We start from the raw sequence: 288358 nt of genomic DNA, 5'->3' as shown, positions 1-288358 counted from the left end.
AGATATATGGACGCGGGTTATGTCCTTATCAAAGGAAAACGAGGTATGGCCTTAGCGGGTTCGCTTCCTAACAGAGGCACGAACAGCTGCAAAGTATTTTCAGAAATAAGAGGCTCATCATTTCAACACTGCAGAAAGTTTGGATAATCTCTTAAAATTTAGGGACAAAGTTATAGGAAAGATAATCCATGCAATGGATATGAGACACTTTGAAGAAGTTAGAAGGATGGATGGTTATTCCATAGAATAATGTGTCATGGAATTTAAATGGTTATTTACAATATTGCAGAAATTCTATTTCGGATAATTAATTCAGTGTTGTCTTCAGATTGTTTGATGTGTTAATGTATGGAACATGGAAAGGCTCCATTGCAAAGGCTGGAGTTAGATTCTCAGTGAGAGACACTTTGGAATAAACGTCCTGTAGCATAAAGGTGTGTAGGTAAATATAAAGATATAATAGGATAATGTACATTCAACAAAGAGCGTTACTGCAAAAAGGTTAAGGACTGACCTAATAAATAAAATGAATGTTAGCGAGAAAAGCAATCGCAAAGCTAAAATGGTCAATGCAAGTCACTATGAGACTCTTCTACAAACATAAATGCTTGCTTGAAGTAGTTGTTGAAAATCCTCAAAGGGAAACATTTTATATTATGATGGGTTACAAAATGTGGCTTTTCTTTTTATGTCTGGAAAATTTCTGTGTTGTTATAACGTCATTGTTTAAAGAAAGACAAGGAAATCTGTAAACAGTGGCCTGAACTCTGCCACTTTGCCCGCTACGCAATCGTTAGCCCTGGTACTGACTTTTTGGTTTAGTTAATTAAGTTTCCCTTTGACATTTGGTTTTAGTTACAGTGCCCCGCCAGGGGATTCATTTGATTTTTTAATTTTTGTTTTCTCAAAAGAGACTATAAATGGGGAAAAGCTGGGATACTGAGTGTGTGTGAGGAGTGTCGAGACCGAACACAGTTAATAAACTCTCTCTGTATGGAAAAGTAATTTTTTGATTTTGACTTCATTAGCCAGCTTAGATTCAGTTAAGTGGTGAGCCGTCTTTTTGATTCACTGCAGTCACTTTGGCAAAGCTACAGCGGCAGTACTGTTGGAAAGGGAGCTCCAGGATTTTGACCCAGTGATAGCGAATAAACGGTGAAACTATTCCAAATCAAGATGCTGTGTGTCTCAGAGAAGAGAGTTGGCGATAACATTAAGTTTAAAGTTAGTGAAATTAAGCATAGACAGGGTGGATAGTCAGTGGCTTTTTCCTAGGGAGCAAGTGTCAATTACAAAGGAGCACAGGTTCAAGGTGAGAGGGAGAAAGTTCAAGGGAGAATTTTCACACAGAGAGTGGTGGGTGCCTGAAACATGGTGCCAGAGGAGGTTGTGGAAGCAGGCACATTCAAGAGGCGTAGAATCATAGAACCCTACAGTGCAGAAAGAGGCCCTTTGGCCCATCGAGTCTGCACCGAACACAATCCCACCTAGGCCCTACCCCCATATCCCTATATATTATACCCACTAATCCCTCTAACCTACGCATCCCTGGACGCTAAGGGGCAATTTCTTAGCACGGCCAATCAACCTAACCCACACATCTTTGGACTGTGGGAAGAAACTGGAGCACCCGGAGGAAACCCACACAGACATGAGGAGAATGTGCAAACTCCACACAGTCAGTGACCCGAGCCAGGAATTGAACCCAGGACCCTGGAGCTGTGAAGCAGCAGTGCTAACCACTGTGCTACCGTGTCACCCAGGATGGGTACATGAATAGGGAGGGAATCAAATGATATGGACCGAGTAAGGGCACATTTATTTTTAACTTAATTAGGGCATCGTGATTGACATGGGCTGAAGGGACAAAGGCCTGTTCCTGTGCTGTACTTTTCATAGAACCCTGCAGTGCAGAAAGAGGCCCTTCGGCCCATCGAGTCTGCACCAAACACAATCCCACCCAGGCCCTACCCCCATGACCCTACATATTATACCCACTAATCCCTCTAACCTACGCATCCCTGGACACGAAGGGGCAATTTCTTAACACGGCCAATCAACCTAACCCGCACATCTTTGGACAGTGGGAGGAAACCGGAGAACCTGGAGGAAACCTGGGTTTGTTCTTTGCTCTCTAAAGCCGTCCAATGGATGACAGACACGAAGGAGGTGAAAATTTGCAGGATGTGATCCTGGCCGTTAACACCAGCATTGTCCTCACCCAAGCCCACTAGCAACAACTCTGTGCAATCAGTGGAAGGGGGAGTGAACGCCATTGCGGGTATATACCCACATGCACCCATGAAGTCATAAACTCATTCACTCATCATTTCTTCTGGGGAGGGGTAGATTTCCTCTGTTACTTCTTGACCCTGTCCACGTTCTCTGTGGCCTTCTAAGTAAGGGGCAGGTTGGTGTGTGAGGACGGGGGTGGGTGTGTGGGGGGTAGGCGTGGGTGTGTGAGAGTGGGGTTGGGTGTGTGGGGATGGGGGGGGTGAGTGTGTGGGGGCAGGAGGTGAATGTGTGAGAGTAGGGGTGTGTGTGGAGGGGTGGGGTGGGTGTGTGGGGATGGGGGTTGAGTGTGTGGGGGTGGGGGGTGAATGTGTGAGGGTGGGGGGATGTGTGTCGGGGATGGGGGTGTGTGTGGGGTGGGGGGATGAGTGTGTGGAGGTGGGTGTGTAGGGGTGGGATGCTGGGTGTGAGGGGTTGGGGGTGTGTGGGGTAGTGAGGGTGGGGGTGTGTGTAGTAGTGGGGGTGGAGGTGTGTGGGGTAGTGGGAGTGAGGAGATGGGCTAATCAGTTGAAACGTTCCCATAAATCTTTGCTGGGCAAATACTTCACCGGTTCATTATCAACAAAAGCAGAAAAAGTTGGAAAATCTCAGCAGGCCTGATAGCATCTGTGGAGAGAGAATAGAGCCAATGTTTTGAGTCTGAATAACCACTTGAAACATTGGCTATATTCTCTCTCCACAGATGCTGTCAGACTTGCTGAGATTTTCCAGCATTTTCTGTTTTTGTTTCAGATTCCAGTATCCGCAGTATTTTGCCTTTATCCCTGTTCATTGGCCCACTTATGAGACTCATATTCAATCTTCTGGAAGTTGCAATGTTTGCAATAACTTCGTTACCTATTTCGATAGATATGTTGGATCCTGACAAGGCCAGTGGAAGAGGTTCTCCGACCAAGGCAATCTGTCTGCGCCCCTCCCTGTCTCAGCATTTCCCCTGTTAGAAGTGGATGGAAGCTCTCTGCCTTATAAGGCAGGTTATTAATTCGCTGAAAAAGCAGGCGGCCTCGCAAAACCAGTTCTGCAATGTCAGAAGATGTCGTCTTTCAAGTTTGCTGATGACACCACCATGGTGGGTCAGATCTCTGACAATGACAAGATAGAGTACTGAAAAGAGTTAAAGAATCAAGTGAACTGGTGCGATGACAATAATCTCTCCGTCAAGGTCAAAAAATAAAGAAGATAGTCATCAACTTCAGGAAGTGTAGTGGAAGATATGCCCCCGTCTACATCAAGGAGGACGGAGTAGAAATGGTTGAGAGATTCAACTTCTAAGGTGCCCAGATCACCAACAACCTGTTCTGGTCCCCCCATGCTAACACTACAGTTACGAAAGCCCACCTCTGCTTTCTCAGAAGCCTAAGGAAATTCGGTATGTGGCCTTTCACCAACCTTTTCAGATGCACCATAGAAAGCATTCTTTCTGGTTATATCACAGCTTGGTATGGATCCTGCTCTGCCCAAGACTGCAAGAAATTACAAAGGGTCATGAACAAAGCTCAGTTTATCACTCAAGCCAGGCTTCCATCCATTGACTCTGTCTACACTTCCCATTGCCTCGGAAAAGCAGCCAGCATAATTAAGGATCCCATGCAGCCCGGACATTCTCTCTCCCACCTTCTTCTATTGGGAAAAGGATACAGAAGTCTAAGGACACGTACCAACTGACTCAAGAACTGTTCCTTCCCTGCTGCCATCAGACTTTTGAATGGACCTACCTCGCACTAAGTTGATCTTTCTCTAACCCTAGCTATGACTGTAACACTACATTCTGCACTCTCTCCTTTCCTTCTCTATGAACGGTATGCTTTGTCTGTATAGCTTGCGAGAAACAATACTTTTCATGTATGCTAATACATGTGACAATAACAAGACAAATCAAATCAGATCTTTCAGATGAGGTATAAAGCCAAGATTCCTGTTGTTCTCTCAGCTGCTTGTGAAAGATTGCAAGGTATTATTTTGCGGAGGAGCACTGGCATTGTCCTGGCCAGCCACTAAATTCAAACTACTAGATTACAGTCTATTTACTATTTTTTGGTACTTTCTGCCTCATTTCCTACTTTATAACAGGTGAACAGCCTCCAGAAATGTATTTAATTTGCTATGTGGTGGGGGGTGGGCCTTCCTCTTGAACTTCTGCTGTCCAAGAGGTGAAGATACTGTCACAATGTTCTTAGGAAGTTCTAGCACTTTGACAATGAAAGGACTTCAGTATATCTTTATGTTGGGAGGGTGTGTGAATTGGGGGGTTACGTTTGCGATGACGATAGTCCCATGCACTTGCTATCCTGGGCTGGAATCTTCCGCCATGCCCACCTAGGGAATCGTAGCGGGCGGGACAGAAAGTTCAGCGGACCATTTAGAAGTCCGTTGAGCTTGGGCAGGAATTCCGGAGTGCGTGGCGGGAAAACCCTGCCCCGTGTTCCTAAAAGTGATGGAATTTGCAGGATTCAGAATTGCTGCCAAATTGGTACAGCGTATCATGTACGCACTGCAGCCATTGTTCAGTGATGATAATCAGGCAAGATTGGAGTTACCTTGGGGTACTCATTCAGGGAGCAGTCATGCCTCTCGGATCTGAAGAAGGTGCAAGCACGGGGCTCACCCCAGTACACGGGTGGCCCCATTAATGTCATTTCAGAAAATGAGGACAAGAGGGTTAGGAGTCCCTGGTCCTGTCCCATTATCCTCGCAACACTGTCCCTGGTCTCATCTCCTGGGCCATAGCAGTGTGGGACAAGCTCCACCCATTCAAGAATATTAGCTTTTAGACTTACATCAAACTTATTTACATCAGTGTAGGAAACAGAAATAAAACAGGAGGTACTGGGAAAAAAATGAGTTTAAGATTCAGAAAGGCAGTTTGATAGATTTATTTGTTTTTCAGAATTTGTCTGCATCAGATTGGATTCTTCACAGTGGAGATAAGGTAGATGAAAACCCATGTGTCAGCAGAAGCTTGCTGTGAATGCAAATTGCTTTGCTGCTGGCTTTACTATTTTATCAATCTATTGTATACCAATGATCAAACCTATTCATGAATACAAGGGAAAGGTAATGTTACAGACAACAGAACACCTTGAGAGACCCTGCAAGGTCAGCTTGCTATCTTGGGTCTGACAAAAGGGAGAGCTACCATGCAAAGTGCAGCCAGTGGGTAATGCCAACCTCAACAGCACCTTCTGGCAGCTATGAGAGGTACACACCTACCAGCAGATGACCCAGCAGAGGCTCTGAGCAGGAACAATGCAAACTACAGGGAGATCGGAAAGAGAAAGGACAATAAAGTGACAGATGGGGAGGAGGAGTAAAGGCAGATCTCCAAAGTAACACAATTAATAGCTTGTATTTCACTCCACTGCGGCACTGACTGTGGCACTATAGAAGGTGTCGTTTCTCTTTTCAGCTGAGGCGTTAAACCCAAATTCTGGCTTGGATTTTCCCTGAGTTGGAATGACTCAAGAGTCCTTTGAAAATGGCAGGTTGTTCCAGATTCCAAGATTCCCAACCCCATTCCCGGGTTGTCTGATTTTTGGTGGTGTTGTTGAGGGATATGGGTAGATTCCTGTATAAAGTCCGCACCAGGTAAAAACCAGAACTGGGTCTTTGGACTGTTCGTCCAATGACTAGTATTTTCATCTGCCTCATCTCCACTGCAAAGAATCCAATTTGATGCAGACAAATTCTGATAAATAAATTTATCGAACTGTCTTTCTGAAGCTTAAACTTATTTTCCCAGTACATCCTGTTTTTGTTTCTGCTTCCTACACCGACTTTTGGACTACTAGTCCAGTGGCGAGCATTTTCCAGCATTTTTCTATTTTTATTTAAAAAACCAGACCCGGCCAGCTCCCATGAGTACATGGGATTTAATGGGATTGAGGGTTATAGATAGGCCTGGTAGGTAGGGATATGATTGACGCAACTTGTGGGCTGTTTGTGCTGTAGTGTTCTATGTTCTATGTTCAATTGCAGAGATAGGCAAAAGACCACAAGATATAGGAACAGAATTAGACCACTTGACCCAACGAATCTGCTCTGCCATTCGATCATGGTTGATAAGTCTTTTAACCCCATTCTCCCGCCTTTTTCCCCTTTTGATCCTCTTACCAATCAATAATCTCTGTCTTAGTCAGGTACACGTCCAAATCCTATTCAATTTCCCTGGAGTTGGGCCATGTTTTTCAAGAGTCTTAGTTCAGGGCTCCTCAGAACAGACATGAACCCTTCATGGGAGCATGAGGAGACCGCTTATAAGGTAAGTTCAAAAGGTATTCTTCATGCCCCAATGTTAAGCAATGACATCCCATATACTCTCAATGGCTCCTCATGCCCCCAATGCCAAGCAATGGTATTTCTATGCCCATTGACCCACCATGCACTGTAAAATAATGTAATTCATTCAAGACTTTTTTTCACAGAGCAGAATATTATTTCAATAAAACACCATAATTGTATCAATAACAAAAACCACAAACTCTTGAAACTCTTGAAACAACGTAATGGGGATTGAATAGAAAAGTAGGGAGGTCTTGCTGCAACTGTACAGGACACTGGTGAGGCCGCAGCTAGAGTACTGTGTGTAGTTTTGGTTGCCTCACTTGCGCAAGGATATTTTGGCCTTGGAAGGAGTGCAGAGGAGGTTTACTAGGCTGATACCGGAGTTGAGGGGGTTGAACTATGAGGAGAGTCTGAATAGACTGGGTTTGCACTTGTTGGAGTTTAGAAGGATGAGGGGGGATCTTATTGAGACGTATAAGATGATGAAGGGGATGGATAGGGTAGAGGTGGAGAGGTTCTTCCTGCTCAGAAAGGACAGTAGGACTAGAGGGCACAGCCTCAAGATAAGGGGGGGGGGGCAGTTTAGAACGGAGTTGAGGAGGAACTTCTTCACTCAAAGGGTGGTTAATCTCTGGAATTCTCTGCCCATTGAAGTGGTGGAGGCTGCCTCGCTAAATATATTTAAGATGCGGGTAGGTAGGTTTTTGGTAGGCAAGGGAATTAAGGGTTATGGGGAGAAAGTGGGAAAGTGGAACTGAGCCACTTCAGATCAGCCATGATCTTATTGAATGGCGGGGCAGGCTCAAGGGGCTAGATGGCCTACTCCTGCTCCTATTTCTTATGTTCTTATGTAATCTTTTGTAAATGAACATTGTGAATTTGACAGTTGAGGTCAGTAAGCCTGAGTTGTCTGTCAAGAAATATTTTCATATTGGGGCAGCTCCCCCACACCTTCGTCCCTCCAGGTGATCCTGGCAGAAGCAGGTTGGCACCAGTTACCCAGCCGATAGCAGCAGTTAGCAATAATTAACTAAACGCTCACTTCAGGGAAGGCTGGTGTCACTGCTGCTTCTTTGTGGTAACAAACAGACCCACCTACTAAAGCTGGAGCCCAGAAGGTGCCTGGCAGAAGCCTCCTGGCAACAGGACATGGGGAAGATGGATGGTCAATGATGCCTCTTTCAAAGTCCAACCCCCTACAACTCCTCCTAACCAATGACCTTTGCCCCTCCCCCTGCCCACAAGTTTAAAGTTGATTTATTACATTAACACTGCAGTGAAGTTACTATGAAAATCCCCTAGTCGCCACACTCCGGTGCCTGTTCGGGTACACTGAGGGAGAATTTAGCACGGCCAATGCACCTAACCTGCACGTCATTTGGACTGTGGGAGGAAACCGGAGCACCCGGAGGAAACCCACACAGGGCAACCCCAGAGCTGCAAGTATCAGAGGGGCCACAGAGTTTCCTTCACCATGATTAATATGCACTTATGGGATGTGGGTGTCACTGGTTGGCCAGCATTTATTGTCCCTCCATCACTACCCTTGAGAAGGTGCTGGTGAGCTGCTTTCTTGAAAGCTGCAGTCTGCACAATGTAGGTACTTCCACAGTGCTGTTAGGGAGGGGGGTTCAGGATTTTAACCCAGTGACAATGAAGGAACAATGATATATTTCCAAGTCAGGATGGGGAGTGACTTGGAGAAGAACCTCCTGGTGGTGGAGTTCCCATGCATTAGCTGCCCTTATCCTTCTAGATGGTGGTGATTGTGGTTTTAGAAGGTGCTGCCTAAGAGGTCTTGGTGAGTTCCTGCAGTGAACACTGCTGTCACTGTTCATTTGTGGTGGCCATTGTCAAATATTGCCTTGATGTCAAGATGGTCTGGCAGCTATAGCCACAGTCACTTAAAAAGGTGAAAAAAGTCTTCAGAAAGCACCCCTATCTTGAGGAGCCCTTGTGTCATCCCACCTACAGCAGCAGCACCCACCTTTCCTGGTGATGCTGCCAACCACCCACAGGCCACATGAAGACGGGATTCCCAGAGGCAGACTGCTAATTGGCCGCTTCAGGAGGATCACACAGGCAGACACTGTCAGGGTCAGGGCTGCATATGGTTCTGACACCCAAGTATCAGCAGCACGATGGCACAGTGGTTAGTGCTGCTGCTTCACAGCTCTATTGACCCAGGTTCCATTCTGGTTTTGGGTCGCTGTGTGTGTGGAGTTTGCATGTTCTCCCCATGCCTGCACGTGTTTCCTCCGGGTACTCTGGTTTCCTCCCACAGTCCAAAGATGTGCAGGATAAGTGGATTGGCCATGCTTAATTGCCCCTTAGTGTCCGAAGATTGGTAGGTTAGTGGGATAGATATGTGGAATTACCAAATAAGCCTGGGTAAGAGTTGGTGCTGACATGATGGGCCGAATAGCCTCCTTCTGCACTGTAGGGATTGTACAATTCTATGAATCTTCTAAGAGGAATAGGTTCCGCCCATTGGATACACAAGTCAGGAAGGTATGCTGAACCTGAATAAAGATTGTTTGGGTATTGTGTCCAATTCTGGGCATCGCTCTTCAGAAAGGACGTGAAGCTTTTAGAAAGGTACAGAAGAAATGCAATAGAATGGGAGATGGGATTGACATTGAATAGATGGAGTGGAGAAGTTGAGGTTGTTAACCTTTGAGCAAAGAAAGATTAAGAGGAGAGTAGATAGAGATGGTTTAAAGTCATGAAGAGTTTAAGCAGTCAAACTGAGAGCAATTGTTTCTGAAGAGTGAAGTGTCGACAAGCAAATAATTTAGATTAATGATGACTGGCAGAGGAACAGGACACAACATGAAGAAAAACATTTTTATGTAACTTATGGCTAGGATCCGGGCTGCATTGCTGATAGATGGGAGGGGAAAACAGATTTTAATAGTTGCCTTTCAAAGGGAATTGGATAAATTCATGAAAAAGACATAATCACAGGATGTGGGGAAAGAGGAGGAGGGTAAGACAAGAGGCTTGCTGCATTCGAATAACCACTTGGGTTCAATTCCAGCCTCGGGTCATTGTCTGTGTGGAGTTTGTACATTCTCCCCGTGTCTGCGTGGGTTTCCTCCGGCTGCTCTGGTTTCCTCCCACAGTCCAGAGATGCACGGGTTAGGTGGATTGGCCACGGTAAATTGTCCCTTCATGTTGGGGGGGGCTAGCAGAGCAAATGCATGGGATTACGTGGATCAGGTCTGTGTGGGGTTGTTGTCAGTGTAGCCTCAATGGGCCAAATGGCCTCCTTCTTAAGGACAGCACTGTGGTTAGCGCTGCTGCCTCACAGCACAAGGGACCTGGGTTCAATTCTGGCCTCGGGTCACTGTCTGTGCGGAGTTTGCACATTCATCCCATGTCTGCGTGGGTTTCCTCCGGACGCTCCGGTTTCCTCCCACGGTCCAAAGATGTGCAGGCTAGGTGGATTGGCCATGCTAAATTGCCTTTTAGTATCGGGGGATTAGGAGGGTAATTATGTGGGGTTATGGGGATAAGGCCTGGCTGGGATTGTTGTCAGTGCAGGCTCAATGGGCTGAATGGCCTCCTTCTGCAATGTAGGTATTATACGATTCCAAAATGCAGTGCCCTACCTATTCAAAGATGCTGAAAGTGGTCAGTAAAATATCCGGGAAGGAAACGTTTATGATTTTAAAATTCTCTTCAAAAAATACTTCTGCAAATATTGACTGGAAGTGAAAGGAATCCCACTAGAGCTACTTGTTAACCTTACTGGGGAGAATATCCATGCTACTGGAGTGAACAATCAGTATGCTGAGTCTGTGTGACTGCAGCACATTTGAACGTCTGCAGCTCCTGAAACAAATTGCTCCCAGCGCAATGCTGTCCGTTCCTGTTAGCCCTTTACGGAGACGAAGCAGCCCCACTGCTGAAACCGAGAGGAGCTTCAGAAGGTCAGTGAAGGTTAAAATAAGCCAAGACACACGCACATAAATTTTCCCCAAGTGCCACTGTCAAAATGATTTTGATGCAGAGTTAAAAAGTGTGGAATCTTTCACAAAGCACTTTTCCTGACATTTTTATTCCTTTGCATTTTTATTCGCCAGCAAGGACTCTCCATAAGACACGCTCTTTCATTGAGTCTCTCTCTCTTTCATTGTGTCAAATAACTGGGTTTGAGGTATTGAATAGAGCAGGGCAATTATATTTTCTTTACTTAAAAAGGTTTTTTTTTTCACTTTTACAAATCTAGTCACGCCTCTGAGGCTTGAGATCCAGAACACAGACTCTGGAACGTGGCAAGACAAGGTCAACATTCAGTCCAAAAGTCAATTCAGGATCTTCTTGATCTGTAAGATTAAGCACCATCTTCCATGATAAACTGAGTGGATTAGCCGGGGGGGGGGGGGGGGGGGGGGGGCATGGGGTGCTAAATTGCCTGTGCTGAATTACTCCAGTCCAAGATTGTGCGGGTTAGGTTGATTGGCCATGATAAATTGCCCCTTAACGTCAGGGGGAATTGGGAGGGTAAATATATGAGGTTACAGGGATCGTCATGATGTGGAGATACCAGCATTGGACTGGGGTGAAAACAGAAATAAGTCTCACCAGCTTAAAATCCAATGGGTTTATTTGTAGCAAACAAAGACACAAACTCAATTTACATGCATACATCTTTATGCCCTGTTTGTGATCAGAACTCCCACCCACCTGACGGAGGAACAGCGTGTTCTGAAAGCTTGTGGCATTTGGTACAAATAAAACTGTTGGACTTTAAGCTGGTGTTGTGAGACTTCTTTCTGTTGTTATGGAGATAGGACAGGACCTGGGTGGGATTGTTGTCTGTGTAAGCCTCCTTCTGCACTGTAGATTCATTGGAGCCAATATGGGATTAAGTTTCATCCTGGAGTTGGTTTCAAAGTAACACAATTGAAAGAATAGCAAATTATTAACCATCAATTAAGCCCTGCAGTATCTTCCTGAATCTTTCAGATGGAGGGGGTCTCACTTCTCGCTATTGAAGAGTGAATGGGGGGACACATCCCCAGTGACTCCTATTGACCATTAATTATTTCACACTCGACTGAACATCAAGTGGCTCCAGGCAGGACTTCCATCCCTCACTGGGGAGGACATCCCACTTTACAGAGCTTCTGGTCAATCAGATTAGCTGGCAGCGCTGCAGTGGACAGATGCAAGAGGACCCCTGAGACAAAGTCCGAGCACCAGAGACCCAGATAAGCTCAAGGGTTTCCGGGCTGGAAGGATAAGGAAAGCCCTGGGTATTTACCAAGCAGTAATAATACTCCAGTAGCAAGCAATAAAAGAACTAACTTCACAAAATGAATCAAAATAAAGGTTTAATAAAGAAACTTAATTGAACTACCACACCCTGAGCCACCAATGCTTCCCACAATCCCCATCTGTTGACCAAGTCAATTGACCACCATATCATTTTGCCATTGGTTACCTTGTCCACCGGGTCAGCTGACCCTCACTACATGTTATCATTGGTTACATTATAACACAGGAGGGGGCACAAAGAGGGTGACCAGGGTCCCGGATGAGAAGTCAAGTAGAAGGAGGGGTCCAGAGGTCACTTCAGAAGGGGGCTTCTGATTGAGGTATTTCCCTCCCCAGCTACCTGCCCAAGATGTCACTCTCGTTTTTGGGCCTCCCCCACAGAAGTTCAATGCTTCCGACAGCCTAAAACTTGAGGTAGGGCAGAAAATAGTTCTTAAGTGGCCAAGTAAAAGGGTTTCAACTGGAGAAAGAGCAGGCTACCATTTGAGGCCTTGCCCACCCCAGCATAAAGTCGCTGTATGATTGGGACGGGCAGAAACCCAGAGGGAATCACATCCCTTCAATATCACCCTTCCTCCCTCACCTAAAAATGCCACCAATGGGGGAGCATAAAACCCTGGACCTGCAGTGTTACCAGTTGTACTTGTTAAAAACTCCATCAATGCAAATAACCCAGTGCACCTCAATTAATTCTCAGTCTAAACAAGACATAACTTAATCCAATAGATTACTCAAATAACTATTCTGTCCACACTGATATTAAAACAATGATAGGCATAAAGGCAGATTACTGCAGACACTGGAATCTGAAACAAAAATAGAAAATGCTGGAAAATCCCAACAGGTCTGAAAGCATCTGTGGAGAGAGAATAGAGCGAGTGTTTCGAGTCTGGATGACCCTTCGTCATAGTAAATCCCAGCATTGCGATAGTGGTTGCTGCAGACTTGTTTTAATCAGACCTTATGCAGTAATTGTCCATGTGATTTATCTTACAGGGGGTGTTAGTGTTAGTGGACTATTTGTCTCTGGCAGGCTTCACTGAGGGCTGATTTCTGAGGGCCAATCCCACTTGATGGTGCAAAAACCTTAGAAATCAGCGTTAAATGTTTATGTTTGCCATGGGGAAGAGTTCTCCCAACAGGCCCGTAGCGGGGAGTTTAGTGGCGGGTGGGAGCGGAGGATGTAGCGAGAGCCAAAAACAAATCTGAAACTCACCGACGTAAAATTGCAATTCTCCCAATGGCGGGTTAGTGACAGGTCGGTCTTCCCACTGGTAAATGGCGTGAACACCATTTACATTTGTGTGCATTGTATGAATGTTCATTACAACGGTTGCCCACCCTTGTCCCATCAGGCCTCCTAATAGTGCACCACACCAGCCAAAAATCACATCCATGTCAAACACGATTGCTAAAGAGAGGCATGTGTAAGGTGGCCCTCAGTTCATCAGAGACTTTGAGATGTGTGTAGCAATGCTTTCTGCCATAGAGCTACGCTGCTCCTGGTGTGCTCGCCAGCACCCTGCCAGGCTAAGCTGGTCCTGCCTTCACCTTCATGCCAAGCTGGTCTTCAAAGACAGCACTGCACTGCTGAACTCACGGACCCTCCTGTGTCACCATCCCAGATCAGTGCTGTGCCTGGGGCTGGGGAATACAGGGGTCTCCTTGTTTCCACCCCCCCACCCCCATTGGTGGCGTTTTTAGGTGAGGGAGGAAGGGTGAAGTTGAAGGAATGTGACTCCCTCTGGGTTTCTGCCTACCCCAATCATACATCAGCTTTATGCTTGGGGGGGCAAGGCCTGGAATGGTAGCCCACTCTTTCCCCAGTTGAGACCCCTCCCCCCCCAGTGTCCCACAGCAATGTTTATCTAGACAACACTGTGCTGCGGGACTCCAGCAGCCACCACAGCAAAGGTCCAAAGTTCGACCAGGGGTGGAGTGTGGCTGAGGGTGGGGATGGTGGCCTGACGAAAGCAAGGGGGTGCACAATGTGGCAGGAGGGCTGTGGCAAGGCAAGGGGTAGGCTGAGGGCTCATGATGGCACACAGAGGGGCAAAGAGGCAGGTGAAGAAGGTGAACAATGGAGGACAGGCCCAGTCAATGCTGCATGTAATGCAGATAAACCAGGGGGCCTAAAGGGACAACATATTGTTCACTGGAAGGGGATGGATGAGGACTCCACAGGCAGTGAGTGGAGGTCCAAGTGCGGCATGGGCACCTCGCAGGTGATGGCCTCGGGGAAGAGGGTGATTGAATTGAGGATCAGGCTTCCTCTTGAGACTGCTGGCCTTTTCCCTCTGAGTTGCTGACATCCTGCGCTGTCCGGTAAAGACAGCCTGGCTGCAGAGAGTGAGATGTGTGTGCTGGACTGGTGTTTGAATAAGGCATCGGGACTTTCAAACACATCAGCTGTGGGCCTGCCCGGAGGGGAATTCTCCTCTGCACAGTTCATGAGCTACAAAGGGCAGAATCTGGTGCGGGATCCCGCTATTCTGGTCTGCGGGGCCGGCAGTTCCGGAGCTGCCCACCACTGTACCCAAAATGGGAGAATTCTGTCTATAGTTTCCACAGCTCTTCTGCTGAAGTTACGATGGAAATTCACCATCTTCATTTACAAAGCCTATCTTGAAATCCCTGCTGTGCAAGCACTGGTTTATTGATGACAGATAATTTGTAAATGGAAGGGAGGGATTTGGGGGGGGGAAGGTAGGGAGGGATGGGGTGAGTGAAATGGACACAATTCACCCCAGGTTCCCACCCACCCTGAATGTGGTTGCAATTTTATAGCGGGAGGGAGGGTGTGGGGGGTTGGGGGGGCAGGGGGAGAGCCCACTGTGGGGACTGTCCCTTTGAAGATCAGTCTGCAGAGTAAGGGTCACATGACCCAGGGAACCAGTTAGGGGAGCAGGGTGGGGGATTACCCATGCAAGAATGGGCTTTCTACTCAAGAATCACCTCAGAAACTGATTACAGCCATGAGGCTGCGAGGCTCAATTTCTCGACTGGGAGGTGGATGCCTTCAGGGGGAAGGCCAGATAAAAAAACAAAGCTCGATCTTGGGTAGGAAGGGTGGGTGCCTCCATCAGAAGGCCAATTCTGACTGGAGGTGCCCTCCCCTTTAGGCCCTGTGACCTTCCGAGCATATCCCCCGAGACTCCGAACGCCTCCCCCTGGTGCTGCCCCAGCCATTCACTATCCTGGGAACCCCCCCACCCAGTTACTTGTTCTCAGGATCCTGGGACTTTGTCCCAGGCCGCTCCCTGTAATGCCTCCTCCAGCCACTGTAGCGCTGTGCCTGGAGGTGCTGGCTGATAGCTCTCCATTCTGAACATTCAGGCCAATCAGTATTAGACTTTTTTAAATCAGTGGGTGGGTGTCACCAGTATTAATTGTCCAATTCTAATTGCCCTCTGTATGAGTTGCTTAGCTATTTTAGGCTATTCAACAGTCAATTACAATGCTATGGGTTTAGAGTCACATGTTGGCCAGTAAGGATGGTAGATTCTGTGCCCATCAGGCACTGCAGGGACTGAGGTGCACTATTGACCCCTTTAATCACATTATGGTTTGGTGTTTTAAGTTTCCCTTCCACTTTGTCTTTTGTTTTGGGTAGTTCCCCTCCATTTGCCCATTTTAATTTGCTCCCTTGTTAATTTGATTTAGTTTACTTGGTTGGCCTAAAAGATTGGAAATGATGGCAGAATAAGTGAACCAGATGGGTTTTTTATGATAATTGCTTCATTAGACTTTTAATTCCAGATTTTTATGGAATTCAAATTTCACCATCCGCAGTGGTGGGATTTGAACCCGGGTCCCCAGGCCATAACGGTGGGTCTCTGCATTACTCATCCAGTGACAGTAATAATCTCCTAATGACAGGACGTGAAGGAACAGAGTTTAAAGAGGAGCATACACAATGTGCTGTGACGCATGGGGGATATTTAAGTAATTGCTTGTAATCCAGATTATTGTACAAATGGTTGGGAGCAGCAGGTATTGGAGGTGAGAACTGAGGCAATCCTGAAGTGAATGTAGAGTTGTCTCTTTGGACTCTTTTCTGAGTATGTGCACAGAGTTGTTGACAAAGATGTCAGTGGATATGGGGCAACATCTTGCAATCCTAACCTCCAATGCCTTGGCACTAAGGCAGGGCATTGAGCAAGCAAATGTTGCCCACGGCAGGGTTCCCACAGAAACAACAGTGTTTATAGAAGCGAGTGCCGCTGCCTGCCAGGTTTATTTCTAGAGCTGGAATCTATTCCTGTCTGACGATGCTTCCGGTCTGCTCTTAAACTGAAAGAAGGGTCAGATTCCTTCAGGAGTATTTATTTACTGGAAAATGCAAACCCTGCTACCCAAGTGGGAAATGGAAATTTTAACAAAATAGCTGTGGCACATTGTCGCAAGCATAGGCTAAGTGCCACAGTTCGAGCCTCTGATGCAACCAGCTCATATTGGAGAATCAGTTAGTGAAGTTTTTCCCAACTGCACAATCATTACACTTATGTGACATTCTACTCTCCTACCTGAAGCACTGAAGATTGTTTTAACCCACATCATCATGTGTAAACTCTTAAGGATCAGATAGTGGATTTATGGCCAGCATGGTGGCACAGTGGTTAGCACTGCTGCCTCACAGCGCCAGGGACCTGGGTTCAATTCCCAGCTTGGGTTACTGTGCGGAGTCTGCACGTTCTCCCCGTGTTTTTGTGAGTTTCCTCCCACGGTCTGAAAGATGTGCTGGTTAGGTGCATTGGCCGTGTTAAATTCCCCCTCGGTGTACCCGAACAGGAGTCAGAGTATGGAGTTTCACAGTAACCTCACTGCGGTGTTAATGTAAGCCTACTTGTGACACTAATAAATAAACTTAAAACCAGTATCCTAGTTATCCACACTGCTCAATGTTACTCTTTACTGATTTCATGAGCGGGTAAAATCAGGCAGGATATCCAATCGGTATTGCAACTGACCCCATCAGTTTCTCAGTGGGAACGTTAGGTTAAAATTAGCCTCATTAATGTATTTATGTTGAAGGTGCCAGTTACAGAGAGGACAGATGGGTTTCATATGAATACTTTAACTGTTTTTGCTCTGTAACTATGAATCATTGTTGGATCATCTGGATGAAGAACTCAAGGGTGTCGAGGTTATGACAAGGTGCTAAATGTTAGCAAGGGTGTCTGCTCACATGGAGAGTGAAGAGTAATCTGAACCAGTTGAGTAAAGAATCTGTGATTAGGCAATAGTGTCTTTGAAAATATGGCCCTGATATTAACAGTAGCAACTTTCCAAGCATGGGATATGGAACTTCAGTCAGAAACCTGGATCTTGGCTGTTGGACAGGCCAGAGTAGCAGGTGAGTGTCCTACTGTGTCTTTAGTGAGAGCTCGGGCATGGTTCAACCCCCAAGGAAGATCAAACCCCTTACCCTGATGGGAGCAGTCTTTGGATTGAGTGGGGGGGTGTCTGGTACCCGGGCAGGAGATGGCAATGATGGCATTAGGGGAGGCAAAGAACTTGGGTCCAATGATGGCCAGAGGAGGGCGGTGCACACTGATGTCAGTGAATTAAATCTCTTGGGGGGACTGGGAGGAAGTTCTCTTGGGCCTCAAGGCATGACATAAAAGCATTTAATTTTCTGTGAAGCCATCCTTGTTTCCATTGAGCTGCTGCGTTTCCCACGGCCTAAGAAATCTGACCATCCAGGACTAAATCTATAAAACAATTTACGTGTGAAGTTCCCTTCCTTATTACAAAATTTAAATAGCCAAAAAGCCTCCTGGGAATAGGGTGCTTGTCTACTTCCTCTATTAACCCTGAAGTGGATGGGGTGGAGTGAGGTTCAAGATTTTCTTTATGTTTTTCCTTTCCACTCGATCCCAATCCACATCATGGGATTTCCTCCCTATGTGTTTAGCATTTTATCCAAACTTAGTAAGAAAGGAGGGAGTAATTGCTGCTCTACAGAGTGTCTGGTTCCAAAATATTTGAATTGCTTTACCTGAGGGATTGTGTTCACGTGTGCCAGGTTCTATTCCTCCTGGAAAATAGACCTCTCCATTTGCAGCATTGGGTGGGGACTGGGGAGGGTAGACAGTCCTGTGGTGTTGCTGGATTTGTGAAATATCTTGTTGCGAAGTGTTACAGAGCACCCATTATCTGATAGTGTGCAAAGCGAGATCCAAGATAGAAGCTGTTTCTGATGGTCTGTCATCTCAGTGGCAACTTATTCTCCAAATGGTACATCACTGGGCAAAGAATGGAGTTGTCAGTAAGTTAGTGTGAAACCAATCATTCTACATACACATTTCAAGTGACAGATCCAGCCGTCAGCTTTCTATGATGCAAAGTAGGCAGATCTTCCTTCACACGGTTTGTTTCTTGTTTGTTAAGATATGTTCCCTGTGAATTTCAGACAAATGATTGTGATGATAGCACAAAAGCACAGAAGACGTCCTGCCTACAATATTTTGTGGGTGCCCTGTGGATGCCCCTTACTATCTTAAAGAATGACCAGAATTCCAGTAACTGGTGCTGACTGCAGCCCTCAGATGGAGATGGGATCTTGTTGTCAGTGGGGATTCCTGTTGAACCCTCGCTGCTGGAAACTCGCAGAGGGGGGTCCGTTGTTGGTGAGATCAGGGCGGCACGGTAGCACAGTGGTTAGCACTGCTGCTTCACAGCTCCAGGATCCTGGGTTCAATTCTCGGCTCGGGTCACTGTCTGTGTGGAGTTTGCACATTCTCCTTGTGTCTGCGTGGGTTTTCTCCGGTTGCTCCAGTTTCCTCCCACAGTCCAAAGATGTGTGGGTTAAGTTGATTGGCCATGCTAAGAAATTGCCCCTTAGTGTCCAGGGATGCGTAGGTTAGAGGGATTAGTGGGTATAATATGTAGGGATATGGGGGTAGGGCCTGGGTGGGATTCTGTTCAGTGCAGACTCGATGGGCCGAAGGGCCTCTTTCTGCATTGTAGGGTTCTATGATTCTATGATAAGAATTTGCCAGCATAAATGGCAGCAAGCTTTTGGTGCTTGCTTTTTGGGAGAGAGAGTTCTAGAACTGTATGCCCCTTAGTGTTTAAAAGTGTTCCATACTTTGTATTTTCGAGCATTTCCCTCGAATTTAACCTCTGGACTCCCCAGATGGAGAAATAGTTTCTCCCTACATTGCCGATTGAATCCTCTGATCATTGTAAAGGTTTTGGTTTTGTAATTAGATGCTTTAGAATTAACCCTACCTCAACCTTCTAGACCCAAGGGAGTACCAGCCAGCTATGTGCAACACAATTTATCATTTAAGCTCTTATAACATTCTGGTGAATCTGAGCTGGAACCTGACCCTCCAAAGGCAAGGTATTCTTCCTGGGGTTTGGTGCCTGACACGTTAGAACGCAATCTCCAGGCGGGGCCTGACAAACTGAAGCTTTTGTGTTCCGATCCCCTTGAGAAAATTCCATTGTTTATTTTGATGACTCTTGTGTACATGTACGACCTTTCGATTATTTTGTACACAGGCACCTAGGGCGGGCTTTTCCAGCAACGCTCTCTCCTAGACTGGAAAATCCCAGACCTTTACATGGTCATCTCCCACCCTGGTTATTTTTAAAGTGGTAAAAAATTGCAGCATGCTGCTGTGCAGAGGGACCTGGGTGTCTTAGCGCATGAATCACAAAAGGTTAGTTTGCACATACAGCAGGTAATTAAGAAGGCAAATGGAATTTTGTATTTCATTGCAAGAGGAATGGCATTTACAAACAGGGAGGTTATGTTGCAGCTGTATAAAGTGATGATAAGGCCACCTTGTACTGCATACAGTTTTGGTCTCCTTACCCAAGAAAGGATATACTGGCGCTGAAGGGGGTGCAGAGGAGATTCACTAGGTTGATTATGGAGTTGACAGGGTTGGCTTATGAGGAAAGACTGAATAGACTGGAGCCATACTCATTGGAATTCAGAAGAATGAGGGGAGATCTTGGAGAAACATATAAGATTATGAAGGGAATAGATAAGATAGAAGCAAGGAAGCTGTTTCTACTGGCGGATGAAACTAGAACTAAGAGGGCATGGCCTCAAAATAAGAGGAAGCAATTTTAGTACTGAGTTGAGGAGGAACTTATTCACCCAAAGAGTTGTGAATCTGTGGAATTCCCTGGCCAGTGGAGCAGCTGAGGCTACATCATTGACTGTTTTTAAGGCAAGGATGCGCATTCTACCAATCTGACTATCACAGGTCTAGATAACACCATCTGTTCTCCCGGATGAGTGAAGGGTGCGTACTTGTCTACTTATCCGTTATCTATACACTTAGAGGAAGTGTTGATGTCTTTCTGGATTGTGGAGGGAGTGCTGCTGCGTTATACTAGGGAGGAGGTCAGAGAGGTTTTCAGGTCTGTACAGAAAGCCTGCTCAAGTTACTGGGAGCATTGCTGCATCGTTCCTGTGGCTGCAACATGACATGGCCTTGGAGAACAGGCTTCAGGGAGGGCAAGTTGGGCACAGAGGGAAGAGGCTCACAACAGAATGGCTGCCAAGGGCTAAGGCTATTGCCATTTGACAAGGAGTTGGTCACAGAACAGTAATAGTGACATGAAAACAGTGCTGCCAGTGGCCAGCAAGCTCACAATTGCCCTCAGCTTCTATGCAATCAGCTCTTTCCAGACCGGAGAAGGTGACATAGCCACCATTTCCTCATCCACCATCCCTTGAGGCCTCAGGTGATAGGAATCTCTATGCCTAAATGGATTTTGTCCCAAATCCCAACCATTGTCTCTGCTGAGGATTGAATTAGGATTCCTTGGCTGGTTACCATTGAGTTATTAGTTGGACATCTTCTTTCCGTCACCCCTTAATAGCAGTTGGATTTTTACCTCATTTTGCTCAATAATTCTCATTCCTCAGTTCCTTCATCTTTTGAAAAAGCAGACTGCTTTTCAATGGATTAATGGATTATAATCCCCATGGACCTACCGCAATCCCACCCAGGCCCTATCCCCATAACCCCATGCATTTACCCTAGTTAATCCCCCTGACACTAAGGGGCAATTTAGCACATCTTTGGAGTGTGGGAGAAAACTGGAGCACCCGGAGGAAACCCACACAGACACGGGGAGAACGTGCAAACTCCACACAGCGACCCAAGCAAGAATCGAACCTGAGCCCCTAGCACTTGAAACAACAGTGCTAACAACTGTGCCACCATTCCACCCCTGGTTTGCTTAGATGGCTAGCTACAGTGACAGAATAACTCCCACAGCATGGATTCGATTCCCATTCTGACTGATGTAGAATTGGGATCTGCCTCTTTGTTCTGCCTCTGAGAGTCAAGGATAAAGCAACCTAGCACTGACAAAACCATGAAGCATCAATAGTTTGTGAGCCAAGGACCTGTCTTCAGGCAGGGCACACAAACCACACAAATAATATGTATATGCTACATGAAAAAAGGCTCCTTGATTTCACACCTAAATAACCAAACTCTAATTTCAAAAGTATATTGATTTCCCTACTACAAGAAATAGTTTTTAACCTCCGAATCAAATTAGTTTAATGTTTTAAATTCAGATTTCCAACATCCACAATGTTGCTTTTAGAATCATAGAATCCAACAGTGCAGAAGGAGGCCATTTGGCCCATTGAGTCTGCATCTACTCAACCCAGGCCCTATCCCCATAGCTCCATGTGTTTACCCTAGCTAGTCCCCCTGACATTAAGGGGCAATTTAGCATGGAGCTACCACATGGACCTATTCCCGTGGACCTACCACAATCCCACCCAGGCCCTATCCCCATAACCCCATGCATTTACCCTAGTTAGCCCCCCTGACACTAAGGGGCAATCCACCTAGCCCAGTGTGGGAGGAAACCAGAGCACCCGGAGGAAACCCACACACACACTGGGAGAATGTGCAAACTCCACACACTGACCCAAGCCAGGAACAGAACCTGGGTCCCTGGTGCTGTGAGGCAGTAGTATTAACCACTGTGCTGTCTTGCCACCGCTCAACCATTTTACGGAACTTTATTTTTGGATTTCTGTTGCTGTGGACAAGTATTCAATAGTGAGCTCATGGCAAGCGACACAATTTAATGAAAGGAGTTCTCTGTTTCTTGCTCAAAAAAAACTGGAAATGCTTCATTAGGTGGAGAAAACAAGGAACGAAAAACCTACACTGATACCAAATTCAGGATGTAAAATCTCACCCATCCGCTTGTCTGAGGAACAAATTCTAATTGAACCCCAACCTGACTGAAATGGGAGATCCGGCCCTACTATCCTTCCTCTTGAGAAAAGGTCATTAGGGATCATGATTCCAGGTCAGGCAATACCAGGGCTACATTTTCAAATGTGTTAACTCCCATCAAAAAGTAAATATATAAGCAGCCTTTCCCATAGAAAGAGCAGTGTAACATTTAATACCAAGGGGGTTATCTTACTAGTTCACCACACCAGTCAGTTGGTGTGATGAGCTGGTAAGATCATGCAAGAGGTGAAAATGTTCATGATATTACCAGCTTTGTTCTGCTGGCCATGGGAAAGGCATGACGCTGATTTAAATATTCATGAGGTTGTTTAAATGCTATTTGTGAGCCCCCGGGATGCAATCATCCAGACTCACTTGCCTTAATTGCCTCACAGGTAGAGGTCCCCGCTGGTGAGGATCACAGATGGTCCCCCACCAGCAGGGACCAGATGTGAAGGCCTCGCTGGTGGGACTGGAGGCCATTGGGGACAGGGCTGGCACCCTGGCAATGCTCACAGGACAGTCTGCGTGTGTGTGCATGCGTGCGTGTGTGTGTGTGTGTAAGAGAGAGTCTATGGGCAGCGGAATTTTCCCATCCCGCCTGCCACATTGTGTGTGTGTGCACGCACAAATATTTGTGGTTTAAACTCTTCAACACAATAAGAATGTTTCTCAGGGATGCTATCAGTCCATTTGGGTGACTAAAAGTGGCTGGAAAAGTTTGTGAAATGCTGGTGAAGACTAAAACTGATTAGAAGTATAGCCTGAGTTTTGTAAAAGCACGGCACTGTTTCATGTGGTTATGTATATTTCTGAAAGGAAATGGTAACTGATTAAGCTACAAACATGTTCATTTTGGCTCTGGATTAAAGTCAACATAAAAGGGTATCTTTTGATTAGTACGCTATCAAATAAGGACTTACACTGAATGTAAATTTGTTTATATGTGTGAGTAATATTGGAATGTCCTTAACTCAGACAAGATGGAGCCAAAGGATGTTAGTTTAGGATATTTTGAGACCAGTTTAAAGAAGTTTGCGAAGCCATTTATGAATTGTAATTTGTATCAGAAGTTGCAGGTCAGAGCTAAAGTTTTGGTGGAATCATAACCTGTTACGAATTTGAGTTTGTCAATAGATTATTAGGTTCAGTGGCACCAGCTTTGTAAGTGATTAAATGCCGTATTCCCTTGGAGTTGACATTGTCCTTGTATGACAGTAGGATCGAAAGTTGGGGGTGATAGGAATGGAACAGTAGTGTGGGGAGGCATTGTTGGGTGAAGTGTAACAATGGAATTTGCATGTGATCTGATTTAGATAACTTCTTGATTTCAATAATTTATTAGTGTTACAAATAGGCTTACATTATTAACAGTGCAATGAAGTTACTGTGAAAATCCCCTGGTCGCCACACTCCAGCGCCTGTCCGGGTACACTGAGGGAGAATTTAGCATGGCCAATACACCTAACCAGCAAGTCTTTCAGCAATGGGAGGATCACCCAAAGGAAACCCATGCAGACACGGAGAGAATGTGCAGACTCCGCACAGACAGTGACCCAAGCCGGGAATCGAACCCAGGTCCCTGGCGCTGTGAGGCAGCAGTGCCAACCACTGTGCCACTACGCCACCCATCTGCGTGCATTTCTTTAATCTCTCTGAAGACAAACTGAGCTAACAAAAAAGATGAAGTTTGATCTGAATCAATGAATTGTTTATTCCACAAAAGGGAGTGGAGCAAAAGCAATAATTAATATTGCTTAGTTTAACTGATGCAATTTATTTCTGTGTAAGAAGATGACGTAATGAACATATACTATCGTACATCCACAGATCATCTTGCCTATTCTAAACGAATGAATGAATCTGCACTTGGACACTTTCAGCTGTCCATTCTGTTTTAAAGTTTGTTTATTAGCATCACAAGTAGGTTTACAATAACACTGCAATGAAGTAATTATGAAAATCCCCTAGTCGCCACACTCTGGCGCTGCCTGTTTGGATATACTGAAGGAGAAGTTAGCGTGGCCAATGCACCTAAGCAGAATATCTTTCAGACGTGGGAGGAAACTGGAGCACCAGAAGGAATCCCACCCAAACACGGGGAGAACATGCAGACACCATACAGACAGTGACTCAAGCCAAGAATCGAACCCTGGTCCCTGGTATTGTGAGGCAGCAGTGCTGACCATTTGCCACTGCGCTGCGGGGCCTTTCTACCTTTAGCTAGGCAGTTTTGGTGTTTGAGAGTCTGCTTTATTTCCTGAGTGCCTGAAAGAGATCCAAACCCTCCCAACATAAATGGTCATGAAGTGTTTATCTCTCATGAGGAGAAGCCATCGAATCGCTTATTATTTGCAGGCTATGACGCAACATCAAGACTTACTCATTCGTGCCTTAATTATATACTGTCGAGCGCACCCCTTTTTAAACTTGCAATCTTTTAAAATGCAACTTTTCAGATTAGCTCTATGGAAGGATGGTAAAAATATCCTGCAGCGTCACAATAGCACAAAATGGGTACAGAAACAATGACAGTACACAGAGTGACACAAGTCACGATGTCCAATCTATCAACAACAGTCTTAATTGTATGTTTGCCACGGTATATTTTTGTCCTCTGGTACTTAGGCAACACTTGACCTTCTATTTAAAATTACCACTCTTCCCAAGTTGTTCCAATGCTTAATGACGTGCCTCAGCCTCGCTGAAACCATTTTGTAATTGTGGCAATTTTAAGGCAATCCAACTGGCTGATCAGGGTAAAAAAATCCACATCCCGTGATGGAAAAATCCAGCAGGTCTGGTGCTGCGCAGAGAGTGTGCCACTAGGTTCGAAATATTGGGTGGAATTTTCTGAAAAATAAGCAGAGTGACACAGCGGGCGGGAAAATCGGCATGGAAACTGCCACCCCCCCCCCCTTGGTGACTTCCCCTGCCGTATTGCTCAGCACTTAGCTGAAAGTACAACCTGAAATACACAGTTAAAAGTAGGAACTTCTACCCGCACATGCCCTCCCCCATAGAAACACCCCTACAGAACACTGCCCATCGATCGGCCCACATCCACCCCTCCCATAGAAATCCCCCCACCGTGTGCAACACCCATCCCCCCAAGGAACACCCACCTGGGACAGCCTAATGGCAATGCCCACTGGTTTGGGGCAGTGGCGGGGCAGTGCCAGGGAATGGTCCTCTTCCTCCCCTCCCCCTAAGCCAAGGGTCCACGTGAACCCCTCCAGCATGTTCTGCTCACCAGGTGCGTGCTGTGGGAGGCCTGTTGTAAGTCACGTCAGCATGAGGGCATGCCGACGAATGGACAGTCTAACAGCGAGCAGAGTGGCAGACTATTAAGCCTAAAGGCCTGACATTTATATTTAAATATATTCAAATGGAGATACTGGCATTCAACATTGTGATTCCGGTTATGTCGTTGGCAGAGAGGCGGGATAATCGGAATGGGAACTCCAATTGGTGTAAATGGCGGTTTGGGATTCCTGTGTGGGATTTCCTGCTCCCACTGCCAATCCTGCCCTCCAAAAACAGGATCGCACAGTCCCCCCCCATTTCACCCTCCACAGATGCTGCCACGTCTGCTGAGTTTTGCCGGCAGTTTCTGTTTCTATTTCCTATCTCCTGCATCTGTGGTATTTTGCTTTTATTTCAGTCTCTAATTTGTGAACGTGTTGAGAACATCTATCATGCACTTTGCAGCCTGCTGACATTCACCTTTAACATTCACACATAGATAACAGACATTTGGACAAGCGATATTCCATGGGAATTAGAATCCATTAAGCAGTCTGCCTTTACAGAAGATGAGGGAACTGAGGAATGAGAATTATTGAGCAAAATGAGGTAAAAATCCAACTGCCATTAAGGGGTGATGGAAAGAAGATGTCCAACTAAGGCATAGAGATTCCTATCGCCTGAGGCCTCAAGGGATGGTGGATGAGGAAATGGTGGCTATGTCACCTTCTCCAGTCTGGAAAGAGCTGATTGCATAGAAGCTGAGGGCAATTGTGAGCTTGATGGCCACTGGCAGCACTGTTTTCATGTCGCTATTACTGTTCTGTGACCAACTCCTTGTCAAATGGCAATAGCCTTAGCCCTTGGCAGCCATTCTGTTGTGAGCCTCTTCCCTCTGTGCCCAACTTGCCCTCCCTGAAGCCTGTTCTCCAAGGCCATGTCATGTTGCAGCCACAGGAACGATGCAGCAATGCTCCCAGTAACTTGAGCAGGCTTTCTGTACAGATTTGAAAACCTCTCTGACCTCCTCCCTAGTATAATGCAGCAGCACTCCCTCCACAATCCAGAAAGACATCAACACTTCCTCTAAGTGTATAGATAACGGATAAGTAGACAAGTACGCACCCTTCACTCATCCTGGAGAACAGATGGTGTTATCTAGACCTGTGATAACTAAATTGGTAGAATGTGCATCAGATGAGCATTGGAGGCCATTTGACATCATTGTTTCCCCAATATGCATGCCTCTGGTGCATGCAAAGCATGCCTGCACTAAGTTTAGTTTATTTATTAGTGTCACAAGTAGGCTTACATTAACACTGCAACAAAGTTACTGTGAAAATCTCCTAGTCGCCACACTCCAGCACCTGTTCGGGTACACTGAGGGAGAATTTAGCACAGCCAATGCACATAACCAGCACATCTTTCAGACTCTGGGAGATAACCAGAGCACCCAGAGGAATCCCACGCACACAAAAGGAGAATATGCAGACTCTGCATAGATAGTGAGCCATGTCAGGAGTCGAACCTGGGTCCCTGGCACTGTGAGGCAGTAGTGCTAACCACTGCGCCACCCACAAATGGCCTCACAAGCTGTGTGGATAGTGACAGAAGTGGACAGAAGTAGTACGCCCTAGTCTTTGAGAGGATCCAATCAGGGAGTGAAGGGCAGCAGGATGATAGATGGAAAATTTAATTTAAATGCGTTAATTAAAAAATTAACTCATGGGAAGCCATGACAAGTGCTCACCTGAATTTTTGATGAGCTCTTGGAAAATGGGATACCCCGCAATTTGTTGTCCTGTGTTAAAATTGCTCCTAGATGGCTAAGCTCATTTTTTTTTCCTGTTTAAACGAACATTTATTGACATATTTGTCCATTGAAATATTTACTTTGTGTTGAACATACTGACTGTGTGTCATTTCCTGCCTCCAGTCTTTGTGTGCTGGTCACAGTGACCCCAGAAATGTCACGGACCCCTGTGTGCGTGGGTCTTCATTAGTCGCTCCAGATCCTCACGCAGTTTGTTGTCCAGTTTATTAGTGAAGACCTGGCTGTATTTTTTATCTTTAACATCCTTCTGCCGTTTCGGGAATCTTGTACTAATGTGGGTTCTGTATGATTGTTACAATGCCCTCGTCCTCATCCTTTGAGAGCTCCCCGACTCTCTCTTGATCAGGTCCATATCAGCTTCCCTCAGCACCAAGTGAGGACAGCGCCTCCCTTGTTGATGGAGGTGATAGCAAGAAAGCTACCTTCCTTCACTCATCACTGTTTAGCATCTAATCTTAATATGCCATCGTGCAATTAATTTAATTTAAATTAAACAATATTCTAACCTCACTTCTAAGATTACAGGCAGTGGCGTAGCTAGAGGGGGAGCACGGGGGAGCGACCACTCCCCCTGAACACATTCTTCAAAAGTGGCGCCTTTTCAACAGGGTGTTCCTCATGGGTCCCTCAGATCTCTTCCCGAGATCTGAAGTCCTCGATCCGTGTACTGCAATCACGGGACGCGATACGGATGTGGGGAATTCATTGAGAGACAGTTGGCTACTGAGGTAGGTTATAATAAAGCAACAGATAACTTTGCTAGAATGAAGCCTAGATGAAACAGGCTGTTTGTAATTGCTTCATACCTTTTTCATATTGCTTCGTTTTGTTTTCATTTTACGTTTAAAATGTAAAATAATTAAATAAGACACGTGTTTTTATTATGTTTTGATTTTAAATACAAAATAAAAATACGTAATGAATTTGGTATGTGTCGTGGCACCTCTTCTACGTGCTTGCTCTCCCTAACTCTAGAACCTGGCTAAGCCCTTGGTTACAATTGGACTGATCTCAGCATCACTCACACTAAATCATTCAATAATTAGCCATTTCAAAATCACAAACTGGGCTCAGCAATCAGTTTGCAAGGTTGTTTCGCCAAGAGTTGCAATTTTATCATTACTGCCACAGTTTGTTGCCTAATAGGCCACAGACAGGCGGAAGTGTCAGCTTCAGTATTCCCCTGTTGCGATGGTGCGAGACTGAACAGGGTGAGGGGACAATTTGTTCTTTGTCTTAACAAAATCGGGAACTCTGGACTGAATGGACTGTGAACCACATCGCAAAATTCCTTTGCCTTCCCAGACCTAGACTTTCGTGTAGTTTTTTCAAGGCCTTGTGTGAAATAACACACACCCACTTCTTCCGAGGTCAGAGTCCCCATTGTGAGTACAGGAAAATTACATTTCCTTGCACATATAACTGTCCTATGCTGCTGTAGGCTTTGGAAACTCTTAAAAAATGCACTTCCTCACCACAGGGGATGCCTGTGAGGAGGGAGTCACGACCATTTTGAAAGGCAAGTGTTAAACATATTGATACCAGAGGATGCCACCATTATATATTGTAATGAGGGCATGGAGTGGCATGGATAACCTTTAGGGACATGGGGTGGCATAGGAACAAACATATGAATTAGGAGTAGTGACTTTAACCTTCTCTGCCATTCAGTAAGATCATGGCAGATCTGATTGTAACCTCCTGCCTACCCCCACCCCACAATAACCTTTCACCACCCCCCCCCCGCCTCCCACTTATCCAGCAGCTATCTATTACTGTCTTTGATTCCATGACCTTTGAAGAAGACTCACCACCCTCTGAGAGTAAAACTTTTTCTTCTCCGTTTTCAATGGGCAACACTATTTAGAAACAGTGGCCTTTAGTTCTCAAATCTCCCACAATCCATTCTGTCCAGACCCATCACTCTTTCAAGGGTTTCAATCAAAGCATGGGGGGAGGCTGGGGTTTGGGAACGGGACAGGACGGGGGTGGGTGGGGGGGGCAGCGGTGGGGGTGAGCGCTGAGGTTTAAGGGGCATGGAAGTGATGTTGCAAGCTGGGTTGCTGTATTGTGGGACCGAGGCAGCCTTTTAACCGGCTTGCCTCAGCATTTACGCTCTTTGTGAGCTCCGATGTGGCAAAATGCAGTGTGAAATCCCCACCCCTGTGTAAACAAACAAGAAACCCAAAGTCACACACGAGTTAGGGCAGCACAGTGACACAATGGTTAGCACTGCTGACTCATAGCTCCAGGGCTGTGGGTTCGATTCCTGGCTTGGGTCACTGTCTGTCTGAAGTTTGCTCATTCTCTCTGTGTCTGTGTGGGTTTCTCACGGATGCTCCGGTTTCCTCCCACAGTCCAAAGACGTGCGGGTTAGTTGGATTGGCCATGCTAGATTACCCCTTAATGTCAGGGGAGCCAGCTAGGGTGAATGCATGGGGTTATAGGGATAGGGACTGGGTGGGATTGTGGTCGATGTAGACTCGGTGGGCCGAATGGCCTACTGCTGTACTGTAGGATTCTATGATTCTGTGAATTCCCATGGTTGGTTAGTTGAGTGCATTACGGAAGGTTTTCCCCAGCCCACAGGAAAATCCAGCCCGCATTTTCCAAGATCAGAAAATCTTACCCACGTGGCTCAAGTACATAACTCTCTCATTTGTAAATCTTCCTTCTTGGTTAGCCTGTCTATTTAAAAAACAATCCTTCCTCTCATGAGTTTTCTGCAATTGTATCAAATAGCATATAACAGTCTTCTAAAACCCTGTATTAAAACTCACTGTCATTGGATGGGATGATCCATTGATGTTAAATGGATAACCTTTGCTTCACAAAGCCAAAGCCAGTTGCACCTTGAATACATTTCTGTGTAGTACGCTGTATCAGCTTTCCTTGGCATCTCTTCTCGGCAAAAGACTACTCTGAGAAAGCTATTTGTACCTGGATGAGTGCCTCAATAGTGAAAATTAAAATCCCATTATATTAGAGGAGAAAACAGATAACCTGTTTCTGATTGAGGTCAAGGTTATTGAGTTTGAAATATTTTGACTTACTACATTTGGAGTAGTTAACCTGGACTAATTTGCCTGCGAATGAGTTTGCTTTATTTTCTTCTTCTCCTTTCCAATATATTGCCATTTTTATTCCCTTTGAGGAAGGGCTTTGCTCACCCAAAGTGCCAATTTATAGCAGGCAGGGAGAGACTGCTATCACAGCACAATGGCGGATGAGACAATGCCTTCCCTTTGGGCTTGTTCTTTCCTTTGAGGACTGGAGGCTGACCGGGTTTTAGCAGTGTCTTCTGTCTTCATTCCTCTAGGTTTGCCAGGTTTCCATTGTCTCACCTTTTCTTTAGGCCTCCCACTTCTGAAGATGTTCACACATTATTTTGTGTCTACAATTTCTTTAACGCTCCTGTCCATTACTTGATGGAGAAGAGCTGTTACAATGCACAGCAGACATTCCCTGGCACAGCTCCTTCATGCTTTCTCTCCCTCTCCTGCCTCTTATTCTGTTTCTATTCACCTGCCCTGACAAAGGGTGAAAAGCAGATATGTGGACTGTCAGTTCTCTCCATAATTACTGATTAACAATTGTGTCTTTCCAGTCCTCTCAGTAAACACTGACTGTTTAAAAGTGAATCATGCACAGAACAGGTGCTATCACACCACTGAATCTCATTTTCCTGGCTATATTGCTATGTCCAGTCAATCTGAAGGTCAAGAACAAAGAATGGAGGGGTCCAAATGCAAGAGTATCTGACATCCTTTTTAAGTTGGCTGAGTATAAGACAATAGATGCCTTGGCTTTTCATTTATACAGAGAACATAAACTACGTACAAGACTTGACTTATTGTAGCCTAAATTTATACTGTCAATGTCATAGCAAAATTATCTCTGCTATTTTAAATAGGTCAATGGTGCTGTTAAAATAGCAGAATGTCACATGAACACATTATATTTCATCCACAATCATCACAGTAACTTCCAGTTGTTTACTATGAACTTCTTTTCAGTGTTGGAATCATGTGGAACTACATGGCAAAGTACTGTTGGGTAGAGAGAAAGATAGGCATGTATGGATATTAGAATAAAGACCCAGCTCCAGGATATCACTGCAGGAGTTTCTCAGGGTCGTGTCCTAGGCCTAACCATCTTCAACTGCTTCATCAATGGCCCTCCTTCCATCATAAGGTCAGAAGGGAGGATGGCTGCTAATGACTACACAATATTCAGCTGCATTCGCAACTCCTCAGATTCTCCATATCCAAACGCAGAAAGACCCGGACAATACCCAGGCTTGGGCAGACATGTGGCAAGTAATATATAAGTCAGACACTGACCATCTCCAACAAGAGAGAATCTAACCATTGCCCCTGAATCCCCCACTATTAACATCCTGAGGGTACAATTGATCAAAAACTGAACTGGACTAGCCATATAAATACTGTTGGCTGTGAATGCAGGTCAGAGGCTTGGAATCTGTCGCAAATAACTCACCTCCCGACTCCCCAAAGCCTGTCCACCATCTATAAGGCACAAGTCAGGAGTATGATGGAACATTCTCCACTGGACGGGTGCAGCTCCAACAATACTCATAAAGGTTGACGCCATCCAGGACAATGCAGCTTGATTGGCACTCTGTCCTCAGAAGTTCACTCCTTCCATCACCAACACGCAGTGACAGCGGTGATTACCATCTGCAAGATGCAATGCAGGAACTCTGCTTAGGAAGCTTTTTCCAAACCCATGACCGCTACTATCTAGAAGGACAAAGGCAGCAAGTACATGGGAACACTGCCACCAAGTTCCAATTCAAGCCACTTACTATTGTGACTTGGAAATACATTGCTGTTCCTTCACTGTCACTGGGTCAAAATCCTGGAACTCCTTCCCAAACAGCACTGTGGGAGTACCTACAAAACATGGATTGTGGCAAATCAAAAAGGCAGTTCACCACCACTTTCTTCAGGACAATTAGTGATGGGCAATAAATGCTGGCCTAACCAGCGACACTCACATCCTTTAAATGAATATTCTTCTGAAAAGTTCAGCAAGTAACCTGTGAAAAGTGCAACAACATAGGGTATTACAGGTATACTCTGAATCTCATGCAATAGCTTTGGAAAACTCTTTTGGAAAGAAAAAATTGATTTGTAAAGCATAATGCAGCAAGTACTAAAATACTCATTTTAGTCAATAACATTTTTTTGATTGTAAATATACAATGAAAGACAACAGGAATGTTATGGTCTAACATCTCAAATCACTAAGGCCCTCAGTCCTGCAGTGGTTTGAGTTTCCAATCCTGGCAGGAACACATGGGGAGGTAGCTGGCAGAAGCCTTGGCCTCAGCCATGGATTGGCAGCTCAGGACTGTGAACAGAAGGGAAAGGGAAAGCGTTAATCAAATAAACCAAAAGATGATATCTTGCTGTTGTGTTTTTCTTTTAAATGCTCACAAATTGAAGTGGATTGGATTATTACATTAAAACCAACTATTCACTAGATAAAAAGAGCGATTATATAGAATGGGCAGCACGATGGCACAGTGGTTAACTCTGCTGCCTCACAGCATCAGGGACTCGGGTTCAGTTCCAGCCTCCGGTGACTGTCTATGTGGAGTCTGCATGTTCTCCCCATGTCTGCGTGGGTTTCCTCTGGGTGCACCTGTTTCCTCCCACACTCCAAAGAGGTGCGGGATAGGTGGATTGGCCATGCTAAATTGCTGCTTATTTAGGGGGATTAGTATGGTAAATATGTGGGGTTACAGGGATAGAGCTTAGGTGGGATTAGAGTCATAGAGGTTTAGAGCATGGAAACAGGCCTTTTGGCTCAGCTTATCCAGGCTACCCAGTTTTAAAAAGCTAGTCCAAATTGCCTGCATTTGGCCCAAAATCCCTCTATACCCATTTTATACATGTAACTGTCTAAATGTTTTTGAAAAGACAAAATGGTACTCGCCTCTACTACTGCCTCTAGCAGCTTGTTCCAGGCACTCACCACCCTCTGTGTGAAAACATTTCTCCTCTGGATCCTTTCGTATTGATCCCTTCTCACCTTAAACCCATGCCTTCTAGTTTTAGACTGCCCTACCTTTGGGAAAAGGTGTCCATATTTATTTATTACCCATTACTAATTGCCCTTGAGGAGGGCTGTCTGCCTTATCTATGCCCCTCATTACTTTATAAACCTCTGTATGATCAGCCCTAAGCCTCCTATGCTCCAGCCTCTCCTTATAACTCAAACCATCAAGTCCCAGTAGCATTCTAGTAATCTTTTTCTGTACTCTTTCTAGTTTAATAATATGCTTTCTATCGTACACAGTATTCCACGTGTGGCCTTACCAATGTCTTGTACAACTTCAACAAGACGCCCCAACTCCTGTAATCAATGTTCTGACCAATGAAACCAAGCATGCTGAATGCTTTCTTCACCACTCTGTCCACCTGTGACTCCACTTTCAAGGAGCTATGAACCTGCAGCTCTAGATTTCTTTGTTCTATAACTCTCCCCAGCACCCTACCATTAACTGAGTAAGTTCTGCCCTGGTTCAATCTACCAAAATGCATCACCTCACATTCATCTAAATTAAATTCCAGCTACTATTCATCAGCCCACTGGCCTAATTGATCAAGATCCCATTGCAATCCTAGATAATCTTCTTCACTTTTCACTATGCCACCAATCTTGGTGTCATCTGCAAAATTACTATCATGCCTCCTAAATTCTCATCCAAATCATCAGTGTAAATAACAAATAACAGTAGACCCAGCACTGACCCTTGAGGCACACTTCATTTTGAAAAACAACGCTCTACAAGCACCCTCTGTCATCTATCACCAAACTAATTTTGTATCCAATTGGCTACCTCACCCTGAATCCCCTGAGATTTAACCTTATGCAACCAACCTACCATGCATTACCTTGTCAAAGGCCTTACTAAAGTCCATGTCAACAACATCAACCGCACTGCCTTATCTACCTTCTTGGTTACCCCTTGAAAAAACTCAACCAAATTCATGAGACATGATTTTTCACTCACAAAGCCATGCTGACTTCCTAATCAGTCTTTGCTTCTCTAAATACCTATAGATCCTGCCTCTCAGAATACCCTCTGACAACTTATGCCACTACAGACATTAGGCACATTGGCCTTTAGTTCCCAGGCTTTTCCCTTCTTAAAAAAAAGGATTGTTGTTGGCGCAGTCTTAATGGCGTCCTTCTGAACTGTCTGGATTCTAGGATACTGAATTAAACTGCTGTTATGAATAATAGAATCATAGAAACCCTACATGCAGAAGGAGGACATTCGGCCCATCAACAGTCTTACTCAGGCCATACCTCCGAAACCCCACATATTTGCCCTGCTAATCTCTCTAATATGCACATTCTGATACATTAAGGAGCAATTTAGCATGGCCAATCAACCTAACCTGCACATCTTTGGACTGTGGGGGGAAGCTGGAGTACCCAGAAACATCTGATATGTCAATAGAAATAGTGTACAAAACACAGCTGGAAATCTAAAGTTAGCCTGTGAGCTATGCCTGGCTGTGTATGGACTCAGACTGTAAGGAGTTGTTCGCTTCCATAAGACTCTGCACTAAATTTGTAAATTAGCCAGAAGGTGCAACTCCCGACTCTCCAGGCACAAATCTTTAATATTTCATGAGTTGTTGGGTTTTAGCGCAGTGAGAGTCAGGCTGTTAATACCACTTAGCCTCTAATGCATTCTGGAGTCACATTAGGACCAGAGTGTGTTTGCCCTGCTGCTTTTTGATGCAAAACCACAATGCTTCCAGTAAACATAAAATGGTACAATGTAATTGCAGCGTTTATATAATGAGTCAGTTTTCCTTGAATAAACTGACAAATTAAAGACAAGCAAGTCCTCAAGCTTCTTGTGGATATATTCTGAAGGTGGCTCTTTTGATTTCGTGATTTCAAATTATTCTTTTTTTTTCTGTAAGCTTTCGACTTCATTATAAATTTTTGTACAGTCGTAATCATTCTCGTGAGGGAATTTTTATACTGCGGTGGCCAGGACCAATTACTCTGCACAAAATAATTGCCCAAATTCAATTTGACCGTCACAAGTGTCCTTTCTTCTATCAAAGTTCACGATATGGAAATCCTATTAATGGGAGGGAACGGACTGAAATAAGATGCTTAAAGCTCAGACTTACTGTACAGTGTACGATAGCAGAGGAGCAGTAATGAGGAGTAGGTTTTTATCTGACTGAGTGAAGATAGGAATATATACAGTGGAGTGTTTGTTACACGTGCTTAGGACATTGGTCTTCTTTGAAAAGGTGAACTTTAAAATTACTGCCGCAGTTGTCATTGACTGCTGAAAAAAGAAACTAGCTTTTTTTGTCTTGCATTCATCAGGTTAGCTTTCAAGAAATACCAACTGAACAACAATTTATATTGCATGAAAAGAGAATCAGCTTGGTTAGCAATTGGACTCTGAATGAAAGAGACACTGCCATGGAGAATACAGCTAGGAAAGTTACTGCCAAACTATCATTCAAACACAAACCAGGCCTGTCAATTCTGATTTTTTTTATTTTATTCATTCATGGCCATCATTGACTGGCCAGCATTTTTGTCCATCCCTAGTTACTCTTGTTCAGAGGTAGTTGAGAGTCAGCCACATTACTGTATTTCTGGGATCACATGTAGGCCAGACCAGGTAAGGACAGTAGATTTCCTTCCCTAAAGGACATTGGTGAATCAGATGAGTTTTTCCAACAGTCGACAATGGTTTTGTTAGTAAATCATTAGTAAATTTTTAATTCCAGATTTTTGTTACTGAATTAAAATTCCACCATCTGTGGGATTTGAACCCGGATCCCCGGGACATTAAGTGAGTTTTTGGATTAATAGTCTAGCGATAAATCCACTAGGCTATCGCGTCCCCAATTGGGTAAAGCATCACTATGGGGAATATCTGACACACAGGCTTTAGATTAGTTGAAAAGAGCACAAGGGCATGGGCATATTTCTTCAGTTCGCAAAGGACAGTGAGAAGATATATGTTGCTTCTCGTACTCGCAAGTGATCCACTCTGTGGCCCGAGTGGCAATCTTAAATGGGTTTTCTGTGTAATTGTTAGCACAATCAGGATTGTTTAGCAAGTGCTGGAAAATCTCAGGAGATCTGACAGCATCTGTGGAGACAGAATAGAGCCAACCTTTTCGATGCTAGGTGATCCTTCATCAAAATTCTCTTCTCTCTCCAAGGGTGTTGTCAGACCTGCTGAGCTTTTCCAGCATCTTCTGTTTTCATTTCAGAGTCCAGCATCTGCAGTATTTTGCCTTAGTATTATTATTTAGCAAGGAATTCATGGAATTACGTCTCACGTTGAACACAGTTTTGAGTTTAGCAAGCGTGGGCTGGTTGAGTACAGTCAGTACTTCATCTCTTGTGTACAGCCAATGGGATGTGCAATATTACTGTACATCAGCCAGCTTCAAACTTGTTGCTCAAATCTTTGAGACAGCTCACCCTTCATGGTAATCTGAGGTCAGCTGGGCACTTTTCAGGGCCACTTAAGTTCTGTACTACCAAACAAGCAGAAATGTTTTAGTTAACTTACATTATAAGCTTTCAAAGAATCTCACGTACTGACAATTAAGGTTAAATCAATACTTCAAAACTTACGTGTTGATATCCTAACAACTAAATTAAGGACTTACAATCATTGAATCCCTACAGTGCAGAAGGGGGCCATTTGGCCCATTGAGTCTACACTGACCACAACCCCTCCCAAGCCCTATCCCTGTAACACCACATTTACCCTGTTAACCCTCTGAACTAAGGGGCAATTTAGCAAGGTCAATCAATCTAAACCACACATCCTTGGAGTGTGGGAGGAAACCAGAGCACTTTAAGGAAACCCACGCAGATATGGGGAGAAGATGCAAACTTCACACAGACAGTGACCCAAGGCCAGAATTGAACCTGGGTCCCCGGCGCTGTGAGGCAGCACTGCTACTACTGTGCCACCACTTTGATATACTAACAACTAAATTAAAGATTTCTCGAGCTTTTTACCACACTTAATTACTGACCTGACAAATTTGTTTTTTTCTTTTCTGAAATACACATTTAAACATCAACAATAATGACAACAGTTTAATTTGCATTGTACGGTGGGGAGAGAAGTAGAAAGGTTTAGGGGGAGAATTCAGAGTTTAGGGCCTAGGCAGCTTAGAGCCAGTGGTGGAGCAATTTAAAATAGAAACCAGAATTGGGGAAGGCTAAAACGTTTGTAAGGGTGGAAGAGGTTAGAGATACAGAGCTCAGGGAGGGATTTGAAACAAGGATGAGACTTTAAAATCTGAGACTGAGAAGCAGAACAATGAGCACTGGGGTGGTGGATGAACAGGACCTGATGTGAGTTAGGACACAGGCAGCAGATTTAGAATGAGCTCAAATTTATGGAGAAGATGAGAGACTGGCTAGCAATGTATTAGACTAGTCAAATTCACTAATAGAATGTGAATAAAAAGCATGTTACTTTCTGGGTGATTGGAAATGGATACTCTCCCATTGCTTACTGGCTGTCCATTCATAATCTATTCCTTCAGCAACGATGGTTAGTCTTAACAGGAAACTGATGTTAGGTTTGAGGTTGAGCTTGGGGTTAGTACACTTTAAATTTTATTTATTATTGTTACAAATAGGCTTACATTAACACAGCAATAAAGTTACTGTGAAAATCTCCTATTTGCCACACTCTGGCGCCTGTTCAGGAACACTAGGGGAGAACTTAGCATGGCCATTGCACGTTTTTTGGATTGTGGGAGAAAACTAGAGCACACAAAGGAAGCCTACACAGACATGGGAGAACGTGTAGACTCCACACAGACAATGTCTGAAACCACACATCGAACACAGGTGCCTGGTGCTGTGAGGCAGCAGTGCTAACCACTGTGTCACTGTGCCACCCTTTGGTTTGTGTTCTCAAATGCCACATCTATCAGATAGCCTTTAGACGCTGGGGTCTATGAGGTTCCTCAGTTCTTGAAGTGTCTTTTCCCTGTAAACAATTTATAAATACGTGTAGATCTTTTGTTGGGTTGGTGCAGCTCTTGTTCACAACTGGAACATAATTCACCTGTTATTACTCACTGGATGCACTTTTTGGTTTGGATATTCTTTGGAGGACATTTTTTCTCCATAGGTTAAAAACTTTCCTGTTAATATAAGATGGCATTAATTGGAACGCAAGCAAAACAAAACTATGTTAAAGGACATAGGGATACAGGTTCATAGCTCCTTGAAAATGGAGTCACAGGTGGACAGGATGGTGAAGTAGGCATTCGGCACACTTAGTTTCATTGCTCAGACTATTAAGTACAGGTGTTGGGATGTCTTGTTGAAGTTGTACAAAACATTGGTAAGGCCACACTTGGAATATTGTGTACAGTTCTGGTCACCCTGTTATAGAAAGGATATTATTAAACTAGAAAGAGTGCAGAAAAGATTTACGAGGATGCTACTGGGATTTGATCATTTGAGTTATAAGGAGAGGCTGGATAGACTGGGATTCTTTTCCCTGGAGTGTAGGAGACTTAGGGATGATCTTATGGAGGTCTACAAAATAATGAGAGGCATAGATCAACTAGTTAGTCAACATCTTTTCCCAAAAGTAGAGAGATCTGAAACTAGAGAGCATAGGTTTAAGGTGAGAGGGGAGAGAAACAAAAGTGTCCATAGGGGCACTTTTTTCACACAGACGGTGGTGAGTGGGACAAAACTGCCAGAGGCAGTAGTAGAGGCAGGTACAATTTTATCTCTTAAAAAGCATTTAGAGCAGTTACATGGGTAAGATGGGTATAGAGGGATATGGGCCAAACGCGGGTAATTGGGACTACTTCAGTAGTTTCAAAAAAAAGGCGACATGGACAAGTTGGGACAAAGGGTCTGTTTCCATGCTGTAAACCTCTATGACTCTATGACCAATTAAGCATGATGGCTTTGATAGGGTGGCACAGTACACGTTAGTTAGCACAGCTGCCTCACAGTGCCAGAGACCCGGGTTCGATTCCCGACTTAGTCATTGTCTGTGTGGATTTTGCATGTTCTCCCCGTATCTGCGTGGGTTTCCTCCAGGTGCACCTGTTTCCTTCCACAGTCTAAAAGACGTGCTGGTTAGCTGCATTAATCCAAACAAGCACTGGAGTATGGCAACTGGGGAAATTTCACAATAACTTAATTGTAATGTTAATTTTTTAGTCACAGGCCTTACTTGTGACTCATAAATAAACTTTACTTTTACTTTTATACATTAAGTCAAATAGAGTTAAGCAGTCGTCTCTTGTGTGTTTACTTTCTGTATCTCTGATGAAGAGGTTTCTACCTCTTTTGATTTTTCAGTAGACAGGATTTTCATAGAATCCTTAAAGTGCAGAAGGAGGCCATTCGGCCCTTTTGAGTCTGCACTGACCACAATCCAACCAGGCCCTATTCCGATCACACCTCATATTTACCCTGCCAATCCCCTTGATACTATAGTTAATTTATCACATATCTTTGGACTGTGGAAGGAAACTGGAGCATCCCGGAGAAAACCTGCGCAGACAGAGGGAGAACATGCAGACTCCACACAGACAGTGACCCGAAGCTGGTATTGAACCCGGGTCCCTGGCGCTGTGAGGCAGCAAGGCTAACCCAATGTGCCACTCTGCCACAAAAATGTTAAAGCAAATTGCATATTGTCTATGGACTTTGTAGATCTCTGCAGAGCAATTTATTTTAAAAAAGAATAAATGTTTTCTCTTATCCACTCCCCTCATTCAAAATCATTAATTTCACCAGTCAAATTTCGATATCTGAACAAATTATGCTACCACCAAACCTCTGTCTTTCAACAAGCACTTTAAGCAGTAGCACCACAACAACTTGCATTGTGAAGGAATCCATGCAAAGAAATCCAGCCATAATTTGGAGTTATAAGATTGAACAAGTTGTGAAAATTTTTTAAACAAAAATTTTAAAAGGGTTCTTTTTTTTAAAAGAAGGTAAAATACAGTTCGCACTCCATAACTATGGGCCTCTGCATAAAGGAACGTGTCTGTTCTCACCGCAGTTAGCAAACACTTGATAAGAGAGGTTCACACCCAAAGTCATAGAATTATACATTTTCAGTTTTGCAAGCTCACCACAGTGTGATGCTGATAGCCCCAAACCACAATCAACTGAATTTTTTTATAACAAAGCTAACCCAACCCAAAAACTGTATTATTGTCTTAAAACACAGCAAAACCAATAAGAAGTGACCATTATGAGCCCTCACAACTTGGCTTCCATAGAATCGATGAAGGACTGGAAATTAAATAGTTATATCTTAGAAATCAAAGGGGGCCAGACTACTTAGAAATTAACAGTGAGACAAATCTCATTGGGACACAAGGAGGCCATACTTAATTACAATTAAGATACTACGTCCTTAGAGAAGAAATTAGTTATGCAGCCTGAAAAAGCACTATAAACGTTGTGAGCACACATTGCAATTTTAGATTTGCTGAACTTGGTCTCAGTTCTCTCATCGTGAAGGTATTGGAGCTCCGTGATGATAATTCTTTCTCTAAGTCATAAGACATAGCTATCTTGCTTACTCTACAATCTTCAGTCTTCTGATCTGTCTGCAGAAGAGGTTTACCAGGACGCTGCCTGGTTTGGAGGGCAGCTCTTATGAGGAAAGGTTGAAGGAACTGGGGCTTTTCTCTTTGGAGAGGAGGAGGATGAGAGGTGACTTAATAGAGGTTTATTAGATGATAAGGGGGATAGATAGAGTGGACGTGCAAGACTATTTCCTGGGTGGATGTAGCTGTTACTAGGGGGCATAACTATAAGGTTCATGGTAGGAGATATAGGAGAGATGTCCAAGGTAGATTCTTCACTCAGAGAGTGGTTGGGGTGTGGAATAGACTGCCTGCTGTGATAGTGGAGCCGGATACTTTAGGAACTTTCAAGCGGTCATTGGATAGGCACATGGAGCACTCCAGAATGATAGGGAGGGGATAGCTTGATCTTGGGATTGGACATAGCTCAGCACAACATTGAGGGCCGAAGGGCCTGTACTGTGCTGTAATGTTCTATGTTCTATTTTCTATGTTCTGTAATGTAAATGCGAGTTTAATAATTGACAGATATACTACTTAAAATATTTTATTGTAACAATAATTGAATTTAAGACTTGGATTTTCTGTTTGAAATAAGAACATATTTTCTATCTTTCCTTGAAGTTCTAATTGTTATGATTGATTCTGTTCACTTCACTGTGAATTGCATGGCCTACATTTACAGAATGGTGGGGACTCACCTCCTGTCATCCAGAGTGAACGGGAACACATCCCGCTCACCCTGACTGCCCTGCTGCCAATTTACACTCTACTGAGCATTGATTGGTATTAAGTGGGACTTCCACCCCTTACACAGGAGGAAGCCCCACCATAGAGAGTTTTCGGAGGCTGCACTGAAGATGCTTCTCTTGTAACAGAGATCAGTAAGAGGGTCATCGGCTGTCATACTACATTAAGCATCACACCATACAGTGAAGCCTTATAAACCTTCTGTAGTTAAATATTTTTCTGTCGTTAAACATTGTTCAGATTTTCATCTCATTTAATCCTTTCACTGGACACAGTTACTAATATGGCTACTATTCCCCTCCATAACTGTTGATATGGGTATTACTCCCCCTCAACACTAAAGTTTATCTACTTTAAACAAAACATTATTAATCCTTAATTGGATCTCCACTATGGTGACACAGTGGTTAGCAGTGCTGCCTCACAGCTCCAGGGACCCAGGTTCAATTCCCGCCTTGACTCACTGTCTGTGCGAAGTTTGCACATTCTCCCCATGACTTCCTGGGTTTCTTCCAGGTGCTGCAGTTTCCTCCTACAGTCCGCAAGACCTGCTGGTTAGGTGCATTAGCCATGCTAAATTCTCCCTCAGTGTATCCATCCAGGCGCCAGAGTGTGGCGACTAGGGGATTTTCACAGTAACTTCATTGCAATGTAAATGTAAGCTTATTTGTGACACTAATAAATAAAACTTTTTTAAACTTTGTTAAGGTTTCAAACTGTGAAATCCCATTATAATACGTGAATTTTTTCCAAGGCTCCTTTAAACCTCACTATCTCCTCTTATTACCCAATTTTATACTTTTGCTATCTCACCAGAACCAGGCCTCCCTCCAATCTCACCACTGCCAATTCTCCTGGTCATCTCAGCCTCCCGAAGAGGCAGCACTTGCTCTTCACAGGATTTGGGTGTATGCTATTGCACTGCTTGTGCGGCCACACTCACTGGCATTGTGGGCGTGTTTCTCCAGGAAAGCTCTGACACAGAGTTGGCATCAGCAATCTCAAACGGTTAAGTGTTGTCCCAGATCAGTGCCTGACTGAAGCCTGTGCTCAGGTTTCGGAAGGTCATCCTGCCAACTACCAGCTGTTTGAATCGATAACTTCTGGGAATGAACAATGACATGGTTTAGGATCTTGTAGAAACATGCAACTTTAAATGAGTAGATAATCTTGAGTACATGCTCCAATCACTTGCTAGATCTGTGTCACACTGGATCAAGATTGCTTCTACTCATGCCGTGCTCACCATTGCCGACCTCATGAGGTCATTGAACTCTTTGCGGCAATGGTACCAATTCCTCCTCACTATGTCTACACTGCACATTTCCTTGGCTCCTATTCCCATGTAATACAAATCTGCTTGGGATTCCTCCGCTTCCCAATGTTCGGAATCAACTACTCATGGCTCCCTTCAACTGCATTGAGGAGGGCACCAAGGGCAGACTCGCTGAAATTGGGGGCAGCTGTGTCCCTTTTGGAACATCTACCTTCCCCCCCTCCCCCCATTCTGATGGTGCATGGAAATCTACCATCATAAAGCTGGTAGACCTGCTGATTCATTAAAACCTGGGTAACAGTGAAGCTTTGGATGGCTGACAGACATCAATACTCATTGACTTACCTGGATAGATTACAAAAGACAAAATTGTGGAGAGATCCAGATCCCAGGTGCTAAGACTCAGTCGAGAAGGGGAGGGCAAGTTTCTGAATCCAATCATGGTCAGAGGTGGAATATGATAGTTTGGGGGTCAGATAGTGATCAGGAGGGGGGCTGGTGAGGTGGACAGATCATGGTTGAGCTGGCAGATGGTCATCAGGAGGGCAAGATCGTGATTGGGGGCAAATAATATTCAGTGATGATTGGGATAAGGGCAGATGCAATTGGGGATGGGGCAAATGGGGGCCAGGGTGGGGCAGATGGTTAGCACTGCTGCCCCACAGCACCAGGAACACAGGTTCAATTCCTGGCTTGGATCACTGTCTGTGTGGAGTTTGCACATTCTCCCCGTGTCTGCGTGGGTTTCCTCCGGGTGCTCTGGTTTCCTCTCGTAGTCTGAAAGACATGCTGGTTAGATGCATTGGCCATGCTAAATTCTCCCTCAGTGTACCCAAACAGGCACCTGAGTGTGGCAAATAGGGGATTTCCACAGTCTGCATTGCAGCATTGATGTCAGCCTACTTATGACACTAATAATAAAAAAAGCAAATCAGTAAGACATTTGGAGGGGCCTGAGGGAGTCCTCACTCATTCTGCAGGCTGGTTTGGTCCTTTTCCCCTGTCTCTCCCTTTGCTCCAATGATTCACACATCTCTAGAAGGAAATATGCAAAAACTAACCTCTATGCAAATAAGTGCTTAGCTTGTTCAGGTTAAAAAAGTATGCCATTTTTGATCAATGCCAAGGTTTGGAGACAGTCCAATGCAAAATAAAATGCACTCGCCTTAAACTGCTCAATGACAAATTATCCTGAGGAGTTTGAAACGATAATGTATTTTGCTGGGTCCCCAGACACTGTCCCTTTAAACTATTGGCCATGACCTCATTCTGGGGCATCACCAATGACCCTGGAGGCTGGACATGCCATCCTCCAATATGGTGTGGAGTGATGGCCTCAAAGCTGCCCTAAATCCCAATGGCTGTTTTATCAGGAATGTTCTGTGATTGATACTGATTGGGAGTGGGGAAGAAAGCAGTCAGGGACGGGGAAAGTGTTGTTCAGGAAGGGGCAGGCAGGTCACGGAAGAGTTCACTGAGCCATTGTTAGTTCTGGAGGAAGCTGCTCCTCCTGGTATATAAACAGAGCTGTGAAGATGGCCTAATGGTATTATTGCTGGACTATTAATCCAGAAACCCAGCTAATGTTCCGGGGACTTGGGTTCGAATCCTATCTTGGCAGCTGGTGGAATTTGAATTTGATTTAAAAAAAAATCTAGAATCTACTGCTGACCATGAAACCATTGTTGGAAAAAAATCATCTGGTTCACTAATATCCTTTAGAGAAGGAAATCTGCTAATCTTACCTGGTCTGGCCTGCATGTGACTCCCCAGAGCCATAGTAATGTAGTTGACCCTGAACTGCCCTTGGGCAACTTGGAATAAGCAATAAATACTGGCCAGCCAGCGACACCCATGAACAAATTTTTAAAACACTGACCTCATAGAATCAACCCACCTTTTAATTTCTTTTAACTGGCAGGTTTTCCAAGGCCTTGGAAACCCACCAAAATGAGTTAAAAATAGACTGAGTGTTAAAATGAAAATAAGCAGCCTCATTATAATATGTAACTGAAGCTGCAGGAATATCAATACTTGTCCCAGTGAGAATGGTGTGTCTTGGAGAGAACCTGGAGGTGTTGATGTTCCCATGACATTGCTGGTTTTTATGTAAATACAACACACTAAAAATAGCACACAGTGCACCTATAGGTTTATTCATGCAGTTGCTTTTAACATAAACTTTCTGAGGACTGGAAAGTTATTTGGAGTGGTGCCTGGTTTCTATAGTTGCAGATTTAAAAAATTATTCACCTATTCTTGTCACTGGGTAAAATAAATTATTAAAGAGTGGAATTCACCTTTCCCTCAGGTGTGCCTGTGGGAAATGGTGCGCAGAAAGAAGTCTCACAACACCAGGTTAAATTCCAACAGGTTTATTGGGTAGCACAAGCTTTTGGAGAGCTGTTCCTTCATCAGGTGAGTGGGGGTTCTGATCACAAACAGGACATATAAAAACATACGTTCAGTTTATAAAACAATGGCTGGAATGTGAGTTTTTACAGGTAATCAAGTCTTAAAGGTACAGACAATGTGAGTGCAGAGAGGGTTAAGCACAGATTAAAGAGATGTGTATTGTCTCCAGCCAGGACAGTTTTGTAAGTCCAGGCAAGTCATGGGGGTTACAGATAGTGCGACATGAAGCCAAGATCCCGGTTGAGGCCGTCCTCATGTGTGCGGAACTTGGCTATCAGTCTCTGCTCAGCGACTCTGCGCTGTCATGTGTCGTGTAGGCTGCCTTGGAGAACGTTCACCCAAAGATCAGAATGCCTGTGACCGCTGAAGTGTTCCCCAACAGGAAGAGAACACTCCTGCCCAGTGATTGTTGAGTGGTGTTCATTCATCCATTGTCGTAGTGTCTGCATGATTTCCCCAACATACCATGCCTCGGGCCATCCTTTCCTGCACCATATCAGGTCAACAATGTTGACGGAGTTGCAAGAGTTTATACTATGTACCTGATGGATGGTGTTCTCACGTGAGAGGATGGCATCCGTGTCAATGACCTGGCACATCTTGCAAAGGTTGCTGTGGCAGGGCTGTGTGGTATCGTGGTCACTGTTCTCCTGAAGGCTGGGTAGTTTGCTGCGGTCAATTGTCTGCTTGAGGGTGTGTGGTTGTTTGAAGGCAAGAAGTGGGGGTGTGGGGATGGCCTTGGCAAGATGTCCGTCTTCATCAATGACACGTTGAAGGCTCCAGAAAAGATGTTGTTGTTTCTCCACTCCAGGGAAGTACTGGACGGCGAAGGTTATTCTGTCTGTTGAGTCCCATATTTGTCTTCTAAGGAGGGCTTGTCTGTAGGGGATGGCTTCTTTGATGGCATCCATCAAGAACGGTCACCTCAGCCCTTCACTGTACGCAAGCCAATGGATAACCTCACGATGCTCCACTTCTCCAGCTTCCACCCCAAACACGTTAAAGAAGCCATCCCCTCTGGACAAGCCCTCCGTATACACAGGATCTGCTCAGATGAGGAGGATCACAACAGACACCTCCAGATGCTGAAAGATGCCCTGATAAGAACAGAACATGGCACTCAACTCATTGATTGACAGTTCTGGCGCCCCACAGTAAAAAACCGCACCAATCTCCTCAGAAGACACGGGAGACAGCGGACAGAGTACCCTTTGTTGTCCAGTACTTCCCCAGAGCGGAGAAGCTATGACATCTCCTCTAGAGCCTTCAACATGTCATTGATGAAGACGAACATCTCGCCAAGGCCATCCCCTTATTCCCACATCTTGCCTTCAAACAATTGCACAACCTCAAACAGACCATTGTCCACAGCAAACTACCCAGCCTTCAGGAGAATAGTGACCACGATATCACACAACCCTGCCACAGCAAACTCTGTAAGATGTGCCGGATCATCGACATGGATGCCATCATCACACGTGAGAACACCATCCACCAGGTACACGGTACATACTCCTGCAACTCAGCCAATGTTGTCTACCTGATTCATGCAGGAAAGGATGTCCCAAGGCATGGTACATTGGGGATACCATGCAGATGCTACGACAACGGATGAATGAACACCACTCGACAATCACGCTTCAGTGGTGATGAGCATTCAGCCTCTGATCTTCAGGTAAGCATTCACAACACATGACAGCGTAGCGGTGTCTGTTGTGATCCTCCTCATCCGAGCAGATCCTTGTATACGGAGGGCTTGTCCAGAGGGGATGGATTCTTTAACGTGTTTGGGGTGGAAGCTGGAGAAGTGGAGCATCATGAGGTTATTCGTTGGCTTGCGTACAGTGAAGTGCTGAGGTGACCGTCCTTGATGGACACCATCAAAGAAGCCATCTCCTACAGAGTTGCTGAGCAGAGACTGATAGCCAAGTTCTGCACACATGAGGACGGCCTCAACTTGGATCTTGGGTTCATGTCACACTAGCTGTAACCCCCACGACTTGCCTGGGCTTGCAAAATCTCACTTACTGTTCCGTGTGGAGACAATACACATCTCTTTAACCTGCGCTTAACGCTCTCTCCACTCACATTGTCAGTACCTTTGAGACTTGATTGCCTGTAAAGACTCGCATTCCAACCATTATTTTGTAAATTGAGTTTGTGTCTTTATATGCCCTGTTTGCGAACAGAACTCCCACTCACCTGATGAAGGAGCAGCGCTCCGAAAGCTAGTGGCTTGTGCTACCAAATAAACCTGTTGGACTTTAACCTGGTGTTGTGAGACTTCTTACCCCAGACCAATGTTGGCATCGCCACATCATGGAACCAATGTAGACAAGGGGTTAGAAATTCAACTCTGCAGTCCTTGCAATTGGAACCCTATGGCCAGAATCTTCCCAAAAGTGCACAGTGTTGGCTCAGATGAGAAAACCAGTGTGAAGCTCGCAAGCTGCGCAATCAGCTTTTCTCGCCCCGAAAGCTCGTGGGCATTCACTCAATGAAGGAGCAGTGCTCCGAAAGCTCCTGCTACCAAATAAACCTGTTGAACTTTAACCTGGTGTTGTGAGACTTCTTACTCGTTACATTGAATGACATTGTGCATTTTCAAAGGGGAAATGAGATTCTCACAGTCAGCTAGAGATGAGGGGTCTAAGAAAGTTGGGAATTCCGAAATCTAAAGGACACCCTGAACCCCGGTCACTGATTTAAATAAAGGCACCCCACCTCCCTGTCCCCACGGACATTGAAACCCGCCAAGGGCACAGCGAAAACCTTCCCCAATGGTCATCGAGACCCCCATGGACATGAGAAGTCTTTTCCCGTAGACATTGAGATCCCCACATAGAAGAATAACACCCCATCTTCCACAGATAAAGGGAAGCCCCCCCACCAATGCAGAAAGGTAACCACACTGCATGGTCAAGGGGAACCCCCGCACTGGAACTTCCCAGATGGCCCTTTGGCAGAACCTGGCAATGAGTTCTCAGAATGAGATCTCACCAGCGCTAATCCTACTTTTTTGTGAGATTTAGCAGCCATTACGGGATTTGAACCCACAATCAACACGGCCATTTGATTGTGGCCTATAGGAACAATTTGGTTTTCAAGATGGATGCCAACGATGCAAATATGTGTGCAATTCTGGAGTGGGCCTCACAGGATGCCATTTTGGTTAGACTAAATCAAAAGAAGTCCTTTTCCCCACTGTCCCAAGCAGCATTAGGCTTTTTACATGTGTAAATAAGGGATCTAATGCTTGTTCCTGCTCCCTCTTGCAATTCCAACTTGTGCCCTGAGGCCACCAGGTGTAGTGCTGATTGCCTCCAGAAAAAATAACTCTTGTGAAACCAGTCTCTCTATCAAAAACTGTTTTTGGAATTTACAGGTTGGAAATTCCTAATTAATTTTAAATAAAAGACTAAAATTTCATTCCAGTGATTTGGAATTATAGTCAAAGATGGCTGCACATTTGTATCACTGTACCTTTCATACTCCAAAAACCATTGAAATGGAGGCAACTTGTCCGAAAAGACACATTGGAAACAAAGGCCTTGAAAGAGGATGATGGGGGCCATCTCTTTTCCTATTAACAAAGCATCCAGCTAATCACCCGTGTGCTCAACTGGTTGGAGATAAAGCTTTAGACATAACTGAACATTGGAATCTTGGCTGAATGAGGAATTTCCAACCATGATATCAAGTTATAAGTAAAATACAGTAGCAATGGCCTAAGCCATTCCTTTGTATGTTTTAAATACCTAGTTACTCAGCAGAACTAGATAAGCAACTGAGATTTTGAAGGACCTTGAGTGGGTCCTTTTCTTTCTCTCTCTCTCTCTCTCTCTCCATCAAGCTTGCAAGCTTTTGAGCCTTATCTGTTAACATTGACTATCCAGAAGCTGCAGACAGAGATTTTAATCTGGATCTGGATGTATCAGGCTCAATTTCCTCCTCTTGCTGGGACTAAGAATCAGCTGCTCACATCGAATGGAGACAGCAGATAAAAGGGATCTGAGGGAGTCCTCACTCACTCTGCAGGCTGGTTTGGCCCTTTTCTCTTGTTTTTCCCTTTGGTTCAATGACTCAGACATCTCTGGAGGGAAACATGCAACAACTAATCTCTATGTAAATGCGTGGTTAACTTGTCCAGGTTTTAAAAAGTGCCATTTCTGATCAACACCAAGGTTTGGAGACTGCAGAACTTAAAATAAAATGCACTCGCCTTAAACAGCTCAATGACAAATTACCCTGTGGAGTTGGAAACGATAGTGTACTTTGCTGGGTCCCCTCACACTGTCCCATGCCAGAGGGCCCTTTAAACTATTGGCCATGACATCATTCCAGGGCACGACCAATGACCTCGGAGGCCGGACATCACGTCCTCCAACACTGATTGTGAGGAATGATGGCCTCAAAGCTGCCCTAAATCCCGATTGACATTTTAGAACATAGAACATAGAACATTACAGCGCAGTACAGGCCCTTTGGCCCTCGATGTTGCGCCGACCAGCGGAACCAATCTAATAACCCTCTAACCTAAACTATTCCAATGTTATCCATATGCCTATCCACTGACTATTTGAACGCCCTTAAAGTTGGTGAGTCCCCAACTGCTGCAGGCAGGGCATTCTACGCCCTCACTACCCTCTGAGTAAAGAACTTTATGAGTAAGAACTTTACTCTGAGTAAAGAATTTTATCAGGCGTGTCCCGAAGATGGGCCCAGGAGGTGAAAAATGTTGACTTCACGGTGTGGAACCCACCAATGGCAGCCCAGCATATTAATGGGGCCAATCAGAGGGCAAACATTTAAAGTTTATTTATTAGTGTCACAAGTAAGCTTACAGTAACACTGCAATGAGGTTATTGTGAAAATCCCCTAGTTGCCACACTCTGGTGTCTGTTCAGGTACACTGAGGGAGAATTTAGCATGGCCAGTGCACCTAACCAGCACGTCTTTCAAACTGTAGGACTTTCGGACTGTGGGAGGAAACTGGAGCACCCGGAACAAACCATACTGACACAGGCAGGATGTACAGATTCCGCACAGACAGTGACTCAAGCCAGGAATTGAACCCGCATCCCTGATGCTGTGAGGCAGCAGTACTAACCGTTTTGCCACTAACACCCCTCTTCACCTGATTGTAATACAATACCAAGCAAAGCAAAATGAGAGAAAGGTTAGTACTCATTTTAATCATCACCAATTCCTACTTCACTCCCTACACTGACTCTAGACCCCCGTCCCCGCCCCCCAGTCTCCCCCACCCTTTTCAGCCTCAAATCAAACCCCAGTCAAGCTCAGAAGCCCAGCCCCCAATCCTGTAGATTCCTGTGATGTTCTTTCCCAAGTTCCTAGATCATTCTCCCAATACTGGTCCCACTACAAGATTTCTCCTCCAGACTGCCATGATCATATCCAATCACTCACCTGAGCGCTGGCACGCGGACCGATCCTGGCTCCTGCTGCTGTATCATCTACACTACAATGAGGTCTGGCGCCCAAATCCTCTCCACTTGAGTACTGACTGTTCACACCTTGCGGGTGAGTTGTCCAAAAATGGATAAGATCAGACGAGATGATATTTCCTTTCCCGTTAGAATGCAAACAGAGGTTTTCCAGGTCAGATTGGTAAGTCAGAAAATAATGCAAGAAATCTGCTGAACAAACTGAATATCCACATTCTCATTATAAATAGCTGCGGGCCATTGCAGAGAGTAAGAGAAAGCAGCAATGCCTAGCAATGTTTCTGCATTGCTTTGTATCACACAAACTCCTGATTTTAAATCATTCCAGATCTATGTCGGTAACCATTTAATAGCCGAGGAAATATTTGAGCTTGTTTACCGTTTGCTGAAGAAATTGCCATCCTCCATGACCTCAGAAACCCTCAGGCCAGAGCCACACAAGACCATAAGATAGAGGACTAGGCCATTCGCTTCATCAAATCTGCTCCACCATTCAATTTTGGCTAATAAGATTCTCGACCCTATTCTCCCACTTTTTCCCTAAATCCTTTGATCCCCTCACCAATCAAGAACCTATCTATCTCTGTCTTAAATACACTCAATGACCTGGCCTCCACAGCCTTCCGTGGCAATGAATTTCACAGTTTCACCACCCTTTGGCTGAAGAAATTCCTCCGCATCATCCCTTTACTTTGCAGCTGCACCCTCTCCTTCTAATGGAAACATCTTCCCCTTGTCCACTCTATCCAGGCCCTTCAATATTCTGTAAGTTTCAATGAGATCCCCCATCATCCTTCTGAACTCCACTGAGTACAGACCCAGAGCCCTCTGATGCTCCTCATACACCAAGTTTTTCATTCCTGTCGTGAACCTCCTCTGAACCCTCTCCAAGGCCAGCATTCAACGATAAGCTTCAACAATATGATGAGGGCAGGCAAGGTAACAGACTCGCCAATCTCTTTAGTCTTTCTCAGGCACAGCAAACATCAACACACTGTTCATTCTTTAAAATTAACAGCAAAGCAAGCAATCCTACATCATGTACTTTAATCAAGAGGATACAACAGCATGAGGTCACACAGTAAATATTAGCATCTCCCCAATAATAGTTTCTCTTCTTCTTAAATATGGAATCCCTTTCTCTCCTCTCATATCATGATACCAGCAGATCCCCTAGTGCCATGTTACCTGAGAGACAGTTTCACAACCATTAACCTGACTCACTCAATCTTGTTACAGGAGAAAAAGATACAATTCCTGTGAGAGCCAACTGCTACCAGCAGATCCTTGACTTCCGGAATCTCGCCCCCTGGACCAAGCCATGGAGTTCCTGGGAATTGCTGTAGCCAGATTAGATGCTGGGATAGTCACTGGCATCAGGTGATTCACTAAGCACAGAAGGGCGGTGAAGGAGTGAGGAAATGGCACCATCACAGAATAGACTCAAGAGAAGGTGGTCCATGGCTTAGAGTTGTGGAATCTCATTGGCACTTACTTGAAAAGAAGGATATACAAAAAACACCCCCAGTGGGGGTTAACAGGTCAATCTGTGAGAATGTGCAGCATTCAGCACGTGTTTCTTTTATTAGAAAGGAACTAGTGTAACATAAAGGTAGTTGTCAAGAAAGAATTACAGAATTAGAACACTGCTTCCTGCTTGCTGGTTAATCTTCTGCTAACCTCTTGCTATCTTCTTTCTTTCTCATGGGTTATGACATGTAGTTGTTCACTTTTCCACAAAGACGTCTTTGACAATTATGCTAGGAACCAAGTAGCACACAGTCACTATTCTGCCAGCTCTGTCTGGGTGGAAAGCTAGGCAACCCAGTGTTGTCCCAACATTGGAACCATTGACTGACTATGTCAAACATTTGCTCTTGTCTCTTGTGTTATTGTGTACTCTTCTGGCAATACAGCAAACGGAGGACAAAACAAGTATTTTTTAAGTGTTCTCATGAGCTCTGCTTCCACCTAAGGGAGTTACTTGCAGTTGTAAAGTTAATGAGTAGCATAAGAGGCTAGATTTGAATATGTTTTCCTCTGCTTTGCATATAATCAATGGAATATTTGAGCCATCTGCATCTTCAGCTGAACCATTTCTGTTTGCATCACCCTTTACCCAATAAACAAATGAGACATTGAAATCCTTGAAGTGTTGAACATTTGAAACCTCAATTGCAGATGTAACACTATGAACATTTGTTAAATGCACGTAAAAAAATGAATTGGGCCAATTTTGATGGATAAATGCGACTTTGTTATGTTTTTGTTTTATTGTTCTTTTAGCTGTCTTGTAATTCAAGGCTTTTGGTTTAGATAGGATGGTAAAGTTGAATTGGCTTTGGTCAATTTCCTGGCTTAGTCATTGACTGGACAAACACGAACAGAGACAGGGAATGGCAGAATTGGGTTATATACTCTTCTTCTCCAGTGAGAAGAACTCTGATGATCTAAACTGCCTTACTTTCAGATAAGAACCAAGAATGCCAAAACATTCAAATCATTATTCAACCTGGCTTTACAATCTGCATCCTCCTAGTTGGGAACCTAATGCTGTTGCATTGCAACTGCACATTATTCAATAATTACAAATGATTATAGTATGAAAAATCATTCCAGCAAGATGCAATCCTAGCATTCTGTATCGCAGCATGTTATACCAATTCCACAAAGCATTCTTCTATAGTTACATCTATCCTTTCATCTTTTCCTAATCCATGGGTCTTTCTCTGTGGTAATTGACATTCGTCTTTGTGGGGCATGTGGAAGATGTAAGAGTTTATGAATGAATGGCTCAGTAGTTAGCGCTGCTGCCTCACAGCATCAGAGATCCGGGTTCGATTCCCGGCTTGGGTCATTGCCTATGCAGAACCTACACATTCTCCCCATGCCTGCGTGGGTTTCCTCTTGGGTGCTTTGGTTTCCTCTCACAGTGTGAACGGTGTGCTGGTTAGGTGCATTGGCTGTGCTAAATTCTCCCTCAGTGTACCGGGACAGGCGCTGGAATGTGGCGACCAGGGTCGCCACAGTATTTCACAGTAACTTTAATGCTGTGTTAATGTAAGCCCACTTGTGACACTATTATAAATAAACTTTAACAGAGGTCTTCATTGTTTTTAAGCTAAGTATTTAAAGGTAGAGTTTTGTTGTAAGCTCATGCTGCACAACTCATCTTTGAGTCGTTTTCTATCCTCTGCCACTCATTTTCATATCAGTCCAAAAACTGTGTTTTTCCCAGGCAATATCGATGCCACTTTCACCCACACACATCTAAGATTTCCAATCAGTGAAAAATTGTCTAAGATCCGAATATTTTTTTAAATTCCGAATTCTATAATTGCCTATTGTCTCTGCTGTGTTTACCATTTTGAACATTGTCATTTCAAAGCTGTGTTTCATTCCCATCAGGCTTGTATAATTGTACAGTGCAGAAAGAGGCCATCGAGTCTGCACCAACTCTCTGACAGAGTATCTTACCCAGGCCCTCTCCCCCACCATACCCCCATAACTCCATACATTTACCACGGCTAATCCATCTACCCTACACATCTTGGGACACTAGGGGATAAATTTTTCCAGCCCAAGCATGAATGTCGTGCAAGTCTTTACATGATTGGGTGTGGGCATAGGTCCCACAACTAATGCCATGTAATTCTATGCTTACTGGACATGATGCAGTATTTTATTTTCCCTGAACATCACAATCTTGCATAAAGAAATGCAAGTGACAGCAAACGTGTTGATTTCTGAATAGATCTCAGCTGTCAATTGCCGTAGCTATAAGGTAGAGACTTATTGCAGGAAGCCTGTGCTAACAGATTGGCAAGTTGTTGAACTACTTATATTGAATATACAGTTGGATTGTGAATTTGGGAATCATTATTTTTACTTTTAGCTTACCGGCTCACTTCTCTCCCACCCTCTATGACTGCCTCTATGTTTTAAAGAATACCAGTTTCTATACATTCATACGTTCTGCCTATTTGTAGCTTTGGAATATACTGTACATGAAAGAAACATGCTTCTTTGATTTAATTTGTCTTGTGCAACTGCAGGCAGCGTGAAGCCTGTCAAAACAGGCCTAATTTTATTTGCTGCTGACTTTTTTTCTGGCATGGGTGATAGCATAGTCAGCAATTTAAAATTATAGGTGTGACAGCCTCAGTTATTATCTGGGTATGCCCCAAAACACATTTCTATGACCACAATCAATGGGGTTTGTGTTTTCTTCATAGAGAGCCTAAAGAATCTTTCTGAATATAATTAAATGTTTTAACAACACACAATTATGATTAAAACAAAAAAAAATTGCATTTATATAGTGCCTTTTACATTCTCTGGATGAGGCAAAGTGTTTCACAGCCAATTGAAGTGAATGTTTTGAAAACTTGGCATACAAGTTATGCACAGCACAATCAGTTCTGACGACGCTGGCCAAGGAATGAACGTTGGCCATCACGCTAAGAGAACATCCCTGATCTTCTTCCAAAAGTTACTATGGGGTGTTTTAGATCCACCTGTAAGTCAGGTCTCAGCTTAACATCTTATTCAAAAGGTGACATCTCAGACACGCAGCTCTCCCCAGTGTTATACTGAATAGTTAAAAGCAAAGTACTGCGGATGTTGGAACCTGCAACAAAAACAGAAAAATGCTGGAAAATCTCAGCAGGTCTGAAAGCACCTGTGGAGAGAGAATAGAGCCAATGCTTCAAGCCTAGATGACACTCTGATGAACGGTCATCCAGACTTGAAACATTGAATCTATTCTCTCTCCAGAGATGCTGCCAGACCTGCTGAAATTTTCCAGAATTTTTCTGTTTTTGTTTTAGATAGTGTTGGGTAAAGTGCTGAAGTCCGATTGAGGCGTGAATCCACAGATTTCTGACTCAGAAATGAGAGTACAGCCATGGAACGAAGCTGAAGATGTTGGTCTGTATTTTCAACCTTAAAATGGGTAGGAGGGAGTTGGGAAAATTCCCAGCTTGGTCCACTCCCCTCGGGAGAAGGGAGCAAATATGGGAGGTTTGTTGGTGAGAATGGGTGGTGAGTTGGATGGTGGTGGGTGAGGACTAGAGTCTGGCAGATGTTTGGAAGTACTCAAAGAGACTGTCGGGTGTAGGGATAGGCTGTTTAAAAGGCCAGCCTTGGCAATGTAGGACTTAGTCCCAATTTAGTTAACAACACAAGGCCCTACTGCACTCACCCCTCACTCCCCCCACCCTCAAAGCACTCCCCATGCGCTATCTATGTTACTACATGCCTCCAACTCACCCCGCATTCTCCTAATGCCTTTCCACACACCCCTAGGCCTCTCATGCCAAGCTATGGCATCTCCAAGCTCACTGACCTATCACACACACTGTCTCAAACTAATGAGCCCTATGTTGACAGTATGATGTATTGAAAAAAAGCTTTTGAAAAAAAGCCAACAATTCAGAAGTTTCTCCTATGTTGAAGAAAAGTAATTTTGCTGCAAATTATTAAAAGTGTCAATCATCCAGACTCTTTAAAGTATCAGTAACAAAACCCACAAACCTTGAAATCATGAAAAGTTGTGCAATCTTTGTGAAATTGGCAGCCGAGGGCCTGAGCTGTCAAACAAACGATGTTTTCTCTGGGGAGCACTGCTTCAACAAGATTAATGGATGTTTGGGCTCTCAGCCAAGCCTCATTATGTATGCTTGGCTGAGAGCCCAGACAACCATTATAGTAAAAATCTGCACCTGAGATGCCATGGGGTGGGGGTTGAAGAACAGGGATTAGCATAGAGGATACAATTGGCCTTAGGGGTTGTTGGAAGGGCAAAGCAAGGCATATGGAGCATGAGGAGAACAATTTGAGCCTACATTTTAAAAGGTCCCATCATGCAGACGAGCATTCACAACTTCTCTGAGGGGCCATGCACAATGACTCATTTAAAAAACTGACCCCACTTCATGAAAATTGTGGAGAAGTAGGAGATACCCACCTCCACCAGTGAGCTAGCCAGGTCAGGTGTACCAGACATGCGTTATGGACAGGGACCAGACCACACTCTTTATAGACACTCCAGAAAATCAGATAGCCAGGGAATCATAGAATCCCTACAGTGCAGAAGGAGTCCATTCAGCCCATTAAGTTTGCACTGACACTTTAACAGAGTGTCTTACCCAGGTCCACCACCCTGCCCTATCCCATGGCTAATCCATCTAATCTATAAATCTTAAGAAACTAAGGGTCAATTTACCATGGTCAATCGACCTAACCTGTACATCTTTGGACTTGGGAGGAAAGCAGGGCACCCCAAGGAAACCCACGCAAACGAGGGGAGAATGTGCAAACTCCATGCAGACTGTGAGGTAGCTGTGCTAATCATTGTGCCACCTTGCTGCCCATAGTGGGGTCACGAACCCCAGAATCAGGATCTGCCTGCCATTTTTCTTTACTGGATAAAAATCCAGGCCATTGTTTCCAAAAGCAAATCAGGACATTTGAATTTTGACCCTCGTTCTATTTGAACCATCCTACTTACGCCAAATTTTTTTTCCAAAAATATACTTTATTCATAAAAATCTCAAATAAACTATTGCAAATCTGCATGGCTTTGAATTGCAAACAATGCCGAATCAAAACATTTTTACAGTTTTATACAAAGTACAGTCATTACATTTCAATACTTAAAGTTATACACATGCCTCAATAAATTACTGTGTGCCGTTATTGCCCAGATTGGCACACAGTTTCGCAGGTCGAGGGTATTCTGCAGTTCCTGGGCCCTCGGTCTGCCTCCGTTAAAAGGCCTTATAGTGTGGTCTTTCCCCATTGTGTCTTTGCGGCGGCTGCCCCAAGTTTCAGCGCGCCCCTCAGCACATAGTTCTGGACCTTGGAATGTGCCAGTCTGCAACACTCGGTCGAGGACAGTTCTTTCAGCTGGAAGATCAGCAAGTTTCGGGCGGACCAAAGTATGTCCTTCACCGAGTTGATGACTTCCAGGAGCAGTTGACATTTCTCTCGGTGTGCGTCCCCGGAAACAGCCCGTAGAGTACAGAGTCCTGGGTCACCGAGCTGCTCGGGACGAACCTCGACAAATACCACTGCATCTCACTCCAGACCTTCTTTGCAAAGGCACATTCCACAAGGAGGTGTGTGACCATCTCGTCAACCCCGCAGCCACTTCGAGGGCAGCGTGTGGTGCTGTTGAGACTTCGAGCGTGCATGAAGGATCTGACGGGGAGTGTCCTTCTCACCACCAGCCAAGCCAGATCTAGGTGTCAGTTCTGGTGATGAGGCGTTCTGCCAGATGACAACACCAAATATAGTTTTAATGTAAGTAATGAGAGCTATTGGAAAATGATATGGACACTGCAAGCATGACTTACTGAAGGCCTCCTACATCCTCCTTACAGACATTTTACTTTAACATCACTCTCCCACACAGAATGGCCCAACACGACGGCAGATATTGTTGGAGCAACATTTTAGAGAAAAATAGAAATGCAGTTTTATTGGAGTGGAGCAAGGCAACTGTTATTATCTTAAAGCCAGATGATAGAATGTGTTTGTTAAGTGGAGATTTTTGTGAGGTTCGCTCGGGAAGCAAATGTTGTGGGCGACACAGTGGCACAGTGGTTAACACTGTCTCACAATGCTTGGGTTCAATTCTAACCTTGGGTGATTGTGTGGAGTTTACACCTTCTCCCCATGTCTGCGTGGCTTTCCTCTGGGTGCTCTGGTTTCCTTCCACGGCCCAAAGATGTGTAGGTTAGGTGGATTGGCCATGATAAATGCATGGGGTTATGTGGATAGTGCGGGGTTGGAGGAGAGGGCCTGGGAAAGATGCTCTTTCAGATGGTCGATGCTGACTCTATGCAATGAACGGGTTCCTTCTGTACCGTTGGGATTCTGTGTTAAATAAATAGACTTGGTGCTGGAGAGAGAATGGCATTTTTATTTCAGGTTCAAACAGGGCAGCATGGTGGCACATCATTAGAAGTGTAGCCAAGAATGGGGAGTTTTTAGTGGGTGTTAAATAAGATGGTTTTATTCTCAGCAATGTTAAGCTGGAGGAAGTTCTGGATAATCCCCAATGTCAGACAAACTGTTCCATTGCTCCATGGTAATCCACCAGTAAAGGATGGTAACAAAAATGGTATTGTCAATATATACTTGGGTGCAAGTTGACAGATGATGTGACCATGGCAGAGCATGTGATCAAGGGGTAGGAAGATGACAACGGTGGAACTCTGTCAGACAACAACAACTTGTATTTATAGAGCTCCTTTAGCATAATAAATCATCACACGGGGTTTCCCCGGGGGTATTATGAAACAAAACGTGACAGCAAGCCACTTCAGACGATTGAAAGCTTGGTAAAAGAGATAGATTTTTGGGTGTGTCTTAAAGGACAAAAGTGAGATAAAGAGATGAAGATGTTTAGAGAGGTAATTCTAAATCTTGGGGGCTAGAGAGGTGGAAACGTGACTGCCAATGGTGGGGTGATTAAAAGCAGGGATGTACAAGATGTTTGAGTTTGAGGAGCTCAGCTATGTCAGAGGGTTTTAGGAGACTACAGAGACGGGAAAGGGTTAGGATCTGGAGAGATCTGAAAGCAAGGATAAGAATTCTAAAATCGAAGCATTGCTTAACAGTTTTGTGATCATTGTAGAGACTGATAACTTTTAAAAAGATGTATTAATGCTAATAATGGATGTAAAGGAATTAAACAACAAGATTTTAAGTTAAGACTTAAGTAAGTAGCACTCTGAACTACAGGAAAGATATCCTGCCCTTTAACATTTTAAGACAACCATAAACTCCACCCCACAGTTCTTCTTCACTACTTGCTCTCATCAGAGTTGTAGTTTTCACAGGAATCAATCCAATTTTACTCTCTGCTTTCAACGGGTTTCATTCCTCCCATTTCACTATGTCATAACATTCAGTGACCATCAAAGGGTGCTTCTCCCAGTTTGTGGAGAAGTCCCAAACTAACTACAAGCAATTAGGCCCACTCTTGGCAATTTTTACTCCTCCCCTCATTCCCCTGAGGCCATACCAGAATGAATCTTCCTGATGTCCTTTGTTGCCATAGGATGCATCTCTTTAACAAGAGAATGTCTTTCCTCCCACATTCTGTCTGGTAGTCCACAGAAAGTCAGCACACACCTCTGGACTGACCACCGTCGCTGTTTTCTTTTTCTCTCTGAGGCATATCTCTGTTTCTGTCTGCAATCTTGGAGTCAGGAAGTCTGTCCACAGTCGGCCCCACCTGCTCTTACCTTTGGTTTCAGGTGCGAGAATTTTGCATTTCACTTGACAAGTCTCAGCCTGGTTTCCCCAGTCCCTATGGTAACCACGTCACACAGATTTGTCATTGGGAAGATTGTATGATGCTCTTTACACTTCCATTTTACCTTGAGTTAAAGAGACAGTACCAAAGCTAAATCATCTTATTAAAAAATTGCATTCACTACACCAGGGATCCAGTTAAATTAAGGCAAAATACTGTGGATGCTGGAATCTGAATCAAAGACAGAAAATTCTGGAAAATCTCAGCAGGAGAGACAGCACCTGTGGAGGGAGAATAGAACCAACGTTTCAAGTCTTGAAATGTTGGTTCCATTTTCTCTCCACAGATGCTATCAGACCAGGGATCCAGCGTAGGTCAGTGAGAACAGGGGTGATAGGTGTGTGGCATTTGGTGCAATTTTGGAAACAGGCAGTAGAGTTTTGGGTGATACCAAGTTTATGGAGGATGAATATGGAAGACTGGACAGAAATGTGTTAGAATAGTCACATCTAGAGTTAACAAAGGCATGGCTAAGGGTTTCAGCAGCAGAAGAGCTGATGAGCAGCAAGTTAAACTATGTTACAGAACTAGGCAGTTGTAGTAATGGCTGGATATTTGGTTGAAAGTTCATCTTGGCATCAAATATAAAAAAGTTTCAAACAATTTGCTTCAGCCTCTGACAGTTGCCAGGCAGACTGATGGGGTCAGAGCCTAGGGAACGGCATTTGTGGTGGGACCAAAGAGAAAAGCTTCAGCCTTACCAATATTTAATTGGAGGAGACTTCTTCTTGTCTAATATTGGATGTCAGATAAACAGCCTTACAATTTAGCGACAGTGGAAGAGTCCAAAGAGGTGGTAGTGAGGTAAAGCTGAATTTAGTCAACGTAATTGACATGATGCCTCTTGGTGACATCATCTAAAAGCATAATGTAGATGACAAACAGAATGGCACCAAAAACAGATCCTTGGGGGACTCATGAGATAATGGTACATGATTAGGAGGACAAGCCATTGATGGCAGTTCTTAGCTAGATAGGAATGAAGCCATGTGATTGCAGTTCCACCCAGCTGGCCCATGATGGAGAGGCAAGGAGGGTGCTATGAACAACTGTGTTCAAGGCTGCAGACAAGTTGAGCAAATTGGACAGGATTGTTTGCTATTGTCATAGTCATAGCGAAAAATTTGTGAGTTGAGTCCTTTCAGTACTAGGTTCGGATCAACAACTGATTGAAGGAATTCAAACATGAGAGGCAACACACTCAAATACTTCAGTGAGGGAAGGGAGATCGGATGCAGGGTGGTAGTTTGCAGGCATAAAGGGCTCAAGAGTTGATATTTTGGGAAGGATGATGAAGATGGTCTACTTGAACGAAAGGGGTTCAGAACCCAAAGTGAGAGAACCGTTAATAGTATCAGCTAACAAGGGAGACAGGAAGAGGAGTTAGATTAGTGAATAGTTTAGTGGATGAGTTAGTAGGCCTGGAATCTGATGGATCAGATCAGCTTGGAGAAGTCATGGAGGGAGGTAGGAGAGGTGAATTCAGGGCTGGGTGGGGAATTTGATATGGGACAATGGGGGAACCCAGTGAGCTTGAGGAAGAGAGGGATATGGCAGAGACAACTGTTTGGATGGTCTCAATCTTTGTGCCAAAAAATCCATGACTGTCTAGGCTGTGCAAACGATGGGAGAGTGATAGATGAGCCCCAGCAGTGTTCCTTTTGGCTGGGCTTGGCCTGATTTCAATGGGTCCGAGGGCAATGCCAAACACGTGATGGTGGGATATGTGGTTGGAGGTTATATGGGTTCAAATGAAATGGTCAACCTTTGAACCCTGTGGGAATGAGAGGAAGTATTATGATCAAAAAGATTATCGTAAAGGCTTTGGAAAGTCAGACAATGAGGATTCAAACAGGAAGTGAGGACAGAGGCAAGTGTGGAGCTGGGAGCTGGCACTGCATTGAAAACCTCAGAAGAATGAAATGTAACAAAAAAGGTACAAGATCTATATTCAAAGACAACAACAGAGGAAAAATCAGTGGGTCTGCCAGCATCTATTAGGAGAGAAACAGAGTTAATGTTTCGAGTCTTTAAACTGTTTGTCAGAACTGAAGGGAGGAAGCATGTGTTGGAGCTGTGAGAGATTGCAGCAAAAAGTAGTAACTTTAAAGAACAACAGATCTGGTTTTGGCAGGGATTGACGGGGAGTAGTGCTGCAATGAGGCAGTACATGCATGGGATATTAAAAGGTTGGGGGGGAGAGAGTTAAGATGGAGAAGAAAGGTCAAAATCTAAAGTTGTCCTAATGATATTCAGAGAGGTTTGTAAAGGACCCAATTACATAAGAGGCATATTTATTTCACTTTGAAACCACCAAGCAATTCCCCTGTTACTTCCTCTTCTGAAACACGTGATAATGTTGTCCTGCTTCTTCATTTCCCCTGCAGTCAAACACAAAGCGTTGGCAGTGGGTCACTTCCTATTGAGCTTATTCCCAAAACAGCACAATTTTTAAACAATTGACATTCTTGCACCTGCTGTACTACCCAGATTTGAGCATTGCTGAAAATCAGATATTGCAGTCTGAGTCCATTCTATTCCCTGAACCTTGTCAATGCCAAAAGCAAGATAAAGAATCAAATCGCAAAATTCTGCAAATGCACACTGTAGTAGCAACACGAGAGACCCTTGGTCAGGGGGAGGCAGTGGCCTAGTGGTATTATTGCTAGCCTATTAATCCAGCTTCACATCCCGTTGTAGCAGATAGTCGAATTTTAATTCAATAACATATATCTCGAATTAAGAATCTACTGATGATCAAGAAACCATTGTTGATTGTCAGAAAAACCCATCTGATTCACCAATGTCCCTCAGGGAAGGAAATCTGACGTCCTTACCTGGTCTGACTTGCATGTAACTCCAGCACCACAGCAATGTGGTTGACGCTCAACTGGCCCCCTTGAAATGGCCAGGCACGCCACTTACTTGAAGGGGGCAATTAGGGATGGGCAGTGGTGAAACCACGATCAAGCAGGGGATGAGGCTAGCTCATTGCACTGGTGGTGTGCTGACATTTGCAATTGTGGTTTGCCCAGGCAGAGAGTAAGAGGGTATCAAGGTATCCAATGAGGTAAAACTGAGGCTTTACCTGATGCAATTTTTCAAAGCCTTCCTGGCCTTTTGGTTAAGATGAAGCAATAGATCAAACCTGGGACAGGGTGTAATGCCTCATTGTGTCAGCTTGAATCTTGTGTAATCGAGCCTAAGATGGAATGCAAAGTCTTATCAGCTTGGATCTTGTTTGTCCCTCATGTGGGGACCATGATTGGACTTAATTTGAATTGGCTTTTTTGATTAGAAATTAAAGTACCAAAAGGTACCCAAAAAAGGGCACTTAGAGATGGGCAATAAATGCTGGCCAGGCAGTCCCGTAATGAATAAAAGAAAGAATCAACGCCAGCATCCTCAGTATGCAAAGATGCTCAACATGAAGCTGAGGAATCATAGAATCCCTACAGTGCAGAAGGAGGCCATTTGACCCATTGAGCCTACACCAACAGGGCCTATCCCCTTAACCCTACATATTTACATTGCTAGCCCCACTGACACTAAAGTTTAATCAACTGAACTGATACATCTTTGGACTGTGGGAGGGAACAGAAGCACCCGGAGGAAACCTGCACAGACACAGGGAGAACGTGCAAACTCCACACAGACAAGTGACCCAAAGCCAGAATTGAACCTGAGTCCCTGGTGCTGTGAAACAGCAGTGCTAACCGCTGTGCCACTGTGCCATCCACAAAATGGTTGTAGTGCAGTTCTGGGTTCTCTTGAACTGTACAACCCAGTAGCAGTGAGAACCGGTGACTGTGTGCAGTTTGCACATTCTCACCATGCCTGTGTGGGTTACCTTCAGATGCTCCAGTTTCCTCCCAGAGTTCAAAGGTGTGCGAGTTAAATTGATTGGCCATGCTAAATTGCCCTTTAGTGCCAGAGGGTTTTGTGGGGTAAATATGTGAGGTTACAGGAATGGAAGGCCTAGTCGCAGAAGGTTATAGATAACTTACAGTGGACTCCATTCTTATTGGAAGTAAGTTGTTTGCTGTTGTATTAAGAAAAGCATATTTCTATTGATACTGTGTTTATCTTAGTTTGTGGTTTTATAATTTATCATTAAGAAATTATAATTTGGATTGTGATGTATTTTGTTGAATCGTTTGATAGGAACAGGGTCAGAATGTTGTTGGTGCAGGCTTGACGGGCTGAGTGGCCTCTTTCTGCACTGTACTCTATGATAAAAGCTCAGCTCTGACTAAGGGTCATCCAGACTCGAAACCATAGATGCTGTCAGATGCGCCAGCGTTTTCTGTTTTTGTTCTGTGATTGTACAACCGTGCAAATGAGTGGACTACAGCTCCCAGCAGGACCTCGGGGGAGCTGTCAATCAGGCGGGTCACGTGCCCGGTGCCGCCGGCCCGGGGTTACCCCGGGTGACGGCGCTGGGACGTCAATCAGGCGCCGGCGCCGCCGCCGCAGCAGCACGGGTCACGCGGACGGAGGAGGAGGCGGACGCGGGAGGGAGGAGCAGGAGGAGAGCGAGCGAGAGGCAGGAGGCTGGGCGAGGGAGAGGAAAACAAGCGTCGGCAAAATGGCTGACAAATTTGCTCGCTTCAATGAAGATCGGGATTTCCAGGTAAAAGAGAAAGAGGAGGGAGTTGGGGGTGGGGAGGACATGGAGGCGATGAGGGTTGGCTCTCTTTTCCCCGGTGGGGGGGCGGCGGGGGAAGGAGGCCCGCTTTCTGGGCCGGGAGGCGAGAAGAGAGCCAGGGCCCCTTGTCATTGACGGCTCCGGGCCGTCCTGTCCTGCTTTCCTGCAGCTGCCGTCGCCTCCCCGCCACCACCGACTGTGTCTCTCTGCAGTGCAGAGGCCTGCAGTCAGCCCAGGAGGGAGGGGGAACGACAACCTACTCACTCACTCACCCCCTACCCCCCCCCCTCACCCCCCCACCTCGGGCTCTTAACCCTCACACTGCCTTCAGTCACATTGTCAACTCCAAGGAAAGGGGGGCTGGCGGGGGGGGGGGGGGGGTAGGATTTCATTCGAAAAGCCGGGGGTTTGTTCTGCTCACCGCCGTCATTGTGCAATATTCAGCAGGGATGGGCCAACCTGCACCCACCCCAGGAGACTTTCCTCCTTAGCTTATCTCAGCGTTGACTGCCAGTCATCTCTGATCGAACATCGTTTTATTAATGGGTGATAACAGCCGGTTGGAATTTCGAGCTAAGATCCATTGCTGTTACATTAAGTATTCCTGAGAGCAGAGTGGATTTTACTCGGTCGCATAACATGCCACTAAAAATAGTTTCTTTTCGTTCTAACGATTTCTTATATATTCTGTAATGCAGTGTTACTCCCTATTGATTTCCTTGATATGAATGTGTTGCTGAAGTCAACTTTCTCTTACATTTAGGGGTGCGGTGGAAGGCTAGAATAGTAGAGTGCAATTCATTCATTGTGGTTCAATGTAAAGATGCATTTTATTTTCAGTTATAGAAGAAGAATTGTAATTTTTTCCCCCCTGAGCTTGCTTACTATAAGGTTTTCCAACTCAGTGGGCAAGGAAGCAGCAAGCTGTTGGAGCCCTGGGCATTTCCTTAAGTGCCCTCTGCTGATCAGTGATTAGATGTTGCAGGATTTGATGGGGGAGGGGAGAGAAACATGAAATAATATGAATTGCATGTTATCATTTTTCTTACAGTAGACTAGTAGTGCCTAGCTACCATTTGTTATTCTAGGTAAAATTTCAATTTGGGACGTAATCCATGGGAGGCAACTGTCAGATTAATTGTAGAGTAATTCTAAATAAAAATAGATCCATGTGTCTCAGAATACTGTATTAATATGGGACCTCTTTCCATTTAAGTGCCTCTGAATTGTGCCTTGGAATAAGTTTTAAACATTTTGAGCTGCGATGCACAAACAAATATATTTTTGGAAATTGAATTGGCTGTACATTGCAATTGTCACTATTAATAAGCATGAGGAATATGAGTTTAATAAAATGACGTACACTGTGCAGGATGACATTGGCTTATTTGTTTCTACACTTATCCTCAACAGACCTTTGTAGATGGTACAAAAAAACTCAGTGTGATGAGACAAATCAATTCATTCCTGACCCAAGGTACTGTCAGCCCTAATTCACAGTACCGTTGGAGCTTCATTTTGCCACTGGTTCTAACAGCCAAAATAGGGCATTTTCTATACAAAGAACATGCTCACTTCTTTTGAAAAAATTTTTGTTACTGGAATAAAATGGGAAATTTTTTAAGAACATGCTCTCGAGTGTATGGTGCAATTGTCCCTGAACACTGCTGTATAGTGATGTATTTGTCTTCAGTTTTATGGTTCAAAGTCACTCTCAGAGATGGTCTTTGCATTTGATTTTTTTTATTTTCTTCCTTGCTTTTGGATTTTTAAAAGCACTTTTAAGATCCCTTTGGGACCAGGGGAGGGATGAAAATTGATTTTAGCTGCTACAAATCCAGTAGTTTTATAGTGTTAGTTTGGACTCAAATGCACACTTGATATTTGTTTCTTTTTCTCTTGGAGGGTTGCATTGTATCAGAATACTCTGTCAAGTGGGTAACGAAAAACAGTAGATTTTCTTTGACCTTTACATGTTTTCTTCATTTTCCAGATGAGTGGGATTGCTTCTGCTTTTACCTTTGAATATTAGCCAGAAGCCCTGCAGTGGCTTCTGTCCACTCCCACTCGTCGCCTAAGGAGTCTCACAAGGATCTATCTTTGGCTTGTTCCTATTTCCCATTTTGTCCAATGCAACAGTGGCTGCACTTCAAAAATATTCCACTGATTATAAATAGCTTTGGGACATCATTTGATGTAATGAAAGGCATTATATAGGTGCAAGTCTTTCTTTCTATGGTGGCAGTGTATGGAGTAGGCCATTTAGGGCTGAGATAAGGAGAAATTTCTTCACTCAGAGGATGGTGAACCTATGGAACTGTGTACCACAGAAGCTGCAGCCAGATTACTGAATATTTTTAAGGAGGAAATAGATTTCTAGACTGTAAGAGCGTCAAGGGGCATGGAGAGAGTGCCAGAGTATGGAATTGAGATTGAGGATCAGCCATGATCCTGTTGAATAGCTGAGCAGGGTCGAAGGGTTCAATGGCCTACTCCTGCTCCTGTTTTTTATGTTTCTTTGACTCGATTGTTCCAGTGTTGTAATGCACTACTATATAAACTTACGTTGCCCATACCTTGCACCAAGTTCCACTAACCCAACAGCTTTGTGCTGTTTGATTTAAATTGATTCCCAGTGTGTAATAATAGCTCTCTTCCTTCTGTTCCAATTCCTTCGTGGCTTTCCTCTCCCTACCTCTATAACCTCTAGTCATTTGAGACTGTTGCATTCTCCATCCCTGGCTGCATATGCTTCTCTCATTTTCTTCTATTGGTGGTTTGCTTTTAGTCATCAGGGCCACTAGCTTTGAAATTCCCTACCTGTAACACTCCATACTTCTGTCTCCTTTAATGCATCTTTTTTTAAATAATTTCTTCTCTGGCTCAGTGGAAACTTTTGTGTGGGTATGCACTTTGGAGGTGTCTTGGAACACTTTACTACATTGTTGAACTATTAAGAGTTTTATATAGCTTTTTATTATTATTCATTGTCATTGTGCTTTGTTCACAAAAGTCAGTTCATCCAAAACCACGTAGTACCATAATTCCGATACCACACAAAGTCCCCCTCTCCCATCATACTTGTCCTTCTGAACTATGTTGCTCCCAGTGCCTCAAATTTAAAAATCTTATCCTTGTGTTTAATTGGCATCATGGTTTTGTCCCTCCATATCTCTAAATTTAACCCTGGCGCTGCCCCCCCCTTTCACCTAGCTTTAAGCAGTCATATCTTCAGTTGTCTAGACCCATAATTTAGAATTTCCTGCCTGAACTCCTTCTTACTGTCTTTAAAACTCATAATTCTGATCAACCTGCAACTCTTTTTGTATCTCTTAATTAGCCTTAACTGTTCAATTTTGGTTATGCTTTTGCTAAATGCCTTGGAATTTTTTAGGTTAAAAATACTTCTAAATGCAAGTTGTATGAATTGTTTATTTTACAAAACACATTTCATTAAACATTTCAGGAATGAAAGTGGAAATTTGTCAGATTTTACCCAATGCTGTTATGACTTAGTGGTGTTTTATAGTTTTGAAGACTCTATCATTCTGTGCAACCACTATTACACCACCGCTGCCTCCGCCCCCAAGCCAACCCCCAACTCCAATCCGCTGACCCCTCAATGTTATTGACAAAATAGATCTGTAGTGTGAAAGTTGTGTTCAGTGCTCAGGCAGCCAAACTGTACTTTGGATTCTCTCTGCTTTGCACAGTGGATAACCAATGGCTTCCAGTTGTTGGTTTGCCAGGCTTTTACTCAGTAGGCAGGAATCAAATTTTTATTTTCATACGAGACCACAAGTTAGGTCATTGGTTTGAAACAGCAACTTTGTTTCTTTCTCCAGGGATGCTACCTGACATACAGAGTTTTTATTTCTGGTTTTTAGCCTCTGCAGTATTTTGCTTGTGCACAATTTAGGCTTAGGTGACAGTCCTTTTGTCTGAGTCAATCTCTTTTAATTCCCCATAATACCAACCCAGCTGCCTTTTTGTTAACAGGTTTTTAACGTCCACATTGAACAAACAGGTAGCTTAGTGTCTTTTCTGAAGAATGCTATCTCTATTAAAACAACATTCCTTTAACTGTTGTATTCATTGTCTTGGTATTGTGCATGAAGAGTTAAGATGATAGTGAGGGGAGGAGCGGGAGGTACAGTGCAAAGGTCGCAGTACTTACAACAATTAGAGGGTGGGGTTTATCAGGGAAAATGAATTTTGTTAATCACACATTGAGTAACATTATCTTCATTGTTCTGAATGTTGAGGTCAAAATATGATTTTTTTAGAAAAGTAATTTTGCATTAACTTTTAGCCAGGATTGTTCTTGACAGAACCTAAGCATACTGGAAACCCCCTTTATAAGTTTACATCACCCCTTAATCTAGTTCCTGAACTTGCAATATATGTAGAAGTTCTACTTGAAGAAAACAATGCTATTTTAAAGAATTTTGGTTGTGTTGTATTACAATTCTCTGAGCGGAAGTACAGACTCTATCTTCTGACGTTATGTATTTTCACAGTTCACTAGCACTGGCAAAAGTCACAGTTCATTACCATTTTCATATGAATGCATTTTAGAAGCCAGTGCTTAAATGGGGACTCTTGACCTTTATGTACAGCTCTCCTTATTTGCATGAGATCTTTTCATTTTAGTTGTAGGTCTGTTGGACTTTGGTGTGTACAATAGAATACACTGTTTCGTCATGTCTGTAAATTTTGGTACTGCTCAGGTGGGAACGGAGGACCAAAAACTGTATGCGTTGAGGTGTATGGTTGTGGAACACAATACAGGAAGTGGAGCCAATTCCTTGAATCCGTATGATAGGAGGGACAGAATTTGATGACAGGCCATGCAAAAATGTGGGTCTTTGCCTTGGTAGGAGCACTTTTTCATTCTCGTCATAGAAATACAATCCAGCATCTACAGTATGCAGTGAAGTTAATATGCCTTCTAATTCCCTGAATAAAGATTCATTTGATGAGTAACAGGGCATATTGTGTACACTGCATAAATACCAAATGATAGGGTTCAATTCGGTCTTCAGTGCATGTTCAGGAACCAGACCTCACTGTTCACAACATCATTTGAGCTCCTTGATTGAAATTCTGTCTAGTAAATCGTTTCCAAGTATCAGTTGTCCTCCTTCATTATTGTATAGCCACCTATGTGCAGTGAGTATCTGATGTACTTGATGGATTGTGTTCTATAATCAGCCTGACATAGCAAGTGTATCGCATATCCCTTTGGATTCTATCATTAAACAAACCAGTGATGTGTCTCTTGTCTTGGAACTTGGAATTATTGCAACTAGGTTTTATAGAGCCTGACTGGGACTCCAATTCTCACTGGAGTTTTCTTGTATTAATTAGAATTGATCTTCACTCTCTAAACATCTGATTGAAATCCTACTGTGTTTTTGGTACCTGGGATATGCAAAATCATTTTTCTGAGTCAATTTGTCACCATATTGGAATTGTATCATGGTAATGTGAAATTACCCAGTCTAGGGGGACTTGTATTGCTTTTCTCCGGACTCAGTTAAATTCTGGATTTCCAGTGTCACTTTTAGTCAGTGGTAGCATTCTTGGCTCTGATTCAGGTTAGGTGCAAGCTCACTCCAGGATTTCAGCACTTAATCTAGGCTGATATTTCATTGCCTGAGTGCTGCATTGTCACCTTCCAGATGAGATTTTAAGCAAGAACAAAATCTCCCTATTTACAGCTGGATGACTTTCTGTTGAAGAGCACTTGGTTGTCCTGATATTTAAGCCAACATTGCTCTCCCTGGGAGGTTGGGAAATTTACTGCTGTGGTTACACTTTCTTAAAAAGGCAATTCATTGATTGAGAGGTGCTTTGGAATCTCCTTTGGATATGGAAGGTGCAAAAAATAATACATTCCCCCCACCCCCTTTCACATTGTAATCTTGTCATCAAATCTCCTTGGCAAGTGACTCCAGATTTACAGTGGCCTCTGAATTTGCTATGGTTTGCAGCATAATGGTAAATGAAATGGAAGACCTTGGAGTGGTGTCATAGTATTTATGTTGGATCTGCTTATGTCTGCACTGAATTAATACTTCAAATTTGCGTGACCAGATCAACATGTGTAACCATAATGTTTTGGAATGGTTAAACAAACTAAATCACAGACTGCACAAAAAAACTTCCTAGTTTTCCTCCATCTTTAAATATGGAATTTTAATTCTGCAAGCATTGGCAGCTTTCCTGTGCCTCACCAAGTGAGTCTTCGCAGATTATTTGATTAAAGAATTGGTTTCTAATGTAACTTGCTGCAACAATACCTGAGCATTTCAGCAGATTCTGGGTTGAACCTGGCTTTGTTTTTCTTTCTCATTCTCTCCATCCCCAATATGATGGTACTTGGTGCACAGATGTGAACAGCTAACTGAGCACAAGCTGGAATTGAATCAGAGATCTCCTATGTGCTTTGCTTAATTCATTGGACCTAAAGCTGATTTTGAGTTTTTAATTTTTAAAGAAGTGCACTTTGTTGCTGTTATTTTGAGACACTTCTTGATATGCCCGTGAAAGTAAGACTATTTGAAATGAAAGATTGGAGGACCAGAGGACCATAGGCTGCTGTCCCTCATTTAACCTGAGGATCACCACACCTCAGGCGAGGGGCAAGGTTGAGAAGGTGGGGCTTTCATAAATAACCTCAGCCGATATGGAAATTGAACCAGCACTGTTGGAGTCAAGCAACATTATGAACTAGCCGTGAGCCAGTTGCACTAACCAACCCCCAATTAAGATTATTTACCATTTAATTAATTGGTGGGAAAATGAACTTGCTGAATTCATGATGTCAGCTTGTTTTTTCTAAGGGGAGATTTCATAGAATTCCTACAGTGTAGAAAGAGGCCATTCAGCCCATCAAGCCTGCACCAGCAATAATCCCACCCTGGCCCTATCTCCGTAACCCCATGTATTTACCCTGTTAATCCCCCTGACACTAAGGGTCAGTCAACATAACCTGCACATCTTTGGAGTACGGGAGGAACCCTAAGCAGCTGGAGGAAATCCATGCAGACGTGGGGAGAATGTGCGAACTACACACAGTCGCTCGAAGCCAGAATTGAACCTGGGTCCCTGGCGTAGAGAGGCAGCTGTGCTAACCACTGTGCCACCATGCAGCAATTGAACAAAAGATATTGAAAGTTTGCCATCTGTTTCTTTTTGGGATAAGGGGTCTGCATCTCAACTTCCACTTGTGCAAAATTTGGCAGCACCTTTACAGAATCATAGAAACCCTGCAGTGCAGAAAGAGGCCATTTGGCCCATTGAGTCTGCACCAACCATAATCCCAGCCAGGCCCTACCCCATATCCTTACACACACATCCCTCTAACCTACACATCTCAGGATACTAAGGGGCAATTTTAGCATGGCCAATCAACCTAACTACACATCTTTGGCCTGTGGGAGGAAACCCACACAGACATGAGGAGAATGTGCAATCTCCACATAGCCAGTGACCCAAGCTGGGAATCGAACCCAGGTCTCTGGAGTTGTGGAGCAGCAGTGCTAACCACTGTGCTACCGTGCTGCTTCAATGCAATGATGGACACAATGGCTTGTGTCCATTGTTATATTGAAGTGGATCATGTGTAACAGTTGGGACCTTTAACTAACTTCCTTTGTAAATCTAATCTATTGTCACAAATTTGAGTGGAGTGTTTCCTGACTAATGTTGAGGGTATTTTGGAATTGTTTGTGTTAAGTTTATCATCAATGTGACTTTATTCAGGGAAGGGCCCCAGGGAAATAAATTTTGGGTGATTGTTTAAAAACAAAGCTGCGTGACTTGGTTCAGTAAAATTGTGTTTTTCCATTATTTGTCTTTCAATATAACAAATATTGGGAATTTTGAGAACCAGTTTTTTGATTGCAATTTGCAGTGCGCGTTTTCCAAATTAGGACCAATTTCAAAAAATATCATTCATAGTCTCATGTTAAAGGCAAATTTTAACATTTCTTATCGAGCATTTCGATTTTACTTGAAAGATCAAGGGAAGTGAAAGCCAATGAAAGAAAATTTTCCAATTAGCTTCAGTGCTACCATAGGGATTATTGTACTTTTATTTGCAGATATTGTACAGAATGGCTGATTTCACCCAAAAGAAACTGAAGTCTTGGTGAAAATGATTGCAGTGTGTGTTCCAGTAACAGTGTTTGCTGCCAAGGTGCTTTAATTTTAAGCATATCTTATAAGTAGTGTAATTGGAACCACCCACCAATGAAAAATTTAGCTTCTGAATAATTTACCTTCCGAATTAAGTTGTCAGCATTACCATTGATTTTGTTGCAGCAGTGGTCTTCAAATGTTTCTGTGTGGAGGAAGGTTTGTAAATATTACTATCCTTTCATAGTCCCAATGCATCTTTGGGGGAGAAACAGCCAAAGAAAAATCACTATTGTTGTTGGAGTTATCTTTCATTAGCATACAGCAATAAAAAATAGTGTGCTATTAAGACAACTACAGAAAAAAAACTGCATGTGATGACAACGTCCCACCCTTGCAGAGTGTAGGCGTCTCTTGACTTCGAGGTCTAAAGTCCCTAGTTTGAAAACCAAATATCAGCTTGCTCAGTATTTCTCCTTAAGTATTATGTTTCTTGTGTTTAAAATATCTTCATTCATTTCACTTTATAGTTCTAAATGAATGTAAGTATCTACATGAAAACTTTTTGTGCCACAGCTTTGTTAAGGAAGCTAAGTGCAAAAAAAGCTTGTAAATGTGCCCCAGGAGGCATGTGGAATAATATCTGTCCTTATGTACAGGGAGTAATAAGAGGCAAACAGGCTGTCTCCATTCTGACCAAATCTCTTGAAAACCTCTCAAATGATACCTTACAAATATGTTCAATCTTGCAAAAATTCATATTTTTTAGATATAATTACCAGCATATTAGTAAAATTTAATAATGAGCATGCAACAATTTTCTGCCGTGTTTGTTGGAGCTGTAATTAAAATCCCACTGTGTGATTATAGGATTTTTCTTTTGAAAAGTAGGTTGTGCCTACAGAGAAGACTTTGTGTAACACGAGGTTGAAATGGTACTGGGAACACTTTAAGCTGATGAATTAGGATTGCCACAGAAGAGACACATTTCGCATTGAAATCCATTAGTTCTTGTGAATGTTTCCTGAAGTGCATTTGTACTAAAATGTTAAATAGGCCAAATGGCAACACTGCTGTACAGAAGAATGAATAGCTCACTAAAACCTTGTATAACTGAATTGGGAAATATGTAGAAATTACCTTTTTCTGTTTTTATCTGTCTTAAACACATTGACTAAATTAACCATGGCTACTTATTTTCTGTGGTTTGGAACTGTAAAGCACAAAGTAGGAGAAAATATTAATTGTAGTTCAACTTCATCAATATTAAGTGATTAATACATAAGAATACATAATACAGTTTTAAATATGTTTTCATTTGAGCTGAACATATTACCAGCACCTGATCTTATTAACCTACAATATCGTATGGTTATTTTAAAATGGAGCATCTAAAAAGGCCAAGCATATTTACTTTTAGAAACAAGTAATTGCATTTGACAGTCACTGCTGGAAAAATTTTGTCATGCTGTATGTCATTTTGATTACTGAATCCTATGCTTCCCAGACTTATCTTTTGGGAAGATTGTTTTTTTTGTTAAAGTGAATGTAATTGGAGAGTCAATTGCTTCCTTTCCTTCAACCTTTGTTTTATTGTCAATAGATTTCAGAATGGTGAAGAAAATTGTGTGGAAGCTGTGAACTGGAAAATCTGCATTGCAAAATAAGTAACATCAAAGTCTGAAAATGTTGAGGAATAATGCACAAATTAAATTCTAACATTTTTGAAATTCTGATTCTCAAAATTTTAAATAATTTGCAATTACATTTTGGGAAGTAAATTGCAAAATATTTAAATCTGCTCATTTTAAAGTCCTTGAAGCCCTCATTTACTTCTATACTAGACTATTCCAATGTATGCTGGTGGTCTCCTACTTTCTACACTCTAAGTTTGACCTCATCCAAGACTCTGCCCATGATTTAATTTGCAGCAAGTTCCATTCCCCATCACCCCTGTGTTTGCTGACCTGCATTGGCTCCTGGTCAAGCAATAAGAACATAAGAAATAGGAGCAGGAGTAGACCATCTAGCCCCTCGAGCCTGCCCCGCCATTCAATAAGATCATGGCTGATCTGTCGTGGCTCAGTTCCACATTCCCGCCCTCTCCCCGTAACCCTTAATCCCCTTGCCTATCAAAAACCTATCAACCTGTGTCTTAAAAATATTGAGTGAGGCAGCCTCCACCACTTCAACGGGCAGAGAATTCCAGAGATTCACCACCCTTGGAGTGAAGAAGTTCCTCCTCAACTCCGTTCTAACCCCCCCCCCCCCCCTTATCTTGAGGCTGTGCCCTCTAGTCCTACTGTCCTTTCTGAGTGGGAAGAGCCTCTCCACCTCTATCCTGTCCATCCCATTCAACATCTTATACGTCGCAATGAGATCTCCCCTCATCCTCCTAAACTCTAACGAGTACAAGCCTAGTTTATTCAGCCTCTCCTCATAGTTCAACCCCCTCAACTCCAGAATCAGCCTGTAAACCTCCTCTGCACTCCCTCCAAGGCCAAAAAAAGACCAAAAAGGTAGTGTCACAAGTCTCCTTGTGACACTACCAAATAAACTTAAAACTTAAGAAAACTTAATCCCATTTGCCAGTTCTTGGCCCATAACCCTGAATGTTATGATGTGCCAAGTGATCATCCAGGCATTTTTTTTAAAGGATGTGAGGCAACCCACCTCCGCCACCCTCTCAGGCAGCACATTCCAGACTGTCACCACCCGCTGGGTAAAAAAGGTTTTTCCTCTCATCCCCTGAAACCTCTTGCCCCTCGCCTTGAAGCTATGTCCCCTGTGACTGATCCTTCAACTAAGAGGAACAGCTGCTCCTTATCCACTCCGTGGGCAGATTTGGGCTCAGAAACTTTGCTCACCAACGAGAAGATAAAGAGTTGATCTGTCACGAAGGGTTGCAATTCTCCCCAGTGACCCAGAAGACAGTGTGGCCTTCCTAGCTGGACAGCCAGAGCATAGATGACCAATGCTGTGCGCTGGTAAATTACACAATTTTGGTTGGTTACATTCCAGTCGTAACTTTCGTAACTGCACCAACACTAGGCTAACCAAACAATCTGTGGCTTTAAGGTCAGGATGCTTCTTCTCCTGGGTATTTAACTACCTAACACTGTGCGAACTCCACTTCAGGCTAACGTTAACTTCCTGATGAGATGGAATACCCCCGCACAATCCACTTTCCTTTCTCAACTTTTCTCTCACCAATGCTTTTTAAACATGGTTACCTTGAATTAATCAGAATTGGATCGTGTGTCAAAAGGAGATTTACAAGGATGTTGCCTTATGAAGATAGGTTGAGGGAGCTGGGTGCTAGGTCTGTTCTCCCTGGAGAGATGAAGGTTGACAGGCGACCTGATCGAGGTTTATAAAATGTTGAGAGGAATAGATAGGGTGGATTCTCGGAGGCTATTTCCCAGGGCTGAAATGGTCGCTACGAGAGGACACAGGTTTAAGGTGCTGGGAAGCAAGTACAGAGGAGATGTTAGGGGTAAGTTTTTCACTCAGAGGGTGGTGAGTGAGTGGAATCGGCTGCCATCGGTGGTGGTAGAGGCGAACTCCCTGGGGTCTTTTGAAAGACTTCTGGATGAGTACATGGGATTTAATGGAATTGGGAGTTACAGATAGTTCTATGGCCTGGTAGGTATGGATATGATTGGCGCAACTTGTGGGCTGAAGGGCCTGTTTGTGCTGTAGTGTTCTATGTTCTATAAAATGGCAAGCAATGGGAAATCAGGGTCCTGATTGCACAAACACCAAAGGTGCTCAGCAAAGCCATCACCCAGTCTACGCTTGGTCTCTCGGATACACAGGAGACCAAACGTATCCAGCCCATGTCTGCCCTTGGCCTGCTGCAACGTTCCAGTGAAACTCAACACAAGCTGAAAGAACAGTCTGTCATCTTCCAACTCAGCACTTTACAGCCTTCCCATCTCAACATCAAATTCAACAACTTCAGATGATTAGCTCCACCCCTTTGTTTTCATTTCATTTTTAACTGTTCCCTACCTTACATTTGAATTCAACCACATTTCTGTGGGCCTGGAGTGACATGTCGTCCAGACCAGGGAAAAAAGTACATTTCCTTCCCCAAACGACATCAGTGAACTAAATAGGTGTCTTTGACCAATGACAGTGGTTTCATGGTCATCAGTAGATTCTTAATTACAGATATTTTAATGGGCAGCACGGTAGCTCAGTGGTTAGCACTGCTGCCTCACAGCTCCAGGCACCTGGGTTTGATTCCCAGCTCGGGTCACTGTCTGTTGGAGTTTGCACATTCTCCTCGTGTCTGCAAGGGTTTCCTCCCACAGTCCAAAGATGTGCAGGTTAGGTTGATTGGCCATGCTAAAAATTGGCCCTTAAAGTCATGAATGCGGAGGTTAGAGGGATTAGTGGGTAAAATATGTAGGGAAATGGGGGTAGGATTATGGTCGGTGCAGACTTGATGGGTCAAATGGCCTCTTTCTGCACTGTTTCTATGATGAGATATTTCTTTGTCTTTATTTTTCGTCCCCCCTACTCTTCCCCCTATTTTATCCCTGCTTTCTTTACCTTTTCTCCCCCTTTCCCCTGATTTTATCACTCCCCCACCTGTCTCCCCACTCCCCCCACACCTTGTCACGGTTTACCCTCTGGTTTCAATTTCTCTGCCGTTTGACCATTCACACCTTCTATTCTCTCTATGGGCTGCCATTAGCAGCCTTTCCCCTGGTTTCTGTGGCTATGATTCATCTTTCATTCCCTCACCCTGCAGTAATAATATCTCCCACTTTCTCAGCCTTTTAGCTTTGACAAAGGGTCATCTGGACTCAACGTCAGCTCTTTTCTCCCTCCTTACAGATGCTGCCAGACCTGCTGAGATTTTCCAGCATTTTCTCTTTTGGTTTCAGATTCCAGCACCCGCAGTAATTTGTATTTATATAATTTGAACAGAAGGTGTGAACCACCAAATGGCAGGGAGACTGAAATCAGAGGATAAGCTGTGACAGATGAAGATTTGTATGGGCGAGGGGAGGGGAAATAAAGGGGTAGAAAATGTAAGGAAGGGGGGATAAGATAGGGGAAAGAAAAAAAGAAAGACAGTAAAGTTTTAAAAAAAAAGAACAATTAAAAATGAAACAAAATGAAAACAAAGGGGTTGTGGTGAGATAGAACTAACCAGTAATTTGCTTGTATCAATCTGGTGAATCTTTTACTGCATTCCCTCCCCCCTTATATCCTTCCTTAGGTAAGGAGACCAAAACCACACACACTGTTTCAGGTATACAAAGAACAAAGAAAATTACAGCACAGGAACAGGCCCTTCGGCCCTCCAAGCCTGCACTGACCATGCTGCCCGACTGAACTGAAACCCCCTACTCTTCTGGGGACCATATCCCTCTATTCCTATCCTGTTCATCTATTTGTCAAGAACTCTTTAAAAGTCACCACCGTATCTGCTTCCACTACCTCCCCCAGCAACAAGTTCCAGGCACCCACTCTGTGCAAAAAAATCTGCCTCGTACATCTCCTTTAAACCTTGCTCCTCACACTTTAAACCTGTATCCTGTAGTATTGACTCTTCCACCCTGGGAAAAAGTTTCTGTCTGTCCACTCTGTCCATGCTTCTCAATCTTGTAGACTTCTATTAGGTCACCCCTCAACCTCCGTCGCTCCTGAGAACAAACCAAGTTTCTCCAATCTTTCCTCATAGCTCATATCCTCCATACCAGGCAACATCCTGGTAAATCTTTTCTGCACCCTCTCCAAAGCCTCCACATCCTTCTGGTTGGCGACCAGAATTGAACACTATTCCAAATGCAGCCGAACCGAGCTTCTATAAAGCTGCAATACGACTTGCCAATTTTTAAACTCAATGCCCCAGCTGATGAAGGCAAGCATGCCGCGTGCCTTCTTGACTACTTTCTCCACCTGCGTTGCCACTTTCAGTGACCCGTGTACCTGCACACCCAGATCCCTCTGCCTATCAATACTCTTAAGGGTTCTGCCATTTATTGTATTTGTCCTATCTGTACTAACCCTTCCAAAATGCATTAACTCATTTGTCCAGATTAAACTCCGTATGACATCTCTCCACTCAAATCTCCAACTGATCTATATCCTGCTGTATCCTCTGATGGTCCTCATCGCTATCCACAAATCCACCAATCTTTGCGTCATCCGCAAACTTACTAATCAATCCAGTTACATTTTTCTCCAAATCATTTATATATATTACAAACAGCAAAGGTCCCAGCACTGATCCCTGAGCAATGCCACTTGTCACAGCCCTCCATTCAGAAAAGCATCCTTCCATTGCTACTCTGTCTTCTTTGACTGAGCCAGTTTTGTATCCACCTTATCAGCTCACCTCTGATCCCACGCGACTTCACCTTCTGCACCAGTCAGCCATGAGGGACCTTGTCAAAGGCCTTACTGAAGTCCATGTAGACAATATCCACTGCCCTACCCTCATCAATCATCTTCGCCACTTTCTCGAAAAGCTTGACCAAATACGTGGGACATGGCCTCCCTTCACAAAACCACGTTGCCTCTCACAATACGTCCACATATTTCCAAGTGGGAATAAATCCTGTCTCGAAGAATCCTCTCCAATAATTTCCCTACCACTGATGTAAGTCTCACCAGCCTGTAGTTACTTGGATTACTCTTGCTACCCTTAAATAAAGGAATGACATTGGCTATTCTCCAATCCTCTGGGACGTCCCCCGTGAGGATACAAAGATTTCTCTTAAGGCCCCAGCAATTTCCTCCCTTGCCTCTCTCAGTATTCTGGGATATACCCCATCAGACCTGACAGAGAGAGAGAGAGGGATACATGACAGAGACATGGTGCAATGGTTGGCTCGCAGCACCAGGGACACAGGTTTGATCCCCGGCTTGGGTCAGTGTCCGCACACTCTCCCCACGTCCGCGTGGGCCTCCCCCCACAGCTTGAAAGACGCGCTGGTCAGGTGCACTAACCGTGCTAAATTCTCCCTCAGGTGTATTCAAACAGGCACCAGACTGTGATGACTAGGGAATTTGCACAGTAACTTCATTGCAGTGTTACTATAAGCCTTACTTGTGACATAATAAATAAGCTTTACACAGAAGAGAGCAGAGAGAGAGACACACACAGTAGAGGTGAGAGAGACACAGCAGAAAGAAGAGAACCACAGAATCCTTACAGTGCAGGAGGCCATTCAGCCCATTGAGTCTGTACCAACCCTCCACAAGAGCATCCCAACCAGGCCCACCCTCCCCACCCTATTCCCATAGCCCTGCACATTTATCAAAGCCAGTCCACCTAACCTGCACATCTTTAAACTGTGGGAGGAAATCGGAGCACCCGGAGGAAACCCACGCAAGCATGGGGAGAACATACAAACTCCACACAGACAGTGACCCAAGCCGGGAACCGAACCCGGGTCCCTGGCACTGTGAGGCAGCAGTCCTAACCACTGTGTCACCATGCTACCCAGACACACAATCCTCTTTAACTAGAATTGAATATAGTTTGTAGATTTCCCCTAGTTCAGACAGCTGAAATATAAATGTGGTTTCTTTAAATAGGTTTTATGTGTAAAAATGTCTATACATGAGAAATACCAACAGAAGTGAGCACTGGTAAGGCAGCATCACAACCACAGCAAGCTTTACTGACTTCCAAAACTCAGTGCCCCCCCCTTCCCTCAGAAACAGCCAGGAAGGCAGAATGGGTGTGCCTGCTTAGAGTCATAGAGGTTTTCAGTATGGAAACTGGCCCTTCGACCCAACTTGTCCATGCTGCCCTTTATTTAAGCCCTAAGCTAATCCCAATTGGCCCATATCCCTCTATATCCATCGTACCCATTTGACTGTCTAAATGCCTTTAAAAGACAAAATTGTACCCACTCCTACTACTACCTCTGGCAGCTTGTTTCAGACACTCGCCACCCTCTGTGTGAAAAGATTGCCCCTCTGGACACTTTTGTATCTCTCCCCTCTCACCTTAAACCTATGCCCTCTAGTTTTAGTCTCCCCTATCTGTGGGAAAAGACACTGACTATCTCGCTGATCTACACCCCTCATTATTTTATAGATCTCTGTAAGATCACCCCTCAGCCTCCTACGCTCCAGAGGACACAAGTCCCAATCTATCCAGCCTCTCCTTATAACTCAAACCATCAAGTCCCGGTAGCATCCTAGTAAATCTTTTCTGTACTCTTTCTAGTTTAATAATATTCTTTCTATAATAGGGTGACCAGAATTGTACACAGTATTCCAAGTGTGACCTTACCAATGTCTTGTGCAACTTCAACAAGACGTCCCAACTCCTGTGTTCAATGTTCTGACCGATGAAACCAAGCATGCCGAATGCCTTCTTCACCACTCTGTCCACCTGTGACTCCACTGTCTAGAAGCTATGAACATGTACGCCTAGATCTCTTTGTTCTGTAACTCTCTCCAGTGCCCTACCATTAACTGAGTAAGTCCTGCCCTGGGTCAATCTACTAAAATGCATCACCTCGCATTTGTCTAAATTAAACTCCATCTGCCTTTTGTCAGCCCACTGGCCTAATGATCAAGATCCCATTGAGAAGTGAAGAAAGTTCTCTCCAATTGCAATGATCAGGACTCAATTCAATATTTAAGCCCTCCTTGCCCCTTTACAAGTCTCCCTGCCAGCAGTAACCAGTAACTGCAGGTCGATTTGGCAGTGTGTGCGCTGCACTCAACTCACCTCAATCCCGCCTCTACTCAACTCAATCCTCCCCCACCTCAATCCCCCCAGCCCCAACTCACCTCAATTCCACCCCCCCCTCAGCATCCTCAATGCCTACCCCAACCCCCAGTGAGTCAGCCAGCTCACTCTGTACTGCACACACTGATCCCCACATTCTGGCTGGCAGTATGAAACATAGAAGATAGGAACAGGAGGCGGCCATTTGGCCCTTCAAGACTGTTCCACCATTTATTACCATCATGGCTGATATTCCAACTCAATAATCCTGCTTTTTCCCCATAACTTTGATCCCATCCACCCCAAATGCTGTCTCTAGCCACCTCTTGAATACGAGCAAAGTTTTGGCATCAACTACTTCCTGCGGTAATGAAATCCACAGGCTCATCACGCTTTGGGTGAAGAAATGTCTCCAAATCTCCATCCTAAATGGTCTACCCTGAATCGTCTGACTATGACCCCTGATTCTAAGACCTAATTGACTACCAGAACAGGTTCAGGAGGTAACTGCCCTGGCTGCACACCAACTCTTGTATTCTGCTGTTAAAAAACACTCTGCATAGTTCCTGAAATAAACTGCTCTCCATTGATTTCCTGTATTATTAATACTTAATGTGAAACCCCCCAATAAGTGCTGATATTCGCAAGTGAGCAGCTGATCACTCACCATTACACTCAGAACGCTACCTACTGTGGCCTTTCATGCTTGCGTGACTTCAGATTCACCAGCACACCTCCCCCTCGCTGTCTGTGTGGTGAGTGACTCAACTGAGTGTCTCTGATTATCACCCGAGCTGAAATCACTGATCTAGAAACAGTTTGCATGCTCTGATTAGACAAATGTTTCCACTTTAACACTGATTTCTACACTTCCCTCAGGGCCCCAAAACCCCGCAGCTCCCAGGGATGGGACTGCTTCAATTCCTGACAACTGCAGCTTCTGGCAGAGTAAATGGACTGCCTTACTACGACAATGTGGAGATGCCGGCATTGGACTGGGGTGGGCACAGTAAGAAGTTCCACAACACCAGGTTAAAGTTCAACAAGTTTATTTGGTAGCACAAACTTTCAGAGCGTTGCTGTCAGGAGCAACGCTCTGAAAACTTGGAGTTATTGCAGGGGAAGGGGAGACGGCGAAAACAGAGCACTAATTCCAATGTAAAATCATCTTTACCCCATCTCGATATGAAGGTTATTACAAAGCTAGGTGCAGTGAACCACACGGGGAGACAATGGCCTAGTGATATTGTCACTAGACAATTAATCCGGAAACTCAGATAATGCTCTGGGCATCCGGGTTCAAATCCGGCGACGGCAGATGATAGAATTTGAGTTCAATAAAAAAATCTGGAATTAATAATCTACTGATGACTGTGAAACCGTTGTCAATTGTCGGAAAAACCCACCTGGTTCACCAAGGTCCTTTGGGGAAGGAAATCTGCTGTCCTTACCTGGTCTGGCCTACATGTAACTCCAGAGCCACAGCAATGTGGTTGACTCTCAACTGTCCTAGGGCAACCAGGGGTGGGCAATAAATGCCCAGTGATGCCCCTATCCTATGAATTAATAATAAAATTGAACAGTTGTCATGCTGGGTCAATCTTGGGTGAAATAAAAAAATGCCTTGCTCCACATCAGGTGTAACATCGGCCACAATGTTTTGGCAGCATCTCTCTTAGACTCAGCAAGTTATGGGTTCACTCCTCATTCCACCGTCTGATGCATAAGCTCTGGTGCGACGCTTAGGAAGCACAGCAGTGCCGGAGGATGGAATCGCTATTTAAAGAATGGAATTTGAGTTGGGACTGAAAACAATGGCTTTGATCTTTCCCATTTTTAATTGAAGGAAGTTTCTGCGTATCCAATTTGGGTCTTGGCTTTCCTCCTTTAAGGCATGTCTTAATCCATACCCCTTTAAGTTTTTGGCCATCTGACCTAATTCCCCTTATGTAGCTCAGTGTCATACTTTATCTTATGCTCCTGTGAAGCACCTTGGGCATTTTGTTATGTGAAAGTTGATATAGGTTGTTGTGGTTTAACAAATTTGGCTTAAGCGATGGTCTGTAGTGAGGCTTGTAATAGCCTCAGTCAAAAACATGGACTGTTCTGGGTTACGTTCACTAGTTGAGTAGTTATGTTCTATCTGCAACTGCTGCTGGGAAGCGCTTTCTGTGGCACAGTTTTGCAAAATGTGCTGAGTAGCTGCAGCCGAACTAATCTGCATTTGGATTTAAGCCTTTGTTTTTGGTAGATGAAATCAATAGTTTTGCACTACTGGGGCTTTATATTGGCTTCAATGTGGCTATAGTCCATGTAAGCAAATTTCTTACATTTAATAAAGTTTAAAAATACCAAACTGGCCCTCTGGGCCAACTTTGTTACTGACTAGTCATTAAAACTGTCAGTGACATTTATGTATGTGTGCACAGTGCTTTACTTTCCACCAGTTTGAGTGGCATATGTTTTCGCATGTGCTAAATAAGAGTGTTTTAATCTACGTACAGATCTTTTCATCTCTACTTTAGATGTCTTGTCTTTCTGTTCCCTGTTGAATTTTGGAGCTAATTTAATTTGGCAGAGGCAACTATCTTTTCCAACTGCCGAATGCCTCTGCCTGTCGATGTAGATCATCAGTGTTTTTGCTTGTTAGAGAGGGTTAGTGCTTAGAGACCTGCAACATATTTACTGCTGTAAGTGCTCTGTTCATACAGTCATTTCCATTACTGAGAAGAGAGGAATTTGAGAGCTAGAATTTTAGTTTTGAGATCCAGTGGCAAGTCAAAATGTGATCACTGTAATCAAGTTTTCATAAATGTTACCTATATTGGAGTACTGCACATCTGAAATTGTTGGCCCCCTTATTCATGTCTACTGCCTTAAAACTCTAATGTACATAATACATAAAAACATACCCTGCAATATAAATACAGCATATGCCATGCCAGTGGAACCCTGAGCAATATCCTTAAGTAGTGAATTAATGAATTGATCCTTTGTTTTAAGTATTTTACATAAAGACCTCAAGGTAGTTTTCATCCTGGTGAGAACTTTTTCAGCCAGTGGACTTCATTTTGTATTAACGCTTAGAACTGCGAGGTGTTAATTTTATAGACTCGTACTGTGTATAAAGCTGACTTGTAATTGAATTTGCATTTTTGGGGAAAAGAAACCTTTGCAGCATTTCTAGATGGAGGCCTTCTGGAGTCTGAGTCCTGATTGTATAGACATTTAGATAGGTGGAACCCTGTTTGATTCAAGTGACAGATTCGGACATTAAGTTGTGTTCATTCTTTGATCAGGTCATTTGTATTTAGTTCAGCTGATATTTGAATAGTCCATATCTTGTTTGATATGTTTTTGATATAAAGACACTTACAAAATAATTCAGTTAGGAATAGAGACCAACACAGCAGGAACTGTAGAACTCTAACAGAAACTTGACATTATAATAGATTCCAGCGTAATCCCAAGTTCAGCAAAACTAGTTGTCTAAAGATTGTCCATGAAAGCTCGGTTTGGGAGTGAAACTGAGATTTCCACTTAATTATTTGCATGCAAATTTCACTCCTATTTGTGGCATTGTAATTTGTTTATAATGTTTTTTATTAAATTCCTTTCATCTGAATTGAAATAAGTTGTATTTGAATTCTGTTGGTTGAATCGGGGGGTGGGGGGGTGGCAAGAGCAAAGTCAAGTATGTGGATATGGGTGGTTTGGGAAGATTAACAGTTTTATACACACGTTTGCTAATGGTCCACAAAAGAAAAAATGAAAGCTGTGCAGATGTAGCTTGAATCTGTTTGTGTTTTTGCAATGGAAAGGCAAGTGACACCACATTCATGCTGAAGGAAAATAATCCAGAATGTGGTCAAAATTCAGATTGGAAAGATTAGTCAACGATTTGTTCAAGGCAAATTGAGCCTGACTATCATGATTGCATTCTTGAAGGAAACAGTAGGTTAATGGTGCAGTAGCTGTGTGTATTATAGACTTGCGAAGTTTTTGTTGAATGCTCTATGTAGAAGGTTTATTAAAATGGAAGCCCATGGGCTTAAGGAGAAAGTTGGAATATTGATACAAAATTGACTTGGTAACATGAAACGAAGAGTTGTGAACGATGAATGTTTTCCAGTGATTTGCAGTGATGTTTCTTCCCCAAGATTCAGTTTTGGGTCCATTGTTATTATCAGTTTTTATAAATGATCTAGATACGGGTGTATGGAGCAGTGTTATAAAGTTTGCAGATGAGTCAAAGCTTGGCAGTGTGGCTTATAGTAGTGCGGATAGATGTAGACTTAAGAATAATGGAATAAGCAAGTATATGGCTTATGGAGTTCACTACAGTAAAAAGTCTGACAACACCAGGTTTCAGTCCAACCGATTTATTTGATAGTAAATTCACTAGCTTTCGGGTTAGCCCCTTTGTCAGGTGAATGGAGAGTTCTGGCCTCAGAGCATATAAAGCACAGACAGTTTACAGATTACTGATTAGAATGCGAATCTTTACACCTAACCTGCTGTTCAAGTCTTAAAGTGGCTAACCATGTGTGTGGAAGGAGCACTGATCACAGGTTAAAGAGATGTGTATTGTCTCCAGACAGTACAGTGAGTGAGGTTTTGCAAACCCAGGCAAGTCACGGGGGTTACAGAGAGTGTGACATGAACCCAAGATCCCTGTTGAGACCGTCCTCATGTGTGCAGAACTTGGCTATCAGTCTCTGCTCAGCGACTCTGCGCTGTCGTGTGTCGTGAAGGCCACCTTGGAGAATGCTTACCTGAAGGTCAGAGGCCGAATGCTCGTGACTGCTGAAGTGTTCGCCAACAGGAAGGGAACAGTCTTGCCTGGTGATTGTCGAGCGATGTTCATTCATCCGTTGTCGTAGCGTCTGCATGGTCTCCCCAATGTACCATGCTTCGGGACATCCTTTCCTGCAACGTATCAGGTAGACAATGTTGGCCGAGTTGCAAGATTATTTACCGTGTACCTGGTGGATGGTATTCTCACGTGTGATGGCATCCATGTCGATGATCCGGCATGTCTTGCAGAGGTTGTTGATAGCCAAGTTCCGCACACATGAGGACGGTCTCAACAGGGATCTTGGGTTCATATCGCACTATCTGTAACCCCGTGACTTGCCTGGGTTTGCAAAACCTCACTCACTGTACTGTCTGGAGACAATACACATCTCTTTAACCTGTGATCAGTGCTCCTTCCACACACATTGTTAGCTACTTTACACCTAACCTGCTGTTCAAGTCTTAAAGATTCGCATTCTAATCAGTAATCTGTAAACTGTCTGTGCTTTATATGCTCTGTCTGAGGCCAGAACTCTCCATTCACCTGACAAAGGGGCTAACCCGAAAGCTAGTGAATTTACTATCAAATAAATCGGTTGGACTGAAACCTGGTGTTGTCAGAGTTTTTACTGTGTTTACCCCAGTCCAAAGCCGGCATTTCCACATTATGGAGTTCAGGCAGAGGTGTGAAGTGATGCACTTTGAGAAGGCTAACTTAGAAATGGCACTAATTAATGTATGCACATTATTAAAGGTGATGGGGCAAGTTGATAACATGGCTAAAAAAGCCCAAGGATTACTTGGAGTTATAAATAAAAGCAAAGGATATTAAAATAAAAAGATCGTGCTCGAACTTAAATCACCGATCGTGAATAATTCTGGGTACCAAGCTTAAGGAAAGCTATAATGGCCTTAAAAAGGGCTTAGGAAACATTTACCAGTGATATTACTAAGGATTAGGGACTTAGTAATGAGGAAAGGTTAGAAAACTCTCTTTGGAGCAGAGAAACAGAATGTGTTTTGAAGATAATAGAGAAAAAAATTCCCTTTTTGTGACATCAGGATGGATTTGAAGGCATTGTAGAGAGTGTAGAAAAGATTCATGAGATTGGTTCCAGGAATGAGGGACTACACTTAAGGTATTTGGAGAATTTAAGACTGTTTGCCTCGGACAAAAGGAGGCTGAGTGGAGTTTAAAAGTGATGATCATGAGGGATCTGGACAGAGTAGATAGAGAAAAACTGTTCCCATTCGTGAACAGATCAAAAATGAGAGGGAACAGTTTTAAACTAATTGACGAAAGAAGCAGAAATGACATGAAAAACTGTGTCTGGAATGCAGTGCCTGGATGTGTGATGGAGGCAGGTTCAATTGAAGCTTTCAGAGGGGAATTAGACTATTATCTGAAGGTAAAGGATATGCAGGGTTACGGGGTGAAGGCAAGAGAATAGCACTAAGGGAATTGCTAGTTTAGAGAGCTGATGCAGACGCGGTGGATTAAATGGTTGCTTTCGGCGCTGTGACAATTCCATGATTCTGTGAAACCATTGGCAAAGTTACAGAGGGGAGGTAACCGGAATTTCACCACTTGAAAAGATGGTGAAAGCTGATTCCATAAATAATTTTAAAGGGAATTAGATTGGTACTTGAAAATGAGGAACTTGGGTTATGAGCAAAATATGAGAATGTGGGACAAGCGCCAGCTCAAGCATTCTGTGTCAACCTGTTAACTGGATTGTGGATCAAAAGGGAACATCTTGAATCTCGAACTTTGAAGAGTTTTTCTGTTGTGCCAGAGAATTAAAATTAAAAGTTAAAGTGGTGGAAATTGGTGAAAGCTTCATTTTATATCTAATAGTCGGTTTTATTTTGTATCCATAAATCAGTTTCATGAGCCTTTGTTGACTTAGATTTATTACTTGAATACATGATTTATTTATTTCCTACAACAATAGACCAATGTTTATCTCATCAATACTGCCAAATCAATTAATATATTACTTCAATCTAAAAGTGAAACTTGTGTTCCAAAGTTTTGGTGCAAACTTCAAAAAGAACTGATAAAGCATTTTCCTTAATTAGATTAAAATGTATAAATATTACTAGATTGTTTCTCTAGTTTGGATCCTGGTTGATATGTTCAAATATATGAATTAGGAGTAGGCTGCTCAGCCCCTAAAGCCTGCTCTGCCATTCAGTAAGGTCATGGCTGATTTCATTGTAACCGCCTGCCTACCCTGATAACCTTTCACCCTTTTGTTTATCAAGAATCTGTCTACCTCTGTCTTAAAAAATATTCAGACTTTGTTCCACTGCCTTTTGAAGAGAGAGTTCCAAAGATACTCTACCCTTTTGAGAGAGAGAAATCCTCCTCACTCTGTCTTAAGGGGGTGACCCCTTATTTTTAAACACTGACCCCTAGTTTTAGATTCTTCCATAAGATGAAACATCCCCTCCACATGCATCATGTCAAGACCCCTCAGGATCTTGCATGTTTGAATCAAGTTGCCTCTTACTCTTATAAACACCATTGGATACCAACCTATCCTGTCCAACCTTTCTTCATAAAACAACTTGCCCAATCCAGCTATTAGTCACCACCTGTGAATGGCTAACGCATTTATATCCTTTCTTACATTAGGAGACCAGTAGTGTACACAGTAATTCAAACGTAGTCTCAGCAGTGTCCTGCACAACTGAGGCACAAACTCCCTATAGTCAGTTCCACTTATAGTAAGCAATAACATTAGCTTTCCTAAGTACTTGCACCTGCATACGAGCCTTTTTTGATTCATGTACCAGACACCGAGATCCCTCTGCATCTGTCACCATTAGATAATATGCTTTCACTTCCAAAATGGATAATTTAATATTTGTCCACATTATATGCCAGAATGATAAATAAAGTGAAAGGTCAGTGCACAAACATGCATTTAGCACTGAGGAAAATATCAAGTGGTAAGTAAAATGGGACAAATATTCACTGCCAGGAACTAAATGTAAATTTAGCAGTGGGGTGCAAACTGAAATAGGAAATATATTTTGGAGTGTTGGGGTGATTTTGGAAACAAATCCATCAACATGCTTGAAAGAATATTAAGGAGAATGATCTGTTGACTGCCTTTTTGGTAGTGATTCCCCTGCACCAGAGCAAAATGCATTTCTTTAAAACCACTAAAGTAATTAAAACAAAACAAAATGGCCACTAAAGCAAAGGAGATAGTAGTAGGAGTAATTAAATTCATGGTCAAAGAACAGGGTTTTGGGGAGGATCTTGATGGAAAGATGGTGTTTAGGGATGGAATTGCAAAGCTTTGGACCTAAGTGACTGAAGGGAAACTCACCAGTGGTGGGCTCAATGTTGAGGATAAATGCACAACAGGCCAGATCTGAGGAATAAAGAATTCATGAGGAGGGTTGGAGGGCAGGAGGAAAGCTACTAAAATGTAGAAGCATGAGGCCTTGATTGAATTTAAACTTGAGCATGAAAATTTAGTGAGGAGAAGGGTGTTGGGTGACTTGAGCTTGAGTGCATTAGCATTCAGGCATGAAGTTTATGGAAGGTTGCCCAGAGTATGTTTGAATAATGAAGTATTCGGCATGGAAGAAGGTTTCAGCAGCACTTAGTTAAGAGATAGGTGGTGGTGTGATGGGTGTTCTTTGCAGCGGAGAGGGTATTGTGTTAGAAGCTCAGCTTCAGTTTGAATAAGAGTTGGAGAGGCTGAACTGGATGTGTCTGGATGGGCCAAGGGCGTGTATATACACACTGCAGGGAATAAATTGGAAAAATAACGTTTTTCTGGAGATGCACGATATTACTGGGTAGATAAGAGCGGAACTGTGAAGGTTCTCCTGATTAGCTAGATACTGAGTAAGAGGCATTCAAGGAGATTGTGTTTGGCCATGTCAATAGCTGTGGTAAAGATAGAAAATATATTTGTGTTGCATCTTTCACAACCGTGAATTATCTGTAATTTATGTCACTTTTTGAGCTTTAATCCAATGAACTAGTTACTAGTGTATTATAGGAACTGTGTTAACCAATTTGCATGCAATAAGATCCTACCTAATCTGTTTCAGTAATTTTGGTTGAGGGACAAATGTTGGCCAGGACATTCAGGAGAACGGCCCAGCTCTTTGTATAGTGTCATGAGATTATTTATATCCATCACTGAGAGCACAGTGTAATTTGAATGATTCTTCTGAAATACAAAATCGACAACAGTGCAGCATTCCCTTAGTGTCGTGTTGAAGTGTCGCCTTGGAACTTGAGCCCACAATCTTTTGACTCAGGCAACAGTGCTGCAACTGAGGCAAGGTTTTCATGAGGGAAATTAACCATGGTCACAGAACCCAAATATGTTGTTATTTTGATAGCTCACTGTTGTAGAAAAGGCTGAGACTTGATTGGAATGATTTTGGAGACTTCTGGATTTTGGATGCGAAATGTTGAAGGGCTTTGTGGAATTTGATTTATTATTGTCACATGTCTACAATGAAAAGTATTGTTTCTTGTGCATTATGTAAACAAAGCATACCTTACATAGAGAAGGAAGGGAGAGGGTGCAGAATGTAGTGTTAGTCATAGCTAGGGTGAAGAGAACAATTAACTTAATACGAGGTAGGTCCATTCAAAAGTCTGATGGCAACAGGGAAGAAGTTGTCTTGATTTGTTTGGTGCGTGACCTCAGACTTTTGTACCTTCCTGGTGAAAGCGAGTATGTCTGGGTGCGTGGGCTCTTTGATTATGTTGGCTGCTTTTCCGAGGCAGCGGGAAGTGTAGTCAGTGGATAGGAGGCTGGTTTGCCTGACGGAATAGGCTTCATTCACGACTTTGTGGTTTCTTGCAGTCTTGGACAGAGCAGGAGCCATACCAAGCTGTGGTACCTAGAAAGAATACTTTCTATGGTGCATCTGTGAAAGTTGGTGAGATTCGAAGCGGACGTGCTAAATTTGATTTGATTTTATTATTGTCATATGTATTAACGTGCAGTGAAAAGTATTGTTTCTTGCACACTATGCAGACAAAACATACCATTCATAGAGAAGAAAACGAGTGTGTGCAGAATGTAGTGTTACAGTCATAGCTAGGGTGCAGAGAAAGATCAATTTAATGCAAGGTAAGTCCATTCAAAAGTCTGGTAGCAGGGAAGAAGCTTTACATGAGTCGGTTGGTATGTGACCTCAAAGTTTTGTATCTTTTTCCTGAAGGAAGAAGATGGAAGAGAGAATTGTCTGGGGTGCGTGGGGTCCTTAATTACGCAGGCTGCTTTGCCAAAGCAGGAAGTATAGACAAAGTCAGTGGATGGGAGGCTGGTTTGCATGATGGATTGGGCTACCTTCACGACCTTTTGTAGTTCCTTGCGGTCTTAGGCAGAGCAGGAGCCATATCAAGCTGTGATACAACCAGAAAGAATGCTTTCTATGGTGCATCTGTAAAACTTGATGAGAGTCGTAGCTGATATGCCAAATTCCCTTAGTCTGCTGAGAAAGTAGACAAATTGATGGGCTTTCTTAACTATAGAGTTTGCTTGGAGGGTTTAGGACAGGGTGTTGGTGATCTGGACACCCAAAAACTTGAAGCCTTCCACCGTTTCCACTTCATCCCTGTTGATGTAGTTAGGGGCATGCCTTTCACTACGCTTCCTGAAGTCGATGACTGTCTCCTTTTGTTTTGATGACGTTGAGGAAGAGATTATTGTTGTTGAGCCAGAGGAAAGAAGGATGGAGCTGGGTTGTTGCAAGAAAAAAGGCGTTGAGGATTTATATTTGAGGGAGTTATGATTTTGAACTGGAAGTGGTTGGTGTCTGAGGAAATGGAACTATTTGCAATGTGAGCTCGAGGGGGGTCAGAATGGGACTTGAGTGGTACGTTTTGCATATTGGGTGAGAGAATAAGCTAAGTCATCTGGATGAGCTGATCTTGGAGAGGGACAAGTGGAGTGACAAATTCAGGAATTGGGAAGCTAGTTTTTCAAGGAGATTTGGCTTGATGACAGGGTGGAGGGAAGTCGTAGATCCAGCTGAAGAGATGGTCCTGATTTTAGTGACAAAGACACAGATCCATCTTGCTTGAGGTGGAGCAGACAGGAGGGAGAGATTTAAGGAGATTATTGGTGCTGTCTTGCTAAGGCCAAAGCCATTATCTTTTCAGCACCAATTAGAAACTCTATATCCGATTACCAATTTCATCCCTTTTCCTGACCACTGCTTCAAGTTGAACGATTCTGTTTTCCACTGTAGTGTCCTGTTTGATTCTGAGATCTAGTGATGAATGCGTGAACCAGTTGTGATTGTTTTTAAACTGCAAGTTAACTAACTGCATCATCAGAGAGGATGGAAATTATTTGTTGAGGTTGATGAGTGTAAAACAGTTGTGCACAGTGATAATTGATCATCTGTCAAATATTGACTTCTGTACCAGTGGAAATAAAGCAGCACATTTTGTAATAAGCATGAATGTATTTACAAAATAAAAACTATAGAATGGCAGAAGCATTTAACATTATAATTGTAGAAGCAAAATTTTAAGGTACGTTCATTATTTGCAGTAAAAATTATACTATTACTGTGATATCCTATTGATACTTGTAATTGTTTAACCACATTTTTTATGTTACAGCTGAGAAGCTGTGTGGCAACTTCTAGTACCACTGCCTTACTGCAATAATTTGGCTCAGTTTTTCTTATTGTAATCTATTGTGATGCAACAGGCCATAAAGATTGGAGACTTGTTCAGTGAGAAGCAAACAATTCTTTAGGCATATTTTTGGTTTAATCAGGAAGGGAGGGGTGAGGTGTGCAGGGGAGAGAGATTATGGTCACTGTGGTTATTTATTTAACCCCTTTGAAAACTTCTGCCATTTTAAATTTTGGCCCTCTGGGGCCTCAACTATTTACAATTTGTATCAGTGACTTGGATGAAAATGTGTGGTTGCTAAGTTTGTTGATGAGACAAAGATATGTAGGAATGCAAGTTGTGAAGAGGACAAAAAGCAGTTACAAAAATATATAGATATGTTAAGTGAGTGGACAAAGATTGACAAAAATATTGTCTGGTAAAATGTGAAATTTTCCAATTTGACAGGAAGAAGAAGAAAAAAACGGAAAGAGATTGTAGAACTCTGGAGGGATCTGGGTATCCTGGTACATGAATCAGGAATCCAGTTACAGCAAATGGAATGTAGCTGTTTATTGCAAAGGAAATGGAATATAAAAGTGGGGACGTTTTACTACAGTTGTACAGGGTGTTGATGAGACCTCATCTGGAGCACTCTGTATAGTTTTGGTCTCCTTAATTGAGGAAGAATATGAATGTGTTAGAAATAGTTCAGCGAAGGTTAGCTTGACTGATACCTGGGAGTTGATGGGTTACCTTAGAAAGGTTGAACAGGTTGGGCTGCTGTTCATTGGAGTTTAGAAGATTGAGATCTGAAGAGACTTGATGGGGTGGATACTGAAATTGTTTCCCTTTGTGGAAGAGACTAGAACCAGCGGACATAGCTTAAAAATGAGTCTGCCATTCAAGATGATGAGAAAACTTTTAATCTGAGGATTGGGAATCTTTTGGAACATATTCCCCCAAGGGAATTGGAAGCGGGGTCAATGAATAGTTTTAAGACAGACAGATTTTTGACTCAAGTGAGTCAGAAGTTACCAAGGGTAGATGGGAATGTGAAGTTTAGGCTAGTTAGATCAGCCATGATCTGATTGATGGTAGAGTAGACTCGAGAGACTGGCTCCTAAATTGCTTGTTTGACTTGCCTGTAATCTGAACTATCTCCCTTCCTTCTGCTTTGTAGACTGAGTTGAACAGACTCTGTCACAATCAAATCTAGTTTATGACAAAAGATAGCCCATTTAACAATATGGATTATGACCATCTAGCATTCAGCCAATGTCATAATCCCACTAAAACAAACCCGTAGAGATAATCTAATGAGTAAACATGCAATGAAGGTGCTTTTTCTTAGTAGAATTCAGTGCTGATGCCATCAGCAGTATGCACTCTGCTGTTGCTTGTGCACTCGAAATTTATAATTCCTGAAGTAAACTGAGATTATAAACTGAATTAATTAACTGAAATATTGTTTGGATTCTGGCTCTCACTGATGGTAATTAATACTACAGCAGTTTAAAAGCATATACTAATTTAGACTTGATGATTTAGCATTTCTAATTTTTTTAACCAAGTAATAGTTTTATCAATGACTGCAGAATTTGTTTAATGGGAATGCAATGGCCCACTGGCACAATTTTTAGACAGCTAACCAATCGCTGGTGAATGAAAATTCTTTTATACCTTTAAGCTCATAGTATTAGTATTCAGTCCAAGACTTGAGAGCCATCCAGGTTCTCAATTGCTGAGATTACACTTGATGTTTTCTTGTTTCAATGCAAATTTATGAAACTGCTAATCTGGATGAGGAGCTCATTAGATGTGCATTGAACATTCTTGACACTACATTGTATTTCTTTTAAAAAGGGACATCTTCCATTGTTGGTGCACAGGTAGTAATGTATAATTAATATGTGGTTCTTTAAGAGACCTTGACCTTCATTTAACCTTTATTTTGATAGAAGATCATGGCCTAAAACAGAAGTCTGTTTTTCTCTGTCCGCAGATTCTGCCTGACGTGCTGAATATTTCCAGCATTTTTAATTTCAGATTTCCAGTGTCTGCAATGTTTAACCTATTCTAATTTCATAGGTCGCGTGACCTGGTTGTTGAACAGAGTAGCAAAGACCGTTAATATAATGGCAGTGAACCATAGAAGTTATTAAAGCAAATTGCAGCTAAAACTTTTTTAAATTGTGTAATTTATTGTGTAAAAATAATCGTGAACTGTTTTAGACCTAGTACTCCAGATCTATCGAGTACCCCAAATTATGTTGATAGAATAATAATCCTAGAAATACCAGATGTTATTCGTTAAATATTGCAGTTTTTAACTTTGTTCTGCATTTCATATTGGGCCCCTTAACTTATTGCAGGACTCGATGTCAATCTTGGGAAAGATTTGGGAGACTGAACACTGCAGAGAAAACTGTCTCTTGGCATCTGTTCGGTTTGCACAATGTTGAACTTTTCAGTGATAGTCAAACCTGTGAAGCTCAGTGAACATTATTAGAATCTAAAGAAAGAAGAAAGTCAAGGTTCAAATTTTATAGTAGACTCTTGATATTTTTATTACTTCAAACATCCAAATATGGCTTGTGATGAGCCTTTCACACACAATGTAATCAAATGGTGATTTGCTTAGAATACTGAAAAATCTTGATGTATTTTACAGAAAGACTGGGTGTGAGCTTAGTTCAGTCATCTTTCCTAAACAAGAGGAAGGAGCTTGGTGCTAATTGATCTCTGCCAGTGTTGACAGACAAATAGAAGTAGATGATTGCCCATCCGTGTTGGCTGTTTCCTTCCATTGCATATACCTCTCTTCTGCTTGTTGTCTAACTGCTCTTTATTTGATCTGATTTTGAATTATGAAAGACAGAAGTAAATATTTTCATACTTCCTTGGACCAAATGTTGGTAAGATTTATTTATTTGGTGTTGGGAGAAATTGATTTGACAGTAAAAGTGCCAAGTGTGCACAAATAAAATGCAAAGTGGATTGATTGATTAAGAGAAACAGCGAATGGAAGACGGCTGAAACTTCAAACCATCCAGGAAGATGACATTGGTGCTGAGTTATCAATAAGTCTCCAGCTTTAGACTAAAGCTGAGCAAGAAATGATAGGACAAATGGCAGGAAATGAAACTACTATTAAAGTGTGCTCATGACATTCTTTGTAGCATGTTAATGTTTAATTTCTCATAGTGTGTCAAGAATTAGAGGTTTTAGCAGTGGCTGTGGATACATTGGCTGCTCACCTCTTGTGATTTTGATAGAATCAATTTTTTTTTATTCCAATTCAATCAAATCGCGTCCAATTCTGATTCTCAACAAATTGAGATATTCCCAATCCAAGCTGACAAGACAGAGTTCTCACCTGTCTTGGGCTTGTTCTATATAGAATGTAGAGTAGTGCAGCACAGTACAGGCTCTTTGGCCCTCGATGTTGTGTCGAGCTATGTCCAAACCCAAGATCAAGCTATCCCACTCCCTATCACACTGGTGTGCTCCATGTGCCTATCCAGTAACCGCTTGAAAGTTCCTAAAGTCTGACTCCACTATCACAGCAGGCAGTGCATTCCACACCCCAACCACTCTTGAGTAAAGAATCTACCTCGGACATCCCTCCTATATCTCCCACCATGAACCTTATAGTTATGCCCTTTAGTAACAGCTATATCCACCTGAGGAAATAGTCTCTGCACGTCTACTCTATCAATCCCTCTCATCATCTTATAAACCTCAAATCGTGTCTCATCCTCCTCTGCTCTAAAGAGAAAAGCCCCAGCTCCCTTAACCTTTCCTCATAAGACCTACCCTCCAAACCAGGCAGCACCCTGGTAAATCTCCTCTGCACTCTCTTCAATGCTTCCATATCCTTCTTATAGTGAGGTGATCAGAACTGCACGCAATATTCCAAATGTGGTCTCACCAAGGTCCAGTATAGTTGCAGCATAACCCCATGACTCTTAAACTCAAACCCCCTGTTAATAAACTCTAACACACTATAAGCTCTAGCCACATGAGTGGCAACCTTCACAGCTCTGTGAATATGAACCCCAAGATCTCGCTGCTCCTCCACATCCCTCAGAACCCTGCTGTTGACCCTGTAATTCGCATTCAAGTTTGTCTTACCAAAATGGATCAAGGTGAATTCAAAATGATGCATTCAAAGTCATATTCAAAATGAATATGATCCAAGCTGATTGGAGTAGGTATAGCACCTCCTCCAAGGCTTAATCTCATTTGCATTTCAGCCAAAAGGCTGTGATGCTGCTTTTAATAATTGCTTCAAATGAAGCTAAAATGTAACCTAATGACTTCAACCAAGTACAGCATGTTGATACTACACTTGATAGCCAAAATCTATTGGGGTGGGGAAATAAGTTATTGTATTTTAATTATTTTCAGAACAATTGTGTCCAAAACTTCTGCACACCCAGAAGCAACAGCCACACGCGCACACGTGAACTGATGTGCACTTTAATTACATCTTGCTCATACAGAAGACATTGTAAAGAATAGGTTTTTAAGTCTTTAGAGAACATCTGTAGTTCTCTAGCAGGTACAAATAGCACATGAAACCTAACAACATAACGGAGCATGCTAATGTGTATTGTTTGTAAAATAGGGGTCGAATGGTTTATGGCACTTGAATGAGGTCTTTGTGTAGTTGCGTGGCTGGTGGTGATTGTCAGAAGGCTGAATATATTTCTAGAAGGGCAGGGACAGGTTGCAACAGCTGCACATTGCATCTTCATGCTCCCTCACATCAATATAGGAATATATTTTTAGCCCCTCGTGATTATTATAAGGTTTATTTGTATTCACTACGATTGTTACAGATTTAAGCACAAATAAAGTATTTGATCTATTTGTAAATTTTGGGATGTTGAAACAAAGTAGCACTTGCCTGCTAATGCGTAGATCAGTGGTTCCATTCAGCCTTGGAATAGTTCCAGTAACGTGTCCTGTGGTAACTATTATATGAGTAGTCTGTTTTTTATTCCTCATCTGTCCATTTCTTTAGTGTTTATATGGTGTCGTATTGTCATTTTCTCTTCTTAGGTAGCTACTTAGGATTGAGGATAATTTGTTTACACTCCATCTTCGTGGACACTGCCATGTGTGGGTCAGGTGGTGCTTAAAGGGTTGGGTAGATGTTTGAGGTTTATGCACTCCTTCTGATGTCTCAACTCTGAGAGAATTAGTCAGGAAAATGCAGAGACAATGTGTTTGGTACCTTGCGTAGGACTTAGGATAGGCCATTTGGCCCTTCGAGCCAACTCTGTCATTCAATATGATCACAGCTGATCAAGTTGTGGTCCCAACTTCACTTCCCTTTCTCCTCACCTATTACCCGCGATTCGCTAAATTCAATGACCCAGCCTCCACTGCGTTCTGAGGAAGAATATTCCACATACTAATGAGAAAACCTTTCTTCTAATCCTAGCCTTAAAAAGGAGATCTCTTATTCTTAAACTGTATCCCTGAGCTCCAGGCAGCATGGTGACATCGTGGTTGGCACTGCTGTCTCTCAGCGCCAGGGACCTGGGTTCAGTTCCCGGCTTGTGTCACGGTGTGGAGTTTGCATCTGTTTGCTCTGCGTGTTCCGGTTTCCTCCCACAGTCCAAAGATGTGCAGGTCAGGTGTATTGGTCACGCTAAATTCTCCCTCACTGTATTCGAACAGGTGCTGCAGTGTAGTGGCTAGGGAATTTTCACAGGAGCTTCAGTGCAGTGTTAATGTAAGCCTACTTGTGACACTAATAAATAAACTTTAACTTTAGTCTCTGAGTATCTACCTTCTCAAGTCCTGTCAGGATCTTGTAAGTTTCAATAAGATCATCTCTCATTCTTCTAAATGCCAAACCTTCTGAAGGACAACTAGGCATATGTAATAAATGCTGGCCTAGCCAGCAACACCCACATCCTGTAAATGATTTTAAAAAAACAATGGGTTTAAGCTCATCCTGTTCAACCTTTTCTCATCAGTTAAGCTGTTCATCTAAGGAATGAGTTATTTCTTCCAAGACAGTTATATCTTTGTTCAAGTAAGGAGATCAAAACTGTATACAGTATTCTAGATTTGGTCTTAGCAATGCCTTGCACAGCTGCAATAAAACTTCCCTACTTTTATATTCCATTCCCTTTGTAATAAACACCAACATTCCATTTGCCTTTCTAATCATTTGCTATAACTGTACATTAACTTTTTGTGACTCAACAGGGCAAGCAGACCCCTCTGTACCACTAAGTTCTGCAATCTCTCCAATTAAGCACAATACTGCTTTTCTATTCTTCCTGCCAAAGTTGTCAAATTAACATTTTCTCACATGATACTCCATCTGCCAAATTTTTGCTCACTCACTTAACCTGTCTATGCCCTTGCAGATTCTCTACCTCCTAATGACAACTTACTTTCTTACCTACTTTGGTGTCATTGGCAAATTTGGCTATAATATATTTGGTTCCTTCACCCATGTCATTGATGTAGATTGTAAATAATTGAGGCACCAATGCTAATCTCTGTGGCACTCCCAAGTTATAGCTTGCCAACCTAAGAAAGATCCATTTCTCTCTGCTTCCCATTAGCTAACCAATTCTTTATCTAGGTTTATATTTTGCCCCCTACAACCTATGCTCTTGTCAAGTAACCTTCGATGTGGCACCTTGTCAAATGTCTTTTGGAAATCCAAGTACACCACATTTATGGCCTATCCTTTATCCACTTGAATGATGCTTTCTCAAAACACACTAACAAATTGGTTGAATATGATTTCCCTTTCACAAAGCCATATTGACTGTCTGATCATGTTATGATTTCCTTATGATGTGGAGATGCCGGCGTTGGACTGGGGTAAACACGGTAAGAAGTCTCACAACACCAGGTTAAAGTCCAACAGTTTATTTGATAGTAAACCCACAAGCTTTCGGAAACGCTGTTCCTTCATCAGGTGTGTGGAAAGTTCTGATCAGAGAAGGGCATATAAAGGTGCACACAGTTTACAGGATACTGATTAGAATGCACGTCTTTACAGCTAACCTGCTATTCAAGTCTTAAAGGTGCAGACAGTGTGAGTGGAGATAGCATTAAAGTGATGTGTATGGTCTCCAGACAGGACAGTAAGTGAAAGGTTGCAAGCCCAGGCAAGTCGTGGGAATTAGAGTGCGACATGAATCCAAGATCCTGGTTGAGGCCGTCCTCGTGTGTGGAACTTGGCTATTAATCTCTGCTCAGCGACTCTGCGCTGTCGTGTGTCGTGAAGGCCACCTTGGTGAACGTTCAGTGTTTCTTTGAATTTGATAGAATGCTTTAATTTCCTTATTCAGTTACGGATGATTCTTTCTCAGAATCTTTTGCTGTTACTGGGATAACTGAGAGTTATTAAATATCTTCTCAAAAGTCTACCACTGCATTTCTCCTGTCCTACATTAAACTAGAGTCCATGTTTGCTTTGCTTTCATTTCCGCATAATTTTATTAATTTTAAAACACAAGCTTTAGACCCACACTTCACCTCTTCAAACTGGACATGAAATTCTATCATGTTGTAATCGCTGTCACCTAAAGGCTCATAGCCATAGACTTATTGATTAATCCTATCTCGTTGGTTATCAGGTCTGGAATAGCCTGCTCTCTGGTTGATTCTTAATTGGACTGATATGAGAAATTATCCAGCATACACTCTAAACTCATTTTCTGGGTTACCTTTGCCAATCTGATTCTTGCGATCTATAGGTAGATTAATGTCACCTACGATTACCACGGCACCTGTCATACCCCATTTATTTATTTTTGAATGCTCTGTCATAACACGTAGCTACTATTAGGGGGTCTATAATCTACACCCACAAGTGATCTCTTATCCTTACTTTCTCTACCTAAACTGATGCTACAGGTTGTTCTTTTGAGCTAAAATAATCTCATGCTACTATACTAACTGCATCCTACCACCTTTTCCTAGCTGCCGTCTTTTTGAAATGTCAAATACCCTTCAATATTCAGATCCCAAACTTGGTTTCTGAGATGGCTATCTGTGCTAACAATTCATCCATTCTGCTACAAATACAGGGTGCATTCAAAAATAGAGCCTTTAGCTGCGTCTTTATTAACTATTTGTTTCAGTGGCTGGCCTTATCTTAAGTATGTCCTCCCTTCTTTCCTGCCGCACTATGGTTTTCTTCACCCAAATCACTATCTTGGTCTAGTGTCTTGTTATGCATTGAGATACTGCATTTCCTTTCACATGGTCCCTTCATTCTACTATTTAGTTTAAAGCCCTCTCTGTTGCCCTAGTTATACGACTTGCTGGAGTATTGGTTCCAGCACTGTTCAGGTGAAGTCCATCCCAACTGCACAGCTCCCACTTTCCCCAGTACTGGTGCCATTGCTCCATGAATCAAAACCCATTTCTACCACACAATCGTTGAGCCATTCATTTCCCTGATCTTATTTGTTATATGCTGATTTGCTTGTGACTCAGATAATCCAGAGGGATTTGAGGTTCTGCTTTTTAATTTTGCACCAGCTGCTCGCAGACCCTAAGCAAAACCTCTTTCCTGGCCCTGTTAAAATAAGGACATTAAGATGATAGAATTTTTTGGTTGGACACTAGCCAGGGACTCCCATATGTCGACAGGGATGTTTGACTTCTTCCTGGACAACCACAGAGCATTTCTACTGTCCTCCTGGGAGTCGCCTGCCGTGACTGAATTTGGAGTGCAGCGGCTGCTTTAGGAGTCTGGTGATAAGCATGCAAAATACATGCTCTGCCCAGCAGAGCCTGTTTTAAATGATCAGTGCCTCAATTCTAGATAAGTTAGCTTGGGAGATGACCACTGCTGCCGTCAGAGTATTGAATACGCATTTGTACTGCATACGTAACATGATCATCAAAAACTTCAAGAACATCAATGTGGTTAGTACAGTTTGGAATTGGTGTTCAATTATAGATGAAGTCGGTTGACAGTTTTACTTTATGGTTGTTACACCTTGATTTAATAGGGAATGTCTGAATGGTTAGAATAGATTTGCCTTCGAGCCAAAAGTAATTTTCAAAAATGATTTGTATTTTGCTATTATGAACTATCCTTAGGCCAGGTTGATATTTACATGCATTCTGATTGCAGTAGCATAAAATTATACTACATAAATAATGTTTACTTTTCATGCTACAGTTTGTTCTCACTGGAGGTGGGGGTGAGGGGGGTGGGGGGCAGAGATGGTTTAGTTAAGCTGTGCAGCACAGTGGGTGCAGGCTTGGAGGGCTGAAGGGCCTGTTCCTGTGCTGTAATTTTCTTTGTTCTTTGTACATCAAAAAAACCAGTGCAGTCCATCTGGCAAAAAGTCAATGCACTTTACTTCCCCACTTCAGATATCTACACATTTCTTCGAATTCTCCCTTTAAATTTTGCCATGTTGTCTATCTCACTGAGCAGTCCCTTCCATTGGAGCAACATTGTTTAGGGTTTTTTAAACCATTGTTTCATGCCAATTTAATTCTTTAATGTACACTGAATGCATTTTGTCTTCTGCCCTATATGATTCTATGTGGAGGGAAGGTTAAAAATGCAGATTGCTCAGAATAAGCTCAGGTGACACCTCCTACAGTTCATAGTGCTTTTCCACAGCAGTTTCAATTTATACAGTGCCTTTAAATAGTAAAATGCCCCAAAGTGCTTTGCAGGCATGGTACCAAACAAAGTTTGACATTGAACCACAATTAGATACTAAGAGCAAAGGTGTGGTTAAAGAGTATAAGTTTTGGGGAGTGTCTTAAAGCAGGAAAGAGTTTTCGGGAGCAAATTCCAGAATTTAAGGCCCAGGTAGCTGTAGGTCAGGCTTCCAGTGGACAGACAATTAAAAGCAAGGATATGCGAAAGGTCAAAATTGATTGAGCAGTGACCTCCTAGTGGGCTGGGGGAGGTTAAAGAAAGGAGTAGGACGTTCATGGATTGGAAACTCAGTGTGAGAGCTTTAAACTCTTCAAGCGCGACGGGATCAAGAGCCAATGTAGGCTCTTGTGTGTAGAGGGATGATGGATGAGTGGGACTTTGTGAGAGTTTATTATCCCGTAGTTAAATTATGGAAATATATTACTCCAATTGGCAAATGGCTGTGTTTTTGGAGGCTTGATGTTAAATGGTGCAAGGGGCCTTATTACTGCAAATATATCCACATGAATCAAATGAATACCTGAATAGTCAACACTTGCTATTTTAGTAGGAGCTATAAATATTACTGTTGAATGTCCTGTTGCATTTCTATAATGCAAGTTTAACCTTTAATGCTACAAATAAAGAAGTGAAAATCAGACACTGAATAGGACATTATTATTCAAGCCTCTGATATGTTGATGTTCTTTAAACTTATTTTTGCTGGCATTATTGCATTTCAAATCTTTCACAGTGAGACTAAATAAATAGTTTGTTTTTCAGAGCATGTCTTTACTATTCTCCACTGACTTTTTAGGGGAATCATTTTGATCAATATGAAGAAGGACATCTGGAGATCGAACAGGCATCCTTGGACAAGCCCATAGAATCGGTAAGGATTTGAAGTTCGATTGAGAACTGATTTTGTGCAAAATTGAATGATTAGGCCCCCCTAATGAGGAAAAAAAAGCTAGTGCAGTTTTAGAATAACTAGGTCAGAAATTTTCAAGCAGTGAAAATGACATAGTTGATGCAAACTACTTTCTACTGCTTAGTGCTTTATTTTAATTTTAAGTTTTTCAGGTTTTGTAATATAACGTTTATTAATGCTGTGCTGCTACTATATATACAGGACATGAAAAATGCATCTTAAGGTAAATCAACATTTTGTTTGTACTTCATGGATAAGTAGTACACGTGCTTCATTGCTGCTTTCAGTAAAATGCTTCATAAATAATCCCACCTTATAGAAGTTTCCTTTGTAATATGTTAAACTTTAAAGTAGTTCTAATTCAGTTAGCCTTTACTTGAGTTAATCCAGTGCTTTAGTTCTTCAGCATTTGATTTTGTGTGTGGTAATTGTCATTGCACTCACAAAGTAAAAGATGGAACTTCATGTGCAATGTGTGATGACTGGAATGAATGGATGTGTATAAAGACTGGAAGTATGTGCTGATCCTCTTCAGCTCCTGGATATTTTGCACACATTTTACTATTTATACTAACAACATACTTGTGCTGTGGTGCATAAAGATGATTTAACTATAGTTCAACTAATATCCATTATTAGCACTGTTTAAAATTGACCTTCATGCATGAACTAGTCATTGAGGGAACTGCCCCTTTCCCCAGTGAAGGCAAATAAGAGACCAGCTAAGAATTTGGACATAAAACTGGTAGCGTTTTGAAAGTGCTCGCTATCCTGAAGCCGTTATGTTGCGACACTTCCTTAAATGGATGTAATGTCATGTAAGGGCTAGAATTTTTGTTGGGTATTGTATTATAAGGCTAATGTAAGAGAAAAGCTGCAGCAGATTAATTGCTTCGTTCAATTTAAAATTGCTAATTTTATTGAACTCTCCAACACTAACTGCAAGTGAACTGCTACATGTCATTGATCACCTCACGCCACGGCACAATTATAAGCAAACAGAACTTTCATTCTAAATCAGTTGACAGTTTGACTTATTTCCTGCTTGTAGAACATAACCATTTATTATGCTGTACCAGACTGTATAGAAACTCTTGAGCAGTGTATATATCAGGTTGATTTTGACTCTACATTATAAAAAACTTAAAATTAAAAACAAAAGTTTAGGGCCACAAGCAATCAATCTTGTTGTTTGGTTACCAGTGACTGCCTAAATTATAATGAACCACAACAATTTTCTATGAGATTAGGTACACTGACAGCTGTGTTCAACCTCTAAGAATTTGGTTGAACAATAACTATTTATGCCCTTTTTGCCAACAGTAAATTATGTTTTCTTTGCCCAAAATCAGTTAAAGTACTGAATCAGAATTAATAATAGTGGAAGAAAAATTGTAGTAGTGTTGGGGCTGGGTGATGTTCATAAAGGATGGAATAGGTTGAACTAGTTTGTTGTGTGTGAAATGTGTGCAATTTTCCACCCAGTGTACTTAATAGGGGAAACAAAAGGATCAGTAGATATTCCTGTCCTGGATGATGTGCCTGTGTTTCCATGTAACAAATAATGCACACTACTTGGGGTGTCCACCATTTCTCTTCTGCAGCAGTTGGGCCATAATTGCTAAGCAGCCATGAACTGGTTTGTATTGCACGCTCTGCTATATTTTTAGGGTTTCCTGGTTCCTTATCCTGTCCTTTCAATGCAGCGAAATACCTACTGTGAGACTTTGCTGGCATGATGCTTGTCTATGGAATGGCAGTAGCTGATGACGCATGTTGATAATACTGCAGGATAAGTTTTCAATTGAATGACCTAATAACAATATCGCCATACCTGACTAATTTTGAGCTTTTTTTAACCTTTAATAATGTGATATTATTAAAAATGTGACTACCTGCCTTTTTGTTTGCTTTCCTTTATATTCACTCGGGCATGTAATATTTATTTTGTGCCACATTTGAGTCACTCATTTTTAGTTGACCAAAGCATTAGCTCACTGAAACTATTCACTCTTAGTGAAGTACCAAAAATAAGATGATCTTCATTTACAAAATTTGCAGTTCAGCAAATAAGGTGACATGTTTGATGTTCATTGTAACAAGTGGGTAAACGTCCAGAAAATAGTGATGTAAAGTACATGTCCCATTTTTTGTCAGCTTTGTAAATCAAAATTCCTGTTTTTTCACATTCCTGAGAATTAACTTCTTTCCCAAAGAACTTGGAAGAATACACATTAGTAGCTTCAACTTTATTTTATTCAATTTTTTATTCATTTGATTGGCTACTGTTACGTTCCTGAAATTAAACATGGGAAAATGGGAATTTGGTGACTGCAGATGACTTAGTGCACTAGTTGTTTGTAATTTTATGAAAATCTGACTAAACACCAAGATTTTTTTCTTTTAATCACCATTGAAATTTATTTTTAGAATATAAAATGTAACGTACATTTTTCAACAAATAATTTTTAACTTTTTAATTTCTCCTCCATTTCTCGCTTCCCAAAAAATTACTTCCATTGCTTTCTATTCCTTAGCTGAGATGGTAGGCGTGAATTGCACCCTGGCACCACTGATTCTATTTGCAGTAGCTAAGACTGAAAGTGACCCAATTTTATCCATTTCCCACCAAAGAGGCATTGTCGTCTTTGTCCAGTAAAGGTTATGAAGCTGAAATCTCTGTCCTAACACTCAGTTGCATAGCAGTAGTAGGGTCACATTCTATCATAGTGCAGTTTTTGTTAGTGTTACCGATCAGCTCATGTACCTATCAAGCTGCTAATTAATGATTCCTACTATTTTTGTAATGTTCCTGTAAACTTGATCCAACATTTCTGGTTGCGTTGCATCACAGCAGAAATTATGTAGGTTTTTTGCAGGTATGAAAAATTGAATTTAAAAGCCATACAATGCAATTTTCATTTTGGAGTGGTGGAGAACAAATTGATATTTGTGTGTAGGTAGAAAAACCATGCCATGGAAAACTTGAATATGAAAAGGCCAAGACAATTTTCTTGACAGCTAGCAAATGACTTTGATGCATTCTAAATACCCACATTGTCCTGCAGCATTGTCTCTTGAGATGTGCTAAATGCTATGCTACAGTGTTCAGTCAGTGCAAACATCAAGCTTGGCTGCATTGGAGAGTCCACAGATTTTGAGGTGATTCTATATACAGATAATTAGTTTGTTTGATATTACTCAATCACTGATGCACATAAAGGATATCCTAGTGCAGCATATTCCTAGTACTTTTTTTTGTGCTTTGGCATTTGACTCTAACTATGGAAAGGAAAATAAATACACTGATGTGAAATTAAAAAAAAGGCTATTTCCCAACTATTAAATTTGCATATTTGAAACAAAACCTTTTCAAGATGATTTCTTTCTTACCAGCTTTCATAAGCACTAATTAAATTATGTTATGGAAGAACCTAAAATGAAGAAGATATCAATTTTTGGAAACTTAATTAAGCTAATGTAAGTTGCACTTTAAAATCTTCAAAAATATTGCTTCGGAATTCTAATAACTTGATTTTGTTAAATGCAGCAAATGTGCATTCGGAACTCCCTTTTAGCAATAAATACCATTAGGGTGTTCACCCTAATTTTGATGCATCGTTTTCAATTCTGATCCATCCTCGACGTTCTGAATATGCAAAGTTTAAAAATAAAGATAATCTTTTACTTAAAAATAGCCTTTTAAAAATAAAGATAATCTTGTTTTAGTTTCATTGATAGTCCTGCCAATCCCTTTCTCAAAAATGACTTTAGACTAGTTATCCAATAATAAGCTAAATAGTATAGCATTCTATGGGCTATTCAACCTACTTTGAGAGTGGTGGTTGTTTTCTGTTTATTGGTTTAGTTTGATACAGTAGTATGTATTTACAAAAGGCAGATTATGCTTTGTCATCTTGTACATGTGCAAGATCTGTGGACTCCTAAACAGACAAAGGTTATGTCAATATGGCTGCTGATTTGACATTTAACAGTAGCCGCATGTTCCCTGCACTATAAATATTTCATGTCTTGTAGCTGTATGGTGTAGCATTACCATTTGGCCCTTCTAGCCATCATCGTGTGTCATCTGTAGTTAAATATAAAGTTTGTTTTGGGAACCGTTCTAAAGTGCTCTTGCATGTAATGGCAAAGTAGTGCTCACCTTTCTGTCACACTTTCCTGATATATCTCCTCACACACATCTATAAATATATATATATTTTTATTTACATATAAAAAATATATATTTTATTTTAGTTTTTTTCTTCGTTTGTGTCATCATGACACACTGCACTGACTTACAGCTAGCTGGTCTTGAATCGTGGATTTACATTTGTGCTTTCACTATTACCTAATGTAGACATTACTTGCGAGCAGTGAATTGAACAGAAGCAGACCATTAGTGTTTGGACAGTTTCTTACTTTGTGTTACATTTAACTGTTCTTTTGACAGCCCAGTTTTTAAAGCCAGGTTCGTATGGAAATGCTTTCACTCCACTTGCACTGCTTTGAAATAGCCTATTGCTTCATCTGTCTGTTTATTTTTTTATTGCATTTATTAATATTGCAGTCAGGGTAATGTCTCACTTCCTTCTTCCCTGAAAGCTTTATAATGTGGTTTTAATATTTAATTGGATTAAAGTTGAGTTGAACTTGTGTTAACATTGAAAAAGAAAACAACATTTTCCACCAAAAGGTGGCAATGAAGGAGCCTGTTTTACGATTCATGTAAAGTTTAAGATTATAAATACTAAAGAGCTTTACATTTAGACCTAACTTGAAAGTTTGCCAATTAGCCAGATTTCATTTTATCCTCCAATATCTGACGTGAATAACTTCCTTGTTGAATTCGGCCCTTTTGATAACTGAAATGTTTATTATATTAACAGTGTTGAGATGCAATTATTTTTAGACTTATTTAAATTATTTTTTCAGATTACTTTTTGTAGTATTAAGTCCTGATTTTAAATTTGCTACATTAGTTTAAATACAAAAAACTGCATATCTTGCAAATCTGAAGCTTGAAGTGCATCAGGGGAAAAGATAAAAATTACAACCTGTACTTGTATTAAATTTGGAATTATGTACATTTTTCATCCCATCAAACCACATTTGGGTAGATTTTTGTTCTATTAGATATCTTACAGAAGCAGTATTAACCTTTCTTCCTACTCCAGTACAATAAAACTCTAACTCTAAGTGATTAAGATATACTTCCTCCCTCGATGTATTTTCTAATTTGATGAAGTATTTAATTTAAACGGTTTTTTGAAATTTATACTTTAATACTACATATAAAATTTTGAATTACTACTGATTCACTTTTATTGAGTTGAAGGCCGGAATTTTTTGGTCTCCGATGGCCTGCCACCGAGAACAGAGAATTTGCCACTCAACCACATCTCCATTCACTGCAGCGGGACTGGAGAATCTAGCTGCCAGCGAGGTTGGAGAATTCTTGCCAAAGACTTTTCAGGACAGATGTTTTACTTGGATTGACTTTGTCCCACTGAGAAAGGGAATAGTAGTCCTCCTGTCTGATTCATTTTTATCTCCCCTTTCGACTAAGCATCTACTTAAAAATTAGTTTTACAGTAGCATTACTGTTAGTATATCACCACTTTTGCAATTCTCCCAATAAATACATATGGAAATGGCTGTCACTCCATTGTACCATATGAGCAGATCGTGGGATCAAATATAATTCCCTAATTTAAATGAAATGCATAATTTTGTAGATGACTTCCAGAGGAACGACCAAGTCTATTTAAAAAAACAATCACTGATGAATAGGAAATTTGTGGTAGGATTTTTTTGATTGGGAAATAACAGACAATTTAACACTTGTTTTGTTTTTACCTCTGTACTTGGCACCTAATATGCTTGACATGTTTGACAATCAAATCTATGTAGCATGGTTTTATGCAGTGCTAGAAATCAGTTACTATTATGTGTTCCACATCTTTTGTAATTCCAGGAGAAAGTTTTTTTATAGAACGTCTGTACCCTAACGCTGCAATAAACAATATATCTTTCTCCTTTGATAATTTTGTTTGCAAGTGGATACATAGCCCAACAATATTTTATGGAGTGCTGCAATGTACTGGCACTGGATTCTTATGACCTTTCAGAAATATTTTAGCCAGCATTAGTTGTTTAACACTCAGCAGGTTACCTGTATCAGTACAGCTGCAGTTTACTTACAACTTGAGCTTGAGCTTGCAGACCTGAAAATGGTGAATAAAATGAAGTGCTTAGGATGAATTGCTGCTTTACCCATTTGACTAATGTGTGTGGAATTTGTCCAAAATGGCTGTCATTTCCAGGAACATGTCTTTGTGACCCACAAAGGTTTTCTTAAATTTTCCACTTCCGTGCCGACATAGAAACACACATTGTTACGATGGTGGAACAACTCTATCAGCAGTAACAATTAGAAATATTGATTCAAGGCTACAAAAACAGGAAACAAACTTTAAACATTGCTCAACCTGCCATTCTTCACTTTGCCCCTTCCCTCTTCCCCCAATTGTTTTTCTTAATTCAGTTTTACTTTTTAAATAATTTTTCTTGCTCCATCTTTTTTATAACTCCATGTTCTTCATTAAAAGAAAAAGGTAACTTTACAATATTACACCTACTACCTTTATCCTCTTGATCAAGCTTACTTCCATACAATATTTAACACAAACTTACCTTTTGGTGGGGGGTGGAGGGGGGGCTGCATGTGACCACAGTATAGCAATTCTCAGGGTTTGGTATATTGTTAACTAATGAACTTTCACACTCGTAGGATTCCCTCCTTTCCCGACTGTGAAATATTAGCAATAGCACAAATCTTCATTCAGTTTTCAGCCTGCATAAAATCTTTGAAGGTTGCTCATTTTTGTGCTCTTAATGTTTACTGGCCAAAGATTGCTTCAAAAGAATTTTTTGCATGTTTTGGCCACTGCTAATGATGACAATTAATGTTGACTTACAGCATAATAAAATGCTGACTCCAGGGAAATCATTTGAATTTGCAAAACAATGCATTTCACTTCAAAGGTCAAAGTTTAATTTTGACTGCCAGATAATACCAAATTTGCTTTAAACCCAGTGATGCTATTGTAAAATTGGAGCCAAGTCCTTGAAATTCATAGCTGTATAAGTTTGTAGCTCGTTAACTACTCAGTGGTAAGGAAGATGAGACATTACGCTTGCTGCTTCTCTTTCCTGCCCTCCCCGCCCACCCACCCCCTCCCCCTACATGCACTAATGGTTCTTGCTATTAAACCTGTTGCTAGGCCTGTTCCATTCTAATTTTCAGCATTTTTGTTACCTTACACATGAAGTGCATCACAATCTGTGCTTGTGCTCATTTTGTAAATTTACTAACTTCACTGTTTCATTTTTAGTTAATAATGGCTGCATGCTGGTTATAAACCCAATCAAGTCTAGCCTGGATTTTGCTATGATCGTATTTGGTTTCTAGTGGTGGGGCAGATTTTGCACTTACAATAATCTGTAGACAAAAAGCCTGACACGCAACATAACCAAATTAAAATAAAAAACTTTTGTTGTCTGTTGCAAATTGGTGCTGTCAAGGTGACGGATATGGTTTTAAAAAGAGCTTGGTTTTATCAGTTTTACTGATTTCAGTTCTTTGTTTTACATTCTTTTTTTTACTCTGCTTTTATTATTTAAGTGTTATGCACTGAAGATGCACAGCACACCATCAGAAAATAATCCCAAATTGTGTGAGCAGTTTATGACATTGTGTTTCCTTAGGATGTCCATCTACCCCATTCCCATTAGCAACTTCTTGCATGTTTATCCATCGTACACAAAATATAGAAATGCTGACTGGAAGGGAGTTTGTATTATTGGAGTATTTTTGGTCTATTCTCTGTTCTGTCTATCAGGACAACATTGGACACCGTTTGCTTCAGAAGCATGGGTGGAAGCTTGGCCAAGGACTGGGAAAGTCTCTTCAGGGTGAGTTCAAAAACAATCACATAATATAACACTTCATAGCTTTATGAAAAATGTTTTTGAGAACATGTCCCAAGTACAATAAAAATGTGCAAACTTTTTATAATTTTTTTCCCTCTGCAGTTTAATCTGAAAATACTGAATTTTGTATCATATTAGCTGTAAGCGGAAACCTGAATTTAATTTCAGCTGATTTCTTGCTGTTTCTATTTTCCCTGTTTTTGTGTGCTTTGGGTGGTGCTGTAATGAATTTAACTCTAAAGTTACATTTGACGAAATTTGAGACCCCAGCAGTTTATTCGATGTAACAAAAAATTATCATCTTTAACATGTAGTAGCTACATTTTCTAGTACAGCATTATATAACTCCCCAGCTATCGCATACACTTCATAAACTGATCTTTTCAGCTTGAATAATTTGAATTATGATTAAAACAAAAATCCGACTGCATTTTATATTTTGTATACTTGTAAAGTATTTGGTATATAGTGCCTATCCTTTCCCATTTGATTTGGTCTAATTTCAGCTTGTGCTATTCAGTTTCTCAGAGGGAAATGCCTGGAGTTGGTATGCATGGTTTTATTAAGTCCAGGCTGCTGATTATTCTTCCTCAGAACATTATTTGCATTCAAATATATTATAAAATAGCCCATGATTCTGAATTATTTCTTCTCAATGGTTATTATTTCTCATCACTTGATGTACTACACATCACTGAGACATCAGAATCCGCTGCTGCGCTGTAACATTTAGTGGAGGAGTGAATACAGGCCAATTGTAGTCATGGCCAAAAAGAGAAGCATGTGAGTTGTTTGTAATGTAGCTAACTGAGGTTGGATTCAAGGAACTTTTTGACGATTGGATGTTTACAGCTATGTCTGCTACAATAGCTGCTGACCTCTGTATCCTGCTCAAGCAGAATAGCTCGGGTTTTAGTGAATTTCTATCCTTACCAAGGTTAGAGATGGCAGCACTCTGAAAGGGAACTCTCTTCCATTTCAGGCATCTCCTGATGTCAGCCAACAGTGTCACATCAAGCATGCAAACCCAGTTATAGTGAAGACTCAGCACTTGTTAAACCCAATCTCAAAGACAGAACCCTTAAGAATATTGATAGGCAAAGGGATCTGGGTGTACAGGTACACAGGTCACTGAAAGTGGCAGTGCAGGTGGAGATGGTAGTCAAGATGGCATACAGCATGCTTGCCTTCATCAGCTGGGGCATTGAGTTTAAAACTTGGCAAGCCATGTTTCAGCTTTATATAACCTTAGGCTGCACTTGGAATATAGTGTTCGATTCTGGTCGCCACACTTCCAGAAGAATGTGGAGGCTTTGGAGAGGGTACAAAGATTTACCAGGATGTTGCCTGGTATGGAGGGCATTAGCTATAAGGAGAGGTTGGAGAAACTTGGTTTGTTCTCACTAGAATGACAGAAGTTGAGGGGCAACCTGATAGAAGTCTACAAGATTGAGAGGCATGGACAGAGTGGATAGTCAGAAGCTTTTTCCCAGGATGGAAGAGTCAGTTACTAGGGGGCACAGATTTTAAGGTGCAAGGGGCAAGCTTTAAAGGAGATGTACAAGGCAGATTTTTTACAGAAAGGGTGGTGGCTGTCTGGAACTTGTTGCCAGAGGAGGTAGTGGAAACGGATATGGTAGTGACTTTTAAGGGGCATCTTGACACATACACGAATAGGATGGGAAAGAGTAATATGGTCCCTGGAAGGGTAGAAGGTTTTAGTTATGTTGGGCAGCATGGTTGGTTCAGGCTTGGAGGGTCAAAGGTCCTGTTCCTGTGCTGTAATTTTCTTTGTTCTTTGCATAACTTGGTCCCATGATAATAAGCGATTCTATGTTAACCATACAGTTTATCTTGAAATATAGAGATTAAAATTAAGATTAATATGTGAACCAGTAATAATAGGAGATTTGAAACTAAGGTTGTTTAAATTAACTTTTATTTTACATTTGTTCAAGTGACAGACATTTAAGCAAAATATTGCGGATGCTGAAATGTGAAACAGGACCAGAGACTGCTAGGAAAAACTCACCAGGTCTGGCAGCATTTGTAGGGAGGGAAGACAGTTAACATTTCGAGTCCATTTGGTTCTTTGTTAGAACTAAACAAAGGGAGAAATGTGTTAGATATTAAAGTGTAGCTGTGAGAGATTGCAGTAAAATGTAGCAATTTTAAGAGCAATAGACCTGGAAGAGTGGGTGGGGTATTACATTGAGGCAATGGATACATGGAATATTTAAAATATATTTAATGTTGGGAATTAATAAATTAGTTTCACGTATAAAACTTACAGCCAGCAGAAAGCAGGTTTTCTTGCCAAAGAACAGAACTAGATTCAAATCTACCTTAAAAATTGGTCTGAACAAGTAAGGAACTTGTTCTTTACTCTGACCTCTTTCTCAACGTTCCTGTTGACTTGGCACCATTAATGAAGAATGTTGACAAGCTATCCACTAAGGATGCCATGAGAATTTATTTAGCAGCTATGCATGATCTTGCAACTCTTAGCGGAATTAATGCATCACATCTACTTTGGATTCTACTGCATTTGTACAGACCTTACACCATCTGCTGCTGGACCTGAATCTGTTAGCAGCGAAGACAAAGGCTGTTGAACATTCCTTTTGGGAAAGGACTCTCTTGGTGTAATTCTTGCTGATTGCAATACTTGAAAAATGTGCAGCTTTTTTCCATTCGCAAATTGGGCTTGCATAGAGTTTCTCACCTGAAGTGAAAGCGATGGTCCATTTCACTTCCATTTGTTGCAGATTTAAGGAAGAACTTTAATTTTATATAACATTATTCACAACGCCAGGACATTTGAAAATGCCCCATTGATTGCTTTCAAAGTGTAGTCACCATTATAATGTGGACAAATATGGCAACTCGTTAATGGACGGTAAGATTTGACAAAAAAAAATTAAAAAGGCATAATAAATAGGAGCAAGAGTAAGCTATTCAGTTTTTTGAACCTGCTCTGCCATTTAATACAACCATGGCACATGATCTGCCTTGATTCCATTTTTCCTCATTTTCCTTACATCTTTGTGTCCAAAAATCGATTGTTCTCTCTCGAATAGATGCAGTGATTGAGCATTTACAATCCTGTGGGATAAGGAATTCTAATGATCCACAACATTTTGAGTGAATAAGAGTCTCCTTGTTTTGATCCTAAATGATCAACCGCTTATTCTGAGACTGAACCCTTTTAAATTTCCCATCCAGGAGAAACATCATGAGTAAAATAATTAAATAATTTGTTTCAGTAATATTGGTTGATCGAGAGCTAAGTGTTAGCCAGCGTTTTGGAGAAACCCCATGCCTTTCCTGTAGTGTCAATTGACTTTTACTTGTCCAACTGAAGAAAGGTGAGACTTTGGTTTAACATTTCATCTGAAAATATCAATCTCTCAACACTGATGTGTCAGTCTAGGTCATGTACTGAAGTCTCTGGAATGGGCTGGAATTCATGCTCATTTAACTTGAGAAGTGAGAGTTCTACCATAATCTGTTTGATGCCAAAATACAATCGTAGAAATCGTAGAAACCCTACAGTACAGAAAGAGGCCATTTGGCCCATCGAATCTTCACTGACCACAAACCCACCCAGGCCCAAACCCCCCTCCCCGCCCCCGTCCATACATATTTACCCACTAATCCCTCTAACCTGTGCATCTGAGGACACTAAGGGCAATTTTAGCATGGTCCATCAACCTCACCTGCACATCTTTGGACTGTGGGAGGAAACCGGAGCACCTGGAGGAAATCCATGCAGAACGAGGAGAATGTCCAAACTCCACACACACGGTGGTCCAAGCTGGGAATCGAACCCAGGTTCCTGGAGCTGTGAAGCAGCAGTGCGAACTGCTGTGCTACCGTGCCACTCAGTGTATATCTGTGTAGGGTGAAACTCCATGTTCTATAACAGGTTTGTGTAAGAACATGGTTCCTTTTAATCTGAGTTCACTATATAGAATAAATTGGGGGCCTTTATGGGCAAATTTTTCTGGCCGCACTTGCCCCAAGGCCGGAAAAACCCCCCGAAGTTGAAAAATTCCCCAAAGTCAACATACCTTTGCATGGTCTGCCCACTTTGATTCCTATGGTGGATGGGATGGGAAAATTCCGGTCGTTGTTTTATTTAACAGACAAGTATGGTTAGTGCATTAATACTTTTGTTTTCCTTTATTTTTGGCGCAAGTATCGATTCAGTCCGTTTGATTAGTTAAAATATACGTGACTGTTGGCCTGTGTAAATTAATGGGGTGTTGTGTAAGTTATCTAATAAAGGAAATATTTTTAAAATAAAAATTGTAGGGGACTGGGTGGTGTAATGCACCAACACTTCAGCTCTCAGCACTGGGGTTGAATGCAGACCATGTGGAATGATAATCTGTATTTGCTGCTTGCATTTGAGGATCATGCATGAAATTGTTGCCTGCTCATGCTAGTTCCCCTTGTGGCAGCAGTCCCAAAATGAACAAATATCATGAATTGGCATTACACTGGCAGCTCCATCACCCACCATAACGGTTACAGTGGAAAATTGATGCACACAGTTCACCAGGGTGTTTTTCTGCATTTGGGACAAAGCTGTTTCTTACTGAGAGCTGCAAGAAAGGAACTTGGACCTGTTATGTTTCCGTGTTGTCACAGTGAGTGTACTGGCTGCAATCTTTCCAATTTTTTTCTCCATCTCTGGAGAAATTTCTTTTCTCCCTGGATGGTTGCACACGTTTGAATGTGACACTGAAGACCACAATTATACAACGTCCTATAGCATTCTGTCACCTTTACTTACTGTTTAAGCCTATATTTGTTTTCAAATCTGAGTTTGTACCTGTCAGATGAAAATATGTGCTCTGGTTCACGTTCAGACTTTTCCAGGATTCTGCAGCTTTTGTCTTTCACGCTCAAATTTTCCAGCCTGCATGTAAATGCAAGGAGAAATAGTTGTTGCCACTTTTACAGCGATGCTGGCCTGTTGTCCAATTTAAACCTTTATCCTTTAGAATAGGATGTCCCATCAGGAAGCAATTCCAAGTCCGATCTTTTGGAATTGGTGGAATAAGAAACTGATGCACTTGTACAGTGTTATGGATGCGCATTTTCCTGTTTCTTTCCTCTCCTGCTTAGTTGTAGTTTTGTAGGTTCTAACAACCTCGGATAATTTTATCTAATAACTCATTCAGTCTCTGACTATCAGCTGAATGATTGCATAGGACATTAAATCTAAACCTAACAGATATATTCCAGCAGCAGTTATTGCATAAGATTGGAGTTTGTGAAGTTGGACTGATGGACATAGTGAGGCCAATTGATGCCTTGTTCAGATGGTTTAACTTAGTTGTTGTTGTTGGTCCATTGTCCTTGATGAGGACCTCGACACCATTAGTCATTTTGAGGCTGGATGCGGTGTGTCCGAAGATGACTGATCTCTGTGACTACAGCTCCCAGAGTATCTGCACCTGCTGCTTCGTCACTCGCCCAATGCCACAGGATTTCAAAGGTTGAACAGAACGATGATGATGATATTGAGACAAGTGCTTGATTTGGATTAAAGTGAGGGAGAGGGGAGAGTTGCGCAGTGTCGGTCTCGCTCTCTGTTCCCAATTCCCATCTGGATCCAGTGGCAAGACGAGTCGAGACGGCTGGAGGTTGAACTAGACCCAGTGGATGACCAGGACGTCTTCTGTGTCTTGTCCTGCTCTTCGCGTTCCACAATGCTTGCAGACTGCAGTTAAAACAGGAACTTATCCATTGAGCTATTTTAAAAATTGTGCCTCTTCAAATGCTTGCAGATGATTCTTGAAAATGAAAGCTTTTGTTGCCTCCTGAGAGATGTGCCTTTTGTCATAACACTATGACAACAATAGCAGTGGTGTTTCTAGTGTTGGTATTAGAAGTCTTCGTTCTTTCCACCACTTGATGAGAAGATAATTGTTGTCTTCCAGTCCATTTTGTAATTTAATAAATATGGTGAAGTCCAGAACTGCTAAAGTGCTTGGAGAGGAAGACTTTGGATTATTTCATGATGACTAGCAATAGAGTTAGGAAGAAGCATTTTAAGAAGGCTTAGATATTTGCATTTATATAGCATCTTTCGTGACCTCAGGAAGTCCCAAAATATTTTACAGCCAATTAAGTACTTTTGAAATCACTTAAAATATACAGCATATAAGAAGGTCCAGCTTAACTTCTACTGTTACACATTAATCCTGAAATGGCTGAATACAAAATGAGCGGTAACTGTCTTCATGTTATTTGGACATGTTTCTAGCGTGAATGTGACAGGCTGAAAGCCATATGAATACATTGGGCTGAATTTTTGATTTGCTATCGGTACCCATTATTGGGTGAATTTCCAGGCCTCACCAAGAGCAGGCCAATTGGTAGCTAGGGTCTGGGCTCGACAAGTAAGGAGAGCAGGTGAGCTCCTGAGGCTGGATGGCCATTGGCCATCAGAGTTGGACGCTAGCAGTGCAGGCAGAGGATAGAGAGTGAGTGCATGCCTCAAGATGGAAGCAAACTTTGACAAGGATTTAAAATTGTTTTATATTTAAAAACAGCCACAGATGCCAGGCTGTCATCTTTGAGGAGCAACCCTCAGCTGTGCTTTGGCCATGTAGGTGCATGGTGGGGGTTGAGTTCCCTTGATATGGAGCGTGAAAATTCCAGTTGGCACGTGGAGACTGGCTTCAGTGGGCTGTTTTAATTGATCTAATTGTCTGCAAGAACCGGCTGGAACAAAATAGGTCCTACCTTTGTGGCCATTCAAACATTTGCTGCTTCATGACTGACAATATTGCAGATTTTTCATCGACATTCAAAATGCAGCTTCATGTTGTTTGAGGATACCTTTAGCTTTGTGGTGAAATGATTGGTATTTATTTTCTTCTCTCTTTATGCTGCAGAACACAATCTCCAAAGGCTGACTTTTCAGATTGAGCTGCTTTCATTTTGCTGATGTATAAACATTGCGGATCGAAAATAGACAAATCTGAATGTAAAGTCATCCTGTGCAAGAGAAATCCTTGCTCCCTGTGCTTGGAATACTGTCATGTCATGTTGGCTCTGATTTTTGGCTGCTTTAGCCATAAATTGTGATTGTGGAAGATTCTTTTTCCTTTTGTTATTTCCTTTGTACTAGGTATTACTCCAGACAGTGGAGGCATTTCCCCCGATTCACGTTCCAATTTTGCTATGGCTCCTTGATACCACATTCGGTCAGATGTTGCCTCGATAAGGGCCATCACCCTGAGCTCATCTCTGAAATTCAAATCTTTTCTCCATGTTTGGACCAAGGCTGTAATGAGGCCTGAATGGCTCAGGCGAAACCCCAAACTGAGCATCAGTAAGCTGGTACTGCTGAGTAAGTGCCGCTTGACAGCACTGTTGACACCTCTCATCACTGTTGATGATCGAGAGTAGTCTGATGGGGTGATAACTGGCTTTATTGTGTTTGTCTTTTTTTTGTGGATTGGTCATAGCTGGGCAGTTTTCCACATCACTGGGTAGATACTAATGTTGTAGCTATTCTGGAACAGCTTGGCTATGTGTGCAGCTAATTCAGGAGCTTAAGCTTCAGGGCTGTTGCTGGAATGTTATCAGGGCCATAGTCTTTGCCATATCCAATACCTTCAGCCATTTCATGATATCAGGTAAAGTGCATCGAATTGGTTGAAGACTGATGCTGGGGTCCTCATAGGAGAAGGCCCAGATAGATTATCCATGTGTTACTTCTAGCTGAAGATTGCTGATGCTTAGCCTTATGATGTACTCGGCTCCCTCATCTTTGAGGATGGAGATATTTGCGGTGCCTCCTTCTTAATTTATTTAATTATCCAACACCTTTCATGGCTGGATGTGGTAGGATTGCAGAGCTTAGATCTGATCAACTGGGGGCCCGTAAGCGTAGGCAGCATGCAATGGATAATACTGTTCGGCATGCAAGTCATCCTGTTTTGCAGCTTAAAGACGACACTTCTGCTTTCTTCGCATGTCGTCCTGCACTCCTTATTGAACCAAGGTTGATAGCCCGGCTTGATCGTCATGGTAGATTGGGGGATTTGCAGAGCCATGAGGTTATAGTTTGTAGTTGAATACATTTCTGCTGCTGTTGATGACTCCCAGCACCACATGGATGTTGTGTTTTGCATTGCAAGTTCTGAAATCTTCACACAAAAGTATGGCTTTTGTTCTGTGACATATAAAAGTTGCACAGATAAATCTGATTTTTGTTCCCTTTTAAATGGATCTTTATAGTTTTAATTTTTGGTCCATACTTTGTGATCTGTGAAACCAGATTAGTTAATTTTGGAGCTAAAGTAGTAACTAAATATGGCTAATTGAATTTACTTGAGGGTATTGCTGTCAGGTGGTTGTAGAGCAAGAACATTAAATTGCCAGTTTTTGCTGACTTGTCTTGGATCTCGTTTCCTAGTGTACTGATATTTTTAAACCTGTTGACATGCTGTAGTTGTGTAAATTATTTTCTATTTCTACATTAGACTTGAATTATTTTCTGCTCAAGTATAATCTAAAAAAATTAAAATTATTCAAGATAGCAAGATTTTCTTGCAAAATGTTACATAACTAAAAATACAAAATGCTAGGTATACAGAGCAGGTCAGACATTGTCTGTAACGGATTATAGAATTCCTACAGTGCAGAAGAAGGCTATTCGACCTTTCGAGTCTGCACTTACCCACAATCCCATCCAAGCCCTATTCCCGTAATCCCACATACTTACCCTGCTAATCCCATGACCAGGGTCAATTTAGCATGGCCAGTCAACCTAAACTGTACATTTTTGGACTGTGGGAGGAAACCCATGCAGACACGGGGGAGAATGTGCAAACGCCAAGCAGACAGTGAACTGAGATTGGAATTGAACTCGAGTCCCTTGGCACTGTGAGGCAGCTGTGCTAACCTCTGTGCCACTATACTGCCCTGGAGTCCCTTGGTGCTGTGAGGCAGCGGTGCTAACCACTGTGTCATTGTACTGCCCTGGATCTGGAAGATGCATCTGGAGGATTGAGCAGCAAGTACAGAGCCAAAGGAGGAAAAAATAAAAGAAGGATGGGAGTAAGTGTAGGAAAGAAGGAAAGGAAAGATCTGTGTTAGGCGGAGGGCAGTGCTGATTAAATTAACGATTCTTAAAACTTGTGCCCAGAGGCCGTGGGGTGGTGGGGGAGGTGCGGTGGCAGGAGAGGTTGGAGTTGCAGAGCCCTTGCAAGAGTCCCTACTGCAGCATTAGCCCAGGGTGCAATAGCTGACCATCAAGAGTGTTATGGTCAGGAGAAAGCAAACAGAGGGCGGCTGGCGACATGCTTGGCTCCCACTTCCTGTTCTCTCCTAATCTTCTCCAGGCCCCTACAGGTCTTCTGTCATGCTTCCTCCATATTCTGCTCTTTGTGTTCTGTCAAGGATAGACAGGGAGCACAATGAGAAGTTGACATCTTTTACCTGCAAGTCACTATCTATTTTCTTAAAAGCATTATTAAAAGAGCACATGCAGTGCTTTCGTATTGTGAGTATTATTGTATTATAATTTGGATGCGATTCTGTGGACACCAATTTGTTTGAAAAGACGTCCTTCAACAAGAAAGGTTTCAGAATTTCTGGATTTATTGACCTTTAGTGGTGATGCTGCCAGGCAGAAAAGGTGGGCAGTGGGTACAAGGAAGGAAACACAAGCTCGATCCAGAGAAGATAGCAACAGCAAGAGAATAATTACCAAGTCTTTCCAAAAGCAAAATCATCCACTGCTGGAAATCTGAAATAATAGAAACAGCTGGAAATACTAAGTTGGCCAAGCAGCATCTGTGGATAGAGAAATAGGCCAGTGACCTTGAAAAGATGCTGCGCAATGCTGAATATTTCCACCATTTTCAGCTTTTCTATCTTTACCAGCACCCTTTGACTGGGAAAAGGGGAGTGGGGGGGCAGGGGGAGGGCACATTTGGATTTGTTTTTCCCCTCTCCATGTGCATATTTTGGAAAGATAACATCTGGCAAAACAATAAACTCTATCAAATATGTTGAGGTATTAAGAAAGTAAATGAGCATGTCAAGGCATTAATTTGATAAGTTAAAAAAAACTAGGTAGAGTAAATGTATGTGTATCTGGCTCATTCAGTCTTGAGGCACTCACTTGCTCAGGGCAAGTGGGTGTGTGCTGATGTGGGATGATCAGAGCGAGCGAGAAACTTGAGACTGGGAGTAAGGCACAAAGTCTCAACCACACACATACTGCTGCCTCTCCTCACATGTCCCCTCACCCCACAAACATACCCATAGTGCTTCTCAGGCCCCGTGGCCTGCCTGCCTGCCCCACCCATCCCAACAGCCCCCGTCTGCCCTCAGGGCCACATCTGACCAGTGGGCCAATGGATGGACAAGCTTGAGTTAGCGTAGGATCTGTCGTATGAGAAATGCGAGACTCCATTATGGTGGTTGTCACTCGGTACTTAAAAAATCATAATGTGAGCAGGCAGTCAAAATGGCTTTTTGAAAGAGGAATCATGCCTAAGTAATGGAATTGAGCTTTTTGACAAAGTAACATTCAAGATAGACAAAGGGAAGCCAGTGGATGTGGTATACTTGGATTTACAAAAAGCATTTGCGAAGGTGCCACATCAAAGTTTACTACACAAGATAAGAGGCCATCCTTTGGGGGTAATATATTATTATGGATAAGACTGGTTAGCTAACAGCAAGCAGAGGCTAAGGATAAATGTCTTTTTTCGGATTGGCAAGCTGTACTTCATGCCATGACATAGGGCTCAGTGCTGCATCCTCAACATTTTATAAACTATTTCAATACCTTGAGTGAAGAGACTGAATGTCTGGTAGCTAAGTTTGATGATACCAGAATTAAGCTGTCAAGAGGGAGTAGTGAGTCTGCAAAGGGATATAGACAGGTTGAGTGGTCAGTAATGTGGCTGATGGAATATACCATATATAAACGTCATTTTTTTGACATGAAGAGAAAAGTAACATACAATGTAAAGGAAAAAGATTGCAGAACTTGACATGGAATTTTTAAAAGTGGCATCTCGGCCTTTCGGCTAAGATGCAAACAAGATCAAGACTTGGAGGAAGAGCTATGCCTACTCTAATCAGCTTGGATCATGTAGATCAAGTCCAAGACAGGTGATGAGAGCCCTGTCTTGCCAGCTTGGATCGGGAATGTCTCAACTTGTTGACACTCTGAATTGGACTTGATTGGATTGAATTGGAATAAAAACAAAAAAAAATCTGTGTTCTGGTACCTGAATCTCTGTTATTATGCCGATGCAGTGGGTGATTAGGAATGTTGGTATTTATTGCAAGAGGAATTCAATATAAAAAGGAAGTTTATTGCAGTTGTACGGTGCCTTGGTGATTCCACACCTAGAGTACTGTGTACAGTTTTGGCTTCTTAATTTGAAAAATAATAGCTGCTTCAGAAATAGTTCAGAGAAGGTTCATTTGACTAATTTCTGGGCAGACAGACTTACCTTATGAAGAACAGTTAAACAGGTTGGACTATACCCACTCCGTTTAGAAGAATGGGAGGAGAACTTATTGGGCCTGAACTCCCATGGAATGGCAGTTGGAGTCGAATTGCCACTGTGCTCCTACTTCGTCACCTGGAAATCTTTCCGATCCAGTCATACTGACCTTCCAGCTTCCAACCCTGAGAACCTGCCAGGGCAGCGTGCTCTGGAGGCCTTCAACCAAACACTGCAGAATTAGCTGAAGGTGGCCACACCCCCTTTTTTATGACACTGGCTAAATTTAAAAATCAATTTGGGAGAAGGTAGATTTCTCGGGTAAGTTGTTAGAATTTTGGAGAGGGGTGATGGGTCACATAGGTCGGACACCAAATGGGGGCATGGAAATGGTGGAGCGTTCAGTCAGGGGTGGGCAGTGGGGTGGTCAGACTGTTGGCGGGGGGAGGGGAACTGGGCGGTGGACCTGATACTTCGGGGGTTGGGGTGGTGGTGAGTCTCCTGAGGATTTGGGAGCTAGTGGTCAGTCCTCGTGGGGTTTGGAGGAGGCTGGGAGGGAGTGTGATGATGAGTTCCCTGAGGGTTGGGGGGGTAGTGGTCAGTCCGCTGATAGTTATAACAAAGAAAGGGACAGAGAAGTGGGAGCGATATGGCAAAATAAAATGGCACATGACTTGAAACTTAGAGTCATGTTCAGTATTCAGCAAAGCAATCACTTAATTTGCATTTGGCCTCCCCAAAGATAGGAAATAGTAGAAGGAGTAGGCAGTATGGCCCTTTGTATCACTTCTGCTATTCGTTATGATCATGGCTGATTGTCCAACTCAGTAGCCTGATCCTGCCTCCTCCGCCATATTCTTTAATCCTTTCGCCCCAAGAGCCAAATCTAACTCCCCCTTGAAAAGTATTTTGGCTTCAGCTGCTTTCTATGGTAAAAAATTCCACAGGCTTACCACTCTCTGGATAAGAAACTTTTCCATCCCAGTCCTAAAAGATTTATCTGGTACCCTTAAATTAGAGGTTATCTAGGTCTCATTGCACATTCCCCTCTCTTAATTTATAGACATTCAGATACTCATCTGCCTTCCTGTTTTTGCTACCAGTGGGGATTTCCTCAAATTTATCCACATTATACTGCATCTGCCATGCATTTGCCCATGTTCTCAGCTTGTCCAAATCACACTGAAGCATCTCTGCATTCTCCTCACAGCGCCACCTCCCATCCAGCTTTATATCATCAGCTAATTTGGAAATATTACATTTAATTCCCTCATCTAAATCAGTACTATATATTGAGAATGTCTGGGTTCCTGGCATTGATCACTGCTTGCCATTCAGATATTACCTGTTTTTTCAAACTCTGTTTGCTGTCTGCCAACCAGTTTTCTATCCATCTCAATACCCCCAATCCGATGTGCTTTAATCTTACACACACATCTCTTATGTCAACTTTGTTGAAAACCCTCAGTCCAAATGAACCACATCCACTGGCTCCCCTTCATCAAGTCTAGTTACGTTCTTGAAATATTCAAGCATAATTGGATGGGAGCCTGAATGAGTCAGGGGCCTTGAGTGCTTGATTTGTCAAGCATGATCTTTTTTTGGAAATCCATGCTGACTCTCCCATTTTACCTCTGTTTATCAAGAGCTCTGGTATTAAATCTTTGATAATTTGTTTCTAGCATTTTCCCCACTGCTGACCAATCTATAATTCCCTGTTTTCTCTCTACCTCCCCTTTTAAATAGTGGAGTTGTATTAGCTACCCTCCAATCTGTAGGAACTGTTCCAGAGTCTCTCAAAGCTTGGAAGGTGACCACCAATGCATTCACTATTTTTAGGGCTACTTTCTTAAATAGTCTGGTATGTAGATTAGCAGGGCCTGCGGATTTATCGGCCTTCAAATCCATCAATTTCCCTAACACCAATGGTTGGGATTTTCCAGCCGCGCTCCCCCGAAGACTGGAAAATCCCACCCAAGGTCAATGAACCTTTGCACGGTCCTGTCCTGCTGCTATAATTCCTGTGGCAAATAGGACAGGAAAATTCCACCCCGTTTCTCTACTGATACCCTTCAGTTTCTCCCTCTTACTAAACCATGTATTCCCCAACATTTCTGGTTTTATTTGTGAAGATAGAACCAAAGTATGTATTTAGTTAGTTACCTATTTCCTTGTTCCCCATTATAAATTCCCCTGCTTCTGACTATAAGGGACCTACATTTGTCTTCACTGACCCCTTTTTCTTCACATTCCCTGTGAGCTTACTCTGTTTCCCTGCTCCTCCTTTGCATTCTAAATTGCTCCCAATCCCTAGGTTTGTCGTCTTCCCTGGTCACTTTGAATGCCTCCACCTTGGAGCTAATACTATCTCTGATTTCCCTTCTAAGTCATGGTTTGACCACCTTTCCCATTTTACTTTTGTGTCAGACAGGAATAAACAATTGTTGCAATTCACCCATGCGCTCTTTGAATGTTTGCCATTACCTATCCACTGTCACTCTAAGTAATCCATCATACCAACTCGTGCCTCATATTATCGTAATCATCTTTAAGATGATTCAGATCCTCTTCTCAGAATCGATTACGTTACTCCAACCTGATGAAGAATTCTATCATGCAGTGGTTGTTGATCCTCAAGAAGGTGCGCACAACCTGGCTTGCCAATTTTCCTTTCTCATTAGACAATACCCAATTTGGGATGGCCTGCTCTCTATTTGATTCCTCAATGTATTGATCTGGAAAACCATCCTCTGTACACTTCAGGAATTCCTTCTGTGCAGCATTGTGAATAATTTGATTTGTCCAGTTTACATGCAGATTAAAGTCACTCATGGATAGTCATTTATCGCATGTGACTCTAATTTCCTGTTTAATGCCAACTCCATCATCAATAATACAGTTATGTAGTATGTTCTATATGCTACCCCAGCAAACATTTTTGCCCTTTGGTGTTTCTCAGCTCTTCCCATGCAGATGTCACACTGTCGGAGGTAATATCTTCCCCCCTATTGTGGTTATTTCCTCTCTAACCAGCAATACAACTCTACCGTCTTTTCTGTTTGTCTGCCTTTCCCCAAATACCCCTGCGTGTTCAGTTCCCATCACTGTTCACCCTGCAGCCATGTCAATGCAATTCCAACTATATCATACCAATTTACATCTATTTGTGCAATTAATTCATCCACTTCATTGCAAATACTTCATGTACTAATGCAAAGGCTTGTCCTTTTAACGTTACTTGTCCTGCTCCCACTATTTTTCAGTGGCTCTGTTTGATTCTGGCCCATGATTTCTGTGCTTGTCATTTTTTTAAATTCGCTCTTCTATATTTTGCTTTTGTCCTTGATTCCCCCTCTTCTGACTCCTTGCATAAGTTCCTATCCCATTTCCATTTTAGTTTAAACCCCCTCCAATCATTCTAGTAAATACTCCCCTTAGAACATATGTCCTGGTCCTGCCCATGTATAACCCATCAGTTTGTACTGGTCCCAGTGTCCCAGGAATGTGAAACCATCCCCCTCAGGTCATCTCTTCAATCACGTACTCATCTGATATATCCAGCTGTTTCGACTCTGACTCTCACGTGCCATTGATAGTATTCCTGAAGTTTCTTCCTTTTGAAGTCTTACTTTTCCTACTGCCTAATGCCCTACATTCATCCTTTTTTTAAACTTTTGTCGTTTGTACCAATGTGTACCACAACCACCAGTTGTTTCCTCTCCCCGCCAGAATGTCACACAAACTGCTCTGTGATATTCTTGACCCTAGCACCAGGGAGGCGATGTGACATCCTGGAGTCTCATTTGCAGTCACAGAAGCACCCATTAATGCCCATTACAATTGAATCCCCTATAATTATTGCATTCCAACACTTTTTACTCTGACCAATGGCAGCTGGTGGAGCTTAAATTCAGTTAATGATTTAGAATTGAAAAATTTGTCCCAATGATGACCATGAAACACTCATTGATTATCATTAAAAAAAACCCCCACCAAAGTCACTAATATCCTTTGGGTTTCCTTGCCTGGTCTGGTCTACATGTGACATCAGTCGCACAGCAATGTGGTTGATTCAGCTGCCGTCTGAATGCTGTGGCAAGGCACTCAGTTCAAGGGTATTTAGGAATAGGCAATAAATGCTGGCCTTGTCAGTGAAGAAGTGGAAAAGCTGGAGTTGGACCGGAATAAACACAGTAAGAAATCTCTCAGCACCAGGTTAAAGTCCAACCAGTTTACCTGATAGTAATCCCACAAGGTTTAGGAAATGCTATTCCTTCCACACACCTGACAAAGGAACAGCGTTTCTGAAAGCTTGTGGATTTACTATCAAATAAACTGTTTGGACTTCAACCTGGTGTTGTGAGATTTCTTTCTTGTCAGTGAAGCCCACATCCCATGAAAATAATTTAAAAATCAAATTCTGTATTCCACAATATTTTTTGTTTCTCTTTGATTCCCAGGTTCTGTAATATTTTGCCTTTGAATAAATCCACTCACTACTTTTTACTTGCCCAGAATAGGGAAACTTTGGTGCTATTTTAGATTCTGAAAATGTTGAAAGCTGAACCAAAACGTCAGGTGCTTTTGCCATTTTTTTCTCTGAATCCCAATCTGTCATTTTTTTTCTGTAAAATACAGGATATATTCTTAGCAGCAACTGCATTAAGATTTTTATTTTTCTCTAGTTTTAATTCTGTTGGCCACTTGTCTGAGTAACTCTCTTAACATCGGCATTATATTTTAAGAAGTCTTTCCAAAACTGTTGGCAGTGGTGTCTTTTCCTTGCATGCTGTGTTGATTTGATTTCAACAAAACGGAAAGAAAGGAGTAATAAGTGAGCAATTTTAGCAATCAAGCAGCTAGTGTGATTTTACAGTCAGCAGGGTGTCCCTTTGATATTTATCTAAATGGATGCTTGCATCAAGTAAACGTAATCAAGATTCAAATAATATGTAATGGACGGTTAGCGTTTTGGTGACAAATCTTGTCCATTTAACTGATAGTTTGGTTGCTAAATGAGGAAGGCTAAGCAGTCATCACTAGAACCTTAGGAGTGGCAACATGTCTGTTGTGGCACGGGAAGCATTTTGAAACCAGAAATAAAAGGGATTTTCTTGTACCAAGTGTCAAGAGAAAGTCATTTGTGTGTGTTATATCTATTTAACATTAACAACTTTCAGAACTTAATAGGAACAAATGCTGTCCAGAATCCAGTGCTTCAGATAGTTGAAACTGGAGTTGGTTTCGTGTCTGGAAAGGATTGGAAAGGTAAATCAGGTTAGGGAGTTCGGAGTTAGTGATATCTTTTGGCAATGCAATTTCGGTCTCAAATGTTCTGAATCATAACTCGTGATAACCAGGGTTCCCCTTTATTTTAGGGAACGAGCAAGTGTTTACATGGCTGCTCTCGATCACAGCCATTTCAGAATAGAGCGAGTGTGATCAGGATGGAAGTACATTAAATATAATTTGACAGGACTATTAGGAAGTTTTTTCTCTGTTAAAGTTGTTTTATAAATGCAAGTTGTCAGCTGAACACAACTTCGTCTTATGACCATGTGACCTGGTATTTAGGGACTTAAAATTAATTTTTGGCTGGCTTTTGTCTTCAGTAAGAAACAGATTGCTTCAAGCTCTGGAAGTTTATTTGAACGTTTTTGAGCGTCACCCAAACCACCTGCCTTGAATATCTTTCAGACTTCATTCAATTCAGATAGTTTATCCTAGAAGCTATTTTGCTCTGCATCTCCAGTTGAACTTTATAAATGTAAAGCCTACTTACCCTGCCATTTTTACCCTTACTAGGCATTCGTTCTCAATGGGAGAATTTCGACCGGCTTAGCCGACAAGAGAATTTCATCACTGCAGACTTTGATTGTTGTATTAATCCAGTGTCAAAGTATATTTTTAGCAGGGGTTATTGGGTAGAGGTGACGACTGGGATATTCCAGACTGGCTTTTTTGTTTGGTTTCACTCTATCGTGGCTGAACTCGATGATTTAGCAAGATACCCTTTCAGGACTGCTGTGAGCTGCTCAGCATATGTATATGAGCAGGCCAGAAGCTCTAAGGTGTTTTATGAAAACAGCCCAGAGCTTAAGATTTTGCATTTGAATTTAGCACAAGTGAGCAGAAGGTGTTTCATTGCAGATATGATTCAAGTGACCTACCAGAAAATGTTTATCAAACAAAGTTTATTTAAGAACGTAGTTAAAATGTAAAAGATTTAACATAGTGTTTACCAATTACAAGATTCAAACATGGTACAGTATAAAACCTTAACAGCTAGCTATCTGTGATGTTCCAAGTCAAACAACATTCCACAAACATTTATCCCCTTCTAGACTCGGCTCAAAAAGCAAGTATGCTCATGTAATGATGGATTTTGCACCTTTTTAACAGCTGCTGTGAATTGGTCCTTTCAATGCTAGATTAAAACTGAGGCTTCCCAGTCCTAGAACTTTAAGCATGCCTCTGGAGAGGGAGAGAGGGACAGAGACATTGCTTTCGTCTCTCATCTAAACAGCATCTGAGAAAAATGAGACTAAAACCTGTGGGGGGAAAACTGTCCCCAGGCATCACTTGACTTGACAATCATGATCTACCCAGCAATTCCAAAGGATCATAAAATCTCAGGTCACTGCATTAGTTCAGATTAAAAACAAATATGATATCCATTATATTGCTTCAGTAACAATTAGATGACACTAGTTACAGCCAGAATGGTGCCAATAAAATGCTGGAACCTGCTTGAAAAACCTTAGAGAAACATGATTAAAATACATTTCTTAAAGGCACAATATTGTTGCAATACTGATGACCACGAATATGTTTAATTTGCCAACAGAGGTAACATTTTTAGTGCGTTTTGATTAATTACAGTCCTCCAGAGGAAATACTGCTAACTGTTAACTTAGCTGAAGTCAGAGTTGCAGTTCATTGTAAATGGAATGTTAATCTAGGTTGATCACAACCAAGCGAAAGCAAAGTGTAAACAGAGCATGCTGGCATTAACTAAAGTGCTAAAAAAGGGATAATGAATTCAATAACCTGGGATTGCCTTCAGCTGCTTTTAGTGAATGATGATGGTATTGCTGCATAATCCAGAATGTGTAGAGGAATGTCCAGAAACATTGAACGTGTTGTCTTGTGACTAGATAGTAGTACTGATGTGCTCATCTTCATCTTATCTTCACTGCCATATGCTCACCATTAGAAATGAGAGCTTCAGGTGTATTTCCTCTGACAAACATGAATCTCAGCCCCAGGCCATTAAACTTTACTGGGCATAGCTTCACCAGCTCAAACTTGAGTTGTTGGTGTCAGTACCAATACATTTTGCAAAAAGAAAGCCTACAAAGGTAACATTGTCATCATTTGTTTTTACTCTCCTACTCTCTCCTCTCCCTTTGTTCCTGTTTCTCACTTAGCTTCTCTCATTTCAGCAGCACTTTGGCAGTGCTGCATGGGGAGACCAGGGGATGGAGTTGGTCAAGAGGCAATGGATTGGAGAGTTTGAGGGGCCCTTGGCGTGTTCCACAGCTTGAAAACCACTTGTTTCTGTTCTATCAGTGTGATGTCATGTTTCTTCCTATGACTGCCTTAATATAGTGATTTCAGAGATTTTCAGTATAGCTGTGTCATTCTCTGAGGCCACCAATTTTATTGTCCTTGTGCATTAGACTAAGTGTTCTAATACCAAACCTTTTGGTGTGGGGGGAGTGGGCAGAGAAACTGGTGACGATTTAATTTTAAGTGTTACTTAAATACAACAACAATAATTTTGTTTTTCCTGCATTATAAATATCCCCTAATAAGACCTTTACTGAAATGGTGTTTCAGCTGTAGAGAATGACCCAACCATACTTGCTATGGAAAATGGTCTCTCTTTAGCAATCCCTTTTTTAAGAAATTTTTAACATAAGCATACCAATGCTCTTATCCCATTCTCTTTCATGCAAATTGGAAAGAGCCACAGACCCAGAGATTAATGATTTTGCTTCTTTTTTCATCTTTTGTAAACGTGAAAGAAAATTGCAACAAATGTACCTGTACTGGTAAGTGTTTTGAGGTGACTAAAATGTAGCCTTGTGGTGTAGTTTATTGGTAAGAACCAGGTAAGTGTCTATTTTTAAATTTAATCAGATTTTGTTTGTAACCAGGACATCCGAAAACTGCTTAAGCAATGAGACCCTACACTTTAACATTGGCTTGTGTGCATGTAGCTGTGGGTGCACTGTAGTTTTAAGAAAAACAAATCATAATTAACATTTCTGTAGTACTTAAGAATTTCACAACTACTTCGACTTCAGGGTACATTTTATTTGATCATTGAACAGAACCTATGTTCTGTCGTATATTAGCAAAACATACTCAGGTAAGGTATGAAGGTATTTTTGTTGTTCTTACATATTGCATCCCATGAATAACCCTCCTGAAATGCATGCTGTTACGCTCCTGCTGATTTGATTAAAACACCTCTCTAAATAAGTGATTGTTTAGATTCTTTCCAATTGTTGCTTGTGGTGTTTGCTCTGCCACATTGATTCACTTTGATTATTTTGTGTTCTAATTAACTTTAATTTCCTTTGGAGTGGGTGGTGGCAGTGTGTAAAAAGATGTGTTTCTGAATTTCTCTTTACCTGTAATTGTGTTTGAACAGGCTTGGTTTTTTCACATAAGATACCACAAAATTAGTCTAAGTGAGACAGTGAATTTAAATATCATTTGTTTCACCATTCAGACTGTTGAAACATACCATTAGCAGGATGGAATGAAGTTTACCCATGATTGTTGCCAAAAATAACTTGTGGCAAATTGAAGGTTATTGAATGGAAAACTAAACCTTTGCAAGATACAGCATGCTTCAATATAGAGCTCCCCTCAACTAGTCCCCAGCATTGAGCTTTAGTACCCAGAATTGAAGAACGTGAATGATATTCCCAGATCAGCCCCTGTGACTGAGCTTCACAATCCACATTTGTGCAGTTTCATGCCTCAGAGAACTGAATGAAGAGGCACAAGGACATTCCTATGTAGGACTTTTCAGACAACAAATATTGTAGCTTACACAGCTCTGAAAAGCCAAAATGCAACATGTGCAATACAGCTAACTCCCATCCAGTACATGCTGTTGGGAATCATCTCCCTCTGTCTCTCTCTTGGTTCACCCACCTTTCCCCATTAACCATCTGTCTGTGTGTGTGTGTGCCTGCGTACCTATATGTGTCTGTCTATTCTCTCTCTCTGCGTTTGTGGCTCTCTGTTACTCTGCATGTGTCTGTGCCTCCCCCTCCCCCTCCCCCTCCCCCTCCCCCTCCCCCTCCCCCTCCCCCTCCCCCTCCCCCTCCCCCTCCCCCTCCCCCTCCCCCTCCCCCTCCCCCTCCCCCTCCCCCTCCCGCACTCTGCATTCTGTCCACTCCCCCCCGCTCGCTCGCTCTCTTCCCCCCCACTCCCCCCCGCTCGCTCGCTCTCTTCCCCCCCCCCCCACTCCCCCCCGCTCGCTCGCTCTCTTCCCCCCCCCCCCCCCCACTCCCCCCCGCTCGCTCGCTCTCTTCCCCCCCACTCCCCCCCGCTCGCTCGCTCTCTTCCCCCCACACACACAGCCCCCACCCCCAAAAGCCATCCCGGTCTTGTGCTCGCCATAAACTGTTGAGATAAATGTTTAACTCCTGGTTATTAGTGTGGACCATCTTTATTCCATTTGTAGTACGCTTGTAGAATAGTTGAGACTTTCCGAATTTTAAAGAAAAGTGGCGTTCCTCTGCATGAATTTGAATTTTAGGATTGCATTGTAAAGTAGCTCAAGGTCTTGTAACTCAGTTTGTGTACATCAGTGTGCTGCCATTTCCATGTTTTGTACCATGGATTGATGTCCATGGTGCCTCATGGCGAATTCTCTGTTTCACTGAGGCTGTGGATGGAATGAAATGAGGTAAGGTAATGTCCAAATAAGGAAACATTTCCAGACCTGGTGGTCAAGAAAAGGCATCCTTGTATGTATTACATGATTGAAGTGTTTATTTGGTCCCTTGATCATGCATGGGTGCTTAAAGGAAAGGTTAGATTAACTGGCCCAGTTATGTTAAATGTGTCAAAGCATATAATGTTGCAAGCATGCAGAAATTAATTGAGGCACATCTAGATTTACACCAATACTAATTGAGCAGGCTGTATCCCATCAGTGAAGACTTGCTGGCAAATCAGTAGAGCTACTTAATTATTTAAGTGAAATAATGAAAAGGTGAAAGCATGCAATATATTGTAAATGTTCAGTTATGAAATTTAGTTATAATAATTATGCTTTTTCACTCTACCACAATAGCTTCAGATAATTCTAAAAACTGTTTTGTCAGTACGATTTCATTTAAGTGCAAAGTGTCCAGTGGAAAGGAATTATATTTTCACCTTATTAAGGATGTTATGCTTGCTCATATTTCTTGTCCTTTGAAGGCCTGAACCTTCCTGTAGATGTATACTAAGATACAAAATTGCTAAGAGGTGTGTTTTGATTTGATCCATTTTTAATAAAAGATACAGCTCGTTCATCTTCTCTTTTACCAGACTTGCCATTTTTCATTAATGGGATAGAATGCCAAGTGGTACATTCTCATCATCCTGCCCAACACAATTCTCTGCAGGATTAATTTTCCATCTCAAAGTTAATGGTCTCTATTTTAACACTGTACAGAAGGCATTATCCAGATAAGTGGATTATAGCAAAACCCATCTGTATTGACAAGGAAATAGACACGTGTTCAGAGATTGGTCAACTGAATAGAAACTGCCTAATTTTTAATTGATTTTCTTCGTTGTAAGTTACAGCTGGATACAAATTGTACTTGATGTTCAAAGCCTGCATTTCCTCCTTCCCTCTGCACCTTTCTCAAGTCCTACTGCTATGAGACGTTAATTACAGTAACATGTTAGGGTACAATACTGGCTGCTGGAAGTGCATGGGACCAGGAGATGGCCATTGTTCCCCTCTAGCCTGTTCTACCACTCAACAAATACAAATGTTAGCTGATTTGCAGACTAACTGTCTATACCCACCTTTGCCCACATCCCTTAATACCTTTGCATAATGAAAAAAGCTGCCTATTTCAGATTTAAAAACAGCAATTGATTTATCATGTCCTGTGAAGAAAGGATGGGTAAACTGGACCTATACTCTCTGGAGCTCTGAAAAATGAGGTGATCTCATTGAAACATGTAAGTTCTCAAGGGGCTTCAGATTTAAGTTTCTTAAGAGGCTTCACAAGGTGGACACAAGTTGTTTCCCCTAGTAGGGCAGTCTAGAATATTGACGCACAACCACTGTGTAAGGTCAATCATTTAACGTTGGCATGAGAAAATTCCAGGGTTGTGAATCATTCAAATTTTTTATGCCAGGAGGTTTTGATGCTTCATCCTTGAATGTATTCAAGGCTGGGTTAGATTGGTTTATGATCTCTTGGGGAGGTCTCCTGGAAAGCAGACAGGAAGGTGATGCTGAGGCATAAGATCAGCCATGATCACGTTGAATGACTGGACAGGTTTGGGGTCCATATTGTCTACACCTCTTGTGTTTTTATCAACTGCAATTTGGAACACAGTCGTGTAATCAGTCAGTGTGGATTTACAAAAGGGAGGTCATGCTAGACAAATCTACCAGGGTTCTTTGAGAACGTAACTATAGAGTTGATCAGAGAGAACCAATGAGTGTGATTTATTTAGACTCTCAGAAGACTTTTTTGGCAAGGTCTCGCATAACAGATTACTCTATAAAGTTAAAATGCATGGGTTGCAGGTAGTGTCTTGAAATGGATAGAAAGCTAGTTTGCAGACAGCAAGCAAAGAATTGGAATAAATGGGCCTTTTCCTGATTTGCAGGCAGTGACAAGTGGGATACTGCAAGGATCTGTGTTAGGACCCCAACTGTTCACATTATATATTGATTTGGACAAGGGAATTAAATGTATGCAAATTTAGGTGGGAGGGTGAGCTATGGGGAGGGTGCAGATATTGGGCAGAAACATTTCTAAACACACAAGAGGGTGACACGGTGGCAAAGTGGTTGACACTGCTGCCTCATGTGTGCCAAGGATCCAGTTTCAGTTCCAGTCTTGGGTGACTATGTGGAGTTTACTCATTCTCCCCATGTCTGCGTAGATTTCTTCCAGGTGCTCTGGTTTCCTCCCACAGTCCAAAGATGTGCAAGTTAGGGTGCTTAAAGGAAAGGTTAGATTAACTGGCCCAGTTATGTTAAATGTGTCAAAGCATATAATGTTGCAAGCATGCAGAAATTAATTGAGGCACATCTAGATTTACACCAATACTAATTGAGCAGGCTGTATCCCATCAGTGAAGACTTGCTGGCAAATCAATAGAGCTACTTAATTATTTAAGTGAAATAATGAAAAGGTGAAAGCATGCAATATATTGTAAATGTTCAGTTATGAAATTTATTTATAATAATTACACTTTTTCACTCTACCACAATAGCTTAGTTAATTCTAAAAACTGTTCTGTTAGTACGATTTCATTTAAGTGCAAAGTGCCCAGTGGAAAGGCATTATATTTTCATCTTATTAAGGTTGTTATGCTTGCTCATATTTCTTGTTCTTTGAAGGCCTGAACCTTCCTGTAAATGTATACTAAGATACAAAATTGCTAAGAGGTGTGTTTTGATTTGATCCGTTTTTAATAAAAGATACAGCTCATTCATCTTCCCAAGAAGTGTAGGCTGGGAGGATTAGTGGGGTGAAAACATGGAGTTGTGGAGATAGGGCCTGGGTAAGATGCTCTGTTGAGTGTTGATGCAGATTCAATGGGCCGAATTTTCTGCACTGTAGGGATTTCAATGATTCATCTATGATTCCAGATGTTTGTGTGATTTGACCAGGTTGAGTGGGCATATGCATTGCGGATAAAGTATAATGTGGATAGATGTGAGGTTCTCCACTTCGGTAGCAAAAATAGGAAGGCAGATTATTATTGAATCGGCATAAATTGAGAGGTGAATACTCAATGAGACCTTTGTGTCCTTGTGCATCAATTGCTGAAAGTAAGTGCGTGGGTGCAGCAGGCAGTAAAGAAGGCAAATGTCATGTTGACCTTTCTAACAAGAGGATTTGAGTATAGAAATAGGGATGTTTTACTGCAATTGTATAGGGTATTGGTGAGGCCACACCTGGAGTATTATGTGCCATTTTGGTGTCCTTATCTGAGGAAGGATGCCCTTGTTATAGAGGGAGTGCAGTGAAGCTTTACCAGGCTGATTCCTAGAATAGCAAGTCTGTCATATGAGGAGAGACTCAGTCAGCTATGATTATACTCCATTAGAGTTTAGAAGAGTGAGAGGAGATCTCAAAGAACTTATAAAATTCTAACAGGATTAGACAGGGTAGATTGAGAAAGAATGTTCTCGATGGTGGGGGAGTCCAGAACTAAGGGTCATAGTTTAGGAAAAGGGGCAGAAGTGAAGACAAATTTCTTCACCCAGAGAGGGGTGAATCTGGAGTTCACAACCTCAAAAAGTGGTTGAGGCTAAAATGTGATTTCAGGAAGGGATTAGCTATAGCTCTTGGGGCTAAAGAGATGGAGGGGTATGGGGGGAAAGTGAGACCAGAGTGTTGAATTTGATGATCAGCCATTATTATAATAATTGGTAGAGCAGGCTCGAAGGACCGAATGGCCGCCTTCTATCTTCTGTGCAGTTAATCAGCAAAGCATGGCAAAGTGCCACATGAGTTGCACACTCTTACTCTGGCTGTCTGTTCTTGACTTTAGAATTTTATAAAGGACAAACTTACGTGTGCACAGGCTTTTAATCTCATCCACAAATATGTTTATTACAAAAAAAACTCCTAATGCCTAAAAAGAGCTCTAAACTAGTGTAATAATGCTGCACAGCACTCAAAACTGAGTTATTAATACAAAGTCTCCATTGAAAAGCATTGGCAAAACCCCACGTTTCTGCCAAGAAGTTAACCAGTTCAAATCAAGCCCTTGCAACCCTTACCTTTAAAACACAGCCACAATATTCCTTCGGATCTGGTTGATACTTCTAACTTCCCACACGGTTAGTGCCGTAGATGCATGAATCAGGTTGACCATTCCTGACTCCTCTTAATGATTGCAGTGCAAGACTCTATTCGCTTTTTTATTACAAAACATTATCCAAAGTATCAAAGCATATTTCCTGGAGACATTCTGTTTGGATGGTCAGTGCTTAGCCCCTTTTTTAAACTTTTTTACCCTGGTTCTTGTCTTGGTCCAGACAACCAATGATCATAATATTTCCTCACCTGAAACAATGGACCCTGTTCAGGTGGGATGTTTCTGCCTACAAGTTGGTATGCCTTGATAAAACTCATTTCTCCTTTGCTGTTGTGGATATTTGTACAATGACTGTTTGAGCCATCAGCTCTCTGGTGTATATGCACTTTCAGAAGACATTTGACACAGTCTCACATAACTGACTTGTGAGGAAAATTATAGCTCGTGGAGTAAAAGGGACAGCAGCAATGTGGATATAAAATTGGCTGAAGCAGAGAGAGATTATGTTGAACTTAAACAAGATACTAGTTCGATTTCAGCTGGAATATTATGTACAGTTTTGGGTGCCACACTATAGGAAGGATGTGATCGTATGAAAAGATGTACAAGAATGGTTCCAGGGATGAGACTTCAATTATGATGATCAATTAGAGAGGTTGGGACTAGAGAAGGCTCAGAAGAGATCTGACAAAGAATCTCAAAATAATTAAGGGACTGGACGTAGTAAAAGGAACAAGAGGACATAGATTAAAAGTGATTTGCAAAAGAAGCAAATGTGATGAGGAGGACTCTCTTTCGCACAACAAGTGGTTTGAGTCTGGAATGCTCTACCTGGAAGTGTGATGGAGGCAAATTGAATTGAGGCATTCAAGAGGCATTTGCTCCCAATGTCCAAGGGTATGGTGAAAAGGCAGGAGAATGGCACAAAGTCAGGATGCTTGTTTGGAGGGTTGGTGCAGACATGAAGGACTAAATGGCCTCCCCCTGCGCTGTCACAGTTCCTAGATTTTTTAATTATCCAATGACCGCTGTGTCTTTGGGATGGTAATGTCCCACTGTCTGTACGTGATATCAGCTTGGTTTTGGCATCAACATATTTTTAAGATTAACCCCTTGCAGTATTGTGTATTGAGGTTTGCCTTTGTGTATTGAGGTTTGGCTTTTTTGTTTGCAGTGTTTATGTCCATGAAACTGTGGGGTTTTATATATTAAAGTTCAGTTGCAGTTGATTCTGGTCCTATGTGTTTGTTTTACTCTGGATGGGTCAAGGAGGCAGGTCCTGTGTCCGTCTAAGACAGAGTAGGGGTCAGACCCTGTGCTGTTGGGATTAATCTGCTCCACGCTACCTGTCCTAACTTAAATTTGCTAACAGCCCAACCATTACATTTATTCATCCTGTGAGGAAGACATTTTCTCAATTATCACTACTAATTTGGTAAATTATTGTGTATTCACACTGCCTTTACATCATGTTTTATTCTTGCTAGTGCTGAGCTTTAGAGTAATGTACTGGTGTTGGTTAACAACAGAAAACAGAGTAGGAATAAAAGGGTCATTCTCAGGTTGGCAAGCTGTGACTATTGGGGCATCGCAAGGATCCACGTTTGGGTTCCACTGTTCACAATGTTTCAATGATAATGATTTGGGAACCAAATGTAATATAATACAAGTTTGCTGTTGACCCAAGTTAGGTGGGAATGAGTTGAGGAAGATACAAAAGAGGCATTGTAGGGATTTTGATTGTCTTGATGAGTGGGCAAGGACATGGAAGATGGAATATGACGTGAATAAGTATGAAGTTATCCCCTTTGGTAGGAAAAACTAAAATGCATGGCGAAAAACTGGTAAGTGCTGATGTCCAATTGGACCTGGATTCTCTTGAATCACTGAAAGCCAGTGTGCAGCAATTAGGAAGGCAAATGGCATGTTGGCTGTTATTGTAAGAGGGTTTGAACGCAACAATTAAAATCTTGCTGCAGTTGTATAGAGCCGTGGTGAGAAAATTGGCCTCCTTACTCAAAGAAGGATATATGTACCACATAGGGAGTGCATCAGAGATTCACCTGACTGATTCCTGGGATGGAGGGATTATCTGATGAGGAAAGGTTGAAGAAACTGAGCCTATGTTCTATAGAGTTCAGAAGAATGAGAGGGTGATCTTTTTGAGACATATAAAGTTCTTGGAGCTGACAAGGTAGATGCAGGAAGGTTGCTTCCCCTGGCTAAAGGGTTTGGGGTGGGTTCTAAAATCAGGAGGCACTGTCTCAGAATAAAGGTAAGGTTGTTTAGAACTGAGATGAGGAATTTCTTTATTCGGATGGTAATGAATCTTTGGAATTCTCTACCCATGAGGAGGGTGGTGACTCAATCATTGAGTATGCTTAAGGCAGAGATTGAAAGAAATCAAAATAGTGAAGACATCAAGGGATAAGGGGATAGTTTGGAAAAATGCCATTGAGGTAGAAAATTAGTCATGATTTAATTGGATGCTGAGCTAGCTTAAGAGGCTGAGTGGCCTACTCCTGTTCCTATTTTCTTTGTTCTGCAGGTATTGGACTGCTTTAGAAGTATTCCCTTTGCCTTTCTGATGAATGTAAGGGTTACTGAAGTATGATAAAGCCTTTGATACTCAGACATGTGCATTCTTTATTTCAAAACCTAAATACATGATATCAGCCTACCTATTCTGTCCTCGCTGAACATCTGTACATTTAATATACAAAGGGATTTTAATACTTGAGTTATTTCTACTAACTCCTTTTAAGCATGGCTCCAGATATGTTGGAAAACTTAAAATGATTGTAGTGTAAAGTACGGGTGATCCCTATCAGTAGGATTCACTGGATAATTTGTGTTTAGTACTTGTTCCTGGTTCTGGACACAAGCCTTCACCATTGCTTTGACCAGCATTGGCCTGCTAGATTAGCACGGAACAAGGGCAATGCTGGAGAACATTGTTGAGTGGTGCAACATCGGTTTGTGAACTGTTTGAGTCCAAGGTGTTGGACAGTTATCATTTGAATTCCCTTGCTGATTGGTTTCAATTGCTGGAACTTGTGAAATTATCACATGAAGAGATTAGCATTGTCAAGAGTATCTGATGCTAGTGTTGTTCCACCATTGATTATTAATAGCAAGGCTGTGCTCAAATGGCAGAATTTCATAGAATGGAAACATTTCCCTAATAGCTCCAGATTGAGACCTGGCACTGGGGAAGAAAGCACTTTCTTCATTTTTTTGAAAATACTTAGTGACTTCTGATATTTTTCCATGTTTTGATATTCATCAATTATAGTTTTAAACATTTCTGTTCCTATCTAGGAAATCTCTGGAACGTTCCCAGAACTAACAATTCAGCATTGTTTTATTATAATGACCCACTGTTTAAAACAAATTTATACAGTGAAGCACAATGCTTTTTAGTGTGAAATTAAAATGTTATGCATTAATTGCATTTGCTGTGTTTGTTGGTATGTCTGCTTAAATATACTTATTTCAGTGGCCTCTGCTCCTCACTAAAACAAAAACAAGCCATTTTAATTTTGTCTTTATAGCTGAGGGAAAAGAATTGACAAGATGCCATCATGTAATGGAAAATCTATTGTTTAATATACAAAGGGATTTTAATACTTGATTATTTCAACTAATTCCTTTTAAGCATGATTCCAGATATGTTGGAAAACTTAAAATGATTGTATTGTAAAGTACCGGTAAAAATGCACTGTTCATCTTCAGTTCTGTTAAGTACTCTTTCACTCTAAGTATTGCCTGTGCATTATAAGATCATACTACAAACTGTTTTTCATCCCAAATAGATCATTTTTGTTAAGCGTAATCTACTTTTGGCATGCAACATTTCAACATTTTTAAAAAGAAAACAATATATGCAGAAAATTTACCAACATAAGTAGTCCAAATTGTGTTTCTACACGTGAAGATCATCAGTAAAATTCAGAAGCAATTGCTTTGTCATGTTGTTTTAAACAAATTTTTATCTTGGAAAAGTTAGTTAACTACTTCCTGGCCTAATGTATTATTTATAAATGGACATTGCTTAATAACATCACAGGATTCTTGTGCTGAATTTTCAATTAGGCTTGCAAGTTTGAATCCCAGTGCTGCTTTTAATTGCAACCTTACTGACACAATGGTAATGGAGAATTTTTCCATTAGCGAGGAAAATCGATAGTCTGCTTCGCTTAAAAGTATTGAATAATATTGGCATTGCTCATGGAGTCCACAGTTGACTAATGCTCTCTTTTGGTTGAAATGTAATATGTAAATTGGGTGAGGATGAGAAATTGGTGCCTTTTAAATGTCTACTTGGTTAGTTTTGGGGTTAACTGCAGAATGGATAGTTAGTTAGACTGTAACGTGTTGTCTGATTTGACTCTTGTTGGCTGGAATTTACAATAATAGAACCAAACATTGCCACTTATGCATTTCTTTTATCCGTGATCAAAATTATAACCATAGGCTATTGACGGTAATGCAGTGCATGTCTGATAAAGGGTGCCATTTGTCAAGTGAAGCATAATTGGATTTAAAGTGCAAATTTTAAATTGTGCAGGGTTTAAGGTAGATGTGGCAGTTAGTCAGACAAATACAAGTGTTACTCCTGTATTAACATAAAAAAAATAGAAAATTGGAGCAGGAATAGGCCATTTGCCCTTCAAGTCCTTTCTACCATTCATTATGATCAATCTTGGCTGATCATCCAACTCAGTAACCTGTTCCCATATTCAACCCCACCCCCTTTCCTTGATACCTTTAGCCTCACGAACTATATCTAACTCCTCCTTGAAAACAAACAATGTTTTGACTTCAACTGCTTTCTCTGGTAGAAAATTTCATACGCTCACCACTCTCTGGTTGGAGAAATTTCTCCTCATCTCAGTGCTAAATGGTTTACCCCATATCCTCAGACTGTGACTCCTGGTTCTGGAGTTCCCTGCCATCAGGAACATCCTTCCTGCATCTACCCTGTCTAGTGTTGCTCAAACTTTATACGTTTCTATGAGATCCTTCCTTATTTTTCTCCAGCGAATATAATCATCAACTCAGTCTGCCCTCATAAGTCAGTCCTGCTATCTCAGGAATCAGTCTGGCAAACCTTTGCTGCACTCCCTCCATAGTAAGAACAGCCTTCCTCAGATAAGGAGAGCAAAACTGCACACAATATTCCAAGTGTGGTCTCACCATGGTCCTGTATAATTGCACTAAAGGTTCAGAAGTGATAAATATTCACCATCAACTTCAGAATGTACCAATGTTTGTGTTATGTTTAATTGACTATGTATTATAACCCTTCAACAATTGCAGCTGTTTGGAACTATGCAGCTTTGAATAAAGAGAAATGTATTTCAATGGAAAATTTGTCCATCACTCATTTCCCCACATGCTCAAACTTCTTAATTTATTGTCGGGCTTTTCACATTAAACATTTATGTTCATGTTTTGTACATAAAAGATAAATAAAATTTACATTTACTTATTTGTGTGTGAACATGCAGTTAATGAAAATAAACTAAAGCATACCTTCAGAAGAAAATATTTTTCAGCTATAATAGTTGTCTTAATTCTTGAAAAATATTAGTATTGATTGGTGACAATTTAAAATATTTGCTAGAAATACAATTAAATAACAAACTTATATCTAATGATTTTAAACAATTGTCACAAGAAGTAGTCCTGACTTGTATGAGTGATCAAATTTGATGGTTTAAAACATTTCTTTATAGATTACAAATTCTGAGGTTGGGGGGGAGGAGGAGGAGGAAGGAAGGAAGATTCAATATGAATGCTGAATTTGACTACCTGGTCTCCAAGTTTAGGAAATCTGTGAAATTGGGGTGGGTTTGGATTTCTTTTCTGTGGATCAAGCAATAATATTTCAGAAATCAATTAAAATTCTAGTTAAGTACTAGGCTCCACCAGCATATTTGACCATTCTTTCAGAATAGTCATATTTGAAAAAGACATGTCTTTTTAAAAAAAACATTCTTAATGGCTTAAGTCAGCATTTATTGCACACCCCTAATTGCCCTTGCAAAGGTGGTGGTGAGCAGCCTTCTTGAACTGCTACAGTCCACATGGTGTAGGCACACCTGCAGTGCAGTTAGGGAGGGGCTTCCAGGATTTTGACCTAGTCATAGTGAAGGAATAGCAATATATTTCCAGGTCAGCATGGTGCGTAGTTTGGTGTGCCCCTGGGTGCCTGCTGCCCTTGTCCTTCCAGTTGGAAATGGTCATAGGTCTGGAAGGTGGCTTGGTGAGTGCTTGCAGAGCAAGTGGAGAGTATTATAGGGCTAACGGTGGGACTCTGAATAGTGTTGATGAACAGAGGGATCTAGGTGTATGTGTACATAGATCCCTGAAAGTTGGGAATCAAGTAGATAAGGTTGTTAGGAAGGCATACGGTGTCTTGGCGTTTATTGGTAGGGGGATTGAATTTAGGAGCCACAGCGTCGTGTTGCAACTGTACAAAACTCTGGTGCGGCTGCACTTTGAGTATTGTGTGCAGTTCTGGTCCCCACATTATAGGAAGGATGTGGAGACATTGGAGAGGGTGCAGAGGAGGTTTACCAGGATGTTGCCTGGTTTGGAGGGGAGGTCCTATGAGGAGAGACTGAAGGATTTGAGGTTGTTTTCGTTAGAAAGAAGGCGGCTAAGAGGGGACCTTATTGAAACATATAAGATGATTAGAGGTTTAGATAGGGTGGACAGTGATAGCCTTTTTCCTCGGATGGAGAAAGCTAGCACGAGGGGGCATAGCTTTAAATTAAGGGGTTCTAGTTATAGGACGGATGTCAGAGGTAGGTTCTTTACCCAGAGAGTGGTGAGGGATTGGAATGCCCTGCCTGCTGCAGTTGTAAATGCGCCTAGTTTGGGGGTGTTTAAGAGATCCGTGGATAGGTTTATGGATGGAAAGAGATTGGTTTAGGTTAGAGGGTCGTTGCTTTTTAATTGGTCGGTGCAACATCGTGGGCTGAAGGGCCTGTTCTGCGTTGTAATGTTCTATGTTCTGTGTTCTATTCCATTATACTTTTGACTTGTACTTTGTTGATGTTGGACAAGCTTTTAGGAATGAGGACGTGAGATGCATGCCACCGGGTTTCAAGCTTCTGACCTGCTCTTGTAACCACAGTATTTATATGGCTAGTTCATTTCTAGAGAATTAGACAGGGTAGATGCAGGAAGGATGTTCCTGATGGCAGGGAATTCTAGAACCAGGAGTCACAGTCTGAGGATATGGGGTAAAACATTCAGCCCTGAGATAAGAAATTTCTCCACCCAGAGAGTTGTGAGCCTATGAAATTTTCTAACAGAGAAAGCAGTTGAGGCCAAAACATTGTTTGGAGAACTCTCACTTACCTGACAAAGGAGCAGTGTTCCGAAAGCTCAGAGCTTTTGCTACCAAATAAACCTGTTGGACTTTAACCTGGTGTTGTGAGACTTCTTACTGTGTTTACCCCAGTCCAATGCCGGCATCTGGTCAGTGGTAACCCCAGGATGTTTCATTGCGTTGTATGTTTTGCCAAATAAAACTGAATCCAATGCTATGCGTTCTACAATAAAAACTTTTATGATCCATGCTTTTTGAGATTAAAAGACTAAAACTACTTACACCTGTGAAAGAGATTTTTTTGTTGTGTATTTCTAGCTCACAACTGCACATATTATGTTTCTCAAATTTTTGGTCATGCTTTTTGTTGTAATGTTAGCAAACTAGTTTTGATTGCAGTTATGCAACCTGTATGTTTCACATCTTCAGTTGTGCGGATGTTGCAAAATGAAAATTAATTATACAGACAGTCCTTGGACTTATGACACAGTTGGTTCCTGAAGTCAAAACTTCTAACTCGGAAGTGATTTTTCTGTAAGAACAATGTTTTAAATGGAGTTTGGTTTCTGAACCAAGGTCCGATGCTCTATTTTCACCAGAATCACCCAGAATTTTGTATTCTTGGAAGAAGAAATATCACTAGCACCAGATTTATGCTTTTCTGCCATTATTACGGACCAAGAAACTCTTATTTTAAAAAGAAGGAAAATCAAAAACACCAAGTTCTGTAAAAATGCACCAAGATAGCGACTGAATGTGGCTGCACGCAGGCGTCGTTACAAAGGCAGAACTGACTTGGGAATGTGGAAATGGCATAAATTTATAAATGTCATGAGCACCATTCATTATAACTTCAAAGTCATAAAGTTAAGGACTGCCTGTAAATACTTCCAAGAGACCATGCTAACCATCAGAGTGAGGCTACTCTGACTTAGGAAGTCCATACCAACAATCAGTCAAAGTCCACAGCTCCTGCAAAGATACTGCCACTCTGGATTTGCCACTGCCATCCATTAAACTTTTGTCAGTTTTTCCATAGGAACCAGCAACCTACTGATCATCCCTGTGCCCGTAGAGTTTGTCCAATCCATAGTTGATTCTGAAACTTGCTTGAGTTTAATTCTTACCACGTGGAAGAAATCATGTAAAACTGATGTTAATATTTTGGGTAAATTTGCTCTAAGAGTAACTGGCCTTTTGAATAAAGGACGATGTCCGTTGAGTTTGTTTTTGATGTCAAAGTCTAAACGGAGTTTTTGGACAATGTAAAACAATTTGTGTCTAGTCGATCTGAAAGTATAAAGGTGGGAAATTACTTTTTCATGTGCATTTTTGCTGTTGCTGTTAGTGGGGTGGCTCGATGGCATAGTGATTAGCACTGTTGCTTCACCATGCCAGGAACCTGGGTTCAATTCCTGGCTTGAGTCACTGTCTGTGCAGAGTCTGCATGTTCTCCTGTGTCTGCATTGGTATCCCCCAGGTGCTCCGGTTTCTTTCCACAATCTGAAAGATGTGCTTGTTAGGTGCATTGTCTATGCTAAATTCTCCCTCAGTGTACCGAAGAGATGTCAGAGTCTGGTGGCTAGGGATTTTCTCAGTAACTTCATTGTAGTTTTATTTTTTTTAAACTGAATATTTATTTATACTGAAATAAAATTTAGAATCAGAGCTTCTGGAAAAACTATTTATTCTTTCCTGTCTTGTACCTTTCCTCAAACTTTACTTTGGCGTTCCGCCTGGATTTGCGTTTCAAAGCGGGATCCCTAAAAATATCCTAGTTCACCACGGTCTTATCCAGGGGAATGTCAACCGAGTACCTGGTTGGCATCAGGTGGTTGTAATTGTATACTTTCACAAAGGATTTGATCTACGTAAGCCTACTTGTAACATTAATTAATAAACTTGCACACTGACATGTTATCAGTTTAAAGTTTATATATGTAAATGATATGTTGATTGGTATTCAAAAAAGGCAAAACAAAAATAATGTATTTTTCATTGTTTGGTCCTCTTTCGGGTCTAGGGAATAGTTTAATATTGCTTGTTAACCTTTTGCTGAACTCCGAAATTTTACTCCGGCTTTCATAGTTGTAAATCAGATTCTAAAATCAATATTGGTGATTGTTTATCTAATTTTCTCAGTGTGGTGTGTAGTGTTTTGTTTTGTCTGCCAGAAGTTTGCACTTATTTTTCTGTCCGTATTTCATGCATCTATAACAGTGAGTGGCAGAAGAACAACAAAGAAAATTAAAATTTGAGTATCTCCCTTTATTCACTTTTCCACCCCCCTCCAGTCACCCTAACACCAAAAGAATTAAAATGGCTGAACACCAGGAACATAAATGCTCATAGATGCAGCAATGTTAGATAATTCTGCATTATTTTGCTTGAGTTAGCAGGGTTAGTTAACATCTGATTGTATAGTTGTTAGAAAAAGCAACCACTTGCCTCTGCTCTCGATGCATTTTGATATACATATATCTGCATGTCTATTTACACATGGATTTCTGTATATAATGCAACTAGCGCATTGTTTTTTGTAACACTTTAGTTATTCTATTATAAATGCTAAATGGCCATTTTAAAAAAAATACAAATCAGAATTGAAGCTTGTAATCTACTAGTATTTTCCCATACCAAGCAATAATCTGAAAATTTGCTCACTTAATGTTGAGATTTTGGTGCATTGAACAATATAGTTTCATTTTAGCAGCAACAGTATAATACACTGCATTGCACAATGCATCCATGCAGCCTTTATAAAACATTGACACAATTTGTTGGAACAATGCATCGTGGAGTGTGTCCTATTTTCAAGCTTTTTGCTTACCCTTCTTGAAAAAACCTTGAAGCTTGCACATTGATGGACGTGTGAGGCCAACAGTAAAAATAACCAATGATACTAACAGTGTAATTCCTTAATATGTATGATTTAAGGATTAAAAAAGAGAAACTAATGAGAGAAGGAAATGGGGTGAATTCAAGTGTAAATTAGATACAAAAAGAAAAATTAAGAGAAATAGATTGGGAAAGAAAGATTAGATTGAGAGACAATGATGGAAAGGAAAAGTTTTTTTTGATTTTTACAATCCTAGGTACAATTTACTTCTGCAAGAATGAGACCCCACATTTTATTACTCCCTTTTTGAACAGGGAAGTCGAATGGCATTGCAGGAACGTAAATCTCATTATTAAAAGGACTCCTGCATTGTGGAATACTAGCCCTAACTTTTGTGTGGCATGCCTAATTTGTTTTAGCAGCACTAATGCCACAATTTTTGGAAGCATAGGCATTTGATAACCTTGCAGGGACAGACGGTTGCGAGTAGAACAGCAATAGTGATTCAGCAGTTTGTGAATCACATGGTATCTGCTCCTCATCACAAATTCCTGAGTTATTTGCACACAAATAAAAACAATAAAATAGTGCACACATTAAGCTTGCTGTTATTTTTCCCCAGCAAATTCGGAGAAAACCTGTACCACCTTATGAGCAGAAGAAATGTTATTTGGTTAATGATTTCCTGTCTACTTGAACCTATTTTCAACTCTGTTCTGTATCTGACTCCACATGAGCTTCCGACCATACGTGCATCCCATTACAATTTCCAACACTTGTAACAATGTCTGACTCTGTCCCTACCTCATAAGAACATAAGAAATAGGAGCAGGAGTAGGCCATCTGGCCCTTCGAGCCTGCCCCGCCATTCAATAAGATCATGGCTGATCTGTCGTGGCTCAGTTCCACTTTCCGGCCCTCTCCCCATAACCCCTAATCCCCTCTCTTATCAAAAACCCATCAACCCGCTTCTTGAAAATATTTAGCGAGGCATCCTCCACCACTTCAATGGGTAGAGAATTCCAGAGATTCACCACCCTTTGAGTGAAGAAGTTCCTCCTCAACTCTGTTTTAAAACGCCCCCCCTTTATCTTGAGGCTGTGCCCCCTAGTCCTACTGTCTTTTTTCAGTGGGAAGAGTCTCTCCACCTCTATCCTATCCATCCCATTCATCATCTTATACGTCTCAATGAGATCTCCCCTCATTCTTCTAAACTCTAACGAGTACAAGCCTAGTTTATTCAGCCTCTCCTCATAGTTCAACCCCCTCAACTCCGGTATCAGCCTAGTAAACCTCCTCTGCACTCCCTCCAAGGCCAAAATATCTTTGCGCAGGTGCGGCGCCCAAAACTGCACACAGTACTCCAGCTGCGGCCTCACCAATGCCCTATACAGCTGCAGCAAGACCTCCCTACTTTTATATTCAATCCCCCTCGCTATGAAGGCCAGCATCCCATTCGCCTTCCTGACCACCTGCTGCACCTGCAAGCTGGGTTTTTGCGACTCATGCACAAGGACCCCAAGGTCCCTCTGCACCGTCGCCTGCTGCAGTTTTTCGCCCCGTAAGTAATAGTCCTTCCTACCATTCTTCCTTCCAAAGTGGACCACCTCACACTTGCCAACATTAAATTCCATTTGCCATTTCCTGGCCCATTCGCCCAGCCTATCTAGATCCTTCTGCAGACTCTCCACACCCTCCGCACAATTTGCCGTTCCCCCAATCTTGGTGTCATCCGCAAATTTCGACACCCTACACTCGGTTCCCTCCTCCAGATCATCTATATAAATGGTAAAAAGCTGAGGCCCCAGCACCGACCCCTGGGGCACTCCACTAGTCACCATCCACCAATCCGAATAGCACCCGTTGACCCCCACTCTCTGCCTCCTATTTGACAACCAATCCTCTATCCACGCTAACACCCTACCCCCAACTCCAATTCCCCTGACCTTCTGCAATAACCTCTTATGAGGTTTCCTCAACTTATTTGCTGCTGAAATCCTCATCATTTCTCTCTGATCTCTAGACTTTTTGTCACATTTCTGGCCAGCCTTACATCTTCCACTATAACTTCATCTAAAACTCTGCTGCCAATTGTCTTAACTCAAAAGTATCATTCATATCTCTCCAATGCTCATAGAACCACATTGGCTTCTTGTTGACCAATGCCTTGATTATAAAGTTCTTGTCCTTGTTATCAAATCACCCCACCCCTCCACAAACATGACCTTACTCCTCCCTATCTGTGTAAGCTCCAACAGTTCCAGCCACTTGTCCCTGGTTTTAATTGCTCAATTATTGGCAGCCTTGCCTTAAGCTGCTGTGTCCCTGAGTTGTGGAATTTCATCCCTAACCCTCTTAACCTGTCTTTTCTCCTTTTAGGGCACTTCCTTAAAATGTATCTCTTTGATGAAACATTTGTTCATCTGCCCTAATATACATCTATGTGATGCAGTGTCAGATATTGTGTGACATCACTTTTGTAAAATGCCTTGGGCTTCTTAACTATTTTAAGGGAGCTACATAAAGTATATACTCGTAAATGTTGACCTCATGATTTTTGACCTCAAGTGAAATTTTTCATATATCTCGCAACAGTCAATCTTAATTTTGTCAGGGACCGTAGTCCAAAGATTTCACAATCAAAGGCTGTGTGGGTTTTGGAAGAGAGAAGCCTTTGCTTCATATGCTTGGGCTACGATTGGAAAGAGAAGTGAAACCAACTATTATTTCTCAAAACAGGTAAAGATAGCAAAAAGGTAATCCTAGTTGACATAAAAATTACAAATATAATCACAATGATGGTTTTGTAGTTGAAGTTATAAATGGTGATGCGTTTTTTTTATGTTGGGGAGAAACAGTGCACAATGCAAGAACAGGAAGTGGATTCACTGACATAAATAGAATTCCTCCAGTACAGAAGGAGGCCATTAGACCCCCTAAGTCTGTACTGACAATAATCCCATCCAAGCTGTCTCCTCATAACCCCACATATTTACCCTGCTAGTCCCCCTGACACCAAGGGTCAATTTAGTATGGCTAATCAACCCAACCTGCACATCTTTGGCATGTGGGAGGAAACCAGAGCACCTGGAGGAAATCCACACAGACACAATGTGTAAACTCCAAGCGGACAGTCACCCAAGGCTGTAATTGAATCTGGGTCCCTGGTGCTGTGAGGCAGCAGTGCTAACAGCTGCATCACTGTCCCGCCCATATCCTTCCTAACCACTTGTGTCCATTCAATGTGGCCCAAATCAAGCATACATGTCAACTGCTCAAGCGTTACTGTGTAATTCTCTGTTTCATAAAAATAAAACAGCATTTATAATCTCTGCTACTAACCTCATTGTAATGTTACTTGAAACTTTTATGATGAGTGATTTATCTTTTTGCTATCTTAACCCACATTGAGAAATATTGGTTGGTTTTACTCTGGGCTTTCCAATTGTAGCCCAAGCATTTTAAAAATTGGTTTCAAAAATTTGACTTTACGTGAGTACATAAGGAAACGCAAGCTGTTGTCCGAAGAGTCTGATTCTTAATTGTTATTTTGTTACAGGATTGTATCAAAAATATAATCACTATTCTCTCATCAATGAGAAAAAAGTCCACTTAAAGTGAAAATTAATGAAGCACTAATATCTGGTTCAAAGTCATCTGGGTCCCAAAATTCAAGAGTTCAATGATGTATTTTAATTGCCACAAACATGGTCTTAGTACCTTGTGCTCAGAGTTGCAAGTTTTCAGGAGCAGTTGCTGATGAAGAATCTGATTATGTATTTCTGTTTGGATTGATGATGTTTCCAGATTCTGTGTTGTTATACTGTGAATCCTCTAAATAGAACACACAGAGGAAAATGAGTAATGAATAACAGTAGATGAAGAGCTGCGTTAGAGTGAAAGTGTACTTAAAAATAGGAGATGAAAAGCTGCATTACTTCCCTAATACAGACAAAAAAATGGAAATAGAATTATGGGCAGGAAAATTAGTGCTAAGAATGGGTCATAATCCTGCCTTATCCCAAGCTGAAACTGTCCCTGTCTTCACTAATACCTTATACTGTCCTCTTTTGCTAAACAACACTTGTTTCTTCACTGTTCCCACCTAACAAATGGTATTTCTTTTTTACAGCATTTTGATCGCGGAGATGTTGTGGTGATGGTAAACTTAGCAGTGGTAATTTTTTTTTCAGACTGAATTACTATCCCTCTTTGTCATCAGTGCACCAATATAAAAGGCTTATTTTCCTTCTCTGTTTAGCGTTCATTCTGCTGCTTGATATTCATTACCTTTTTTTCTTAGTAAAGTTATTTAAATTGCATCTGTCCTGAGTGTTAATTGTTGTCCATTAGGAAGTAAATGCTGAGAAGAGACTGTTGTTTGTGTTTCTTAAAAATTCAAATCCAATCAATATCAACTTCTAGTATTGTCCAAGAGTTGATTTTACCCGTTTGTTGGGCACTTGCACTTGCTGCTGCAAATAAATACAAAACCATTCACGAGTGCTACTAATAATTGAGAAATATTATGTTAATCTGTACAGCAACCTAGTCTGAGCCCCTTCACAATGCACCCAAATGCGTAATACAAGTCAATGACTTAAATAACGTACCATTTATTTGTAGTATTTGTCTTGTACAGATTAAATCTGCACCCAGTTGTCTAAAATGCTATTCTGTGAATTGGCTTGCACCTAAATCAGTAATTAAAAATGTGCTTATAAATTGCTTGGTTAATCCTACAAATCAAATTACATCATTTTGCTGTCTAGAAATTAGCATATATTTCTCTAAAATAGATGAGCATCTAAGGTAAGTAATCTGTTCTGTCACAGCTCAGCAAACTGCTGCTGAGTGTATATTTCTGACTTAGATCTGTGGTAGTAAAGTGCTAGGCTGTCCCATTTGCTTTGTTTGGCTGGTTGAGTGGATAAAAGATTTGTACGACTCTTATATATAGTTGGATTAGTACTGTTGAAAGTTTAATTTTCTTTGCAAAAAGTCCTTTTCACAGCTTAGACCTTGGTCTAAAATTCAAAAGTATTTCAGTGATGGTGGGCAAATTGCTGTTACATTTATAAATTGACTACTGTAGCTTATATTCATTTATAATAATGAATTCTAATTTTTTGATCGCTGGGATAATACTCTGTCAGGTTTGACCATAAAAACCTGCATGTGGCGAAAGGTTTGTGCTTAGTACGTTCTAAGCCCAACCTTAACAGATGTTTATAAAGTAAAGCCTCTGGTAGTGGTTTTGGTAAGAGCCAATTCCTAGATTTCTGTACATCCGATGTTTGGATTAAAAACAACTTTTAAAACTATTTAATTAGATCTAGCAAAATGTTAAAATATTTTGTACGCTCACTCTTCAACTTGATTGTTGAGTGGTGGCAAATAAAGCTCTGTTTCCTCTCCTGATTCCCCTGGGAAAATTAAGCGCTGTAGTATGGTTTGTTAAATTTCAGTTTAAAGGGTTGTTAATTACATTGATTCCAACCCTTTGAGACACAATTCAGCAAAGCCTGAATTTATTACTTGATATAGCCTCATGAAAAGAACAGAACTGTAGTCATTTACTGCTTCAATGATTTGTTCTATTTATACATTCATTTATGTCAACTTGTTCTGTAGAAAGCTACTCAATGTGGAACCACATGCATGGGCAGGCATGCACATATGAATATGTACACCCACCCCAACTCGCCCATGTTGTACAAAATCTTCACAACTTCAGCTAATGATTACAAAGTATTTTTCTATTCACCGTCTCCCCACAAACCACCCCCCCCCCCCACCCAAACCCCCTCCTCCTGCCATCATAAGAAACAAAAGGAACTTAATTATATTGTTTAAAAGATGTCAGGTTACAAAAAAAAGTAAATCCTTGGCTAATACATCAATAAATCCATCTGAAAGATAAATGCAAATGTTTTCTCTTCTGCCCTGTTCTTTTTGTACAAAGTTAAATCTAGCTGTATATTCGCTTCTCTGCCTTTTGGCTAAGATCAAGTGTAGAATCGACATGCTGTGCTTGGTTGAAGTCATTAGGTTACATTTCAGCTTCATTTGAAGCAATTTTTAAAAGTGGCATCTCGGCCTTTTGCCTAAGATGCAAATGAGATCAAGCCTTGGAGGAGGTGCCATGCCTACTCCAAGTAGTTTGGATCATGTAGATCAAGCCCAAGACAGGAGATCAGAACCCTGTCTTGTCAGCTTGGATCGGGAATGTCTCAACTTGTTGAGACTCTGAATTGGACTTGATTTGATTGGAATAAAAACAAAAAAAAGTCATAGCATTTTAAATTGTTACTTTTATGAAACATTAGCCCATTCTGTGCTTTTATGACTTCTACTTTTAGTATGGTAAATGATAACGTGGTAAAATGGATTCTTCACATTGTTCAATTTGAGTAAAATGGTGATCAGTTTGCAGATATTGCATCTGCACAATATTAAATCTTCACTATATAAAACAAACCTGTGATGAGTGCTGATAATACTCTAAGCTGTGAGAATGGCTTCTGTTTGGTTCACTGTAGCTTTCTGGCCTCTGCACTCTAAGGCAAGATCTTTACCTACCAGACCCTCTGAGCGAATAATTATAATTGAATGCTGCTGTACTTGTTACAACTGTCTTGTTTTCCTATTTTAGGAAGGACGGATCCCATTCCTATTATCGTCAAGTATGATGTCATGGGTATGGGCCGCATGGAAATGGAGGTAGGATTGCAAGACTTGAAATAACAGCAAACATTCTGCATCTTGGTTTCTGTGAGAACTTACTGATCAGTAATTTTAACAGTACTGTATATTGATATGATCAGGACTGAGGAGAGAAATCGTGGGTCCAGACTCTTCTCCTGTTTCCAGGCCCCTTATTCCTCAGAAATCAAATGTAAGCCAGTCTTTTCTAGCTACGTCTAAGCAAATGTTAGGAATTAGGAAGACGCACACAGACACAAATACATTCGCCAGCTACATGGCCCCTCTCACAGCCCTTGGCCAAGCCACCTTCCAATGGCTACTTAACCTCTGGAAGTAGTATCCACTTTGAGTGGATAATCTGTTAATTTAAAAAGATCTCTTGTTTCAAAAAAAACTAAAGTTTTACCCTTTGTCATTTTTAATGGGAGAAATGATGCTGGGAAGCTGATGCCTGTATCGGATACACACATCTCTCTCTTTCTCTCTCCCTCGCACGTGCGTGCGTGCACGATGCAATTAAGGCAAATGGAATTTTGTCCTTCATTGTTAGAGGGATGGAGTTTAAAACAAGGAGATCATGTTGCAGCTATATAAAGTGCTGGTGAGGCCATACCTGGAGCACTGTGTACAGTTTTGGCCCCACTTGAGAAAGGATGTACTGGCACTGTAGGAGGTACAGAGAAGATTCACTAAGTTAATTCTGGAGTTGAGAAGGTTGACTTATGAGGAAAGACTGAGGCTATACTCGTGGGAATTTAGAAGAATCTTGTATAAAAAAATTATGAAGGGAATAGATCAGATAGAAGCAGGGAGGTTGTGTCTGCTGGCAAATGAAACTAGAACAAGGGGGCATAGCCTCAAAATAAGCATGCACACGCACCCCTCTCCAGCGCACTGACTCATCTCGAGCATGCACACTTGCCTCTGGCGCGCCTGCCTCTCATGAATATCTTGATATGAACTCCCTTAATGCTGTTATATTTTAATTAGATTTATAGCTGCCTTCATCAAACAGCAGCAAACTGGCAGGGTGGGGCTTAATGCACAGAAAGCTGTTTATGAAAAGGGAGGGTGAGAAAAGTGGCGGAAGCGATAATTATTCTAAAACTTGTGATTAGAGAGTTGCAGCTGATGTGCTTGTTGCCTGTGGTCCAGATTCTGCAACGAAGGGGAGCTAATGTTGATGGAAGCTAAAAACAAAGAAAAGATTGAATTCTGTACATAATGAGGTGGTTCCAAGGAACTTGATTGAAGTTTCAAAGTCAGTATTGTCCATTAACTGATGCCAGGTAGTAACTTATTGAGTGATGGTGATTACTGATGACCACCTGATCATGATATTCCACTAGGTTGATACTTTTTTTTCCTGCAAGCTATCCATGAAAGATGCAAGTTTTAAAAACCTGTTATGAAATCTTAGGTGAAAAGCCCTCCAGCGTTGACATTTACAGTTTAGTTGAGGATTTTGCCAAGGCGTAACAAACCAAATTGCCTTATATGAAATAGAGGACTCTGCAACTAGGCCAGTAAGGTGAAGTTGAAGTTACTGAGGCAAAATTCAGGCTAGTTTTAGAGTTGCTGAGTTATCTGGTAAGGATAGTTTTAACCCTCAGTTATTTGTGTCATGACTAATTTTGACACGCTGAATTAGATGTAATCATATGCATTTGCTGTTAAGAACTGTTGATCTCTCTAAATATACAATTTATACTTCAGCTTACTTTAAAATATTTTATTGTATTGGCAATACTGTATTTAGTAGTCCTTAGGCAGACAAGGGTCAATGGTTTAATTTCAGAAATCCATGACTAGTTTGATAGAGCTAGCCATTTTTTCTTGGTGTTCAGAATTTGAATTTTATGAAGTAGAAATGGCCAGACTGAAGTAACTAGAACATAGAACAATACAGCGCGGTACAGGCCCTTCGGCCCTCGATGTTGCGCCGACCAGTGGAAACAATCTAATGACCCTCTAACCTGTATTATTCCAATATTATCCATATGCCTATCCAATGACCATTTGAATGCGTTAAAGTTGGCGAGTCCACAAATGCTGCAGGCAGGGCATTCCATGCCCTTACTACCCTCTGAGTAAAGAACCTACCTCTGACATCCGTCCTATATTTATCACCCCTCAATTTAAAGCTATGTCCCCTCGTGTTAGCACTGAATCACGTTTTTCTTAAATGGTCACTATTCAAGTACTCAAGTGGTTCAGCCAGAATAGCATGTCACCGTTGGTCAGTAATACCTTTGGTCGATATTAAGTTGATTGCTGCAGCAGTTTTATATTGCAACAACCGATTCACGCTAGAATTTCATGTCTCAACATAGTGTGCCGCTCCATCTAGTGGCCTGGTTGCAAACTGTCAAAACCCAACAATTTAAAGACATGCCTGAGACTTGTGTTTATAGAAATCTGATATGAGAATCACTAACTTCGCAGACAAAAAAAAAGCTACGGCTGGAATTAAATGCTGAACATACAAGCTGATGCCAAAAACCTATAAAGTTATGTTTCGTTTTATTATGGAATGAAAATATTTTTAATAAGTTGAGATATCAAATTTCCGTTAATTTCCAAATCAATAAGTCAAATAGATGGAAAATAGATGTTTTTCCTGAATTTGAGGTTTCTGCTACAACAGTCATTTAACTAGTCAGTATGGAAATTGAGTTGTGGCTTTGAGGAATTGATTTATGGTCTTATATTTTCTTACATTAAATACACTTGGGGAATGATTTATGCTGATTGTTTGTCATGATGAAACTTGGTGTTTTTATTAAAACAAGAGAAGTAAAAAATACAGGCAAATAATCAATCAGTCACTTTGGAGTCATAAGAGTCTTACAGCAAGACGTCCTCCAGTGAAACTTTATGTCTAGCTCCTGCCTTTACACATTCCCTGTTCCCTCCACTTAACTTTTGCTTTGGAACTGCTCACTTCACTCCATAACTGATCCCTCCAGATTTCCTGAGACAAGTTGGTCTCTCTTACCAAATAAGAAAAAAGATAAATTATAAAGCTCATTCATTTGGTGTATACATTTCTTGGGGCCTCACTCACTCACTTGCTTGCCCGCGCGCTCTCTCTCTCTGTCTCTCAGTTAAGCTGAACAGAGCCTGAACTGCGTCAAGATTTTTACAGTTTGAGCAAAAGATAAACAGTTAAAAGAATATGCAGGGAACATGCCTTTCACTGGGCTAATTACAGCGATTTCAATTTGCAGCTGTTTTGTTTAGTTGTCCTCCTAGGTGTAGCTGTACAGAGTAGATTTCCACATTTTATCCCAAATAGCTTTCAGTAGACTTTCTCTTCTTGGGATGGTTGTTCTGCGATATTTGTGCACAACATTTGCGCAACAGAAAAGCTTGATTCTTTGCAGCCTTTCAGTATATCCTTCCAATTTCTACTCTGATGACATCTATTTTGCTTGACAAAGCAGTTCTTAAAGTCCTGCTGGCTGTATATTCTAGAGGAATTCAATTACAATTTAATTCAGTTAGTCTGCTGTTGTAATTGTATTGTAGAATGTTGTTGATGTCTCACCCCTAAAACTTTTGAACAGATTTGAGATGGCATTAAAGTGAAGAAGAGATGGGTCTTTCAACCTCGGGGATTCTTTGAGTGCTTGTTCTCTTTAAATCCTGCTTGAGTGAAATGAAAGTTCTGTATTGTGGCTGGCTAGCACACCCCATTGTCTTAATAACATTGCAGTTTATTAAAATCCAGTCAAGGTGAAGAGGCACCAGAAATTGTATCTGTTTCTTTAAAAAAAAACACATCCTTGTAACATTGCAAAGGGTGAAAGTGGGATTGGGCAAAGAATAGACCAGGTTAGTTAAGTAGTCTGTCAGGTATGTGAAATGTACTTTACAAGTACTTGGTATCTTTCAGTCCCCAAATAAATTTACGTTTTGAGGAAATCAATCAACCGTGTTGGAAAAAGCTAATTTAAATTCAGGCAAACAACACCACACATATTCAGAATGACTTGATTCAAGTGTTGGTTTTTATTTCATTCCATTTATATTGCTAACCTACTTTATTAGAATGCAGACATTTGTTATGATTACACATTGACTGTAACAAATGCATCTTTCCCTTGTCATAGCTTGATTATGCAGATGATGCAACAGAGCGCCGCCGTGTTATGGAGGTGGAAAAGCAGGACACTGAAGAACTCCGACAAAAGTATAAGGTAATAAACAGATGTTTTCAGACACACTGCAGTGCTGAAAGTTCAGTGTCTCCCTCACTGTGTGTGTGACCAGCAATTATTATGTAGAAGCAGAAGAAAAGCTGTCTGAGCGAAGTCCCAAAAATACATGCTTGTGCTTCCACTTGCTGTCTGTTTAATCTCCTGCCCGGACTTGATGTTGTTGTGTTTGTATTTTGCATTAAAGTAGTATCCCTGGTTTTACTGACCACTGTACTTATTACATACTAAAGTCAGCTGACATGAGCAATACTTATTTTCAATCCCTTCAAGTATTTCTTAGTAAAATGAAACACGCAATTGTAAAAGTTAAGAAATTGTGTTAATATGAACACTGACTTGAACCATTGGCAAAAAACAGTTTCTTAAAATGTGTGCACCAAAATTAATGCTATTTAATTTTAGTTGGCTAAAAGTAAATGGTGAAATGCTATAATGTTCTGAGAGAATATCTGGTTTTTCATTGTCGAACTGTGGGCTTCACTGGCAAGGCAAATTCCTCGTTCCTTAGTTACCCACGAGAAAGGACTATTGAGCATCTTCCTGTACTGCTGCATCTTTCATGAATAAAGTCCTTGCGCAGCGCTATCAGGTAAGAAATTTGACTCGGCAGTGATGAAGGACTGGTAATATAGGTGCATGTGGGAATTCTGTGCGACCTGATTTAAGAACTTGGAGTTGGTTTTCCCATGCACCCTACTGCCCTGGGTAATGGATGCTGCTGGCTTAGGACGTATTCTTGGGCACTAAGATGCGCCTTAATCTGTGCTGTGTTAGCTTATCTCAACAAATTGACTTTTGGTAGTACGGTTCTTTCAATTGGTTTCCGTACCACTGGATTTTGGAGGTGCGAAGAGGTGGTGGCTCCTGTTTTTGATTTTTATATATTCTTTATATGGGCATGGTTGCCTATCCCTAATTGCCCTCAAGAAGGTAGTTCTTAAACTGTTAGGGTGGGAGTTACAGCATTTTCGCTCAGCAAGAGAAGGAACGGCGATTTAATTACAACACAGTGGTTTAGATACGTGGAGAGAAACTTGCAGGTGATGGTATTCTCATGTGTTTGTTGCCCTTGTCACTGCTGACTAGTGGTGTGCCTCAGGGGTCGGTGCTGGGACCACAGCTTTTCATAATAAACATTACCGATTCGGAAGAAGGAAATGAAGACACTATTGCTAAGTTTTCAGATGATACAAAGATATGTAGAGGGACAGGCAGTATTGAGGAAGCAGGGAGACTACAAAAGGACTTGGACAAGTTAGGAGAGTGGGCAAGGAAGTGCCAGATGGACTACAATGTGGAAAAGTGAGAGGTTATGCACTTTGGAAGGAGGAATTGAGGTATAAACTATTTTCTAAATGGGGAAATACTTAGGAAATCAGAAGCACAAAGGGACTTATGAGTTCTTGTTCAAGATTCTCAAAGTTAACGTGCAGGTTCAGTCAGCAGTTAGGAAGGCAAATGCAGTATTAGCATTCATGTGGAAACGGCTAGAATACAAGAGCAAGGATGTACTTCTGAGACTGTATAAGGCTCTGGTCCGACCCCATTTGGAGTATTGTGAGCAATTAAGGATGGATGTGCTGGCCTTGGAAAGAGTCCAGAGGAGGTTCACAAGAATGATCCCTGAAATGAAGACCTTGTTGTCTGAGGAATGGTTGAGGACTCTGAGTCTGTACTCGTTGGACTTGATGAGGGGGGATCTTACTGAAACTGAGGCTTGGATAGAGTGGATGTGGCGAGGATGTTTCCACTAGTAAGAAAAGCTACAACCAAGAGGGCACAACCTCAGGCTAAAGGGACGATCCTTTAAAACAGAGACGAGGAGGAATTTCTTCAGCTAGAGGGTGGTGACTCTGGAACGCTTTGTTGCAAAAGGCTATGGAGGCCAGGTCATTGAGTATTTTTAACTCAGGTTCTTGATAAGGCAATCAGGGGATATGGGGGAAAGGCAGGAGAATGGAGCTGAGAAAAATATCAGCTGTGATTGAATGGCGGAGCAGACTCAATGGGCCTAGGGGCCTAATTCTGCCCCCATGTCTTATGGTCCCTTTGAGGTCGTTGGTTTGGAAAACGCTATTAAAGGAGGTGTGACAAGTTGTTGCAATGCGTCTTGTAGATGGTACAGTGTTGGCACGTGGTAGTGAAGGGAGTGACTGTTTAAGGTGGTGAACGGAGTGCCAATCAAAAGGGTTGCTTCGTTCTGGATGGTCTTTAGCTTCTTAAGTGTTTTTGGAGCAGCACTCATCAGGCACCAACTCTTGACCAATGCCTTTAGATGATGGACAGGAAATCAGGAGGTGAGCTACTCCCTGCAGGGTTTCTAGCTTTTGATTGACTCTTGTAGTCACAGTATTTATATGGCAGGTCCAGTTCAATTTCTGATCAATGGTAGCCCCCTAGGATGTTGAGAGTGGGGGATTCAGCAATGGTAATAGAATTGAATGTTAAGGGGTGATGGTTAGATTCTCTCTTGTGGGAGTCATTGTCTGGCATTTGTGTGGCAGAAATGCTGCCTGTAATTTATCAGCCCAAGCCTGAATGCTATCAAAAATCATGCTGTTTTCTCCATGATTGGACTAAGGTAATAAAGTTAGGAGTGGTCCTGGTGAAACCCAAACTGCACATCAGTGAGCAGGTCTTTGATCTAAGTGCTGCTTGATAGCGTTGTTGACATCACCTTCCATCATTTTGTTGATGGTTGAGAGAAGACTGATGGAGCAGTAGTTGCCTGGATTGGATTTCTCCTGCTTCATATGGACAGGATACAACCTGGACAATTTTCCACATTGATGGGTAAATACCAGTGTAGTACTGGAACAGTTTGGCTGGGAGCGTGGCTAGTTCTAGAGCACGTGTCTTTCGTATTGTTGATAGAATGTTGTCAGAGCCTTTGCAATACAGAGCCTTTGTGCCTCAGCCATTTCTTGATATGGAGTGAATTGAATTGGCTGAAGACAGAGGCTGGGGACCTTGGGACGAGTCTGAGATGGATCATCCGTTTGGCACTTCAGGCTGAAAATGATTGTAAATGCTTCAATCTTGTCCTTTACCCTGATGCATTGGGCCCACCCATTATTGAGAGTGGGGATATTAGCAGAGCCTTCCCTTCTGGCTCGTTGTTGAATTGTTCACCATCATTCACAACTGGATGTGGCAGGACTGCAGAGTTTAGATCTGACCCATGGATTGTGGAATCGCTGAACTTTCTGCTGCATGCTTCTTCTACTGTTTGGAGCAGTCCTATGTTGTAGCTTCACCAAGTTGACACCTCATTTTAAGACGTGTCGACTAGCTCTGCCTCCACTGATTTCCACTTGCATCTTGACCCAATCTCATTCCAAGTTCCCCTAAAATTCATCCCATCCTATTCTGGAACCTGCAAAACCCTCCTGCACTCTTTATTGAACCAGGTTTGATCCAATGGCTTTTTGGTAATGGTAGAATGGGAACTGTGCAGGGCCATGAGGTTACATGTTGTGGTTGAGTACAATTCTGCAGCTGTTGATGGCTGGCAGTGGCAGTCTTGAGTTGCATGACCTGTTCGAAGCCCATCCCATTTAGCACAGTGTCATCCCACACAATGGAGGTCAGCCTCAGTGTGAAGAGGGGACTTCACCTCCACAAGAGCTGGGTGTGGCCACTCCAACCAATACAGTCATGGATTGATGCATCAGTGCCAGGTGAATTGGTGAGGATGAGTAGGATTTTCCTCGGTTTCCTCCCAACCTGCCATAAGTCCAGTTTTCCAACTATGAAATGTGCAACTGTGACCTGTCGTAATATTTTGAAACTTACTTTGATGTAGCGTTGAATTAATATGATGGGTTTACAATATCAGGAAAATTTGTGTGCAGTTGAACTTGTAGAAAATTTAATATTTTCAGAATGTGTACGATAAATAGACCAGAGATCACCACTAGAGGTCAGTAATTCGATCAAGAAATTCTCATGTCTGCATGGGTTGCTGGCTTAGGTTGAAAATTTAAAATTGAAGAAAGATTGAATGTAAAGTGTTTTTTACAGTATGATTAACTTTCTATTCTTCTATGAGCAGAAAGCAAGAAAGTTCAACTGTGGGAGGATGATTTATTATTTAATAATTTGCAATATTGCAAAATCCAAGATTATTAACTTTCTAAAAGAATGCCCATTTATTTGGTTGCCGATGAGCGCCTGCTTAATCCACTCACCATTTTTTGACTGGTTGTGGTTAACAAAGTGATGCTGTTTATTGTGCTGAGCTTCATAGACTCCCAACAGTGTAGAAGAGACCATAGGCCCCTCGAGTCTGCACTGAGTCTCTGACAGAGTGTCTTACCCAGTCTCACCCCCTGCCCTATTCCAGTAACCCAACACATTTACCATGGTTAATCCATCTAACCTATACATCTTGGGACAGTAAGGGGCAATTTAGCATGGCCAGTCCACCTAATCCGCACATCTTTGGACTGTCGGAGGAAGTGGGAGCACCTGGAGGAAACCCATGCAGACATGAGAATGTGCAAACACCATCCAGTCACCTAAAGCCAGAATTAATCCCACATCCCTGGAGCTGTGAGGCAGCAGTGTTTGTCACCTGTCAACCTTGTGATTTTGTGCTGCAGGGCCATGTTTACAAAGCAGCATACAAACCATTATCAATCCGATCTCTAGTTGCAGCATAGATTACTTTGGATATGTTTTGCACATTGGCAAGCAGTAATAGATTTTGTGAAGGTGATAGCAGTGATCAACCGTGATTGTTGTTTTACAGCATAGTTCAAAAATTGAATTTTGCCCCAAAAGCATGGACATTTTCTTGTGTTGTACAGTTGTCTGCTTGGCACTAATGTCTCAAAATATACTCATTAGATAGCTTTACTGCCATTAGTGGAGTGGAACATTCTAATGTTTTGCAGTCTTCTAGACTGCTGAAATATGCATGCATTTTTCATCATTTTCCGGCACTTAGCTGTTGATTGGTGCATGTAATGGTTTACCTCAGCACAAAATTCTTCAAACTGATCAAACAGCTGTTTAAAAATAAAGCTAGGTGTGTTTTTTGAAATGGAGGGAAAATTTAAATGTGGAAGTATTATCCCCTGACACTAAGCGGTAAACTAGCATGGCCTATCAACCTAACCTGCACATCTTTAAACTGTGAGAGGAAACCAGAATACTCGGAGGAAACCCACACAGACGTGGGAAGAATGTGCAAACTCCACACAGGCAGTGACCCAAGCTGGGAATCGAACCCAGGTCCCTGGAGCTATGAGGGGTAAACATGAGAGGCTATGGGAATAGGGCCTGAATGGGATTGTGGTCGGTGCAGACTCGATGGGCCAAATGGCCGCCTCCTGACTGTAGGAATTTCATGATTATTTGCATCCAAGAGAGGAAATGTTCTATTACCAGGCTTGACTATTGTAATAACCTTCTGTTCCAGCCTTGAAGTTATTGTGCATACACTCATGCATTTGGACAGCGTGAATCTAATTGCCTCATTAAAACTTAAGAAATCATTAATTGTTCAGTTCACATTTTCTGATAAGACTAGCTTTATGGGTTATATTGGTTTGACAATTCTGACCGTTGATTAAATATTAAATTAGAGCTGGATTGAACATGAAAATAAACTAAAAACAGGGTTCCCAACACTTCATGTCCTTTCCAATAATCCTAGAATTATCGAATCCCCACAGTGCAGAAGGAGACCATTTGACCATTCAAGTCTGCATTGACAGTATCTTACTCAGGCCTACCACTCTGCCCTATCCAATGGCTAATCCACCTAACCTAAACATCTTGGGAAACTAAAGGACAATTTACCATACCCAGTTAATCTAACCTACACATCTTTGGATTATGGGAGGAAACCTAGAATCTGAAGGAAACCCATGGGGACATGGGGAAAATGTGCATATGCCATACAGTCACCTAAGGGTGGAATTGAACCCAGGTCCCTGGCACTGAGAGGCAACAGTGCTGGGCCCTAAGTTGTGAGGTACCAAAAAAATCGCGTTTAAAAGTCATGAACCATCATTTAAGGATAACTGAAGCACAAAATCCTCACTTAATTTGCCTCAGTCTACATAAGAACATTTTTTTATTGGTTGTTTGCAGGCCTTGTGGGACAGTGCAAAGCAGTTTCTTTTTATGAAGGCTAACTAAATATTGTCTGCCCATGGTCTGTTTGTGAACAGTTTGGTGCCCCATAACCAGAAATCTGTTTCATTTAGTACATGATTTAGTACAGTCATTTTCTCTTGCATTTTACAGTTGTTCAGTACCAGGAATTTTAAAGTGCCTTTCTTATGCAGAAATAAATGTGATGAAAGGAATTTTTTTTGACCGTCTACATAATTGTGTCTTGTTTAAATTTGATTGGAGCTGCATGAATGGATTTGGGCGGGTTGAGAGCATTTGTCTGAGGCAGTGTTGCACTTAATGTTGCAAATAATACTAATAAAAATGACATTCACCAAAATGTCACCTAGTTCTTTGGAGCTCCTTCATTCTGAAATGTTAATTGTGGTTAAGATGTCAGTGAATTATTTTGCATTTTATTTGATGGATGCAGTGTTAAGGAATACAGAAACTAAGTGGCAGTTTCTTCCACTGTCAGATGAATCGTCCTTCACAATTTAGCTTCCTTTCAGTAAAAACTAGAGAATTAAAGGAGCACTGGCATATGCATGGACATGCTGATGAGTTACTGACATCAAAACTTCAGTGGAATATTAGTTTATGTGAGGATTCCCGTTACAAACCGATTTAGAATATAACTTCTGATTTGATTTTCAAAATAAATTAAACATTTGATTTGATTTATTATTGTCACGTATCAACATCGTGAAAAGTATTGTTTCTTGCGTGATATACAAAGCATACCATTCATAGAGAAGGGAGGAAGACAGTGCAGAATGTAGTGTTACAGTCATAGCTAGGGTGAAGCGAACAATCAACTTAATGTGAGGTAGGTCCATTCAAAAGTCTGACAGCAACAGGGAAGAAGCTGTTCCTGAGTCAGTTGGTACGTGACCTCAGACTTTTGTATCCTTTGCCCGACAGAAGAAAGTGGAAGAGAGAATGCCCAGGGTGCGTGGGGTCCTTAATTATGCTGGCTGCTTTTCCAAGGTAGCGGGAAGTGTAGACAGAGTCAATAGATGGGAGGCTGGTTTGCGTAACGGATTGGACTAAGAAGCAAGCAGAATGCAGATGAGCATAGGTGAGAAATAGCTTAGATACACCACTGAGCCATAACTGCACCTGTTTTTACAGCATTTAGGTAGGAGCTTTTTGTAGGTTTCAGATTGTGCTGAATTTTTATTCTGGTCAGATTGAGGAATTCAATGCTAAAGCCAGCCTACCTCCTCTGAGAAGCCAGTTGCAACATCAAAATTTTCCTAGGACAAATATGGATAACCACATATGTTTGCAAGTATTATGCTTAATGTGAAGCTCAGAACTGCTTAGAATTGTAAGCCTGTCCACTTCTTGCACACCTTAGATTTTGAGATTACTTTAAAAAGCAGGCAGTCAGATCTAAGTCGATCTAGATACTTGGGTGTGCCATACTGGTTTCAGAATAGACCGCTGTAACTGTTGGAAGGGGGAGAGAGGGGTGCAATAGGTTGGCTTGATTTGAATCTTGGCCGCATTTTTAAAAAAACACTGCAGGACCCCTTATATAAACCAGCCATCTGGAAAAATTGTTCCATTAGAAGTAATTGAAAATATAATTCAATAGCATCATGATAATGGACCAAGGAGCCTTTTCTCCTTTAATTTTCATGTCTTTTTAATATTTCTAATAGATTACTGTTACAATAAAGTTTTCTTTTAAAGGCATGTCGCGGTAAAGATCGATACATGATTGATGTACTGGCTGGATCCTCTCTTATACTAATGGTTTGAGGCCAAGACTACAGGGAGAGGCTCCAGCAGTATTGAACGAAAGTGATAGAAAGCATTCCATGGCCAATGTCAGAAAAATTGTAGTTGTAATAGTGATTGAATTCAGGGGATGGCTGTGAGAGATTGAAGATGCAGGTACCGAAAATTTCCTATAATATCCCCAACGTTATCCTTAAAGATATGCAAGAAATTCCTTTGAAATTGTGGAGAGGCCATTATCACAAATAATTAAAAGCCTTAACTGTAAAGGTAGACCTAATTGCACCTGTAAATCACTTGAATCTACCTATGCATTTCTGCTATTCTTGTGATTGGTTAGTGCAGCCAGCTGGTTCCCTGTCTGTGTGGCTTGACTGTGTAATCTCAGTTTGCCACCCAGGTGAAAATTCTGTCTGACGTATTCATTCTCGCTGATTAGCAATACACACTTGCAACTTGCGATGAAGCTCCACTGTAGAAACTGCTGTGATATAAAAGATAGTTGTCAAAGCTCCAGATGAGCATAGGCTGCTGTCCCCTTTGAAGGGGAGAGTTGACTAGTAGTGATTTAACCTGACGATCACCACAGCTAAATATTTGTCCAAATCATACATTTTTGAAAACAAGTAACTATTATTCCCAAATATCTGACCATTTCTCAGAAAATTAGAGAAAGTTATATTGTGTGCTGCTGAGAAATGTTCTACAGTGAAAATGATACAGCAGAGGAGGAGCCAATTAATCTCACTATGCTTGTGTCAGCTCTCTGTTAGAGCTGTTCACATAGTCCCATTCACCTGCGCCTTCCACGTAGCCCTACAAGGTTTTGCCCTTCAGATATTTATCCCAAGTTCCTTTCCAAAATGGTTAGTCAACCTGCTTTCATTACCCTTTGCAGGTGCTGCAGGCCAGATTTTCCAAACTCACTGCATGAAAATAATTCTTATCTTGTTGCTGGTCCTTTTGTCAATTGCTATAAATCTGTCTCTTCTGGTTACTGACCCTTCTGCTATTGGAAGCAGTTTCTCCTCCTTTATTCTAGCAAAACTCTTTAGTTTGAATCTATTATGTGTTCTTCATTTTTTTTTTGCTCTAAGGAGAGCAGCCCCAAATTTTCAGACTCTTCACATAACTGATGTAGCATATCCCTGCTACATGTGAGGCATATCTCCTCTCCATCAAGACACTTGCATCCTTCCTGAAGTGTTGTGCCCAGAATTGTACCAAAACATTACTCCTAACCAGTGATTATAAAAGGTGAGAACAATTTCTTTGCTTTTGGATTCGATGTCTCTGCTTAAAAAGGCAAGTATCTTTATCCTTTTTTTAAACAGGCTTTTTTTAATATTCATTCATGAGATGAAAGCGTCACTAGCTCGGCCACATTAGTTGTCCCTCCTTAATTGTGTTCAGAAAGTGGAAATGTGCTGCTCCTTCAACTGGACTCCTTGATATTACATGTGGTCAAATGCTGCTTTGTTATCAAGGGCAGTTACTCTCACCTCGCCTCTGGAGTTCAGCTCTTTCATACATATTTGGACCAAGGCTTTAATGAGATCAGGAGCTCAGTGGACTTGGTGAAACCAAACTGAGCATCAGTGAGTAGATTATTGCTGAGTAAGCACTGTCAATGACACTTTCCATCACTTTACTGATGATTGAGAAAAGACTGATGGGCCAGTAATTGGCTGGGTTGAATTTGTCCTGCTTTGTGTGGTTAGGTCTTATCTGGGCAATTTTCCCTATTTGTGGGTAGATGCCGGTCTTGCTGTACTGGAACAACAAGGCTTTATTTGGAGCACAAGTCATCAGTACTACTGCTGGAATGTTGTCAGGGTTCATAGCTTTTGCAAAATCCATGACCTGCAGCCATTTCTTGAGATCACGTGGAGTGAGTAGAATTGTCTAGTATGTGAGATGCTGGGGACTTTGGGTGAAGGCTGAGATGGATCATCTACTTGGCATTTCTGACTGAAAATGGCTCCAAATGCTTCAGCCTTATGTTTTGCACTGATGTGCATCTGTGAAGAAGGAGATATTTGTGGAGCCGCCTCCAGTTAGTTGTTTAATTGTACATAACAATTCATGACTGGATGTGGCAGGACTGCAGAGCTTAGATTTGATCCAGTGGTTTTGGGATCACTTAGATCTATCACGTGCTGCTTCAGCTGTTTGACATGCAAGAAGTCCTGCGTTATAGCTTCACCAAGATGATGCCGTATTTTTAAATATGCATGTGGTTGCACATGGCATGCCCTCCTGCACTCTTCATTAAGCTTGTGTTAATGGTATAGTGAGAAATATGTTGGGCCATAAGATTACAGATTGTGGTTAAATATGGTTTTGTTGCTGACAGCCCAGAGTTCCTCATGGATGCCCAGTCTTTAGTTGCTAGATCTGTTCTAAATTTATCCCATTTAGCATGGTGATAGTGTGACGTTAGTGTCCCTTTAAGAGATTTTTAAAAAATTCATGATCCCTGCAACACAGACTTAGATAATGTCATTGGTGGGAAGAGATATAGAAAAAAAGCTGTGTGCTGGTCATGTGACGAGTTGTTTTCATTTTATTTTGGCTGCAGTGTTAGAAGCATAGGTGAAAAAAGTTTTTTTTATATTGAAAGTTTTAGCAGTTAGCTGAAAGCACATCTTGTTTGCCATCCTGCAGTAAAGAATCTGTGTTTTGGTGTTTTAAAGACTACAAGTTGCTTTGAGTTTTCAAGATCATTTGAAATCAACGTTCAACCCAGGGAACTAGGTTCCAGTATTAAGTGAGCTTCAACCTGCGCAATGATAAATCTGTTAAAAGGGATTTGTTTATTGAATTTTGATTTTAATTGGAACACATTGGTGTTATTCATTAGAGTTGTATATTATAGTGATTGTTTTGTTTCTTGTTTGTAATTGATAAAAGTTCTTGCTAATTTTCTTACTTTACTCTTAATTAAACTTTTTTTGATAAAAGTTTCCTACTGGGTTACTTGATTCATATCTGAAATGAAACATTATGTGTATCCTGGCCAATTTCAAGATGCAAAACTCATGATTCAGGCAGGTTTCACAAAACACTTTGGAGTTTCTGATCTGAACCGTAACAGTACGATGCAGGGTATGCTCAATGTGAAGATGGGAGTTCACCTCCATAGAGGCTGTGTGTGGACGTAACTTACTGTCACGGTTTCATGAATCTGCGACAGTTAGATTGGTGAGGACAAGAACAAAGTAGAGTTTTGTCTTTTGGTTCCCACACCACTTGCTGGCTGCCCAGTCTGAAAGGTAAAGTTGTGACCTGGGTGTGGAGGTTGCAGAATAAGATGTGATGAAACTCCGGGGGGATTTGTAATGAGTCATGGAGCCATTGGAGGTGGGGCTACTTCATAAACTAGAGCGGCAAACAAGATGTTGTCCAGCAACCTTGGTGCTGAGTTTTTGGAGGCTTCAGCTATCTTAAACAACAAAACAATTTTGTGGAATTCAAATAGCATTAAAGATCCGTATAACTGGAAAACCTTGTTTTCATTGCCCTAAAACTGTGAAAATTACTTTGATAATAGTGCTAAATTAGCATGATTGGCTTTGAACATCAAAAAATTCGCATGCAGTTGAACTTGTAGAAAAGTTAATATTTTCAGCAAGTGTGGAGAATAGACAGACCAGAGATCACCACTAGAGGTCAGAAATTCAAATCAAAAATAATTTGATAGCTTGCATTGAAAATTTAAAACTAAAGAAAGGTTGTTGTATTATAAATACTATGTGATTAAATATTTAACCTGTTGTTGTGAGCAAAGAACAAGAAAGTTCAACTGTGCAGGAATGATTTATTTAATAATTTGCTGTGCTGCTCTTCGAGACCATGAACTTCCTAAAAGAATTTCCAGTTTATTTAACTCCTGATGAGGGCTTAATTCAATTCTGACTGCTTCCTTTTATGCTGAACCTTTGAGAAGATGGTTGTGGGTATCTGTTACCCTTGTTCTTCTTAGTAGTAGATACAGGTTGTGGGTTTGGAAGGTAATATTGAAGGAGTCTCGATGAGCTCCTGAGGTGCATCTTATTTTTGGCTCACACCGCTGCCACTGTGCGTTGGTGGTAAAGGCAGTGAATTTTTAAGGTGGTAGATTATGTGCCGGTCAAACAGGTTGATTTGTTCTGGATGTTTTTGAGTATTTTGAATGTTAGTTGAACTAACCCAGGCAAGTAGAAAGTATTCCATTGCACTCCTGACTTAAACCTGTGGATATTGAGTACACATAGGAGTCAGGAAGTGCGGTACACACTGCTCAAAACGGTGGGAATTCTGAGAATAACGCAGATCCTGACTTCCCAAGGTATCTGCTATAATTCCACGAAGCATTGTGCTGGAAAGTAATAAAAACTTCTGGAATTGTGCTTGGTGTGTATTTATTATCGTAGGATGAGAAAATATAGATGTAAAAATCTCTGTTCTAGATGTCTAATAAAACTTGGTTTGAAACTGGAGGCATTTCAAAAATTGTTAATTGTTGTAGTGCATGATAATACTCTGACATATGAACGTGTAATATGTTAATACTAAATTCTTCTGTCTGCTATTTTAATGGCGGTAACGGAATGTCAGTTTCAGCCAATACATAATATGAAGCATAATACACATGGGCTAGGTTTTAATAATGCTGTACCACAACCGCAAGCCTTTTGGTTTCACTATACGATAAATCAAGCTTTCTAACGTGGATCAGTGGCTCCTTGAGATGCATCTAACCATATCCACTTCTAACATGTGCCTTGCTATTTGAGTGTATTGTCAGCTGTTTAGCCTTTCTGCAACTGCTGAAAACTTGGAATTGTTAAGCTATTTTAACTCCTGAACAGTAATAAAATCAGTCTTTTTGGTAGCATGGAGTTGTGATGGGATAGAATTACAAAGAATATACAGCACAGAAACAGACCAATTGCCCCAATTACCCCAAAGAACAAAGAAGTTTACAGCACAGGAACACGCCCTTCGCCCCTCCAAGCCTGCACTGACCATGCTGCCCAACTGAACTAAAACCCCCTACCCTTTCAGGGGCCATACGCCTTTATTCCCATCCTATTCATGTATTTGTCAAGACGTTCCTTAAAAGTCACTACCGTATCTGCTTCCACTACCTCCCTCTAGCAACGAGCTCTGGGCACCCACTACTCTATGTAGAAAAGAATGTCTGCTTCGTACGTCTCCTTTAGACCTTGTCCCTCGCACCTTAAACCTGTGCCCTCTAATAATTGACTCTTCCACTCTGGGGGAAAAAGCTACTGACTATCCACTCTGTCCATACCTCAATCTTGTAGACTTCTATCAGGCCAGGGGAAATTTCTCGTTGACTTATTAGTAATGATCTCCCATTTATGGTCCTGAGTTCTACAAGTGAAAACATTCTGTAGAGTATCCCCTGCTTAGGCCATTCATGATTTAAAGACCTCTATCAGGTCATCTTTAAATCTATTTTAAAAAGAAACAAATCTCCAACCCTATTCAGTCTTCACCAGTTGCTATAATTTCTCAGTTCTAGTGCAATCCTTGCCAATTTTTTTTTATTTCTATGTACTTTTTATGGTGTGGAGACCAGACGATGCACTGAGACCCTCCTAGAATTCTACATAATGTAGTATAGCTTCACTGTCTTTGTATTTTATAGTTCCAGAAATAAATCATAGCACTTTGTGAATATTTTAAATTGACTGGTTGATCTGCAAGCCAACTGTTAATGTGTTTGCCTGTATCCTGGGATCCCTTTGGTCTTTGACCCCATTCAGTTTTTTTTATTTTGAAGGTGTAGCTGATCTTGTTTTTCCTATCAAAGTGCCCTCATAGTTGCCTGGGTTTGCCACCAAATACCCTGTCTGCAAGTTGTCTAATATCTTTCATTTCCTTGCATTCTTCCTCTGTGCCAGCTATGTTCTCCACACTTTCCCAACCCCACGATTGGTGTCACCTGCAAATTTTTATTTTCAGTTCCTTGGCCATTAAACAAATTATCAATGTAGATTATGGAAAACAGTAATGTTCTTTATAAGCACATGCTATTCTGTCTATTTTGTCGTCATGTTTAGTAAAAACTGAGGCGCAGTAGGTATTCAATATTTGAGTTTATCTTGCTCATCCTTTAGTGACCCTATCTCTACTTAATTTTCTATTTAATTCTGTCCGTAGAACACTTCTATAGTGGGATAGCTTGATCTTGGGTTTGGACATAGCTCGACACAACATCGAGGGCTGAAGGGCCTCTGCTGTACTGTTCTGTGTTTCTATACTCCATGATCATTTAATTTTGTAATTTAGTTTTGTCTTCCTGATGGATATTTTTAGCATCTCACCTAAATTCCTTGTTCCCCTTTTGTCATCTTCTCTTTTAAAATACAAACATTTATTATGCCTTTTTAGATTCAGCTTTCTCCTTATCTGCCTTGTCCCATATTTAGCTTCCGTTTTCTGACTTGGTGGAATACATTTCTCTTGATCCCTTGATTGCTGTTCTAAGATTTCTGAATTCTTCTGTTTTTTAAAACTTTCCCTCAGTTTACCTTTAGTAACAGCCTTATCTGCTCGTAATCACCTCTTTTACAGTCTAGTACTTTAGGCTCTGTCTGACTGTGATCACTATTGATCTGAATCTTGAACATTTCACTATGTTGTGATCATTAATACTAATATTATGCTTCTCTTATCTGCTCTGGTACATTACAAGATCAAACAGGTTATTTTCTTGTACCCGTAGAGTGAGAACAGAGCTGTGTATCCTGACTGAAAACTTGATTTCCCTTTTTCCTTTCATTGTTTCTGCCTGAGAGTTTATTTCAGGGTAGTTGGTACTTTCTGCCTGCTCCTCATCTTGTAGATTTGCCCATATATTTCTTCTTCCAATTTCTTTCAACTATTTGGTCGTTTATAGTATATTCTTATTAGGAAAATGGATCCCAATATTATCTTTAAACTCTATCCATATGTGTTCTATCTTACGTTACATGTTTTTCTACTGCTTTTTTTTTGCAAGCATAGTTTCCTTCTCTTTCCTTTGTAATAGGTCCTTCAATATTTAGCTGCTAATCTTGTCATCTTATGTAGAGCCATGCTTCAGTCATCCCAAAATGGATCTTTCACAAATTATGCCCTCCAATTCATCCATTTTGTTTTGAATGCTACATACATTTCTGTAACAACAGTTTAAATTATTTTTACTTATTATTCCCCTCTCTTGTTTTAGTAGAAATTTTACGTTTACGTTCTGACTTTATTCAACCTCTGACCAATCATGTTGTTAGTTTGTCCTTTAGTTTGTACTTTACACTCTTATCCCAATAGATACTTTAATTTCTAACAGTTCCCTGTATCTCCCCTCCACTTTATTTAAAGTTGTATTTACAGGCCTAGTTATTCTTTGGACCTTAGACTTTAAGGTGCAGCCCATTCCAGTGCTGTTAGCTCCTTTCTTCCTGTCCTGGTACTGATGCTAATATTCCACAAAATGAAACACTTTGAACAATACTCTTTTAGCCGCTTCCCTAATCTGTTTTCCCTGATGCCAGTTTTCATGTGGTTTGGCCAGTGATCTCAGTACCTGCAAGATCCTGCTTTTCAATTTAGCCCCTAACTTGTGTTACCTTAGTGGAACCTCTTCCCAAATTTTTCCCATTTCCCCATCGTTTCAGATTCTACTTCAGGCATTTTGAGCTAAGAACATAAGTTGGAGAAGGAATAGACCATCCACCCCTCAAACCTCCTCCTCCTCTCGGCTTGATAATGACTGACTATCTGCCTCAACTCAGATTCCAACTGAACTGCAGATATCATAGGTGATGTACACTTTGAGACTCTTGACCCTGATTGCAAAATGTGCTACCTGTGCACAGTGGTGAGCACAGTTTTGATTCCCAGCTTGGGTCACCATCTGTGCAGAGTCTGCACGATCTTCCTGTGTCTGTGTGGTTTCCTCTGGGTGGTCTTGTTTCCTCCCGCAGTTCGAAAGGCACGCTGATTAGGTGCACTGACCATTCTAAATTCTCCCTCCACGTACGCTAACAGGCACCACAATGTGGCGACTAGGGGATTTTCATAGTAACTTCATTGGTGTGTTAATATAGGTCTACTTGTGACACTAATAACTACCCAGGATAGGTAGTGCACTCTTTGAGACTCTTGTTCCTGATTGCAAAATGCACCATCAACCACCTCCTAATTATAGCATTGTCTATAACTACAAGTTTGTTGAACGATACTTTCATATTACTTCTTCTATTGCTGGAATTAACAGTTTGGAGATAGCCTCAAGCTGTTGTGTACCTAAAACTACAAATAAGATTAAATTACAGAAACCAGGTATCTTCAGTGTCTGCACCAACTGCTGTGTTTTTTTTTGTTTAGCACTTCAGTACAAAACATTTTTTTAAGCTGGATGTTTTGTTATGTATGGAACAGATAAAATCTTTAGAAATAGCTGTGCACAAGTTTGAGATTTTAAGACTTTTAAAAATACCTGTGGTATAGTTAAACAATTCTCTACCATGGTTTGGAGAAATACCTTACTAACAAAGAGGTGCCAGTCAGGGCCAATCATAAGTACATCATTGAGTGAGGAGTAACTAACTCACCTAACCAGCATGTGTTTGGGACTATGGGAAGAAACCAAAGCACCTGGAGGAAACCCACACAGACACGGGGAATGTGCAGAGTCCACACAGCGACCCAAGCCGGGAATCGAACCCAGGTCTTTGGTGCTTTTTATTCCTAATTTTTGTTACTTCAACGTTTAGAGGTGGTTGCAGCTGTCCTGCATCTTTCCCAGACTCCTATGGGAGCCACCACTTTGTGTCTAATGTCACATGCTCAAAATTAAGACAAAAGATTGGATGTGTGCTGATGAGATAGTGGCAGTGAGAATGCAGTGGATTTATGGGCAGTGATTCAACATCACTGTATAAATAGGGCTCAGACTTTCTGACTTAGAAGTTGAACTTTTAATGATTAGGTCAGTTGAAAGCCTGTCAGTGGATCGTCGACGACTGTAATTATCTATTTGGAGCTTGTTTTAAAGTTAGAAGAACAGTTCTGAATATCAATGTGGTTTCGAAAGTCTTGACTCTTGGGGGTCAGGCACAGGGTCTTCATGAATTATGAATGAAGGAAAAGTAAGCGTTAAGAAAAATGTCATGGTTGATACGTGACCCAGTTAATGATCTGAAGAATTGTGAATCAGCGATCTCTTTTTCTTTGCTAGTAATACAAACAGACTTCTGAAATCGGCTAATGAATTTTTAAACAACAATTCTTGCAGTGTTGCACTCTCATTTCCATCCCTAGTATTGTACTCTGCTTGGAGCTACTGATAGAGGTGGTTTAGGACCCTTGTCAGTAAGTTTCATCAATGGGGACCAATTCCTATGCGTCTGTTAATTTACATTGAAGAATTGAATGAGTTAGTTCCTTAAAATAATCATTAAAATTTTAACTTTATTTATTAATCACAAGTAGGCTTACATTAACACTGCAAAGAAGTTACTGTGAAATTCCCCTAGTTGCCACACTCCAGCACCTGTTCATCTACCCTCAGGGAGAATTTAGCATGACCAATGCACCTAACCAGCACATCTTTGGGACTATGGGAAGAAACCAAAGCACCTGCAGGAAACCCACGCAGACACAGGAGAATGTGCAAAGTCCACACAGTGGCCAAGCCAGGGATTGAACCCGGGTCCTTGGTGCTGAGAGGCAGCAGTGCTAACCGCTGTGCTTTTTATTACTTTTTGTTACTTCAGTGTTTAGAGGTGGTTGCAGCTGTCCTGCAACTGACGTGCTAAGAATATGCATCCACTGAGATGTACGTTAAAACACAAATATATTAATTTTAAAATGACAGCTCCCACAGTGGCTTGGTTCATTAAGTATCCAGCTATATTCAGCTCACACATGATTCATATTCAAGGCTTTATCTCCGTATGTTGCAAGAAACCATTCCCTGATCTGCAAGACTTCAAAAAGTTCAACAAATTAAGTTGCAGTATAAATTGAACATAAAGGCTCTAGCGGAAAATAATATTTGATGTAGTTTACAGTGTCTGCTTCATGATTCCACTGACACAATCAAATTTTGATGATTCACGTTTTGTAGAAACTGCATATCAATAGATTCTGCCAACTATTTTGTATGGGAGAATCATGGTAAATTCTGGAATCATGTTGGAATTCTGGAACAGAATCGCATCTTATAGTATAGCTGGATGTGAGGGGAGAATGGTGGGGAACATAAATTTTGGATTGTCTACAGAAATCTGTTTGCCACTGGCCCTCTTTTCCTGATGAGTCTTATTTTGGTGTTTGCTATTTGTTCCCTAGCCTATCCACTGTATTGATATCACCTATTTCTCTTTGTGATACTTGTCACTCCCTTGATAACTGTGCCAAATTTTGAAATTATGTCAAATGTTATTTTTGTTACAACAGTGACATTTTGAGATTTGGCACGGCAACAATACTAGTAATTACTATGTCCTCAATTGCTCTGTCTCTGCTTGACTGCCTCATATCCTGAGTTGTTGGAGTATTGACCATCTGTCCTTAAGCTTCAGAATGACTGCCTTCCATTCAGCCCCAGTATGTCATGGGGCTTTTTGGCAAGCAATAATATCCTTTACTCAAACCAGGAATGATATTTTTCTTTAGTTAGATTGATCTTGCACCTTACTTTGAGACATGTTTTAACGAACCAGAATACTGATCACACTATCAATAATTTCATTTCCCAAATGGATAAGTTTCAGTACCTGTAGCTAGTTAATGGAGTGCTGTGCCTCAGAAGTTGTAGGGACAGAACAAAAATATCTTGTACCTGCTATTTATTGCCTCAGTCTATGCATTAGATTATCTGCTGAATGGGGTAAGTTTGAAAATGTCATGTTTCGAGATGGGCCACAATGTGTGAACTTAATACCGAATAAACAGATTTTGAAATGAAATTTTGAATGAAATTTGTGACCGAAGAAGATTTTGGGGAAATATACTGCTGACAGGAATGGGTATGCAGAGAAATGCACAGCATTGATTGCCAGCTTTGTATGATAGGAGATGTAGGTTCGAAAATTAATGCAACTAGTCAACAACTATATCTAACATTAGTTAGGCTTGCTCTTGCCCATTTATTCTGTGATGTTTTATGCTGCAGTAATTGGAATTGAGATGGAAATGTTAGGGTGTGATCTGCAGTGTATCAGGCTTTCTGTACATACAGGGCAAGCAACCGTTCATACTGAAGGATTCAGAAATTTAACAGTGCAAGGTGTTAGCAAGGAAATGTAGATTGGATTCAGTGTCAAGTCAGGTACAGAGAATAAAGACACCATTAGGTTTAGAGAGAGAGGAACAAAGCAGAAGAAATGTAAAAAGTTTTTAATTTCTTAAAATATTCTGATAACTGTTAAAACTTCAAGGAATGAAACACCATCTAGATGTTGTTTCTGTAGTGCATTTTCCAACAGCAGCTTAATTCTTCTGCTTAATCTCACATTTTCTTTTGCTTGAATTTGATGTGTTATTTGCACTTGTATAGCAGTGAGTGTCCTTTAGTATATAGTGTTTGATTGCTCTGCCTTAGTGTAATAGACCTCCTCTACAATTTGCATGAATCACATCTTCACATAGGATTCATAACACAAAACCCAAGAGGTGAGGTTTATTTATTGGGATGAGTTAGTTTGTGTCACTCAGTCTAAGTAGAGGGACAGTACATCAAAACCATTGAACCTAATATAGTGTGTGTGTTTTGTTTAAGCTACTTCCCAATATTTAAATTGGAACCAGTTTGACTTGTAAGAATACTGAGTTTTATGGAAAATCCTTTGTTGTTAGAGCAATGCTGTTAACTACATTTTGGTTTGTGAGTTTCTAAATAATTGTTCAAATAACATTCTTTACTCCATGGTTATTTTCCTTGAAGTTGGTGACCACAATTTTGGCTTCAATTATTTTTCTAATATGGCGTTATAAACCTTTTAAATTGCTGAATACTGTATTGTGGAGCAAATCGTTGTTAGTCGTAAGTTGTTTTGTTAATTTTTGTGTCTGTGGCAAAAATAATAGATATGCCTTTCTCGCTATTCTTCCAAAATAGAGGAGTATTTTTTCCTCTAACGGCAGGTTATTTCTAGACAAAGGTTTGTCATTGCTCCTCTGACTGTGGATTGCTAGAGGCAGCATGTAGTAAATCAGAGTTTTATCAGCCATTTCTGGTCCAGAGGTTTTCGCTCATTCCCCAGTGAGGTGTGTTTGTGAGATGCCTCGTCTGTTACTTGCACTGGGTTGCATTCTACGTGCTTCAGTCTGCAGATTAGCATTTTTTTCCTCCTCTGCTGGGAGGAAAGTGGTCAGATTTGACGCTTTTTTAATTTTTTGAAAGGAGCAGACAAATTCTTGTATATGCATTATCTTTTTGGATACCCTTTGCTGAAGTGTGTACAGTGATGGGAGCAGTTTCTGTGTTGTCGTTTAAAAGGATTTACTGTACATTATCAGTTTGCTGGGCAATCGTGCTGCTGATCTCTGGCTGTTTAAATCATTGTGCTGTGTGCACAATAGATTCGCAACCATATGGCATGCTGTTATATAGTCATCAGTTCAGCTCATCTCATCAATGGACATTTCAGGAATATCAAAGGTGTTTTCAGAGGACCGATTCACAAGAATGGAAACGAGGGGCTGGTATTTAATCTATTTTACCTTTTGCATCAATATTTGAAATTGTAGGTGAAGTTAATGTATGGTGCTATTTTTGGAGACTCACTAACCTTTAAATAACTGCAGTTTGCATTTTCAGTCTTGTTGGTTATAATTATCAGTCAAATCTTTTGGAAAGGTAGGTACTTATAAGTATGCGCTTGCAAATATTCTCTCTCTAAACTTGCAGTTATTTTCATTGCCACGCAATGCAGTTGCATTTACAATATTAAAATCTAAATCCTGTTACAACTTGTTAAATTCATCAGTTTAAAAATTGCTAGCATGTTACTGTGTGTAATGTGCTTTCCATGGATTTTATATATCATCTGTATTTTGTAATCCTTTAGTATGTTTCTAATTCACATGTTTAGTGAATTGCTTTTTTTCCTCCATATTGTGCTTTTTGTCTTTAGACTGCCCTTTCCGAGCTTTTTGTCAAATCCATGTGTGGTTGGGTGTTAAAACTTTCGCTCATCAAATGAGTACTGCCCTTCAAGTAATGGTGATCACTAACAGTGTTAAGATGCTGACGATTTTACCCACCGAGTAAATATAGTGTGCTGGATAGATGTTGTCAGCTTCCCATTGAACTTGTTTCCAATGCATTGTGTGGTGAGTGGAAAACTTTGCGTTTTGATCATCCAGACTCTCTTTCACCCTATTCCTGCAGATCCTGATTATCCAAAGCCCGAAGTCCACCACTGAAATGAGGTTTACGTGCAAAATGATGAAGTATGAAAATGTGAAGGATCATAAGGCTTTTTAAATTTGCTTGTTGAGAGTCAAATTACTGAGCATAGGCAATATCTTTTTAGAAATTTATAAATCTTTGAAACTCGTGACGAGGGAAATTTGAAATCGTATTTTGGTTAATTTAGAAAAAAGCGATATTGGCGATTCACCATTGACAGATTTTAACACTTCTCTGGGTTAATCAAATGATAATGCAGACTAATCCATCATAATTTAATTGAAGTGCAGACGGGAAGAAAAAACTTATAAATCCACTGGGACCACAGGGGTTTCATTAAGTTTCAAAGCTACTCTGCCCCAAAACTTTATAAATGTTATGAAATCAATAAAATTAGATATATTGCTGCCTCTGGTGAAAATAAATCCCCAGTAGGCACATTTTCCTTACAAAATACGTACATCATGTTCTTCAGGTTTATAGCATCAGTGAAGTTTAACATGTAAAAGAGAACTAAGTTCTGTAGGGAGGATATTCTCATTCATTCCATCGCTGGTCATTCTCTATTCATGACCATTCTGCAGTTCTGATTTCCTCCAACTAAAGTACCTTCTGCTCAATTGTTTGAATATCATGGCCCAAGAATTATGGGTGTGATGTCATCACTAATTTATCCTAAGATTAAAAGTGGATTCTCGCGTTGATAACCATATCAGCTGGTAGCATTCTCACCTCTAAGTTGCAAGGTTCTAGGTTCAAGTCCCATTCCGGGGCCTGAGCACAAAATCACAGCTGAAATCCAATCCAGGACTGACAGAATACCGCAATGTTGAAGGTGCTATCTTTTGGTTGAGATATTAAACTGAGGCTACTCAGGCATACAAAAGATCCCATGGCACTATTTGGAAGAAGAGCAGGACAACTATGCCAAATGTCCTGGCCAATATTTATTCCTCAATTAAAATCAGGATAATGAATTATCTGCTCATCATCACCTTGCTGTTTTTGTGAGTTTGTCGTTGGACCCAAATTGCTGCCATGTTTCCTACATTACGGATGAAGGCGATTCACCCCATCAAGTCTGCGTTGGCTCCCTAGTCCCACTCCTCTACCTTATCCCCGTAACTTTGAATATTCTTTTCAGATAGCAATCCAATTTTCTTTTGAATACCTTGATCAAAACTGCCTCTACCACTTTCTCAGAAGTTTGTTCCAGAATCCAACCATCCTCTGAAAATGTTTTTCCTTGCATCACTTTCACTCCTTTTGCCAATTGTTTTGAACCTATGCCCTCTAGTTCTTGATGCTGTTTTGAGTGGGAATAGTTTCTGACTATTCATTTGTCCATACACATTGAATGCCACTTTCAAGGTGTCCTTTCTCCAGGAAAATCCACCCAGTCTCTCCAAGCTATCCTCATAGCCACAGTTCTTGATCCCTGGAAGCATTCTTGTGAATCTCTTTATTCCCTTCACATCCTCCATCCGGTATGGTGCCCAGAGCTGGATGCAGAACTCTAGCTGAGGCCAAACTAAAGTCTTTTGCACATTTAACATGATCTCACTACTCTTGTAATCAGTGCACCTATTAATAAAACTTAAGACGCTATACTGCATCATCATCTCCCGTGTTGACAGAGTTTTGTGAACTGTTCTGTCAACAGGGGAGGGATGATGTGGTGGTATTGTCACCGGTCCAGTTATCCAGAGACTCAGGGTAATGCCCTGGGGACGAGGGTTTGAATGGTAGGTGATGAAATTTGAATTCAATAAAAATATGGAATTAAAAGTCTATTGGCGAAACATTGTTGATTGTCGTAAAAACCATTTGGTCTATTAATGTCCTTTAGGGAAGAAAACCTGCCATCCTTACCTGGTCTGACCTACATGTGACTCCAGATCCACAGCATTGTGTTTGATTTTTAAATGTCCTCTGAAATGGCCTAGCAAGCCACTCAGTTCAGGAACAATTTAAGGATGGGCAATAAATGCTGATCAGCCAGCGACCCCCATATCCTATGAATGGATATAAAAACACATGCCCTGTTATCTTCAATGATGTATATACCAAGGTCCCTTTTGTACTGTCGCTCCATATTCTTCCTGCCAAAATGAATCACCTCACCCTTCTCTGCAGTGAACTTCACCTTGTCTGCTCAGTCCACCAACTTGTCTGTCATTTTGAAGTTTAAGATTATCCTCATCGCGGTTGACAACTTTTCCAATCGGTGCCTCATCTGCAAATTTTGAGATCATGCCTTAAACATCGCAGTCTAAATCATTAATGTAGATTAGGAAGTTCCCCGCACTGACCTTTCATACAGAATATAGGGCCAAGAGTGTAACGTGTGTAGAGGCCAGGGAGAGTGGATGTTTCTAATGTTTGATGTCAAGTAGAATCCTAAACACTTAAAATTGGGATGATTTCTGCATGCCCTCCTGGGAGACCTTCCTTGAGACTGCCGGTTGAGAGATTTGATCTGGGTCCATTGTTCAATTAAGGATGGGACAAGTTCCAGAGACCTTGGAAAGGTGGCAGCGCGATCACTGAAGTTGAGTTTTGCTGCTGCAGAATAGGATGTTCATCTTGAGGCATCCTTTGAAGAGATTTCAATTTAAAAAATGAGCCCTGGCCGCAGCTGCCAAGCTATTTTGTGGGAAGCCCCTCCACAGGATAGCCAACTTCTGCAGTTAGGATCTGCTGGTCCATGCTGCTTCAGTTGGTCGGTAGTGGGGTTAAGAACGGAAGATCCCGCAAGCCCCCTGGCCAGCCGCTAGCAAGCTGCTGCCTCGTACCTGCCGGGAATTGACTTCAGCAGGGGGCCAATCCACTGCTGGTGAGATCCTGGTGGCGTCACCAAATCAATCCACAATGAGCACTTAATTATTCAAGTTTGATGGCTGCTGTTGTCAGGTTGGTGGCTGTCCATCTCTGGCAGGGTCATCCAGAGGCTGAAATGCATTAGGTCACTAAGCCTAATCTCTCATATCTAAATTTCCGACTAGTCCTTCTGTTGGATCAGGAATATTTTTTCCTTATTCACGCTGTAGCATTTGGAAGAAAGCGACAGCAAAGCTGGATGACTATATAGCTGCCTTGGGAAGAAGGTTTCCAGCTTGCAAGCAGGATTGGTTAATAGCAGGAGGAGAATAGGAAATGGTCATGGTGTGGCAAACTGGCTGTATTTTATGCGAGTTGGATGGATGTGTGTTTGTGCACATTGGAGTATTGCAATGAGCAGTGTCAAACACTAGATTTTAAATATAAATAATTTGTTCATGGGGGTTGAATGAAAGCATGGCAACTGCAGGCCCATGATTGCGTCTATTGCTGATAATTACAGGATTGGAACTTCAGTTGTGATAAATATGTGAGCACAGATATTACTGATTAGAAAAACAAGACACAGCTGGAAAATCATTGTTGAAACAAAGAAATCTAAGTAATAAACTGAAAAGGGTGACTTCAGAGTGTATATCCTCTTCAACATTATCTCCTTTGCCGTCACTACAGCCTATTCCATACCAAAACAATATTTACTTAATACTGTATTAGATTCCACTTTAATTTGTGCCCTGTGTTAAATTTGTAACACGAGATATTTTTCAGCGAACAGACATCTTGTCAAAGGCTAATTGTGCCTATATTGCTACAGTACAATAGCATTGCTTTTTCAGAAAGATTTACACGTTGAAGATCATATCCACAGTTGGTTGCAATGTATTACTCTGCTGCTGAAATGAACAGGCTGTTGGCCCAAGTGCATGAGGTAGCGGTTTCAGCTCTTTGTTTCTCTGTAACCTGTGTAATGTTTCAGCTAATTTAAGCGGATATGTCATGTTAGTAGAGCAACCATCCTGGATTGACAGAGATGAAAATGAGCTTGAAATGTTTTCAAAATTGCAATGGGTTTCAGCACCATTTACTTTGCATGAATTGGCAGTCTTCTCTGTTTTACTTAATAATCGCAGAGTATATCTCTAATACTCCCAGTATGCAGGTAATTTTCAAAATATAATCCGTGACATATGGTAGTGTGACATGCTTGGCAAGGATGGATGACTTTGGACCAATAGTACTCAAGGCTTGGGAGGAACAGGTGGCTTGAGACCTATAGTTTTCAGAGCTTTCCACCACAGGGGATTTCTCTTGTTACACGTCTGTGTGTTGCAGACTAATTCAGCATTGCCCAAAGGAAATTGCTGATTGGTCACGTGGCTGTGGTGACATCATTTTAGCCATATGTATTAATATTAGTTAAAGAAACACCTTACATACATAATTTGGGTAAATGCACTTCATAAATATGTTTTCTTAACAAATTCAGTTACCAAGGAGATAAAACATTTGCAACTTGCTATGTTTTTATCTTACTTTACTAACAAATACACAAATAGGTTAAAGCACAACTGCAAGTATGAATATTAAAATCACGTGCCCGACTGCAGTGTTGTTTTTTTATTCCCTAAAAAATGCAATTAACCACACTTGGTTTTACAATTAGCCACATGTGGCTAGCAGCTAATGTGTTGATCAACACTGGACTAATTGATAAAGATTGATTGCCATGATTAGTCAATGATTGCACTATTGTCATGTCATGCAATTACCAAGATAGCAGAGGATGAACCAGATGGACTTTTTTTTTTACCTAGTAATGTTTTATGCAAAACAGTAGGAAATAGAAAATGCTGGAAAAACGCGAGTCTCGCAGCATCTGTGGAGAGAGAAACAGTTAATGTTTCAGGTTGTGATCCTTCATTGGAGTAGGAAATTTATTAGTTGCTGTAGTGATAATGTGATTCATGTGGTGCTGCTCAAAATCTGGCTCTTTTATTATTAATGGGGTACCTGTAGTAATATGGATTAAAATATGAGAAGGGGATCTAGCTGACCTCAGAAGGCTGTATATAAGCTGTAATAAAGTGATGTTGCTAGGGATGGTTTTCTCACTTATAATGAGTATGTCTGCTTGAGTTGTCAATAGTACCAAATATGCTTCGAATTGTTTTTGTAAGTCAGCTTTCTTGAACCAAATTTACAACATGTTATTGTGGATTTTGAGCTTTTGTCTCACGTTCAACACAAGGCTATGACTGCAGAGAAATTTTAGAGTATATTAGTAAATACCACATTAATGTTAAGACCCCAATTTCTACATACTCATCTTTAGTTTTCAATGGATACTCATTTGCGAAGGTGAAATTCCAGTTGCTGTGTTTTGTAAGTGTACAAGCTTGATGCGAGTGAGAATATGATTAGTGATGAGTATGTGCAAATCAAATGTTTGTGAAATTGACACTGGCCTTCATGAGAAAAATGTTTTAATAATTGTTGACAGATTGGCAACCTCTTTGACAACTCATTACGTTGATAATGACATTGTGTTGCTGTCAGACACTTATTATTTTCAAAAACATCTTAATTTTTCAAATAAAGTAGTGATGCTAAATGATGATATATTAGGGCAACAATTAAAACCCCAGTGATTCCTGAAAGTTCAAAAACATTGTACGTAACTAAGCAACAAATGTATGTTTGTGGCAGACATTTGCTTTCTTTTACTGTATCAAGTATGTATTGATCGCTATTACTGTCTTTGGATGACTTGGATTGTGTGGCTTGTTTTACGGTAGCATGAAATTCATTGAATCTGCTGAGCTTCGGGTAAAATTAAATCTCTGAATGCAGTGGGCTCGCACTTTATTACTGCCCACTGTGTGTGTTGAACCTGGTCCTGCCCGAGGCTGTTTGAAAACTGAAGTTTTCATTAAGTTTAGATGATCTTAATGAGAATTAAATGTGACCTTTTATAAAGCAAGGAGTATGGATAAATCATATAAAATTACTCTTCCCACAGATTCTTTTGAGAGCTTGACCAATTTGAATTTTTGCTCATCTGTTAAATTTGAGCAAGAAGAATATTTATGTAGTGCCTTTTCTCTCATGAAATAAGTGCAGGCACTTCACAGTTTGACAGTGAGCTGCATAGGACATATGAATGGAGGCTTGATCAGCAGGGTAGGTTATAAGGGGTGTCCTTAAGAAATGGACACAGTAAGAAGTCTCTCAACACCAGGTTAAAGTCCAACAGGTTTATTTGGTATCATGAGCTTTTGCAGCTTTGCTCCTTCAGGTTAGTGGTTCATAAGGAAATTCCAGAATTTAAGGCCTAAGCTGCTGAAAACATGGTCACCAATTGTTAAAATTGAGGATGGGCAAGCAATGAGCTTTGGAGGGACTTAAAGATCTCCGAGGATTGTATGGCAAGAGGAAGTTGATGTATTGGTTGTAATCTACCAAACCTCCCTAAATTCTGGAAGGATCCCAGTACTGTCCACAAATGTAACACCTCTGTTCAAGAAAGGAAGGAGACAGAAAACTGGGAAGAGAAGGCCAGTCAGACTAATAGCTTTCATTGTGCAAATGCTGGAATCCATTGTTAAGAAGTAGTAGCAGGACACCTGGAAAATTATTATACAATGACGCAAAGTCAACATGGTTTAATGAAATGGAAATGGTGTATGATAAATTTATTTACAGGGTGGATAAAGAGAAATCAGTGGATAGATATTTGGGATTCCAAATGAGGTGCCACTGGTTAAAAACTCAGTGTTGTCAAGAGACCCTGGGATACATCCCCATACTTGGGCAGCCATCTCCCTCAAAAGCAGCCATTGGCCTGGAGATCCAACACTGGATCTACCTTCTACAAATTATGATAGCATGTTTATCAACAAAACCACAGAGTAGTTGTTGTCTCCACACTCCTGTACTGCTGAGAGACCTGGACTGAGCATCAGTGATACATAAGAGTGCAAGAGAAATTCCATCAGCAATTCCCCTGCTGCCACGATTCAATGGAGGACTGTTGAGCAAGCACAAATATCCTCCTCGAAGCCTGTTCCACAAGCATTCACAGGCATATGGAGGTGTTGTTGCGAACCCTGCGTTCCATGTTTTGAGTCTGTGTAAAATAAAGTAAAGCTGAGTTCATCCTGCCTTGAATTTGCTTTGGGGTTAAAAAAAAAACTTGGATTGCACAAAAACCTGAGGGGTTGGGAAAATGCACACCACTTATAAAGAGGGAAACATGTCAAAACATTTTTCTGTTTACTGATGGTAGTGTGACGAGAAATTAGACTAGTTTAAATTTGCCGCCTCCTATCTGTAACAATATCCTTTATCACTAAGGAAGCCAAAACAATATGCAGTACTCCGGATGTGTTCTCACCAGTGGCCTATACAGCTTTAACAAAACTTCCCTACTTTTTTCCTTTGTAATAAAGGCCAACCGGCTATATGTCTATTGTTGCAAGCTATAGCCAGTTAGTCTAACATTATTTGCCTTCCTAATCACTTGCAGCACCTGCATACCAACTTTTTTTGTGATCCATGTACCAGCAGGCCCAGATTTCTCTGTACTCAGATCTGCAGTCTCTCTCTACATAAATAATTGCTTTTCTGTTCTTCCTGCCAAAATGGAAAAGTTCACATTTTCCTACATTATACTTCATCTGCCAGATTTATGCGCATCTACTTTGCCTTTATATATCCCTTTGTAGACTCGTTATGTCCTCTTCACAACCTATTCACCTACTGTGTCATCAGCAAATTTAGCAACCAGACATTCCACCCTTCCTCTAAGTCATGAATACAGGTTGCAAACATTTGAGGCCCAAGTCTAATCCCATAGCACACCAGTAGTTACAGCTTGTCGACGTGAAAATGCACTATTTGTTCCCACTCTCAGCTTCCTATTGGCTTGCCAATCCTCAATCCATGCTAATGTTATTTCTTACAATTCTACACCATGAGCTATTATTTTGTGTAATAACCTTTAATGCAGCACTTTATCAAATGCCTTTTGAAAATCTACGTTTTCCATTATCCACTGTGCTTGTTACTTTCTCCAATAAATTAGTCAAACACAATTTCTCTTTCGTAAAACCATGTTGACTGATTGTATTGAGATTTTCTAAGTGCCCTTCTATAACCTCCTTAATAAATTCTAGCTTTTTCCATTTTACGAATGTTAGACTAACTTGTCTATAGTTTGCTGCTCCCTCCTTTCTTGATTAGAGTTAAATTTGCTATTTTACGATTTGATGGAACCTTCCCAGAATCTAAGGAATTTTGGAAAATTACAACCAATGTACTTACTATCTCCGCAACCACTACTTTTAAGACGCTAGGATACAGACCATCAGATTATGGGGACTTATTAAGTTTTAGTTTGAATAGTTTCCTCAGTACCCTTTCCCTGGTGATTGTAATTATTTTGAGTTCCTCCTTGCCTTTCACCACTTGATTCACAAATATTTCAACATTCTAGAGTGTTATTTGTGTCTCCTACCATGAAGACAGACATAAAATATCTGTCGATGTATCTGCCATTTTCTTATTTCCAAATGTTCATTCCCCATTCTTTCTGGCAAGAGCCAGCACTCCTTTTAATCTACCACTAATTTTTGTGGGCTGGCACACTATTTCTTTCAATTTAATACTTTTTTCCTTCTTTTGTTAGTCACGCGTACATCCTTCTCAAGTCTTTTGTACCGAAATGCATTTTGCTGAGTGTTATGAAATTTTTTCTTAAAGTTTGCCATTACATCTATACTGTCCTACCTTTTAACCTCGTTTTCCAGTTCACCTTAGCTAGCTCTGCCTTGCCCTTGTGATTGCCTTTATTTAAATTTAAAAGGCTTGTCTTAGACCCTCAAATTGAATTCAAAATTTGATCATGTTATGGTCATAGCTCTGTAGTGGCTCCTACTCTGAGGGAGTGAAATTGTAACTGAGTAGTAGGGTACAGCAGGATCAGTGCTGGGAGCTCAACTATTTACAACCTTAGAGGAAGAGACTGGGTTTATTGTAGTCAAATTTGCTGCCAAAATAAAGATAGGTTGAAAAATTAAGAGAAGGCCACAAGGTATCTGAAAAGGGAAATAGATGGGTTGAGTGTGCAAAAATTTGGCTGATGGAGTTTACTGTGGGAGAAAATGTTAGATTATCCACTTGGAAAGAAATAAAAAGCAGAGTATTATTTGAATGGAGAGGGCATGCATACAGAATATTCTGGTACAGTGGGATCACAAAGTTAGCATGCAGATATAGCAAATAATTAAGAAGGCAAATGGAATGTTGGTTTATGTTACAGGGAATAAGGCGTATAACAGTAAAAAAATTCTGTTCCAATTGCATTGGTGAGATAACTGGTTTACTGTATATAGTTTCAACTTGCTTGCTCAAGTTGGGATATACTTGCATTGGTGGCAATTCAGAGACATTTACTAGGTTGAAATGAAGTGGTTGTTCTTTGAGGAAAGGTTGAGCATGTTGGGCCTATACTCATTGGTGTTTTAAAGAATGAGTTATAATTATAAGCTTCTGAGTGGGTTTGACAGGGTCGTCACTGGGAAGATGCTCCCCTTTGTGGGGCATGTATAACTGGGGGACATCGTTTCAAAATAAGGGATTCCTTTTAAGGACAGAGATGGAGGAATTCCCTCTCTCGGAAAAATGTTAGTCTTTGGAATTCTCTCCCCCCAGTGAGCAGTGGAGGCCGGGCCATTGAATATATTCAAGGCCAAGGTAGACAGATTCTCGATCTACAAGGGAGTCAAACTTTAGGTGGGATAGGCTGGAAAATGAAGTTAAGGCCATGATCTTATTGAAAGGCGGAATAGGCTAGAGGGGTGAATGGGCCTATTCCAGCTTCTATGTTGATGAGGCCATGGCCTTATTTGAAAACAGTATGAGAATTTTAAAATTGAAATTTCATTGGAATCCATGCCACTGCAGTCATCATGCAGTGGAGTGATGGGTAGAAGGAACTTGATTTGAGTTAGGATATGGACAGCAGAACTTTGGGTTAGGTTAAGTTTATGTTGAGTGATGGAGTTCTTACTGTAATATCAGAGATTGCAGATATCCTTGAATGCATCTGCGTAAGGCTAGTATTGTGCATTATGGATCCGAAGTTTAACAGTATCATATTGCCTCAGAGTCAAATCAATAATGCAACTGATCTTTTCTCAGAAAACTTATTGGCGATTTTAAGGAACTTTGCAAAGAGGAAATTAGGTTTCTTTTTCAGTTTTATTGCATTTCTAAATTGTTGTCATTGTTATTGATGCTGTCTGAAGTCTCTAACTCTAAAATCTCTGGTCTATAACATATTTTCCATCTTTAGTTGGGAAAGTGCATCAATACATTTGGGGTGATGTTCTTCTGATTTAAAGTCTTTAGTATACCATTGTTCAAAAAACACTAACGTGGGAGATAAATTTATGATTACAAACCTTCTCAACCTGTCCTATTGAGTAAAGTGTAAGATTAATTTACAAGATACAGAATGTTTGCGCAGCAAGACATTCAAATTAGTACCAAATAATTGTTTTGGTATCTGCTCTTTAATAACCACTGTGGCCTAATTCTTCAGATCCAACCCCCTCAACCTTGTATTTTGTGTGCATTATATTGCAGTGTGAAACATTGATTTTATTTGGCTGTATTTATGTTGCGTTGGTGCATTTTGTTTCACGTTGATGCTAATGAGTTCTAGTATTTTATACTAAATTAGAACTAACTTTGGGAAGTGCCATCAGGCAGAACTATTGCTGAACCTTTTCACTGAGATCAAGTGGGATGAATTATAGTGTGGAATTTAGACTGAGAAAATCTTCTGGCTCATATTGGGATTCAATCAGCAGTAACAGCGGACCAAGTTATTCTTTAAGTGTTGTTTAATCATGACTTGTTTCATCATGACTCTCTCTGCAATGTGTTTTTACCTCTTCGAATGTTAGAAGTTAACAACTTGAACCATTTTTCGTTGACGTTAATTCAGTGGCACAAAAGAACGTTGCGGCAAAACAAAGAAATAATGAAAGTACGAGAAATATTATTTACAAATGGCTGAATTACTAGTTTCACAGTTTAACAAAAGTAAAAGTTCAGTTTTCTGAATAGATCTGATCTTATGTGGTTTGTCTCTGTCCCAATGCCACTGAGTCAGTCTGTAATGTAAATGGAGTTTACTACTTTGTAATGTTCAGCAAAAGAAGAATTTGATATCGCTGCAGTATGAGTCAGAGCACAGTAGCACAAATGATGAGCTACAAAATACTACTGCAGTTTGAATCACATTGAATTGTTGAAGAGAGCTTTGCTGTTTTGTTGTCAGTTGTGGGGAAAAAAGGGATAATGGACGAAGCTGACATGATGGCTACTGGGTGAACCATGAAGCCTGATAACTTGGCCAAATGTTGCCTTGAAAATGACCACTTATTATTTCTACCCAGTTCCATAATTGAAAGTACCTTTTGAGTGGAAGATAGATTATACAGGCAAGATTCAGAGCAAATATGCTAATGGTCTCAATTAAATGAGAACAAAATGGATGCACAGATCACAGCTGTGCCTTTCTGTAGTGGGAACGTTTTTGAGATGGTTTTAGCAGTTTGCCTGTCTGTGTGAGAATGATGCTATAAAAAAAAACTGATTTGCGAGGCGATGGCCCATTCACTCCAAACTAAACTAGTTTCTTTCAGTGCACTTATGTAATTATTGTAAAGCATGTGTCAGATAGTCTGATTGCATTGTTCATGCAAGACCTTGTGTTCATCTGGGAAGTAGAATTTGAATAGGTAAACCTTTTTCTGATCGTCACTGTTGCATGAATGTACCTTTGAACTCCGTTTTTAATATTTTATACAGAATCCTTGTTTTATTTGAGTTGAGGATTATCTTGCATTAATTTTCATACAAAGTTCTAGAGCGTTAATGTAATGCTGCTTTTTTTATGCTAGCGCATTGCAAATTTCTTTTTCTATTTTTCTAGTTTAGTTTTCCACTGATAGTTAAGCATTTGTGGTATTTCAAAAATGCAAATCAACTTTTGCAATTGGGCAAACAGAGCAACAGTTAAAACACAAGTGGCAGTCAAATGTTGGTTGTATGAAAAATAGTGTGCGGTGTCATTCCTTTTTGAAACAGATATGTTCTGCATTTTAATTGGTTTTAAAGTCAGACCCCTTCCTGATTAAAAACAAATTTTGAATCCCTATGCACTGTTGATTGAGATGAGCTTGGCTGACTTTAAGCATGGGATATTTTTCTTGTCCCCATTGGCACATGGATGCTATAACTCACCATAGGATATATGAATGTAGCTTTGTAAAATGATTGCTACTGATAAAAATTCAGGTGAGAACATTTGGAGTTGAAAAAACTAATTAGGGTCAAAATTAAGTCTCTGTCATGAAACAGATGACCAAACTCCTTTCCAGCTTTTGACTTATTACTAGTAGGAAGACTTTGTACTTTTATGCATAGAGTCATAATAGGACAGAATGTGGCCTTTCAGTCCATCAGCCTATGCTGATTCTCTATTCTAGTGAGTCCGATTCCACCACTTGCCAAAGTATTTAGCTTGAGCCGATTCAATTTCCTTTTGAATACATCACGTTTGGTTTTTTTGCTATTTCACATTTTTTCCCTCAGAAGAACAGGATATGGCGATCGACTCATTGATCGACAGTTCCAATGCGCCACAGCGAAAAACCGCACCGACGACCTCAGAAGACAAACACGGGACACAGTGGACAGAGTACCCTTCGTCGTCCAGTACTTCCCCGAAGCAGAGAAGCTACGACAGCTTCTCCGGAATCTTCAACATGTCATTGATGAAGACGAACATCTCACCAAGGCCATCCCCTCATCCCCACTTCTTGCCTTCAGACAACCGCACAACCTCAAACAGACCATTGTTTGCAGCAAACTACCCAGCCTTCAGAAGAAAGTGACCACGACACCACACGACGCCGCCACAGCAACCTCTGCAAGACATGCCAGATCATTGACATGGATAACATCATCTCACATGAGAATACTATCCACCAGGTACACGGTACATACTCTTGCAACTCGGCCAACATTGTCTACCTAATACGCTGCAAGAAAGGATGTCCGGAAGCATGGTACGTTGGGGAGACTATGCAGATGCTACGACAACGGATAAATGAATGTTGCTCGACAATCACCAGGCAAGACTGTTCCCTTCCTGTTGGCGGACACTTCAGCGGTCACGAGCATTCGGCCTCTGACCTTCGGGTAAGCATTCTCAAAGGCGGCCTTCACGACACACGACAGCGCAGAGTCGCTGAGCAGAGACTGATAGCCAAGTTCTGCACGCATGAGGACGGTCTCAACAAGGATCTTGGGTTCATGTCGCACTATCTGTAACCCCCATGACTTGCCTGGGTTTGCAAAACCTCACTTACTGTACTGTCTGGAGACAATACACATCTCTTTAACCTGTGCTCAATGCTCCTTCCAATCACATTGTTGGCCTCTTTAAGACTTGAATAGCAGGTTAGTTTTGAAGACTCGCATTCTAGTCAGTAATCTGTAAACTGTCTGTGCTATATATGCTCTGCCTGAGGCCAGAACACTCCATTCACCTGATGAAGGGGCGAACCCTAAAAGCTTGTGAGTTTACTATCAAATTGGTTGGACTTGAACCTGGTGTTGTCGGACTTCTTACTGTGTTTACCCCAGTCCAATGCTGGCATCTCCACGTCATGTCCATCTTCCGAGTCAGCCAGGGTGTATACAACATACCATGCAGCAGGATTTCCAAGAAATGAAAGTGAACCTTCACTGAGGAAACTGCTGATTCCATTTGCTTCTTCAGTGATCTTTCAGATCTCTTGCAGTTCATCGATGTGCACACCTGGGCATTGGAGCTGAGATCGCCATCCACACTTACACCCATAATGACAGCCAACAACATCACTGAAGCATAGGTCTGGTCACCAGTAAAACTGACACTCCAAACGCTCCCCCCCACCCCCCCTCCCATACACACAAACACACACTCTCTCTCTCACTCTGTATCTCTCTGTCTCTCCCCCCCATATAAACCCTGGCTGTCTCTGACCACCTCCATCAAGCAAGGATTTTCTTGACTTAACTTTGCTCCCTTTCGCCACACTTTGGCCAGGATCTTTCAGGATCATAGCATGGCTTATATACGTCAGGATTGGATAATTATGCGTTGTGCATCAGGATAACAAAAAGGATAAAACTTGTTACTAATATACCCTCTAATTAGTTCATATTTGGTAACTATTGTGTATTTTTTTCACTTTCCAGTTTTTATGTCTTACCACTGAGTATCTATGACACGTGTGTAATGTATATTTTTATATATATACATGTGTGTATATATATATATATATAGTGTATGTATGCTTATGTATTTACCAAATAATGGGGAGTGGGATAGCTTGATCTTGGTTTCGGACATAGCTTGGCACAATATTGAAGGCCGAAGGGCCTGTACTGTGCTGTACTGTTCTATGTATCCTGTTTTCAGCAGTTCAGCTGGGGCTACAATTAAACAGGGGCAGATAACTGTTGATAAGAGCAGAAATGGAGAACCAAAAGAAAAATTGCAAGTTTCCCCGAAGGTGTTTTCTCAACAACAATCTGTCAAGTGTCCAAATTTAGAAATCTTAACTGGAAGCTTCAAATATGCGGTGTCATGGGAATGCAAACCTGTTGTAACACTCTTTCAAGCTAAATAATTTATATTTCTGCTTTCTAGATTGCTGGTTTATTGTCCATGGAAGACTTAATGAATACTCTAGTCACTGCTTTGTTTTACATTGTGAGCAAGCCTTCTGAATATAGAAGGATCATTGCGAAACCAAGAACACTATATATTTTAATCAAATGCACTGTTAAGAGTCAGTGTTGAAATGCCAGTCTTGATTCAGTGGTATCACCTCTGAGTCAAAAGTTTATGCATTCAAGCCCCACTGCAGAGATTTGAGGACTTAATCTAAGCTGATAATTCAGTTCAGCATTAAATTCTTTTTTAAGTTGCAGTTTATTTTATTGAATTTCTCATGAACTTTCCTTCTGTTTATTCTCAGCATCGCATGCACCAATCAGCAGGTACTAAATACTCATTGCCTTTATGTAAATTCATAGTTCGTTGCAGAATCTTGTATTTGTTCTTTCTCAAAACTCAAATTGTGGAACACTTCCCTTTTGTCAGTTTATCCTTCTCACAATTGACAAGTTTCTAAAGTAAGTATTGATTGTCTTAACAGTAGATGTATTGCCCATAAGCTTTAGAGAGACTACCTTCCATTCAATTTCAGTATATCATGGGAATTTTTTTTGGCAAGCGATAATTTACTCAAAACAAGAATGATGTTTTTCTCTGGTTAGATTGATCTTGCACCTTAGCACAATGGTTAGTGCTGCTGCCTCATAGCGTCAGGGACCTGGGTTCAATGCCGGCCTTGGGTCACAGTCTTTGTAGAGTTTGGGCATTCTCTGGGATTCTATGATTTCTATGATCTTTGATTTCTCAGTTGTCCCACTATTAATACTGCTGTGTTATCACCTAATGCCTGATAATTGTGGGAAGACTGATCCAATCCTCCTTTAAAACTGCAACATAAAATTATATTTTTCGATGAGCTATAAAACTGAATGGCTTCTCTTCCATGTATATGCTTAACCAGAAAATGGGTGCAGTGAACATCATTTAAAACATAGTGGGCAAAATATTGTTTGAATGTTACTCTCCGAGCTTTGGCCCTTAAACTATAACTCTCAATTTTAAAAGAAAGTGAATTCAGTTCAACTATACAGTGCAATCCTTTCGTAGCAGTTCTAATCATTTTGTGATTAAAACTGATTGGAGCAGGCTGTCATTCAAATCAATCTGATTGCCTGCCTTAGGCAATCAGCAGTGGTGTCAATCGAAGCAATTCCAAGTTCCATTCTCAGGAACTTATTTTGTTGATCCCAAAGGATGTTATTTCAATGCCACGTTTCCACATAGCATTTTATCCTTCCCAATCCCAATGGAGAATGTTGCCTTGAATAGGGTTGCAAATGGAGAATGTGCGGGGAACATGCTATATTTTCTTCTTGCCTGTGTGGTTCTACACGTGATGCCTAATGTAAGCCTTGACTCTGCCAATGTGTGTCTAAGACTTCTAACTCTAGCTAATTGAGATGTGTTGGGACTTTGAAAAAGTAAACGCGTTGTATAGTGGAGACACAGTAACTTGCTTTGTCGCCTGAACCACGTTGCTGGTTTTCTACATATCGGACGCTGAGCAAAGGAAAATACTAACCCTCAAATGGGCATTATGTTTGTATGGATAAATCACTAGTTTCATGATGGCAATGTTTTTATACATGGCAATAAATTTGTGTTTTGCACAAAATGTACTGATAATAGCAGTAACATACTTTTTTTTCCAAAAGTGCTCAAGCACAAAAAACATCTGTTGTAGTAATAGCACTGATTTATTTATCACTCCTAATTTTCGACAGACTTGTGCATTGACATATTTTATAATCACGTGTTGATTTTTTTCAAGAGATTTTTACCAGCTTTTATTCTTTGCATCGGGGAGTTTTGAGAGTGCTTGTATTTCTAGTTGGTTGTTCTGTCATTAATTTGTTGCATATCCGATCGCTGAATTTGTTTTTATACATTTCTGACATAATCCAAATAAGTATTATGGCCTTGCATTTATCTGGATGAGAAAGTGTAACTATGATGTTTGAGTAAAGTTTATTCTCCTAGTTCTGCAATATATGAAATACACTTGTATTAACAAGACATGTCTTTTATGTTAACACCGCTATTTGGTTTGATTATTTTGACTTATGATGACCACCATGTCTCATGATTTCAATATGGTCTCCAATAAATGAGACTTAACAGTTATGTATATCACTTAAAACAAAATGATTGCAGAAATGTTTTTTCTAATCAGTGTAGCTTATTCATTAAACTTTTACAATGTGATGGATCATCGGCTGCTGTGCCAAGGTAATCCTGTTCAATATTTTATTCAGGACAAATCATAATTTATTTTACCGTAACTTGATGACATGGTTTGGAATTTAGGACTACTAAAATTAGCATTCAGCAACCATCACATTATCATCGTTTAGTAGGAAAAGTTATAAGGTTATTTTTTTAAAACTGGCTTTTAGCAACATAGCAATCTGTTTCTGAATGTGTCCTTGACAGTGTAAGCCTGTTGAGCGAACCTAAGTGTATACTATTCCAACGCAAAAGGTTTTGCAGAACTGTCTGTTTGCATTAAATCTGTTTCTTTCTGCAGCTGTTTGTTTCTTGATCAATTTTCTTGCTTGCTTTTTCATATTTCTGTTTAGTTGGATTCATGCAGTTTATTTCTCATTGAATTTTGATTCAACAATGGTATTTTGTTCTCTTGTTTGTTTCTTTTGTGTTTTTTTCCCACTATTTGAAGATGTATAGCTTCAATTACAGGCTAGCAGGCCACATGAAAAAATGGCAATCATACAGCCAATTGAAACATTTAGGCTTTCAGAATTTGTCAGTTTGACAGCATGCCTTAAAAACTACAAAAAAAAGTTAATATCTTTCAAACCCAGTTACTCATAGCTACCCGTTTATAGGAAAGCAGTTGGTAACACATTCATCATTATGATGTTGTCGAGCAACTCTTGAAAGAAAACTCACCAGACAGAGCCTTCTGCATGCTCCTGGATCAGTTCAAATATTTTTCTTAACTAGGCTTCTGGAGCATTCCTAGTTTGTCAAATAGATTTGTCACTTGTGTTATACATTCTTTTTGAATAACTGGAGCTATAACTGACAATAATTGTCAGTTGCTTTTGACTTTTAGGGATACTCTTTTGAGACTACACCTGGATTCGATGTTCACAAAAAATGTGTTCTCAAGCCACCTGTAGTTTTGCATAATAGATAACAGTAGTGGTTCCCAATCTTTATGTCATGGCACACCTCTATAAAGACAAAATTTAGGCACACCTTCTGTTTTCTCCGTCACCTTCCCTTGCTGGGAACTTTAAAAAAAATCTCTCCCTGATTTCGCCCCTGTTTTTTAAAAATCTCTCCCTGTCTCTCTCACTTCTCCCAGGGTTGTTGCGCCCTTTTTGAGATTTCACTTTTTGTGTGGATACTTGGGACTTCTGTTTTCAGCTCCAAGTCTCATTGGTCATATGCATGGGCCTGTCCAACATAAAAAGTCTAAACCACACGTGTGCAGCTCTATCCCAACCGGCACATGCGCGGGAGGCCCGAGATTCGTTGTTTCTTGCAGATGATAACTGCAGAGCTAAAGACATGGTTCTCTGTATTTTGAATCATTTTAAATCTTTTTACGTGACATACATGGGAGGGGTGGGTCTTCATGGCACACTGGTTTGCCACGGTACACTGGTCGAGAAACACTGGATTAGAGTATATTCTGCTACGCACACACACTGTGTTGTGGCATGATTGTGCAACTCAACATGCAACATGTAAATATATGTTCTGTCAATAACTGTGAATGTTAAAACAATGTGGCCGTCAATCCATGACCAATTTGTTCCAAGTGAACAGCATACTATTTTTAATGTTACAGTAAAGGGCAATAACAATCTTTAAGCTCCATTTGTGAACTGTTTGTTACTTGTGTAGATTATACAAATCCATGTTTAACTATATAATGCTTGTGGTTACTGAGGAAAGTGTTAGTTGAGTAGTAAGATTGATGTAATCATGGAGGTGATGTCATAAACTTCTGTCTTTCTTACCCAGATAATGATTGTGCTGTTTGTTTCATGTTTGTTTTCAAACTTGTATGATGGTGACTAAAATATTTTCAATTAAAAGCAGACTTTCATACCTGCTGACTCTGTCACAGCTGGAGGGATTGTGGAAGGGATGAGTTAATGCTTCATGCACATTGTTAAGTAGCTTACACTTGACCGACAGATGTTGCAGAACTCTATACACCCTATGAAGAAGATGACCGTTATTGGTCACTAATGGTGTCAATGGCAGTGATGTACTGTCAAGTTAGACACTTAAAGCACTTATTTAGCCTGTCAGTTAAAAATGCAGAATAATATGCTGTCGGTAGCTAATTATTGGAATTTGCATAGTAATGACTTGGGCTCAAGACAATCTGCACCAATGCCTTTCTTTTTGCAGACATTATTATACAGCAGTGAAAACTTTATACCATTGTTGCATCATGATTATTTATATCAAACAATGAAAAAACAGCAGAGACAAAAACAACAGCTTTGGGATTCTTAAATTCCAAAAACAATAAAATCAGTTTTGTCCAAGATAAACCAAAGAAGTTGAATTGCTAATTGAAACAATAGAAGCAAAGACATCTGCGGTGCAACAATGTTGAAACTGTCAGGGGGTGCTTTTAGTCTGGATTTCACTTGGCAATTTTGTGTGAAATCGAGCATTTTGATTTTAGTTTTCTTTTGACAACCTTTTCAAAGCTTTTGGTTTATTAAGCTTTGTGGGTTTTATTAAAAACTTGTTTTGTTTATGTAGACTGTACAATTATTCATTTGTAATATAAATGTGTTTTTGGGTTGGTTTATCAAGTGAGCTGTTCTACTCTTCTAGCTTTCAGTCCCGTGATTATTTGATTTCAGGTGTAGATGGCAAAGAAAGCATGCTTATAACACACCTTGCTTATTTATCTGGCCCTTCCTTTTAAGAATCTGATGTGCTGAACTTTGAAATAATTAGTACTGGAAAAATTGCACTCTATTCAGAGTTGATGAGCTTTTGATTCATCCAGCATAGATATTTTATAATTTTACAATGCCATTGCAATATTTCCTTTTGACTAAATTGAAGATTATTATAGGGCAGAGGGGATGAGGAGGAAGGCAAAGCAGATGTACAGTTCTGTTCAAAAGGCACCACTGCCCCTTTTCATTGTTTCCTCAGTAAAAGTTTGCAAAAAAGGCTATATCTTTGCTTGAATTTGGATTTGAAAATAGAGTGGGCTTTTGCCTAGAAAATCAGGCTTCAAATTCTGGAGTCCACTAACTTTGGCATTTATGCTTCCATTGGACCTTGGCTATTTTTTATGCTTAAGGGAAAGAGTGAGGACTTCAGTGTTAATTCTGTTGCAGCGCCGCTTCTGTTGTCTCTACGATTTGGGGGCCAGGCTGATATCAATGGCAGATGCGGTGATGATCTGTCTAGCAGTTGTTAGTACCTGTTATTGTGCAGGTTGTGTGGGCATCTCAACAGTCAGCTGCTCTAGTGATGATGTGGTTGACCAAGTTCTAGTGTTTGGACCGTGTGTGTTACTGAGATCTTGTGTTTGTCTGCCTGGTGCAACAGGGTGTTCGATATGATAAGGCCCTGTTTTAGACATTTTGCTAGGGGGACAACTCTATTGGAGTTTGCTTTCTCAATTCCTTTGCCTGTGCGCCCTTCCAAAGATTCTTGCCTTTCTTGATTCTAGTGTTGAAATCTCCAAGAATGTTCAGTGTGTCAGGCTAGGGATTGTTAGAAGTTGGTATAGAATCCCTCCTTGGCTGTATCTTTTGCATTGTGTAGATGACAGTGGCGCAGTCATGAGGTGCTTGCTTATCGCTGCAGTTGCTGTTAAAATACTTTTAATGGCAAAGTCCACCCCATAAAGGCATTGTCCTCTTCTGGAAAGCCTATCCAGAAAAAAGTGTACCCACAAACTTGTTTCTTCCGTTGGCCTTCCTCACTATTGTGTTACCTGGACACGTTTACGTAGATATTGCCACCCTGGGTTTCCGGGCTATGATGGTCATGCGATGCTCTGTCACTGTTTAGGTTCTCATGCAGGCTCCAGTATACCAGGTTACAAACTTCATTTTGACAAGTGGAATATGTCACACGGAATGGGTGTTACATGCTGACTACCGTGCGTTCTTGGCAAAGTGGGTGCTTGGTCCAGTATTAAGGGTGCTCCATGATAGTGGAGTTTAGACTATGCTGTGAGACAGTAGGATACTATGTGCGTGATCATAGGTGAATGTGCATTGTTTTAAATATGCTAATACCGAATTAGCGGCAGAGCAAATTGCGAGAAAGAATGCGGGGGAAAAAAATCTAAATTAGTCTAATGGCCAGATAGGTGGCAGTTGAAACTGAGCATTTAATGTGAAGTCATATATTCTAAGAATAGAATGAAGCAAAAGATATTGAGTTGCAGATTGATAGAGCTATGAAAGTTGCAGGGCATTTGTGAAAGCTCATAAAAAGGACAAATGGAACCTAATGTGCAAAAGTAAATTTTGGATGAGGAATCAGGTTGGTGGTGGCAATTATACTATAGCAATTATTATACACCTGATCTTCGATAAACCAAATGGCTTTTGTGTTCTACTGGATTCACTTGCCAGTAAAGGAATATTGCAGTTTGTACTAATGTACTGAACAGCTTTCTGCTACCTATCACTGATTAGCAAATACAGTGGCACAGTGGTTAGCACTGCTGCCTCACAGCATCAGGGACAGGTTCAATTTTGGGTTCGGGTAACTGGCTGCGTGGAGATTGCACGTTTTCCCCGTGTCTCCATGAGTTTCCTCTGGATGCTCCAGTTTCCTCCTCCATTCCAATGATGTGCGGGTTAGGTTGATTGGCCATACTAAATTGCCCCTTAGTGTCTGGGGAACTAGCTAGGGTAAGTGCATGGGGTTATGGGGATAAGGTCTGGGTGGGATTGTAGTTGGTGCAGACTTGATGGGCCAAAAGGCCTCCTTCTGCACTGTAGGGATCCTATGGAAATACAGGATACACATCAGCCAGCCATCTACTAAAAGGATTAAGAAGGGTTAATATTTGAAATGTAATCTTTCAAAGCTGAAACCATGGGCTGTTTTTCGCTGGGTGAGCATTTAGGTGAAAGTGCTGGTGAGCAGTAAGCATTTTCTGTCATTATCCATCTAAAACTGACTGCAACTTCTTCATGATGGACGTACGTAGATTAGAGCATAAATCCTGAAGTTGCAGTCAATCGCTCATAGCTTTGATATAGACTGTGCACCCTCCACCCCAAAACTTACCTTGAGACATTGAGTGACAATCATTGAAAGCAGTGAGAACTTCAACATTCCCGTCTTTTAATAAGTTTCATTATGTTCAATCAGGTATAACTACATTACAAAGATCGATGAACAACAGAAGTGATAATCACGGAAAACTATTAAATGATTAATTACATTTTTGTGCCCAATTTTTAAAACTTTTTTGTTTTTCAGAATATTTTACTTCTGCCTTTTATAACTGTGTGTGTCCCAATTTCAAAATCCTTTAAAGTGGTTGGGTTTTTGGACAGCCTAATGACATTACTGATGGTCCATGTCATAGATACCCAGTAAAGAATGCTGCAATCAGCCACTCAACCATTGCATGAAGCTAGAGGAGAAATTCTTGCCAGAGAGATCACTCAGTGAGACTTTGCTTAAGGGCCAACGATTGCTGCCCCCCCCCCCCCCCCCCCCCCCCACACATACACACACACACACACACACACACACACACACACACCCCCCATTGCCTCAGTGCTGACTACAAAATCCAAGTCGTATCGGAGATTTTCGTCAACCCGACTGTAAATGTGTTTGTTTTCAGTTCTGTCACTTATGCCTGACACGCTAATTACTTTTGCTCTGTATTTGCTGACCGGTCTATGTATTTTTACTATTTTCTGTTTTTCCCTTGCTTTTTTTTAATTTATGCTTTGTAAGTTGCATCTCAGTTGAAACTGAACACGTAGTGACTCAATATTTGAAACTTAGTGCAGATGGTATTGCCCATCAATCAATCACCTTTCGAGATGTGCATTTTTTGAAATGATCAAATGTCCAAAAATTAATTAACCATAGACCATGTACTTGCAAATTTGTATCATGTTGATTTTTCCACAGCTTCAGTGATGTCAAAGTTACCTGAGATCCCAAGGAAATGTTATTTTGAGACGTATCAGACCAAAGGAAATTCATTGCATGATTTCTGATGACTGATGTGGCAAAAGAGTATGTTCTGTACTTTAATGCTCGTTCAGAGCATTTTGTAAAAGAGATGTTCTCATTGCTAGCCACTAGCAATGTACTGACTTTCCAAAACAAAAAGAAATAAATTGACATTATGCACTTGATTTCCACTCTTGGTATTACTTGTCTGATCCTGCTAATGTGAACAATTAAATTTTCTTTAATTCTCATGGAGTATGATAAATCTGACTCCCAGTAAAGCACTTTGCAAAGGATGATTGCATAACAAGTTATGTCAATATATTTGCTGCCCAGTGAATTTTTGTCCTGCTTTAATGTGTTAATTTTTGAAATGACTATAAGCTACTTATGATCAGTTCATACAATTGACATTTTTGCGTGGAGCATAGCTGTTCTAAAACCTCCCATTGTGGTGCCTGTTTTTCACACACTTATGTGGAAAATCCTTTGTTAGTTCCTTTAGTCCTATGCAAAGTTCTTGGAAATGGTACTTCAAATTGCCACTGCCAGGTAACGAAAATGAAGGGCAACTTTAGGGAAATAGAGGTTTTGGTCAATCTATCATCAAATTGTGAAAATGGGACATGGTTGGGTTCAAGCAAAAAACAACACACAGTTCATCGTGTCTATTACATATCAAAAGCAGTATGTCTCTTTCTTACAGTGCCTTGAGCAGTTAGTTTTTTTGTAAGTACCAAACACTGGATCAGCATGAAACCAGTTAAGTTATAGTACTGAAACTCTTTAACAGATACAACCTCTGGAGATGCAGCGAGATGGGCATATTGTAGAGCCAGCATGATTTTTCTTCCATGTCTATACTAGAAAATCTGTCTTGATATGAAGCACATGTTTTGTGTACTTATTTATAACCTTGCCTCCCAGTAATAGGATTGATCATGTTTCAGCATATTTTCACTACTATGGTGCATGCTTCCTGGTCCAAGCTTTGAGGAAAAGCTGCACATGAAGAGCAATACAGACAAGTGACTAATTTGGAATAAAATATTTCCTTCAACTCTTCTAGAGAAACTTAAAATTTGCCTTCAAATCACATGCCATTAATTACAATATATTATTTTATAAAACTCAAAGACCATTCTATCTTAAAATGCCATGCTGTGCAGGATCCATGCCATATTATCAGTTTTGTATATTGTATGTTTTGTACATCTAAGTTTCAACAATCCACACAATTATTGTGCAAAACCTATTTTATTCATTGCAATTGCACAGTTGCATAGAATTTTTGAGACATGCTGCTGAGATCTTTTGTTCAGTCCTTTGCTAAAATGGTCCATTTTCTTGGTCAATATATTAAAATCCTCATGTTCTTTGAGTATCGTCTCCATATTTTGTAAGCTGATTTTCGATGTGGTGCACTTCTGTATTCAGTTGCTTATTCAGGGCCTGTCGGCAAACAAATTGGAACATTTGTTGTCTGAGAATTTTATGCGACTGATTTCTGCTGCATTGGAAATGATTGAGTTGTAGCTTTTGCCCTATTTTCTCTCTCAGCACTAAATCTTATTGATTTCTTTGACTTGGCTTTCATTATTCAGATCAGTAATTTCATAGGTATAATTCACACTTCACCATAAAGTATTTTTGACTTCATAAAAGAAAATGTGGAGTTTGAGTGTATGCAATTCTAAATTATCAAAATACCAGCTCTCTGTGGTGAAATTGCTCTGCTGCATACTGTACATCATTTCCCTTTGCCATCATACTTTGATAAATGCATTTTGTTTAATATATTTAAATGGTTGCGTTTGCTAATTTAACATCTTGCTACACTGGCAATGAAGTTGATGTAACTTGTATCCAGACCCATGCATGTAAAGCAGGATCACTGCTCATAACTGTTGTATAGGAAATAAGGCCACGGTTCACATATAAAATTAGCTGGTTCAGAATTTGGTGGCTGCTCCTTGATATTGGGACTTTAGTTGCCTAGCATGGATTTAGATAAACAGGTAGTGGTGTTGGTAGAATTGGATATGGAATAGTTTTTATCTTTGTTATTCTGGAATCTTGGCTGGAGAACCTAATTCATTTAGAGCTGATGCTTCAGGCTGCTTTGTGCTTAGCAGAAGCTAACCAATACAACCTTCAAATGTTCATTTGGGAGTAATTCCATCTGTTTGGTGATTATGGACTCGCCACAGATATCTGGCAGAAAGCTGTTACCAACTATTCATACATAACACTTACTGTCTGGATTTTGCCATGGAAACCATTAGGTTATTAGGCAGTTAAGTTGCTCAATTATCTGAAGATATTCAGAAGTTGTCAAAGTTGTGCTGCAGCCCTGCGGGTTGTGAGATACCAGAACCCTGCATACACTGGAATCCATGTAAGAGCGTAAAGTTTCTGTGATCACCCCAATAAAGACAGAGTGGACTGGTGCATTCAAGTACAGGTGTGCTTTTAATGACTGTTTAATTACTGTTAAAACTTCTCTAGCATTGAGAATTTTACAGTTGCAAACTCTCATTCCTTCAGAAATATATTGGAAGATTTAAAATATTTATATATAAAATATGTATATAACCTTTTTAATTTGTTTTGATTCTTGTATTCCCCTCAATTCTGTCTTTATTTCTGTCTCTCTTTAGTTTCTATACATGATTTTACTCTGAATTATTAATAAAATTATTGCTGCGTACTTGAGTGAGGTTTCTTCATTCTGAACAGTTGAAAGGACACACTGGGTGGAATTTTCCACACAATCTACTGCGTGTTTCATGGAGGCGGTCCATCATTAGCCGGGCACAGGCCAATGGGGATTCTCATTGAATGCATCCCTCACCGCCAGGAAATCCACGGCTGGAGTGCACTGTCGTCATTGGCCAGAAAACTCTAGCCATTGGTGCTTGCCCTGCACAGTCACGCCACAGATCCCCTAATGGGGGGGCAAGTGTTGCTCCTCTAACACAGACCTGGGTCAATATTTTCATTGTTGACCATTGTGTTTTCAGTATGCTTTACATTCAGGTGAAAGTAATCTGCTGTCAGTGGAGGAACTGAATAATTGCCATCAATTTTTTTTGATTTTCACTTGTAGTAAGAATTTAATTGAGATATTCAAAATGTTGAAGCGTCTGAACAGAATAAAAAGGGAAAATCTATTGCCTCTGATAGAAGGATTGAGAACGAGAAGGCCCAGCTTTAAGGGTTAATTGGCATAGGAAGCAATGGTAACATAAGGAGAAACTTCATGCAGTGAGTGGTGTGGACCTATTGTAGAATTCACTGCATAACAGTGTGGTGAAGGCAGGTTCAGTTGAGGCACTTGAGGGAATTTGCAGTATTATCTTAAAAACATGCAGGTTACTTGAAGACGGGAACTGGCAATTAGTAAATTGCTCATTCATAGAGCCAGCGCAGACACGGGGGGAGCCAAATGGTCTACTGTATTGTAACAACTCTGTGAATTCTTCAGTGTCATGATGGTTCCCAAAAAACCCAAGTGGCAATGAAAAACTGGAACAGTGCTCTTAGGCTGATTGGTGTACCAAATTGACACTATTCTCCCCTGAATCTGGCTACATTAGGGGTTCCATTCACATACACACAGGGCAGGGTAGGTGTAGGAAGATGCGGCGGCGTGGGCTCATTGGGCCGAAGGGCCTGTTTCCTGTGCTGGGTTGTTCTTTGTTCTTTGTTGTTCTGTGATGCACTTGGTATTTCAATACCAGCTAGGTAGCTCTGCAGTACTCCAGGAAATTCTCAATGATTAATCGAAATTGAAAGAGAATCTTCTCTCTCAGCTCCGTGATGGGCTTGTTTTTATGTAAGTTTATTCACAGTAGTAGAATATAACACTAAGATTCTGAATGTAAAATCAGTTTTAGTTAGGAATGGAAAGACTAGGCCTTATACAGAAACTGCAAGTCATTGAACTTTTAGAAGTATTAGCAATACGTAGAAATGTTAAGTTGAAAAAGGTATTTAATTTTGCTTAAGGTATTTGTGCTTTCATGAAACCATAAATCACTATAAATGTGTAAATGAGCGCTGAATGGTCAATGGTAGAAAATGAGCTCCAGCTGGAAAATGGTGGCATGTGGAGCAAGATAGTGACATTATCATGAATACGTTCTGAATATAAACAAAAGCAAAATATTATCATTAATGTTTACATATTTCTGCAGGGTTTAGCAGCATATCCCAAGACACTTATTGTTTGGGGGATTAATGCTCATCAAGATGCTATGTGATGGCATTTTCCCAGGAAAATGTCAAGAATGAACCACAAAACTGTTAATTAGGGGGGTTTAAACAACCTGAGTGATCTTAAGGTGCAGATTCCAACACCAAACTGCATGCAACCTTATTCGAAGCAGGGGCTGCAATTCTTGTCTTGCTTATTCACTCCTGTTTTGGGAAATAAGGGGATTATGATTTTCGTGGTTACTTTGCCTTTTTAAATTCTGCATGATATGTATGAATCACAGTTAAATGAGCTAAAACTTTAAGAAGGAATAAAGTAGTGTGGTCCTTTTGTCTATGCTGGTTTACACTGATGTATGAGATCTCATTGAGACGTATAAGATGATGAATGGGATGGATAGGACAGAGGTGGAGAGGCTCTTCCCGCTCAGAAAGGACAGTAGGACTAGGGGGCACAGCCTCAAGATAAAGGGGAGGCGGTTTAGAACGGAGCTGAGGAGGAACTTCTTCACTCAAAGGGTGATGAATCTCTGGAATTCTCTGCCCGTTGAGGTGGTGGAGGCTGCCTCGCTAAATATTTTTAAGACGCGGGTTGATGGGTTTTTGATAAGCGAGGAGATTAAGGGTTATGGGGAGAGGGCGGGAATGTGGAACTGAGACACGACAGATCAGCCATGATCTTACTGAATGGCGGGGCAGGCTCGAGGGGCTGGATGGCCTACTCCTGCTCCTATTTCTTATGTTCTTATGTCAATTTGGGGTGAGTTCAGATGTATCTACGAGATTAAGAGGATACTTGTGTATACATCAACACTGGCAAAATGGGCTAAATTCCAGGTGCAACCTCCCATTGGAGCCCAAGGAGAAAACCCCAGTTCCAAGTTAATGTTGTAATCCTTCTTAAAGAAGCATTACATTTATTAACACATTTGTGAATTGCTTGTAAAATCATATTCATTCAAATTTGTTAACTTCTTGAGCAAGACATTTGAATTTCTTGATGAGTTTGGAAAACTTGACAAAATTTGAATAATATTCAAAGTGTAACAGGTGCTTTTGAATATCAAGTCACTCTAGGTACGCTGAAGATGGACAATCAGTATTCTGTAAACTGGGTGTGTGCCTTTATATGCTCTGTTTGTGATCAGAGCTCCCCACTCACCTGACGAAGGGCGAAGCCCTGAAAGCTAGTGGGTGTTTGCTACCAAATAAACCTGTTGGACTTTAACCTGATGTTATGAGACTTCTTACTGTGTTTACCCCAGTGCAACGCTGGCATCTCCACATCGTGACACACACGAAGATGGATGTGTCATTTGGGTTTGTTATCCCAATTTCTTTTTAAAATAATGAGCCCTTCTAACCAAGATGACACAAACTTAGGATTGTATAGATTTACTTGAACATAAGAACATAAGAAATAGGAGCAGGAGTAGGCCATCTAGCCCTTCGAGCCTGCCCCGCCATTCAATAAGATCATGGCTGATCTGTCGCTGCTCAGTTCCACTTTCCCGCTTTCTCCCCATAACCCTTAATCCCCTCTCTTATCAAAAACCCATCAACCCACGTCTTAAAAATATTTAGCGAGGTAGCCTCCACCACTTCAACGGGCAGAGAATTCCAGAGATTCACCACCCTTTGAGTGAAGAAGTTCCTCCTCAACTCCGTTCTAAACCGCCCCCCTTTTATCTTGAGGCTGTGCCCCCTAGTCCTACTGTCTTTTTTGAGCGGGAAGAGTCTCTCCACCTGTATCCTATCCATCCCATTCATCATCTTATACGTCTCAATGAGATCTCCCCTCATTCTTCTGAACTCTAACGAGTACAAGCCTAGTTTATTCAGCCTCTCCTCATAGCTCAACCCCCTCAACTCCGGTATCAGCCTAGTAAACCTCCTCTGCACTCCCTCCAAGGCCAAAATATCTTTGCGCAGGTGCGGTGCCCAAAACTGCACACAGTACTCCAGTTGCGGCCTCACCAATGCCCTATACAGCTGCAGCAAGACCTCCCTACTTTTATATTCAATCCCCTTCGCTATGAAGGCCAGCATCCCATTCGCCTTCCTGACCACCTGCTGCACCTGCAAGCTGGGTTTTTGCGACTCATGCACAAGGACCCCGAGGTCCCTCTGCACCGTCGCCTGCTGCAGTTTTTCGCCCCGTAAGTAACAGTCCTTCTTACCATTCTTCCTACCAAAGTGGACCACCTCACACTTGCCAACATTAAATTCCATTTGCCATTTCCTGGCCCATTCGCCCAGCCTATCTAGATCCTTCTGCAGACTCCACACCCTCCGCACAATTTGCCGTTCCCCCAATCTTGGTGTCATCAGCAAATTTCGACACCCTACACTCGGTTCCCTCCTCCAGGTCATCTATATAAATGGTAAAAAGTTGAGGCCCCAGCACCGACCCCTGGGGCACTCCACTAGTCACCATCCGCCAATCCGAATAGCACCCGTTGACCCCCACTCTCTGCCTCCTATTTGACAACCAATCCTCTATCCATGCTAACACCCTAACCCCAACTCCATGTCCCTTGACCTTCTGCAATAACCTCTTGTGAGGTACTTTGTCAAACGCCTTCTGAAAATCTAGAAAGACCACATCCACCGGCTCTCCTCTATCCACCGCCCTAGACACATCCTCATAGAACTCCAGTAAATTTGTCAGACACGACTTCCCTTTAATGAAACCGTGCTGCGTCTGCTCTATCAAGCAATTCCCTTCAAGATGCCTCGCAATTTCCTCCTTAATGACAGATTCTAACATTTTACCCACCACAGACGTTAAACTAACCGGCCTATAATTCCCCGCCTTTTGCCTGGCACCCTTCTTAAACAACGGCGTAACATTAGTCGTTTTCCAATCATCCGGCACTTACCCAGAATCCAGCGACATCTGGAAAATAACCACCAAGGCATCCACTATCACCTCCGCCATTTCTTTTAGAACCCTCGGATGCATTCCATCCAGTCCTGGGGACTTGTCCACAATCAGCCCCTCCAGTCTGTCGAGCACCGCCTCTCTAGTAACAGTAATGTCATTAAGACCCTCCAGTCCTACCACCTTTCCATGGCTAACACCCGGCAAATTATTCACGTCGTCCTCCGTGAAGACAGAAACAAAAAAGTTATTCAATACCTTAGCCATATCCCCATCCCCTACCACTAGGTCCCCTTTCTCATCCTCTAAAGGACCAACATTCACCCTAGCCAGCCTCTTCCTTTTTATATATTTATAAAAACTCTTGCTATCCTTTTTTATATTAAACGCTAGCCCAGCTTCATAGTTTCTCCTACCCTTCTTTATCATCTTCTTTGTCAATCTTTGTTGACATTTAAACCTCTCCCAATCCTCATCTCGCCCACTACTCTTAGCTACTCTAAATTCCTCCGCTTTTAATTTAACACTTTCCTTCACCTCCTTCGTTATCCACAGCTTATTACCTCTCTTCCTACTATCCTTTTTGACCATCGGAATAAATTTCCGCTGAGCACCAAGAAAGATCTCCTTAAAGATCCTCCACTGCTCCTCAGCAGACCCTCCCTCCAATGCGCTCCTCCAGTCCACTTTCGCCAATTCTTCTCTCATCCTACCGTACTCCCCTCTATTCAAACAGAGGACGCGTGTCCGGGAACCCACTTTCTCCTCCTCCATCTGCACCAGAAACTCCACCATACAATGACTTGAAGGGAACTGTCTGATGAAATTTATAAAAAGGTATCTGATTTATTTAATTTCAGTATCCCTTTAAAAACTTGAGAAGCCTTTGATAAGTTTGTGCTAACTTATGTAGTCATGGTCTTTGGAGAATTAAATGTGATTATAGTTTGCTATTCAGGTTGATTTACTACTTAGCTGGGGATTGGCCAGACTTGCCTTTTAACATGCAATAAAGCAATTGCAAACCAAAAGCATAGGTTATGAAGTGATACAATGATTGTCATGTGCATGCATCCATAAATACAAAGTTCTTGCAGAAGCTCCTACAATATTGATGTCATATTGTCTTTAATGATAGTTAGTTATTAATTTTTGGAAGCCCTGAAAATAATGAGTAAACAGACCTATTGTACTTTTCTCTTTGCGTTATCTCTCCATCCCCATTTCATCTCTCCTTTGACTTCAGCTTCTTGTCTACCATTGCACATCATTTGTGGCCATGCTTACATTTGCTTAAACGAGTTCCCTCCTTAAATCCCTCCTCCGTTTAAGAAAAACTACCTCATTGACCAAGTTTTTTGGTCATCTTGCCTTTCATTATCTTTGACTTAGCATTTTTTCATATTTCATTGCAGCATCATAGGACATCTTACTACGTTAAAGGTTTGCTTTTAAACAAGAAAAAGTCCACTTTAGCAACATAGAAAAGATTAAGATAGGCAGCTATGTTACCTGAGGAGGTTTCCACACGGGCGATCAGGCATAAATTGTAATATTGGGTCTGGGGTTGAAGTGAATTGTTGACTGGGTGGAGCAGGCGGGGGTCGGTTTCGTAACCAAATAATGGTGGGAAAAGCAGGGTTGTAGAACAAGATTTTGGGGTCATGAGCTCCAAGGCAGCAATAGAGGCCATGGAACTGAAAGTGAGTTAGAAGCCCCTGTTAGTTCTTTTTTTGCCCGCAGGCATGGCTTTGTTCTTTGTAGCTCGTTAGCTCCTACAACAAAAGCTTGCAGAAAGGTGGACCTTAGATTTTTTTTCAGGGCAAAGTCAGCAGTTTTAAACTCTCCCACCTTCATCCAGTCAACAAATAGTCCCCCTTGCTGAAAGACTGTCAATCTCCCTAACACCCCCCCTCCCCCCCCAGCACCTCCACGCCCCATCAGCAAACACATCAGTAGATGTTCAGCCTTCCCGTTTGAACATCTACCAGCCAGTTGAACAACTACCAGTCCCGCGACTTCCCTGGTCAACAAAGCTACGCCTCACCCCAACTCCCACTCATGGGCTCTATGACCAATTCAGGTTCTGGGAGCTGGATATATATATGATTCCTGGGTGGTGTATGCTCCTGAATCCACTTCCTTTTCTGGCAGTCAGACTCGTAGACCATTTTTCATACTATCAAATTGACTGCAACCAACGTTTTAACTGAACAAAAGTCAGACTGGCTCTGTTTTAAAAGGACTGCTTGAATGAGAAACACTGATGTCAATACTGCTAACCAGACAGGCTCCAAGGCATCGATCTCTTGCTTCACTTCAGATGAATGTATCTACTTCTGTTTCACTTAGCAGATAGATTTTTTGCAGACTTTACAAAGGAACGTTTGTGATGCAATTTAAATTTATAGGTTTTTTCATTGGAGTGGGAGAATTCATAGAATGCAACTTGAAGATTGATCACTTACTGTTCATGATACTTCAGTTTTCACAGTTTTTAAGCTGAGAAATTAATTGGTATGCATGCATAGTTTGTGTTACTTTGGACTTAATCATGCATGAATTGTGACTTTTCCAAATGGGGGCTTTGGTTCCAGTCTGCAGTTTGGTGCAGTCATCGCACTAGCTGCTGTTGAATACTTAAAAATGAATGTCTGGATCTGCACAATTTAGAGCAACAGTTTCACTTCAGTACAAGCCTTTGAGATGTGTGCACTGGTGCAAGTTACCAGTTCACAAACTTCTTAATCTGTGCTTAATTCTGGGAATGAAGATGGTCATTATGTGATTCAATCATACTGTATTTCTAAGTATGATTAATTCAATTATCTACTTCAGATTTTCCTTAGCTAGCAAATGGATTGAGATACCTGATCTTTGTCATTGTTTTGAGTACCCAAAATGATGTCCTTAGCACGTAGTGAGCACTTGATAATTTTCCTTTGAACCCTGTAGAGTTAATGTAATTCTGTACTGAATGACAGTGTCTGAAAATTAAATAACCCAGTATCAATCCAGTAGAATTAATTTAATTACATCATATTTTCAAATATACTTTATTGTGTTTATTGCTTTCAACCCACATGTTTGTTGCATAGAGTAGAGTTTCTGACTGCTTTATTGCCTGCATTAGCTGGTGATGAGAAATTTTATCCCCACACAATTCAACACTTTCATATGTTTGATTTCTTCTCAGCACAGACTCTTGTAAGTCTGTCCTGAAGCATTGCAAATTCTTTTGTTCTGTGGACAGAAATTCTGCCTATTTTGGTTTCCGAGCTCTCTTATGACGATGCTAGTACGGGCATTGCTAAAGAGCTGGTCACCTATACGAAAGATGCGTATTGGTTCGAAATTTAGTAACTTCACTCTGAACTTTCAGAAACATTTGATTATTTTTTCGAAACATTTGAACTGATGTGGATGTACATATTTTAATGCTGTTGGGTTAAAGATTCCCAATGAAAGTAGTGGAACCTTTCTTAATGAAATGGATTTTGTAATTGCCACTCAGGATATATTAATAAATTTGTCACAGAATAAAATGGCTAGATCTTGACAAGATTGCAAATATTTTTAAGATGATCCTGCTGTTATTTTGGTAGATGCTTATAGCCTTTCACAGTCCCAAAGTTACAGACTTGATTATCAGAGCCATTCTAGAAACAGCATCTAACATTTTAATGCAGGCTGATTTATTTTTATTGTACCCAAATAATTTGAGATATCGTCTTTATATTAAATATATATAATCATTAATTATCTGATAAAGGTATTGAAACTTTAAAAGCTCTGAATTAATGACAGCTACAGGGTGCATTGAATCATTTAATCTATTCAAATTTTACTATATCATAGTTGCTGTATTTGTTGTAGTACTGTAGATTTCATTTCAGAAGTATTTTAGAAGATCAGTGGCAGAGTAAATGATCTCTGAAACCAGATTCAAAGTGAGTCCAAACACCTCATCTGAAAATGTGTCACACTTCTCCCGTCCTTTTGTTAGGACCTCACATAATTTAACCTTGAGCATTCTCGGTCGATTTCTCAGTGGCTTTTGAAACAAAGCTGTTCAGAGTTCGGAAGAGATCGGCGAAAATTGTTCATTTTGAGAAGTGGCCCATATTGGAAACAGAACAACTTGTATTTTGGGGGCTTTTATACAGGGTTTAGCACAGTGCCTTTCAAACTTTATCCTGATGTGACTCCATGTTAATGTCTCAGACTTAATGACCCCCTCCCCTCCGAGTGAAAATTATTGGGAGTGGGATGATGGGCTGTTTGAACCTGCTGGAGTTGGACTGAATAAAGAAAGACATCTTTTTTACAGGCTGCAGCAATCATGTCTCAGAACAGGCGATAAGCCCTGCCTACCATTATAATAGAAACACCAACCTTTAATCAGGCGTCACAGCTGTCAAAATTCAGTCCAAGCTTCATAGCTGCCATTTCTGCTCAGAATGTACAATCCCTCTATGTGACTCAGTTTGGGAATCCTTGGTTTAGCTACTCTTCTATGGTAGCAAAGAGAAACTTTCTTTGAGCTTCTGGTGTGCTTGACTTGAGGGTGTTTGCTGCTGCCACTGTTTCCAGAGTAATAAACTATTTGATGTCCAACTGGCATAGCATGATATATTCCCCCAAGTAATGTTATTGTTTAAGCTGTTTGAGAATTTACATGTTGCCCAGATTGTTATAAAATACAGCCTGCTGTTCTTCTAGGATACAAATATTCATGAGGCAATCATCATTTTATAATGTTTTCAAAGGATTATCAGCTGTCCCTCATTTGAGGCATCTTCTCAGGATTATGAGTCTCTGTCGTGGGTCTTCAAGTGACCAAACAGGCTGATTCTGGACGTATGGGCACATGGGCCAGAGTGTGTTGCAAGGTAGTGGGATCCAGAGGGCAGGATCTGCATCCTTTTTTTTTAACTTGCTTGCCACCTCTTTGCCTCATCATTAAGATATTTGCACTCAAAGCATGACATGGCTTGATGGACAAGTTGCCATTTTGAACAATCTGGTAGCAAGCTTCTCCCATTGTTAATGTTAATGTCGCTGCACTTATAGGCGAGCATCAGCGTCTTTGTAGCAATTTATTCTGTTTTTCCCTGAAAACTGACCTTCTGAGAGTTGAGAAAACAAGATCTCACAGGGAAGATGTTTTTCAGCTATCATGATACAGCGTTCAGTCCATTGTAGTGGATTTTACAGGCCTTTTTGACTGCATGTGAAACTGACTTCAGGAAGGACATTAGCAATTGTTCAGCAGTCCGATCATCGAGTTCAGAAGATGTGGCGGATGCATTGCGAATGGAATTTCTTTAGTGTTCTTGTGTATTGCCAATACACAGCCCCAGTGTCTCAGCAGTTCAAGAATGCGGTGATGGCAACTGCTCTGTACATTAGAAGTTCTGTTGACTTGTGGAGTTGTCGATTTATCACTGTTCTTAAAATAAGTTGCATGTGCAGAGATTTTACAGATCGGTCCTCAGCTATACTTGAAATTCTTCTTTTTGTTTGAGATGCTTTAAGGTTGAGACATTGATCTTCCTCTTGAATTTTTGATTCTTGGTACTCGGTGGATGATTGTCACCGATCGAACAAGTTAATGATCTGTCCAGCAGGCAACAGTCCTTTACATGAATTGAGTGATAAAAATATCACTTAAATCTTTGACTCAAACAAGAACGTAATCAACTAGTCCATCAAATTACGTCATGCTTTGACTGCAAACATCTTAATGATGAGGCAAAGAAGTCGCAGACAAGGGGGGAAAAAAAGGAAGGAAACATTGTACTCTAGGTCCCACTACCTTGCGGGGCATCCTAGCCCATGTTTCCAAGACCTGCAGGTCTAGAAATAACCTGTTTTGTCGTTGAAGACCCATGAAGAAACTTGTGACCTTCAGGAACTACCATACTCAAATGAAGGACAGCTGAAAACCCCTTGAAAACACTATAAAATTATAATTCCCTCATGAATAACTGTGTTACAATAACAAAGCTGGCGCTTGGATCTGAATGCCTCCGTGTGGTTTTTTATTTGTCCCTTTGGCAGAAGAGGGTGTTTGTTAAAATGAGGTCATGCTAAGGAGACTTCGTCGATAAAAGAGCATCACTTGCATTGGCTTTTTTGCAATAACTTCATTGCAGTGTATAAACAAGTTTTCCCACACTGTTTTTCCCCAATGGTTACTCTTAAGACATCAGAATCATGCCACCCTGGGCATTAACGACTCTCAGATCTTTCCATGTTTTGGGAAGGGAATGAGGACTTCAACAAAGTCAGTACAGAACTTTTCCTTCACACTTTCATTGGAGTCCCGGGTCAAAGGATAAGCACTGACGACAGTGGCATTTGATTATGACTGAGCTGTAGATGAAATAACATAAGCTTTTCATTTATATAATTGGGGATTTCTAACATGCATCCAAGATCCTATTCCGGATGGCCAAATCAACTCCATTTTCATGAGGAGCACTGTCAGCCTTTTCCAGCTTTTCGGAGGAACGTTGCTACTAAAATTAAATCTTGAATCATCAAAATGCAACTATTTATCGCTTGTGTGCCCAAAGCTGTTTTGGTAAGATATTAAATGTCGATAGGTGTACTGACGAGAACTGTTATGTGACTACTAAGGAAGTACATTTGAAATGCTTTCTAACCCTGGTCCAACAGATTGATTTTTTTTTTCCCTGTCTCTCTCTCTCGTAGGATTATGCTGAAAAAGAAAAGGCAATTGCAAAAGCTTTAGAAGACCTGAGAGCGAATTTTTACTGTGAACTGTGTGATAAACAGTACCAAAAACATCACGAGTTTGACAACCACATAAATTCATATGACCATGCTCATAAACAGGTGAGTTGCTGCTGACATTAGAATTAACATTCGGTAATCGAAAAAGTTCATGTTTGGCTATTTGTTCCAAGAAGATTTTGTGTTTCACAGTTCTATTTTACACACATTGGCCCACTAATCAGAACTTGTGGGGGGAAAAAATACCTAATCTGCTTTGAAACACTGACATTGACAAGGCTGGCAGAAAAAGTCCTAATCCAAACATTTTTGTGTACTCCTCTTTGCTAAGCCAATAAGAGTTCTTATTTTTATCCACATTGCTTGAGAACAAATTTACTGTGGTTGGCATAATGGAATGACTGAGTGCATGGACAATTAATGTATCTCTTAGGATAAAGAACTTCCACAATTTAAGATTTTTTTTCTTCAGAGACTTCATTGCATAACTGATAGAAAAGCCAGATCCCCTGGAATAGTATGTCCTAGATGAACAATAAAGTCATTTATTATCTCTGGATTTGCAGGTAGCATTTCCACCATAGAAGATGATAGATATTTGGTTGGCGGAATAAACTATCATGCAGGTTTATTTACGGTTACTCTTTTACAGAAGCAATCAATAACAGTTATTAAATATTAGCAAGGTCAAATTCATTGCCTTTGTTCCATGCCATTGATTCCACTTTCCAGGACACCATCCCCACTGCTTCTGTCTGGTGTCCTATTTGACCCTGACCTATACTTCCTATGTACCTTCTCCATCACCAAAGGTGCCTACTTCTACCTGTCTGCTATAGAAACTTTTATCCATTCTTTTGTTCTTTCAGACTCCATTATTCTAATGCTGTTCTGACATTGCATCTTCTATCTGCTGCAAACATGAGCTCCTCCAAAACTCTGCCTATCTATTAATCCATACCAAGTCCTATTCCCCCTCATCCCTGTACTTCTGGGCTGTAACACCTCAAGCTTGATATTCTCATCCATGTCTTCAAACCCCCCTTTGCCCTTGCTATTCCCTGTCTCTGTGACCTCCTCTGGCCTTACAGCCCTCTGAGAACTCTACGTTCCTCCAATTATGACCTTTTGAACATCCCTGATTTTCTTCATTTCAGCTTTGACTACATACCTTGCAGAAGTCTACTTTTGTTTGTATGGAAAGTGCTGTTTTTATTCAGATTTGTCTTCCATTAAGGTCAGAGATATCGAGTCATAGAGAAATACAGCATGGAAACAGTTCTGTGATCTGTTTTTATTATTTCGAGGATTTGTCTGGATGTCTATCAGTTATATAGTTATATACTATATAGATGGCTTTTTTTCCTCTCGCAGCCTTTCTGCAAAATGAACAGAAATATTTTAAAGTGTGCACTTGTCAAAGTCATTTTTAGGTTAGCTGTTTTAAATGGGTTTTGTTTAGTTAGAAGCGAGAGTACAGAGAGAAAATCCATAAAGATGTATTAAAACAGGCTTTTATGTCTTGAAGCTGGCCAATCTCTGATACATCTTGTATCATACTTGCCTATCAGTTTACTGTCCCTGCTGTGGACCTTGACAAGTACAGTGGAACTGTATCACTTGAGACTATGATTTGATTTTCTTGTCGAGAGTCCCGATTTTCCATTGTAATTACGATGAGGAGCAGCCATTGCCCATTGGGTTCTTCATTATCCAAATATTCTAATCTCACTGGTGACATCATGCCATGAGTTAATTGCCTCTTGAGACAAAGCATTCTCACAGATGGAGTTTTCGGTTATACCTGCTTCATTGTATGAAACATATGGCTTTTTGTGTGATTTAATTATTTTAGTACAAGAAAAGTCATGTGCATTTGAATTTGTGCTTTTCTTTACTATCTGTTAGTGATTGTTCTTCCCTTGTTGTCCTGTCATGGTCCTAAAAATTGTTCAACCACGAAGTCAATTAACTGCTACCAGAAAGTTTAGCCCTGGAGTGTTCAAGCATCTGCTTGAACTGGTAATGGGACCATTATTTTTGTGCCAGTTAAATGAATGATCTCTTTTCTTTGCCACTGTAGCTGCCTACAGCAGAACTGCTCTATGTAATCATTGCCACCCCAGCACTTTTAGCCATTACTCATAGATACCACTGCTCTTTATTACACTCCAGTTTCAGAATCCCCAGCTATTAGCTGGTTTCTACCGAATGAATTTTAATCTGCATAAAGTTAAAGTTTATTAGTCACAATAAAGCTTACATTAACACTGCAAAGAAGTTACTGTGAAATTCCCCTAGTCGCCACAATCCAGTGCCTGTGCAGGTCAGTGCACCTAACCAGCATGTCTTTCAGAATGTGGGAGGAAACCAGAGCACCCAGAGGAAACCCACGCAGACACAGGGAGAACATGCAAACTCGACAGATTGAGCCAAACCAGGAATTGAACCTGGGTCCCTGGCGCTCTGAAGCAGCATGCTAACCACTGTGCTACCATGCTGCCCCATGTTAAATATGTAGAAATTGACAGCTTTTGGACGTCAGCTCCAATCCATGAACTTCCACACTTAACCACATTGTGTTGGGCTGCATGTGAGCAACCCCCTCAGAAGGGGTGGATTGGCAATGTCAGTGCACTTATAATTCAACTGGAATGATATTAAAATGGCTTTTGGAATAGGTTGCCTGGACTTTGGAGGTGCCTTTCATGATTTTGGCGATCTGTACGTCTGATTTTCACTTTGGATCTGCGATCTGTGAGATCGCTGTTTCACTTGGACCTCACCTGAGGGTCATTGACTGTTCAACCATTTTCTGTCTGATGCTCAAGTACCTCCACCTGTGATTTTACTGGTTTTTGAAAGCTTTTTTCTTTTCTGCTCTCTTTCTCTTCTTTAAAAAAAAACTTGTTTGTTCTGTCCGAGTTAACTCTTCATGTCAAACTGTTAAATTGTTCTTCAGTTCCACAACTTAGACCATAGGAAATTTCAGTGGTCATTGTGCACACTATTTGTTGACGTAAATGCACTTCCCCAAACCCTTGCCAGCTTCACAGCCAGCTGATTGTCTCTTTGGCAGCATGCCCATGACTCATAAACTCTGTTCCTACAGTCAAGACTGGAGATTAATATCAAGCTCTTGAAGCAGGTGTCTAATTCTGTAACCTTAGAATAATTTGAGCCACCTGATTCAACATATTGTTCAAAAGAAAATTATTAGGTATAGTTTATCTTCGATTGTATAACGAAAAAGCAAGCAACTTTCTGCCTGATTTCGGAAAAGAAAAACAACCCTCATGAAATGCTGTTAATAAATGAGACCCTGTAGTTGAAGAAAATTCATAAAATCATACTGACCTGGTTAATGCAGGATTCAGCAGTATGTATTCCACATTTGAATATCATGCCTAGATTGTCCACTGCATAGAATGAACACTCAAGAGTTGCTGAAAAGAACATGCTTGACACTTAAGCCATTTTCAACGTCAGTATAGGTGTACAAGATGCATATGTAAGGCAACATTATAATTAGAACACAGAACATTACAGCGCAATACAGACCCTTCGGCCCTCGATGTTGTGCCGACCAGTGGAACCGATGTTATCCATATGCCTATCCACTGACCATTTGAAGTTGGCGAGTCCACAACTGCTGCTGGCAGGGCATTCCACACCCTTACTACCCTCTGAGTAAAGAACCTACCTCTGACATCCGTCCTATAATTACCGCCCCTTAATTTAAAGCTATGTCCCTTCGTGTTATCCATCACCATCTGAGGAAAAAGGCTCTCACTGTCCACCCTGTCCAATCCTTTGACCATCTTGTATGCCTCAATTAGGTCACCTCGTAACCTTTCTCTCTAATGAAAATAACCTCAAGTTCCTCAGCCTTTCCTCATAAGACCTTCCCACCATACCAGGCAACATCCTGGTAAACCTCCTCTGCACCCTTTCCAATGCCTCCACATCTTTCTTATAATGCGGCGACCAGAACTGTATGCAATACTCCAAGTGCGGCCGCACCAGAGTTTTGTAACATGACCTCACGGCTCCAAAATTCAATCCCTCTACCGATAAAAGCTAACACACCGTACACCTTCTTAACAACCTTATCAACCTGGGTGCCAACTTTCAGGGAGCTATTCAAGTGTACCCTGAGATCTCTCTGCTCATCAACACTACTAAGGTTCCTTCCATTAGTCCTATATTCTGTACTCCTGTTACTCTTACCAAAATGAATCACCTCACACTTTTCCGTATTAAACTCCATTTGCCACCTCTCGGCCCAGCTCTGCAGCTTATCTATGTCCCTCTGCAAACTGTAACATCCATCCTCACTGTCTACAACTCCTCCAACTTTGGTGTCGTCAGCAAATTTACTAATTAGATACTGAAGGATAAGAAATGCTCACAATTTTAGTGGTGAGCATTGAATTGAAAATAGTTAGATGAAGTCAAGTTTAGATATTAAAATTCTGCGCATTATCTCGAAGAATAATTGACGGAATAAAGGGGTTAATTAGTTTTGCAATCCTGGAAGAAGTTAGAACTTAGAGATGCACTTATTTGCTACAGGACATTACATATCAGCTTCATGTTTCTTAGCCATCAAATTTTAATATCACCATCCCTTTTTATTTAAAATATTGCTACTTCCATGCAGATGCTGTTAGTCCAGACTTGTGCCTTGGGGCAAATAGCACTTACTGCAATTGTATCTTGATGGGATTAATTCCATACCTTTGACATTGCCCAATATCAAGGGCTGAATTTTCAACACAGTCAAAGGAAACAAGAGCCAGCCTGTTTTTGGGTCAGAAACCTGCTGGCAGTGGGAAACTGATTAAAATTTAGATTTTCAGAGGGGTGAGCCTGTACTTGGTATTTTGTATTTCCTGGCCACTTAGAGCCATTGGGAGAAAGAATGGAGGTGGGTCAGATGAGGTGGAACTCAGTTAGATACCGCCACCGCAGCCATTAATGAGGCTGTTGACCCTCATGAGGGAAAAACCTACTGGTTGTGCAAAAGCCGTCTTCTGATGGAAACAAGATGTTACAGAGGAGCTGGAGACCTGGCACCTGGGGCAGAGCTGTCCCTTGGTTCATTGATGCCAATGTAGATATAATGCTGGAGGCTGAGCGAGAGTGTGAGTAGGAGGTCTTGGAGGGTGGCATGGGGATGCCACCTCATCATGCAGCAGGGAAATCTCTGTTCAGTGTCACCTCCCTTGATCGCCAGTTCCACCTCCCCTTCCTGCTTTGCTTCCAGTGAACTGTGTCATTTCCAGGAGCTCTGTGTTTTCTGGAGAACCTTATTATGGAGAGCCCAGCAGAACATTGCAATGACCAAGACCATTGTAAGAGTGTACTGTAGGGTACCAGAATTGCTCAGTGGCTGCCTTGATGGGCAGGTGGCATTGTTTGGATGGCCTCTTATCTGGGGTTCCATTGGAAGATTGAGTGACTATCTCAAAGGAATTTCCCTTGTTCCCTGTAATCTTTCCAGATACTTTGGGGATTGGATTAAAGATTTGAGGGAACTGAGCTGCCAAAGGATAAAAGAGTTATGGCAAATGCCAGAAAATGAGGGCATGCGCGGAGGAAGCTCTTGTTTTGCTGGAAGGCCAGTTGGACATTTGAGACTCTGGAAGTCCTTTGTGCTGATAAATCACTGGCTGGTTATTGATTATCTTGATGGCAATGTGGGTGCAATCAGTGATACCTTGGATCTAGGAGAAACCAGCGATGAACATAAGATTCATTTCTCAATGTCCTTTCAAGACCATGCCTTGTTAAGTGAATAGCTTTCGCGCTTTGACAGAGGGCACCCGTAACGCTAGGGACCCAAAGTTTGACAGTTATGCCCCCCTTGGCAGTTGGAGCTTTCCTTCTGGGCAGGTGGCTATCTAATTGTCCTAAGCAAATGAACTCTGTTCTTTTACCCTGTGGTGCCAACAGGACCTTATTCGAAGCCTGGGCAGGTGAGTGCTGACTGTCCCTGCCATCTATGCATTGCCAAGGATGGCCCTTACAAATTGCCCAGTCCCTCATGCCCCATTAATTGGAGTGATGACCAGATGATTAACCCTTATGGGGTTGGGGTGATGGCCTAGAGCAACAATGGCAGCCACCTGCTTCAGCTGCTCTGTTTCTGAAGATGCAGGTGACCTGCTGATTCTTTAAAAATGGAACTTCAGCCCTGACGAGCTCTAAATTAACAATTTCAACCATTTCATTGGCTTTAATGCATTTAAGAATGGGATTCCTGTGCTGCAGTCCTCCTGCATTGGTAATTATTGCTGACAGTGGCTAGTACTTTTACATCTTCATCCCCTACCACACCATCTCCATTACTGACTTTGGGAGGTCCTCAAAAATTTTGCCCCAAGTCATCTCACAATACACAGTACTCCAAATTGTAGTTTCTGGTCTGTGACTTTCTTGGGTATGTGTGTGGAGAGTGAGTAATGAGATATTACTTATTAATGTTTGACGTGATGTGAAATTCTGCGCATCCCTTTGTGATGTTTTTGGGAAATATTTATGTGGAAGTGTACAGCCTGCTGCTGATGTCTCTCTCGATCGATGAGAGTGATTCACCTTTCAATCTTGAAGGTTAACACTGCGGCACTTTTTCTAGTTCAAGGCATCAGAGAATTTTATTACCAAAAGGCAGTGATATCACAGTGTGTCTCATGGTCTGCACTGGAGAAAGATTGAAGGGGATTGATGTTTTCCAAATGTCATCATTTGTCACAATGCTTAATAAGTCACCACTTATTTGTGCTTGTGGAGTTGGGGATAAAAGACAGCTTTGAATTATTTTAGCATGTTCTTTCACCATTGCTGAATGAGGCCTTCAATTGAGTGGCAAAAATTACAAACTGAAGTCAACTAAATTAGAAATTTCTCATTTTACTTCTATATCATGTTTGCATATTGTGTACTGCAGTAATCTTTGGTTTTACATACACTGCATATTTTGCTATTTTTTGACAGAATAGAAGTATGCAACGCTATTCAAATACTTTCAGTTTGGACTCTTCACCTGCAACAAGTTATTTGATTGTAGTATGCAGGTGTGTGCTGAGGAAGAGTGAATGGGTTGTTGGTGTAGTTTTCACATTAATACAAATACAGCCCATCATTTAATGCTGATCCTCGTTTCTTTCCCATCCTGATGAGGTGGTGCAACTCTATTCCTGAATTTTGATTTGCAGAGCAAGAGATGGCCAGCGCATGGTTCTAATGGCACGTTATTCTCAGTCTTGTTTTCAAATCTTTCTGTGGCCTCACCCCTTCCCTACCTCCTCTAGCCCCACAACCTCTGAGGCATTTACGCTCATCTAATTCTAGCATTTCTCTCCTTAATTGCCCCATCCTTAGTGGCTGTGCTCTCAGCTACCAAGGTCCCAAGATCTGGAATTGCCTCCCCTTATCTCCTCTCCTCTCCTCTACCTTGATTTCTTCCTTTTGATCAAATTTTTAGTCAACTAAGTTGATATTTCTTCATGTGGCCTGGTGTCATACTTCTTTTATAAATGCTCCCTGGAATCTTTTATTATGTTAAAGTCACTGTGTAAACATAAGTTGTATCATTTAGCCATTCTGCCCCACCACAATTCCTGAATCTTCAATCCTGATTTGATCTCTTTGACTATCATGAGCCTTGCCCCATTAACAATTTCACCCATTTCATTGGCTTCATTCCCTACCTCCTCTAGCCCCACAACCTCTGAGGCATTTACGCTCATCTAATTCTAGCATTTCTCTCCTTAATTGCCCCATCCTTAGTGGCTGTGCTCTCAGCTACCAAGGCCCTAAGATCTGGAAACCGTAACATTCAAGGCTATGGGCAAAATGCTGGCAATATAGTGATTTTTCTCTTACTTGTGGATAAATCCTACATTTGATCACCAATGTCCATAATATCAGCAAGTTAAGATGCATGAAAATAAATAGTTTTACAAAACCGTTGAGAATGATAACCTTAAACAAGAGATACGAATTCCCAGTGATAAACTAAAAGGAATTGTGCAACAACATTGAGTTTTAAGATGTTTACTGTAACAAACAAGTTAAAAGCAACTTCAACTAAGCATCACATAGGCAACTAATACCCTGAAATGTCTCAACACAACCAATAATCCCACGCTACGTTTCTGCTTTACTATGCATTGTCCAAGGAATTGCAGTCTTTCAAGAAACAGTGCAAAGTCTTCCAGCTCCCAATGGGTTCACATCTCCTCATTTCACTGAGTCATCATCTCCCGTGACTGTTTGTTTGAAGGTGCAAGTCTTCATTTACGGAAAATTTCCAAACCAACTGCCACCAGTAAGATCCACTCTGGCAATTTCATCCTCCAGGACAAATCTTGACAGTGACAAGGGATGTGTCTCTTCAACCAAAATTCAGGAAAGTTACTGAGAAGATGCCTGCTTGTTGAATCACCCTTTTATTTTCTTGATATCTACTGCAGGCCACTGCTGCTTTTAAGCTGGAAGCCCTCTGGCCCTCCAACTTTAAGAGCCCACTCTTTGCCATAATTGGACAAAGAATCTATCTTTCCTCTGTCGTTTCTTCACTGCAGCAATAACCCTGCATCTTCTTTCCTGTCGCGCACACAGCAGAAGTGTTAGCAGAAGTTGATAGCAAAGTTGTGGCATTCAGTTAACTAAAGTGGTACTCACTTTATTTAACTGCATGCTTTGTCTTTATCCCTGTGCTTGCTGGAAACGTTCATATTAATTTAAAAGCTGGTTATCCATCTGCTGTGTCTCTCAATCTGTTGTTCCTACTATTTCTGCTAATTTAGCCTGGATAATCTACGTTATCGACGTGCACCTGGCTATATTGTCCCTCCTGCTCTAGGTTTCTATTATACCCAGGCTCCAGTTGTTCATTTGGTAACTGTAAGTTTACTGTTTTAAGCGCCTTTCTCAAAAATGTGTTATTTTAATCCAGAATAAATTCCATTACATTTTGCTTAACACAAAAATGTATAGAACGTTTAGTCATCTATTGCAGAAATTGACCCTAAGGTGTAACAGATTTCAAGCAGCCTTGACTTATTACATAAAAGAAAGGATGGCTGGGAGTGTGGTTGCAACTGCAATTTAATCTTAAAGATTAGATGATCATTATAATATGGGCCAAGTTTCACTGCTTGGGGTTTCTGATGTTGCCTGAATCCCTTGATTGTATTATTGGATTGCAGTTTGCTGCTAGACATTAGTTATCTGATACATGTTGTACTATTCCTGTGACAATGGATACAGATTTTAGTTAATTTCAGTGGATGAGGGTACAGCACTTTTTGCGGAAATAAGGGGTTCACAGAACCACAATATTGTTACAGCACAGAAGAAGGCTGTTTGGCCCATTTTACCTGAACCAGCTCTCTGAGCAATTCACTTGGTACCTTCTCCCTATAATCCAGCACTTCTCTCCTTTTCAGGTCATAGTCGAATTCTCTTTTTGAATGCCTCGATTGAACATGCAACTACCATACTCTCAGGCAGAAATAAATTAGCCAAATTAATTTTTTTCTCATTATTCGTTGGGCCTTGGCCTCACTGATTAACCCAGCGTGTATTACCCATTCCTAATTATCGTTGAGAAGGTAATGGTGGGCTGTCTCCTTGAACTGCTGCTCATGTGGCGTAGCACACCCACAATGCTAAGAGGTTTGACAGACCTGAGTGGTTTGCCAGGCCATTTCAGGTGCCATTTAAGAGAATCATTCTGCTGAGAGTCTACGGCCACATGTCTGTCAGATTAGATAAGGATGACAGGTTTCCTCAAAGGATTTTAGTGAACCAGATGGGTTTTTACAACAATGACAATGATTTCATGGTCATCATTAGACTTTCAATTCCACTCTTTTTACTGAATTCAAGTTCCACCATCTGCTGTGGAGGGATTCAAACCCAGATCCCCAGGGCAACACCCTGGGTCTCTAGATTATTAGTCCAGTGACAATCACTATGCCACTGTCTCCCATTACCAATTGATATGTTCCAGGAGGATCTTTTTATGGCAAGATTAATAGGTAAAGGAAGTTTGGGAGGGGCAACCTCATCCATTATTTAGCTGGGGTATAAATACAGTTAGTATCTCCAGATTTGAAGTCAGGTGTGCTTTTCAATGCAAGGCATAAGTCACCGGGGTTACCTTCTTAACTGCATGAAAGGGCTTCAATAGAAAGGAGGTCACCTGGACTAATCAGGGAGAATCTCCCAATTACAAATGGACCAGCAAGTATTTCATTTTTAGGAATTGATCTTTGGAACAAATATAGGATGACATGGTGGCAAAGTGATTAGCCCTACTGCCTGATAGTACCAGTGAGCTGTGTTCGATTCCCAGCTTAGGTCACAGTCTGTGTGAAGTCTTCACATTCTCCCCGTGCCTGCGTAGATTTCCTCTGGATGCTCCGGTTTCCTTCCACAGCCCGAAAGACATGCGGGTTAGGTATGTTGGCCATGGTAAATTCTACCTCTGTGTACCCAAACAGGCAACTAGGGATAATCGCAGTAACTTCATTGCACTGTTAATTTAAGCCTACTTGTGACACCAATTAAATAAACTTTAAAATATAGATTATTTGATCTCCCCCAAATAATTGGGGATCCTACCCCCCCCCCCCCAAACCCCAAACAACCACCATTTTTTAAAAATCTAGTTGATCCCTAAAGTTATGCAGTTACCAATGCTAGCATATTCCTTAGAGAGAAATTAAGTGTTGGCTGTTTGCTCATTTTATGTCTCTTCTTCCATACTGTTGTATTTTTACTTTTTACTTTTATGCTGTGACATTTTCAGCTGATGTATTGAAAGCAAGTCCTAATGTTTCGGAATCCAAATAATGAGTGACTTTCCTTACATTAGAGCCTTATCGTTATATTCTGTGTCTTCCCTGTTTAGTCTTGCATCAGTTAATGTACTGGCCCTTCATGCAGTTTTGCAATCTCTTCATTTGCTTTTTGCCCATGATACTTCTGTCGTATGAAAGCACTGTTCTTTTTGTGGAATTTTTGAGTGTCAGATTTAACTGTGTAAAGTAATTTGGTCCTGGGATATCCTTTAGCATTATACTGCCAATTGTAATCAAGTAGGTAAGACATGCTCCCAGTTGCTGTTGTGTTAGTATCATCCCCAGCACCACTTGATGGCCAAACTGTCACACATTTGAGTTTTGTTGTTCCTCACTTGAACCATAAGTTTCAATGTAATAGGCTATGTAACATTATACGGAAATTAAAGATCATGCTCCAGATCATTTGTTCTGGTTGCAAAGGCAGGGCCATCAACAGATGTCTGTAATTGCTTATGCTGGCCTCCCACATAAAAGGCTTACTCAGCCTAGTGTATAGGAGAGCAAAACATTTAAAATGATTAAAAACTGACATTTTTAAGCTTGACTTAAGTAATCCTGGTCTCTGATGAAGCATCTGATTAAACTGTAATCATCTGTCATCGGTGGAATTTGAGGGCCATATTCTGTGGTCAGTGGTGAAAGGTTGATGCTCAGCACTGATCTCAAAGAAAACTGCCCACAAAGATCTAACAAGCTCTGTGAATCAATTTCCCATGTTAGTGTCATTTTCCTTTGGTTCTAATAATAGGGGATCTTTGAGAACAGCAAAGTTATCAATCACATTGAGAAGTCAGCCAGTCAAATTGAAACATTTTCCCAGACGTCAAGCCAGGAATTGTAAAACCGTATTATTACTCATTAATCACTTAAAAGGCAAAATAACGATTGGGTATACAGATAGGTTAAAGGTAGAAATATCAACCAGACTTAAACAGTTATCACTTAAAAATATACAGAGCTTTTACCATGGAATGAATGGGCATAATGACCCAGACTTCTAAATTAAGTATTTCAGGGCTAGATAATTTGTCCAGCAGTAATTTTGACTTAGTACACCATTAAAACCTTAGCTACAGCTCATTAAATGAGACATGGCATTTTATATATTTCTTTTACAGTAAGAATGATGCATAACATATCAAATCACTCTTGTGCTAATTGCATCTGCATCTTATGGAGGAAAAGAGTATCCTGATGACATTTAATGGCAATTGTACTGACGCCAGAAATTGCTGTTGATTTTGTACTGTGATGACAGCAGAAGCTGACAGTTTTGGTGTCGTTACAACTCTGGATTGTAACACTTCACTAATACAGTAAAACATACAATAAACCTAAAGTTGTTGAAGGGTTTGTACGAAAATGTAAATTTTGTTTAACATTTACTGCACTTTATTGCAAGTGAAACCAAAAGAAAAAATGCTGGAAAATCTCAGCAGGTCTGGCAGCATCTGTAAGGAGAGAAAAGAGCTGACATTTCAAGTCCAGCTCAGCTTTGACAAGGAGTCATCTGGACTCAACATCAGTTCTTTTCTCTCCTTACAGATGCTGTCAGATCTGCTGAGATTTTCCAGCATTTTCTCTTCTGGTTTCAGATTCCAGCATCCACAGTAATTTGCTTTTATTTATTGTAAGTGGTTGTCTAAGTACAGTACTATCATTTCAGAAGATTTATACATCACAGTATGGCAACTACCGTCTGTAAAAAAAAAATGCAATATGGCATTTAAAAATATGGACAATAATAGGTGAATCTTGGCTGATTTGACAAACAGCTGCCAACAGTTAACATTTTTGCTATTTTTACATCTTTTTGAAATATCACAAAGCAAATTCTTCAATCCCTACATAAGACAGTAGTGTTTTTTGTTTTTTGTTATTTAAAATATCTGAGTCAATGTCTGTAGTTGTAAAGTGCAATCCAAATTTCCTGTTCCTTGCCCATGCTAACCAATTGCAGATTGGTATTAAACTATTTATTTTAAAGATTTTGATTAATTTGTGCCATATTCCATTGCTTTCTCCCTTTTCCTTTTCGGGTGGGAGATATAATCTCAGGTATTGATAGTCTAAGTCAGTTATAGAAGAAAGGATTTTCGTGTTGTAATAATCACTATAGTTTAACTGCAGTTAAATTATCTTCATAATTATATTAAATAGTTGCATCAAAACTATTTTTATCTTTGACCTTTTTTAAATTGTGTTCTCTTTGAGATCCAGACTTTTTTACCTTCACATTAAGAGTAGAACAAATTTTGGATAAACATTTCAAATAAATATAAAAACAGAATACAGGAAATACTCAGTATGTCTAATAGCATCTGTGAAGTGAGAAACAGAGTTAATATATCAGGTCAACTATCTCCTAATCATAAATAGTTGAACTCTTATACTTATTATCTTACTTTCAAAATACAGCTAATTCATAACAAAAGCTATTGGTGGTATAGGAGCTATAAGATTGGTTGCACAGTGAAGTCCTATCTGCAACACTTGATGTGCTCCACATAATTTCTGCTAATCCAGTCCAACTAACAATCTGATTTCTGACAGCTTCTCCAGTATGGGTTGCAGGTGATGCCTACTAGGGTGTAGGTTATGCTCTATTATAAGCTTTCCTCAGGGGAAGTAGTGAGATATGAAGATGTGTGAACCAAGGTTAATGGTGGATGGAAACTGCTCCAGCTGGATATTAGGAGGAAATCAGACTGAAACAAAACTAATTAGGGGAAAAAAATTAATTACAGTTGGTAATGATTCAGTGGACCCATCACTAATCTTAACTTGAGGTAATTATTAGTACACTTAGTGCACACAATTAATACTTTAAAAACCAGCCGAAAATAAAGGATCACATCATACATATTTACTGTCAGGTCAACTTAGAAAAATACAAATTAAGTAGGCCACTTAGTCCCTGAGCCTGTTCCACCATTTAATAAGGTCTAACCGGCTTCTCTCCACAGAAGCTGCCAAACCTGCCAAGTTTTCCAGCATTTTGATTTCATTTTGGATTTCCAGCATCCGCAATCTTTTGTTTTAATTTTACAGCCAAAGAGACCTCCTAAATGTGACATTGCTTTTTATTTGTCCCTTGGTAATACACAGTGTTGGCCATGGAGTTATTTTCTAGGTCAACATTTAATATTTAGTGCGCTTTTCCAAGGTGTGTGCAATTTCATTTGTTAAAGTTGCAATAATAGTGATTGTCGTTGCTAAAGAAAGTAAGTTCATTTTTTAAAAAAATGCCTATTCTCATAGCCCAAAGTATCCACTGTTTATTTCAGGAAATGAAGCCAATGTTACTGTTTACTACTTTTAAAAGGTAAGTTTTAAAGAAAATGGTCTTCAGTAAATCACTCAAAATAATGCAAGATGCAACAAGGTTAACAAAATGGAAATTTCTGTTGATACATGCCTCGATTTCTACTTTGCTAACTTGCATCAAAATAATAGATGAATTGACTACTGTATACACTTGGATATTAGATGACTTGTCCACACTTTCAAAATTATGGCCCAAATCCACAATTTTTGTATCAACAATGCAGTGTTTATACCCACTAATTCTCCCTTCCCTATCAACTGTGTCTACAGATACTCAATCACCATTTTTTATTTAATTCAACCAATCCATTCCTATCTACTGTTTTTCATCCAGCACTATAATGTTTAAATAACACCTATCTCTTCTGTCTCCAGCCTTGGCTCCTGCTGCTGATGTTTAATACCATCTCCCCTATCTACCTTGCTTGGCTATTTCTAATTTTAAATCTGCAGAGGGTGCCTGGACCGTAATTTGAATCAAGGGATTGCTATTTAAATCTCTGTGCTGGAAGAACAGAATTGAGCAAAAATGATAATGCACTAATGCAATGCTGCTGCATAGTTCATAATCTTGGGGAAAATTGTTCTGGTGGAGCAATTGACCTTGTACACAAATTGACTGCTCCACCCCTAATTTTATGCTCCCACAAGAGATTTACAGTCTCGCATACAAATGAATGCACTAACCAAAGCTGTTTTATTGGGGAATTTTGTTTGAAGAACTTCTGATGTAAAGAAACAAGTGCAACACAAATGCACACCAAAAACAAAGTTAACTGCCCTGGAACATTTTTCAGCAGGATTTTTAGTTTCATTTATTGGGATTATAATTGAAATGCTTTTCTTTTACTTTTGCCACCATAGAGATTAAAAGACCTCAAGCAAAGAGAATTTGCTCGTAACGTTTCCTCAAGATCTCGAAAAGATGAGAAAAAGCAGGAGAGAGCACTTCGACGGCTCCATGAGCTTGCAGAGCAGCGAAAACAACAGGAATGGTATGTGTTGCATTGCACGGAGCAACTTTTACCCCATTCCCAATTATAAGCTGTGTCCAATGGTCACAACCGTTTAAAGTTGAATGTGTGTATCTCCTATGGGGTTGTACTTGTACTGCCATGCAAGTTTTATGTCACATTCTGAAGTAGGGTTCAGCTGCTTATTTCTTTTGCCGTTGGGATATTTAATGAAGTTTCCCAAATGGTTGGATGGAACTGTGGTTTTTATACACTACTTTTTACTCCCAAGCAGAAAGCAGCACAACAGAACTGCCAGGCACATAGCTCTTTAAAAATACAAGGTGCCACAGTTTCTACCTACAACTCAATGCAGCTACCTGAGGTTTATCCCATTGATTTTGAGATTCTTAGCGTTATCATTTCTTTTTAGTTGAGGAATGTGAGATAGAGACAGAAATAGGAAATATGAGTGGCATATGTGTCTTTAGGAATAAAATGAATTTTTTATTGTGGCAATAAATTTATTGGGTTTTCTTTTAAGTCGTTTTGATTCAAATTGAGAAATTCAACGTTATGTCAAGGAAGTGCCTTTTGAGTGTTTTTTTTCCTTTGTTTTGAAATATGCAGGACACTCGTGCAGTACAAGTCTTGTGCTTCTGCCAAGATGTTTTGATCCATAATGACAGATCTTCATCTGGTGTTGTAGCTTCTTTTTAAACTGTTTGACCTTTGCATTTCGCTTGGATTTTTTTTTATTGATCCTAATTGTCAAGAATTGCTGGCCTGCTTTTCTTTAGGTGGCAATGCCTCACAACTATGCCTCAAGTGAATTGTCGCTACTCGTGATAAAAAAAAAACAGAAACTGTAAGTGCATCGCAGATCCATCAGTAACTGAGAAGTTTTTAGATGTAGACTCCTTTGTCAGGACAAAGCTAATGAAGGGCCTATACGTGAAACTTTAACCCCTCTCTTCAATGCTGATGTTTCTGCTGTGTAATTCCAAACATTTCTGTTTTTATTTCCAATTTCTAGCATTTGCAGTTTTTCTTGATTCTCTTGCTACTTGTGCTTCTCATTGGCTTTTAGCACTTGATGCCTGTGATTTTTAATTGTGTAAAACGAATTGCTCGTTTTCTTGTTGGAGCTAAAATATCAGCCAGTCATCTGCAGTATTAGTTGACTTGTTCCATTTTCTTTTGTGCAGCGCCCCAGGAAGCGGCCCTATGTTCAGAGCTACCACGGTGGCTGTTGACGAAGATGCTAACGACAGAAAGGTTGTCAGCACAAGTGATAGCGGTGGAAGAAAGGCAAGTGGGTCCGCATCACCATCTGCTAACAGGAGTGTATCTGACAGCGTGTCGGGAGACGGCAAAGGAGAAACTGACAATGCAGGTCATTGTGTTAGTGGAATCTCTGCCAGTTCAGGGCAAAGTAACCAGCCAGCACAATCTTTCAGCATCAGTCAGCTTAAGAACAATTCTGGCACCCCCTTACAAAAGCTCGGAGTGTCATTTTCTTTTGCGAAGAAGGTACCAGTCAGGCTTGACGTTTCAGCTTCGGTATTCAGTGATGTTGCAGAGGAACCAAATGAATCTGAAACAGCGAATACTGATGACAAAGTGTCCTCTGGTCAAGGATCACCAAAGTCGATGGAGGTTGAAGCTACAGCAAATTCTGACAAGGCTGAAGGGGCAAGTCAATCAGAAAGTGATAACGACTCTATAAATAGTACCTTATCAAAGTTGAAAAAGATGATGAAGAAAGAGGATGATACCAGTCAGTCCGAACCAGAATATTATCATTACATTCCTCCTGCACATTGTAAAGTGAAACCTAACTTTCCATTTCTGTTGTTTATGAAAGCTACGGATGATTCAAGCAAGTGTGTCAGTAAGAAAAATTCAGAGACTACAAAAAGTAATCCAGATTTACAAAACGTGCTGAAGCCTCAGGAAAGCAAAGAAAGAGAAATTGAGACAGGTGATGTGCAACAGGAAGATGGTGCTGCCAATCAAGCAACAAACACAGAGCCTGATAAAGATGCAAAGTCCCCTGAGGCCATAAGCAAACAAAATAGTGAGGCCCCACCAGCAAAGCCCAGTGCTTGTGAGGAGGGAAAACAGAACAATTCAGCAAGTAAAGAGGTTCTCAATGGACCTAAACAACCAACTGGGCCCTTTTTCCCTGTCTTAAGCAAGGATGAAAGTACCACCCTTCAGTGGCCCTCAGAACTACTGATGGTTACAAAGAGTGAACCATGCATCTCTTATAGTTGCAATCCCCTCTATTTCGAGTTTAAACTGGCACGGAATAGGGATACTAAAGGAAAAAACAAAGGAAAAGACCGTGAGAGTTCACATGTACAGAATCGTGATCAAGATTCTCAGGACAAGTGTACTGTAAGTGCCAGTAAAGCTGTATTGAAAACAACAACAAGTGCAGGTGATACTCAGCCGCCAGAACAGCCTTCCCCGAGTGCAAGAAAATCTGAAGCCCAAGCTGATGAAAATGACAAAACTACCAATAACAAAGACAAGAGCACGAAATCGCACAAGCATAAGAAGAAAAAGAAGCACAAAAAGTCAGGCAAGCATTTGAGGGAGAATGCTAGTGAGAAAAAAGAAAAGCAAAAGGATGGTGAAGCCCGTGATGGGAATTCGAAGAAAAGAAAAAAACGCAAACACAAGAGCAAAAACGTAGATGAGAAAAGCAAAGACACTGCTGCTGGACACACTGTCCAGATGGCTACAATAAAGTTTATGGAGGAAAGCACCCAAGCACAGAAGAAAAGGCGCAGATCTCAGGATGATTCCCAACATACACCTGCTGCTGTTGAAGATAGTAGTAGAAGTAGCAGCAGCAGCAGTAGAAAAGAAGATTGTCCTCAGGAGCCCAGTAGCAAAAAGCAAAAGACAGGTTCTTGTAGTGATTCAAAGAAAAGGACGTCCAGTCGGAAAGAGAACCGAGCTAGACATAGGAGCCGTGACAGCAGCAGAGATGAAGACTCTGATAGTTATGATGAATCCCATAGAAAACGGTCCAGACAAAAATCCTCTTCCCATTACAGTGATGATTATGATTCAAGAAGTGACAGAAGTTATTCTAGTAGATCGAGGAGACGTCGTTCATCCTCCCAGCGATCATCACGTAGGTCCTACTCATCTGGTTCTGATGTTTCCTCAGACTGTAGCAGATACAGTCGTCGAAGAAGCTACTCTGATAGTTACAGTGACTACAGTGATAGGTCACAACATCGCTGTAAACGATCTCATGATTCAGATTATGACTATAGAAGGTCAAGACACAAAGGGAAAAAGCACAAATATTCTTCATCAGATGACGACTATAGACGAAGTAGAAGCAGATCCAGAAGTAGCAGCAGGGGAAGAACCCGAACTCGGACGAGGACCAGAACCATCAGTAGAACACATAGCCGAAGCAGAACTCGTAGTAGCAGCCACAGCAGGAGCCGAAGCAAGCGGCGTAGTCAGAGTGCAACACAACGAAGCTGGAAACGAAGCCGTAGCTATAGCCGCAAACGCAGTGGTAGCACTAGGCACCGTACCTCACGGAGATCCATTTCAAGGGACAAAGGGTCACACAGCCATGATAGCTCCAGCGATAGACGGTCCAGTCGAAGGAATTCTAGTAGGTCATTTTCAAGAGATCGGGTATATCGGTCAAAATCTCCCTGTTACAGCAGAAGCAGGCTGTTGGGGAAAAAAGGTGACCTTTTGAAGAAGGAAGAGAATAAAGAGGATGGTGCAAAGCTGGGCAGTACTTTTCAAAGAAACCCCAGCAGTACTCCTTCCAGCATAGGGAAAATGGATTTAGAAGATGAACCAACACAAGAGGAAAGAAATTCCTTAACAGCTAAACAGCTATTGGAAAAGATTCAGTCTAAAAAGGTTGAAAAGAAATCTGAAACAAATAGTGAAGCAGCAACAGTACCTAATAAAGTAGGTATTAAACTAAAAGATCCCCCTCAGGGTTATTTTGGACCTAAACTTCCCCCAGCTTTGGGCAATAAGGCGCTGCTTCCTTTAATTGGAAAATTACCTACAACCAAAAGACCTACCACAAAGAAAATGGAAGACTTTTGTTTGGAGAAAGGGGACAAAGAAGAGGTGCAGTATTTAGCAGAACCTAAAGATACAACAAAGGAAGAAGTCAGTCAGCAACTCAGTTGGACCGTGCAAGGAGAGATTCAAACCATAGAAGAAAAATCATCTGAAAATGAAGAAATATCACCTTTAAATGAGAAAATACAACCAATTGCTTGTCAAACCCAATTTGTTCATAAAGGTTTCACGTTGGAAACTCAAACCATCTCTGAAGCCTACATTTCTGACATAACCACACAAGTTGAAGTCATCAAAGAACCTTCAGAATTGGGACCGCAAGATTCTGGTGAACCTGTTATGATGCATTTTGTACCAGACGCAGAGCCATTCTCCAATTATATTCCACAGGCTGAAGTACAAGAAATTGACGAGGATTCCCAAGAGGATACAGATTCATCAGTGGCCCCACTTGATAGACAGCCTATAACATTCACGCCTGAAGAAATGGAGAAGTACAGTAAGCTACAACAGGCAGCTCAACAGCACATCCAACAACAGCTGCTAGCTAAACAAGTGAAAACTTTCCCTACCTCAACTGCCTTAGCTCCTGCTCCAACTCTCCAGCAATTTCATATTCAACAACCATCAGCAGCTGCAACAGCAACATCTATCACCACTGTTCACCACGCTATATTACAGCATCAGGCAGCTGCAGCTGCTGCCATGGGTATTCATCCACACGCACATCCACAAACTCTTGCTCAAATCCATCACATACCCCAGCCTCACCTAACCCCCATTTCCCTGTCACATATTACACCATCTATTTACCCTACTCATCCTGCCACTTTCCTGACTAGCCATCCAATACATATTATACCTGCATCAGCTCTCCACGCAGGGCCCCTAGCCCTTCACCCAGTCCCCCATGCCCTGTACCCTGCTCTCTTTGCCCCTCGGCCTGCTGGAGCAGGTGCCTCTGCTCTCCATCTTCATCCTTTCCTCCATCCTATCTTTTCAGGGCAGGAACTCCAGCATCCTCCCAGTCACGGCACTTGAAGCAAGCTACAGTGAGTGAAAAGATTGGCATCAGGCTTCATTTCATTAAATAACTCTACCAACAGTTAGTTTGGTATGAAAATGCTACATAGTTGCAGTTCAGACTGATCCTTTTTCAACAGCCAAAGAGTTCAGGCTCAGGCCCAAGAATATATTGCAGTTTGTTTGCTTGTAATATCAGGGATTTCCATGTTCTTTTATTTTTAAAAAAAAAGGTTAGAACCAATTATGTGGATTTCCCAAAACTCTTGGTGCATTACTCAGCAGGAGTCAAGGTTAACACCTTGACTATTAGCGACAGAGTGCACCAATATTATATTCAGTGGGTTGGCCTCCTCTTATCCCATTGCTAACTGCCATCTTAGTGCGAAAATCCATGTTAATCTGTCTCCATTTTATAGAATCCGTTGTCATGCGTAAATCAACATGGTGGTGGATAGTGTGGGGTGGTTTTGTTGATTGATGCAAAAATCTCAATGGATTTTGAAACTAAGTAGAAGATAGCCTCTGATCAGTAATGGCTGAAAAATATAACCATGAGAAGTGAAATATGGTTGATAACGGAATCGGCACCACACCTCGATGTAGCTTGCTATTGAAATCTGGGGAGATAAAACCAAGAACAGCAATTGCGTGTAATTGCCCAAATGATAGCTCTGCATAGTCACTTCACCAGTTTAGATTGTGAATGAGAGAATGCAGGTTTGGCGGTCCCTGATATATTGAGAGAAGAAAGGAGAGACTTTCTCGTGACATCTCAAAAGAAATCACATTTGTTTCAGCTTAAGCTAACTTCAGTAGACCAGTGGAATTTGGGGAGATGTCTAAAATCTTTGTGGGAAAAGATCTATTCCTGGAGCTGTTGTAAAATTCAACAGTCTTTGTATAAGTTATAGCTTATAATTTAAAAAAAGTGGAAAGAATTGCACTGAACTCTGTACAGGTGATGCTGCTTTTGTAGGTTCATCCAAAACAATACATGCAGAGTACTGCAATAATATTTTTTAAAGAATAAATTCATTTGGTTTTGTGGTACTGTTCTAACATACTGCTTTGTGTAAATATGTTTGTAGGTTAAGCGATCCTTGTAAAGGTAAATGTCATAAGTTTCTGTTTATGGCAGAAACTAAGCATGTATATTTTACCAAAACCCATGTATTTTTTGAAGTTTTTATGTACTGTAAATGTAAAATTTCTTGAAGTTTGGTTTATTTTGAGTTTTTGCATATGCAAAGTATTCAGTGAAAAAGCAACTCTGCAAAAAGTGGTGTTTGGGAGAGCTTAAGGAATCTATAAGCTAATGGACGCAGGCACAGAACTGACACCTCAACTTATAACTGATCAATTAGATTGACCAATAACTACCACGTTCAACTTTTTAAAAAGTATGCAGTTAATTTGTTTTTAGGTAACTAATGCCAGGAAAAACATTTAACAGTGGTATTAGAACCACTTCTCACTTACAATAAGTTCTAATCCCAGTCCAATTCAGGCGTCTATTATGATTATCTGCTTGGTTCTGCAAGATTGATTATACTTAGCTAACAGGGTTGCCTTTAGTAAGGCAGGCTTTGCTCATGGTTCTTCAGTACAGTTCATGCGTTTTACATTAGCAATGGTTTTCCTACAATTTCACCATAAAATAATGTCATGAATGTCTGGATGTCTGAAAAGGCTCCGCCATTTGAGAGTTTATTACACAGATGACTGCAAATCAGAAGCAATATTTACATAATTAAATCAAACTGAATTTTTCATCATTATGATCCAGGTTAATTTATTTCACATCCATTTTATAGCAGGTATCTAGTGTGGGCTTAAGTATGTTTGCATTTCAAATTATGTTGTTATGCTCATGCTTGACACAGTAATTTGAAATACTCATGCTGCCTTGCAATATGCATGGCAAAATAAATTGAATTTGTTTTAAATTCATGTTTCAAGTTCAGATTATAAATGGCTTGCATTTGGATTGAGTGAGATCAGCAGTAGTTTCAGTATTTTGAATTTTCATCCAATAAAACCAGGCTACTTACATGATTCTTTGAAACTGATTTAGAAAAAAAATGTATTATATCGGGCGGGGGGGGGTGGTGGGGAGTACAGTATTAAAGACCCTGCTGTGTTTTGAGGATGCAAAGTATAGCAATATCTCAAGGGTTTGCTAATTGTCAGATAACATTATGGGGAATGCAAGCCATTGCAGGGAAATACACCAAAACTCATCATTTTTTTGAGATAGACTATCATGTAGGTCCACACGAAGAGAATGCCATTTGCCCTTTAGGAGAATCTGCTTCCAATCATCAGTTGTGTGTAATTGATGATTTGGATTTGCCATTTGCTTAGTGTTGGAGACAGCCCAGCTTTTCCTTGTGGCTGAGTTCTAATTTTGTAATTACTATTTCGATCTATGGGCACGGGCGATGATGAGGGAAAAAAAAGGCGAGTAAAGCTGAGCAGATTGTGCCACAGTTTGTGTGCACTGTTAATCATGATGTAAGGATGTGTTTAATTGGGGCTACATTATTCTGACGAATGTTTTCCCATGTAGTTAGTTCTGTTTGATCTTGTGCTTTTTGATTCAATTCGGTCTTCTAAACACCCCAGAACATCTTACAAAGCAGCTTCTTCCATCTGTTTTAAAATGTTATATAACAAAAACTAGAAAGAAATGTAACTAGCTTATTGCATAAACTGCATATTTTATTTAACTTTCTGTCACAAGAACATGCAGAATATTACTGTACAATAGGAGAAAACCTTTATAACAATAAAGTATGGATAATTTGTGAACTCTGTCTTTATTTATTGGACACTGACCATTTTGCTGCAGCTTACAAGTGCACGGGACTTCAGAAGATCTGACCCGGTCACTACCAGTATTCTAAGGACTCCCAACAGTGGAGTGGCATTTTTGCTGAGTGCCAAGAAAGGTTTGATTAGTTCAAATAGGGCTTCATTGCTATTCTACTTCAAAGCCATCAGTTTATATTGAGGTCAGTGGGTTTTGTATGTGGCTGTTTTCTCACTATTGGTGTTGCATTTTGTTTTTATTCTAACCACTTACTAGTAGATCTCATGGAAAGTCAGAACAAAATGAATTTGCTTTATTTATGAGGGCATATAGATTGGAGAATCTGCTTTACATGGTAGAAGTGTGCAGCTGAGTAGATGTTGTTGTTGAATTGAGGGACAGCGGACAACGACGGCAGCTATCTACGTAATTGTGCAACAGACAGCTTTGTAATAAGGCAGTGCAACTAGGGGCATGATTGGTGAATAAGGAGTGAGAGACATAGCAAATCTAATTACTATATATTGAGATTGCTGTCTCTAATCTGTGCTATAGTGGTAGAAAGTGTACACTATATTGTCATTTGCTCCATTTCTAGTTATCCTGATTTGTAACTTCCATAGGCAGCTATAATTTGTCAAATAGTTTGGTATTAAATGGGAATAGCCTGGGAAGTATGTTCCTTGTGCTACCATTTCCATCTGATGACTGTCCTACCGCTGCATAAATCATCTTTGCAAACCACACCATGCTTTTTTCCCTATTGAAAGTAGTTTTCACTTTTGGAACATTGTATTTCCCCTTAAAACCTGACACTTGTTTCATAAAAGTACAGCAGCTTTGTTATGTTTTGAAGAAGTTAAACACAGCCTTTTGAGGTTTTGTCATTTATGATTGTGAAAGTTTGTCAATACCAACCAGTCATCTGTATGAAGTGAGAATGATAGAACATAGAAAAACTACAGCACAAACAGGCCCTTCGGCCCACCAGTTGCGCTGTTCGTATCCCTACCTACTAGCCTTACCTATAACCCTCAATTCTATTAAGTCCCATGTGCTCATCCAGAAGTCTCCTAAAACTCATAAAGTCTGTTGTTCTTTTTCCCTTTCTCTAACTACAGCCATCCAGAAAACAAACCTGACTTTTTTATTTCCCTCCCCTCCCCCACCACCCAATCCAAAGATGTGCAGGTGAGGTGAATTGGTCATGACAAATTCTCCCTCAGTGTAACTGAAGATGCCGGAGTGTGGCAAGTAGGGGATTTTCACAGTAACTTCATTGCAGTGTTAATGTTAGCCTACTTGTGACACTAATGAACTTTATTTTAAGAATTCTTGCAACACCATGTTAAAGTTCATTTGAAATCACGAGCATTTGGAGCATTGCTCCTTCATCAGATCATGATGGCATCTCCACATCATGGCCACTCAATTACAGCAGCTGCATCTTAAATTATTCCAGTATTCTTGCTTTCAATACCTAATCCTGTCGCACTGATGTTTGTTGTCAACTCTTAGAATAGTTTTCAACTTGCTTTTCAGACGTTTGGATTTCATAAAATTGTGAAGCGCAGAAGGACATCATTTGGCCCACCTTGCTAATGCCAGCTCTTTGAACAAAATACTTGTTTAATCCCACTCTATATTTTCCCCATAACCTCAAAGTCTTCCACTTCAATCAAATTTTATTCAGTTTCCCTTTGAAAGTTATTTGATCACCATCTTTTCAGGCAGCACCTTCCAGATCACAACTGCTCATAGGCAAAAAATATGTATTTAAATGCTATCAACTCTGGCCATTTTGCTTTTTGTCCATTTCACCAATTTCTATATGTCTTTCTAAAGGATGCTGTTATTCTCACTTCTGAGTTTTGTGTACTCCCAAGTTAAGTCATTGAATATGTTAAAGTTTATTTAGTCACAAGTAGGCTTACATTCACACTGCAATGAAGTTACTGTGAAAATCGCCTAGTCACCACACTCCGGTGGCTGTTAGGGTACACTGAAGGAGAATTTAGCATGGCCAAACATCCTAACCTGCAAATCTTTGGACAGTGGGAGGAAACCGGAGCACCTGGAGGAAACCCATGCAGACACAGGGAGAACATGCAAATTCAACACAGATAGTGATCCAAACTGGGAATCGAACCCTGGTCCCTGGTGCTGTGAGGCAGCAGTGCTAGCCACCCTGCTGCCAGGAGAATTAGTAGTCCTAACTGACCACTACTGCAAACTTCCCTCCAGACTGAAAAATGACATTCACCATGACTCTGCTTTCTATCCCTTAAGAAAACAAAGACAACATTTTTTGTGGCACTTTTCACAATAATTAGATCTCCTGTTTTACAGCCATTGAAGTACTCAACAAAATTAAATTATGCAGATTAACAATAATAGAGAAATGAATGCTGTTAAAGAACAAATCCTCAAGAACAAATAGTTTCCATCATGTGGTTTTAAAAGAAGTCAGAATAATACAGATGCTCTCACTGTAATTTTTGAAAGTTTACTTGATTTGGGAACTATGCTTTAAATTGGAAAATTCTGCATGCCCATTTCCTATTTAAAAAAGGTGACAGAAGGAAAGAAGGCTACTCAGACCAGTTGCCTATCAGCTGTTGGGAAATTACCCAAGTCTGTAATTAAGGATACGGCTGGATGTACGTGTTCCTATTTGCTCATCCCGACCTGCCTGAAATTTTACAAGGAGCAGGGGAGGTATCAGGCTGCTTACTCCCCCTTGAATCTTTTAAGGTCATCCAGTTCTCTGCTGGTATTTTACCCAGTGGGAGTTGGGGGTGGTGGCCACGCCATACACTATCCTGTCGGGTGGGGAGAGCAGGATGAAACAATGGTGGCACCCCCTCTCTTCATGCCATCTACCGCCACCACTCCCCCCCGCCACCCCCAAAAGCCGCCTCTTTTAGACTCCCAATCTCTGATTTACCTGGGCTCCTCAGTGTGGTGGGACTGCTTGCAGTCCCAGCAATGGCCACTGCATCCATCTGCCGCTGCTTTGATTATTGGCTAGCAGCTTCTAAAGGGGGACTTACTCCTGAGATGAGGCAGAAGTCATGCCTTAATTCCATTAATGCTATTCCCAGTGTTAAACTGTTGCAAGACAGCTGTCAGAATTGTGGACAGTCTCCTCTTCCCAGACTTGAGTGGTGGGGGAGAGGGGGAGAAGCAGTTGGCAGGGGTCATGATGCCTGTAGAAGAAAAATCTTCAGTTGTTCAGAGCACACCAATTTGGACTTGTAAATGGTACTTGGATTCCAAGGGTTAAGCTAAAAAGAGAGGTTGGACAAACCAGAATTGCGTTCCCTAAAATTCAGACAGTTAAGGAATGAGTTGATCAAAGGTTTCAAGCTGTTAAGAGGAACAGATGGACAAGATTGGGATAAATTAGTTTTGCTTGTTTGGTACTCTCAGGCCAGGGGACATGATCTAAAAACTAACATCAGCCCTTTCAGCATTGAAAGGAGGAAGTAGGTTTTCATGCAAACAGCATTAGAAATTTGGAACACTCTTCCACAAATGGCATGTGGTGCTAGATCAGTTCTTAATGTTAAAAAGGTGATAGATTTTTAGCCAAAGATATTAAAGCAAATGAGACAAAAGGGATTTTCTCAATGTATCCTGAACATGTTTAAAAGTCACCAACGATAAAATCCAGTTGAAATTTCGCAAAAATAAATCATTTCTAAATCGGCCTCTGCTGGTTAAGATATTGCATGAATGAAATGTTGGAAACTTGAATCTGTAATATGAAGATAGTTTCACTTTGTCTTCAAGTTTGCACATAAGCTTGTGAAAAAGCTGACAAATGTCTGCAGCAGCACTGTGGTGATTGAACCTGTTAAGAATGTTTTTTTTTGGGGCGGCACGGTGGCACAGTAGCACTGCTAACTCAACTCCAGGGACCCGGGTTCAATTCTGGCCTCGGGTCACTGTGGTGTCGCACACTTTCCCCTTGTCTGCATGGGTTTCCTCCCACAGTCCAAAGATGTGCGGGTTAGATTGATTGGCCATGCTAAATTGACCCTAGTGTCAGGGGAATTAGCAGGGTAAATATATGGGGTAATGGGAATAGGGCCTAAGTGGGTATGTGATCAGTGCAGAATTAATGGGCCAAATGGCAGCCTTGCGAACTGTAGGGATTCTGTGTCAATTTAGTTCACCATAATAAACGGGTGTACTTTGTACTTAAAATTGGCCTGTCAGCCTCTAATTTTCAGAGCAAAGGAATCTGAAATTTGACCATCTTGTCGTTTTGCTTGCAATATTTAACTATGTGGTTCCAAACTAATTTGAAAGAAAAATTATATTTCAATGTTTTAAACGCTCCCTTTAAAAAATAAAACATTTTATTGTAAGTGTGATGAAAGCAGGATTGTTATTACATTTCAGGCAGTGAGATTTCTATTTTACATTTTATTTGAATTTTGAGATAGGGTAAATATATTTTAAAAGCTGGCTTCAGCTAATTTTTTGTGAAAATAATTTATTCTGCTGGTACATACTGTGAATACAGGAGTGTTATCCTGATTCATCCAAAGTTTCAAGAAGAGCTGATACTGTTTTCAAAAAGGAAGCAGATTCTTTGATCTGTAGGTTATCCAGGATGCTTAAGCTTATTTCTGGCTTCCAATTAATTGGTTCTTTGAAGAACTTTTCTTTTTACAGTTGTTGTAATGCCATTTACCTTTTGAATTGTGCAAGTTATCTTCAATGCTGGTGAAGCTTTCCTCCTCGGGGCTGGTTCCTTTATTGTGCACTTCAACCATTCTTTTTTAGATTTGAGATTCTGGACAAGAACATCATTCCTACCTTTTTCATCATACGGAAACTGCCATATTCAATTTGACAATAGAAAATTAAGGGTGTTGAAGAGTTTTATTTGAAGCGGCAAGGAACAAAGAATTACTTCATTGACTCCAAAGAAACCTGCTATTTTGAAGCATGGGAAGAATATTCACACAGTCTAACAGCACTGTGGGTGCACCTACATCCCAATGACCAGGTTCGCCATCACCTTCTTGAGGGCAATTAGGAATGGAGAACATTTCCCCAGCCAGCAATCCTGCGAAAGAATAAATCTCCAAGGTCTGTAAGAGGTGAGGTTCAACCATCTAATCCAATTTAACTCTTAATACTTAAAGCATTTAAAACTCTCAACTGCATTGGGAAGAATCATCTCAATAAAACGCTACATAAATCTTCATAAAGAAAATCTCATTAGTGTCAATGTTGAGGTATCTCTGCATAAGATTATCTAGTTATCTTTATAGAATCTAGGTGCACCTAGACATCAGTATTTGGTCTAGGTGAGAATTAACTTGTCTGTAGAGAAGCTGCTAGTCTTTAGCTGAATAAGCTACAGAGGATTGCTTCTGGGCATTTAAAAGGCACCCTGATATTTTTATCTCTGCCTGTAATTGTAATTCTGTGGATATTTGTAGGAATGTATTTGATTTCACTGGGGTCTATCTTTGATCATAGTTAAATCTGCTCTACTGTAAAATACGTTGAAGATAATTGACGTTGGGAATTAAGTCCCATTCAAGAATGAAAGAATGATGATCCCCCTCCATCTTAGAAAACACCCTAAAAACATGATAACTTTCAGAAATGGAGAAAGGCCATCAGAACCAATTAACCTTTTATTTTGTCAAACATTAATCCCAGTTACCTAAATGCCTTAGATCTTCCATAATTGGCTCTTAACCCTATTTATTCTTCAATTGTTGTTGGGTACAAAAAGGCCATTTGATTATTTTTCATTTGTACTTTCTGGTATGAGAGTTTTTCATGACTGTTATACCAGATCTTCATAGCCCCAAAAACTTTCATGGAATTTCCTTTCTACAAAGAAATTAAGCTCTTCCTTAATATTTTCTCAAAGCTCAAATTCTCAATGTCCAGAACTATGTTGACTACAGAAAGTGGTGAATAATAAAAAGTGAGATTTTGTGAGTAGATGAACATTTTATGACTATATAAGGGCTGTTTGATTTGTTATATACTTGCACACAAATCGAAACATAATTAGCCTGCAGCCAATTGGAGTGCTTTGACTTTTTTCTAGTTAACACAATGGTCTTGTAAATCTTAGGAGACAGAGAGAATTTTAATCACCTTTTGATAATGGGGGAAAAAAGTCAGAAATTACATCCTTGAAGCCTAATGCTGCAAAGTTGTTACTCTGCTGATTCTATCTTGTGACTGGAATGGTCTCCAGTTAACTAGTTTAAAAAGAAGTGTGAATAAAAATTAGAAATATCTGCAGCATTTTGTTTCCACATAATTTCTTTTTGCTATCTCCCAGCCAAGGATCTGCAGAAAATACCAAATAGCACCTTTAACAGGGATTAATTTACATTTAATTAATTACAATTGATCTTTTTTGATTTGCTGTGCATATTAAAATGGATATCATGCAAATGTAATTACTAAACTTGCTTTAATTGCTAGGCATAGTAGGAATCTTGGGAATACCAGATGTCATCTTGCCCTGGTTAAATATATCCAACAATTTAGTGTTAGGAATACAGGCATGACTTTAAATTTGTACTTTGAGAAATTGTTTCCAAGTTATCTCATTAATTAGGGATTTTACCAACCTGCGTAGAAGATCGATAAATACCAGAAGATTAGTTCACCAGATCAGGTGCCTTTTCCACTGGATATGCAATCTGGATTAGAGAGGAAATCATCCTGAGTGAAAATGAGCATCGGATTGCAGTCTGGCATTGCTTTGTGCAATTTCTGATTCTGGAATCTATTGGAACAGTACGGCGGGACAGTGGTTAGCACTGCTGCCTCAAAGAGCCAGGAAGCCAGGTTCAATTCTGACCTTGAATGATTATCAGTGTGGAGTTTGCACATTTTCCCCATGACTGTGGGTTTCCATGAGGTGTTCTAGTCTCCTCTCTCAGTCCAAAGATGTGAAGGGCAGGTTGATTGGCCATGCTAAATTGTCCTTCATGTCCAAAGGTATGTAGGTTAGAGGGATTAGCAGGATAAATATATAGGGTTCTGGGAATAGGGTCTGCTAAATCAGAGAGTCGGTGGGCCGAATGGCCTACTTTCTGCACCAGGGATTCTATGATTCCAAACGTTGGTATTCTGTTGTGTTTGAATTTGATTTGGAAATTGGAGTTGATGTTGTATTATCTCTTATGGCTTCTGACGTAAACAGAGAGGCCTGAATAAAAACCAGGATCTGGTAAGATGTTGATCTAATCTTGCAATTATGTTGTGTGTGTCCAACATACACTGCAAGGTACTGTTAGGCATCTGATGATGCCTGTCAACCTGCATGGCTTTAGACAGTGGAGCGTTGGAATAATAGTTGTGTTTTTTTTAATCTGGTAAGCAGAGTTAGTATTGGTCCACCCAGGAAAAATCAAGTTTGTGTTGTCAAGTTCATAACAAGCCCATTAATACAATGTTAATGTGTTAATTTGCTCATTGTTTTGAGTGTTAAACAATTTGAAATAATTGGGATGATGCCATTAAGTTGCAGATCAAATGAATTTCACTTGTCGGTGTTACTGTATGGTTTGAGAGTATTGCACAGCACAATTTTGATCCTTTGTTATGGAAACTAAGCAATATGAATGCCTAGAAACTGACATAAGCTAAATTCACAGTGGTTAGCACTGTTGCCTCACAGCGCCAGAGACCTGGGTTTGATTCCCAGCTTGGGTCATTGTCTGTGTGGAGCTTGCACCTTCTCCCCTTGTCTGCGTGGGATTCCTCCGGGTGCTCCGGCTTCCTCCCGCAGTCTGAAAGACGTTCTGGTTGGGTACATTGGCCATGCTAAATTCTCCCTCAGTGTATCTGAACAGGCACTAGAGTGGCAACTCTGGGGTTCTCACAGTAACTTCATTGCAATGTAAGCCTACTTGTGACACAAATAAGCTAATTTACTGTTGGAGAGTGTAGTACAATGGGTTATTGGATAGTTATGGTTGAGTTTGTGATGTAATAGTGACAGCAGTTGTGCAGGAGCCTCTAAAGCAGATGGAACTGTTTGTTCTCACGAGAGACCTCCCTACACTGTAGTCATATACAGTGTTAATAAAGCTGTTTGAAGTAACCTTGAGTCAGAACACAGATGCTCAGGAAAACGTGGGCCAAGCAACCAGCATAGAAGGATGAATTAGATAAGGTTTTACAAGAGTCTTCAGCCAGAAGGGCCAAGTGGATGATCCATCTCAGCCTCTTAAGATCTCCAGCATCACAGATGTCAGTCTTCAGCTAATTCAATTCATGCTACAGGAGATCAAAAAATGGCTGAAGGCTTTGAATGCCACAGTGCTGAAGACTTATGCTCCAGAACTTGCTGCACCACAGGCCAAGCTATTCCAGTACAGCTATAGTTACAGCACTATCCACATCAATGCAGAAAATTGCCCAGGTATGTTCTGTACACACAAAGCAGGATAAATCCAAGTCCACCCGTTACCAATGCATTAGCCCACTCTCAATCAACAGTAAAGTTACAGAAGGGGTCATTAACACTGCTTTGAAGCGCCACTTCCTTAGCAATAACCTGCTCACCGATGCTCAGTTTGGGTTCCATCCGGATCTCTCCTGACCTCATCTTTGGTTCAAACATGGACAGAAGAGCTGAATGCCAGAGGTGAGAATAACTGCCCTTGACATCAAGGCAGCATTTGATCGAGTATAGCATCAAGGAGCCCTAGCAAAACTAGAGTCAATGGGAATCGGGAAACTCTTCACCAGTTGGAGTCATACCTAGCGCAAGGAAAGATCGTTATGGTTTTTGGGCCACGTTTGTGCCATGCAGTGATCATCTCCAACACGAGAGAATCTAACCATCACCTCTTGATGTTCAATGGCATTACCATCACTGAATTCCCCCAATGGGATTACCATTGACTGAAAACTGAACTGGGCCAGCCATACAAATACTGTGGCTGAGTCAGAAGCCATGAATCCTTCGAGTGATTCACTTCCTGACACCCAAAGCTTGCCCACCAACTACAAGGCACAAATCAGGAGAGTGCTGGAATGCTCTCCACTTGCCTGGATGAGTGCAGCTCCAACAACACTGAAGCAGCTCAATACCATCCAAGTCAAAGGCAGCCCACTTGATTGACACCCCTTCCACAACCAATCACCCCCTCCAGCATAGAGATATGATGGCAGCAATGTGTAACAGGAAATGGAAGAACACCTATTAGAATTTTAAAAATCTGCAAACTAATGCAAAAAGGAGGCATACTGGAAAGAGATGTCAGTGCCTGGTGAGTACTCACTGCCCCCACTTACCACCCCCCCCCCCCCCCCCCCAATCCCCCAGCCCAGCTGTCCAGCACTCCCCTGCTCATTTTGAAACGTTTGGTGGGTACTCAAAGGCCCAAAGTGGGAGTATTGGAAGAAACCTTTGAAGGTATCAAGCAGCACCAGATGTGCATGCTAAATAGAAGCAGGTTTGTTCATTCCTTTACGCCATAGCCAATGCTGTCCTCTTGAAACAGAAATTAAAAGAGACCCATGCAAACTTCAAGACTGTTCTAAAAATGTTTGACATGTAGCCTGAAATGAAACCTGGTCATTGAGCATACATGATTTAATCAAGGACCAGGACAACCTCTTGAATTATTTGTTAAAACCTGCTTCATCTAGCCAATTCTTGTGGGGATGGTACATTGGAAGATAGACTTATTCATGACTGTAGTTGGAGACCACAATGAAAAATCTGTCAGATTTTTTTACAGATTGGAGACAACTTTGCTCTTGTGAAAGTGGTTCAGTACACTAAGTGAGCCAAGCTCAGGTAAATCGCGTTATAATCTGCGGTGAGACCAAGTTCCAGATGACTCCGTTAGCAGGGTAGGCCCAAGGGCAGCAGCCCCCACCCCACTCAGAATGGGTAATGGGGTTGGAAAGCCCACTGCATCTTGAGGTGCTTGTGCTGTGACGGCGCAGGAGCAGCACAGACCGCAAGATTGCCCAGCAGGGGGCAGAGTGTGTTTCATGTACAGAAAGAACAAGTGCTTCTGTAGGTTTAGTAACTTCAGTAGAAGAAAAGAACGCAATGTAAATGATCCAAGGAATTGGAAAAAAAAGGACACAAAATTAGCATTCCTGGGGGAAGCAAATGTCATGATCAAGATGATTGGGTCAGTTATAAAACTGATACAGAAGCTGGTGTAACGATACCAACCAATCACCTGGACTGGTTCAAGTCAATACCTCTCTATCCTTCAAACATTAAATCACAAGATCCAGGCAGCCCAAACCTTCCAATAAAAGATCAGCTAATTATAACCAATGCATATCCGTAATGAGTAGAAGTGTCTGTACAACTGGAAAAGCAGATGATGAGTTACAGCAGCACAGCTGGACACTCTTCATGGCAGAATTTCCAGAGTCACCCGACGGCTAAGGTTTATTCACTGAGCAGTGGTTCACCCTCCATCTCAGAGACCCCAGGCAGAAACTGAGATTTTGAATCTCTCCGTTCCTATTGAAGTTAGAACATGGGGACAGAAGACACTGCAGAAAGCAGTGGCCATCCACAAACAGACCTCCTAATCCTGGGTTGGCTCCTTCTCAAGAAGGTAGCGTGAAAGAAGCCACTAACACCGTGATCCATTGGAAAATGAGATCCGCGAGGTTTGCATGCTATTCAGATCAACAGCTGAAGCATATGTGAAGTGTCTGGTTTCTTTTTGAGGAGTCGGTCACATTTGAAGAGTAGCATTGGGATCTTTGTCCCACTGAACCAATTGATCCAAGGCCTTGTACCTCACTGGTTGACCATCAAAAGCTATCCAAGGAGAACAGAACGCTTGTCTCTGTAGAGAATCACAATGCCAGAGTGTGGATACAGTCGATGAAAATATATTGATACCCACACTTCAATCTCAGGATGATGTCTTCCAGGAGACAGGAGCACCCATATCTTTACAAGGCATCTTCCCAGAAGCTTGTAAACACATGGAGACACAATCCTTTGTGGGAAGAATAGCAGTTGGAGAGAATCTATAGCAGTAAAAGGGAGCTGCATGTTGCAGATAAGCGAGCTAGTTGTGGAGGCCGACAAGTACTTGCCTCGTACTGGGTGGGTGAAGATGCCAGCTCCTAGTTCTTTCAGGTTGTTCTTGTTCACCCATTCCACAAAGCTATCCACCACAACCCCAACCTCCAGTGGATCACAAAGCCTGCGCACTGGCCCAGGGAGATGCATGGCCTGACACCTGGCAAGAAGAACCACGCTTTGGGCAATACCATCTTACTATTGGAAGCTCTCATCATGTTGCATAGAGAAGATGCAACGTACTGCAGCTCCATCACTGTTGTTAATGTGTAGTATCTGTATATTTCATGTTGGTAAGTAAATTGTTTGGAGGATTTTCCTGCCAAAAAAAGTTACAGAAATAGTAAATAGTTTAACATTATTAAAGAGGTTGATGTTATACTTGGGGATTATCAGTTAATGACAGCAGCAGTTATGCCAGCGACTCTTAAATTTATTTGTTAGTGTCACAAGTAGGCTTACATTAACACTGCAATGAAGTTACTGTGAAAATCCCCTAGTTGCCACACTCCGGTACCTATTCGGGTACACTGAGGGAGAATTTAGCATGGCCAATGCACCTAACCAGCACGCCTTTCAGACTGTGGGAGGAAACCAGAGCACCTGGAGGAAACCCACATGGACATGAGGAGAATGTGCAAACTCCACGCAGTCACTGAAGGCTGGAATTGAACCCGGGTCCTGGTGCTGAGAGACAGCAGTGCGAACCACTGTGCTGCCCTGCAGAGCACTACAGCAGTCGTCTTATGAGGAACTATATAGCTACCCTATCTTGAATATGTGTTAGTCATTTAAGTCTACATTAGTTAGGCCGCACTTGGAATATAGTGTTCAGTTCTGGTTGCCACACTGCCAGAAGGATGTGGAGGCTCTGGAGAAGGTACAGAAAAGATTTACCAGGATGTTGCCTGGTATGGAGGGCATTAGCTATGAGGAGAGGTTGGAGAAACTTGGTTCATTCTCACTGGAATGACACAGGTTGAGAGGTGACCTGATAGAAGTCTACAAGATTGAGGGGCATGGGTAGAGTGCATAGTCAGAAGCTTTTTCCCAAGGTGGAAGAGTCAATAACTAGGAGGCACAGGTTTAAGGTGTGAGGACAAGGTTTAGAGGAGATGTATGAGGCAAGTTTATTTTTTAAGAGGGTGGTGGGTGCCTGGAATTCACTGCCAGGGGAGGTAGTGGAAGCAGATACGATTGTGAGTTTTAAGCGGCATCTGGACAATTACGTGAATAGGATAGGAATAAACGGGTCGGGTCCCTGGAGGGATAGGAGATCTTAATTCAGTTGGGCAGCATGGTCGACGCAGGCTTGGAGGGCTGGAGGGCCTGTTCCTGTGCTGTAATGTTCTTTATTCTTCGTTTGAAGTAACATTTTGAGTCAGACCACGGCTACTCGAGTTAAGATGGGCCACACAATCTACTTGTGAAAAGTTATGCAAATCCAGTACACTCTCCACCTAAATGAGTCAAAGCAGGGCCCTGGACAATTACAGGGAACCCTAAGCAATGTGCCATGTCACAATTCCAGTGTGCACTCTGCAAGTGTATCGGATCCTGTAGTGCCTAGATTTTCCTGCAAAATGTGTTGGCTAATCACATTTCTAAGCAGGTTCTGGAAAGGCAGCATCAATCATAGCGTATAACACAGCATTTTGGTTAAGTGCGGTGTTAATAAAAATGCTTTAAATCTCCCATTGCAGTTTTTGGCTTCTGATTTAATGAAATTCCTCTTATAAAAAGTGGCGAGTATGAATTCATTATGAGAATCTTTCACCGTATTTAATTATAGGAAACGCAACAGTTAAAAAAAAGGTATGTGGACTGAAAAGGCTTAGAAGGACTTCGGTACAAGGTGAAGCCAAGTAGAAAACAGTCACTGGATAATAACAGCCTCAATATACTTCCCATTCATTACTGTCATCAGAGCTTGTTTCTGCACTTTGAAATGATGGCACATGAATTAATAAACGGGTTTTAATTTTTCACTGATCTTTCATTGCTGTCCGCAGATTGTGTAAAGTTCTTGGAACAGAATTAAACAGTCTAAGTGTAGCTTTGTGGCAGTAAGGCTGAGTGCAATCCAATACTGGATATTCTATTACCAATGCAGAATTTCTACAGTTCCTTCACTGGTGTTACAGAACCATCCATCACAAATGCCTCGGGCATGGCTGCGTTATCAAGGTCTTTTTTATGACTGGAAGAGCAAGAACATGTCACCTAGTGGGATTTTGCCAAGGAATCATTTGCCTCTGGTTTTAAAATTATTCCACCAGACCGACAATTAGGTAATATATCACGCATATTTTTAACTTTTTATCATTGTGAACTACAACCTATAGTCCTGTGTAAGACCAACGATCCTCACAATGAATGATTCAACAACCTTTGAGTCAAATATCTCCACTCTTTTCCCCCACCCCTTGTCATTAATATATTTGCAAACTGTAAATAAAGAGTTTTAAAGATGCATTGTTATGCTTTACAAAGCTCACACCGCTACAGCTCAAACAATCATCTATTTACTAAATGGATTTGCAACTTTAACAACAACTTTCATTTACGTCACACTTTTAATGTTGCAAAGTGTCTCCAAGGCATTACACAGGAGCAAAAGAGACGAAAATTGCTACTGAGTCATTAGGATAGGTGACTAATTGTTTTGTCAAAGCGAGGTTAAACGATGCTTAAAAGGAGAGCGCGTGGAATGTTGAAATGATTTGTAGAGAGAATATAAGAGTTTAGGGACTGGCTGTTTGAAGTCATGGCCACCAGTGATGTGACAATGGCTTTGGGGAAGGGAGAGGGGGAGGTGTGAGGGGAAGAAGCCAGAATATTAGAAGGGCCCCAGAGATCTGAGAACGTTATTGGGCTGGGAGATGATTGCTCCATAGTTGAACAGCCTGTTAAAATGTGTTATCCAACACGAGGAATAGTTACTTGATCAAGATACCGAGTACTTGTAGAATCAAAGCTTTTGGCAGAGGCGAGAGGAGTAAGACTGACAGGCTGGTATCATCGACAAGGTGATGCCACCATCATGTCTGCATCATAATCTTTAATCTTTAATCGGAAACAGAGAGACCAGCACTTTGCGAAATATGGAGTGTAATAGATCCAGCAACTGCATAAGTTTACCGGTGATTGATGTGCGCTGTTTTCAGCAGTCGTCAGAACAGACTGCTCGAGTCAAAAGGATTCCATTGGGACACTCTTCAAATTGGCAACAGCATCATATTAACATACAATAATGAGAAAGTCATTGGATGGTTATTACACTCAGGTAGCTGCAGCTATTTATAGATCCAAATCGTTTGCAGAAGTCACAGGCTTCTGTCCTATAAACTGTTCAATTACCGTTCGTTGGAAGCAGAAGAATGGTTCACTCTTTAAATCCTAATACCCCCGATTCTTTGCAATCAATGAACTTTTAATGGAGCCACTATTAGATTGAAGTTGCTGCTGTTAATTAGGATTAAAATGATTCCTGTATATACTTTACTGGTCACATCCAATTCCTTAAGTGAAATAAGGATGGGCAGTTTCCTGTAAAAGAGTTTGACCTTAATATCCCTGCACAGACAATGAAGAGCTGAATTCGCTTGAGTACACTAGAGATCTTTAACAATAGTTAGTTTAGTTTTTAGTTTATTTATTAGTGTCACAAGTAAGCTTATATTAACATTACAATAAAGTTGCTGTGAAAATCCCCTGGTTGCCTCACTCCAGCACCTGTTTGGGGACACTGAGGGAGAATTTAGCACGGCCAATCCATTTAACCAGCATGTCTTTCAGACTGTGGGATGAAACCAGAGCACCCAGAGGAACCCACACAGACACGGGAAGAACATGCAACCTCCACACAGTTTGTTTCTCCTCTTGTCTTTTGGTAAATGACATCCTGCTGGAGGAACATTGATGATTCTCAGCTCCAACTTGATGGGGATTCTCTGAGGAAGTCACTTGTTCTGGTCTTAGGAATTGATTAGGTGGCACGATGGCCCAATGTTTAACATTGCTGCCTCACAGTACCAAGGACATGGGTTCTGTTCCCTGTGTGGGACACTGTACACATTCTCCCCATGTCTGCGTGGGCTTCCTCTGGGTGCTCTGGTTTCCTCCCACAGTGCAAAAGTCATACTGGTTAGGTGTATTAGCCATGCTAAATTCTCCCTCAGTGTCCCCTAACAGGCGCCGGAGTGTGGCGACTTGGGGATTTTCACAGTAACATCATTGCAATGTTAATGTAAGCCAACATTTTTTCTTCATTTATGGAACAAGGGTGTATTTGGCTGGTCAGCATTTATTGCCCATCCTTAGTTGCCCTTGGAGGGCAGTTGAGAGTCAACCACATTCCTGTGGCTCTGGAATCACATTTCGGACAGACCAGGTAAGGATGGCAGATTTCCTTCCCTAAAGGACATGAATGAACCAGATGAATTTTTCTGACAATGGTTTCATGGTCATCAGTAGATTCTTAATTCCAAATATTTTTTATTGAATTCAAATTCCACCATCTGCCGTGGTAGGACTTGAACTCAGAGCACTAGCTGAGTTTCTGGATTAGTGATAATACCACTAGTCCATCGCTAGTGACACTAACAAATTTTTAGCTGATTTGCCCCAGGATATATTTCTCAATCCGTTCTGTTTCTGTTCTGGTGTCTTATCTATCATTAAATGTTTCTCCTGACCTTCCCTTCTTTAATAATATGTTTCTAATTAAGTTCAGATGATGGCTGTTATTCTCTGGAAATAATAAGCAACAGTGGTATTAGGTGTATGTAATTACTGTATTATCCGGATGTTATAACATTAAATTGTTTCGTGTAATCCCTTGATAAGATCGGAATTTAATCATTTATGTCTACAGATGTAAATCTAAAATGGGCACCCACAAACCTTCTTGCTGCCATCGTATTAAAAACAAAAAAAATGCTGGATAAACTCAGCAGGTCTGGTAGCATCTGAGGAGAGAAAGAGAGTTAATGTTTTGGATCTAAATCACCCTTCTACAGAAATTTGGGTGGCTTGGTGGCACAGTTTGTTAGTGCCGCTATCTCCCAAAGCCAGGAACCCGGGTTTGATTCCTGGTTTGGGTCACTGACTGTGTGGAGTTTGCACATTCTCCCTGTGTCTGTGGGGGTTTCCTTCCACAGTCTAAAAGATGTGCGGGTTAGGTTGGTTGGCCATGCTAAATTGCCCTTTAGTGTCAGGGGAAGTAGCTAGGGCAAATGCATGGGGTTATGGGAATGGGGCCTGGGTGGGATTGTGGTCAGTGGAGACTTGATGGGTCGAATGGCCTCTGTATAATTCTATGATTCTATATAATTTGCATCTGAAATGTTAACTCTGTTTCCCTCTCCACAGATGCTGCCGAAGTTACTGTGCATTTTCTGTTTTCATTTCCGATTTCCAGCATCCCCGGATTTTTGCTTTTATTTGAGTGCAAACATTGAAAATTTATGTCAATATTGATTAGAGGGTGCCGGCTACCACAGGGAATAGCTGAGATAAATAGTACAGATGCAATTAATGGAATGATGGACAAACATCTTAAAATTGAGGTTAAAGACTAAAAGAGGCATCTAATGGAAAGTGGTGCTGTTGGAGTGAGATGAAGATGGTGGAAGAAGCCTTGTGTGGGGTATAAACTAAAAAATAGACCTGTTGGGTTGCATGGGATCTTGCTGTACCATGGATTCTATAACTCTATGTAATTAGATTTTGCTGTGTCTATTATCACGATGGATATGGTTGGTGGGTGGCTCCATAGGGTGCATTCTTGAGTCTCACTTTCCAGACCAGCCCCCATCTTATATACTATATAAACACCTTGAATGATTCTCTAGTCGTAAACAACACACTTGTGTACATTTCCCGACATTCATGCTACAGGCATCCCAGCACACTTTGTAATTTACATTTACAAAAAAGGGGGGGGACTACATTGCTGTGTTAATGTAAGCCTTACTTGGGACGCTAATAAATAAACTTTAAAGAGAAGTAAATCAGAAAGGAAATCGCACAAAATGTATCGTTCAGAGGGAAGGCTGCACAAGAAGGCTGACAGTGAGAAACTGGAGCAGCACGATGGCACAGTGGTTAGCGCTGCTGCCTCACAGTGCCAGGGACCTGGGTTCGATTCCCGGCTCAGGTCACTGTCTGCGTGGAGTTTGCATATTCTCCTCGTGTCTGTGTGGGTTTCCTCGGGTGCTCCGGTTTCCTCCCGCAGTCCAAAGACGTGCTGGTTCGGTGCATTGGATGTGCTAAATTCTCCCTCAGTCTACCCGACCAGGCACCGGAGGGTGGCCACGTGGGGATTCTTCTCACAGTAACTTCATTGCGGTGTTAATGTAAGCTTACTTGTGACCAATAAGTAAATTTTAAAATAAAACTTTAAATAAAGGACATACGCGACAACAAATCCTGAATGGCCACTCCAGAGACTTGACCAAGTAAGGAAGATAAAGGTGAACCAACTGGACACTAATTTTTTTCAATGCAACTGAAAGTCATGTCTGGGTAAATTCTGCAGCATTGTAATCAGAATGAAAATAATGGAATGTAGCATCTTATATTTTGACTGAAAGTTTATAGCTAAAAGTGGGGCTCATGTTATAAGAAACTCTTGAACGTGTAAATTTCAACAAAAGCCTAAATTTTACCCGAGGATGGTCAGCAAACGTATTGGAAATATTTGTTCTTGGAGGCAAACTGGAGTCAAATGCCACTGGTTTTCTGTTATTTAGTGTAGGGGATTTGGTTAGTCCTTTCCTTGGATTTTAATTCTGAGGAGTTTTCTTTATATTCTTTGAATGTGCAACGCGTTGGGAGGCCAATCAACATGAAACCTGATTGCGGTGATATCACCCCCCACCCCCGCAGAAAAAAATCCATGTGCCCAACGTGCGGGAAGACGGGAGTATTTCCAGCCGTTTTTTAGCATTCTTCCCAGAGCGGCTCTCCGACAGTCTGTACAATTCAGAGTGTCTCAGTGTGGTTCACTCTGGTATGCGATGGGTGAGGTCTATTCCTGCTGGAGAGGCCGGCAGCATAGCACCGAGTGGGCAACTACGCACGCACTGATCTGTCGATGGGGAGATCGGCGCATGCGCAATGGCCCACCGATGCTGGCCTCTCAATCGCTGGCATGCCACAGAACCCCCTCTGATTGGCAACCTTCCAGACACCCCCCCTGCCATTCTCTGACCGCTGGACTCCCAGACATCCCCAGGGCAAGGCCCATGTCCCCTCCCCCCTCCGCTGCCACTGAACTCCCACCTCAAACCACCCCCCCCACCCTGATGGCTGGCCCCCATTGCTTCCTCACACACTCCCCTACTGACCCTGACTGCAGAGTGACAATGGGTCTCTTACCGCTCCCCCCCCCCCCCCCCCCCCCAAAAAACTAATTGACCTTACCCTTTGGTATTGCCCAGTGCCTGATGGGCAGTGCGAGTTTGCCCCTTGGGCAGTGCCAGGGTGAACCTCGCTGTTGGTGTCTCCCAGCCATGATGTTATTTCCAATGGTCTAAACTATAGCCTCAAATCAAAGTAGGTTTTCAATTTATTTTCCATAAATATATTCCCCATCACAATCTCCCATTTGACTCTGTGACAATTTCTATAACATAACCAATGCTTTAATTGTGAGAAATGTCACGGGTGATGTGCCAACTCAGGCTTTGCGCATAATGTGCTCTTTCCTTCAGGTCAAACCCTCCAACAGACGCTTCCAAAATTGAGATATGATGAGTTGGCACTTGAGTGAGCTTCTAGATGGTTGTGAACGGTCTTATTCAAATTCCGTCCATTGTTAAGGAGAGAGGTGGAGTTGGTATCTAGGAAACAGAGCTTGTAATCGGGGCTGAAAACGATGGTTCCCAACATTCAATGGAAGGAGGTTTCTGCTTGCCCGATATGGACGATGGTGCGAGCAGTCTGATGGAGATGGTGGAGGGTTTGAGTGGAGGATTCGAGCAAGGTGGGGGTGAGGTGGAGCAGACTGTTGTCGGTGTCCAAATGGAAACTGATACTGTGTTTTTAAAGGGTGTTGCCATTGTTAATAAGAAATCGGAGAGCCAAGGATGGATCCTGGTGGGATATCTGAGGTAACAATGTGAAAGTGGGATGAGAAGCCATTGCATATGGCGGTGATTAGAAAGATCGAAATGGAACTGTGTTGAGTGCAGCCTCACCAAAGTGGAGAATGGTGGAAAGGCATTTGAGGTGGTTTTTGTGGTCAGCTGTGTGTTGAGCTGCAGACAAGTCAGGAAGAATAGAGAAGGCTAATTTACCCAAGTCACAATCACAACATCATTTGAGACTTTAATAGGATTGTTTTGCTATTGTAGTAAAGCAGAAATCTGATTGGGGAGGAATTTAAATATGGAGTTCCAGGATAGGTAGACCCAAATTTAAAATGTGGTGATAAGGTGGGTCAGGGCCAGGGGAGTGGTGAGGGTGAGATTGGAGTTGGAGATGGGCTACAGTTGTCAGGGCAGAGGGAACAAGGATTATTTTTTGGAGGAGATGTGTTGTGACAGCAGTTTACGATGGAGGAGAAAGGGGCAGAATCTTTGGAGAGAGAACTTCACAATATCAGCTAATGTGGAAACCAGGAGGAAAAGTCCAAAAGGGTGGAATATTATGCAGCTAAATGTATTGGCTGCCTGGCGCATGTTTGATGCTGGAGTCAACTGACTGTTGAGGGGAGTTCATAATGAGTGGTTGAAGTACGGCTGCTAATTTCTACCCAAGTAATCAACATGTTTTCTGAAACACGTTGAAAGATTTTGTTGAGGTTTTGCTACAAAGGGAAGACAGACTTTGACCCACACACGGTTACAAAACACCGACAAACTTCTACAAAGCTGGTGTGGCACAGCTACTCGAAGAAGAATGAAATGTCTTAATGCTATGATCTTAACCAGTTCTTTATTCTCTGTTTAGGGATTATTGCCAAGTGTCTGCGTCTCTACAAAACCCAGTAAATGAAATACGTAATCCTGTCTGATGAGGGAAATGATGGAGAAAGTTGGGCAAAATTATACAAAGAGCTCTTCTCTTCCCAAAAGCCTGTTGTTGAGTGTTGGCTAAAGCTTTACACGTCTGTCACAACACGGCAGGGGTTTTATTCAATCAGGAGACAAGCCGTTGGGGGTAAAAATGGAAAGATTAATCCTTGATGAAAATATATTTTTTTTTGTATCTTTTCTCATCAGTTCTGCAGCTGGCTGGGATCAGCACCAACCCTGTACACATTCCTGAGTGTGTGCGACCTCAAAGCGTTGATGGACGAGTGATTTTCTATTTCCAGGACCGTGACGGTACAGTGGATACCAGCTGTAACTTAGATTTACATCTAGATATTGAGTCAATTCTTCAACATCAGTGATTGGAAATGACCAATATTCACAATCACCTTGCATTCCTCTTCATTTTCAGATGTAACATTGCCAAAGCCTTGACAAGAAAGGAGAGGGGGTTTGAAAATTGAGTGCAAGTAAGCTAAATGTTGCTTCATTTTCATTGCATAATGGTGGTCATCTCCCTTGCTGGCTGTGATTTTTTTAACGTTCACTCACGGGATGTAGGCATTGCTGCCAAGGCCAGCGATTATATTGCCCATCCCTCATTGCCCTTGAACTGAATAGTTTGCTTACAGCTTTTAAGAGTCAACCATAATGACTTCATAAATCACAACTCTATGTTTATTAGGTTAGCATTGGAAGTTATTCATCCTGGGGTACAAAGTTTTCTCTGCTCGCTCTCATTAACGGGGAGGTTTCATTTGGTAAATTAAAGGTCTGTTGCCAAAAGCAGCAAAAATCTGGGATCCCCATTTAATAATGAACCTCGGGGTGGTTATCGATTAGTAATTATTGAAATTAAATCCTGTATCAGAATTTCAGAGAGCAGGTGAGAAACACATCCCCTGCCCCCACTTACCCAGTTCAAATCTCACTCTGGTGGATTTCTGAACAAGATACTTATGTTTGATTGGAAAGGTTAACCCTGCTTCCAGTGGTTAGCACTGCTGCCTCACAGCGCTAGGGACCCGGGTTCAAATCCAGCCCCCGGTGACTGGAGTTTGCGTAGAATCCCTACATTCTCCCTGTGTCTGCTCCGGTTTCCTCCCACTGTCCAAAGATGTGCAGGTTAGGCTGATTGGCCGTGCTAAATTACCCCTTAGTGTCAGGAGGGTTAGCAGGTTAAATATGTGGGGTTAAGGGAATAGGGCTGGGTGGGATTGTTGTCAGTGTAGACTCAATGGGCCAAATTGCCTTTTTCTGCACTCTAGTCTATGATATCAGACTCTGTGCTTACAGTTCCCCCCATGTGTACTTTGGTATGCAAGAAGAGAGCTCCCTTCATAATGAAATGTTTCATTTGTTTCCACCACCTGCAGGTATCAACGCTAGTGTCGATCTTTAAGGGAGTGCAGGTTACCACAGCACGAAGCATCTGCTTTCAGAGTCTCTTCGAATCATCCCCAGGAGGACAAATTCTACCTCAGATGCTCGATGCGGTATGCCTTTATTAATGAAGGGTTATAAGTATGTTCAAGGGGCAATGCTTGTCACTTCCCCCAATGGAAAGTAAGCGTCAGTAGCCTCAGGGCTTCCCTTGTTTGTAAGTTGCTGCACCTGCTACCCACCTGGGTCGCACACCTCCTCCTAAATGAATTCAGAAAAAGAAGCAAGTCAAAGAATTTTGAGTTTTAAATCTTCCCTATCCCCACTCACCCTGTCTCACACTTTCACCCTCGTTTGTAAATTGTTCGTGGTTGCCAATTTTAACCAGGAATAACAGATGGGCTGGCTAATCTTTTTGAATTCATTTGTGGGCTATGGGCATCGCTGGCTGGCCTGTATTTATTGCCCATCCCTAGTTGCCCTTAGAGGGCAGTTGAGAGTCAACCACATTGCTGTGGCTCTGGAGTTACATGTAGGTCAGACCCAGGTAAGGATGGTAGATTTCCTTCTCTAAAGGACATTCGTGAGCCAGGCAGTTTTTTTCCAATGGTCATCAGTAGATTCTTAATTCCAGATTTTTTTTATTGATTTCAAATTCCAGCACTCTACCATTCAAACCTGGGTCCCCATGAGATATTAAGGGGTTAACATCTCATGCAACTAAGTACTTTTGAGTTGATTTCAAAATGACAGGGTTAAGACATCTGTGATTAACGAATTTACTCTTTAACAGTTCTCTTTCAACATAACACTATTACAACCTTAGAAATGGTTAACCTGACTAGAACAAGAAGTGTCTTGTGATTAGTTACATTGTATCAGATCACATGTGATCTATTGTAAAAGCTACATAAAGAAGCACCTTTGCTACCTGACTCCTAGCACTGAGTGGAAGTTATTTAGCAAAAGTTTGCCAGCTTGCGTATGTAAGAAGAATGAAGAAGTTTTGAATTGGACAGCGGTTGGTGTTTGCCTTTGTATCAAGGACGGAAGAGTCTTGCAAAAAACAAACTTAACACCCAGGACATTAGTTGAGTTTCTGGTTTAATAGTCTAGCAATAATACCACCTGGGTATCTTATGCCTGCAATGGGATCTAATCATAAATTAAATGTAGGAGTGCAGCCTGGGGTGATTAGCATTGGGCTGCCTTATTTGGGGAATATCTTCCACAACAGCCCTGGATGAGACCAGGTACTTGTCTCAACAAAAGCAACTTGCATTGATATAGAACTTTTGAGCTAGGAAAAGAATTGCATCTCTCTTTCTGCACAAAAGGCGCAGCTCCTTTTGGGAGCAGCCACAGTGTTCTATTTTATAAATCTTCCTGATGGATAAACAGTATTTCCCAGATGGCACAAAACCTCTGACCATCAGGAGTTCCACCAGAACAACCCCACATAATTGCTGATGTCAACAGTTTGTTTGCTGCTGAGAGCTGTGTTGGGCTTACAGCGCGTCACTCAGGAAAGGCATCTGACTGACGTTTGTGTGAGTAGATGGCCGAGTCTGTCCAACTGATCACTCTTGGAAATCTGTAGAGCGTAGCAAATTGAGTTCTGATGGCATTGGTTTCATCAGTGTTTTGTACATACTAATGCAGGCAACAAGCAGGGAATGTGTCAATAATTCCATGTAGAGTTGGCAGTGCCAATTCAATACTTCACCAGAGGTGTGTAGTAAGTACTAGTTTGAGAAAAGTACAATCAGCACTTGGAGTTATATTGGGTCTCTTCTCATTGTCAGTGGACCTCTGTACAATTATCCTGCGTGTGACAACAGGCTTTGAGAATGGAAGGTGGATTTTGCTTTTAGTTGAACTGTATTTAAACAGTGTGCAGTTTGAGCTTGTTATCTTTTCAAAACTTTCTGTCTATTTTAGACAGTTGTTGAATGCGGCACCGTTTCAACACTGCAAATATTTCCATGCAAAGTTATCTGCGCAAACATTGAACACCTTCACCAGAATACTGAAAGGCCTGGTTAGAGTGGGCGTGGGGAAGATGTTTCCATTGGTGGGAGAGACTAGAATCCGAGGGCACAGCCTCAGAGTAAAGGGACGATCCTTTAGAATCGAGATGAGGAATTTCTTCAGCCGGAAGGCAGTGAATCTGTGGAATTCTCTGTCACAGAAGGGTGTGGAGGCCAGGACATTGAGTGTATTTGAGACAGAGATAGGTAGGTTCTTGATTGGTAAAGGAATCAAGAGTTACGGGGAAAAGGTGGGAGAATGGGGTTGAGAAGCGTATCAGCCATGTTTGAATGGCAGAGCAGATTTGATGGGCTGAATGGCCTAATTCTGCTCCTTTAACTCATGGTCTCAGTGTGAACTCCTGCAGTTTTATCAGGCTGAAGTGTGGAAACATAGAAACTAGAAGCAGGAATAGGCCATTCAGCCCTTCGAGCCTGCTCCACCATTCGTTTTGATCATGGCTGATCATCAAATTCAATATCCTTGATCCCTTTAACCCCAAAAGCTATATCTAATTTCTTCTTGAAACCAGTTAATGTTTTGACTTCAACTACACTCAGTGGTAGTGAATTCCACACACACCACTCTCTGGGTGAAGAAATTTCTCCTCACCTCAGTTCTAAAAGATTTATCCTCAAATTACGATCCCTAGTTCTGGACTCCTGTACCACTGGGAACATTCTGTTTCCACCCTGTCTAAACCTGTTAAAATTTTATAACTTTTGTGGGATCCCCTCACACTCTTCTAAACTCCAATGAATATAGTCCTAACCGACGTAGTCTCTCCTCATGTGACAGAACTGCTATCCCAGGAATCAGCCTAGTAAACCTTTGCTGCACTCTCTCTATAGCAAAGACAGTCTTCCTCAGATAAGGACACCAAAACAGCACCCAATGCTCTAGGTGTGGCCTCACCAATGTCCTACGCAACTGCAGCAAAACATCCCTATCTCTATACTCAAATTCCCTCGCCATGAAGCCAACATACCATTTACTGCCTGCTGTACCTGCGCGCTTACTTTCAGCGACTGATGCACAAGGACATCAAGGTCTCGCTGAGTATCCATCTCTCTCAATTTACACCTAATAATCTGTCATCCTATTAATGTTACCAAAGTGAATAATCTCATATTTATCCACATTATATTGCATCTGCCACACAGATGCCCACTCACTCGGCCTGTCCAAATCACACTGAAGCATCTCTGCATCCTCCTCACAGCTCACCCTCCCACCTAACTTAATATCATCTACAAATTTGGAGATGGGTTGTTACTGTAGGAAAGTTCTCCCAGTCATTAGTTGGTACAGAAGATCTGGCCATCCGTCGATGATGGGCAAAATGCTTTGTTTGTGCTAGAGGACTGGAGTTTGTGCTTCTGTGGTCCCTGCCAGAAGACAAGGCTTGTGGAGGTTTAGATATGACCGATTTGGACTTGTGTTTATGGTCAGAGAGCCTGCCAATTCTCACCATCTTGAAGGATAGCGTTCCAGATGTGGCACCAAGTTGCTGCCAGTGGAATCGTACTCCAAAAAGACAAAGGGGAGGGAAGAGAAACAGAACAGGAAAGACAAAATCAACGGCTACCATTCCATTAACAGCTATAACTACCATGGAAAGATGATTTGGAAATGAAGTCAGCAGAATAACTCAACCAAGAGACGATTCAAAATGTAGTGGTCCGGAACTAGAGGGCATGGGTTTAAGGTTTAGAAATTTAAAAGACCATAAGGCATAGGAGCAGAGTTAGGCCACTCAGCCCATCGAGTCTGCTCCACCATTCAATCATGGCTGATAATTTTCTCATCCCCATTTTCCTGCCTTTTCCTCAAAGCCCTGATCCCCTAATTAATCAAGAACCAATTTATCTCTGTCTTTAAAGACACTCGATGACCTGGCCTCCACAGCCTTCTGTGGCAAAGAGTTCCACAGATCCACCACTCTCTGGCGAATCTATGGAAAAGGGACCTGAGGGGCAACTTTTTCACACACAGGGTGGTGTGTATATGGGTGTATAGAGGGACGTGGGCCAAATGCAGGCAAATGGGACTAGTTCAGTTTAGGAAACCCGATTGGCCTGGAGGAGTTGGGTTGAATGGCCTGTTTCTGTGCTGTACATCTCCATGACTTTACGCTTACTAAAAATGACACTTGGGTTAAATGATTTTTTTTAAAAAAGCATTGTCGAAAAGATTTGTGGAAAAGTGCATCTTTTCTTTTAAAAGCATTTTTGGAAGAGAACCAAACAGAAATCTCATAAAGCCAATTTTCAGGATCTTTGCTCTTTAATGCAATGTCACGTCTGGCTGTCAATAGGACAACACAGGTCAGGAAAACCATCAGAAAGGCCAACAATAGTTTGGGTTTTATAAATTGGGATATTGAGCACAGGAGTAAAGCAACAAAATGAAACTTGTGCCAAACAACAGTTAGACCAAAGTTTTGTGTGCAGGACTGTGCATTATTGTGGAATTTAACGCTCTCCCATATGGTGTGTTTAATCGGAAGGGAGGGCAGTGGGGACCACACTCCCTTCCTATCTCAATCCTGAGGTTGGGTTCACTACCCAAACAACCAGAAAGACAATCCAATGAACTTATCGATGGTTCAAAGGTTCGTCCATGGACAAAGACAATCCTGGGCCACCTTCAAAAGAACAAGAGCACAATCTGGTAGATTGGTTAAGCCAGTTTTTCTTTGAACTCAGTGATGACGACAGGAACTTTGACAGGTTGGCGGGCAGGATTGTGTCAATATTTAATGAATAAACATTGAAACATAGAAAATAAGAGCAGGAGGAGGCCATTTGGCCTTTCGAGCCTGCTCTGCCATTCATTATGATCACTGCTGATCATCTAACTCTTTTCCTGATTCCCTCCATATCCTTTGATCCTTTTAGCCTCTCGAGTTATATTTAACTCCTTCTCGAAAACAAACACTGTTTTGGCCTCGACTACTTTCTGTGGTAGGGAATTCCACAGGCTTGCCACTTCCTGGGTGAAGAAATTTCTCCTCACCTCAGTCTTAAATGGTTTACTCCGTATCCTCAGGCTGTGACCCCTGGTTCTAGACTCTTCCCCCAGCCCCCATCAGGAACATCCTTTTTACATCTATCCCGACTAGTCTTGTTAGAATTTTCTAGGTTTCCATGAGATTTTCCCCCTTATTCTTCTAAACTTCTGTGAATATAATCCTAATAGACTCAATCTCATACGTCACATCACGCCATCCCAAGATTCAGCCCGGTAAACCACTTTACACTCTGTTTATACAAAGACATCCTTCCTCAGACAAGGACATTAAAACTGTACTCAATAGTCCAGGTGTGACCTCACCTGCGAAATTCCATTAAAACTCCCTATTCCTAACTCTCACTTCTTTGGATCTTCAATCTTTCTCACATGGATCTTTCTCTTCATTTTATTGGATAATTAGTTTGGAAATATCTTCGTTACTGATTCGCAGGTGCATGTAAATCAGGAAATTATTACTTGCTTGGGAAAGCATCTCTGGGCTGTAGAAAAGGTACACCTGCTTAACTGTGCGTACAGGCAGCCTGTTATGGAAACTGTGATCGAGAAGCTGTTACGGAAACAGACCGACAAGCCCAGGAGGTGCCACACTATGTCTCCCCCCCCTCTAATCAAAGGGGTTAGATTTTATCCCCCATTACTATGGTACTCTGCTGATCGTTACACAGACCACTGAACGCCATTGTCTCGATGATGCCTGCCCTACTCCCAGCATGGAAGTGTTGATGCTGAAATCGAGTGAGAAGTATTGGAATATTGTGTGAAATTTTCGTATCCTTATCTGAGGAAGGATGTCTTTGTTATAGAGGGAGTGCAGTGAAGGTTTACTAGGCTGATTCCTGGGATGGCAGGTCTATCATATGACAAGAGACTAAGTCAGCTAAGATTGTATTCATTGGAGTTTAGACGAGTGCTCGGTTTTCCCTCACATCTCGACTGATTCCTACATGTTTGTCCCCAATTTGCCTTCCCCAGCTGATACCCCCTTCAATCTGCCTGCCTCTAGAAGTCACAGTATGCTGTGGGAGCAATTAGGAGTATCATAGATATCAGGAGGTATAATTGTGTTGGATTTTGGCTCAGTGCCTCAGAACTTTGGTGAGGTTTTTAGCACTAACTCAGCTATTTGACCATCTGAAGTCCTCTCACGATCCAATGTTTTGTCTTGTTTGTCTTATAAATGATATTTCATGTTTTTAATGCATTTTAATTATGTCCTGAGCTAAGCTCCTGCCTTTGTGAATTTAATTCTTTAGTTTTCTTGATTTTTAAGAGAATTAGGCCATTGATAAGAAACCCTGACTTCCAAGAGTGTGAGGGGATCTCACAGAAACTTACAAAATTCTAACAGGGTTAGACAGGGTAGGTTCAGAAAGAATGTTCCTGATGGTGGGGGAAATCCAGAACTAGGGGGTCATAGTTCGAGAATAAGAGGTAAATCTTTTAGGACTGGAGTGAGGAGAAATTTCTTCACCCAGAGTATGGTGAATTCATAGAAATCATAGAAACCCTACAGTGCAGAAGGAGGTCATTTGGCCCATCGAGTCTGCACCAACCATAATCCCACCCAGGCCCTATCCCCATATCCCTACATATTTACCCGCTAATCCCTCTAACCTACGCATCTCATGACTCTTAGGGGCAATTTTTTTTTTAGCATGGCCAATCAACCTAACCTGCACATCTTTGGACTGTGGGAGGAAACCCACGCAGACGCAGGGAGAATGTGCAAACTCCACACAGACAGTGATCCAAGGCAAGAATCGAACCTGGACCCCTGGAGCTGTGAAGCAGCAGTGCTACCGTGCCACCCCATTGTGGGATTCACTACCTCAGAAGGTAGTTGAGGCCAAAATGTCTGATTTCAAGAAGAAATTAGGTATAGCTTTTGGGCTAAAGGGATCAAGGGATATCGGGGGGAAAGGCAGGATCAGAATATCGAATTCAATGATCAGCTATGATCAAAATGGATGGTGGAGCAGGCTCGAAGGGCTGAATGGCCTACTTCTGCTTCTACTTTCTGTCTTGTTGTATGAGAAAATTGGCAGACCTTTTCCAACCCGCAGAACTGAGATCATTTTGTCTCAACGAGCACAAAAAAAAACCATCCAAATATCAGAAGTGAACTCTTTGTTCTACTCCAGCAAGTCTGGAGATTTTCTTGTCTGCTTTTCCAGTAGCTGCCACTTATCACAATTGCCACTTTAATTAAATTATGAAAGAAGTGGCCACTCTGCAGAACCATATTGCTAACACTAAAGAGATTCAAATGTTCCAGATTTCACGTTGCGGAAAGTCGAGCCAGACTGGGCGAGTTTCAAAATCAACTCATTACTATTTATACGGCTATTTATATGATAATTTGAAGGGTATGGATTTCAAAAACGTATTCTTTTGTTAACAGGGAAAATGGCACTTTGCTCAATCTATTTAAAAAGGTATTTTCTGGTTCTTTTCACACTGTGTAACCTTTTGAAGAATAATAAATACCAGTCAATGCTCCTTCACATTATTCGGGTATAATTCCATTTTTTTCACCATTCTTTTCCCTCCGTAAACAACATTACACTTAAAATCCCATCAAAATGAAATACAACATGTGTAGTGTACTGTGTACAAAGGTCTGTGATTTCTTGTCATGGCTGATGAATAGTGGAGCCTGCCCTTGTTTATTTTCTTGTACTTACTGAACTGAGGCACGGTTCAATAGCCTTAAGCTAATTCTGAGGAGCAGCGATAGTGGCCGTTCGCTGCCATTAAACATTCTCTTCTGAAGGAGTTTTAGATGCAGTTGGATTCACCTCTCAGAACACTTTACAAATCTATTTGGATTCTTAAATGTTCTCTGTCAAATGACTGAACGATTTCGGAGTAGGAAGTCAAGGGAGCCATAAAACTAAGATACCAAATAATTCTACTTTGCCAGAGAATTGTTGGCCAGAATTTTACAACCACGACCTCGGGCAGGATTTTACGAGTCTAAGTGTTATCTGTATTTCAAACCGAAAGCAGGAACTGTATTTGTACAGGCTCTTTCATAACCTTTACGGGACATCCTAAAACACAGTACAGCCAATGAAGCACTTAAGTGTTGTAATGGGTGACATGGTAGCACAGTGGTTAGCACTGCTGCCTCACAACCCCCAGGGACCCAGATTAGATTCTTGGCTTGGGTCTGCACGTTCTCCCCATGTCTGCATGGGTTTCCTCCAGACGCTCTGGCTTCCTCCCACTGTCTGAAAGACGAAACGGTTAGGGTGCATCGGCCGTGCTGAATTCTCCCTCAGTGTACCCGAACAGGTGCCAGAGTGTGGTGACTAGGATATTTTCACAGTAACTTCATCGCAGTGCTAGTGTAAGCCTACTTGTGATACTGATAAATAATTTTAAACTTTAAATGCAGGAAATATGACCGGGCAATTTGCACACAGCAAGTTCCACAAGCAGCAGGGAGCAAATTTTGTGATGTTCACTGAGGAATATCTCCAGGACGGGACACCAGAGCCTCATCATTCCCTGGAATAGCTCCGTAGCATCTTTTACATGCACCCAAGAAGGCAGGTGTTTCATCTTGCTTTAATGTCTCATCCAAAAGTCACCAGGTTCATTCTCTCTGTGCTGTAATGTTTAACTTGTCAAGGGGAAGGTTCCAAAGACCAATGGGATTAGCAGGTAGCTACAATATCTCTGCAGGGTTCACTGCGCTTTGTGTTTCCTCATTCAGAAACCTTTTCCACAACTTCCCATCAAACACTGGAAGTATCTCATCTATAATTGGCTGATTTTTGTCCCAGAAAACTGGATATCTCAAGATAAGGTTTGAACTTATACCAGCAAATTGTATATTCTGGATTGGATATGTGTTGTGACAAATTAACTTGGCATAGTGGTTAAAATTTTAAGTTAGTTTATTAGCGTCACAAGCAGGTTTACACTAACACTGCAATGAAGTTACTGTGAAAATGTCCTAGTTGCTATACTCCGGGGCCTGTTTGGGTACACTGAAGGAGAATTTAGCATGGCCAATGCATCCAACCAGTATGTCTTTCGGACAGTCGGAGGAAACCCATGCAGACACAGGGAGAAAGTGCAGACTCCACACAGACAGTGACCCAAGCTGGGAATCGAACCCAGGTCCCTGGCACTGAGGTAGCAGTACTAACCACTGTGCCACGGTGCATTAGCATTGCTGCCTCACAGCGCCAGGGACCTGTGTTCAATTTCAACTTTGACTCACTGTGTGCAGTTTGCATGTTCTCCCTGTGTAGCTTTCCTCCCACACTCCAAAGATGTGCATATCAGGGGGATTAGCAGGGTAAATATGTGGGATTATGGTGATAGGGCCTGGGTGGAATTGTTGTCGCTGCAGGCTCGATGGGCCAAATGGCCGCCTCCTGCTCTGGAGGGATTCTATGATCTGGAGATCAATGTTACAAGATTCTGTTGTTGTGTGACAGTAGCTGTCAGCATTTGTGAGATCTGCTAAAACAGGCCCAGTCGCATGATTTCCATGCAACATATATTCTGCTGCACTAACTGCTGGCATTTCTATTCCTCCATTAACTATATCCAAAATGTAATACAAACCGGGTAAGCAAAATGGCTACATCGTCAGACAGTTGAGATGTGCAACCAATAAGAGCCCCAATCCAGCTCACGTATTTACTTGTCAGGAGCACCACACCCTCCCTTTGTTTATTTATTTATTTGTCACAAGTAAGGCTCACATTAACACTGTAATGAAGTTACTGTGAAAATCCCCTAGTCACCACACTCCAGCATCTGTTCGGGTACACAGAGAATTTAGTATGGCCAATGCACCTAATTCATCATTGAATTGTGGGAAGAAACCGGGGCACCTGGAGGAAACCCCCACAGACACGGGGAGAATGTGCAAACTCCACACAGACTGTGACCCAAGCTGGGAATCGAACCTGGGTCCCTGGTGCTGTGAGGCAGCAGTGCTCACCACTGTGCCACTGCTTGGCCAGGTCAATGGATTGCACATCTTTGTGTTTGAGACAACAGAGATAATGTCCTACTGTTAATTCATTGCTTCAGAGAGTGGCTTCCTAATCAGCTGGGCATCCTGACTGACTTGTCCCCCAAGTTAGCTGGCAACAAACAGTGAGGGGAATATTATTGATTAACACTTTCCTCCCTCATCGCAATTTTCCCCTTTGGATGCATTGCGTGGCTTCCTCATTAACATCCAGAATTCAGGCTAAAATGTGATCATCGAGTTGCCTGTGGAGTATCTACCAGCTTCTTGCAGTGGGCTCAACCTGGTCATACTCTTAAGATAAAATTACATAGTCTCAATCTTTATATTAACGAGATCTGTTGAAAGCAAAAAAAAAAAATGGCCGGCAGAGGTTTTAAAGTGAAGTGTGCCGCAGCGAGGTATTATCCTCGTTCTGCTCCTGCTAAATTAATTTTCAAAACAATTGTTATCCATCACTTCTATTGCACACTGTTACTGCATTATTGCAAAGGGCTGCAAACCTATTTCACTGGAATATTATGGGCCGCACAGGGACGTCTTGGCACGTCTCTGAATGACAAAAGGGATATTATCTTAACTTTAATTGGCCCTGGTTGATTTCAATGAGGCGCAGGTTTTCATCTGCAAACTCAGATGCTGTTTATTGAATTTCCACTCATTTATTCGCCGCTCTGGAAATGAAGAAGCCCAGGTACTTTCTCACGGAAATGCATTTAATCAGCGTTGGCTGGTCTCGAAAGCCCTTCATAATATAATCACGTTCAAGTTGGAAAGATCAGCTCTTTCTGTTTTGCGATTGTGTTACTTTAATTTCTCCTTCCTTCAGATTATCGCACACGTTGGTTTTCCCTCAGAAACAGCCTCCAGGGCATAGAGTTGTTTTCCGTGAGGTTTTTTTTGGTTTATTCGAATGCGGGATGTGGGCGTCGCTGGCCAGCGTTTATTGCCCATCCCTAGTTGCCCTGAGAAGATGGCGGTGAGCTGCCTCCTTGAATCGCTGCAGTTCATGTGCTGTGGGTTAATGGTATTAGGGATGGAATTCCGGGATTTGCGAAGGGAAGGTGATATATTTCCAAGTCAGGATGGTGAGCGTCTTGGAGGGAAGCTTGCAGGTGATGGTGTTCCTGTGTATCTGCTGGCCTTGTCCTTCTAGACAAACCCTAGATGAGTTCAGTAACTTGTAAATATACATTAGGCTATGCCTAGGAATAGGAGTGTCTGCCCCACGTTTGGTATCTTTAACCCCTCGAGGTTTCAGTTGCAATGAGGTGTGAAGTGCCCGTAATTTTTTTCCTTCTGGGACCTAGTAGTTGGCCTATTTTTAATTTGTAAATAACAAGCAGGTGCTGCTGCTTTGGATGGGGAATCCCCAAACAGTACCCAGCCAGTGGAGAGATCCGCACTCGGGCACATACCTGAGCTTCTTCCAAAACATTGCCACGACATCGGGACCTCCTCTGCTTTTTGTCAGACTTTCCAAGCTTCCCTCCCACACAAAACTTAAATGGGGCGGCAACTGGTGATGACTTGCCAGATGTTTATTGCAGTCCCTTAATTGTATGTTACGTCTGTGGGTGGCTGATGCCTTAGCTGCCCACATATTATGAGGGATAGCTCGGGGAGGGGGTGTGTGGGCAGGTGAGGGAATTGGCTATTTTACGTGTCCTCCCACACCTGCATCCCACCCCCCCACCAGCTGAGAGCTGTAAAATTCATCGTAGAACCCCCACAGTGCAGGAGGAGAGCATTCAGTCCATCGAGTCTTTGCCGACCACAGTCCCACCTAGATGCTATCCCTTAACCTCCTGATGGTTACCCTGCTAATCCCCCTGACACTAAGGTTAGCATAGCAAATCTACCTAACCCATGCATTTTTGGACTGTGGAAGGAAACTAGCACCCAGAGGAAACCCATGCAGACGCTGGGAGAATGTGCAGACTCCACACAGACAGTGACCCAAGGCTGCAATTGAACCCTGTCCCTGATGCTGAGAGGCAGCAATGCTAACCATTGCACCACCACGCCACCCAAACTCTCCCCTTTGTGTTTTATATTTCCTGTAGTTGGTATAGGAAACAAAAATTCAAATTTGCACCATGTTATTTCCAATATATTAAAGAGATTAAGCTACATTAAGCCAAATTAGGCATAGCTAGGAAGGTTTGGACACTAAGTGCCATCTGTGTTTGCTGTCCTGTTAAAATGTAGTGTTTGGATTGTAGCATCTTCTGCCTGAGGGCAGACATCTTCACAATGGCCATAGTCTCATCCAAAACTGGTTCTTCCTCAAGAGAGTCCATTCCTGGGTAATGATCTTGATGCTAATATAAGCAGTCACAAGAAGCTGGAGTGAAGACATCTGAGAGAATTCCAAACTTGTGTGTGTACAACACTGGTCCACCTGAAAAATCAGCCGTACAGAGAGCTGAACAATGTGTGCTACACAACACAGGGGAGAGCACAGTGCAGTGTATACAGGGCTGTACCTAGCTCCCATTGCAACCTTCAGCCCCCTTGGAAAATCAGCACAGGCTTTAATAAATCCTGTACATAATGACATTTTTTGGACTTCAGTATCATATTTTATTCTTGCTTGAATATTCTGATTACTTCATGCTGTGGGAAACATCGTGAGTTGGTCCTGAAGGTGTATTCCAGGAAAGAGATAGAGAATCTGGTGAAATGGTACGGCAACACTAATCTCTCCCTCAATGTCAGTAAAATGAAGGAAATTGTCATTGACTTCAGCAAGTGGAGGACATGCCCCTATCTACATCAATGGGGATGAAATGGAGATGGTTGGGAGCTTCATGGTTCTAAGTGTCCAGGTCACCAACAACCTGTCCTGGTCCCTCTAGCTGATTCTATAGTTAAGAAAGCCCACCAATGCCTCTACTTCCTCAGGAGGTTAAGGAATTTCTGCATGTGCAGAGTCTCAACAATTTTTAACCGACGCTCTGTAGAAAGTACCCTTTCCAGATGTGTTGCAGCAGTATGGCTCCTGCTCTGACCAAGACCGCAAGAAACTATAAAGTGTTGTAAACATAGCCTGATCCATCACACAAACCAGTCTCCTGTCCATTGATCTACACTTCCTGCTGGAAAAGCAGCCAGCATAATCTAGGACACCCTGGATATTCTCTCTTCCACTTGCTTCCAGAGGGAAAACGACACAAAAGTCTGGGATCACGTACCGACCAACTCAAGAACAACTTCTCCCCTATTGCCATCGGACTTTCGGATGGGCTTACCTTATATTAAGTTGATCTTTCTCTACATCCTAGCTATGACTGTAACACTACATTCTGCACCATCTTCTTTCCTTCTCCCCTCTATCAAATGGTATGCTTTGTATAGCACGCAAGAGACATTACATTTCACTGCATTCCAATACAAAAATAAATCAAATCAAATTTTCTTCAGCAGAGTAAGTCCTATTTGAGACTTGCTAATTGATATAGGAAAGATATCAATGTATACAGTGCGGACGGCCACTTAAGGATCTCCTGCTGCTAAAGGTTATAGTCAGAATCCCCATCAGACACTCTCCTTGTTCACTGACCCTTTGCAGGATGTAATTTTATTTCTGACAGGATTCAGCAAGTGAGAAACATAAATTAGCTAAATTAGAGAGGAAGTCATTAATAACCCTTATACAAATTAAACAATAAAAATTCAATTTCTGTCTCTCTTTTCACAGGTTTGGAATGAGTGGTGATGCTCCAGTGGCTGTTTCGCAGTTGTGTGGATTTGCATCTGCCTGTTTCAAATACATGGGCATGTTTTGTATCCCAGTGCTGTGTAGGTGGGATTATAGTGCGGGAGTCACATAAAGAGCTAACCTTGTGTCTTATTGCAAAGTCACTGCATTTCCATTTATACACTATGAAACCTACCACCAATGGCCTCAGTGCAGTGGGCAATCATTGATATCTGGCCAGGATTAAGGGCTGAATTTAAAGCAATGTAGCCATTTATCTACAACTGGTCCTATAACAATTGCTTCAATATTTCCAAAGGGTGGAAGCTGTGTTTAAACACGTGTCAGCTTTCCTATGGAGGAAGGAAGGGAGTACGAACCCAGTGTAGAGGTGAAAGTCAGTGGGTAACTTTGCAGTCTGTCTGTTGTTGAATTCTATTTGCTGCTGGGCAGGATGGACATGATGCTTTTGGGATTAGCCCGTTTTTCATGCCAATATCCAATCCCCACAGATGGCAGCATAGCTGCCTGGCAAGAATTGCGGGCCAATTCCACGTAGTTAAGTTTATTTACTTATTTTTATTCATTTGGGCATCACCGGCTGGCCAGCATTTATTACATAAGAACATAAGAAATAGGAGCAGGAGTAGGCCATCTAGCCCTTCGAGCCTGCCCCGCCATTCAATAAGATCATGGCTGATCTGTCGTGTCTCAGTTCCACATTCCCGCCCTCTCCCCATAACCCTTAATCCCCTCTCTTATCAAAAACCCATCAACCCGCGTCTTAAAAATATTTAGCGAGGCAGCCTCCACCACTTCAACGGGCAGAGAATTCCAGAGATTCACCACCCTTTGAGTGAAGAAGTTCCTCCTCAACTCCGTTCTAAACCGCCCCCCCCTTTATCTTGAGGCTGTGCCCCCTAGTCCTACTGTCCTTTCTGAGCGGGAAGAGTCTCTCCACCTCTATCCTATCCATCCCATTCATCATCTTATACGTCTCAATGAGATCTCCCCTCATTCTTCTAAACTCTAACGAGTACAAGCCTAGTTTATTCAGCGCCTCCTCATAGCTCAACCCAACCACCTCACACTTGCCAACATTAAATTCCCATCCCTAGTTGCCTGAGGACAGTTGAGTCAACCACATTGCTGTGGCTCTGGAGTCACATGTAGGCCAGACTGGGTAAAGACAGCAGATTTCCTTCCCTAAAGGCCATTACTGAAGCAGATGGGTTTTTCCGACAATGGTTTCATGGTCATCAGTTAATTCTTAATTCCAGACATTTTTTATTGAATTCAAATTCCACTATCTGCCGTGGCAGGATTCGAACCCGGTCCCCGGAATATTAGCTGAATTTCTGAATTAATGGTCCAGCGATAATAGCATTAGGCCATCCCCTCCCCATAAATAGGCTCAAATTAATGCTGCAATGCAGTTACTGAGAAAATACCCTCGTCACCACACTCTGGTGCCTGTTCGGGCACACTGAGGAAGAATTTAGCATGGTCAATGCATCTAACCAACATCTCTTTCGTGCTGAGAGGAGAAACCGGAGCACTGGGAGGAAACCCTTGCAGACACTGGAAGAACATGCAGACTCCGTACAGACAGTGACCCAAGCCGGGAATTGAACCCAGGTCCCTGGTGCTGTGAGGCAGCAATGCTAACTCCTGCGCCATTGTGCTACCCATGTATTGTGATCTTGCAGAAAGGGTGCATACTCTATCTGGAGGATCTGGGAACAGATGTGGGAAAAATGGCAAAGTTTAAAGAATAATTTGTGACTGCACGCGTGCTACAAATCAGGTGGATGAGCCAAGTGTACATTTCTGTAAGATGTGGCTTGTCATCTTGTTCCATAATTATTGTGTATCCATGCCAAACTCTCTCTCAAGCTTTCTCATAGTATTTCATCCCATACTTGCATGAACCTGCGCTCAACCTTGAAGTTCCAATTAAAATGTCTGGGCGAACAACCAATTTCCAATTGTTTCACACTTCAGTTTATTGCAACACGATCCAATTGCATGATTCACAGTCACTTCCTAACACCTAGGATAGGCTTCAGGTTGCGGGTTTGTCATTATGGATGTATTCCTTCATTTGACAGCAGAATGGCAAGATGGTGCAGGATATAATGAAACATGTTCATACTACTCAGGAATCACAAGCCTCTGACTCACTTGTGGGGAGTGGCTGCCCTGCATGGATGCAGTAAAAGTGGATGAAACCATAGGTGAAGATCGCCTTTCATCCTGTTATTGTACACAGGGCACGTTCAGTGTCACACAGGCAAAATGATGACCAGAGGGAAGGCCTGAAATTCCATTGTGTTCACTGCCTTCACTCTCCAGCTCTCCTGCTTTTTGCTCTCCTTAACTCACAGTGGTTAGCACTGCTGCCTCACAGCACCAGGGGCCCAGGTTCAGTTCTGGCTTGTGTCACTGTGTGGAGTTTGTACATTCTCCCCATGTCTGTGTGGATTTCCTCCGGGTGCTCCAGTTTCCTCCCACAGTACAAAGGTGTGTGAGTTAAGTTGATTGGCTGTCCTAAATTGATCCTAGTGTCAGGGGAATTAGCAAGGCAAATGTGCAATATTACTGGAACAGGGCCTGGGTGGTATGTGGTCGGTACAGACCTGATGGGCTGAAGGGCCTCCTTCTGTACTGTAGGGATTCTATTCAATGATTCTATGCCTGTTAATTCATGCTTACATTGGGTGCTGCAAAATCCAGATGGAACTTCAAAGCGGAAGCAGGAAAAAATGTAGGCAAGTCAGCTTGGAAATGCACTTCCAAAAACTGAGAGTAGCTCACAGTGAACCCCTGATTTGGAGAGGGGCAGGAATTTACGTCTTTGTTTTGATTCCTGTTTTCCTGTTACCACTGTTAAAATTGATAATTCACTCTGAGGCAGTGTGGTTCCAGGGATATCTGCCTTCCTGTAGCTTCTTCCACTATGTGTAGCTCTGCACATTGGGAATCAGATCTGATTGTACCAATCTGCCTTCCAAACTCATGGTAGTTGTTCCTGGACAAAAAACAAGATCCCTCAGCATGTTTTCCACTCCTTCGTTTGCTGACTTGACCAAGTCTGGTGCCGCCACTCCCTATTTTAATATTGCAGTTTGCCCCACATCCACCTTAAGACATTTTAGTTTATCCTTTCGTTAAGATTGTACCGTTCTAACATTCCCTGGCAAATGCGGATTCCCAAGGCCTCGGCTTATTAATTCATACAGTGCTGGGAGATGTGAGAAAACAGTCAGGGTCACTCGCTCTTTTAGTTTTGAGGTGTGTTGACATACAATGCAACCTCTATTTAACTTTGATTTCAAATACTGGAGTCTCAATCCAGACCTTGCCTAAGGTATTTTTGATTCGATTTATTATTGCTACATGTATTCACAATATCTTGCTTGCATAGCTTTGCAAGAAACAAGTATTGTTTCTTGCATGCTCTACAGACAAAACATACTGTTCATAGAGAAAGAAAAGAGAGGGTGCAGAATGTAGTCATAGCTAGGGTGTGGAGAGAGATCAGCTTCGTGAAAGGTAGGTCCATTCAAAAATCTGAATCAGCAGGGAAGAAGCTGATGTTGAGTTGGTCCAAGGCTGATCACAGACCTTCTGAGATACCCATTGGGATAATGTAATCACTGGATTGCTACCTGGTGTGGGATCTTCCTATCTGCCTTGAGAATCGGATCGTGTGGGGGGCACAGACCATCCAAAGTTCTGTTGAACGTGGGCAGGATTTTCTGGATTTGGGGTGAGTGCAGCTGGAAAATCCCATCTCTGCAGTGTTGTGTTCCACCTAAACTGACTGAATCTGAAACTTTCATCTATAGAGGGCTTGTTTTTATCGAGTGAATTGTATAAAATTAAAATCTTGTTTATGATCGGTGCATTTTCAAACCACATTATAAAATAGATACCCATGAAATGATTGTCCCTTTGAAGAGAAGGCCAGTTGACCCCTTGGTCTTTTGAAGAGCGTCTAGTTTGTCCCATTCCTCTGCTCTTTCCCAATATCCCGGCAATTATTTTCTCCTTCTAGTAGCTATCCAATTCTCTTTTGAAATTTACCATTGATTCTGTGTCCACCACTCTGTCAGGCAGTGACTCCAGGAGTCAGCTGTAAAGGAATGGTGCTTTACTGCACAAAATAAAGTAAAGCAAAACCACAAGTCTGTGGTGAACACAAACTGATCCCAACCAGGACAGTGCATCCATGGACCCACTCAGGGGCCTGCTTCGTAAAGGGCTCAGGATATGAGTTCCACCTGTTAAGATAATTACCAATCACTGGGAACTTGTGTTCTACAAGTCTTACAGGGAGGCCAATCATGGATTCCTCGTGTAACTTGAGGTTTATCTCACAGTGCCTTTTCTATAAGCCATTGCATAACAAAGATTTCCTCGGGTTGTATCCGGTTCTTTTGCCAATTAACCTCTATGGTTATTCATCCTTCAACCATTGGAATCAGCTTTATCTATTCAGTCTGAAGTCTTCTTGATTTAAACAACTCGTATCAAGTGGTGGCACAATGGTTAGCACTGCTGCCTCACAGCGCCAGGGACCTGGGTTCAATTCCCAGCTTGCAACACTCCTTGTGTCTGTGTGAGTTTCCTCCGGGTGCTCCGGTTTTCTCCCACAGTCCAAAGACAGATTGGCCATGCTAAATCCTCCTTCGATGTACCTGAGCAGGAGTGTGGCGACCAGGGAATTTTCACAGTAACTCCTTTACAGTGTGAATGTAAGCTTACTGGTGACTAATAAATAAACTTTACTTTAAAAGTCTCCTCCTATCCTTTGACTCTTAATAAGAACAACCCTAGCTTCTCCAGCCTCTCCGCATCGCTGTTCTCCCTCACCTCTGGGACAGTTTGAGTAATTCTCTTCTGTATCTTCCCCAAATCATCCACCCCCTCCCCCATGTCCTTCCTTATAAGCATGATGCTAAGTATTGGACGTTGCAATCCTATATTCCATTAAATCAGAAATCAGTAAGTACAGGGGGAATTAGCCTCCCACCACCCCTCCCGCCCTCCCCAACACACACACACACACACACACACACGTGCGCATACACACCCACAAAGTGTGTTGTCAAATTGTCTTTTCAATTGTTTTCATTTGATAAATAACAGATAAAGAAATGCAGTCTGAGGCCAGCGGGGGGTCTCGGCTCCGTTCGAGTTCTGTGTTACAGAGCAATTTATATGTGACAAGCTTTGTGTGAAATGTCAATCCATTGAGTTCCCAGAAGGTACTTAGCAGAAACAACTGAAAATGTTATGTGAAGAATAACAGATATTACAGTTGGTGGAGACAAAGTGAGTCCAGGGAACCCAAAAAAAAGCTTTCAAATTATTTTGACAAAGCAGCATCTCACAAATGTTCTGATTTTTGAAAAAAAAACCTTTCTGATTCATTCAAGAAGGGAAGAAAATTGGAAGGGAAAAAGCGAACAATAAAAGTATGAATTGCAGTATTGCACACGAGATTGTCTAATCTATGATGTGTGTGATCTCTGCTCATCCTTTCACAGTTGAGGGAAAATCACAAGTCTGTATGTTGACGTGGGTCAGAGGTCAAGCTCCAATGTTAAACCTTCGATGATATCTAGACTGTTCAAGCCAGGCAAAACAAACATCATTTGTTTCTACCGTTGCTTCCTGTAGCGTTTCACATCAAGCCATCCTGATTTGCAGGAATTTACAATTTGCATTAAAAATGATAACTACGTACAGCTCCATGACCTGGATCCAAATTGGCGCAAGTTTCAGATTGGTGAAACTGGGACTTTGACAACCTGACCGTTTCTTCTTTCACGGAGAGATTCAACGTGTTCCCTCCCTTCAAACAGCAATGAATGAGGGGCAGCAACAGTGAAGATTAGTACAGGGGACAATTGATCACCGCAGTAATTCTGAAGCTTGGGTTCAGGACCAGCGAAGTTCACCTCTCTGACCAAACGGCTGCTCCTGAGCTACAAAGTGGTGCCACTTAACTCTCAGCCATGAAGTAGATGCTGCTTAATTCTTAGCTTTGATTCTCCCCCCCCCCCCACCCCCAGTCAAGCCTCACTGGTGTTAGACTAATCTCTCCAGTTATAACGATAACCATAAAATGTATCAGTGTTTTTTTTTGTTTACTTTATTCCAATCCAATCAAGTCAAACTAAAGCCAATTCAGAGTCCCAACGAGTTGGGACATTCCCAATCCAAGCTGACAAGACAGGGCTCTCACCTCCTGTCTTGGGCTCGATCTACATGATCCAAGCTGATTGGAGTAGGTGTAGCTCCTCCTCCAAGGCTTGATCTCATTTGCATCTTAGCCAAAAGGCTGGGGGTGTCAAACAGCTGGTATCCATCGAGTAGGACAAATACATAGAGGCAGATTAATAATACATGACTAAATATCTTGCTTTAATCTGTGACTAACCAGTTAATTATCACCAATACAGTGGGGGGGGGGGGGGGGGGTGGTGGTGGTGCTGTGATCTTGTGCTGACCTCTATCCCTGGAGCCCGGGTGAGGAGCCCTCAGCCTTCCGTCCTGGAATTGGGATCCGAATGCGAGCAGGAACGAGCAACTCGTTCACCGAGTTCTGGTGTGTGGTGCTGGGTTAGATCGATTTGTAGCAACCTCGAATGGTGTGATAATTGAGCACTTTCCCTGGCTGTCGTTGAGAACAGCTGATACTAATTGGAAAATGGTTAGGCCACAAACATGAGAACCAGCCTCCACCTACCGAGGTGGGGAGGGGGGGGGGGGGGGGCGGTAGGGACAAATAGTTTGCTCTTAGGTTAATTTCCAAAACCTAACATAAGGCATGTGGTACACAGGCAGATTCCTGGGGAGCGATTCTCCCATCCCCTGCACTAATTTTCCAGTGCAGTGGACCGGGGTAATCGAGTGGGGGAGTGAATCGCGGACTTCTCACGAACGTTCGTTCCCTGCTAGAGCAGAAGGTGCTGGAAATTGGTGGGGAGGCAGGGCTAGCATTCAAACGATTTTTTGAAAAATATCATATAAATACCATTAGCAGGCCCCGGGACTGAATTCTTCAGGCCCACTAGTCTCTCCCACCCTGTCAGTGTTTCACTCCAGTGGGGTTCACAGTAACACCCCACACTTTTGGGGAGCTAGTGGCCTGACCTCACTGGAGTGAAGAGGGGGCAATTAGGGACCCTCGGTGGGGGGGGGGTTGGGTGGTGGTGGGGCCCTCTGGACTTGGGTACCCTGACAGTGCCAGTCTGTGCTGCCATCACTGCCCAAGGGGCAAAGTGCCCATGGGGAATCATAGTATTGCCCATCAGGCATTGGGCAGTGCCAAGGTGGCAGGGCCTGATGGGGCGGAGCTTAGGGGAGATTGGTCAGGGTGCCAGCTGCCAGTTGCCAGTTTGTGTTGGGATCGATGTGAGCAGGAGGGAGGCCAGCAATCAGATCGGGCTGAGGGGGGTTGGGGTGTCTGCACTGCGGGGGGGGGCGGGGAATGTGGGGACGGGATTGGCACTGCAGGAGTGGGGTAGGGAGGCTGCAGATTGGAGCGGTCCGGGATGGGATAGGGGGAGTGGGTGGGAATGTTCGAGTATGCCACAATCGAGCTATGGGAGGGATTGTGGGTGGCAGCACTGCGGGGGTCCTAGGCTGGCCAGCGATGGAGTTGGTTTCTGCCTCCTGGGCACGAATCAGGCTCACCCACCGAAATCTGATGAGATTCACGCTAGTGCCCTCTGCAGGGCAGGGAGTGTGGGAGGTTCTAGTGTGAACTCCCACTGGAAAAAAACAACCTGAAATCCTCCGGTTTTCCTGCAAATTCACCACTCTAGAGTTTTTTGGTAGAGTTCTGCACCAGTCTCCCCCTTTGCTAGGTGGATGTCTGGTGCTTAGAGGAGACTGCCTAATGGTTGGCAACTGTCCATCACTGCTGAGGGGGTTGAGCTGTGAGGAGAAGCTGAATAAACTAGGCTTGTACTCGTTAGAGTTTAGAAGAATGAGGGGAGATCTCATTGAGACGTATAAGATGATGAATGGGATGGATAGGATAGAGGTGGAGAGACTCTTCCCGCTCAGAAAGGACAGTAGGACTAGGGGGCACAGCCTCAAGATAAAGGGGGGGCGGTTTAGAACGGAGTTGAGGAGGAACTTCTTCACTCAAAGGGTGGTGAATCTCTGGAATTCTCTGCCCGTTGAAGTGGTGGAGGCTGCCTCGCTAAATATTTTTAAGACGCGGGTTGATGGGTTTTTGATAAGAGAGGGGATTAAGGGTTATGGGGAGAGGGCGGGAATGTGGAACTGAGCCACAACAGATCAGCCATGATCTTATTGAATGGCGGGGCAGGCTCGAAGGGCTAGATGGCCTACTCCTGCTCCTATTTCTTATGTTCTTATGTTCTGAGGCAAAGGTACATCTGGTGCCCCCCTCAGTTTCACTTATCTGAACATCAGAATTTTAGTGGTACAGAAGGATGCCTCTGAATGCACTGAGGCTGAAGGTAGCACATTGGACTCAAGATCAAGACATTAAGTCATTGCAAACTGCACTTGACCATAACTCAGTCAGGATTATCTCATATTCAGCACTTGGCTAGCCCTGCTAGTACCTACAGCTAGCTACCAGGCAACAGCAAGAGCTGGCAGTAGCGCAACTATGAAAGGTGTCATCCACAGAAGAGTGGAATTGTGCGTCAAGGATCCATTGCCCATTTGTCCAGGATAGTGCCTCAGCAATACTGATTACATGTTAGAGTACAGATTGATGGACTGCAGTGAGATTCTGGAAGCCCCTCTGAGCACTGGTATTCATTGCAGGCTCGGACTTGGAGAGATAGGAAGGAACAAGGCCATGGAGGGGCTTACCAGCAAAGATAAAATAAATGTAAAATTGGGATGCTGTTTGACAAAGGAATCAAAATAAATCAGAGAATGAGCTAAGTCAGGTAAGTGAATGGGGTTTGATATGAATAAGGACTTGGATAGCAAAGTTTTGGAGTTCGTGGGTGATGGGATGTGGGGAAGAGACTAGAAAAAATGCAATGGATTGGTGAAGTTAAATGTGGGTGGCATAGTGGTTAGCACTGCTCCTCACAGCGTCAGGGACCCAGGTATGTACACTCTCCCCGTGTCTGCATGGGTTTCCTCCAGGTGCTCCAGTTTCCTCCCACGGTCCAAAAGACGTGCTGGTTCGGTGCGTTGACCATGCTAAATTCTCGGTCAGTGTACACGAACAGATGCAGGAGTGTGGCAGCTAGGGGATTTTCACACTAACTTCATTATTAATGTAAGCTTATTTGCGACACTAATAAAATCAACTCTAAATTCTGGAGGTAACAAAGGCATGAATGAGACTGCAGCAGCATATAACTGAGAAAGGGAGATGGAGATGGGAAAAGATAGTCTTAATAATGGTGTGGATAAAAGAGTAGGGGGCTTGCAGAGAAGGAAACGAGACTGAAAGGCGTTCGTGACTCATGGTATTTTAACTGTATCATCTTAACCTGTTCAAAACACTTGTGGAACACCTTGTAAAATCATCAAATCCCTACAGTGCAGAAGGAAGCCATTTAGTTCATCCACTCTACACCGACTCTCGGACAGAGTATCTTACCCAGGCCCTATCCCCGTAACCCCATGTATTTTCCTTGCTTAATGCCCCTAATCTGCACATCTTTGGACACTTAAGGGCAACGTGGTATAGCAATCCACCTAGCTTGCAAATGCTTGGGCTTGTTTCTGAATCTGTAATGGTTTCTGGAATTTCCTTCATTGCCTTTATCAATCCAAACAGTCACACTCTCAGAAAATTCTATTAAATTTGTCAAGGTGATTTACTGCGAACAAATCCACGCTGATTATCCTTGATGAATCTGTACATTTTTAAATGGTTTCTAATTTGTTCTCAAATTATAGATTCTAAGAGTTTGCCAAAAATGATATTAGACCAACTGGTGGTGAATATTTTACTTTTTTATTGATTGCTACTTTGCAATCCGTAAATCCCTACAGTGATGAAGGAGGCCATTCAGTCCATTGAGCTGGTACCAATGTTCTAAAAGAGTATCTTAAGCAGTCCCTCCCCTCCATCCACCCCTCCCTCCATCCTATACCCTTAACCCCACACATTTGGCCCATTGAGCCTGCACTGGCACCAATCCCACCCGGCCCCTATTCCCGTAACCCCACGTATTTACCCTGCTCATCGCCTTAGCCATTTTGGGACTCTAAGGGGCAATTTAGCATAGCCAATCAACCTAACCTGCACATCTTTGGACTGTGGAAGGAAACGTGATCACCCAAAGGAAAACCACACAGACATGGGGAGAATGTGCAAACTCCACGCAGACAGTGACCCGAGGCCGAAATTGAACCTGGGACCCTGGCGCTGTGAGACAGCTGTGCTAACCACTGTGCCACTGAGAAAGGGAGGTGGAGGTGGGAAAAGATAGTCTTAATAATGGTGTGGATAAAAGAGTAGGGGGCTTGCATAGAAGGAGACGAGACTGAAAGGAGTCCGTGACTCCTGATATTTTAACTGTCTCTTCTTAACCTGTTCAGGTTTACCTTCTAAAATCATAGACTCCCTACAGTGCAGAAGGAAGCCATTTGTTGAACCAAATAAGATTCTAAAGGAACCCAGAGAGATGCTGAGAGGCAGATTTCCTGTCGAAGGAGAATTTAGATTAGGGGCATTGTCTTAGTTCTGAAATAAGGAAACATTTCTTCACTCACATTGTTGAGAACTTTTGGAGTTCTCAAATCCCAGAGAGCTGTAGATATCCAGTCATTCAAGGAATTTTGGACACTCTGGGGATCAACGATATGGAGAGCAGGCAGGAAAGTGGAATAGACGTGGAGGATAACCCATGACAGGTGAAATAACTTGAATCATTTATTGAATGGTGGAGCAGGATTTAGGGCCCATGTTGCCTAGTTAATCTCTTATTCCATCTGCTCTTACATTGTAAAAAGTATTGTGATTGAATCAAGCAGTTCAAGCTTTGTCTTGTCCATAATTCTCTATTACTCCCAGTAAATTCTTGAGGAATTTGGTATCTGGCTTGTAAAATATAATTTAAATCGTGCTCTAATAAGTCTAATTTATTGTCACATTTTACTGGATGTTAATCCACTGAGTTCCTCGTGGCCTGTTCATGAACCATCTTCACTGCAGCAAGCAATTTGACACACATTGCTGCCTCTGTATAGCACAGACTGCCGCAGCTGTCCTTATTCCATTATACTCCATTGAAGAAGTACCAAACAGCACTCACTTTGTAGGGGCGGAAAGGCATGAAGTCTCAGATTAATGTTGTCATTTGAACAATCGCACACTCTGTGCTTTCTGTTGTACAGAAGTGAAATTAAATGGTCAAGGCTCATTGGTTCGCACCATCACTTGCATCCCCAAAGGAACCTTGAAGCAACCACCCAGAAGAAAAATTCAACATGCTGTGGCAAGTGACATGGCTGGAAAATCTCACACAACAGGTATTTACACTGGAAATAATTCAGTGTTTTGAGACACGAAGTGTATTTATCTAAGTGACAGCTAGCCCTGGAAGACAGATGGGGCTTCTCGGTGCTAAAGCAAGTGCTGGAGTTTTGGGACAAAGCTGTAATAGAGTGAAATTCAGCTTAAATGGTAGGTTTTGGGCAACAGCGGTGGTCTCATTCACCAGGCCCCAGGGCGCTGGGTTTGAGTTGCTTTCCTGTAAAAGTAGGGGCTCAGGTTGCAAAAGTCAGAAGCTTTTGATACCTGGAGGCCAGTAATATAGATCCTAGACCTAGCCACTACAATCCCTATGTGACAAAAGGGGTTGATTCTCAGGCTGTGTTGAATGAAGTCATTACAGCTTGGGCAATAAGTGTCGTGATGTCTTCAGTGGAGATGTTAGGGGGGAGTTTTTTACACAGAGGTTGGTAGTGGTCTGGGATGCACTGCCAAGTGAAGTGGTTGAGGCAGATGTGTTAGTGACATTTAATCTTATCTGGATAGACACATGAACTGGCAGGGAATAGAGGGATACAAGTTATCTAGATAGGCCAATGTGATTGGTGCAGGCTTGGAGGGCCATAGGGCCCTGTGCTGTACTGCTCTTTGATACAAACTGTCACAGCTGCATGTAATGTTTTCAGCATTGCTGGCTTCAGGGAGGTCGATGTACATCCGACTCCTTGTCCAACATCAAATCCTTGATGCCCAACAGTTCATCGTATTCAGTACTTGCCAAATCACCGGCACTAACACCTTCAACTCCCTTATCAATCCAATCAGACTGAGGATAATGATGCACGTACATGACATTTTGGCTAACCCTAAGCTGACCTTCACAATGCACATCAACAAGACTAGTCTCTCTCTCTCTCTTCCCCGCCCCCCCACAGAACGTTACCCACTTGTACCAATGCCTCTCACGTGGTCTTCCACCAGTGATATGTTTGGATTCACTCTCTGGCTTCCACACTTTTTCAACTTCAGAAAATCCCATTCTCTGAGCAATCTTTTAAATCATAGAAACCCTATGGTGCAGTAAGAGTCCATTTGCACCGAGCACAGTCCCACTCAGACCCTACCCCCATATCCCTACATATTTCACCTGCTATTCCCTCTAATCTATGCATCTCAGGACACCAAAGGGCAATTTTTTTAGCACGGCCAATCAACCTAACCCGCACATCTTTGGACTGTGGGAGGAAATTAGAGCACCCAGGGGAAACCCACAGAGACACGAGGAGAATGTGCAAGCTCCATACAGACACTGACCTGAGCCGGGAATCAAACCCAGGTCCCAGGAGCTGTGAAGCAGCAGTGCTAACCACTGTGCCACCGTGCTGCATCCTATTCTGGAGAACAATCGACGCCTGACCTGGGTCATTTCCACTGGTTACTTGTATCCTAACAAATCAAGATATCCAAATCACCTCATAGTACAATCCGGTCCCACTTTGATTATATTTTCCAATCATGGCTGGCATTTTACCACCTCGCCCACCCAGGCTCGCAGGCTCCATGTTGGCCTTGGGCAGGATCTTTCGAGCCTCGGGTGGAAGAGACGATAAAATTCTGCTACGTATCTCTCAATCGCCACTCTCGATAGTTCTTCTAGACTATCATCTGACCCCCACAATCTCTTTAATACTTTCTGGAACTCTTTGCTAATACCACATTGCCTTCAAGAATGATCCCTGGAATGAAGAGCTTGTCATATGAGGAGAAGTTGAGGACTCTGGGTCTGTACTCATTGGAATTTAGAAAGATGAGTGGGGATCTTATAGGATACGGCAAGGCCTGGATAAGCGGGTGTGGAGAGGATGTTTCCACTCATAGAACCAGAGGGCATAACCTCAGGCTAAAGGGACAATCCTTTAAAACAGAGATGGAAGGAGAATTCAGCCAGAGAGTGGTAGAAGAATGTGGAGGCCAGGACATTGAATTTTTTAAGAAAGAGGTAGATAAGTTCTTGATTAATAAGGGGATCAGGGGTTATGGGAAAAAGGCAGGAGGGTGAAAAAAATATCAGCCATGATTGAATGGTGGAGCAGATTCGATGAGCTGAGTGGTCTAATTCTGCTCCTATGTTTTATGCTCTCCCTCTCTGGTATCCCATACTGTAAGCCCTGACACTTTTTCTTTCCTGTTTTATGCCTTTTTGTCCCCACCGTAAAGCACCCTGGAACATTGGTTAATGGGGAACATCACATAACTGCAGGTTGCTGCAATAATGGAGCTGACATTGAAATTCTTCTGAAAAATGATGATTGTATAAATGATGACCAACTCAAGCTGCCACCTCAGTGATTAACA

At 41.5% G+C, this 288358-nt stretch overlaps 1 protein-coding gene and 1 non-coding gene across 5 annotated transcripts; both read left to right on the top strand.

Moving 5' to 3' along the window:
- Positions 1-64582: 64582 nt before the first annotated feature.
- gpatch8 (G patch domain containing 8) lies at positions 64583-239271 on the top strand. 4 transcript variants are annotated; one of them, XM_080213740.1, is made up of 8 exons: positions 64583-64684; positions 103449-103523; positions 111470-111542; positions 153938-154005; positions 158106-158192; positions 216147-216290; positions 231260-231390; positions 232557-239271. In XM_080213740.1, exons 1-8 carry the CDS (start codon positions 64640-64642, stop codon positions 236473-236475), a joined length of 4542 nt encoding a protein of 1513 aa, XP_080069866.1. In that variant the 5' UTR covers positions 64583-64639; the 3' UTR covers positions 236476-239271. The 4 variants fall into 4 exon arrangements, with proteins under 4 accessions (XP_080069866.1, XP_080069867.1, XP_080069868.1 ...); XM_080213741.1 differs by lacking the exon at positions 64583-64684 and adding an exon at positions 103764-103785; XM_080213742.1 differs by lacking the exons at positions 64583-64684; positions 103449-103523; positions 111470-111542 and adding an exon at positions 151436-151459.
- LOC145359369 (U2 spliceosomal RNA) lies at positions 153265-153463 on the top strand. The gene has a single exon (XR_013889577.1). It is a non-coding gene; the product is annotated as a U2 spliceosomal RNA (small nuclear RNA).
- Positions 239272-288358: the final 49087 nt, after the last annotated feature.

The sequence above is a fragment of the Carcharhinus amblyrhynchos genome, chromosome 27, assembly GCF_965287045.1.
Source record: "Carcharhinus amblyrhynchos chromosome 27, sCarAmb.v2.hapA, whole genome shotgun sequence".
NCBI classification, from domain to species: Eukaryota; Metazoa; Chordata; class Chondrichthyes; order Carcharhiniformes; family Carcharhinidae; genus Carcharhinus; species Carcharhinus amblyrhynchos.
The sequence above is the reverse complement of the archived record's forward strand: the minus strand, read 5'-3'. Positions and strand labels throughout refer to the sequence as shown.

Excerpts from the sequence above, each read along its gene's own strand:
- gpatch8 (XM_080213740.1), top strand. The coding sequence starts at position 64,640 with ATGGCTGACAAATTTGCTCGCTTCAATGAAGATCGGGATTTCCAG. Across the intron at positions 154,006-158,105 it reads TGGGCCGCATGGAAATGGAG|CTTGATTATGCAGATGATGC; the intron begins GTAGGATTGCAA and ends CCCTTGTCATAG. Across the intron at positions 231,391-232,556 it reads CAGCGAAAACAACAGGAATG|CGCCCCAGGAAGCGGCCCTA; the intron begins GTATGTGTTGCA and ends TCTTTTGTGCAG.